A 284,914-nucleotide genomic window follows, 5' to 3' on the forward strand; every position below is an offset into this window, starting at 1 on the left:
TGGGCACACGGGCATCTGCAGGCTTCCCAGAGACAGCCTTGGCAATTCCCAGGGTTCTCTGTGGTGTGTCAGACCCACAGGAGGTTAAGGAGGCTCGAGAGGACCTCGTCTTGTCCGCTGGGAATGCTTCAGCCCTGTTTCCCGCTGTGGCTTCCTCACACAGGGGCTGTGGGGAGAAACCGAGGCTAGGGGAAGTTTGGAGGTGAGAAAGGAAGGGATGATTTCAAGCCCGGATGAAGGTCGCGTTTCCTCTCGTCACCGTGTTTCAGGAGGCCGTCGTGGGCTGTTTCAGCTGACCAGGGCCCTCACGCTTGTCCTCCCCAGGCGAGCGGCTCACGGCTCACGGCTCACGGCTCACGGCTCACGGCTCACGGCTCACGGCTCACGGCGCCCACAGACCTTGGGGGCTTCTGCACCTTCCTCCACTGTTGCTCGTGATCCCGCATTCCAGGCCCAAATTCAAGCCCCTCCTCCCCAGGCCCCCAAACCCAGCTGTGGAGCCCCCAGCCCAGGGCTCTTTACCTTAGGCCCTATTTTCTGTTGGGCCCTGGCTGAGGGGTACAAGGCGGCGGGGAGAGAGACAGAGAAGCTTGGCCGGCTGGGGGCATCTTGGTAGGAAAATACAAATGGTCCTCATCACCTCACATCTCACAACACAGGCTCAGCCCCCATCCAGGCCCATGTCGTCGTCAACTCTCCTGCTCCCCACCCAGCTTGGGCCTGGGGGTGGCGGCCTGGGGCGGGCGGTGGGCACGGCAGCCTCCAGCTGAGCTGTGCTCTGGGTTTGCAGAGGTTGAGAGCTGTCGCTCTTTCTCTGAGGGCTCCTCCAAGGGTCCTCGGAGCCTGGCCTCATGGTCCCCCAACTAGAGTGTTTCACACGGGCCTCAGGGAACCCACAAGCCCCCAGTACCTAATGGCAGCTCTGCCTCCTCTTGGGCTGAGGTCGGTTCACTCTCTGGGCGGCCTCCTTCGACTGGACCTAGGAGACTCCATGCCGACTGTCACGGGAGGCCTGCACCTGGGCCGCCAGCCCTCTCCTTAGGTTCGCCTTCAAGGCAGCCAGCCTGACTGCCCTAGGGACTTTGCAGTGGGTGCGGCATCAGTCCAAGGGATTTCTCAGACTTCAGGGGACACCGTGAAGCTCTCTGGCGGCTTTCTTTAAAGCCCCTTTCCTTGCAGCTTGAAGTGAAGAAAGGGCGGCTGACCACACGCCTCGGACTCAGCTCACCTCCCTGAAACCTCCCTCCTCTAACCTCAGTGCCTGACTCCTTGGCTCCCACTCCAGCCCTCAGTGTGCGTAGGGGCTCAGCCACCTCTTCCCTAAATTCTGCTTCACTCATGGGCAGAAGTCAAGGGCTCAGATGGGGCCCCATCGTCTACTCACCCCCTCCCTCCCTCCTCACCCAAGCTGCAGTTCTCGGTCAGCATTTGTAAGACGGATGAGTGCGGACCACCCAAGGACGGGCACACCCAGCATGTGCTAGGAAGGGCTGGGGCCACGGAGAAGAAACTTTATTCTGGCAGGTGCTGTGTGCACCAGGTTGGCCACCAGCCTCCTGGTTCAGTTCCTGGCACTCAGGCTAGAAGCGATGGACGGCTCTGGCTCGGGGAAGAGTAGGGAAGGGGGACGCTGTCCACATTCGCCCAGAGCGGGGCCTCGGGCTGATTCCAGAAGACTCAGATGTGGCCTGAGTGGCACTGTTCTCCGCTGATTCATTGGGAGGAGTGCTGCTCTTTCTACTCCGCCCACATCCAGTCTCTGCCTGAGCTTTCTCAACTGTCAGGCAGGTAAATAACAACACCTGCCTCCCAGTTAATTCATGGAAAGTGCTTCCTGACCTATGCTCAGAACTCAGTAAATAAATATTAACTCACAGTGTTTGTCCCTTCAGGCAGGCTCTTGCCCCGGCCACGTGGCTCTCCCTTTGTACACCTCGAGCCAGCTGGAGCCGCCCTGAGCAGCCACCTGGGACCTCAGACACCCTGACCCATCTGGCATTTCTTAGGCAGAATCTATCATGAGGCCTTCTGCTGGGGGGCCAGGTTGGAGGGTCTGGAAGAACTCCTAGCATCCCCAGTCTGTCATCCCTGCCACAGGGACAGCAAGGACACTTGGTTCAAGTCGCCTTGGAGATAGGGCCTCGCTCCTGCATGCGCACAGGGAATGGGGACTGGCACTGCCTCCAGGAAGAAACCTCCAGGGCCACCAGGACCCGGGGACCGGCTTCCAAAGCCTGGCTGGGCTTCAACTTCTGAGACCCTGAACCAGCCATGGAACTTCCTGGAGCTTCCTCTGCTCAACCAGATGAGAATTTGCTCCCTCAGAGACTGTCAAGGGACGGAAGAAATAGACTGTGACCTCAGAGGGGCTTTGTTTCGCATATAAAGTAGCACTAGCATTTCAGGATTCCAGAATTTTAAAAGCCAGAGAAATAGGTAATTTATCTTTCTCTGTGGCTATTTCTGTCTCTCTGCCAACTGCCGAGTGCCACCCCATCCCCGGGTGACCGGTATTACCGTGGCGCTCTCGAAACAAAACTCCTTTGCAAAAGACAGTGTTCCATTAGCTGGGCCCCAGTTTCTGGACACTAAATTCAAAGAGTGGCAGCCTTTTCCCAGTTTACAAGGGGAACATCAAAGTCAATTTTTTAGGACTACTTCTAATAACTGTGGGCTGCGTAATTTGGACGAAATTTCCAGTTCAGGACAACTTAAAAAGCTGCTCAAAATTTGTGTGTGTGTTGGAGGGGCGGGGGGGGGGGGGGGGCGGGCATTTTGAACAGCTTTTAAAGTTATATTTATTTATTTATTTAATAAATATATGTACATATATCTATTTAAGTCTAATTGAGAGTATTGGGAAGGAAACAAAGCAGTGAAGAATTACAAGGCCAAGATCTAGGAAAAGGAGGCAACTCAGAGACACTGCACGGCATCTGGGACTACGTTTTCTGTAGGGGGTCTGCGGATTCTAGAAGATACTGTGAAGCCCTCACAGGAAGGCTACCTGGTAAATGTCTTACGCTTCGGGTTGGAGCCCCAGCGGGCTTCACCCGATGAATACGGATGAATCAGAAGTAGACCAGCCCTTAAAGTAACTCAAATCATCTCATTCCCTACAAGTAGATGAAAGAGCTCTGGCTCACTGCATCCCCGGCCACCTGCCAGATGTAAACATAATCCTCACAGAGGAAGATAACTCTATCCCAGACCTGAAATTACTTGTACTCAATAAAAAAAATTGCCAAGTATGGGAGGAGACAGGACAAAACTAACAAAAAACAAGAGAAACAACAGGCACTAGAAACAGACTAATGGAGGCTCCATATAAGGGGCTAACTGAACTTTAAAGTAACTATGCTTAATATGTTCAAATAGATAAAAGATAAAATAGGTAATTTTGAAAGAAACCCGAAAATATTTTAAAAATGGCTTCTATTCCATCTGTAATCCCATCAATTTTATTTTTTAAATGCAAGGGTACTACTTCCCCCAGGTAGGTCAACAGATGAGAAACAAGCAAAAAAAAAAAAAAAAAAAAACCCTCTAGGAAAGGCAAAAAAGAGGCAGTCACGCTACATTCAAGGATGCTCTTCTGACAGTGATAACAATACGTTGTGTATGCACCATTCTAATTTCTAGTAGAAAACTTGTGGCTGGTTTATAAGATGCAGTTAATCATAGACACTTCCAGCCTGGGCAACATGGCAAAACCCCGTCTCTACAAAAAATACGAAAATTAGCCAGGCACAGTGGCACGCACCTGTAGTCCCAGCTATTTGGGAGGCTGAGGCATGAGAATCGCTTAAGCCCAGGAGGTGGAGGTTGCAGTGAGCCAAGATTGCACCCCTGCACTCCAGCCTGGGTGACAGAGCGAGACCCTGTCTCAAAACAAACAAACAAACAAACAAAAACAAACAACACGGACACTCCCTGAAACCCAGCCCACCACAATCTGAAAGGACTTTCTGCCTTTGAACAGAGGCCTGTCTCCCTCTTCCCTTGTACATGCCCAGACACCAGCTCTACCCCCGGCCCAGAGCAGTCATGGCAAACAACGACAATAATAACAGGCAGCTTCCTATGACCATTTGTTTTGTGCCAGGCCACTGCTAAGGGCTTTCTGTGAATGATCACATTTGATTTGCACAACTCTTTGCGGAGGCTGTCACCCTTCTCCCCATCTTATAAATGGAGAAGTTGAGCGAGCATGTATCACAGCCAGGCTGGGAGTCTAGGTCTGCCTGCTCCTGACAGCAGGCTCCCAGGCTGGGATGCACGCCCTACCTGCATATTGCTGGAATAACCCCTGGATGCCTGCAGCCAGAGGTGACCTTAGAACTCTCCTCTCCATACACACTCATTAAACACCAACTGTGTACAGGGCCCCAGCCGAGGAAACCTGGTTTTAAGGACCCAGAACCAAGTCTCAGGCAAGTGAGAACGCTTTAATGGATCTGAGGTCTGTCCATCTCTTCTCTCTCTCCTCTTCCTCACTTGTGGAACACAGCGTCCAGCACTCAGGGCTGACACAGGGATGGGCTGGGGATGACCCTCGGCCACACGTGCAGGATAGAAGGGGCAGTGCAAAACCCTGTTCTGGCCACCAGACCACTCCTAAGAAAGCTGGGTGGGGGCTGCAGAAGATGCTTCCTTCTGAAGAGATAAGGGCGAGTCCCCACTGTGGCCCAGGCCCCAGGTCCCTTCCTCGGGAGCCAGCACTCAGAGAGGAGCTAAGTGCTGGTACCCCCATTTCTAACCTGGGTGCAGGCAGGGAGGCTCGGCCTTCCGTCACCCCGCTGGGCACCAATAAATCCAGGATGAGATCTGCAGAGGGCCCAGGGCTCTGGGGCAGTGGAGGGCTCAGGGGACATGAGGCAGGGCCTGCAGCCAGCCCAGACCTAGGCCACGGTGCCCCTGCCTGATTAGTGGTGTTACCTGAGTGGTTTGGTTGGGCAGGGCAGTCCCCTGGGCCAGCAAGGTAGCAGTGGGTATATGATGACGAGGGGACAAAGGGAGGAAGCAAAGGGCCAGGAAGGGCATAAGCGGGAAGTGGGAGCCAGCGGGGAGGCCAGATGAGGATGGGGTGGGGGGCGAGGAGCTCAGAGAGGGGCAGAGGGAGGCTTGGCACAGGGAGGACACACGGGAATGGGAGTGGGGTTGGACGAGGCCTCTGTCCCACCCCAGGGTCCAGGCTCCAGCAGGTGGAGAACAGGCTCTTCCCGTGAGGTTGCCACCAGCAGGGGGGTGAGGGGTGGCACCTGGAGGGACCTGCTGGCTCTGCAGCTGCACGGAAGTCCCACGTGATTCTGACAGCGAATGATGGGGGTCGTGAGCAGAAAGAGGTGGAAAGGAGCAGGCAAGGTCGGGCCAGGTAAGCCGGAATTAGGGACAGTCCAAGCCCCGATGCCAGCCTGGGCTCTGGGGCAAGAGCTACCGAAGTCCTGTGGCCCAGGCTGAACCAAAGGGGAGGACAGGCAGCCTTGGGGTCAGCTCACCCTGTCACGGATTAAGAAGGAAACGGGTGAAGACGAGGGAGGGGAGAACAGGGCTGTCAGCCCCGCTGCTGGACGGGCCACACCCAACACCCAGACCCCACCATGTCCCCAAGCCTTCCTGCCCTCCGAGGCCCTGGAAACCCCAGGCCCCAGCCCCTCCCCACCCCACTCCCTCAATCCCTGGCAGGGAGCAATTAAGCATGCTGGGGAAAACTCACCCACAGGCCCTACAGCTTCAGGGAAGTAACCCGGGGGATGTGGAAGAGCTGAGTCTCCTCAGAGCTGGTGGAGCTGCAGCGTCGAAGACAGACAGAGCGTGGCCTCACCCCAGACCCTCAGCCCAGACACAGGGACAAACCCAGAGCCCTGAGGGTTTCTCCTCGGAAGCCCTCGGGGGGATGGGAAGGGTCCCTCGAAACTGCGCCCGAACGGATGCAGCAAGAAGGGCAAGGGACAGACATACGGGGGAACTTCCTGGCTCTCCAGGGCTCGGCCATGAGCCTCCTCTGCCTGGGAGGCCTCAGGAGGGGCTGTGACAGGGGACCTGGCCGCGGAAAGGACACCTCCCTGGCCCCTGACGCTGCCCGCAGCCCTGGCAGCCCCTCACCTGAGGCGTTTCCGGATAGGACGGAAGTATTTGGAGGTCTTGACAGCAAAGATGATGCTGGGGATCAGGAAGAAGGTACACCACGCCAGGCAGAACCAGAAGGCATTCTGCAACAGGGCTTGAGGTCGGCTCACCAACCCACGTGGTACCCAGCCCCACCCAGCTGCCTGGTCATCAGAGCCGGGGCAGGGGCCATGCCTGGCTTCACACCCTGCTCACCCGGCCCTCCCTGAGAGCAGGAAGGCTTGGGGACTTGGTGGACGAGCCCTGATGAGCTGCGGCACTCACCCAGGGGTCAGCCACCATATCACACAGGATCACACGGCTGTTGTCCAGGGCTCCGGAGAGGGGCTGGCAAGTGGCGATGCGCTGAGTCACCTGTGGTGCCAACACGAGGCAGGTGACACAGAGACAGCCGGACCCACAGGTGCACACCCACATTCAATTCAGGGAGAGTGGTTGACAGGGACGCAGATAGGTCTGGGGACACCACTGGGGCCACCGCACACTCGTACACACATGCAGAGAGGCAGGTACAGACAGATGGGGACATACCCCACAGGCTCCTCGCTGGCCCTCCCCTTTCCATCTGTTCACCAGCCTGGCCTACTACGACCCAGCACCGTGCTTCAAGCCACTCTCACTGAGGAGGCAACACGTGTGTGTGCATGCGTGCACACACACACACACAGGCACACAGACACACTCAGGGTACATCCAGACCCCTGCCACCTAGTGTGGGGTCCAGACAGCTTGCAGAGGCTGTGTTCAGCAAGGGTCTGCAGCGGGAGGTGGGCTTTGAGGATTGGCCTTGGACAAGCTGGGGAAGGGGCCGGCCCAGGGAAGAACCTGCAGGCCAGGTGTGAGGAAACATTTTGGAGAACGCCAACCCTGCTCACACTCAGCTAAGGGAAGGGCTGCAACAGAGGTGGGGTGGGCAGAGCTTGGCCAGCAAGCAGGGGTGCAGATGCCAGGTTTGGGAGTTTGGGTTTGATCCTGAAGGCCTGGGTCACCCCCAAGGGGCTCTGGGGGCGGAGGCAGGGCTGAGCAGAGGGAACTGCTGGTCTGCTGGGGCAGGGAATCGGTCATTGCTCTGAGGCCCCACTTACCTCCTCTCTTACCCAGGCCACGTATTGGGAGAAGTAGCCCATCTCCCGGGCCAGGAAACACTCGCTCACCTGCAGAAGGAGAGGAGGTCTGGGCCGCAGGGGTCCCGGAAGCCCCCCGCCCACGCCACCTCCCATGTGTGGCAACTTGAGGACGGTCCCAGCTTTCCTGGGAGCCACAGTGAGAAGCTGGGAGTGGAGAAGTCTCGGGGGAAGCCCCTTCCCCGTCCCACCCACCACTCACATTCCTCAGGATCCTGGTGGCCCAGGCAGGCAGCTCTCCTTTCAGGTAAGTGACATTGGCTAGGACATCTGAGGTCTCCAGCTGGAGGGGACGAGAGCCTCAACTCAGTGCCCCGCATTCACGCATCCATTCATTAATTCAACACACACCGAGGCACACTCAGCGGGAGAGGGTTTGGCCCCGACAGACAGGCCAAGGGTGGTGATCCCCCAGGCTCTGCCGCCACCCCCATCTTCCTCCCGACCCCACCCACAACCTGGGCAGAGCTCTGAGGTCCAGAGTGAGATGGGCTCCTACTTCCTGCCTCCCTCTGCAGCCCCCCTGCTCCACCATACGTCCCCACCACCAGCAGCCACCTGGAGATTCGGGGCAGAGGACTCCAGGGCCCTGACACTGAGGTTGAGCTTCGCCTGTGGAGAAGAGATCAGGGCTGGTTAGGGGAGGGGAAGGGAAGGGGAGGGGAGGAGAGGGGAGGAGAGAGGAGAGGAAGGGAGGGGAGGGGAGGGGAGAGGAGAGGAAGGGAGAGGAGGGGAGGGGAGAGGATAGGAAGGGAGGGGAGAGGAGGGGAGAGGAGAGGAAGGGAGGGGAGAGGAGTGGAGAGGAGGGGAAGGGAGGGGAAGGGAGGGGAAGGGAGGGGAGGGAACAGATTCTCAGAGCTTCCCTCCCCTTTCACTGTCCCCTCTCCAGCTCTCCCCTCCCCCAGGCCCCAGGCTCCCTGGGCCTGCAAACTGACCACAAGGCTCTGCTGGGGAACGACCTTCTCCTGGTGAAGGTTTCTGAGTCCGTGGGCCTCCTCCTGCAGCCGCTGCCCCAGCACAGAATTGCCCTGAAAGGATATAAAAATCAGAACGGCCCCACCCAGGACACATGTACCCCTCACCCAGGCTTTCACTCCGACATACCAAGGGGAAGTGAGAGGCAGAAAACTGAAGCCTCCATAAGCTCCAGGGCCTGATCTGGGTTTGGGGGGCCTAGATCCAAGTTCTAAGTTCACTCTAGCTTGCTGGGTGTCCCTGTCCGTCACAGAACATGCCTGAGCTGCAGGGGCACCTGCGGAAATTGAGGATGCTCCTGGCTCTGCCCACCCTGTGGGGTTGTTGCGGGGCCTATGGGATGTTTCAAAGAGAACTTTTAAACCCTAAATAGCTATAAATATAAAATGCTATTTTTCCCCTCAAGGGCAACTGCCATGACATCTCATTCATCCCAAAGTCCTCACAGCCCCTGTCCCAGCAAATCCTGCAGTGGCACACATAGAAACACCTGCCCAACTGCGTGAGGCCAGAAAGTTACTTCATCTGCTCTGAGACGGAGGACAGGCCACCCAACAGATGAAGAAGCTCCGGCTCAGAGACGCTGCATGTCTTGCCCAAGGCCACACAGCCAATGGGTGGCAGAGCTTGAGTAAGAAGTGATGCTGTAAAACCCTCCAGCCCGGCCAGGGGTCAGGAGCCTCAGGCCTCACTGGTGGTGGTCCTCAGTCCCCTGCCTTTGCCCTCACATCCTCCCACCCTCTCCTGCCTCCCAAGCCCCCCATTTCTCCTGCTGCCCAGTGGGGGCCCTGCTTCCCTCTCACTTGGGCCTGGGCCAGTCCTTCCAGCTCCTGGGCCAGCTGCTCCGTGCTAGTCTTCACCACAGGCCTCTGGATCTGCAGGTGGACAGGAGAGGCCAGGAGGGATGAACCCAGCTCCCCTGGGGCCCACAACCACCCGCTCCCAGCCTCCAAATCCCGTCTTATCAAATAGAACTGACACCAGCTAAGGGTTTTGTGACGCATGAGTCACAGTGGATTTTCCCTGAAACTGTGAAATATTTCAGACATTTTCCCAATGAGACAGAAACAACAAGAACAAATAAGGCACCTCTGGTGTAACTCAAGGAAGAGGCGACTTCCCACTGTGTCCGCCACAGCAGTGGGTTCAGAACCACGAACAGCGACACACACTGTTGGGTTAGGGGAGAGGGCGCCCATTCCCGTGTGACCTGGGTGGTGGCAGGAGGACGGGCCCAGGGACACATGATCTGGGGACACCTCCACAGGAAGAGGCCCCAGGCAATGTGGAAGAGCCCAGAGCCGGGATAAGGCGAGAGGCACACCTGGCTCCTCTGTGGGCCCCTTCGTTCCGTCACCACCTGGCCGAGGAAGCCCCACTGAGGTGCCCACCACTGACCTGAACGAGGAAGTCGGGGTAGTGGACGCGCTGGAGCCCACTGCTCTGCAGGGCCTCCAGGTCCCGGCGGGCGGCTGAGCTCAGCAGGTCCAGGCTCTGTGTGTCTACCTTCAGGCTCTGCAACTCCTGCCACAGCTTGTTGGTGTACTGGGAGGGTGGGGACAGGGTGGGGGTCATGCCCAGTTGCTGAGCTAGGACCCCAGAGATGCTCCCCTAAGCGAGGCGGTCACCAGGCGATATGGTCTGGATATTTGTCCCCTCCAAATTTCATGTTGCAATGTGACCGCCGGGTATTGGGGGTGGAGGTGGGCCTGGTGGGAGGTACTAGATCACGGGGGCGGATCCCTCACGAAGGCCTTAGTGCCGCTGCCCGGGTGATGAGTGAGATTTTGCCCAGTTAGTTCACGTGAGACCTGGTTGTTTGAAAGAGCGTGGCACCTCCGCACTGGCTCTCTCGTTCGCTCTCTCCCTGTGTGACGCGCTGGCTCTCTCGTTCCCTTTCTCGCATCTCCGCACTGGCTCTCTCGTTCCCGCTCTCCCTGTGTGATGCGCTGGCTCCCCTCGGCCTTCTGCCATGAGTGGAAGCTCCCTGAGGCCTCCCCAGAAACGAGTGCTGGTGCCACGCTTCCTGTACAGCCTGCACTGAAACCTCTTTTCTTTATAAATTATGCAGCCTCAGTGTTGCTTTTTTAAATTTTTGGTTGGGGGAGGGGACAGGGTCTTGCTCTGTTGCCCAGGCTGGAGGGTAATAGCACAAACACAGCCCACTGAAGCCTGGACCTCCTGGGTCCCAGTGATCCTCCCACCTCAGCCTCTCCAGTAGCTGGGACTACAGGTGCAAAACACCACACCTGGCTTTAAAAAAAAATTGTATAGTGGGGGTCTCCTCATGTTGCCTAGGCTGGTCTTGAACTCCTAGGCTCAAGTAATCCTTCCACCTCAGCTTCCCAAAGTCCTGGGATTACAGGCGTGAGCCACCATGTCCAGCCTCAGATATTCCGCTATAGCAACGCAAGAACAGACTCACATGGCAGGCCCTAGGGCCCCCTGCCCTGGACACCCCAAGCCCCAGACAGGCTCCCCATAGGCCCCTGTCCCAAATGCCAAGACCTGGCCTTCCTCCAGTGCCTATCTGGCTTCTGGGCCAAGACACAGACCTTCCCTGGCCACCTGAAATAAAATAGCTCTCCCATCCCCTCTTTATCCCATCAGCCGTGTCGAGGCCTTCAAAGCGCTTGTTGCTCTGAAATGATGTTACTTGTAGGTTAATTGTTCATTGCTGTCAGCTCCACGAGAGCGGGGCTTTGCCTGCCTGTTCTGCCCCCAACCCCCAGCATCTAACTCAGAGGCTCATACATGGTGGGAAGGGTACAAGTTTGTTAGTTGTGTGAATGAGTGAATGAATGAATGAACGCACGCAACTGCATTTTCAGGAAAGAGCCTCAGCATTTTCCTACTATCACTGGAAGAGATTTAGACGTCATAAAATGCAGCCCGAGTGTTTAACAGATGAGAAACTGAGGTTAGAGTGGAGCGTCCACTTGCCAAGGTTACACAGCTGGTTAGAGACTGCGGCCCAGCTTGGCTCTCCTCCCCGCATCCCTCCAGGCTGCCTTCTCCTGGAGGAGAAAAGGCCTGGCCCTCTCGCATGGGGGCCTTTGGGCCGTGTCTCAGGCATCAGTGGCAGCAGCTTCACGAGAAGTGGGGAGGTGCGTGGTGCCCTCCCCGTGCTCTGGAAAGCCCTGTGTCCTACTCATGTCTGCGTACCCATCCATATCTCCTTTGAGGACGAGGATTCTTACAACCACTTTGGGTACGTTGTCAGGTGGCCTCAACGGACTGCCCAGTGCATCCGAATCCAAAGCCCAGGACTCCTCCCATCGAGAGCCATGGCTTCCCGCCAGCAGGGGATGGGGGCTCCTCTGCCCAGGGCCCTGGTTCATCCCTCCCTCCCTGGCCAGCCTTCCTCCACAGGGCAGTGTCTCAGCCTAGCACTGAGATATCGCCTGCTCCAGCGGCCGCCTGTCTGGTTAAAGATGCGGAAGGAGGAGTGAGCTGCATGACTGTCCCAGGTTGTGTAGTTCAAGACACAGAGTTGGGACTGGGCCATGTGGCTGTGCTGTCCGTGGGCTGAGGCTGGTTGGTTGAGCCAGGGGTTGGAAAGGTTTCCCGGGACGATGCAAAATCAGGAGTTAGCATGCTCTGTGTCTGGGGAGGGAGAGGGGCACCGGGGCCGGGGATGGGCGGTTTTCCCAGCATGTGTTTAGGAGCCTGGACGTCGAGGAGGGAATGTCTTCCGGCTTCTGTGCACCATGAGGAGAACCCCGTTCTCAACGTCCATCCCTCTTGTGAAACAGCCCTTCCTTGCCTTCGTTCTAGAACAGTCTCTCGCCAGCATCGGCGAGCGTCTCCAGCTCTGCACACCAAGTCCCAGCAAAGCCCAGAGGCTCCAGGAAGAGGCTGGTTTGTCAGCCTGGGGGTGGAATCCTGCCGCCGCCACCTCCCACCTGCGTGAGCTTGGCAGGCCCTCCCCCAGCGTTAGCCAGACCCACCGCCGTCCGTGTCACTGCCACGTCCTTCCCCAGCCTCCCCCTCCCAAGTAAAGCATCCCGGCCAATGCCTGTCCTCAGTCAGGACACGTGTGCCCCCCGTCCTCCTGCTCATTGTCACCAGCTTTTCCTGCTGCCACCTTGGCTGTGCTTGGGGCTGGACATGTCTGCGCACATGGGATCCACCCACACAACTGCAACCCTTCCTGAGCTGGTGACTGGGCCTCTGCCCTCGGGCACCTTAATCGCTCACACAGACTTCTCGGGTCTCCTGGGTTCAAAGAGACGCCCAGACAAAAGACCGAGGAGGGGATGTGAGGAGGGGATGTGAGGAGGGATGAGGAGGGAATGTGAGGAGGGGATGTGAGGAGGGGATCTGAGGAGGGGATGTGAGGAGGGATGTGAGGAGAGGGATCTGAGGAGGGATGGAGGGAGGGATGAGGAGGGGATGAGGAGGGATGGTGAGGGATGTGAGGAGGGGATCTGAGGAGGGGATCTGAGGAGGGGATGTGAGGAGTGGAGGAGGGGACTGAGGAGGCTCACAGCCTGCAAACGCCACCTGCTGATATTCAGATGCTCTCAGGTCAGGGACACAGAGCTGCAGGACTGTCCAGAGCGCTGCCCCTTCCTTGCACTGCCTGAGGAGGAGTGAGGGGTGCAGACGATGAGCCTTGGGGGTGGCGGGAGGGCCGGTCCCCGGAGGGACACCGGTCTCCTTCCTTCCCCAGTCTCCAGCTCCGCCAGGCTGTCCGCTCACCGATAAGCTTTGGTGGATGCTGATGTTCTTCCTCAGGCCAAGAAGGTGCGACAGGTTCATGGACGGGGGCAGGTTCCCTGGGGTGTCTGCAAACTGGGGGTGGGGCAGTGAGAAATGGGCACAGAGCGGGGTGGGGGCAAGGCCAGCCGGGTCCCCTAGGGCCTGGCGCTGTGCTGCCGTGGCACAGCAGAGACGAGGGGCAGGAAACATCCCCTCAGCCCAGCTCACACCTGGCCTCTAACTCTGGACCCTCAATCCTTAGAGGGGCTCTTCCCACGAATCCCTAGGAGGGGAGGCCGGCCCGATCTTCTGCAGAGAACCCAGTCCAGCATTGCAGCTCACCGGGCACCAGGGCGCCGGCTCCCAGACAGTGTTAGGAGATGAGAGGGCATGGGTCAGGGTGCCATCTCTCAGGTCCCTGCCCTGGGGCCTGGGCAGCATCTCAGGGACTCTCCCTCCACCGTCCACTGGCAGATTTCTGTCTCTTCCCTTGGCCATGTCTGTCTCACTTCTCCCCTCCCTCTCTCCCTCTTACCCCCGACCACCACTTTCCCCCAACCCTCCTGTCTGCCCATACTGCCCCCCACCTCCCTCCCCAGGAGGGCCTGTGAGCAGAGACGGGCCTACCTCAAAGAGCTCACCGCTCTCCCAGCTCTGGCACACCAGCGTCTGCACGTTGCCGCCCACCAGGAAGGTGGCAAACACCAGGAGGATGAGGGGGGCAGCAAAGAGGAAGCTGAGGCCCACGCCTCTGTGGAAGGCGAGAGGCAGGACTGAGGGACAGCAGGGACTGGTCGCCCTGACCATACCCTCTGTCCCACCCGCACCCCAGGGCCAGCCTGCTCAGCCAGTTGGCCCCAGGACAGAGCCTTCAGAGGAGACGAGCTTGGAGGACTTGGCCTTCTTGGGGGGGAGGGAGAACCCAGAATTCCTGACTGTCCCGGTCTCACCTTCACCCCATCCCCACCCTGTGCCTGATGCCCGGGCTGGCCCTGGCAGCCTAGAGGAGAGAACAGCTGTTTTGTTCAGAGCCAGGACTAGCTGGGCTCACATCTATAATCCCAGCACTTTGGGAAGTTGAGGTGGGAGGATAGCTTGCGTCCAGGAGTATGAGACCAGCCTGGGCAATAGAGTGAGACTTTGTCTCTACAAAATTTTAAAAATTAGCTGGGCGTGGTGGCACACGCCTGTAGTCCCAACTACTCGGGAGGCTGAGGCATGAGAATCACTTGAGCCTGGGAGGTTGAGGCTATAGTGAGCCATGATGGTGTCACTGAACTCCATCCTGGGTGACAGAGCAAGACCCTGTCACAACAACAACAACAAACAAAACAAAACAAAACAAAACCTAAAGAGCCAAGACTGCTGACTTCTGTGCCTGGGGCCCGTAGAGGTGACCTGCTCCAGGACCCAGCACTCAAAAGGGTCACCTGGCACGGCCAGGCATGACCTGCTGACAGGGAAGAATCCCAGCAGGCCTGAGGAGTAAAGATCTTAGACCAGGAGGCTCGAAGGGCTTATGAGGTAGGCACAGCCCTACGTCAGGCTGTGAGGCTTGGAAAGTAAAATGTGGGGTGGATTTCAGCCCCCACTTACCTCTTTAGCCAGGCACTCTTGTTCAGTGAACAGCCTGTACAACTGTATGTGGCAGCCTTGGCCTTAGAGACCGTCTAGTCTGGGGCTGGCAAACAGATTCCACCTCTGGTGCTGTTGCCTATTGGTGGTGGGGGCCGCCTGGAAGCTGGGGTGAGGACTCTAGGCTGTGTCTGACTCAGGGGAAGGAGTGCCCGTTAGATGCTACGGCAGTTGCCCCTGCTGTAGGAGGCAAGAGCTCCTTGTTGGCCATTCCTGCTCTGGTTTAACCCCTTTATTCAGATGATGACACTGGCAGCCACAGGAGCTGTGCTCAGAAGCGAGAGTAATCGGCCAGCCCTGTAAGGGGGGACCCTTCCCCTCTCCCAGCCCTCTCTTACGCCATGAGGAAGTGGGCTCCAGCTTCGCCCTTGGCTTCTGGCTGGCTGGGGTCCTCCCTGGCAGATAGGCCCCAGATGCCCAGATTGAGGCCCAGCAGGTTGCAGAGTGCCACGAGCAGGACCACGGAGCACAGCACGCAGCCCACGATCCACCTGCCACAGAGAGGACACGGGTGTCACTAAGAAGGGAGGCAGCTGGCACCAAGATGGACAGGTGTGGGACCTGGTGGCTGGGTGTGGCCGCTAACCCCAAGGCCGGGGCTTCAGAAATGCAGATACAGACCCTTCCTGAGGCCCTACTGCTCTTGTGTCGTCTCCAGGCTCAGGTTCTGAGGGCACACAGCCTGGTAGGGACTTGGAAGCCTGTGGAGTCAGGGGTCTTGGCTTAAAAATATGCAGAGGCAGCCGGGCGCGGTGGCTCATGCCTGTAATCCCAGCACTTTGGGAGGCCGAGGCGGGCGGATCACAAGGTCAAGAGATAGAGACCATCCTGGCCAACATGGTGAAACCCCGTCTCTACTAAAAATGCAAACATTAGCTGGGCGTGGTGGCAGGTGCCTGTAGTGCCAGCTACTTGGGAGGCTGAGGCAGGAGAATCGCTTGAACCCGGGAGGCGGAGGTTGCAGTGAGCCGAGATTGCACCACTGCACTCCAGCCTGGTGACAGAGCGAGACTCCGTCTCAAACAAACAAACAAACAAACACAGAGGCTCAGTATAGTCAGGGGCTGATAGGGGCTGGGAATGGGGCTCAGGATGTCAGGGTGGCATAGAGGTTGGGCTGCCCACCCCACCCCACCCTGCGGGTGCCCAGCACCTGTAGGTCTCGTATCTCTGCACCTCCTGCAGGTAGGGGCGGCTGCTCTCCTCCACCTCCTGCAGCGCCTGGGCCCAGCGGGAAGCTGCCTCCGAGCCTGGGAACCCTTCAGCCAGTGTCCTCAACCCTTCCGGCTGCTGCGCCACTGCCTTCTTCAGCTCTGCCCAAAGTAGCGGGGACTTGTGGGATGCGGAGGGCACCCTGGGGCCCAGGAACAAGACAAGCGGGCAGGAAGAACATCTGGGAATCACAGAAGGAGGACAGTCCCCCGCCACCCCAGTCCTCTCTCAACAAGCCTCTCTGGTAGGGGTGGGGCGGGAAGCTGTGCCTGGCAGCTGCCTCTGACCCTTGCGGCCTAACCTTGCACCACGCTGGACATCTGCATGGCAGCCACGGTTGGAAGGGCGTTGAAGGTGCTGTTCTCCTGCAGGAACCAAGTAGGGATGGGCCTCCCCATCTCTGCCCAGTGTTCCCTCTTGGGAGACCCCAAAGTCACCAGGCCTAGAGGGAGGGCCCCCCTCAGTGCTCCCAGCTTCCCTCTTTTCTTTTGGTCACTGCCCTCCTCTCCCCTCCCTTGGCCCAGCCTGACTCAACTTCTAAAAGGTTTTTCCTCCCGGACCTCTTCTTCCTACCCCCATCCCTCTCCCACCACTGCAGTGAACTCTCAGCTGTCCTCCACACAACTGCCAGGTCTAGCTCCTGAAGATACAGCCCCAGTCCACCCTTCCAGCCTCGGCTCTGACTTCCTTCCTTCTGGAACCTTCCACTCCAGCCACCCAGCACAGCTGACTCACCATTTCCCCAGCTCCAGGTCCTGGGTCCTGGGCGCTGACTCACAACACCGAGTCCTCCCCCTTGGCCCATCTCCACCCGAGGAAGCCGCCTGCCCCCTGGGCTCAGGTTGGGCACTGCTCCCTTGCCACCCCAGACGCCTGCTGCCTTAAAGGTCCCAGCTCTCCCTTCCGAGCACAGACTGTGTGCACACCAAGGGTGGTCGTCGGGAGTCCCCTGCCCAGGGTGCTGTGTGGTGAGTGGGGCCCCAAGTCTTAGGTTCAACTGGGTTCCTGCCCAAAAGGGGGAAACGGAGGCCCTCACTTGGCAGGTGAGGGAGGAATCGGGCAGACCGGGTGGCTCTCACCTCCTGGACCATGCTAGAGAAGTTGGCCTCGGGGACTCCCTTCAGCCGGTGCAGGACATGGTCCACAGAGGGCACCTGAAACGGGGGAAGGTGGGTTATTACAAAGTTCAAGGAGAAGCCTGAAGGGGATCCCTGAGGGCGGACGCAGGGGGCAGGTGCCCCTGAACCCCAATGTCCTCAAGTGTAAAATGGGGACTGTCATGGCTCCCACTGCCCCTGGCCGCAGCCAGAACTCAAGGAGCTCACACACGTGAAGCTCACGCAGAGGGCGCAGCCCGGGGAGCACTCCACCCACAGCCAGGATGACCGGCATTAACCCCGGGTGGGTGGGGCAAGGGAGGAACATGGGGGAAGGGGACTGGGAATTTGCCGGATCCCAGGAGCGGCAGGTGGCCGGCCCTCCGTGACTTTAAGAGGACTCTGTCCTGGGTCTGCACCTGGCTGAAGTCAGCACCCAGCTCCAGGGCGCGGGCCCGGCTCAGGGCCCCTGCACAGTCTCCCTGGCACCCGGTCTCCTGCAGCAGCTGGAGGAGGCGGTCCCGTTGTTCCTGGAGGGCTGACTCCAGGTCCTGCTGCCCGGCCTGCAGCTCCACCACTGTAGTGTTCAGGGCCTGCAGGTGGTGCATGGAGACCTGCAGGGCTGAGAGACCCACACCCAGCCTGAACGGTGGCCCCCATAGGCATCCCAGAACTCCCCTCCCCCAGCCAAAGGGACCTGCAAATCATTGACCTCCTGCCTACAGTGGAAATTGCCCCTGGGTACCTCAAGCCAGGGGAGGGGGGCTGGATCCTGGGGTACAGCGATGGGGAAGTATAGGTGGGGCAGAGGCGGCTCAGGAAATCCAGGGCTGGGGGCAGGTGGGACCGTTCCCAGGAGGACACCCGCTGGGCTCCACACTATCCAGGGGCAGCTTCAGCTCACCCTGGCCTAAACTGCCCACAGCCGCCAGCAAGGGGTACACGGCGCTCCTGAGTTGGGTGTGGACCGCGGTCCCAATGCTCACACCGACACCTGCAGGGCACACGGCAGTCTGCAGGGTGAGGCCCCAAGGATGGAGGGGCCTCCCCATTCCCATCCTGCCTCCCCAGGCCCCACCGGGCTCTGCAGAAGCTGGCGGGTGGAGGGGAGTGGAGGAGGGGCAACACGGCTTCTTCCTCCAGTAGCTGAGTGGTGGCCACTCTTGCTCTCCAGCCGGCCTGATCCCCACCTCTACCAGCCTGTTCCCAGGTGGGGTCCAGAATGAGGGAGTGAGAGGCCCCCACCGAGGCACCCGAGCAGGGGCTCTGCAGCCGGCCCACCTGCCAGCCCCCGAGACCCTCACCATCCAGCTCCTCCGAGACGCGCTCCTGGGGCAGGGAGAACTGCTGTGCCACGGCCTGCAGCTCCTAGGCAAACACAAGGCCCTGAGGCTGCCCTTCCTGGTCACCCGCAGTCCTGACCCCCATCTGTCCCTGGCCCCTTCCCTGCCCCTATGGCATCTGCCCTGAGGGTGGTGGACTCGCAGGCAAGGCGGGACAGGAGGCGGCTTTCAGATGCGCTGGTGATAGGCCAGCGAGAGCCCACTCGGCTCTGTCCTGCCCGGGCCCGGTGCTCACAGGGGCACATGTGGGTGAGGGGTAACAGTGCTCACTTGGGGGACATCAGAGACCAGGCCCCGGAGGCTAAGCAGGGTCTCAGGCACGGCCTCCACGCTGGGGCCCATCTGTTCATGCGTGCGCTGGTTGGTGACTAAGGCACAGACCACACCAATCCTGTGGGAATGGAGGGAGGAGGGAGGCGCTGGCGGGGTAAGAGGGAGCCTGGGACCACAGCCCGCCCCGCCCGGGCTCTGGGCAGTGCCTTACAGCAGCAAGAGGGTGGTCAGCAGCAGGACGACCATGAGGGCCGCACACTCACAGGCCAGCGCCTTGTGCTCTGTCTTCACTCGCCCCCCGCAGCGCCGGCGGCAGCGGCAGCAGCAGAAGCAAAGCCCGGCAGTGGGCATCAGCAGCAGGTAGAGGCCCGCGACCACGGCGCACACCACGTAGCCCGCCTCGTACCGCACCACCTGGGCAGGCGGCAGGGCATGAGGGGCGACCCGACCCCCACTGCCCAGCCCTGGCTTCTGCCGGAGTCCAGAGGGAAACCAGAAGGGGCGGGAGTGCTGTCGGGGGCATGGCCTGCATCTCATGCAACGCGTCCCAGAGGCGACCGCATTCTTACTGCTCATCACCATCTTACACGGGAGGAAGCTGAAGTTCAGGAAGTTCCAGCTCCCTGCAAACCTCATTGCCAGTAAATGGCAGAGCTGCGGTTTGCATCCAGGTCTGCGGACGGCAGGGCCCACAGAGGAGGGGCGAGGATGCCCGAGCCCCCGCCTGGTGGACTGAGCGGACTGGGGGCTTTTCTGCTCCCATCCTGCTGCTCACCCCGGAACTCCCTCCCCCAGCACCTTTCCCCAGCTTGCTCACCTCATTCACCTTCACGGAGGCCAGCTCATTCAGCAGGGCCTTTACCAACTCTACCGGAAAGAGCCAAGCTGAGGATTTGGGGGCAGCCACCGCCCTGCCCCGTGTCCGTCCTCTCCCCACTGCCAGGGCAAAGTGGCTCTGAGGCAGGGCTCCTGCCACCACCATGGCACCCTCGCAGGAGGCTGCATCACCGCAGCCCTGCGCCATCCTGCCCTGACCTCAGCACTGCTACAGGAGGGTGAAGAGAGGAGAGGCTGCAGACCTCTCCTCCTGGACCCTACAGGTCAGTCCTGAGCCTGGGCAAAGGCGGAGAAGGGGCCTGGCCTGGCAGTTCTTCCCCTCAAGCAGCAAGGGACAAAACTGGGAGGGTCCTTCAGCCACTCCTGGACCACCCAACCCAAGTACCACTAGACTCAGAGGATGTCTGAGTCAGGTCTAATGTATTTCTAATGTGACCTCCTCACTTTACAGACAGAGCACCTGAGGCTCAGAGAGGAAACGAGGGCTACCCACAGTCACACAGCAGGTTCTGGAGCCCACCCCGGATCCTCCGCCTTCTACCCCAGGAAGACGGCCAGTGCCTGCTGGTAGGTTGGGCACATCTCATGGTAGAGGGGGACAGAGGAAGCCTGGCTGGGGACCCAAATGCTGAGGCCCTCGCTGGGGAGGTGCACACTCACCTGAAGGGAAAGGATTCAGCTGCACCGCGGAGAGGAAGCGGTGCACGGTGCCGTAGAGCGAGTCCAGGAGTCCTGGCGCACGAACTCGAGGGGCCAGCCACCGGGCCCTGGCCGCTGGGGTGAATGTCAGGGGCTCTGCCGGGCCAAGGGACTTGCAGTCTGTGGCCCCCGCTGCCAGCTGACTCAGGGACAGCCCCAGGCCCAGGCCCAGCAGGGGAGCCAGCAGCGCCAGTGCGTGCCTCATGGGGTCAGGAAGGTAAGGGGCTCAGGCTCAGGCTCAGGAGGGAACAGGCAAGCCCAGGGCAGGCCGTGCATCCTTCTCCAGCCTCTGTCCCTCTCTCCACAGCTCTCAAAACCTGCCCAACAGGTTTGGGTTCCTGAGCTACCTGGCCTCCCGCCTCCCTACCTGCCTTGGAGCATAGGAAGGGCAGGGGTGGAGGCACAGGGTAGGGGCAGGGCCAGGCTGGGACCGCCCTTGGTGGCCTTGGGTGGAAGCCTGGGCTCCCCACCACCCAGATCCTTGCAGGCAATGGCTGCCTCGAGCTGGGTCCAAAAGGTACCTCAGCAGCTTGGGACTGCCTAGAGTGGCCCCATTTCAAATATTCTGTTCCATGCCCAGCTCCAGCAGCCCAGTCTGGGAGCTGGGAAAACAGCTGCTTGGTGAAGCCCTGGCCAAAATGGTCATAAGACCAGGCACACAGGACCAGGACCCAGGCTTGCTCTCCCTGCTTCATCTGGAACCTGCGCTGTCCCTGCAGGTCATGCCCGGTGCCCACTGCCGGGCCGATCCGGAACACAGGCCCACCCTGACGGGCACAGGCCTTTGGGAGGGCAAATCCGAGGTGTGCCCTTTGGCCTGGCATACCTCATCCAGTCAGCAGTTGAAAGAACTGATAGGATATGACCAGAAATGTGTTGGCACAGATCTCTGTTTTGTGAACAGCTGTATGCCCAATGCCCAGAAAGTCGCCTGCAGCTGAGCAGGCCATGGGGAAAATTCACTGAAGGGCTGGAGGGAATCAGAAACAGTCCTGAAAGCCACCACTGAGGAACGGGCAAAACGAGCCTCTTATATCACACACTGGGCAGTTGCTAAGGAACATGCTGTGGAAATGTCTCTTGTGACTGAAAAATACTCACATGCACTCATAAGTGCAAATAGCAGATTACAGACCAGCACACGCAGTAAAGGTGTAAAACAGTGATCATTTCCACACATAGAAGATTACAGACCAGATGGGAGGCTGAGATGGGCAGATCACGAGGTCAGGAGATGGAGACCATCCTGACTAACACCGTGAAACCCCGTCTCTACTAAAAATACAAAAAAAAAAAAAATTAGCCGGGCGTGGTGGGGGGCGCCTGTAGTCCCAGCTACTGAGGAGGCTGAGGCAGGAGAATGGCATGAACCCAGGAGGTGGAGCTTGCAGTGAGCCAAGATTGTGCCACTGCACTCCAGCCTGGGTGACAGAGCGAGACCCAGTCTCTAAAAAAAAAAAAAAGAAGATTACAGACCAGTACACGCAGTGAAGGTGAAAAACGGCGGTCATTTTTCAGTGGGGTTGCCGGCAATTTCTCATTCTCTTTTGCTCACATGTACTTCCTCATTGCTGTGCACTAAACGTGTGTTACTTGTATTTACATAAGTAATCGAAGTTTGTGAGTTTCCATGGCAGCTCCTTGCCCCTGACTGGGAGCCTTGGAGAGAAGGGCTGGCTCCGTGGCTCCCAGGACCCCTAAGCTCAGCCCAGGGCAATAGTTCAGGATGGTCTGCAGGGTGGGTGAGTGGCTCAGGGATGTCTGGCTGTCCCTGGTAGGGTTATCAGGCAATTAGGGCCTTACCTGTGAATCAGGGCTGAGCCCGCAGGAGAGCTCTTACACCCCCCATTGCTGCCTCTGCGGCTTTCTCAGAGCCAGGGGACGAGAGAACACAGTGGTAGAAGGCATAATCCAGTTAACAGTGGGGAGACACAGGAAGTGGGGCCTCATCAAAGGGTGATTCAGAGGTGAGGATCAGGGATACAGTGAAGAATAGTCGAGGGGCGTCCTGGCATCCTAGGTCTGGTGGGACCAGGCTGTGGACCCCAGGGAGGGTCCAGGGCCAGCTCCTCCTGTGGGGCTCCGACCCCAGCATGTGCAGAGAGGCCCCTGGCCACACTGCCTATGACCGTGTTGTGAAGCTCAGTGCAGGCTGTGCCCACCTAGGCCCGCCCACAGCCCTTCCTCCCGACTCACCTGAGCCCAGTATCTATGTTGGGGGCTCCTGGTTCCCCAGAGGCTGCATTGAGGAAGGGCTGGTCTCTCCAGAGCCTCACCGCTTCTCCCTTCTCCTTCTCCCTCCAATTTAGGCTGTTAAAAAGAACGCTTTCCCCTGGGATGGTTTTCTACCCACCCCCATCAGCAGCAAGATGCACACAGCCCTCACCTGAGTACCTGCCTTTTAGGCTTTTCTGTATCTTCTGACTCCAGCGCACCAGCGGTGGGGGATTCAGGTCCCAGCTTCCCGGTTAGTGCTGAAAGCCCTCGGGGACTTGGGAAATAAGCGCTTTGGCTCCAGGTGCTCCACTCCCACCCTCTCTCTCTTCTCCATGATTGTCCTAATTAAGCCAATCATTGGCTACTGCTATTGTTTTTATTTGTGTGTATGGTAAAAACACTGTGGTTTGAAGATAAGATTTCCCCTGGGATAAACAAAAACATACCAAGCCTCTTCCTCAGCCCAGGGCCGGATGAAGATGCTGAATCTGCCTGTTGAACGCGGAGAAATAGATGCATGGAAGAAAGGACTATTCTGAGTTAGCAGCCAAGCCAGGAGCAGACACGGCAGCTCCCCTTCCCCAGCGGGATCCTGATAAACAATTTATCATCAGACCCGCCGGTCAGCCCCTGCCTCCTCCCACCCCCAGCCCTGCATGGGAGAGCAGGTGGGGTTCGGGATCCAGCCTTGGAGCTGGGCAGAAGAGGCGAGGAAGCCACTGCTCTCCCTGAATTCCCTGGAAAAGCCTAGCACGCAGGCGGGTGAGGACTGTTCACAAGCATGGGTGCCCCTGCGGCGGCCACTAAGGGCCTTGGGCGGTGGGCAGGTCACCCAGCTGGAGGGCTTCTGGAAGTGGGGACGGGAGGCCAAGGTGGTCCTGGACCCTCCTTTTCCTCCCATCTTTCTAGGTATACCTGTACTTTCTCTGCTCCTGCTGACCCCCCGCACCCTCTGACCTCCATGGGGAATTCTTTGGTTGACCAGGAGAAGCTGCTCCCGGTTGCCCTGGAAACACCTCCTGGGGCCACGTGCTCACCCTGACTCACCATCTCCAGAAGATCGATGTTCCCCAAACCCCACAGCCCCAAGGTGGGGAAGAGGTGGGCAGAGGCAGAGACCTCAGCAAGGGGAGGAACTCTGCCCTCCAGAAAGCCCCTGGGCCCCTCTGGCTGCCTCACACGGCCACGCTGGGAACAGGCCGGCAAGAAGCTCAGACACTCTCAGGGAAACCTCAGGCAAGAAGTCAGGCCCCTCTTCTTTCTTGCCTCTGCTATCCATGCCATACCCTGGGAATGAGTGTTAAACCAATTCAAGGGGACAGAGACCCACTTACCAGACCATCGGGGCTACGGCACGGCCACCGTCTTAGTCACCATTTTTGATGGCAAGAATGAAAACCCACTTAGGTCAGCGGAAGGATTTGAAACGTGAGCATTTATTATAGAGACACAAGCGCACTTTTGGAGTCCAAGGGCCCTCAGGAGGGCTCAGAGCCTGGAACGGGAAATCCATCGAGGGCCCCATGTCTGTCTCACACCCTCTCTCTGGGGCGGCGTCGGCCTCCTCTGCCGAACGGACTCTCCTCGTCCAACGTGGCAGGGAGGGCTGCCCTGCCGATCTGAGTCTGCCTGTTCTCCCAGGTGGTCTGCTATGAGTCCCGCCAGCACCACAGGCCACACTCTCCATCCTAGCGGGAGGAAACTGGTGGTCCCCACCGGAGGCGGGGTCTCCCAGTCCACCAGGGCCCTCTGGCTGTGACATCCTTACAGGGAGCAAGCGCAGCGGCTGGGCCCAAGCTTGTGGCACGTGGCGGCCCTGGGGGAACAGGCCTCTGCGATGCCTTTCTGGGAATATTTTGGAGCGTTTTGACCACCACGCTCCCAGAATGTGGGTCCCTGCCTGACTTCTCGTCCCTCGGTCCGGCATGCAGCCCACATCTAGCCTTCCAGCACCCCTCCTGAGTATTGCTTCAGAAGGGACCATCGTGAATGTACATGGACCCTGGGCTCCCCTGCTTCAAACCTCCTAACGGCTCCTACACCGGACTCCTTAATTTGTCTCCAGGGCCTCCACCATTGGAGCCCTTCTCAGTTCCCCTGGCTAGTTCCTGCCATCCTTGGCTCACCTTACCACACTCCCTCCATCCTGGCCCTGCTCACAATTCCCCTTCTTCATCCCCAGCCTCCACGTTCACCCAATTTCTGCTCATCCTTTAAGCTTTGTTCAGTGGTCACCTTCTCTAGGACCCCCAGGCTGAGTGAGGGGTCCTTTCAAGGCATCCCTTAATGTGACACCTGCCCCCATATTCCCCGTTTCCCTGTCTGTCTCCCCCACGTAGACAGGATTGAGTTTTACTCACCGTCACATCCTCTTCAGCCCTGGACACAGAACCCAGCATATTTTCCAGTCTCGAAACTTTGGAAAAGCACATCATTTGAATACATTTAAAGATAAGATTTGTTCCCCATAAGGGTCATCAAAATTAACAAACCAAAACCCCTGGCTGGACACAGTGGCTCACGCCTGTAGTCCCAGCACCTTGGGAGGCGAAGGCGGGCGGAACACTTGAGGCCAGGAGTTCCAGCCCAGCCTGGCCAACAGAGTGAAACCCCGTCTCTACTAAAAATACAAACATTAGCTGGGTTGGTGGCGGGCACCTGTAATCCCAGCACTGTGCGGGCTGGGGTGGGTGGATCGCTTGATCCCAGGAGTTCAAGACCAGCTTGGCCAACATGGTGAAACCTTGTCTCTATCAAAAATACAAAAAGCAAAAAAATTAGCCAGTCTCATACCTTGTTTATAAATAAATAAATAAACAGATGTTTTAAAAAGAAGAAGAATGAATGGGTGAGTCCCTAAACTAAAACTCTGTGCCACTGTGGTGAGTGAGCCTGGCAGGGAAGGGTGAGGTGGCTGGGGTGGGAAAGGGAGGAGACTCTTCAGTGAGCCCTGGGACCTTCTTCATGAGCCTCTCCAAGCAGTATGGACGGGAGGCAACCCAAACAGAGGCTACCCAAGTGTGGCAGTGTGTGAGGGTTTCAGCAGAGTGTCGAGAGTCCCCATGACGCTGACGGCGGACTGGTAAGGTTTCACCACGGCTACCTGGCAGGGACTAGAAGGCCACGGGACATCAGGGCCTCAGGGAGCTTTGATAGAAGTGGTCAGAGTCGGGAGGGCAGGGGCCCTGCAGGCAGGGGTGGCTGTGCTCTGGTTCCCTGTGGCAGCGTGAGCTTCTAGAAAAAGCAGGCCACAATCAAACAGATCCTCCAGAAACAGCTGCTGTAGGAAGGCTTCGGGTCCACTAAAAACTTCAGTCCTTGTAGCCCAGGCCCACGGGATAGGCTCTGCCTCCTCTCAATGGCCGGATGAGTCCCCTCGATGAGTCCCCTCTGCTCCCTCTCCATGGTCTGTGGCCAGATGAGTGCCCTTCCCCCCTCTCCATGGCCAGGTGAGTCCCCTCTGCCCCTCTCCATGGTCCGTGGCCAGGTGAGCGCTCTTCCCCTCTCTCCATGGTCGGGTGAGTCCCCTCTGCCCCCCTCCATGGCCTCTGTGTCAAATGGGAGAGCAGCATCTTCCAGCCTGACCCAGATCTCCTCAATGGCCAGAGCCTCCTTGGCTGCCCTCTCTCTCCCAGGTCAGCAGAGGGCTTGTCTCAGGGTTAGGCTCAGGCCACACCGGACACCGGCATCAGCTGCCCGTCTCCCTGGAGCCCTGGAGCCCTGACCCTGGGGAGGAGGCAGAGACAGAAGCCTAGTGTGCAGAACCTCGAGGCTGCTGAGGCCACGTGTGGTCTGGGAGCATCACGGAGCACCCCTAGAACTGGACTTAGAAAGACAGTGGACACACATTGGCTGAAAGCCGCTGGGCCTAACCTGACACCTTCTCCCCTTCAGTCTCTTCCCCCACATTCAGTGGAAGGAGAGATCACTGGTGTCCCCCCTTTGGAGGGGCCACGTGTCTGTTTCTGCCTCTTGGGGGCCTCACAGCAGCACTGTCCATCAAACTCTCCCGAGCCCTGTGTGGCCCCCGGAGTCTCCTGATGTGACCTGCTCAGATGCTCAGGAGCTCTGCACTGACACTGTAACAGACAGACTTTCTCATGCACCCTTTGTCCCCGACACAGTTCTGGGAGTCCCAGGAGGGAAGAGCAGAGGCTTGTCTTCAGTGGGGCCCAGCAGGAGGTGGGGCTAGGCCTAAAGACGAAAGACGAAAAACAGCCTGGGATGGGGGTGCCACGCTGGGGGGAAACGTGAGACCCGAAACCTGAAGGAAGGTCCTGGCGGCCCATTACCTACTCTGCTCACAGCCTGCCCTGCTCAGCACCTGGAGACCAGTCTCATCAGCAGGGCCTACTGCACAGAACCGGGAGGAGGAAAGTGTGTGGTCCCGATGGCAGGAGGGGGCCTGGAAGGGATGTGGAGAGACTGGAATGGGGCTCACACCCACTGCCCGAGAGGGAGGCAGGAGGGATGAAACGGCCAACTCAAGGATTCCCAGACTCACAACTGTTTGTGGAAACAGAAAGACGGTCAAGGATTAGCTGACCGCAAGTTATCGTGAGTTAATAGTGTGGCGAGAACCCAGGATGCCTTTGCGAGGCTAGATGGCCCTGGAGGCCAAAGGTCCGGCAGCTGGGGCCCGTGCCGTGGTCCTGCCCTGCCCCGCCCCGCCCTGCTCTGCAGCTTGGACTCCCTCGAAGGACAGTGACAGCGAGATGAGGCAGGGCCAGGAGCACCGAGCCAGGACAAGAGCCGCCCCCAAGGGTCAGGAGGGAGAATGGGAAGGCCAGGGGAAGGCGGCGTCGGCTTCCCATCTTCCACACTGAGAGGAGCCAGAGATCTGACCCTACCCTGCCTTCTCCCCCACTTTCTACCCACATTCTCTGCCTTACAGACCCGGCCACCCACGCCTGCCTCGTTCAAGGCATGGAAGGACGACGACACGCACTTTGGCGCAGCCCTCCAGGGCCCCACTCTCAGCAGCAGTTCCCTTTCCTGCACAACTGGCTCATTCTGCAGACTCTCTGCAGACCATGGGAGAGGACATAGGACACCTGACACCCAGGAGCCCAAGGCGCTCCCACACCCACTGCTCAGACTTCTCAGAAGTAGATCCACGTGGTGTCTCCCAGGAAGCAGGAAGGACCTGGACCGTTGCTTTCTGAGGCTCTTTGAAAGGAAAGGCCTTTCCTCTCTGGGTGGGCTGCAAAGGGAGCTCATCTCTCACTGCCATGTCTCCGCCTGGCTGCCCGTCAGAATCACCTGCGGATGCCTGGCTCACGTCCCAGAGCCCCCAGATTCTAATCTCCTGTAGTGGAGTTCAGTGTTTGTGAGTTTTGTGAGCTTGCCAGGAGGTTCTGGTGGGCCAGGAGGCCCAGGGCGGTGCGGGCCCCCCTCACAGGACACAGCTCTTATCCTGTAGGGCAGGGGCACCCCCACCTCATGTGTTCCTGACCTTTCTATGTGGGCTGGTGAGGGGGCGTCAGGATCCCTTCCCTGCCTGTGGCCGTCTCTCCCCCGACCTTCCACGTCCACCGCAGCCTGTACCCTGAGAATAAGGAGCCTTTGCACCAGGCCCCAGGGATGAAGACACACAGGTAAGGAACAGGCATGAGAAAGGAGGGTGGGAGACAGTGGGTGCCCCCCACGCTCTCACAGGGGGTGGGGCGGGAAGCAGCTGGGTGGCTGGGAGGAGCCTAGGCTGCAGATGGGCCTCAGAACATATCTCAGGAAGCCTTCAGCTCCTTGGGGGGCAGCTGGAATTTAGGGTGTAACACCCACTGTGGCATGTGGAGAGATGCAGACACTCCCTGCCAAGGTCTGGGCAGCCTGTGGGGTGCTCTGGGGGACCACTGGGGGCCAGCAAGTCTACATGGAGCTCTTCGGGATGGACTACCAAGCTGGCAGGGAAACAGACGAAGTCAGTGACCAAAGCAGTTCCGCTGCCGCGAACGCCCACCTCACTCCAGCTGATCGTTCCAAATGCAGAGGATAGCGGAGAAAGGACCTCAAAACCAAGATGGCAGTGGAGCAGTGGCATCCAAGTGCAGACGACAGTGAGGCAGCACCCCCCACATGCACAGGAGAGTGGATTAGCAGTGCATTAGAAGGACAGGGAGTGTTGGAGCCATTCCTTCCAGAAGCACAGGACTCACTTGGGAAGTGAAAGGATCGCTTGAGGTCAGGAGTTCGAGGTTACAGTGAGCGATGATTGAATGCACCACTGCACCGCAGCCTCAGTGACAGAGTAAGATTCTGTCTCAAAGAAATAAAGAAGCATAGGATGTGGAACAGCAGCTCCAAATGCAGACGACATTGGATCAGTGACATCCACATAAACTCAGGGGACAGGAGCTCCAGTGTCTCCAAACGCGGAGGGCTGTGGGCAGAGCCTCTGACACAGGGTATATTAGGCTGTTTTTGCGTTGCCATAAAGGCCTACCTGAGACTGGGCCATTTATAAAGAAAAGAGGCTGGGCACGGTGGCTCACGCCTGTAATCCCAGCACTTTGGGAGGACAATCACTTAAGGTCAGGAGTTCGAGACTAGCCTGGCCAACATGGTGAAACCTCGTCTCTAGTAAAAATACAAAAATTAGCCAGGCGTCGTGTTTCACGCCTGTAGTCCCAGCTACTCGGGAGGCTGAGGCAGGAGAATTACTTGAGTCCAGGAGGTTGAGGCTGCAGTGAGCCAAGATCACACCACTGCACTCCAGCCTGAGGAACAGAGCGAGACTTTGCCTCAAAAACAAAAAGAAAGAAAAGAAAAGAGATGTAGCTGGCCCTCGGTGCTGTGGGCCGTACACACAGCAGGTGCCAGTGTTTGCTCAACTTCTGGGGAGGGCCCAGAGAGCCTCCCCTCCTGGCGGAAGGTGGAGGGAAACAGGCAGATCACATGGCGAGAGCAGGAGCAGGGGAGAGAAGGGGCAGGTGCCGCACACCTTTAAACAACCAGATCTCGTGTGAACTCACAGGGAAAACTCGCTCATTACCAAGGGGACGGCGCTAAGCCATCCATGAAGGGTATGTCCCCATGATCCAGTCCTCCCACCAGGCCACACCTCCAGCATTGGGGATTACATTTCACTGTGAGATGTGGAGGGGACATAGATCCAAACCAAACCACAGGGTAAATGCAGCGGGGTCCCCAAAGGCCGAACACAGTGAAATGCCTCTGAAGGTAGAGGAGAGTGGAGCCGTGTCTTCCACATGCAGGGGTCGAGGGACCCGTGGAGATGCACAGTGGAGTGGGGCAGTTCCACCGAAGGCAGAGGACAGGGCAGCTGTGCCTTCCAAATGCACTGGGCAAGGGAGCAGTGACTCCAGATGAACGTGAGAGAGCAGCAGAGACAGCCAAGTGCAATGGGCACGGGAGCCCTGCCTCCCAATACAACAGTGTGGGTCGTGAGTGTTCCACATACAGCGCAAAGAGGGAATGCAGCCTCTTTAAATACACAGGACCGCCAAGCAGTCCCAGGTCAATGCCGACGACGGGGAGCACGGACTCCGAGGGAAGAGTAGCTGTGGAGCGGCACCTCAGCCTGCACAGGGCGGGGGGCAGCGGCTCTGCAGCAGAAGACGGGGTTTGTGCCTGCAGACGAAGATGATGGACAGCAGAGAGCGGCAGAACAGTGTCCCCCAAACACACACGCAGAGCAGTGCCTTCCACATCCACAGAAGGATGGAACAAGGGCGTCCCCCTGCAGAAAACACTGGAATGTTTCCTTCCAGATGCAGAGAACACTGGAGCTGTGCCTCCAGCTGGAGTACAGTGAGCTGTAACATCCAAGTGCTGAGAACAGCAGAGCAGTGCCCCCCGGTGCGGAGACAGCAGACCAGTGCCCCCCGGTGCGGAGACAGCAGAGCAGTGCCCCCCAGTGCAGACAGCAGAGCAGTGCCCCCCGGTGTGGAGACAGCAGAGCAGTGCCCCCCAGTGCAGACAGCAGAGCAGTGCCCCCCGGTGCAGAGACAGCAGAGCAGTGCTTCCAAATGCAGAGGCCACGTGATCTTCCCTCAGACTTTTATAACCAGCCAAATTACCATTTCAGTGGCATAAACATGTCTATATTAGACCTAAAGAACCAAAAACATTAATACATCCTGCATTATTTTTTGTAGAACTTCCTAGAGGATGTTTTCCTCAAAAATGGTGGCACAAGCCAAGAATAAGACAGATACAGGAATCAGGAAACAACGAATCGATGCCAAAAGAGAGGCAGAGACACCTCAGGATGACAACCCACTGGTTACATAACTTGGAGACCACCCAGACCAGATTCGAGTGGGAGAGGAGTGGTGTGTGTGTTGGGGGGTGGATGGGAAAGAGGGATACCTGGGGATAGGGATTCTAGAATGAAGGAAAACTCTGTAGAAGGTGCCTGAAGGAGGATTGGAAATAAAGATATGTGTCTAGTAAATTATGCAAGTTACCAAACAGGGACATTTTATAATATGGACTAAGAAAAGAGATGGGATCACAGCACACCCGCAAGCGTCAGGCCAATGCTGGAGGTGGAATTCATTCATATTACAGCAATTGTGGCCGGGCGTGGTGGCTCACACCTGTAACACACCCTAGCACTTTGGGAGGCTGAGGCGGGCAGATCACCTGAGGTCAGGTGTTCGAGACCAACCTGGCCAATGTGGGGAAATCCAGTCTCTACTAAAAATGCAAAAATTAGCTGGGCATGGTGGCAGGTGCCTGTAGTCCCAGGTACTCTGGAGGTTGAGGCACAATAATCGCTTGAACCCGGGAGACGGAGGTTGCAGTGAGTCAAGATGGCACCACTGCACTCCAGCCTGGGCGGCAGAGCGAGACTTTCTCAAAAATAACAAAAAAACAAAAACAAAAAACCCAAAGAAACAAAAAATAAAAACAAACATATTAAAGCAATTGTAGTGTGATGAAAAAGGATGAAGCAGCTACATTTGAGTGTCTCATAACAGAAAGTTAACAAGCAATGACTGTGTTCATAAATCTAGATACAGCAATATTTTTTAGAGATATGGAGGTAATATCAGAAAAAAAGAATTAAGAGAAGAAAGTGTGACTGCAGGCAGCAAGGGCAGGGCTGGGTTTTTGCTGATTTTTCAGTATAGTTCTTTTTGTACAGTTTTATTTTTTACCAAATGTGTTATTTTGCCAAAAGTTTAATATTTAATGTGAAAGTGACCAGGTTTCTGTATTCATTTTTCTATTATTTCTGAAAGAAATCTCCACAAGCTTAGTGGCTTCAAGTCATGCAAATGTAAGATCTAATTGTTCTGTAGGTAGGAAGTTGGGTAGCTCGGCTGGTTCCTCTGCTCTGAGTCTCACAAGACTAAAATCAAGGTGTGGGTTGATGGCTTGGGCTCTGATCTGGAGGCTTTGGGGTAGAATCTAGGTTGTTGGAAGTATCCAGGTCCTTGTGGCTGTAGGACTGAGGCCCCCATTTCCTTGCTGGCTGCTAGCCATGGGTGCATCCAATCCTTCTCACCTTTGAAATCTCTCTGACTCCTGAATCTGCCATATTCTCTCATCTTTTCTGCCTCATCTCTCTGACTCGTCTGCTTCCTAATCTGTATTTAATGACTCACACTGGGACCAATGACATATTTCAGGATGATCCCCTATCTTCAAGTCAGCTGGTTAGTAACCGTAATTACATCTGCAACGTCCTGTCACAGCCGTACCTTGAATGACATTTGATTGAACAGCCAAGGGACAGGAGTCCTCCAGGGACATCTTTAGAATTCTGCCTGTAATAGGTTTCTTGATTATAAAGCCCCTTATTGTCTTTAATTTGCTACTATAACTTCTGAGTCTCCCAGAAGGAGGATTTCTGTGTCAAGTATCTCTTGGATCAGGTTCAGTTGAATACGTCAGAAAACTCCAAATAAGAGTGGGGAAACCAAAACCGAAATATATTTCTTCTCACATAAAATGAGACTGGAGGTTGAAAATCTAGGGCTGTCCCGGCAGCACCATAATCGTCAACAACCCCTGCTCCTTCTCTCTTTCTACTCTATCATCCCAAGGCAGTCTCTAAACTTGTGGTTGATTCAAGGAACAAAATGGCTGCAGAAGGTCTAGTCATCACATCCACATCCCAGGCTCAGAGATGGCTGAGAGGAGCTGTAACCCTCCCAGTTGAGGCAACTTCCTTTAAACAGCCTTCCCAGAGGTCATCTCCAGACCTTGAACTCACATCTTATTAGCCAGAACTTGGTCATAAGGCCACACATAGCTACAGGTAGGGTGAGAAATATGAAGTTTCGGCCGGGCACTCAGCTGCCTGGAATAAAGCCAGAGCTCTGTGGCTCAGGGAGAAGGGAGTGTAGACACGTGTGGATTCAGCCTCCAGTGACATCCTCTGTGTCTCAAAGTTATTTGACTCTAGATGCATTTTGTTTTGAGTGTACCAGGCAAATTCTCCCTGTCAGAGCACAGGTCAGAAAGTGTGGTTGTCCTCCCTCACTTCTCCCTCACTTGCATTCTGGCTGCCCAATACATTTAAGTTTTACTCTCTTAGACCCCAGTTAGTAGAAGTATTTTAGAAGCAAGTGACATAATACTGAAGAAAATAAAAACACATATCCGTAAGTTGTGTCATATTAAAATAGGATCCTGCGCTTATCAAGTGTAAACGAAATAATTCATGTCTTCTCTTTTCCCTTTCATTCTTGTTTTACTTTGCTGGTACTTAAATATGGTAGCGCATGCACCAACTGGCACCACACCTCCACGTAGCTCTGAAGGAGAAGGGGAACACCCAGCACCTGCATGGGGGCCATTTCTACCAGCCACGGCCCTGGAACTCGATGCATGGCCAGACGCAAATGAGGAACTCCAGGGACTTCTGCCTGGAGGTCCCCAGGCCCTCTCCTTTCATATCCAACCAGATGGCTCAGCCCATCCCACAGCATCCTTCCCACCTCCTTGCAAGGCAACTTCCTCTATCGAAGACCTCAGCACAGTAGAGGATTCTCTAGTGTCCCCTTGCTCACTTTGCTGCTGGTCACAACCCGGAATCTGGGAGCCAGTCCCTGTCCTTTGTCCCTGAATCTCCACTAAAAGAATTGTGGAGGCCAGGTCTAGTGACTCACGCTTGTAATCCCAGCACTTTGGGAGGCTGAGGCCGGCAAATCACCTAAGGTCAGGAGTTCAAGGCCAACCTGGTCAACATGGTGAAACCCTGTCTCTACTAAAACTACAAAAATTAGCTGGGCGTGGTGGTGGGCACCTGTAATCCCAGCTACTAAAGAGGCTGAGGCAGGAGAATCGCTTGAACCCAGGGGGCGAAGGTTGCAGTGAGCCGAGATCACTGCATTGCACTGCAGCCTGGGCAAAAAGAGCGAAACTGTGTCTAAAAAAAAAAAAAAGAAGAATCGTGTAAGGGTCTTTGACGAAGGGTTGGGGGTAGGGAAGGTAAGTGACACAGAGGAAGGAATGTCAGTCATCACGTTCCTCCTGATGCCCTCACAGGTGTCCGCGGTGGGGAATCTCTCTGGGCGCTGCCTGCCTGCAGGGCCTCCCTCTTCTGCGTTGTCGTGAGTCTCCTCCTGTCTCAGATCCTGGCACTGAAAACCCAAACTTGTAGCCTGATGATAACGTCACATGGGGTTCTGTCTGGGGCTGGAGTGTGAGCCCTCTCCACGTACACAACTCTGCAGGCCACTGTTGCAGGGGTGCCTAGAGGACACTGCACGCTCGGAGAGAACCACCTGGGCTGCAGGCCACCCTCACCTTCTCATTTGGGATTCATGAGCCACTGAGGACCCCAGTCTTCCATGTGCCAAAGTGGTGTTTGGCCTTGCTGACCTCTGAGGTTGACCCCTGGCTTCACCAATCAGCTGCTGGTGATCCCACCTCCCGTCATGCGGGAAGCAGGTGCTCTGCCCCACTGAGCAGCATTCTTGCAGATGAGGCAGGGCCCGAGACAGCAGAGGCAGAGGCAGCAGTTTGCCTGGGCCCAGGGAGACAGAAACAGGTCCTTCACTGTTGCAGTCAGTCTTCTTGTCCCCAGAGGGAGACAGGATGAGAACCCAGGAGACTGGCTTCATTGTCAAGGTTTCCGTGGAGACTGGCAATGTCCGAGGGGGACCTGTGGTGTAAATTACAACCTGGTGAAGTAGGCTACTCTAGGATGTGCAGGAATGCACTTTGGTGAGGGAGGCAGCGCCCCCAAATGAAGATCGGGCCTTTGATAAGAAGGGGAGACAAAGTAGGAATTGTGTCAGCAGAATGGAGCACGAGAGGAAGAGCTGAGGGGACGGCTGGCGTTCAGGATCTAGGCTAGATCAGGGAGCAGGCAGGTAACATGGAGCCCAGACACGCTGTTTCAAAGTCAGTGTGAAGCGAGGAGGTGGCAAACGCAGGAAGGGACAGAAGGTCAGCATAAAAGGGTGGGTGTGTGTTTGGCGCCCAGCAGGAACGAGATGAGCCAGTGAGCACAGACGCAGAAGCGAAGGGCAGGTGAGCACACGTTGCAACAGGCAGCAGGCTGCAGGGAGAAGCACCAGAAGCTTAAAGCAGAAACTCAGACACGGGCCCTCCAGAAGAAGGAGACTGGGTTCTGTGATACGTCGGGAGCCACGCAGCAGCCGGACCTGGGTGTGAATCTTGGAGACAGAAGCTTCCCAGGGCAGCTCCAGGATCCAGGTTTCACCAAACCACAGCTCTGACAAGAAGCCCAGGGTTAAGTGCGGCTCCTCCCCGGGAGCACTCCCGTGGGAAGAACAGCCTTTACTTCAGGTGGGGAGGGGAACAGCCGGAATCCCCTCCTAGGACCCTCTCTCCAGGAAAACCACCAGGATTCAGCAGCACCTGCTCCTCTGCGGAGAAGCCCAGCACCTCTGCACTTAAAAGTCAGCCAAAGGCAGCAGACTGCCTGTCCTGAAGCCCAGGGCTCGGGTCTAGCCCATATTATCACGAAGAAGAGCTCACAAGTGAAGCCATCGGATCATCACACTTGCCTCCCACTTGGCGCCCCCACAGTCAAGTTCTGTCCCAAACGTTTGTTGGCCACCACAGCCAAGACGATGATCTATGTTCATTTTCCTCTCCCAGATGCTGGGGAAGATCGCGTATTCCAGCCTCAATTGCAGCTGGCTCGGGGCCATGTGGCTAATTCCGAGGAGCAGGCCGCACGTAAAAGTAAAGTGGGTTACCTCTTGGCTGAAGCACAGCAAAGTAGATGTGAGGTCGCCTGGTTCCTTCTTCATCGGGGAGACCCTGAAGCCACGTGCTGAGATGGTGACGTGACAAGACGGTGGGGCCTCCATCGGCCTGGATCTCTGGGTCTTGGCAGAGCCGCCAAACTCAAGCCTCCAATCCCCCCAAATACACACACACACACACACTCCAGTCCCAGTGAAAAGTGGCAGAACATTCAACCCCAAAATAGGCCACTTTGACAGAAGGATTACCTCAAGCCAAAGGCAACTTGAAAACAGCAGGTGCAGCCAGGGCACTCTGATCTTCCTTCTCTCCCAGAAAACAGGAGACAAAAACTCCCACGTGAAAGGTGCCCTCCTTTCTCCAGGAGAAAGGAACATTCTTCAATGGGGAGTTGTCGCCCAGAGAATTCCCTGCAAACAGACCTTCCTTGCACCTCACCACATAGCCAGCTATTCTCTGCAGTCGCTTCTCCTTGTCAAACCTGATACACACGCAACAGGTCTTGCCGTTTCTTTCAGCCTTTGATCCCTTATGATAATTCCCACGTTATGAAGGGTTTTCTTTACTTTTTTAGGCGTCTGCCTGGGAAACAAAAAGTCTATATCCCATCAAAATAATTTGTTGTGCTTCATGTTGTCTTTTTAAAATATGATTTCATCTGTTATTTTAGATTCAGGAGGTACATGTGCTGGTTTGTTACCTGGGTATCTTCCAGGATGCTGAGGTTCGGAGTACGATTGATCCTGTCACTGAGGTACTGAGCACACTGCCCAGTAGTTTTTCAACCCTCGCCCCTCCTTCCCCACTTACTCTTCCCTCTAGCAGTCCCCAACATCTATTGTTTTCATCTGTGTGTCCACGAGTACCCAGTGTTTAACTCCCACTTGTAAGTGAGAACATGTGGTATTTAGCTTTCTGTTCCTGTGTTAGTTTGCTTAAGGTAATGGCCTCAGCTGCATCTATGTTGCTGCAAAGGACACAATTTTATTCTTTTTTACGGCTGCATAGTATTCCATGGTATATGTTCCACATTTTCTTTATCCAGTCCACTGTTGATGGGCATCTAGTCTGATTCTGTGTCTTTGTTATTGTGAACAGTGCTGCAATGAACATATGAACAAAGACACGTGTGTCTTTTTGGTAGAATGATTAGTGTTCTTTGGATATATGCTCAGTAACGGGATTGCTGAGTTGATCAGCAGCTCTGTTTTAAGTTCTCCAAGAAATCGCCAAACTGCTTTCCACAGTGGCTGAACTAATGTACATTCCCACCAGCAGTGTATAAGCATTCTCTTTTCCACACAGCCTCCCCAGCATCTGTTATTTTTTGAGTTTTTAATAATAGCCATTCTGACTGGTGTGAGATGGTATCTCATTATAGTCTTGATTTGCATTTCCCTGACGATTACTGATGTTGGGCATTTTTTCATATGTTTGTTGGCCACTTGTATGTCTTCTTTTGAGAAGTGTCTGTTCATGTCTTTTGCCCACTTTTTAATGGGGTTATTTGTTTTTAATTATTTAAGTTCCTTATAGATTATAAATATTAGACCTTTGTTGGATGCATAGTTTGTTAATATTTTCTCCCATTCTGTTGATGGGAGAAAATCTCTGCTGATGGTCTCTTTGGCTATGCATAAGCTCTTTAGTTTAATTAGGTCCCACTTGTCAAGTTTTGTTTTTGGCACAATTGCTTTTAAGAACTTAGTCATATATTCTTTCCTGAGGCCAATGCCCAGAATGATGTTTCCTAGGTTTTCTTCTAGGATTCTTATACTTTGAGATCTTACATGTATATCTTTAATCCATCTTAAGTTAATATTTGTATATGGTGAAAGGTAGCGGTCCAGTTTCAATTTTCTGCATATGGCTTGCCAGCTATTCCAGCACTGTTTATTGAATAGGGAGTCCTTTCCCCATTGCTTATTTTGTCAACTTTGTTGAAGCTCAGATGGCTATAGGTATGCAACTTTATGTCTGGGTTTTCTATTCTGTTCCATTGGTCTATGCGTCTGTTTTTGTACCAGTATCATACTGTTTTGCTTACTGCAGCCTAGTAGTATAGTTTGAAGTTGGGTAGCATGATGCTTCCAGCTTTGTTCTTTTTGCTTAGGATTCTCTTGGCTATTTGGGCTCTGTTTTGGTTCCATATGAATTTTGAAATAGTTTTTTTCTAATTCTGTAAATAATGTCGATAGTAGTTTAATGGGAATGCCGTTGAACCTATAAGTTACTTTGGGCAATATGGCCATTTTTATGATATTGATTCTTCCTATCCCTGAGCATGGAATGTTTTTTCATTTGTCTATGTCCTCTCTGATTTCTTTGAACAGTGGTTTGTAGTTCTTGAAGAGGCCCTTCACTTCCCTTGTTAGCTGTATTCCTAGGTATTTTATTCTTTTTATAGCCATTGTGAATAGAAGTTGTTCGTGATTTGGTTCTCTGCTAGTCTGTTGTTGGTATATAGGAATGCTAGAGATATTTGCACATTGATTTTGTATTCTGAGACTTTGCTGAAGTTGCTTATCAGCTTAAGAAGCTTTTGGGCGAAGATGATGGGGTTTTCTAGATATAGGATCATGTTATCTCCAAAGACAATTTGACTTCCCCTCTTCCTATTAGAATACCCTTTATTTCTTTCTCTTGCCTGATTTCCCTGGCCAGAACTTCCAATACTATGTTGAATAGAAGTGGTGAGAGAGGGCATCCTTGTTTTGTGCTGGTTTTCAAGGTGAGTGCTTCCAGCTTTTGCCCATTCAGTATGATATGGCTGTGAGTTTGTCATATATGGCTCTTATTATTTTGAGGTATGTTCCTTCAATACCTAGTTTATTGAGAATTTTTAACATGAAGGGATGTTGAATTTTATCGAAGTCCTTTTCAGCATATTGAGATAATCACGTGGCTTTTGTCTTTGTTTTGTTTATGTGATTAATTACATTTATTGATTTGCATATGTTGAACCAACCTTGCATCCTGGAGATGAAGCCAACTTGATTGTGGTGGATAAGCTTTTTGATGTGCTGCTGGATTCAGTTTGCCAGTATTTTATTGAGGATTTTTGCATCAATGTTCATCAAGGATATTGGCCTGAAATTTTCTTTTTTTGTTGCATCTCTGCCAGGTTTTGGGATTAGGATGATGCTGTCCTCATAGAATGAGTTAGGGAGGAGTCCCCCCTTTTCAATTTTTTTGAATACTTTCAGTAGAAATAGTCCAGCTCTTCCTTGTACTTCTGGTAGAATTCAGCATGTGAATCTATCTGGTCCTGGGCTTTTTTTTCATTGGTAGGCTACTTATTACTGCCTCAATTTCAGAACTTGTTATTGGTCTATTCAGGGATTTAATTTCTTCCTGACTCAGTCTTGAGAGGGTGTATGTGTCCCGCAATTTATTCATTTCTCCTAGATTTTCTAGTTTATGTGCATAGAACTGTTTATAGTATTCTTGATAGTTGTCTGTATTTCTTTGAGGTAAGTGATGATGTATCCCCCTTATCATTTCTGATTTTGTTTATCTGATTATTCTCTCTTTTATTCTTTATAGTCTAGCTAGTAGCCTATTTTATTATTTTCTTTTTTCAAAAAAACAGCTCCAGGCTGGGCACGGTGGCTCACGCCTGTAATCCCAGCACTTTTGGAGGCCAAGATGGGTGGGTCACGAGGTCAGGAGATTGAGACCATCCTGGCTAACACAATGAAACCCCCAACCCCATCTCTACTAAAAAATAAAAAAAATTAGCTGGACATGGTGGTGGGCACTTGTAGTCCTAGCTACTTGGGAGGCTGAGGCAGGAGAATGGTGTAAACCCAGGAGGTGGAACTTGTAGTGAGCCAAGATTGTGCCACTGCACTCCAAGCTGGGCAACAGAGCAAGACTCTGTCTCAAAAAAAAAAAAAAAAAAAAAAAAAAACCAGCTCCAGGATTCATTGATTTTTTAAGGGTTTTTCATGTCTCTATCTCCTTCAGTTTCCCTCTGAGCTTTGGGGTGTGTTTGCTCTTGGTTCTCTAGTTCTTTTAGTTATGATGTTAGGATGTCAATTTCAGATCTTTCTAGCTTTTTCATGTGTGCATTTAGTGCTATAAATTTCCATCTTAACATAGCTTTAGCTGTGTCCCAGAGATTCTGGTATGTTGTCTCTTTGTTCTCATTAGTTTCAAATAACTTCTTGATTTCTGCCTTCATTTCATGATTTACCCAACAGTCATTTGGGAGCAGGTTGTTCAACTTCCATGTAGTTGTGTGGTTTTGAGTGAATTTCTTAATCTGAGTTCTAATTTGATTGTGCTGTGATCTGAGAGACTGTTATTATTTCAGTTCTTTGCATTTGCTGAGGAGTGTTTTACTTCCAAATATGTGATCAATTTTAGAGTATGTGCCATGTGGTAATGAGAAGAATGTATATTCTGTTGTTTTGGGGTGGAGAGTTCTATAGATATCTATCAGGTCTACTTGATCCAGACCTGAGTTCAGGTCCTGAGTATCTTTTCAAATTTTCTGTCTCAATGATCTGTCTAATATTGTCAGTGGGGTGTTAAAGTCTTGCATTATCATTGTGTGGGAGTCTAAGTTTCTTTGTAGGCCTCTAAGAACTTGCTTTATGAATCTGGGTGTTCCTGTATTAGGAATATATATTTATAATAGTAAGCTCTTTTTGTTTAATTGAACCCGTTACCATTATGTAATTGCCCTTCTTTGTCTTCTTTAAATCTTTGTTGGTTTAAAGTCTTTTTTGTCAGCAACTAGGATTGCAATCCCTGCTTTTTTCTGTTTTCCACAGGTTTGGTAAATTTTCTTCCATCCCTTTATTTTGAGCCCATTTGCATCTTCGCACGTGAGATGGGTCTCTTGAAGACAGCACACTGATAGGTCTTGACTCTTTATTCAGCTTGCTATTCTGTGTCTTTTAATTGGCAGCATTTAGCCCATTTACATTTAAGGTTAGTATTGTTATTTGTGACTTTAATCCTGTCATCATGATGCTAGCTGGTTATTTTGCAGACTTGTTTATGCAATTGCTTCATAGTGTCACTGGTCTGTGTACTTCAGTGTGTTTTTGTAGTGGCTGGTACGTTTTTCCTTTCTATATGTAGTGCTTCCCTCAGAAGCTCTTGCAAGGCAGGCCTGGTGGTGATGAATTCCTTCAGCATTTGCTTGTCTGAAAAGGATCTTATTTCTCCTTTGCTTATGAAGCTTAGTTTGGCTGGATATGTAATTCTGGGTTGGAAATTCTTTAAGAATGTTGAATATTGGCCCCCAATTGCTTCTGGCTAGTAAGGTTTCTGCTGAGAGGTCTGCTGTTAGTCTAACAGGCTTCCCTTTGTAAGTGACCTGGCCTTTCTCTCTGGCTGCCCTTAACATTTTTTCTTTCATTTTGACCTTGGATAATCTGATGATTACGTGTCTTAGGGTTGATTTTCTCATGGAGGATCTTACCGGGGTTCTCTGCATTTCCTGAATGTTGGCCTGTCTTGCTAGGTTGGGGAAGTTCTCTTGAGTGATATCCTGAAGTATGTTTTCCAACTTGGTTACATTCTCCCTGTCTCTTTCAGGTACCCCAGTCAGTTGTAACTTCAGTCTCTTTACATAATCTCATATTTCTCAGAGGTTTTGTTCATTCCTTGTCATTATTTTTTTCTCTATTCTTGTCTGCCTGTCTCATTTCGAAAGACAGTCTTCAGGCTCTGAGATTCTTTCCTCTGCTTGGTCTCTTCTGTTACTGATACTTGTGATTGTATTGTGAAGTCCTCATGTTGTGTTTTTGGCTCCATCAAGTCAGTTATGTTCCTCTCTAAACTGGCTATTTTGGCTGTCAGCTCCTGTATCATTTTATAATGATTCTTAGCTTCTTTGCATTGGGTTACAACATGTTCCTTTAGCTCAGCAATGTTTGTTATTATCCACTTTCTGAAGCCTACTTCTGTCACTTCAGCCATCTCAGCCTCAGCCCAGTTCTGTGCCCTTGCTGGAGAGGTGCTGTGGTCATTTGGAGGAGAAGCAGCACTCTGGCTTTTTGAGTTTTCAGCACTTTTGCATTGATTTTTTCTCATCTTTGTGGGCTTATCTACCTTTGATCTTTGAGGTTGCTGACCTTTGAATGGGAATTTTGTGGGGTCTTTTTTGTTGATGTTGTTTTGTTTTCTGTTTGTTTTTCTTTTAATAGTCAGGTCAGTATTCTGTAGGGCTGCTGCAGTTTGCTGGGGGTCCACTCCAAACCCTAGTTTTTCTTGTGCCTGGCGGTATCACCAGTGAAGACTATGAAACAGCAAAGATGGCAGTCTGCTCTTTCCTCCGGAAGCTCCATCCCAGGGGGGTACTGACCTGTTGCCAGCCCAGACATGCTTGTTGGGGGGTCTCACCCAGTCAGGAGAAATGGAATTAGGGACCCACTTAAAGAAGCAGTCTGGCTGCTTTTTGGTAGAACCAGTGTGCCGCGTTGGGGCAGTGGGGTGGGGACCCTTCCACATCTGGACAGTTTGGACTCTCCAAAGCCAGCAGACTGGAATGGCTGAGTGGAGCAAATCACAGAGATGGCAGCTGCCCCTCCCCTTGGGAGTTCCATCCCTGGGAGAGATCAGAGCTCTGTCTGTATAACCCTGACTGGAGTGGCTAAAGCCCCTGCAGGGAGGTCCCAGCCAGTGAGGAGGGATGGATCAAGGTGCTGCTTAAAACAGTCTGGCCATGATCTGGCAAAGCAGCTGCACTGCGTTGTGGGGGACACTTCCTCTTCCAGACCATTTGGACAGGCTGGAATGGCTGAGGTGACTGAACCACAGAGACGGTGGCTGCTGCCCCAGCCCTGGGAACTCTGTCCTGTCTCAGGCAGACTCCAGCCAGTTGCTGTTGGCTGGCTGGAATTCCAAACCAGTGGGTCTTATCTTAAGAGGTGCCATGGAAGTGGGGCCTGTAGGATGACACTGCTCGGCTCCCTGGATTCCGCACCCTTTCTAGGGGTCCCGCCTTGCTGGGGATCCCAGGGCTGGGGTGTGTAAAACTCCTGGGTCTCTGTGTGTGCCTGAGTTGCTGCTTTGCTGAGACTCCACACAGCTTTGTGTAAGGGACCCTAGGCCCTGGTGGCGTGGGCTCACGAGGAGATCTCCTGATCCACGAGTTGCAAAGATCCATGGGAGAAGCATGGTTTCCCTAGTGGGGCTGCAGTTACTCACCACTTCCCTTGGCTGGCGATGCGGGTTCCTTCGACTCTGTGCTGCTCCTGGGTGGGCATTACCCCACCCTGCTTTTCTTTTTTTTCTTTTTTTTTTTTTTTGAGACGGAGTCTCGCTCTGTCGCCCAGGCTGGAGTGCAGTGGCCGGATCTCAGCTCACTGCAAGCTCCGCCTCCCGGGTTCACGCCATTCTCCGGCCTCAGCCTCCCGAGTAGCTGGGACTACAGGCGCCCGCCATCTCGCCCGGCTATTTTTTTTATTTCTTAGTAGAGACGGGGTTTCACTGTGTTCGCCAGGATGGTCTCGATCTCCTGACCTCGTGATCCGCCCATCTCGGCCTCCCAAAGTGCTGGGATTACAGGCTTGAGCCACCGCGCCCGGCCCCCACCCTGCTTTTCTTCCTTCTTCATGGGTCGAGTCGTTTGCCTAGTCAGTCCCAGCGTGAGAACCTGGATATTTCAGTTGAAGGTGCTGTATTAACTTGCTCCTTTCATTTCCCTCCGTGAGTGCTGCAAACCACAGCTGCTTCTAACTGGACATCTTTGCTCCTCCCCGAAAACAAATTCTAAATAAAGTCTTTTTTTTTTTTTTTCCAAACCTTGAATTAACTTTGGAATTTCCCAGAGAACCCCTGGATGATCTTAAAGGATTTGTTTCTCATCTTATAAAAGTAGATATACTAGACTCCTTAAGCTTATTTGATATGTTAAATATTGCAATAAAGCAAGTGACACAAATTTTTTGTTTCCCACTGCATATAAAAGTAATATTTAAACTATCCTTTAGGTCAGGCACAGTGGCTCATGCCTGTAATCCCAGCACTTTGGGAGGCTGAGGTGGGCAGATCACCTGAGGTCAGGAGTTCGAGACAAGCCTGGCCAACATAGTGAAACCCCATCCTACTAAAACTACAAAAAAAGTACCGGGCGTGGTGGCAGGCACCTATAATCCCAGCTACTCAGGAGGCTGAGGCAGGAGAATTGCTTGAACCCAGGAGGCAGAGGTTGCAGTGAGTCGAGATTGTGTCACTGCACTCCAGCCTGGGTGACAGAGTGAGACTCCGTCTAAAAAAAAAAAACTATCTTTTTGCTGGTGGAGGGTCTTGCCTCGATGATGATAGCTGCTGACTAATCAGGGTGGCGGTTGCTGAAGGTTGGGGTGACTGTGACAATTTCTTAAAATAAGACAACAGTGAAGTTTGCCACATCAATTGGCTCTTTCTTTCACAAAATATCTCTGTAGCATGCTGTCTGATAGTGTTTTACTCATGGTAGAACTCCACTCAAAATTGGAGTCCCTCCTGTTAAACTCTGCTGCAGCTTTATCAACTAAGTTTATGTAACATTGCAAATCCTTTGTTGTCATTTCAACAGTTCACAGCATCTTCACCAGGAGTAGTAGATTCCATCCAAGAAACTGCTTCCTTTGCTCACTCACAAGAAGCAACTCTGTCTGTTCATGCTTTACCATGAGATTGGCAACAGTTCAGTCGCATCTTCAGGCTCCACTTCTTTTTTTCTTTTCTTTTCTTTTTTTTTGAGACGGAGTTTTGCTCTTGTCACCCAGGCTGGAGTGCAGTGGTGCAATCTCGGCTCACTGCAACCTCTACCTCCCGGAGAATCAAGCGATTCTCCTGCCTCAGCCTCCTGAGTAGCTGGGATTACAGGCACATGCCACAATGCCTGGCTAATTTTTGTATTTTTAGTAGAGACAGGGTTTCACCATGTTGGCCAGGCTGGTCTCGAACTCCTGAGTTCAGGTGATCCACCCACATCTGCCTCCCAAAGTGCTGGGATTACAGGCGTGAGCCACCGCACCCGACCCAGGCTCCACTTCTAATTCTAGTTCTCTTTCTCTCTCCGCCACATCTTCAATTACTTCCTTCACTGAAGGCTTGAACCCTGCAAAGTCATCCATGAGAGCTGAAATCAACTTCTTCCAAACTCCTAGTAATGTGGATATTTGACCTCCTCTCATGAATTACGAATGTTCTTGACGGCATCTAGCATGGCGACTCCTTCCCAGAGGTTTTCAATTTACTTTGTCCAGATCCATCAGAGGAATTACTGTGGTAGCTATAGCCTTACGAAATGTGTTTCTTAAATAATAGTAAGACTTGAAAGTTGAAATCACGCCTTGATCCATGGGCTTCAGAGTGGATGTTGTATCTGAAGGCATGAAAATATTAATCTCCTTGTGCATCAGAGCTCTGAGGTGTTTAGGTGTACCGTCAACGAGCAGTGACGTTTTGAAAGGAATCTTTTTTCTGAGCAGCAGGTCTCAGCCCTGGGCTTAAACTACTCAGTAAACCGTGCTATAAACAGATGTGCTGTCATCCAGGCTTTGTTGTTCCAGTTACAGAGCACAGGCAGGGTAATTTCATACAATGCTTAAGGGCCCCAGGATTTTCAGAACGACAAATGAGCACTGGCTTCAATTTAAAGTCACCAGCTGCATTAGCCCTAACAAGAGAGTCAGCCTGGCCTGTCAGCCCGTCCCGTCAGTCAGCCCATCCCGTCAGCCGGTCCCGTCAGTCAGCCCGTCCCATCACTCAGCCCGTCCCGTCAGCCTGTCCCATCAGCCCACCCCATCAGCCCGTCCCCTCAGTCAGCCTGTCCGGTCAGCCTGTCCCGTCAGTCAGCCTGTCCCATCAGCCTGTCCCCTCAGTCAGCCCATCCCGTCAGCCGGTCCTGTCAGTCAGCCCGTCCCGTCAGTCAGCCTGTCCCATCAGCCCATCCCATCAGCCCGTCCCATCAGCCCGTCCCGTCAGTCAGCCCGTCCCATCAGCCTGTCCCGTCAGCCCGTCCCGTCAGCCTGTCCTGTCAGTCAGCCCATCCCGTCAGCCCATCCTGTCAGCCTGTCCCGTGAAGTTTTGAAGCCACACATTGACTTTCCTCCACCTATGAAAGTCCTAGATGGCATCTTCTTCCAATAGAAAGCTGTTTTGTCTACATTGAAAATCTGTTGTTGTGTGTAGCCCTCTTCATCAGTGGTCTTAAATATCCTGGATAACTTGCTGCATTTTCTCTGTCAGCACTGGCTGCTTTCATCTTGTGCTTAATTTATGTGATGGAGATGGCTTCTTTCCTTAAACCTCAGAAACCAGCCTCTGGTAGCTTCAAACTTTTCCTCTACAGCTTCCTTACCACTCTAAGCCTTCACAGAATTGAAGGCTTGCTCTGGGTTAGGCTTTGGCTTAAGGGAATATTGTGGCTGACTTGATCTTCTATCCAGACCACGCAAAACTTCTCCACATCAGCAATAAGGCTGCGTTGCTTTGTTATCATGTATATGTTCACTAGAGTAGCATGTTCACTAGAGTAGCATGTTTGATTTTCTTCAAAAACTTTTCCTTTGCATTCACAATTTCGCTAACTGTTTGGTGCAACAGGCCTAGCTTTCAGCCTGTCTTGGCTTTGGACATGCCTTCCTCACTAAGCTTGATCATTTCTAGCTTTTGATTTAAAATGAGAAACATGTGACTCTTCCTTTTACTTGAACACTTAGAGGCCATTGTAGGGTTATTAATTGGCCTAATTTCAATATTGCTGCATCTCAGGGAAATAGGGAGGCCCTAGGAAGGTAGGGAGGGGAGCGTCTGGTCAGAGAACAGTCAGAACACACATCTATCAATTAAATTCACCATCTTAACGGCGGTTCATGGTGCTCCCAAACAGCCACAATAGTAGCATTAAAGATCACTGATCTGAGTCCAAGACCAGCCTGGCCAACATGGAGAAACTCTATCTCTACTAAAAGTACAAAAATTAGCTGGGCATGGTGGTGGGCGCCTGTAGTCCCAGCTACTCAGGAGGCTGAGGCAGGAGAATCACTTGAACCTGGGAGGCGGAGGTTGCAGTGAGCCGAGATCGTGCCACTGCACTCTAGCCTGGGCAACTGAGGGAGACTCTGTCTCAAAAAAAAAAAAAAGAAAAAAAAATCACTGATCACAGATCACCATAACAGATCCAACAATTGTGACAAAGTTTAAAATACTGTGAGAATTACCAAGATGTGACACAGAGACATGAAGTGAGTACATGCTGTTGGATAAATTGTGCCCATGCAGGGTGGCCACAGACCTTCCATTTGAAAGAAACACAGTACCTGCAAAGTGTAATAAAGAATCAAAGTGCAATAAAAATGATATACGCCTGTATGTGAAATTCCTAGAAATTTGTCAATGCCCTTAGTGTCCATATAATCAGTCATAATTCTATGTATCTTAAGGTGTTGTATTCCACAGAAATACAATTTTCTTGCCAACTCTATTATAGTAAACTCTCACCATATCCTCAATCATGACTATTTTAGAGGGTTGTTGTTTTTTGCTTGTTTGTTTTGTCTGTCACAGATGGTTGTTGTGCTCTGATGCTTTCCCGAAAGCTCTTACAACCAGCTACAGACAAAAGTGTTTCATCTTCGAAGAGATTCATGGAAAGACTCTGACAAGTACTATGCGATGATACAGGCTCCTGACAATGTTCAGATCATACCACTGAACATGGTAAGAATTTCTATAGCTCTAATGCAAGAAAAGGATGGATTCAGAAAACTGCTAATCCAAGATAGAGCAGAACAAGAATTAATTACATGGAACTAAACGCACCAAAGAAGATGATTGTAGTTTTTATAACTGTTTAAAACATTGGTGACTCTTTAACATCTTGTTTACCATATTTAAGGAAACCCTTTTCTCTTTTCTCTTAAGCTATCTATAGTTCACAGCAGTCTGGTAAATTATACCTTTGTAAATAACGTTGAGACATTTCTCCTTTTCTTCCTACCTGATTCCTCCAAAATTCTGGAAACTTTGAGTATTCTTATTTTTATGGCAATATAGTTGTTTGCATAGGTCCAACAAGAGTCTATAACAAGACACGATTTGAAAACATTAATTATATCGCCAAGGCTTTGACTGGAATGTCCTATTTTCAGATTTAAGGAAAAGATTTAAGGAACGAGAGGTGACATCGTGGAATCAGTAAAGCCCCCTGACAAAACCAGGCTGGCTCCTTGCCCACAGAGTCCCCTGCTTTCCAGGTGAATAAAGAAGGCTACTTCCCGGTGGGCCCAAGCAGTTCGGGAGATCTCTGATGAAAATGGAGGTGACTGTAGGGAGACAGTTTGTTTCAACTAAAGCTGTATCCTTTGGGGAGGCGTTGAACAGTACTGTATTCACCACCTTTGAGCTTCTTCCTCTTTTGAACTGGCTCCTGCTGTTTTATACATTTCCAATTTTTCTCCCACTCTTTCGATTTGGAATCATTAAAAAGCAAAATTTCCCTTTTCCTGAAACCCTAACAAACTAAACTTGACCACTTGATATAAACTTCAGAGAAATCGCCACGACAAATCCTGTATGGACAAACTGCATGCCTGCTGTTGTCTGAGCCACTGAGAAAGTTTACTGGGGCCAGGGGCGGTGGCTCACACCTATAATCCTGGCACTTTGGGAGGCCGAGGTGGGTGGATCACAAGGTCAGGAGATTGAGACCATCCTGGCTAACACGGTAAAACCCCGTCTCTACTGAAAATATAAAAAATTAGCCAGGCGTGGTGGCGGGCGCCTGTAGTCCCAGCTACTGAGGAGGCTGAGGCAGGAGAATGGCGTGAACCCGGGAGGCAGAGGTTGCAGTGAGCTGAGATTGCGCCACTGCACTCCAGCCTGGGCAACAGAGCTAGACTCCGACTCAAAAAAAAAAACAAAAAAAAAGTTTACTGGAACATCCAGTGCCATAACTGAAAATATTCCAGCTGCAAACCAGGAGGTGCATCAAACTACAACTGCTGTCTGCATTCCATCATCTAAGGATGCTCTGAGCCCAACTCTAGAAATCTTGACTGGATGCCGTCTGGACTCAGAGACTAGGCTCCCAATTATGAATCTTTGTGAAAGTCTAAAAAAAAAACAACACTCAGTTTGCTTTTTCCTGTTCTCTCCCTCAGCAACAATCACCACAGAAGACTTCTGTGACCAAACGTGTGGGGATTTCTCCCCACACGCCAAGCAAGCAATGAGTTGTGCAGTGGACACCAGCCGGGTGACCTCCAATTCAGTTCAGTTCTGATGCTGTCTACCCAGAGATGGCCCAAGAAACCACAGGTGAGAACTCACTCCCACAAGGCCCTCCCCTCCTTCTAACCAGCACAAGTCCAGGCCTCCGGAACTTCTGACCCACCAGATTCATGTGTTTCCCTGAGTCCTGTGAGCTGCTCCAGCAAGTTATGATCATAAAACCCAAAGCATTTTTAGAGAAAGACTTCGGTTTACCAGTTTATTACAAAGCACATTTTAAAAGGTACAAGTAAACAGCCAGATGAAGAGACATACAGGGTGAGGTCTGGAAGGGCCCGCGTGGAGTTGGAGTGCTCCACCCTCTGGGCACGGGAATGAGTTTTGTTCACCTTCCTGTGAGCCTCCATGTGCTCAGTTACCTGGAACCTCCTACCCTGTCCTCTTGGGCCTTTTATGGAACTTTCATTGGATAGGCATGGCTGAAGCCTGAACAACCATGTAGAAATGTGACTGGACAAAAAGAGCATGATCAAATGCTAACAGACTGGGTGGGAAACCCTGCAAGGCCCGTCCATCCAGATTCTCCTTGGCCTCTCTGTGCGGCACTCCTTCTTCCAGGGTGAGCGGGGCAGGACCTTCTCTGAAATGAAGGTCTTAGACCCACAATCAGATTAGAGTCCTGCCTTGGGCAGGTGAAAGAGAGGTAGGAAAATGTCAGAGAGAGAAATTCTTTTTCTGGGGCCTTCTTCTAATCCTAATAAACACTTTGTTTTTCTTTTGTTTCCAAAGAAATGCTCCTCATTGAGCGCCTGACTGCTGGTGCCATACGGAGACCTCATTTAAATGGACACCTACTCCCACTTGCACCACTGCTTCCTGGAATAAGACACACGTATTTTACAAAACTAGGAGGCTGAGGCAGGAGAATTGCTTGAGCCCGGTAGGCGGTGGTGGCAGTGAGCTGCAATCGCGCCACTGCACTCCAGCCTAGGCAATAAGAGCGGGACTCTGTCTCAAAAAAAAAAAAAAAAAAAAGAAAAAAGAAAAGACACACATATTTCACAAAACTGATCTATTCTCAAAACTAAGAAAGGTGGCTCATGCCTGTAATCCCAGCACTTTGGGAGGCCGTAGCAGGGAAATTGCTTGAGGCCAGGAATTTGAGAGCAGTTTGGGCAACATAGCGAGAAGTTTTTATTTTTTTCAAAAAATAGCCAGGTCTAGTGGCATGTAGCTATAGTCCCAGCTACCCGGGAGGCTGAGGTGGGAGGATGGCTTGAGCCCCGGAGTTCAAAGCTGCAGTGAGTTGTAATTGTGCCACTGCACTCCAGCATGGGCGACAGAGTGAGAATCTGTCTCAAAAAAAAAAAATTAAAAAAAAAAAGAAAGAAGAAAAAAAAGACAAGGAAAACATCAAATGTAAGTCTCGTGTGTATGTGTAAAACTAAAACAGAAACAAAAAATCTAATTTGGAGGCCTGAAAAGAAACTCTAGACAAAGGTGTGCTTCCAGAAAATAAAACCAGAGGCTCAGGATGTCACCTGAAGTCATCCCTCAGGAATGTGCCTTTCAAAAACAATTAGGCAGGAAACAGGACATCCCACATGATGAGGCAAACTAATTAGAGAGCTAAACGTAATTTCAGGTGCATTTTGCCAAGAATTCAACAGGCCATTCAGCTCGCAAACCTGTACTTAGTACCTATTATGTACCTATTATGTACTTAGTACCTATTACTCCACCATACTAAAGCAAGAGGGAATGGAGGAATATTTCTGCAACTCTATTCCCTTAAATACGTACATATACATACATACACACACACACACACACACACGCGCATGTATATATAGGCATATCCCTTAAATACATACATATACATACATATACACACACACACACACACGCATGTATATGTAGGCATATCCCTTAAATACATACATATACATACATATATACACACACACACACATGCATGTATATATAGGCATATCCCTTAAATATGTACATATACATACATATATATACACACACACACATATGCATGTATATATAGGCATATCCCTTAAATATGTACATATACATACATATATATACACACACACATGCATGTATATATAGGCATATCCCTTAAATACATACATATACATACATATATACACACACACATATGCATGTATATATAGGCATATCCCTTAAATACATACATATACCTACATATATACACACACACACACACATGCATGTATATATAGGCATATTTAAAGCAGTCTATATTAGCATTAAAAAGCCCAAGGTACAAAGATGTGCTAAGTACCGATGATAAAACAGAATCCTTTTCCTGTTGTTGTTGCTGCTGTCCACAGACAAAGCCTCTAAAAAGACTGACCTCCTTATAGTGTGCGTTGAAGCAGATAGGCTGTAAATGGCAGCTCCAGTGTCACCAAGTGCACAAGATGTACCAAAAGAGACAAACACTGAGCTGGGGGATCCACCCAAGATTTTAAAGACATGAAGAGCAAAATACTGTAATGGAAATGTTTGCCAAAATCTCTCTCCTATCGTCTGCTCAGCCGCTAGGCGAGGCGTGTCCCGGGCACCCTGCCTGAATCGTAGCCTGGAGTGGACTGCCTGGTCAGGCCAGCTGCCTTCTCACAAGCACTGGAATGCCCCTTGGTATCTGTTTCTTCTCCTGAAAAACTGGGATATTCATAGTCCCTACCTCCTAGACCAGAAATGATATCACGTATGTCCAGCAACTCAAACAGTGCCTGATGCATGGCAAATGCTCACTGCATGTGAATAATCATCAGTGAAGCCCGGGGGCCCCCAGTCAAATCGAAAGTCACAGAAGTACATCTCTGAGGAGGGAAATCATCTCCACGTTTTCAGACCCCCCCACAGGGAATCAGGCCACACGCACGTCTTCCGTTAGGGGGAAGCTCACATGTTGGATTTGGGAGCTCTTCCTCCACCCAGCTTTCCATGGGGCCTCGGGCACAGTCTCTTGAATACCTGCAAAGGTGGCACATTTGTGCCCTAGATATAATTTTTGGAAACAGATAAAAAATGTCCAGCTAAGCCTGGTGAATGGGTATGAGTCATAGTCTGCCCAAAGACAACTGATGATGACACAATGGCACCTGCTCTCCCGCTGCTCCAGGGTCTCCTGAGAGCTGACGGTTCTCAGGCCCCAGCTGATACGACACTGCCACCTGCTGAGGCTGAAGGGAACTACCGAAGCAAGTAAACCCCTAAAACAAGTGAAACCAGTGCTGAGCCCCTGGATGACAGCCCTGAAGCCCCGTAACAGTGCAGAGAACTCCTGTTTCCCTTTTGCCAAACCTTCCCCTGGAGTTACATTAACTTGATCTAATCAGCCAACTTTAAGCTTTGGCTAGGCAGTTAATATTTCTGTCCTTCCTTTTTGTTTTACACTTGGAGACATAATTTATACACACACTCTCACATATGTATACGCATTTTAGGAACATTTTATAGACACTGCATATGTAAATCTTAACTGTACAATTTTGACAAACAGATACACAGTCGTATGCACACCCCAGTCGCGATAAGGAGCGTCGTCGCCCTAGAAAATCTGTTCTGCCCCTTCCCAGGCAGTACCCCTCTAAGTAGCAGGGACTCTTCCACTTTCTGTCACTAGAGATGAGTGCTGACTTTTCTAGAGTTTCATATAAATGAAATAATGTAGAATGTACTGTAGTGTTCTGACTTCTTTCACACAACATGATGTTTTGAAATGAGCTCATTTGTTTTATTGTTGAGTAGTCCGTTGTGTGAATACACTGTAATTTGTTTTTCTATTATACTGCTAATGGACATTTGGGCTGTTTCCAGTTGTGAAAAGCATTACTAGGAACATGCTTGAAGAAGTCTTTTTGTGAACATATGTGCTCATTTCTCTTGGGCAAACATCCAGGAGTCAGATTGCTGGGTCAATGGGTGTCTTTATAAGAAAGTATCGAACCATTTCACTCACAGACACTATCAGGTCAGCACTGGGCGAAGCGGGCATTCTCTACAGCTCCCCACACTTCACTCACAGACACTATCAGGTCAGCACTGGGTGAAGCGGGCATTCTCTACAACTCCCCACACTTTGAAATGGAAATGCTGGATTAAAACATCATAAATCATCTCATGGAAAAATACGAGCAATCCCAAAACACATAGTCATTCCTCACTGAAAGGAACCAAGGATCCTTGGCTGATTCCAGATTTGGTGCAAGGAAAGAACAAAGTGAGCCTCAAACCTCCATCGCGTCAGAAGGAGGGAGGCGCCCAGAGGCGGTGATGGAGGAGCCAGCGTGGAGTCTGCCACTTCCCGTCCCACCATCGCTGAGTGCTGGGAGACAGTGTTCCCGACGCAGACAGCTACCAGAGGACTCGCATTAAGAATACGGATAAAGAACTTCCGCAAAGGAACTTAAAACACTGAATTTTTTTAAATGGATAAAAGACTCAGTCACTTTTAAAGAGAATATAAGCAATATCCAATAAACACTTGAAAAAGTGATCAAAATTAGTAATACTCAGAAAAATGAAAATTTATTTCATTTATTCATATTTCAAATTTTGGAGGGAACAGGTGGTGTTTGGTTACATGGATAAGTACCTTAGTGGTAATTTCTGAGGTTCTGGTGCACCCATCACAAAAGCAGTGTACACTGTACCCGATGTATAATCTTTTATCCCTCACCTCCTCACCGCCCTTTCCCCCTGAGTCCTCAAAGTCCATTATATCATTCTTATGCCTTTGTATCCTCATTGCTTAGCTCCTGCTTATCAGTGAGAACATACAATGTTTAGTTTTCCATTCCTGAGTTACTTTGCTCAGAATAATGGTCCCCAACTCCATCCAGGTTGTGGTAAATGCCATTATTTCATTCCTTTTATTCCATGGTATATATATACCACAGAAAAATGAAAATGTAAACCAGCGTAAGAGACCACTGCACATGAGCCAGATGGTTAAAATGTAACAGACGAAAAGTACAAAGTGTTGACAAACTGGAACTCATGGCTTGCTGACAGAGATGATGTAAATTGGTAAAGTCAAAACCATTTGACATTATCTTCTAAAGCTAAACATCTGTCTGCTCTATGACCCAGGAATTCTATGTACCCAAGGAAAATGCACTTATATTCATGAGAGCCCCCAGACTGGAAACAATTCAATTATCCATCAACAGTAGAATGAATTAAAAAACTGTAATATATTCCCACAGTGGAATACCACACCATCAGTGAAAAAGAACAACTGGGCCGGGCGCGGTGGCTCACGCCTGTAATCCCAGCACTTTGGGAGGCTGAGGTGGGCAGATCACGAGGTCAGGAGATCCAGACCATCCTGGCTAACACGGTGAAACCCCGTCTCTACCAAAAGTACAAAAAAAAAAACAAAACTAGCCAGGCGTGGTGGCGGGCACCTGTAGTCGCAGCTACTTGGGAGGCTGAGTCAGGAGGATGGCATGAACCCAGAAGGCGGAGCTTGCAGCAAGCGGAGAACGCACCACTGCACTCCAGCCTGGGCGAGAGAGCAAGACTCTGTCTCAAAAAAAAAAAAAAAAAAAAAAGAACAACTGATACATACAGAATGGTTGAATCATACAAAATGTGGGGTGAGGAAGCCAGATACAAAGGAGTATGTACTATAGGATCTTATTTAAATAATGTTCAAACAGATAAAACTAGTAGAGGAGGTAGAAACCAAACCCGTGATCACCCACAGGGATGGGGAGGTGCGGCATTGGGAGGATGAGGTGGGGTGGCATGGGGTGGATTAACTGGGAAGGGAAGGGCATGGAGGAGCCTTCCAGCAGAACGAAAAGGGTCTGTATCTTGACCAAGAGCTGGGTGGTTGTTACCTGGGTTTATAGACATATAAAAATTCACCAAGCATATACTGAAGATCTATACATGTTAGGAATGTTAACCCTCAATTAAAACTTTCTTTAAAAGGAATCCATGGACCCATAGTGATCCTGTGAACCCAGAAAATCTGAGACAGGTCTCAGTTAATTTAGAAAGTTTATTTTGCCCTGGTTGAGGACACGCCCATGACACAGCCTCAGGAAGTCCTGACGACATATGCACAAGGTGATCGGGGCACAGCTTGGTTTTGCACATTTTAGGAAGACATGAGGCGTCAATCAATCTATGTAAGAAGTACATTGGTCCGGTCTGGAAAGGCAGGACAACTGGAAGAAAAGGCAGGAAGACTGGAAGTGGGGAGGGAGGTTCCAGGTCACAGACAGGTGACACACAAACGGTTGCATTCTTTTGAGTTTCTGATTAGCCTTTCCAAAAGAGGCAAATCAGATATGAATCTGCCTCAGTGAGCAGCGGGGTAACTTTGAATAGAACGGGAGGCAGGTTTGCTGTAAGCAGTTTCCAGCTTGAGTTTTCCTTAATGATTTCGGGGGGGGGGGGCAAGATATTTTTCTTTCATGATTTAAAAAAAAAAAAAAAAAAAATACCAGCAGGTGGAAAGTGGAGATAGAAAGCTCTTCTTTTCATAAGAATGCCAGCACTCAATGTGGGAGGAATAACAGAATTATAAAAACACCATTTTGTAGGCGCTAATGTAATAATTGATTCAGGCAAGTATCATCCATGGAGAGCAAAAACACTGGTGAAACGTTAGGAGCCAAGATAGTCATACAAAGGGAGAAGTTATTAACTACAACTAGAGAATTTGGACAACATGTGAACAAAGTAATCAAATTTAGCGTTAGGAATAGGACAAATTGGCATCTTGAGTCTCTTGATGTGACGTAAAAAAAAAAAAATTTTTAAACAGGGTCTCACTCTGTCACCCAGGCTGCAGGGCAGTGGTGTGATCCTAGCTCACTGTAACCTGGAACTCCCAGGCTCAAGCAATCCTCTTGCCTCAGCCTCCTGAATAGCTGAAACTACAGAGGACAGTCACCAAGCCCAGCCCTCCTAATGTCATTTAATGAAAATCACACATATATGTAGATTTCTTGTCAAAAGTGCTTAATCTGGATCTAATTATGAGGAAATAGAAAATACAGATGGTATTTTCTACAAAACATTCTACAAAACAACTGGTCTGGACTTCTCAAAATATTAATGTCATGAAAGACAAAACAAGCTTGAAAGACCATTCTAGACAGAAGGATACTAAAGAGGCAGGACAAATAAATGCAGTGTGTCCCAACTGATTGGAAATTGGATAGGGAGCTGTATATGACATCTGGGGATAACTGGATAAATTTAAACTAACTGTGTGTTAGATAGAAATCTTGCACCAGAGTTAGATGGTTTGGGTTGAATAACAGCATTGCGATTATGTTGGAGAATATACTTGCTCATAGAAGACACATGCTATAATCCCAGCACTTTGGCAGGATGGCTTGAGCCCAGGAGTTTGAGACCAGCCTGGGTAACATAGCGAGACCCTATCTCTACAAAGAAAAAAAAAATTAGTTGCATGTGATGGTGTGTGCCTGTAATCCCAGATATTCGGGAAGCTGAGGCAGGAGAATTGCTTGAGCCCAGGAGGTCAAGGTTACAGTGAGCTATGATCATGCTGCCGCACTTCAGCCGGGAAACAGAGCAGAGATCCTGTCTCTAAAAATAAAATATCTGGGCACAGTGGCTCAGGCCTGTAATCCCAGCACTTTGGGAGGCTGAAGTAGGCGATCACTTGAGCCCAGAGTTTGAGACCAGCCTGGGCAACACGGCAAAACCCTGTCTCTCCAAAAAAAAAAAAAATTAGCTGGGCATGGTGGCGTGCACCTACAGTCCCAGCTACTTGGGAGGCTGAGATGGGAGAATCACCTGAGCCCAGGAGGTTGAGGCTGCAGTGAGCCATGATTTCACCACTGCACTCCAGCCTGGGAGACAGAGTGAAACTCTGTCTCAAAAAATAACTAAACTAAACTAAACTAAACTAAACTAAACTAAACTAAACTAAACTAAACTAAACTAAACTAAACTAAACAAAACAAAACAAAACAAAACAAAACAAAAAAAATAAAATAAAATAAAATAAAATAAAATAAAATAAAATAAAATAAAATAAAACACATGCTGATACATATTCTTATAAGATACAGGACATGAGTAGTAAAATGCCATGATGTCAGCAATCCTGTTACAGATAGTTCAGCAAAAGGAAAACATGCATAGACGAAGAGAAGGGAAGGGAAGGGAAAGGAAAAGAAAGAGGGTGGGAAGGAAGAAGGGTGCGAGAAAGGAAGGGAGGGAGAAAGGAAGGGAGGGAGGAGAGAGGAGCCTCAGGTCCCTTCTTTCTAGGGCCATATCAATAAATTGTGGTAGTGATTATTTCATTGTCTTGAAAAATAATTCATTTAATAAAACACTTCATTTCTAAGGACAAAAGAAACCAGAAATTTCCTGCCTTGCATGCTGCTCTTAACTCCCTGGGACTTTGGGACTCAAGAGCCACTTAAGCCAGGAGACCAGGACTTGGGCGTGAGCAGGCAGTGATTTGGATCCAGGACACCACAGTGGATTGAGACCCTTAGTGAAACAGGTGGTGGGAAATGCATCTAACCACTAAAATGGGGGTCCACAGAGACACGTGGCTCTCTAAGTACCCCACACTTGGTGATAGGAGTTGGCAATGGGGTGATCTTCCCTTAGTGAGTCAATAACCACAGACCTGTGTGAAGGAGAGTCTGGCATTTGAGGTAATGTTTCCTGGTTAGTCCAGGAGATCTCAATTCAAGAAATAAATTTATTTAATTCTTCTTCGGAGAAACACCCCACAACACAGGCCTTCCAGAATCCCTACATACTAAGGCCAGTAAAATGTAAGCTCACAATTCATGATTATAAAACCATGAGAAGCTAAGCCGGACCAAAGTACGTTTAGCTTTAAAGAGATGAGAGAAAAATAACAGCAGCCTAGAACCTCACATCCAGTGAAAATACATTTCAGGAACTGAGGCAAAAATGTCAAACGGAAACGGAAATGTCATCATTCAACAGAAACTGACAATTTATCAACTACGGATCCTCACCAGACTAACTTCAAAAAAGATGCCTTCAGAAAAAAGTTATTCCAGGAGGCCCTGTGAGCTTACATTTTACTAGCTTAATACGAAGGCCTTCTGGAATGCAAGAAGGCATAGTGATACACACATGGGCAAGTCTAAACAAATATTGATTGTATAAAACAATGACAATGTCAGTAAAATAAAACGAATACTTCAGAGGGACGGTGATTCTGCCACACTGATTGCAAAGACTGACCCAATTCTTCATCCCTGTCTGGGTCCACACTCATTGCAATGTGATCTTCTAGCCCCTTAAATCAGGAGCTGGAGTTGATTTTCTCCCCACCTAGGCTGGCTTGTAACTCTGGCTTATAGAATGTGATCAAAGTTTCAGTGTACTAGTTTGGAGTGGAAGCCTCAAAAAGGCTGGCATGCTTCTGCTCTCTTGAACTCCTGCCACCAGAAGGGCATGCCTGAGTTAGCTAGGCTGCTAGGAAAACAGAGCCAAGGCCATCACAGGGCAGCCAGCCACAGCTGATCCATCACCTTGCTGCAGACACATAACTGAGCCCAGCCTGAATGGGAGAGGGAGCACTATCAAGCTGACCATTAGATTCATGAGGAGTTATGCATGGCTATCATTTCGTACCATTACATTTTAGAATATTTGCTTGCAGCAAGAGCTAACCCATACCGAAATGACTGATGCTAAATCATTCTAAGGTCCTTTATTTCATTGTAGGAACAATAAAGAAACTGATTAACTTTAGAGTCTTAAATACGCTTTAAGCTAATTTAGCTTGCTAAAGTATAAATAATAGCTGAGGCACAAGAATTGTTTGAACCCGAGAAACGGAGGTTACAGTGAGACAAGATCGCGCCACTGCTCTCCAGCCTGGGTGACAGAGTGAGGCTCTGTCTCTGTCTGTCTGTCCGTCTGTCTGTCTCTCTCTCTCTCTCTCTCTCTATATATATATATATATAAATAGACTAGGTGTGGTGGCTCACACCTGTAATCTCAGCACTTTGGGAGGCCAAGGTGGGTGAATCACTTGAGGCCAGGAGTTCAAGACCAGCCTGGGCAACAAGGTGAGCCTCTGCCATCTCACAAAAATTTTAAAAATAGGCTGGGTATGATGGTGTGCACCTACATTTCTAGCTACTTGGGAGCCTGAGGCAGGAGAATCACTTGAGCCCAGGAGTTTGAGGCTGCAGTGAGCTATGATGGTGCCACTGTACTCCAGCCTGAGCATCAGAGCAAGACCTTGTCTCTTAAATTAAGATATTAAAAATAACCATTACAAATAATAGAAATAGAATGATACGGTTTGGATTTCTGTCCCTGCCCAAATCTCATGTCAACTGTAATCCCCAGCATTGGAGGAGGGGCCAGTGGGAGGCGATTGGATCATGGGGGTGGAATTCCCCCTGCTGTTCTCATGATAGTGAGTGAGTTCTCACAAGATCTGGTTGTTTAAAAGTGTGTAGCACCTTCCCCTTCACTCTCTTTCTCCTGCTCTGGCCATGTAACACATGCCTCCTTCCTCTTCACCTTCCACCATGACACTACAGCTCAATATCCCTGATGTATTCATTGATCAGGATTTATAGAGGAATTGATGCAAAATCCCTTTTAAGAAATACTAGCAAACTAAATTCAACAGCACAATAAAAAATTATAGTTCAACCATTGTGGAAGACAGTGTGGTGATTCCTCAAGGATCTAGAACTAGAAATACCATTTGACCCAGCCATCCCGTTACTAGGTATACACCCAAAGGATTATAAATCATGCTGCTCTAAAGACACATGCACACATATGTTTATTGTGGCACTATTCACAATAGCAAAGACTTGGAACCAACCCAAATGACCATCAGTGACAGACTGGATTAAGAAAATGTGGCACATATACACCATGGAATACTATGCAGCCATAAAAGAGGATGAGTTCATGTCCTTTGTAGGGACGTGGATGCAGCTGGAAACCATCATTCTGAGTAAACTATTGCAAGAACAGAAAACCAAACACCACATGTTCTCACTCATAGGTGGGAATTGAACAATGAGAACACTTGGACACAGGAAGGGGAACATCACACACCGGGGCCTGTCGTGGGGTGGGGAGATGGGGGAGGGTTAGCATTAGGAGATATACCATACCTAATGTAAATGATGAGTTAATGGGTGCAGCACACCAACATGGCACATGTATACATATGTAACAAACTTGCACGTTGTGCACATGTACCCTAGAACTTAAAGTATAATTTAAAAAAATGAAAGTTATATAAAAATAAATAAATAAATAAAAAATTATAGACCATGACCAAGTGGGATTTATCCATGAAATGCAAGGATGGTTTATATATGAAAATGAACCAATGCAATAAACCATATTAACAGAATGAAAAACAAAAAAACACACAATTATCTCAACTAATGCAGAAAAAGCATTTGACAATATTTAACATCCTTTCATGATTTTAAAAAACCACTCAACAAACTAAAAACAGAAGGAAATTACCTCAACATAACAAAGGCAATATATAAAAAGTCCATAGCTAATATCACGCTCAGTGGTGAGAAACTGAAAGCTTTTCCTCCAAGATAGGAACAAGCTCACTCTCACATCTTCTATTCAACATAGTACTAGAGGTCTTAGTAAGAGTAATTAAGCAATAAATTGGAAAGGAAAAAATAAAATTATGTGCAGATGACCTGCTCTTAAATGTAGCCCTAGATTTCAAAGGATGTCATGAACAGCCTGGGGCAGAGACTTGTTACAGGGGTGGAGCCACCGTAGAGACCCCACTAGGACAATGCCCAGTGGAACTGTGGGGTCAGAGCCACTGCATAGAGTCCCCCACTAGGCCTAGAGGAGCTGTGGAGGCAGGGCCATTCCCAAGACCCCAGAACTGTAGCGCTACCAGTGTGCAACACCAGTCTGGGAGAGCTGCAGGCACAAGATTTCAACCCACGAGAGCTTCTGTGTGGACTGAGCCCAGGAAAGCCACAGAGTGGACTTGCTTAGGATCTCCTCTCTTTTTCTCTGTCTCTCCTTTTTGGAATGCAAATGTCTATCCTATGACTGGCTCACCACTGTATTTCAGAAGCATATAACTTGTTTAATTTCACAGGCTCAGAGCTGGAAATTTGCCTTAGGATGAATAGTGATTTGAGTCTCACCCATATCTGATTTCAGATGAGACTCTTGGGCTTTGGAATTTGGAGTTGATTCTGAAATCAGTGAAGACTTTTGGGGATATTGGGATGGAATGAATGTATTTTGTATGTGAAAAGGACAAAAGTTTTGGGGAGCCAGGGGTGGAATTCTATGCTTTGAATGTTTATCCCCTCCAAAACTCATGTTGAAATTTAATTGCCGGTGTTAAGAGTTTAAAGAGGCAGGACCTTTTAAGAGGTGATTAAGCCATGAGGGCTTCACCCTTGTGGGTGCAATTGGTGCCATTACAAAAGCGTGAGTTCAATCTCCTCTTCCACATTCCTTCATGGGATGACGCTGCAAGGAGGGCCTCATCCGATGCTGGCCCCTTGATCTCGAGCTTCTCTGCCTCCAGAACTGTGAGGCAATAAATTTTCCACCCTTATAAATTACCATCTGTGGTATTCTGTTATGGCAGCACAAAACAAACTAAGACAATGGCTGAGAGGGTAAATTTTACGTTATGTGTTTTTTACCACAATAAAAAAGTACTATCACATTTGAGATTTTTTTTAAAAGGAAAGAATGTTTATAAAATAAATGAAGCACTAATATATTCCATAACATAAACCTTATGAAAACATTACGGTAAGTGAAAGAAGCCAATCACAAAGACCGTGTCTTAGCCCCTTTTGTGCTGCTATGACAGAATGCTCTACTGGGTAATTTATAATGAATAGAAATGTATTTCCTCACAGTTCTAGAGCTTGGGAAGTCCAAAATAAAGGAGCTGGTGTCTGTTGAGGGCCTTCTTGCTGAACCATTCCATAGCCAAAGGGCAAAGAGAGGGCAATAGAGGAGCAAGAGGGAGCCAAACTTGTTCTTTTGTAAGGAACCCACTCCTGTGACAACAGACCCACTCTCACAATAGCATTAATCCATTTGTGAGGGTGGTGCCCCCATAATCTACTGACCTCCCATTAGGCCCCATCTCCCAGAACTACCTCACTGGGGATCAAGTGGCCAACACATGAACTTTAGGGGACACATTCTGATATGGTTTGGGTCTGTGACCCTGCCCAAATCTCATGTCAAATTGTAATCCTCAATGTTGGAGGTGGGACCTGATTGGAGGTGATTAGATCATGGGGGCAGATTTCCCCCTTTGGTGCTCTTCTTGTGATGAGTTCTCATGAGATCTGGTTGTTTAAAAGTGTGTGGCACCTTCCCCCGTCTCCTGCTCTGGCCATGTAAGATGAGCCTGTTTCCCCTTTGCCTTCCACCATGATTATAAGCTTCCTAAGGCCTCTCCAGCCATGCCTCCTGTACAGCCTGTGGAACTGTGAGCCAATTAAGCCTCTTTTCCTTATAACTTAGTTTCAGGTTATTGATAGCAGTGTGAAAACAGCCTAATCCACATTCAACCACACCAGATCATATACTGTATAATGACTGTATGATTCCATTTATATGAAATGTCTAGAACAGGCGAATCTACACACATAGAAAGTGTATTCATGGTTGCCTAGTGCTGGGGAGAATAGAGGAGTTGGGAGTTATCTTAGTCTGTTCCAGCTGCCATAACAAATGTACCACACACTGAGTAGCTGATAAACAACAATAAGTGATTTCTTACAGTTCTGGAGGCTGGGAAGTCCAAGATCAAGGCACCAGCATAATGAAATTTGAGTGAGAACCCACTTTCTAGCTCAGAGATGACTGTCTTTTCATTGTGTCCTCACAAGGGAGAAGGGGTGAGTGACCTGTTTGTGGCCACTTTCATAAGAGCACTGAGCTCATTTATCAGGGCTACGCCCTCTTGACCTACTCACTTCCCAAAGGCCCCATCTCCTAATACCATCAGCTTAGGGGTTAGGATTGCAACTTACGAATTTTGAGGGTACACAAACATACAGACCATAGCAGAGGTTATAGCTAAAAGTTTTATTCTAGAGGTGATAATGTTCTAAAATTTATTGTGGTGATGGTTGTACAACTCTGTGAATACACAAACACTGAACTGTACATTTTAAATGGGTGAATTTTATGGAATGTAAATTATATCTCAATAAATCTGTGGTGGGGCAGAGTGGTTCACGCTTGTATTTCCAGCACTTTGGGAGGCCAAGGTGGGCAGATTGCTTGAACTCATGAGTTCAAGACCAGCCTGGCCAACATGGTGAAACCCCATTTCTACAAAAGATGCAAAATAATTTAGCTGGGTGTGGTGGTGCATGCCTGTAATCCAGCTACTCGAGAGGCTGAGGTGGAAGGATTGCTTGAGTCCAGGAGGTTGAGGCTGCAACGAGCCAAAATCACACCACCACTGTACTCTAGCCTGGGTGAGAGTGAGACCTTGTTTCAAACCTCTTCCCCCCCCCAAAAAAACCCCAATATTATCTGTTATAAAGTATTCTTATGTTTAAAGAAAGTTGCTACATAATGAGAAAACATTCAAATCACCACAGATTTGACAATTCTTAACTTGTATTCAGATAACCACCGAGTGTCAAAATACATAAAGTAAAACTTGACATAACATATAGACAAATATATGACAGTGGAAGCATATAAATTAGAAAAAGAATAAATTTGAAGGGCTTACATTACCTGATTTTGAGATTTACTACAAAGCTACAGTAATCAAGATAATGTGTGGTTTTGGCAAAGGGATGGACACATAGATCAATGGAATAGAATAGAAAACTGAGAAACAGAGCCACTTAAACAGGAGCAATCAATTGTTGACAAAAGGGCAAAGGCAATTCAATGGAGAAACAATGTTTTCCACAAATGATGCTGAAACAATTGGATAACCACATGTAAAAACAATGAGCCTAGGCCTTTATTTAACACATTATATAAAAATGTGAAAATTGTCACAATATGAAAAACATTACCAATAAGCTAGTAGAAGAAAAATTTCCTAAACATTAGTTCGGGATGGGTTCTTAAATATGACACCAAAGTATGGTCCATAAAAGGAAAAACTGGACTTCATTAAAATTTAAAACCTTTGCTTTATAAAAGACACTGAAATAAAAATTGAATAAAGGAGAATAAAAAGACAAGCTGCAAACTACAAAAATAAACTAGGAAAACAAACAATAGAATTCTTTTAAAATGGCAAAAGATTTGAAAACTTCATCAAAGATACACAGATGGACAAAAGCACAAGAAAAGATGCTCAACATCATTAGTCATTAAGGAAATGCAAACTGAAGCCACAATGAGATACCACTACACATCTACTAGAATGGATAAAATAAAAACAATGAGAATACCAGGTGTTGGCAAATTATGGAGCAACCACATCTTCATACATTGCTGGTGGGAAAACAAATTTAACCAATCATTCTGGGAAAGGTTGGCCCTGTGTTACAAAGGTAAATATATACTCACCATATGACCTAACCGTTTCACTCCAATATTTACCCTACAGATATGAAAATTTATGTTCATACAAAAACCTAATGTTTGTAATAGTTTTATTCATAATCACCAAAAATTATAAACAACCTAAATGTGCTTCAGTGGGTTAATGGCTAAGAATACTGTGGTACCTAACGTGGAAAACTACTCAGCAATAAAAATTAGTAAATGACACAACACTGATGAAAATCAAAGCCTTTATACTCAATGCAGGGTGGGGAGCCACTCTTAAAAAAAAGCAGCACAAGGGGAATTTGTTGGTGCAGTGGAATTGTTCTGTACCCTTTGTGGTGATGGTTACACAAGTCTACATAGGGCGTTTTAAGACAGAACTGTGGAAGGAAGAAAGGAAGAAAGGAGAAAGAAAGAGAAAGGGGTTAAAGGAGGAGGAAGATGGAGAGGAGGAGGAGAGAGGGAGGGAGAAGGAGAAGGAGGAACTATTATAACCACACACACAATTACGGTGGTAGTTACAAGGGTAGTATCTTCGTCAAACATGGCAAACACCTTTAAGTGGGTGAATTTTATTGTGTACTTTGATAAAAGTTGATTTTTGCAAAAGTTCAAAAAGTCAGTTATTTTAAAAGACTAGTAAAATTGACACATCTCTAGAAACATTACCAATAGAGGATACAAATAAGCGATATCAGGAAAGAAAAAAGGGACATAAGTTCAGATAGAACAAGCACTTGAAAATAAAACCATTTTAAACAACTCAATGACCAAAAAGGATACATTTTTAGAAAAACCTACAACTTTCTAGAAGAAATAGTAAATCTAAATAGCCCCTAAAACCAACCAAACCACACACTACAAACACAATAACCCCAGTTTAACAGATGAATGCAACTAAAATTCAAGGGACACAAACTCCCCCAGAGAGAGAGAAAAAAAATCATGAAATTGCATCCCAGGAATGTAAGGATTCTTTAACATCAGAAAATCAATGTACTTTACCACATTAATAGATGAAAAGGAACCACATGGTTATCTCAAAAGATGCATATTTTAACAGGATCCCAGAAAACTTATTTAAAAAGATAAAAAGTCTCATTCCATTATATTCACAGTTGTTTTTATTGGGCCATCACTGTGAAGCATACATGATGGATATGTCTTCTAAATGACTGTATCATTAATACCTAATAGTTACGTAGCACCTGATCGCTTATAAACCACATTTGCATCCATTTTCTACCTAATTCTAATCATTCTCAAGTAGGCATTAAATTTTAAAACATTTATCTATGAGGAGATAGATTTCAAAGGATGAAGGTGACTTGTCCCAAATCTCAGTGATTTTCATTCTTTATTTTGTTGATTCTCTATGATCTCATATGTCACATGGCAAATTAAAGTGAACAGATAGCCACATGATATACAAGAGATAGCCACATAATATACAACTGGAAAAAAATCTGAAATTCTGAGTCCAGTTCTCCAGTGCTTCTCATATGCTTTTCAAACAAAAATACAAATACAAAAAATTTAACCCTACAGTTTATATTCTTAGTCATATCTATCCTTCTCAAATTTATAACCTACAGTTAAATACTGGTGTTTCCTCAATTTATAAACTATTGTTCCTTCAAAGCTAGATGAAGCAGGTTGATAGCTTCTGCCTATCAAATTGGCAGCTTATCTTCAGGAATCCAGCGAGCATTTCTTTTAGTACCTATTCCTAACTGGTTACAAATGACCTGTATACACCACAGACCCTATATATACCACAGCTTGATGTGTGATTTCAGTGTTAAGCACAAGGATGTCACGGGAAAGGTGGAGCACTACTTTCTCCTACTGCTCTCACTAAGTACGACTAAAAATCTGGGATATTATATACAAAGCAAACATAAGAAAGTTCTAGAAGGTGGAGAGAGAATGGACTGGCTAGGGACCTCAGAACCTGAGGAAGAACACAGCAGTGACGTTCTTGGGTTTTCTCGTTGCCTCATCTATCCCAGATTGGGTTCTAGAGAAGCTGACAACCCAGAAATGCCAACAGGCACAGACAAAAAAAAAAGCCCCAAGAAAAATCTGCTTTTTCTAGCCAAAGGACTAGAAAGGCAGTAGCCTAGCAAGACAGAAAATGTTTGGAAAACCACAATCCTACTTAAAAGACCACAGAAGCAAGCTATGGTCCTATCCCCACCAACAAAGGCCTATACTTCCGCCCTCACCAGGCTGTAACAAGGCTCTCAGTCCTCCACCTTTAGCCTGGGGTGGTATCAGAGAAGACCAAGTGGGCAGATAGATTTCTAAAACCCACCCCTCCCCACACATCACCCTGGCAGTGTCCCCCCTACTCAGAGCCATCGGTGGAAGCCAAGTGGGGGGTCAAGACTTACACCAATTCCCAACAGTAATGATGTCACCCTCAACCCCACACCATGCTGTCAATCGAGGCCATGTAAATAGCAGTAACAAGGCATTCCTGATCTTCCCTGGCCAGTGTGGTGTCAGCGGAGGCCTAGTGGGGAGCTGTAAATCCCACCCTTGCCCAGCAGTAGTGAGGACCCCTGCCCAGGAGTCATTAGAGGCCAATGGTGAACCTGGACTTACAACACCAACTTAAAGTAAGGAGGCAGCACCCCCGCAACACTTTCTCCACCACAGTGGTATCTGAGGAGGCCTGTCAATACAGAAGACTTCAACAGGATACCAAGTCTCACACCAAAAGACTCCAAATGTCCAGACTTCAACTGAAAATCACTCCTCACACCAAGAACCAAGAAAATCTCAACTTAAATGAGAAGATAACTCAAAGATGTCAATAAGATGTCAAACTGAGATGACACAGATGTTAGGATAGCCTGCAAGGATTTGAGAGCAGCCATCACAAAAATGCCTCAATGAGTAATAACAAACATGCTTAATGCAAACAAAATAAGCAAAGAAAGGCTCTCAGCAAGGAAACAAAGAATCATGTGCAACTAAAAAATACAATAACTGAAATAAAATTCAAGGATGGTCTCAACAGCAGAATCAAAAGGACAGAGGGAAGATCTAGTGAACTGGAAGACAGAACAACAGAAAATACTCAATCCGAAGAGAGAAAACTGTGATGAACTATGTCCCCCCACCCCAATTCATTATGCGGACACCCTAACCCTCAATGTGACTATATTTGGAGATAGGTTCCGAGGAAGTAATTAAGGTTAAAAGAGACCTTAAAGGTGGGATCCCAATCCAACTTCTCTCCACACCTGCGCACTGAGAACAGGTCATGTGAGAACACAGTGAGAGTGCAACCATCTACAAGCCAGGAACTGAACGCGGTTGGACCCTGATTTTAGACTTACAGCCTCCAGGACTTTGAGAAATAAATTTCTGTGCTTTGAGCCACCCAGTCTATGGATGTTTGTTATGGCCGACCAAGCAGATTGAGATTCTGGTACCCAGAAGGCGGATGCTGCTGTAACATATGCCTCAAAATGTGGAGGCAGCTTTGGACAGGGTGATGGGTAGAGGCCAAGAGTTTTGAGGTACATGCTAGAGATGCGGATATTAAAGGCCACTCTGGCAAGGCCTCAGATGGCAATAAGGTACATATTATTAGAACTGGAAAAAAAAAAAGGTGGCTCTTGTTATAAAGTGGCAAAGAACTTCTCCGAACTGTTCCAGCCTTTTCTGAAAGGCAGAACTTGAGAGTGATGAAACTGTTTATTTAGCAGATTTCTAAGCAAAGTACTGAAGGTGCAGCTTGGGTCCCCTTAGTGCTTGTAGTAAAATGTGAGAGGAGATTGATTAAGTGAAGAAGGAACTGTTAAGAAACAAGGAAGCACAATTAAAGAAATGTGAAAATTCCATTCGTATCACAAAAATATGAGAAAATTTGCTATGAAGAAAACACTAAGCGTGTGGCTTAAAAACTATTTCAACCATTTGATAAATAGATCAAATGGGTTTCGCAGCCCCAGGAGAAGCCAGGAATATAAATGGGATTATAACAGCAGAAACACAGCCACCTGGCACTAAAGGGGACAGAAAAACAACAAAATAAAATGAAAGCAGGCTTTAGGACTTCTTAGATCCTACAGAACCAGAGAGCCATTTGTCTATGAGTATGTGTTATCCTTCAAGAAAAGAGAATGACCCTGAAAACAATTCAGAGACCATTGGGGATGCCTCCTGTTTCAAAGGGTGGAACCATCACCCTGGTTTCAACAGAACAGAAAGCCTCCAACTGAAGCCTTAGGGGCAGAATTGCCCTGCAGAGGCTTAGGCGAGGGGCTACCTGGCAGTACCAGAGACAGGACCTCTACCCCAGTAGGTCCGGGAGGCACTGAGCAAAAGAGGATTATTCTCACAAGATCTGACGAAACACAAGACCTAATGGAATTTGCCTTGCTAAGTTTTGGACTTGCTCAGGACACATCCCGCCTCCTACTTTCCTATTTCTCCCTCTGTGGAATGGGAATGCCTACATTATGTCCAGACCACAAATGTATTTTGGAAGCACATAACTTGTTTGGTTTCACAGGTTCACAGCTGGAGAGTCACTGTGCCTCAGGATGAATTGTACCTTGAGTCTTACCCGTATCTCATTTAGGTGATATTTACTTGAAGGTCTGGACTTTAGAGCTAATGCTAGAATGAGTTAGGGCTTTTGGGGCTGTTGGAGTGGAATAAATGTATTCTGCACACAAGGACATAAATTCGGCGAGGGGCTGGGGTGGAACGTTATGGACTAAATGTATCCCCTCTTCCCCAAAATTATGTTGAAGTGCTAATCCCCAATGTGAATTTATTTGGAGACAGCGTTTTCAGGGGAGTAATTAGGGTTAAATGAGGTAAGAAGGGCAGAGTCCTAATCTGCTAGAACTGGTAGACTGATAAGAAGAGGGAGCTATTTCTCTCTCCCTCTCCCAACTGGCCCATCTGCATGCACTACGGACATGAGAAGACACAGTGAGAAGGCAGCCATCTGTAAGCCAGGAAGAAAGTCCTCATTAGAGGCAGAGTCAGCAGGCACCTTGATCTTGGACTTCCCAGCCTTCAGCACTGTTAGAATTACGTATTTTTTTGAGTCACTCGGTCAGTCTATGCTGTCTTGTTATGGCAGATTGAGCAGATTCAGACAAAAATCGTCAAGAAAAAATGAACAGAGCCTCAGGAACTTGTGAGACGACAACCAAAGAGCTCCTATTTCTTTCATTAGAGTCCCAGGACAAAAGGAGTAGAAGGTGGGGGCTAAAATGTATTTAAAGAGATGAGGGCTGAAAATCTACCAAATTTGGCAACAGACATAAATCTACACATTGAAGAAGCTGAGCAAACCCAATAGGGTAAACTAAAAGAAATTCACACCAAGATACATCATAGTACAGCTTCCTAAAATTAAAAACTCTGCACTCAAAATAATGTGTCCAATAATCTTCAAAGTTTCAATGAAAAAAAAAATATAAAAAGACGCCACCTGCCTCTACCCAAGAGTAAAATGGTAAAAGGTATTTCAAAGTCTTTTCAAGCTTTTCATAATCTAATATGCAGTGTCAGTGCAAATCTACAACTAAACTTTACTATAAGCTATAAAAAATCTAAGGTACAAACTAGATACAACTGAGGTAAATCTTTATAAATCAGCACATTCTCAGGTAACTCAGATACCTTAAAACAGTTTGAACACATCAAAGGTCTCTTCTGTACTCAATTTTCTAAGCTGTGGCTCCTGACCCTTGGAAATTAACATGATTTAGTAGGCGATGTCTCAGTAAGCAAGGTCTGAAAGACAAAAAGTGCAGAAGCAAACACCCTGCATTACCCTGCAGCCAACAGTCCTTAGCTGCAGCCTAAAGCTACCCTCACAAAAACTTTTCAACTGGACAACTATTAAGTCTAATATTTTTCACGGTTGTGAATATTCAGTTGAGTAGTTAACATAATCAACATTTTTTGGGTTCATTCCCCGAGCTCTTTTTTTCTATCCTTTCCCTCTACTTCCTTTGGCTCTTTAAACTTAAGAATGAAGGACAACTTCCCTTCCAACACCACTCCTGACTCTGGACAAACTCATTGTGAATTCTCAATCTCTTATTTCTACCCACGCAACTTCCCTAAAAGTATAACTTATCTCTTTAAAACTTATATTCTTAGTATTATGAAAATATCTAGCACAGTCAAGATGTCCCCTTTCCACCACAGCATACCCCATTTCTCTCCCAAGGATATGGGAATTTACATACACATTAGGGTGTTACAAATAATTTCCCTCTTTCCTGAGGAAAATTCAGCGTCCTCTGCCAGAACACTTTTAAAAAGGTAAAACTATACTTTCAGTCTAATCATGCTACAACCCATATCAGCAGTGACTTCTCAATAACTTTTTTGCAACACCATCTTAAATCTCTTTGTAGACCCCCATGGCAAGCATGGTAAATGCTCAACAAGTACGCTCTGAATGTACCACATGTACATGGTCTTTATCCAGTATGAATTCTCTTGTGTTGGCCAAAGGTTAAATGCTCACTAAAAGCTTGGACATATTTCTTGGTTTTCACTCCAGCATGAGTCTTCTGATGTTGAGAGAGGGATGAGCTCTGGCTGAAGGCTTTTCCACATTCCTTACACTTGTAGGGCTTTTCTCCAGTGTGAGTTTTCTGATGCTTTGTAAGAGACGAGCTCTGGCTGAATGCTTTTCCACAATCTTTACATTTGTAAGGTTTCTCTCCAGTGTGTGTTCTCTGATGACGAATAAGGGCTGAGCGGTCACTGAAGGCTTTGGCACAATCGTTGCATTTATAGGGTTTCTCCCCAGTGTGAGTTCTCTGGTGCTGAGTCAGGGCTGAGCAGTAGCCAAAGGCTTTCCCACATTCGTTACACTCGTAAGGCCGCTCCCCAGTATGAGTCCTCTGGTGCTGAATAAGACCTGACCGATCACTAAAGGCTTTGCCACATTCATTACACTTATAGGGTTTCTCTCCAGTGTGAATGACCTGATGCTGGGTAAGGAATGTGCTTTGGCTGAAGGCCTTCCCACATTCGTTACACTCATAAGGTTTCTCTCCAGTATGAATTCGCTGATGTTGAGTGAGGTATGAACTCTGGTTAAAGGCCTTCCCGCATTCATTGCATTCGTAGGGTTTTTCTCCAGTATGAATGATGTGATGCCGAATAAGGGCTGAGCGGTGACTGAAGGCTTTCCCACACTCATGGCATTCATAGGGCTTCTCTCCAGTATGAATTCTCTGGTGCAGAGTAAGGTGTATGCTCTGGCTAAAGGCTTTCCCACACTCCTTACATTCATAGGGTTTTTCTCCGGTGTGAATTCTCTGATGTAAGACAAAAGCTGAGTAGTAACTGAAGGCTTTCTCACACTCACTGCATTTCCAAGGTTTCTTTCCTGCACAAATTCTCTCATGCCTAATTATTTCTGAATTTTGTTTTAAGTTATTTTTAAATGACTCACAATGATGTAGTCTCTCTCCCTGCTGCTGAACGAGTAAGGACCTCCGAGTGCAACTTCTTCTAAATTCATCAAATTGGTAACTTCTCTCCCTAGAAGATTTCTGAGTGACAGTGTCTTGTATTAAATGTTTCTCATGGTTTTCCTGCTGGCTCTCTATAGAATCCTCACGTTCACTAGAACCTTCCTTTGAAAATCTTACAATTAACACCCCAGGGGCCGATTCTTCTTCAGAAATACCCTTTTCTGGAGTGAGCTCCTTGCTTTCTGGTATTGTTTCCCAGTCTGAAATAAGCAAAAATACACACGTGTATCATTTCCTACCCTGGGAGAAAAATAACTGCTGGGGTAGGAAATTAATGAGACATGTTTGTTAAGAATATTTACAGGGAACACATGAACTTCAAAGCTCTCAAAAATAGTCTTGCAATCTTGGGAGAACACAAGAAAAAAAAGATGACTGGACAAAGAAGTACAGCTGCGTAAAAGGAGAGTGTGTACAGGTACTCAACGTTCCCCTATGCAGCAGGATAGGAAATAACAAAAAATAACAGAACGAGACTAACAAGAGGTGATGTGGAGAAATAGCAGATTTTTAAAAAAGGATTTAGAGGAGACAGGGCTAGGATCAGAGAAAGATGGTCTTCCAAAGACTCACTGTACCCATCTGACCAGAGCCTTATCATTTCATGCCTCAAGAATGACCATCTTTACCTAATCTCCTTGCCACCAATCCTTTCCTACTCTAATATGTCCCAACCACTGCTAAAAGACTAATTGCTGAAAACCATCTCCCTTTCACAAAAATCTGTTGCTTCTACTGTCTCAAGATGAGACACAAATTCTAGAAGCTAGCATTCAACATGGTCCAGGTCTACAAACTCAAATGAGCACAAAGCTTATTAACTGGAAAGCAATTAATCATCTCTGATTGCTTACCATCACCCTAGACCCAGCAAACTGGAAAGAGTAAAACAGAACCAAGAAGAAAGAAAAAAGAGAGAAAGGAACGAAAGAGAAAAACAGCAGTGTGTTGGGAGAGGAAGGTTGAAACTCCATGTGTTCAGATTAGTCCCCAACCTCTCAAGATACCTGCCCCAAGTTCCTGGGCTTCCTAGTAAGAATTTGAGGGGGAAAAGCTTCATTGCTAAAAATGTTTAAATCCTTGCAAGCTTAAACGATCTTTAATATCCATTCCAATCATGTCTCTACATGAAATAAATTAATGCAATACAGTGTTCTCAACTAGTATACTCAGGGAAGTGCCTGGGATTTTAAAGGACAAATAGGTAGAAGAGGTTAAAGGCAAATGGACTTCCAGCTAAGGGGAGTGTAAAAATTAAAGCCCCAAATGTTCACGAAGAACACACGGTTAGTGGAGGACACTGAGGGACTTGCCTATCTGATGTTAAGAGTTCAAGCTGGCCGGGCGCGGTGGCTCAAGCCTGTAATCCCAGCACTTTGGGAGGCCGAGGCGGGTGGATCACGAGGTCAGGAGATCGAGACTATCCTGGCTAACATGGTGAAACCCCGTCTCTACTAAAAATACAAAAAACTAGCCGGGCGTGGTGGCGGGCGCCTATAGTCTCAGCTACTTGGGAGGCTGAGGCGGGAGAATGGCGTGAACCCGGGAGGCGGAGCTTGCAGTGAGCCGAGATCACGCCACTGCACTCCAGCCTGGGAGCACAGCGAGACTCCGTCTCAAAAAAAAAAAAAAAAGAGTTCAAGCTGAAGAACAGAGAAGGCAAAAAAGTTAGGTAGGTAGACTAACAACGGCTTTGAAAGCAGGTAGAGGAATACAGAACTGGCAGAGGAAGCAACTCATTGGGGCATCTAGCAGTAGTATGCTGCCTCAATTTTACAAGGATAAGAGTTAAGAAAGTATAATTAACCAATAGTCTATTGCAGTAATCCAGTTTGACAGAAGTAACAGGGTCAAATCCATAACATCTTTCAAAAAAGTTACTAGGACTTAATAGCTATCCTTTGCTTAGCATATAGCCAGGTACTGTTTAAAACATTTCTCTTGGATTATTTCCTTTGATCGTCACCACAACAGTATAAGCTCTGTGCTGTCACTATCCCCATTTCACCACTGGGGAAATTTAAGTCACAGAACACAAGTCACCTGTTAAAGGTCACAAAGCTAATGAGTAGCTAAGATCGGGTTTAAACCAAGGGAGCTTAGTTCCAAAGTCTGCAGTCTTAACCATCATGCCATGCCGCCTCTGCTTAGACAGAGAAGGTGGCAAGGGAAAACCCAGAGATGAATTTACATTCATTGATCTGAGACTCAAAAACATGGCGTTCGGCAAAGATAAAATGACACGTGGAAAATTCTGGTTTAGAGCCTTGAACCCTAGCAAGTTATTAACAAACATTAAAATGTTGGTTTCATTGCACCTTATTTGGGAAAAAGAATTGGTTTGAAAGAGTAGAAAGTATTTACTTTCTAAAAAATCAAATTATAACTTTATAAACAGATCACCATAAACGGAGCTAGAATGTGGCACAGGGGAGAGACAGGGACTTCACCTTTTCCATGGGTCTAGCAATATCTGGACAGGCTCCTCCTCCATAAGCATTTCCATGGACAATCTGGGTTTTACTCGCACCGTTTTCAACACTCACGCACCTGGAGCGGCTGCTTTTGAAACTTCTCTCTTCAGTTCCTCCTCATGCTCCAACTGAGAGATTACATCAGGTGTGGAAATTGGAAGCCCTATTCATAGGGAAAGAAAAAGGAGTCTGGTAAAGACCTCAGTGTTCGTTCCTTGGTCTTCAGGAACATGGTAAGAGAGGGAGAGAGTGAGGTCAGTTCTCCATTTCTTCCTCGACAGTGCTCATGAGGTAGGAAGATTGATAGGGGGTTGAGTCCCTTATCAATTTTACCTCCCCCTATTTAAAGAATAAGCATCCATTCTCTTAAGAGTTGTTTTCATTAGCACTTTGTCTCCACATCCTTGGTCAAGGAGTAGAGAAGAAGGATGCTACAGGTCTATAAAATAAAGGTATAGTTTATGTCTAATTCCAGGAGTGTTAAAACTATATCCAGAAACAAAAGGCAGAAATTGCCTGTCTCAGGCCCTACTAGAATTAAGAATCATTGAATATAAGGACCCTGGAGCTCCTAGGAACTGAGGAGACCAAGGTACCACACTGGCTAAAATCACAGGCACTGGGGGAGCCATCCTTACCCAGCAAGACCAGATTCCTGGGCTTCTCAGGCACATCTCCCTGAGGAGAGTTCAGCTGCCTCCACTGGGTGAGAGCCTCGGCCATATCCCTGATCATCAGTTCCTGAAAAACCAAACAGATTGGTGCTCACCAACGAGCCTCCTTATAGAGGCCTCTGAAGAGGGCTAAAGCTGACAGCACAGGAGGAGGAAGACAGGAAGGATAAAAAGAGGACAGACAACATGGCCTCGGCCACCCTTTCCAGTACTAACATTCTCTGGTGAATTTGTAGTCCACTGACTCACTCTTTGCCTCCAGGCAACAGAAATGCATATTACCTGCAAGTAGGAAGGAAAGCACCTTCAATGTAAGACTTGAAGGTATGAACTTCTTAGTTTATTTATTAATAAATTGCAGACCTACAGAATTTGCTACTACTTATATAGGAAAAGGGGGAGAAAAATGTAATGATGAATTAAATATTTTCCTTATGGTATAGTTTTTAAAACATACGGGGTTCAAGAAATTGAAGTATTGTTTTCTCTAGTTTTCCTAAGAATGAAATCAGTTCCATACATACTAAAAATTAAGATGTTTCCTACACGTCACAGAATATAGGCTTATTTGTAAAACAGTATCTGAAGCCCAAAATATTACGAAAGTTCCCAGAGTGTTCTTGTCATTTTTCACAATGACCCTGATCAGTCTGCCCCTGCCCCCCAGCTGGTGGCGTTCTTTCATTTGCTTGAAGTGTGTGTCCTGTTCCCTTTGGCCCCTTTACACATCCTGCTTCCCATTCCTGAATATTCCGCCCCCTGCCCCATCCTTTCAGCAATGTGAATCCTTCTCTCCCTTCAGATCTCAGCTCAGGTGTTACTCAGGGGAAGCCTTCCCTGACCCTCCTGTGAGAACACATGTTCCTTCCCTTCCCTTGGGTTGTACACATAGAGGAGACCTTGTGACTAACATCAGCTCCACAGGAGCAGAGGCCAGGTCTGTTTTTGTTCACTGAAGCAGCCCTAGTACTTGGCACAGAGTAGAAACTCTGTAAATATTCATTGAATATTTGAATGAAGAAAGGAAGGAAGGAACAAGAATTAATAGAAACAAGTTTAAATGGGGTGTTCTATAAAAGCGTGCATGGGCACAGAAGTGGGGAGGAGAACAGAAGCATATTAAACATAGAAAACAGTGCAGGAGTATTTAGCCTAACCTTCTTCTAGATGACAGGCACAAAGTTTAGTTTGTTTACTAAAATATTGAAATAAGGGAGTAGAGCAGGTAACGCTCTTTTGAATCTGTTACTGCTGCTAAGATAAATGTCTAATAATTTTTCAAATTCTATTTTTTAAATTTCTGTGCAACTACAGTTTAACTTAAGAGTAAAATAAACCAGTACCTTGGGTTAGCAAATGAATCAGTTTTACAGCTCTTTAAATTACCACTTGGGCCACAGCCCCTTGAATGAATATATATATATATATATATATATATATATATATATATATGACGGTAAATTTTGTTTGTATTCAGCTTTCTAATGTATATTTCATAGTCTTTCAAAAATTATTAGTAAAACAATGCACCTAATGACATAAAGCTAAAAGAACCACCTACTCTGAAAATCCTCTGCCCAAAATACACTCTTAAACACTTTAAGTAAGAAATCCCACACATAAGGTCATACGCCTCAGGAGTAATCAGCACAAGTAATATAACGTGCACCATCTTCGTTCTGTACAAACAATGCTAACACCAACAGACTAACAGGCAGGCCCTCAGACTTCAGTTCCCTAAGAAAACCTCAGCAATCTACTCACTTCAGTGCCTGTGCCAGGGTCGGAAGGCACAGGCAGGCCAATCAGACACTGTCAGCAGGCGCTACTGACTTTCTCTCCCCTCATCTCTCTGAACGCCATTTACAAATTCACAGATCAAAATCAATACTGGCATTTTCTCCTATGGTTTTATAAGGATCATCAGTACCTGTATGCTTAGGCCTGGTGTGATGGAAACAAAGAGTCCCAGCACCTGAACCAAAGGGTCTGCCAATCTCCCACTGTCTTGGCCAGATCTTACAGAAGCATCTTTACGAATCTTCTCTCTCCAATCAGCTACGGCATGTTTTGTCCTGCTGGGCCTCTAAAAACCTTCATGGGGCCGTCATTTACCTCTGGAATAAGACTGAGTGTAGACTGTCCTGGGGTCTGGGTACAACACAGCCAAGCTTCCCTCACCACAGTCTAGGTCTCCCCACAGCGACTCACACATCCATACATCCTTGAAAGACCTCCAACTCCCTCATCATTTGAAGACTTTTTTTTTCTTTTTTTGGCCAAAGCTGTTCTCTCTTGGAATACTCCCTTATTCTACCCTCCGACTACTCAATCTCTCTTGTTTTTCAAAGTACAGTTTTTATCCTACACTTCTCCCAAACAGATGATTAAAAGAAAATCTCTTTCAGAGACTTTTATGACTTGTCTGGACCGATCATTTCTACGTTTAAAAAATATCTATTTCCTCATGTTTATTTTATCTATATATCTCTCACTGCCTTAGTAAACTCCACGACGCAGGAGCAAGTGGCTTTTACTTCTTTGCACCTCACCAAGGCCAATTACAGTACTGAGTGTGTGTGCAGCAAACATTCAGTGGGTAGGGAGAAAGCAACGCTAGGAAGAGAGTCCTGCACAACCGAAGACCACTTCCTGTGGGGTTCCTCAGTCATCAGTTTATCAGGATGAACCCAGTGGTCTAGGAATCAGGGCTGAGCAATTCCCTAACAATGGAAGGAAATATATCCTTGCTCTGAGAACAGAAGGAAAAAAAAAAAGAAGAAATCTAAACTTACTTGGGACCCAGGGGTCAGCAGCACAGCAGTCACGTCATTTTCTTTTGGGTTTCCAGCATGGAGAAGGTCTGAGTCCTCAAAAAGTGATCCTAAAAGTGGAGACAGGAGCCATGACGATTACTCTTTCCTTGCAATAAACTAGCAGGAAGTGCCACACACCAGCTAGTTGTCATCTAAGAAGAGTCAACACTGGGAACCAAAGGACAATCGCATAATATCCTTTAATCAAGACAGCCTTGACCATTGCTGCCTCAGGCTCCTCCTGTTCTCCTCTGCCCTTAAGCTCCAGTAGACTGAGCATCTAGACATATAAATTAAACATATTTTTATCTTGCATGTGCTAAGTAGTCAAAATAATACTCCAAGTCTTTGTATGTCCATGCCTCAGTGATTCACCTCTGTTGTATTTCAGGCTCCCAGGATGAACGAAGACGAGTTAAATTCTTTTTGAACATTGGCTTTTCAGATATTGATACAATACCGACTGACTCAGAAAAGCGAAGGGTCTTACGGAAGAACCACCACCACCAGCAAAAACAAACCAAGATTGTAAACAAACTCCGTGACTTCTCAAATCTCCGCCTTCCCTTCTTTCCAAAAGGGTCAGATAGTCCCTTCCTACTGCCTGATGGGGCTCCTCTAACATCGAAAGACAAGTCCTTATCAAAAGCCAAACTTCAGATGTGTTGGTATCTTCCCTTGGGCAAGGGAGGCGTCCAGCGCCTACAGACCAGGAGGGCAATGGAAGTGGCGGGCTGTCCCTCAAAACCCCACGTGAGACCGCCCAGCGGGAAGGGGCTCGTGACGCTACTCCTTCCTGAGCCTGCCCCACACTTTCTCCCTTTCTCCCTCTCCAGCGGGCACCAAGGCCGCCTCACTCCCAAATCCTCACCTCTGCCCCCAGGTTCCATGGAGACTCCTTCCTCCAGCCCGCGCTGGAGGCAACCGCCGCGGGGGAAGGGGCCGGGGGTCCGCCGCTCGCGTCCCCCAAGAGGCCCGGAACGCACGCGCTGGCGGCCCGGCGCCCCCACCCGGGGGTCCTCCCGCCACCCTCCTCCCGGGCACTCAGACTGAAAGGGGATGCGCTCAGCCCTCCTCCACCCTGGGTTCGACCTCCAGCCACACACCGGCAAGCGGAGCCCGACTACAAAGGCATCTAACCGCCGGCTGCGACGCCTAGCGCCGGCCAACTGTGAGGCCGAACTACCACTCCCAGAATCCTCCGCGGGGCGCGGCTGGCGGCCGTCACGCCCAACGCCGCTTCCCAGAGGACCCCGCGGCCGCCTGCGCCCCGGGCTGCGTTTCTTGGCGCCGCGCGCGCCTGACCGGCTTGGAGGAGCGTTCGGCAGCTGGCGAATCCCTGCCCGTGGCTGTCGAAGGGCCGCTCCTCCTTCAGTGCCGACTGTGGGCGGCGGACGCGCCAAACCCCGCCTGGCGTGGGACTTTCGCGTCCCCGCTACGGTGACGGCGGAAGGCGCGCCCCTGACCCACGTGGGATCCTTCCCGGGCTGCCGTGCTCCCTCGGAGGGGAGGCGCCCGGCGGCGTCCCTGCTGCTGCGCCTCCATGCGTTGGCCCTTCGCGGCGGGCACAGAGGGGATCTCAGTTTAAAGTAAGCAGGGATGTTTGTTCCATATTGCACCTCGGAATAAAGAAAAATGGAATTTCAATCCCGAAATCACCTCAACCCCAACAACAGCCACGTCTCCAAGAAGAACCAGTAAACTAGGGCTGCTGCCCCAAGGAGGCTGGAGCCTGGAGGTCTTGCAGACTCCCCAGGAGCTCTAGGGGTGGGCGGGTCTTCAGGCTAGGGCGTGTTTTCACTTACCTTCCCACGTTAAAGTGCGTGGAACTGTGCAGTTCCGATTCCCAAGAGAAAATCTAATTAGCGATGTCCTTGTTTGGATACAAGCCACAATGTCCAATTGACCTTTCTCCAACAGAATCTCCAATTTTTAGATAGGCTTAAGGCTTCCCAAGGCTTATCATTATTCCTGCCCTTGCCCTCCCCAGCACCCCCAGCCCCTTGCTGCCTGGAACATAGTGAATCATCATAGGCCGTGTGAACTAGTTTGCACCCTAGGGATGGTAAACCAACAAGGTAGAAGGAACGGAGCCCCGAGTAATTTGTTGGAACAGAGCTTGGGCTTTGGCATGAGAGAGATGCAGACTTCTATTTTGTATAAGCCAGTATTATTTTGGGTTTCTTCTGCAGAGATAACCACGCGTATCTCTAACTGGTCCATAGATTGGCTATATTTGGTACAGGCAGCTAGGGCTGGTGGGGATAAAGGACATGTGGTAGAGACACAGCCGTACCAGCTCAAATGGCAGCCAAAGGGAGTCTCCCCACCCTTCCCTCCGCAGGAGATATGGGATGGGCAGTTTCCTTCAGAAGATGCTTCGTATGAAAGACACCACTCGCTGATGTTGTTACAGAAACCCCAGGGATAAGGTCTAGGCCCTGCAGCTTGCTGCACAAAAAAGCCAATCACTGAGAGGAGTATTGCCAAGGAAGAAGGCTTTAGTCAGGTGCTGCAGCCAAGGAGATGGGAGACCAGCTGCAAATCCATCTCCCTGACCTACAAAAACCAGGGGTCTATATAGCAGGGAAGAAATGTGACCGTGTGGGGGGAACAGGAATGAGGGAGACATAAGGAAGCAATCATGATGATGAGGGGTCTGGTGTATCCTTGTCTGGATGCCGTCATCTGGTGTGTTTCAGTTCTTTGATACTTTTTTTTTTCATCAAATGCTCTCTCAGAATCACCTTTTGATACTTTTTTGAGAGGCCTGAGGATCTTTCCTGAGGAAGGAACTATAATAAAACAGTATAAGCTTCAAACTTTAAGACCAGAGAGTCTGCCGGGCGAGGTGGCTCATGTCTATAATCCCAGCACTTTGGGAGGCTGAGGCGGGTGGATCACTTGAGGTCAGGAATTCAAGACCAGCCTGGCCAACATGGTGAAACCCCATCTCTACTAAAAATAGAAAAATTAGCCAGGCTTGGTGGCACACGCCTGTAATCCCAGCTACTTGGGAGGCTGAGGCAGGAGAATCGCTTGAACCCAGGAGGCGGAGGTTGCAGTGAGCCAAGATCATGCCAGTGCACTCCAACCTGGGCAACTCCATTGTGAGACTCCGTCTGGGAAAAAAAAAAAAAAAAAAAAAAAATCACTTTCTATGTATATCCAAAATAAAGTCTATGGGACTACTGGGCTGGTTTCAATGTGTCAGGAGCACCCCTTTCTTTTTGTTGCTAATCATCCCCATCACAGATATCCCTTCTTTGTTACCACGTCAATTGTCAGTCCTCATCTCACTTTATTAATAGGTAATAACACTTGGCTGCTCCCTGCTCCTGGAAATACTTTCTGGTTTTCTTCGTCCTTGACTGGTCACTTTTTCTCAATCTCATTAGGTATTTCCTCTTCTCCCCACCTCTAAACCAGTGTTTTCCAAACAACAGTCATGCATCGCTTAACAACCAGGATACCCTCAGAGAAATGCATTTTTAGGTGATTTTGTTCTTGTGTGAACATCATAGAATGTATTTATGAAAACCTAGACTGTATCACCTACTGCACACCCAGGCTATATGGCATAGCCTATTGCGCCAAAGCTATAAACATGTACAGCAGGTTATGTGGTGAAGACTGTAGGTCATTGTAACACAATGGTATTTGTGTATCTAAACATAACATAGGATACAGCATATCCTGTGCACCTGTATAGGGCACTTACCATGATTGGAGCTTGCAAGACTGGAAGTTACTCTGTTACCAAAACACTGTCATCTCCTAGGATAGCAATGCCTGCTTCCAGGATAACTCCCGAAGGACCTCTCTGAGGCTGTTTTACAGTTAACTTTTTTTCTTGTAGGTCTAGGTCCTGCCACTTACAGCACAGGAAGCCAATGACTGAGACCATGATCTCACCGCACAGGAAGCCAATGACTGAGATGATTATTGGGCGATGCAGCCTGGAAGATGGGAGGTCAGTATCAAATCCATCTCCTTGACCCCCTGAAGTTAGGAGTTTATATAGCAGGGAAGAAATGTAACAATGTGTGGGAAAATAGGAACTCAGGAGAGGTAGGATGGCAATCATGATGCATGAGAGGCGTGGTGTCTCACTGTCTGAGTGTAGTGGTCTGGTGAGTTTCCCTTCTTTGATACTTTTTTTTTGAGAAGAAGTTTCTCTCTTGTTGCCCAGGCTGGAGTGCAGTGGCACGATCTTGGCTCACTGCAATCTCCGCCTCCCCAGGTTCAAGCGGTTCTCCTGCCTCAGCCTCCTGAGTAGCTGGGATAACAGGCGCCTGCCACCACACCCGGCTAATTTTTTGTATTTTTAGTAGAGATGGGGTTTCATCATGTTGACCAGGCTGGTCTCGAACTCCTGACCTCAGGTGATCCACCCATCTCGGCCTCCTAAAGTGCAGGGATTAGAGGCGTGAGCCACCGTGCCCAACCTGTTCTTTGATACTTTTGAGACGCCTGAAGTTCTTTCCTGAGGAAGGAACTCAGACAAAACAAATTTCAGTTTCAAACTTTAAGACTAGAAGGGACACATTCTATGTTTATCAAAAAAAAAAAAAAAAAAAAAAAAACCTTGTCTATGGGACTATTGGGTGGGTTTCAGCTCTGGGTGTGTCATTGAATGGTGAGTGAATGTGAAGGCCTATGACATTACTATACACTACTGTAGACTTTATAACTATTGCACACTTAGGCTACATTAAATTTATAAAAAGAATTGCCCTTCAATAAGTTACCTTTTCTGGCCAGGTGTGGTGGCGGGCAGATCACCTATCAGGAGTTCAAGTCCAGCCTGGCCAACATGGCGAAACCCCGTCTCTACTAAAAATACAAAAATTAGCCGGGCGTGGTGGCACATGCCTGTAATCCCAGTTACTTTGGAGGCTGTGAGACAGGAGAATCTCTTGAACCCAGGAGGCAAAGGTTGCAGTGAGCCGAGATCGCGCCACTGCACTCCAGCCTGGGCAACAGAGGAACACTCCATCTTAAAAAAAAAAGAAGAAGAAGAAGAAAAAGAAAAGAAAAAGCTAAGAACTAAGGCACAAACACACACATTAGCCTAGGCCTATGCAAGGTCAGGGTCTTCAATCTCACTGTCTTCCACCTTCATAGCTTGTCCCAGTGGAAGGTCTTCAAGGGCAGTAACAGGCATGGAGCTGTCATCTCCTGGGATAGCAATGCCTGCTTCTGGGATACCTCCCAAAGGACCTCTCTGAGGCTGTTTTACAGTTTTACAGTTAACTTTTTTTCTTATAAGTAGGAGTATACTGAGTATACTCTAAAATAATGATAAAAGGTATAGTATAGTAAGTACTTAAACCAGTAACATAGTCGTTTATTATCATTAGCAAGTATTATATACTGTAGATAATTGTATTGCTGTACTTTTGTACAACTGACAGTGCAGTAGGCCTGTTTACACCAGCATTGTCACAAGCACGAGTAATGTATTGTGCTAATGGCTACGTTACTAGGCAATAGGAATTTTTCAGCTTCGTTATAATTGTTTGGAACCACCATCATATATGTGGTCTGCCATTGACTGAAATGCTGTTTTGTGGCACACAATGATATGGTAATCAGAATCATCTGAAAGTCTTGTTAAAACACAGTGCTGAACTCCATCGCCATTCAGGTGGTCTGAGGTGGTTCCTGAGAATTTGTGTTTCCACCAACTTCCCAGATGATGCTGAAGCTGCTCATCTGAGAATCAACCAAATGTTGAAATGCCCCAGAGCTCAGGCCTTGGGCCTCTCTTCTGTCAACACTAGGATAGCAGTGCCTACTCTTAGATGATCTTATTCCACCCACATGCTCTAAATACCACCCAAATGTGGTCAGCTTCCAGTTTGTATCTCCAGCCTGGGCTTTTCCAAACCCTGACCTTGAGCTGTCTCCTCCACCTCTGGATTTGATGTTTCATAAACATCTTTAATGTAGCATGTTCGAAAGTGAACCTCTGCTGTTCCCCCTTCTCCACTGCCAAACCTCTTCCCCCTGCAGTTTCCCCACTTCAGTAAATGGCAGCTTGATCCTTTGGTTGCTCTATTCAGATACCTTGGAGTCACCATTTTCTTTATCTCACGCTGCACATCCAGTTCCTCAGAAAATTCTATTGGCTCTACTCTTTTTATTTTTTTGAGACAGTCTCGTTCTGTCACCCAGGCTAGAGTGCAGTGGCGCAATCTTGGCTCACTGCAACCTCTGCCTCCTGGGTTCAAGAGATTCTCCTGCCCCAGTCTCCCGAGTAGCTGGGACTACAGGCGCCGCCACCACGCCCAGCTCAGCCTGCATAATCCTTTCCCCATGTGGCCGCCAGGCTTGCTCTGTCACCAGCGCCAAGCCTCTGTTCACCATCTCTGTGAAGCCTTTTTGTCCTTCGTTACTTTATTGCTTTTCCATAGCACCTATCTCTTTCTGATATTATAATTATTAATTTTATTAGTTGAGTGTCCCCCCGTGCACATGCACCAGGGATCAGGCTCCCCAGGGAAGGAGCATCCCCAGAATATTTCCTGGTACTGACATGGTCAGTAACTGAAGGACAGTATACTCTTCTCTGTATGATGCAGAGAAGGTAAAAGTACCTGAAACTAATGTGGTTCTCATTGCTTTTCTTGGCTTTAATTTGTGCGCTTCTGGAAAATTCGAACTTTCTTCACACGTAGACACGGGCACTACTTTGGAATAATGTGGCCGTGAACAGCAGTGGCGCCGCCTCCCACTGCAGCACATAAATTGGTGTCACACAGCAGCAGGGTGGAATTGGAACACCTTGTAATAAAAACCCATGAGTCCCCATTGTCTCTTACAGGTAGATTAACCCTGAGTTTCCAAAACTTATGAGAACATCTGTTTCCTTCTAATAGGTCTGACATCCTGTCAGGAAAGCATCCTTGCCTGTCTTAAGCAGCAGTAGTGCCATAAAAGGCCATTTACTTTGATGTGAAAGCTGATGTTAAGAGAAATGAATACGGAATCTGTTCATCACCATGGAAGAGGCAAAGCCAAAAATGTGAAGGAAGGATTTGGGTGGCAAACGGGTGAAGATTTGGGGTACATGAGATTCCACATAAGAGAGAGAGAGGTGCCAAAGGCCTCAGATAGTGTGAGAGGCAGGCAGACCTGAGGCAGGAAGTCAGGCTTGGAGTGAAGCAGCAGAGGGAGTTCATCGGGCCTGTGTCTTGTGCCTCGTCACATCCCTTAGGCCTCTGCAGAGGCCCTCGGCCATTTGTTCCACTTCAGCTGCCAGGGCCTGTCAGTCCACTCAGCTCTTCCGTTTGCACCACCCGCAGCTGGACGGTTACCTGCCTGGGAGTGCCAGGCTCTCCTCCTGCCAGCCGAAGGCCAAAGAGCTGCACACTCAGGTTTCGGACCCTCACACCACTTCCGGCCTTGTTGAAGGGCCATACAGTGGGTTGTGGGGTCTGGCTTCCCTAGGAGTGGCTGGGTGATGCCACCTGAAGTGTGGGGGCGTCCAAGAGATGGAGGGAGCTGATCAGATTAATTCCTTCGGCTTCCCTGTACCCATTATTGCTCCGGGGCACGGTCGCTGCACATACGCTGGAATGTGGGGTTCTTACAGAGCCGAGTAGATGCACTTGCTGAATAATCTCTCTTTCCCAGCTGGTGAAGTAAAAGTCGACAGGCAAACATCATCTTACATTTCTTCCCATCCTTTCCTGCTTCACTCCCTTTTCCTCACTCATGTTGCCCTGGGTTTGCACCTCATAAAGCACCAGCTCTTAATCCTTGCCTCGAGCTCTATTTCCTAGGGAATTTGGGCTAAGACTAGGAGCATGACTGCCTGTGACCCCTGGTCCCTCTAATGGCAGCATTGTCGCAAGGGAGAACTGTGGGCCAGGAGCAGTGGCTCATGGTGGAGCAGGAGCAGTGGCTAGGATCAAGTGATGAACAGGAGCAGTGGCTAGGATCACGTGATGAAGGCAGAGCCACAGGCCTGGATCAAGCAAGGAGGAGCCTGGAGACAAGCCCCTGGGGAAGAATGACAGAGGGGCTCTGGTCCTAGCACCAGGAACTTCAAGGAAAGCAAATCCCTTACTCCCTTACTGTCTTAGAGTTGCTCAAGGAGCCTTAAGTGTTGTGGCCAGAGCCTTAAAGAACTCTAGTATAGCAGGAATTTACTTGTGAAATTTCTGGCCATCTCTGACTGATGAACTCACGGTGGTGGTAGAGGAGCTGTTGCAAACAGCAGTCCAGAAAAGAGCCACAGAATGAGGCCAAGACAGCTGCTGACATCACAAGCAATAACCAGATGGACTTCTGGAACCTGATAAATGCCGACCTGGCATTTTATCTGGTATTTGAAAGGAGCAACCATGAAGACTGAAGAATGCAAAGATACCTGGGACGTGGAGGTCTATATGGGCAGTTTCTGTCAAGCCAGGTGGTACAGTGGTCCACACCCACTTTGCCCAGACACAGGACATTCAGGGTTGGTTTTAGCCTGTCTTTGGTTTGCTGATATCTGCTTGGCTTGTTCCCCCACAATAGCTAAACGAGTATTATGGATTCTTTGAAGCTCATAAAGTCATAATCAATAGAGGGGGTCTTATTTCCATCCATGCTTCCATCAGATAGACTTACTGATATGGCTTTTCAAGGGAGTTATAGAAAACTCCCATTTCCTAGCAGGTAGCTGTTGGGGGTTATTAGGAAAGAAATAGCAGGAATGGGCACCCATGTTGTGAGGAAAACAAATAGACCTTTAGATGAGAAACACCTTCCACCCTATATCCTGTCATTCTCTTGCACCAAGAGGATGCTGGGGGTGTCCCTTTCACCACCTCCACACAATGGAATGAGATAAGTAGTAGACCTGGAGGGCCATCAGGCATCTCCACAGCCAGGTGTAATAATAGTCAAGAACTCCATGCTGAAGTGACTCTTGGCAACCAGTTAGCCAACTGTGAACAGTGTGGTTGTATATTTTGTTTATAATTCATTCTGCGTGTACTTTGAAAAGATAGTTTTATATGGATAAATGGATTTATTTTTAGTAAGAGTGGCAGAGAAGTTGGCCTGAAGAGAACCAGCCAAAGGATGTTTGAAAGATGCTGGGATTGAACTATCAGATACTTATGAGGGATTTGCAAAGATTGATGCTGGACTGTGGGGACAGGGAAGGTCCACACCTCCTCCGTGACTATTATTCTGCCCTTGTGAGCTACAATCCTGGAGGCGTCAGTGCTCTGGAGCTGACCATAAAGCTTCTGAGGTCAGGCCAGCCACACAGTGAAGTACTGCTCACCTCCCTTCTGGTCCCAATATGAGGATGGAAGAGTTAGCTGTTTTTCTATGGAATCTGTGTATTGTTTTGGAAAGTTTGACAGGAACTTCCTTTGGTTGTAAGTACAATGGTTAATTACATCGGGTTTTATTCTCTCACATTCAAGTCCAGAAGTAGGCAGTCCAGGGCTGAGATGAAGGCTCTGTAAGATTATTGGCGAATCAGGCATCTTCTGTTTTTCTCCTCTGCCATCCTTAAGGCATGGCTTATGTCCTCAAAGTCACAAGGTGGCTGTTGGGGTTCCAGCCATTAAATCCACATTCCAGGTAGAAAGAAGGAAAAGGCAAGACCAAAAGGGAGTTTCCTAGCTGTTACTCTTTCTTTTAAGTACCTGACCAGAAGTCCTATCCAAAAAATTTGATTTTTATCAGCATAGCATTCACCTGATATTTGATTTATCAATATTTCATTGGCCTGATTAGCTATACCTAGCTGCAAAAGAAGCCAAGAAATATAGTTGGGTGCTCTGCTGCTCAGAATAGAACCAGAGTTCCTATCATTAAGGAGGTGAAGAATGACTTCTGGCTAGACACAAACAGCTTCTGCCACAGTAAGCATTACTCAATGCTCTTTGTCAACACATTAGCTCTTGCCAGCTACTTTATCATGAGAATCTATAAGGTGGCTCGAAACCCTGAACCTCTGATCTTAGAGTAGATGGCCCTTTGCATCTTCTGCAGACTCTGCACAGGTTTTGTACACAAGTATGATGGGGAGGAATCCACATCTTTATGTGACACCTCTGGCATGTTCAACAGGCTGGGTACCACACCAGCGGCCAGATATTTGATCATCATGAGGACTGATTTTTTTGAGGCCTCTGCTACTGGGGTTCACCATCACTCCATTTGTCCTGCCTGAAGTTCCACATTCCTGCTCATTTACAAGATGAAAGCAGGGAGGGCCATGCTAATTCTCTATCCTTCATCCACAGGAGTGCCAATATGGGACAATAAATTAAAATAATTATGCTTTTTAGTGCCTGGATAGCAAGAGCCTATCCTCCTCCTCATCCTGGTGTTCACACACTCTCAGCTGCTGTCTGAAATTACTGCTTTACTCCTAAGCAGGATTTCTTAAAGCCGCAGATGGGAGGAAGCTGATCTAAGTCTCTATTGTGTAGGTGTGGACAGGACAGTCTGTGTTTTGGCTTCGTGATACTGATGTTGAGGGCAAGAAGGACACCATGTCTCATAGGCCTGGCCTTCAGTCACATCCTCATGTCTGTTGCCTTGGTACTGAGGGATGACCATTTGTGGACAAGCAGTGTCTGGAGTTAACTTTCACTTTGTGGTATCCTTTGAGATTAGACACAGCCCCATTTCCTGTAGCTGTTTTCACGGTGGCTAACCTCTTCAGCCTGGGACCCCACCCAGCTGCCACGGCTGTGCCTGGATGCTGCACAGGACTCCGAACTTTTTGGGATGAACATGTTTCCCTTCCACAGCTACAAGTGAATATATGGTGAGAAAGGGAAAGGTCTGGCACGGTGGCTCATGCCTATAATCCCAACACTTTGGGAGGCCGAGGCAGGCGGATCATGAGTTCAAGAGATTAAGACCGGCCGGGCGCGGTGGCTCAAGCCTGTAATCCCAGCACTTTGGGAGGCCGAGACGGGCGGATCACGAGGTCAGGAGATCGAGACCATCCTGACTAACACGGTGAAACCCCATCTCTACTAAAAAATACAAAAAACTAGCCGGGCGTGGTGGCGGGCGCCTGTAGTCCCAGCTACTCGGGAGGCTGAGGCAGGAGAATGGCGTGAACCCGGGAGGCGGAGCTTGCAGTGAGCTGAGATCCGGCCACTGCACTCCAGCCTGAACGGCAGAGCGAGACTCCGTCTCAAAAAAAAAAAAAAAAAAAAAGAGATCAAGACCATCCTGGCCAACATGGTGAAACCCTGCCTCTACTAAAAATACAAAAATTAGCTGGGTGTGGTGGCATGCGCCTGTAGTCCCAGCTACTCAGGAGGCTGAGGCAGGAGAATCACTTGAACCTGGGAGGTGGAGGTTGCAGTGAGCTGAGATCGCGCCATTGCACTCCATCCTGGGAGACAGAGCAAGAATCCATCTCAAGAAAAAAAAAAAAAAAAGAGAGAGAGAGAGAAAGGGAAGGGGCTATATCCAGGGTGCTGTGGAATGGCAGAGCCAGACTAAGGAAGCTTGGTTATCAATAAAATTAAACAAAGATGAAACAACCACCACCACTGTAGAAACAAGGATAGTTGGGTGATGGATTTGTCTTCCGGAACCCAGAGGTCAGGTCTGGGGCCAGAAGACCACAAGTAAAGGGAAACACAGGGTGCGGAGCCGAGTGAAGAACAGGAGCACATAACCAGAACCAGAGCTCCAGGAAGACACAAGAGGAGCCGATGAAGAGCTCACAGCCCAGCTATAGTGAAGGCACTGGCAGTCCTTAGTACAGAGAAGCTTGATGTTTCTTATGGGGTTTTTTTTTTAATTTTTTTAATTTTTTTTTTTTTGTGAGACGGAGTCTCGCTCTGTCGCCCAGGCTGGAGTGCAGTGGCCGGATGTCAGCTCACTGCAAGCTCCGCCTCCCGGGTTTACACCATTCTCCTGCCTCAGCCTCCGAGTAGCTGGGACTACAGGCGCCCACCACTGTGCCTGTAGAGACGGGGTTTCACCGTGTTAGCCAGGATAGTCTCGATCTCCTGACCTCATGATCTGCCCGCTTTGGCCTTCCAAAGTGCTAGGATTACAGGCGTGAGCCACTGTGCCCCGCCCATTCTTTCTATCTTTTTTTGTACCCATTAACCATCCCCACCTCCCTCCTACCCCCCACTACTCTTTGCAGCCTCTGGTAACCATCCTTCTACTCTCTATGTCCATAAGTTCAATTGTTTTTTAGATCCTACAAATAAGTGAGAGCAGGTGATGTTTGTCTTTCTATGCCTGACATATTTCACTTAGCATAATAACCTCCAGCTCTATCCATGTTGTTGCAAATGACAGGATCTCATTATTTTTTATGGCTGAATAGTACTCCATTGTGTATAAGCACCAAATTTTCTTTAATGTCTATTTTCTTACTAAAGTTTCTAGTTGTATAAGTGCATTTGATTTTTGGCTCAAGTACTCAGGTATTCATTCGTTTAGAGAATACATGATGAGGCCAGGCACAGTGGTTCGTGCCTATCATCCCAGCACTTTGGGAGGCTGAGCCGGGTGGATTACGAGATCAGGAGTTCGAGACCAGCCTGGCCAATATGGTGAAACCTCGTCGCTACTAAAAATACAAAAGTTAACTGGGTATGGTGGCGGGCGCCTGTAGTCCCAGCTTCTCAGGAGGCTGAGGCAGGAGAATCGCTTGAACCCGGGAGGCGGAGGTTGCAGTGAGTTGAGATTGCACCGCTGCACTCCAGCCTGGGTGAGAGAGCGAGACTCCATCTCAAAAAAAGAAAGAAAGAAAGAAAATATATGATGAGTGCCAGGCACCACACTGGGAGCACAGCAATACACAGATGTGAAAGAGCTCTTGTTCTCCTGCAGCATTCAGCCTTGCCATAAATAAATAAATAATACGTCTGTTGCCTGTCTTAGGGTCTCCTTCAAACACCTGCAAAGCATATTGATTGGAGCGCTTCTGACCAATTTGGGGATCCTCCAGGCATCCTCTCAAATTTGAGGTATCCCAATAAAGCGTATGGCATGGTTGATTGAGACTGTTTATGAAGACTGTGGTCCCAAATGGAGGTATGAGGATAAGCAGTTGATAGAAGGTGCTCAAACAGAAATCGCCATTACCTTGAACAAACACGTGCTGAGTCTCTCTGGGGACTGCTTGTCTGGCTGAAGCACCTCCACGGTACCCGGAAGCCTGATTTTCATAAGCATCACTGATGTTGGATGATAGAGGATTTGCGACTGAAAACTTTCCCACAGGTGCTGCGCTCGTGGAGCTTCTCTCCAGGGTGCACTCTCTGATGGTGAGTGAGCCACCTTTTCTGCAGGAAGGTTTTCCTACATGCAATGCACTCATGGGGCTTGTCTCCACTATGAATTTTCTGATGCTGATAATGGGATGAGCCGTCAAAGAAAACGTTCCCACAGTCATTATCTTCGGAATGCGTCTCTACAGTGTGCACTGTCCTGTGTCGAATGAGGGATGAATGGTCCAACAGAGCTCTGCCCTACCCCTGCATTCCTAGGGCCACTCTCCAGGGCGGGTTAGCTGTGGCCGGAATACCTTTCCCGCTGAAGGGTTCTCCACACGCTGTGCATTCATAAGGACTTTCTCCAGGATGAGTTCACCGATGTCCAGTAAGGGTTAATCAGTTGTAGAAAGTTTTCATTGCATTCAAAGGGGCTCTTCCCAGGGTGTGACGTCAGTTGTTTCTCTTTTCAATTTTAATTAATGTTATAGAGACAAGGTCTCACTATGTTGCTCAAGCTGGTCTCAAACTCCTAGGCACAAGTGATCCTCCCAAAGTGCTGGGATTACAGGCATGAACCACCACGCCGGCTGACATCAGGTTTTTCTTAGGGCTCCTACAGCTGAAGCCTCTTCTGCATTCTTTTTTTTTTTTTTCTTTTTTATTATACTTTAAGTTCTAGGGTACATGTGCACAAAGTGCAGGTTTGTTACATAGGTATCCATGTGCCATGTTGGTGTGCTGCACCCATTAACTCGTCATTTACATTAGGTATATCTCCTAATGCTATCCCTCCCCTCCCCCAACCCTGTGACAGGCCCTGGTGTGTGATGTTCCCCTTCCTGTGTCCAAGTGTTCTCATTGTTCAATTCCCACCTATGAGTGAGAACATGAGGTGCTTGGTTTTCTGTTCTTGTGATAGTTTGCTCAGAATGATGATTTCCAGCTGCATCCATGTCCCTACAAAGGACATGAACTCATCTTTTTTTTAATGGCTACATAGTATTCCATGGTGTATATGTGCCACATTTTCTTAATCCAGTCTGTCATTGATGGACATTTGGGTTGGTTCCAAGTCTTTGCTATTGTAAATAGTGCTGCAATAACATATGTGTACATGTGTCTTTATAGCAGCATGATTTATAATTCTTCGGGTATATACCCAGTAATGGGATGGCTGGGTCAAATGGTATTTCTAGTTCTAGATCCTTGAGGAATCGCCACACTGTCTTCCACAATGGTTGAACTAGTTTACAGTCCCACCAACAGTGTAAAAGTGTTCCTATTTCTCCACATCCTCTCCAGCACCTGTTGTTTCCTGAGTTTTTAATGATTGCCATTCTAACTGGTATGAGATGGTATCTCATTGTGGTTTTGATTTGCATTTCTCTGATGGCAAGTGATGATGAGCATTTTTTCATGTGTCTGTTGGCTGTATGAATGTCTTCTTTTGAGAAATGTCTGTTCATATGCTTTGCCCACTTTTTGAAGGGGTTGTTTGTTTTTTTCTTGTAAATTTGTTTGAGTTCTTTGTAGGTTCTGGATATTAGCCCTTTGTCAGATGAGTAGATTGCAAAAATTTTCTCCCATTCTGTAGGTTGCCTGTTCACTCTGATGGTAGTTTCTTTTGCTGTGTAGAAGCTCTTTAGTTTAATTAGATCCCATTTGTCAATTTTGGCTTTTGTTGTCATTGCTTTTGGTGTTTTAGACATGAGGTCCTTGCCCATGCCTATGTCCTGAATGGTATTACCTAGGTTTTCTTCTAGGGTTTTTATGGGGTTTTCTAAATATACAATCATGTCATCTGCAAACAGGGACAATTTGACTTCCTCTTTTCCTAATTGAATACCCTTTATTTCTTTCTCATGCCTGATTTCCGTGGCCAGAACTTCCAACACTATGTTGAATAGGAGTGGTGAGAGAGGGCATCCCTGTCTTGTGCCAGTTTTCAAGGGGAATGCTTCCAGTTTTCGCCCATTCAGTATGATATTGGCTGTCGGTTTGTCATAAATAGCTCTTGTTATTTTGAGATATGTTCCATCAATACCGAATTTATTGAGAGTTTTTAGCATGAAGGGCTGTTGAATTTTGTCAAAGGCCTTTTCTGCATCTGTTGAGATCATCATGTGGTTTTTGTCTTTGGTTCTGTTTTTATGCTGGATTACGTTTATTGATTTGCATATGTTGAACCAGCCTTACATCCCAGGGATGAAGCCCACTTGATCATGGTGGAGAAGCTTTTTGATGTGCTTCTGGATTTGGTTTGCCAGTATTTTATTGAGGATTTTTGCGTCGATGTTCATCAGGGACATTGGTCTAAAATTCTCTTTTTTTGTTGTGTCTCTGCCAGGCTTTGGTATCAGGATGATGTTGGCCTCATAAAATGAGTTAGGGTGGATTCTCTCTTTTTCTGTTGATTGGAATAATTTCAGAAAGAGTGGTACAAGCTCCTCCTTGTACCTCTGGCAGAATTCGGCTGTGAATCCATCTGGTCCTGGACTTTTTTTGGTTGGTAGGCTATTAACTATTGCCTCAATTTCAGAGACTGCTATTGGTCTATTCAGGGATTCAATTTCTTCCTGGTTTAGTCTTGTGAGAATGTACGTGTCCAGGAATTTATCCATTTCTTCTAGGTTTTCAAGTTTATTTGCATAGAGATGTTTATAGTATTCTCTGATGGTAGTTTGTATTTCTGTGGGGTCGGTGGTGATATCCCCTTTATCATTTTTTATTGTGTCTATTTGATTCTTCTCTCTTTTCTTCTTTATTAGTCTTGCTAGTGGTCTATCAGTTTTGTTGATCTTTTCAAATAACCAGCTCCAGGATTCATTGATTTTTTGAAGGGTTTTTTTGTGTCTCTATGTCCTTCAGCTCTGCTCTGATCTTAGTTATTTCTTGCCTTCTGCTAGCTTTTGAATGTGTTTGCTCTTGCTTCTCTAGTTCTTTTAATTGTGATGTTAGGGTGTCAATTTTAGATCTTTCCAGCTTTCTCTTGTGGGCATTTAGTGCTATAAATTTCCCTCTACACACTGCTTTAAATATGTCCCAGAGGCCGGGCGCGGTGGCTCAAGCCTGTAATCCCAGCACTTTGGGAGGCCGAGACGGGCGGATCACGAGGTCAGGAGATCGAGACCATCCTAGCTAACACGGTGAAACCCCGTCTCTACTAAAAAAATACAAAAAACTAGCCGGGCGAGGGGGCGCCGCCTGTGGTCCCAGCTACTCGGGAGGCTGAGGCAGGAGAATGGCGGGAACCCGGGAGGCGGAGCTTGTAGTGAGCTGAGATCCGGCCACTGCACTCCAGCCTGGGCGACAGAGCGAGACTCCGTCTCAAAAAAAAAAAAATAAATAAATAAATAAATAAATAAATATGTCCCAGAGATTCTGGTACGTTGTGTCTTTGTTCTTATTGGTTTCAAAGAACATCTTTATTTCTGCCTTCATTTCGTTATGTACCCAGTAGTCATTCAGGAACAGGTTGTTCAGTTTCCATGTAGTTGAGTGATTTTGATTGAGTTTCTTAGTCCTGAGTACTAGTTTAATTGCACTGTGGTCTGAGAGACAGTTTGTTATAATTTCTGTTCTTTTACATTTGCTGAGGAGTGCTTTACTTCCAACTATTGGTCAATTTTGGAATAAGTGCGATGTGGTGCTGAGAAGAATGTATATTCTGTTGATTTGGGGTGGAGAATTCTGTAGATGTCTATTAGGTCTGCTTGGTGCAGAGTTGAGTTCAATTCCTGGATATCCTTGTTAACTTTCTGTCTTGTCGATCTGTCTAATGTTGACAGTGGGGTGTTAAAGACTCCTATTATTATTTTGTGGGAGTTTAAGTCTCTTTGTAAGTCTCTAAGGACTTGCTTTATCAATCTAGGTGCTCTGGTATTAGGTACATATATATTTAGGATAGTTAGCTCTTCTTGTTGAATTGATCCCTTTATCATTATGTAATGGCCTTCTTTGTTGCTTTTGATCTTTGTTGGTTTAAAGTCTGTTTTATCAGAGACTAGGATTGCAACCCCTGCCTTTTTTTGTTTTCCATTTGCTTGGTAGATCTTCCTCCATCCCTTTATTTTGAGCCTATGTGTGTATCTGCATGTGAGATGGGTCACCTGAATACAGCACACTGATTGGTCTTGACTCTGTCCAGTTTGCCAGTCTGTGTCTTTTAATTGGAGTGTTTAGCCCATTTACATTTAAGCTTTTAATATTGTTACGTGTGAACTTGATCCTGTCATTGGGATGTTAGCTGGTTATTTTGCTCGTTAGTTGATGCAGTTTCTTCCTAGCATCGACATTTTGGCATGTTTTTGCAGTGGCTGGTACCGGTTGTTCCTTTCCATGTTTAGTGCTTCCTTCAGGAGCTCTTGTAGGGCAGGCCTGGTGGTGACAAAATCTCTCAGCATTTGCTTGTCTGTAAAGGATTTTATTTCTCCTTCACTTATGAAACTTAGTTTGGCTGGATATGAAATTCTGGGTTGAAAATTCTTTTCTTTAAGAATGTTGAATATTGGCCCCCACTCTCTTCTGGCTTGTAGAGTTTCTGCTGAGAGATCTGCTGTTAGTCTGATGGGCTTCCTTTGGTGGGTAATCTGACCTTTCTCTCTGGCTGCCCTTAACATTTTTTCCTTCATTTCAACTTTGGTGAATCTGACTATTATGTGTCTTGCAGTTGCTCTTCTCGAGGAGTATCTTTGTGGCATTCTCTGTATTTCCTGAATTTGAATGTTGGCCTGCCCTACTAGGTTGGGGAAGTTCTCTTGGATAATATCCTGCAGAGTGTTTTCCAACGTGGTTCCATTCTCTCTGTCACTTTCAGGTATACCAATCAGATGTAGATTTGGTCTTTTCACATAGTCCCATATTTCTTGGAGGATTTGTTAATTTCTTTTTACTCTTTTTTCTCTAAACTTCTCGCTTCATTTCATTCATTTGATCTTCAATCACTGATACCCTTTCTTCCAGTTGATTGAGTCGGTTACTGAAGCTTGTGCGTTTGTCACGTAGTTCTCATGTCGTGGTTTTCATCTCTATCAGGTTGTTTAAGGACTTCTCTGCATTGGTTATTCTAGTTAGCCATTTGTCAAATCTTTTTTCAAGTTTGTTGTTTCTTTGTACTGGGTTCATAATTCTTCCTTTAGCTCAGAGAAGTTTGATTGTCTGAAGTCTTCTTCTCTCAACTCGTCAGAGTCATTCTCCATCCAGCTTTGTTCCATTGCTGGCAAGGATCTGTGTTCCTTTGGAGAGGGAGAGCCGCTCTGTTTTTTAGAATTTCCAGCTTTTCTGTACTGCTTTTTCCCCATCTTTGTGGTTTTATCTACCTTTGGTCTTTGATGATGGTGACGTACAGATGGGGTTTTGGCGTGGATGTCCTTTCTGTTTGTTATTTTTCCTTCTAACAGTCAGGACCCTCAGCTGCAGGTCTGTTGTTTTCTGGAGGTCCACTCCAGACCCTGTTTGCCTGGGTATCAGCAGCGGAGGCTGCAGAAGAGTGAATATTGCTGAACAGCAAATGTTGCTGTCTGATTGTTCCTTGGAAGCTTCATCTCAGAGGTGTACCCGGCCATGTGAGGTGTGAGGTGTCAGTCTGCCCCTAGTGGGGGATGTCTCCCAGTTAGGCTACTTGGAGGTCAGGGACCCACTTGAGCTGACTGTCTGTCCATTCTCAGATCTCAAACTCCGTGCTGGGAAAACCACTACTCTCATCAAAGCTATCAGACAGGGACATTTACATCTGCAGAGGTTTCTGCTGCCTTTTGTTTGGCTATGCCCTGTCCCCAGATGTGGTGTCTACAGAGGCAGGCAGGCCTCCTTGAGCTGCAGTGGGCTCCACCCAGTTTGAGCTTCCTGGCCGCTTTGTTTACCTACTTAAGCCTCAGCAATGTCGGGCACCCCTCCCCCAGCCTCGCTGCCGCCTGCAGTTAGATCTCAGACTGCTGTGGTAGCAATGAGGGAGGCTCTGTGGGCATGGGACCCTCCAAGTCAAGCGTGGGATATAATCTCCTGGTGTGCCATTTGCTAAGACCCTTGGTAAAGCGCAGTATTAGGGTGGGAGTGACCCGATTTTCCAGGTGTTGTGTGTCATGGTTTCCCTTGGCTAGGAAAGGGAATTCCCTTCCCCCTTGCACTTCCCAGGTGAGGCGATACCTTGCCCTGCTTCAGCTCTCACTCAGTAGGCTGCACCCACTGTCCTGCCCCCACTGTCCGACAAGCCCCAGTGAGATGAACCCTGTACCTCAGTTGGAAATGCAGAAATCACCTGTCTTCTATGTCGCTCATGCTGGGAGCTGGAGGCTGGAGCTCTTCCTATTCACCCATCTTGGCACTGATCCTTTCTGCATTCTTGATAGTCATGGGGCTTTCCTCCACTGTGAGTCCTCTGATGATGGGTGACTAATACGTGGTTATATCAGGTTTTCCCACACACGCTGCATTCAAAGTTCCTCCCCTTACTGTTCGTTTTCTTGGCAGGAGTAGATCTTTGCCTCAGTCGTTCTCCTTGGGGGCAGATTTCTTCAACATTTCCCTGAATGGGTTTTCTTCTTTCTCCCCTCAGGCTTTTCAGGGATAAGTGCAGGACCCAGAGGACAATCTTTTCAGAGTTTTTCATTAATGTATTTAGTGATTTTACTTTTTTAGAAACATCCTGCCTTTGAGTGGAGTTCTGGCTTTTAGGTCTGGTCTTCTGGTCTAAAATAGATAGCAAGTAGAGATCACAGCTTTGAGTGCTAGTTAAGAAGAAAGTATTGTATGTGTTAAGAACAAGTACAAAATACTGGGTGATTGATTGGTAACTCCTTAAAAGAAAAACAACAGGGACAGCGTGAAAAATAGCAAAGGAAAAGAGAAATAGAGATTAGAAGTAGAAAGTGGGCATTTAGTCCACTAAACACTGTTCAGTTATTCATGCTTTAGCTATTTATCATCTAGTGTGCCTGTTAAGTGCTGGGCATGGTAAGTCACTGAAACACGAATGCCTAAGACAGTCATAGTCCCTGCCCTCGTGTTGCTTATATTCTACTACACAAATGGCAAAGAAACAAACAAAATATGACAGATGGTGATGAGTACAGTGAAGGAAATAATGAGTGGGAGTTGGAGTAGGGGCTTCAGAGAGATCCTTAAGAGTGGTCATCTAGAATTGAAGTTTGAACTAAGATCTGAAAGAAGGAAGTTAATCATGTGAACAGCCAAAAGAAGAGCATTTTGAAAAGAGGTATATGAAGAAAAATAGCAGATGTATGAAGGGGTGGCCTGCTCCTCCACACCTGTGGGTATATCTCATCAGGTGGCATGAGAGACTGAGAAAAGTAATAAGACACAGAGACAAAGTATAGAGAAACAACAGTGGGCCCAGGAGACTGGCAGTCAGCATACCAGGGACCTGCACTGGCACCGGTCTCTGAGTTCCCTCAGTTTTTATTGATTATTATTTTCGTTATCTCAGCAAGAGGAATGCAGTAGGAGAGCAGGGTGATAATAGGGAGAAGGTCAGCAAGAAAACATGTGAGCAAAAGAATCTATGTCATAATTCAATTCAAGGGGAGGTGCTATGCCTGGATGTGCACATAGGCCAGATTTATGTTTCTCTCTGCCCAAACATCTCAGTGGAGCAAGGATAACGGAGCAGCATTGCTGCCAACATGTCTCGCCTCCCGCCACAGGGCGGTTTTTCTCCTATCTCAGAATTGAACAAATGTACAATCGGGTTTTATACCGAGACATTCAGTTCCCAGGGGCAGGCAGGAGACAGTGGCCTTCCTCTATCTTAACTGCAAGAGGCTTTCCTCTTTTACTAATCCACCTCAGCACAGACCCTTTACGGGTGTCGGACTCGGGGACGGTCAGGTCTTTCTCATCCCACGAGGCCATATTTCAGACTATGACATGGGGAGAAAGCTTGGACAATACCCGGCTTTCCAAGGCAGAGCTCCCTCTGGCTTTTCGTAGTGCATTGTGCCCCTGGTTTATGGAGACTAGAGAATGGCGATGACTTTGACCAAGCATACTGCCTGTAAACATTTTGTTAACAAAGCATGTCCCGCACAGCCCTAGATCCCTTAAACCTTGATTCCATACAACACATGTTCCTGTGAGCACAAGGTTGGGGCGAAGGGGCTGGGGCAAAGTTACAGATTAACAGCATTTAAGCAAAGCAATCGTTCAGGTACAGGTCAAAATGGAATTTCTTATGTCTTCCCTTTCTACGTAGACACAGTAAAAGTCTGATCTTTTTTTCTTTTCCCTACAGATGTACATAGAGCTATAGAAGAGGGAGTGAGCAGGGCAGCTTGCTACGGGTAGAGGAGTGTAAACATCCGGGAAAAAGTAGGGAGACAGGCTAGCTCCTGGGAAAGTAGCTGCCTGTGACTACTGAGTGGATCTAACGGGAAAAGGAAGGTGGTAAAAGATAAGCAGGAGAGGCCGGGTGCGGTGGCTCACACCTGTAATCCCAGCACTTTGGGAGGCTGAGGTGGGCAGATCACCTGAGGTCAGGAGTTCAAGAGCAGCCTGGTCAACATGGTGAAACCGCATCTCTACTAAAAGTACAAAAATTAGCCAGGCATGGTGGCGGGTGCCTGTAGTCCCAGTTACTTGGGAGGCTGAGGCAGGAGAATCGCTTGAACCCAGGAGGTGGAGGTTGCAGTGAGCCGAGATTGTGTCACTGTACTCTAGCCTGGGTGACAGAGTGAGACCTCATCGCAAAAAATAATAATAATAAAATAAGCAGGAAAGATGAAAAAGTGTTATCAGAGTTGAAATAAAGGTGTGTCTCAGCCCTCTCCTCTCCCAGCCTCACCCCTCACCACTACCACCCCCAAGAAAAACAAACAGGAAGGGCCTTGCTGTGGACAGCTCCACTTTCTAACTCATTATCCGTGTGTGTGCTGTGTACCAGCTAGTGTTTTGACAGTAGGCGAGAACATAAAACATCTCTGGTGGTGTTGACATTTTAATTAGGGGTAGGTGTGTACAGACAGTAAACAAAAGTAAAAAGTAAAAATGTAAAATGTAAAAAAAGTAAAAAGTAAAAATGACAGAGCTGGGAAGACAGCTGAGAGTGCAGGGGCTGGGAAGTGTGGAAGGGATGGTGAGAGTTCTGTTTTATTTAATTTTTTAATTTTTGAGATGGAGTCTCACTTCGTTGCCCAGGCTAGAGTGCAATGGCATGATCTCAACTCCCAGCTTCAAGTGATTATCCTGCTTCAGCCTCCCAAGTAGCTGGGATTACAGGCATGAGCCACCATGCCTGGCTAATTTTGTATTTTTTTAGTAGAGACAGGGTTTCACCATGTTGGCCAGGCTGGTCTTGAACTCCTGATCTCAGGTGATCCACCTGCCTTGGCCTCCCAAAATGCTGGGATTACAGGTGTGAGCCACCGTGCCTGGCTCAGAGTTCTGTTTCTAGACAGGATGGCCAGAGAAAGCCTGGCTGAGAAGGGGGCACATCTGAGCAAAGACTTGGAAAAGGTGACAAGAAAGCCATGTGCTTATCTGGAGCACAGATTTTTGGGGCAAAGGCCCAGTGTGACCATGACCATCTCCATAGGCCTATGAGACCCCAAGGAGGGGTCTCTATGTGAACCTTCCACTAAATCCCACCTGCCCATCCACTCATGCCTACAGAAGTACTTCCTGCACCCTGTCTCACTTCACCTTCCTGAATATCAAGTTTCCATGGCTCTCCACTTCCATTCAACTGGAAAATCACATCAGGTTTAGGAAATAAAAGTCCTATTCACAAAGAACAGAATGAGAAACGGCTGTTTAGGATAGAAACCCATAGCCACCTCAGGGTTTAGTAGCAGTGCCTTACTTTCTAGGGGGGAACATAAAACTGTCCAGCAAGCATATGCTACTTCCCAGAATCACATACACAGCTCTCTGAAGGGAAGTCAGGGCGACTTTCTAGAAAATCGGAGTTAGGTCTCTTTGAAGTGGTTCATGTGTTCTTTACCTGATGAGTATCTGGGAATGTCCCCCATATGGACCTGGTGTTCTTGTGGGTTGAGGGAAAGTTCTTGGCTTAGAGCAGTGGAATATGGAGAAGGTTCCACACCTCAGGAACAACCCCATGAAGCCATTTTCTTTTATAGCTTTAAAAATAATGAATTTGTATCCCTTAATTATATATCTGTGCAATTTTGTTGAATTTGATGAAAATACAAATTCAACTGGAAGAGTTTTAGGTAATATAAAACACAACTATAAACATCAATAAACAGTTTTTTAGAAATCCTTAAAAAGATAAATTATGATGGCTTTGGTTTTTAAAAATGTAAAATAGGCTGGGCGTGGTGCCTCACACTTGTAATCCCAGCACTGAGAGGCTGAGGTGGGCGGATCACCTGAGGTCAGGAGTTCAAGACCAGCCTGGCCAACATGGTGAAACCCCGTCTCTATTAAAAATACAAAAATTAGCTGGGCGTGGTGGCGGGTGCCTGTAATCTCAGCTACCTGAGAGGCTGACAAGAGAATCACTTGAACCCGGGAGGCAGAGGTTGCAATGAGCCGAGATTGCACCACTGCACTCCAACCTAGGGAGAAGAGCGAGACTTCGTCTCAAAAAAAAAAAAAAAAAGTTAAATAGTGAAATTTAAAAGCCCTCATTTTCTGTATTTAGTTTCTAAATGCATTATGAAACGCTTAAGACATACAAGAAGCATAAAGACTAAAGCAAACACCTATGGACCCACCACCTAATTTAAGAAATAAACATGAACACTAAGGTTGAGGCCCCTCCCTCATCTCCTCTCTTCCCCTCCACGAGGTAACCATTGTACTAAATTTGGTGTTCATCACTCCACGTATTTTAAAATGTGCTTCCTCGTTTTATTTGCAGTTTTAAAAATATTTTAAAACATTCCATGTTCACTGGAGACAACTGGGAAGTATAAAAAGGAGATAGGCTGGGCACGGTGACTCACACCTGTAATCCCAGCACTTTGGGAGGCCGAGGCAGGCGGATCATGAGGTCAAAAGATCGAGACCATCCTGGCCAACATGGTGAAACTCTGTCTCTACTAAAAACACCAAAAATTAGCTGGGCGTGGTGCTGCACGCCTGTAGTCCCAGCTACTCAGGAGGCTGAGGCAGGAGATTCACTTGAACCTGGGAGACGGAGGTTGCAGTGAGCTGAGATGGCGCCACTGCCCTCAGCCTGGTGACAGAGTGCGACTACGTCTCAAAAAAAAAAAAAAAAAAAAAAGAGAGAGAGATAAAGAAAAGTGTATAAAGTGGCTGGACATGGTGCCTCACACCTACAATCCCAGCATTTTGGGAGGCCAAGGCGGGTGGATCACCTGACTTTGGGAGTTCATGACTATCCTGGTCAACATGGTGAAACCCCGTCTCTACTAAAAAAATACAAAAAATTAGCTGGGTGTAGTGGTGCATGCCTGTAATCCCAGCTACTGGGAAGGCTGAGGCAGGAGAATTGCTTGAACCCGGGTGGCAAAGGTTGCAGTGAGCCGAGATCATGCTACTGCACTCCAGCCTGGGCGACAGACCGAGACTCCGTCTCAAAACAAAAAAAAAGAAAATAGTATATAAGCCTTCTAGTCAAAGATAATTAGGGATAATATCTTGGTGTTGGTCCTTCTTTTTCTATGCATATATGTGGAAATATATTGTAAATGTATTCAAGTTCCAAACATTTTATAACCTGGGTTTATCATTTAGCAATATATCATCATCTTTCCAACTCTGTAAATATCACTGCTAAATGTCACTGATAAACTCCAGTGGAGCCTTCTCAGGCTTTGTCTTCCTTGATTACCTGGCAACATGGAGTGTTTTCATCATTCCCTCTTTCTTGAAAATCTTGTGACTTCTGTGACACTGCTGTCCCCTGGTATTTCTCTGACCTATCTCCATCTACTCATTCTCCTTTGAAGCCTCGTCCTGTCTTCACGCCCCTTAAATCTTGGTCTTCCTGCGACCCATCACATGAGATCAGATGTGGAATTTTCCACTTGTGGCTTTAGCTCAGCACTCAAAAAGCTTCACATTTTGGAGCATTTTGGATTTCAAATTATAATGGTCAATCTGTATATACATTTCCCAATCCACTCAAACCCTTGTAAAAGCATTTCAGAGAAGCCCCCTCACTAGGATCCCCATCACCCAACTCAACATGTCTACTTCAACTTGCTTTTTACCACAGGAGTCTTGCCTCAATAACATAGACCACTTAGGAACTTGATATCCATTGCAGTCAATGTCTTAGACTTCCTGAGGAATCAGTTCTAGCTGGTTATTGAAAATGAACATATTCATCTTGTCTAATGGCTGGCACCTGGTATCTTTGCTTCCATCTTCAGCTCTGTGTGATCTATTATGTCAGACTTGCAGAGGGGGTTATTCTTAGAAATGCAGGCCTGGGGAGGAGGGGGTGGGTGTGCCTGAGCCCAGAAGCTGGCCAACCCTCCCGCTGGCCGCCCTAGCATCCTGACACCCCAGATGCATTTCTGGGATTGGTGGGCCTGCCAACTGTCTGTGCCAGGTTGCGGTGCCCAGCTTTTTGCCATCTGCCATATTCTTTCCATTGCAAGGTTCTCTAGCATTGCCAACCTTTCTTTTGATTCGTGGAATGCTTCTGTGCCTTTGTGTGGCAAGCACTCAATTCTCTCTTAAAACTTAAGAGTTTGGCCAGGCGCACTGGCTCACACCTGTAACCCTAGCACTTTGGGAGGTGGTGGCGGGTGGCTCACGAGGTCAGGTGTTTGAAACCAGCCTGGCCAACATAGTGAAACCCCATCTCTACTAAAAATACAAAAAATTAGCCGGGCGTGGTGGCAGGCGCCTGTATTCCCAGCTACTTGGGAGGCTGAGGTGGAAGAATTGCTTGAACCTGGGAGGCAGAGGTTGCAGTAACCGAAACCGCGCCACTGCACTCCAGCCTGGGTGACAGAGCGAGACACTGTCTCAAAAGAAACAAACAAACAAAAAACAAAAACTTTAATTTGTCATCAGTAATATTATTTCATGTCTTTGAAACTCCTTTTAAAGCTTGACATCAGTGATATTATTTCATTTCTTTGAGGCTCAAATCCCTGCAAACACTATCCCGTCATTTTTGCTTTATACCTTAAGAATGCTGATATTCTTCCAATTTGATCAATTTCTGATTCCAAGATTTGACCCTACTAATGGCCATTAGGTGAAGCCAAAACCTCAAAATTTAAGGTCTCCACTACTACATGCCATATTGGGAGATATTAATTAAAAGATAAAATGGCCATTTCCTGTTTTTAGAAGGAAGTGGAACAGTATCCACATTGAAAAAAAAAAAAAAAAAAAAAGCTCTGATAACCAAATTTAAAAGGGGAACAAAGGGAAAACCATCAAATCCATATCTCCACTCTGTTTCCATTACTACTATGCTCAAAAGTCCATTGGTATCTTTTCCAAGGATAATAGAGTAAAAAAGATGTCCATCAAATCCTGAATTCGTTCCAGTCTCATCTTGCTGAAAATGGTAGAATGTATTAGGGAAATACCTGACCCTCAATTTACTTTTAATGAGGCAGTAAAAATTCAGAACTCCCAGACAGTCATCAGCCAAAAGTTTGTCCATAGTTTTTTTTATTTCCTACTTGACATTATTTAGCAATATCGCATATTGTCCACACCCACAGATTCTGTTACGTGTTTTTCCTCAAATTGCTTTCAAAAGTCCACAGATCAAGTCTTCCCTGCCGTTTGTCTGCTCTAGGGTGAACAGAGGAATAGGGTTGTTAGTAGGTTGAGGAGGGTCTGTTTGGTAATTCAGCTTCCCGAATCTGACTTGAACTTCCAGAGGAAATTCATCTCAATCCACAGGGAATCACGTAGGGCAGTCTAATTCCAGACAGCCTTTCAGAACCAGGTCCTTTTCTGAGCTTCACCCTAAGCGAAGAGCAAGAGAATGCAGATGCCTAGAGTCAAGGTCATCTAGTGCGTATCCTTTAGCAAAAATGAAAATATAGGACTGGGCCCAGGGAATAGAAGGGTTTTTGGAGTCAGGAGGTAAAGTTCAGCAATGGGGATCATGTTAAGGCAGATCTTAAATATTGAGATAATTTTTCACTGAATAGGGAGCTATTTTAGGTCTTGAGGAAGGCAACGGTGGGCAGGAAGGGGTCACTTGCAAAGACTGGGTTAACAGTAATATGCAAACTGTAACGGTGACAGAGGCTCTCGGTGTTAACCAGCTTTCGAGGTGCTTGTTTACTTTGTGACAGAGGCTCTCAGTGTTAACCAGCTTTCAAGGTGCTTGTTTACTTTCCTGGCCTCCAAGTGCTGGGTTCTGTCTTCTTAGATGTGGACAGAAGTGATGTAAGCCTGGGTCTAAAAAGAAATCCGACAAATTCCTCTAGCTTTCTCTTCCTCCCTTGTGGTGACTTTGGAAGCCAGATGTTCCAAATAATGAGGACAGAATAAGACAGAGTGGTTCTCGTCAGGTTTTAAGGGAGACATAGCTCTCTGTGGGCTATTACTGTACCACATCTTAGCACATCCCTCTTCAACAATCAAGTGGGAAGAATTGGAATGAGGAAGCTACTGCTGCCAGGAGTGGGAGCTGGGGATGATAAAAGTGTAGGCTGGGCTGTGAATTCAGACAAAGAATGCAAATCCAAGAGGTGTTTTGAATGGAGAGAATCTGGTAAGTAGAAAAGTCATTCATTCATATAAATATTTATTGAGCACCCATTAGCAAGGCACTGTATGAGATACAAAGACCTGTAAGTCACACCTCCAAGTGCTTACAATCTAGTTGAGAGGATAATACATATACATAAATTATAAAACAAACCGTCAAGCATAATGGTAAAGAAAATAGACTTTGAAGGTGGACCTGTCTTCAAGACCTGGCATCACCTTTTACCAGCTGGGTCACCTTGGGCAAGTGATTTAATCTCTATAAACCTCAGGGTGCTCATCTAGAGATGCAGATGGTAACAGTGCCTACTTCATAGGGTTGGCGACAGGATCAGTTAATCTACTTCCTGTAAAACCCTTAGCTGAGTCTTTACCTCATCGTAAGCGCTCAGGAAGTGCTGGCTACTAGCAGTAGAAGGAAGAGGTCTAAAAGCTGGGACACAAGAGAACAAGATTAGGGCCCCAAAAAGCTCCAAGACAGGGGGACTAAAACAGCCATCAAAACAACTGTTCTGAAAAAAAATAGTACTGCTCTGGTATCATTCTGCCTTTCCCTCCTGCTGCAGCCGCCAGTTACTTAAAGTGCAGTGATACCTGGGGCCTAGGTTCTCAGACAAGAGGTGTGTCTCCTCCTAACATCTATCCTATTGTCTGACAAACCTTGTCAAACTTTTGTATCTTTAGCGTCATCTCCGTGGCCTCCCTACAGTTCTATAACACAGCAGGAAGGGAGTCATCTCCGTGGCCTCCCTGCAGTTCTGTGATGCGGCAGGAAGGGAGTCATCTCCGTGGCCTGCCTGCGGTTCTGTGACGTGGCAGGAAGGGAGTCATCTCCATGGCCTCCCTACAGTTCTATAACACAGCAGGAAGGGAGTGCCTATTGAACACTCTGGCGCACAAGCAGGCCAGGACAGCGGTGGCCACGGTGGGTAGAATGAGCAAACGGCAGCTTTGTTTAAGATAGGGGAGACCTATCTTGAATTTGTATGGAAGTTCTTGTCCCGCCCAAGCTTTCACCCAACTCAGTCTATTCCCTGCTTGGCGTAACGCCGCTGATGCTGAATAACGGAAGATTTTGAACTGAAAACTTTCCCACACACGCTGCATTCAAAGGGCTTCTCTCCCGTGTGGACGCGCTGATGCCGCGTGAGCCGGCACCGCTGGCTGAAGGCTTTCCCGCACTCGCTGCATTCATATGGCTTGTCTCCAGTGTGGATCTTCTGATGCTGTGTAAGGGACGAGCGGTCAAAGAAAGCTTTGCCACACTCGTTACACTGATAGCGAGGGTCCCCGGCGTGAGCCTTCTGATGTCTGTTCAGTGACGAGACCCCATAGAAAGCTTTCCCGCACTCGTTACACTCGTACGGCTTCCTGCCAGTGTGGATTAGCTGGTGGCGAGTAAGAATGCTTTTCTGGCTGAAGGCTTTCCCACACTCATGACATTCATAAGGACTTTCTCCAGTGTGAATTCTCTGGTGTCGAGTAAGGGATGAACGGTCAAAAAAGGCTTTCCCACACTCGCTGCACTGAAAGGGCTTCTCTCCGGTGTGGATTCGCTGGTGGACAGTGAGGGATGAGCGGTCGAAGAAGGCTTTTGCGCACACACTGCACTCGTAGGGGCTCTCCCCGGTGTGCGACATCAGATGTCTGCTGAGGCTGCTCCTGTGGCTGAAGGCTTTCCCACACTCACGGCAGCCGTAGGGCTTCTCCCCAGTGTGAGTCCTCTGATGGCGGGTGAGGGATGAGTGGTCAAAGAAGGTCTTCCCACAGTCACTGCATTCCTGGTGTCTCTCTTTAGTGAGAACTTCCCTGGGCAGGGCTGACCCTCGCCGCACGCCTTTCTCCCGGGAGAGAGATTTCTTATGAGTCTCCCCTGAAGGGCTTTGCTTTTCTGTTCCCATCCTGCCATTGGGTGCATAAACTTCAAATTTAGGACACAGAGGACTCTGCCTTCCAAGGCATTCCCTCAATGATCCTTCTGATTTTTCGTCTGAAGCATCATGAATCTCAGGCTTAGTTTCTGGAACAAATAGAAAACAGATGCAGTTTTTTTTCCTGGACTAGAAAATATTACAGCAGAAAGAAGAGATGCTTCCATGAGTCTGAAAGTAATGTATGGTCACTGCATTGCTTGCTCCCACAAATAGTACTGCACTGCAGAGAGGGACTGAGACCTGGGAGTGAAGAAGGTGGCAGGGAACAGAACGGATGGTGGACACCTCAGAAAACAGGAGAATGTCCAGCGGGAGCATGGCCAGCACAATTACGAGAGCATCCGAATGGACCGGATGGCGCTCAATAGAAATAGCAAAGTGTGGCCGGGCGCGGTGGCTCACTCCTATAATCCCAGCACTTTGGGAGGCCAAGGTGGGTGGATCACCTGAGGTCAGGAGTTCGAGACCAGCGTGGCCATCATGGCAAAACCCCGTCTCACTAAAATACAAAAATTATCCGGGTGTGGTGGCGGGTGCCTGTAATCCCAGCTACTTGGGAGGCTGAGGCAGGAGAGTCACTTGAACCCGGGAGGCGGAGGTTACAGTGAGCCGAGACAGCCCCACTGCACTCCAGCCTGGGCAACAGAGCGAGACTCTGTCTTGGAAAAAAAAAAAGGAAAGAGCAAGGCATGAGTGTGCCGTGTGACAGATGTGAGAAAGTAACACTTGGTGAATATAGACGAATAACACATTAAGGTGTAAAGGGAAAAAATGAAAGCTAGTGGGTGACACACAATAAATAACAAGCAAAAGACTGGAATGTGAGAGAAAGGCGAGAGCTGATGTTCCCCCATCACCCAAATAACAAAATTCCATCCTGTCCTGTTCACACTCAGTTACCTAGAGAGACACTCTCTGGCCGTTCTCTCTCCTCAGACCCATGCAGATCTACTACACATGGCTTGTCCCCTCTCTTCAATTGGAAAATCACATCAGGTTGAGGAACTGGAAGGCCTGCTCAAAGAGAAAGAAACAAAGCAAGTGGCTGTGTGTGATGAAATATCACTCTCCCAAAGCTCAATCCCAGCTTCTAAGACTTTTTTGTTGCTGTTGAGACAGCGTCTCATTCTGTCGCCCTAGCTGGAGTGCAGTGGCCCGATCTCGGCTCACTGCAACCTCCACCTCCCAGGTTCAAGTGATTCTCCTGCCTCAGCCTCCCCACTAGCTGGAATTACAGGCGGGTGCCACCACACCTGGCTAATTTTTGTATTTTTAGTAGAGAAGGAGCTTTGCCATGATGGCCACACTGGTCTCGAACTCCTGACCTCAGGTGATCCACCTGCCTCGGCCTCCAAAACAGCTGGGATTACAGGCATAAGCCACTGTGCCTGGACACAGCATCTAAGTCTTTTAGAGAGAAAATGCAAAAGGCAGAATGCACAGGCCAAGAATGCAGAGTCCAAAGCAGAGGAAACTCTGGACAGAGGCCAAGACTGAGGCTATAAAAGGAGCAAGTGGCACAAGGTCAGAAGGTTGAGAGAACCCATGTGGATTCACATGTTTATTCTTCCCCGTGAAGTGAATGGGAAGTTCCCAGTGTTAGTACTGGTAGGATGAAGGCTTAGGGGAGATGAGAATGAAATTAAGTCACCTTGAATAAAAAAGTGTATCAAAACTGCCCATTTTTGTTCATTTGTTTGCCTTGAGCACTATGCTTTCATTGAAACAAATCTGTCCGGTTCATTCTAGGAAAATTAGAAGTCTATACAAGCAAAAAGAAAAAAAATCACCTTGCATACAGTGTATTTTCTTTCTTTATATTCAGATATCCAAAGATGCCTCTAGATACATTCTGTTAAAAACTGGATAATGAGGCTGGGCACAGTGGCCCCCCCCCTGTAATCCCAGCACTTTGGGAGGCCAAGACGAGTAGATCACCTGAGGTCAGGAGTTCGAGACCAGCCTGGCCAACATGGTGAAACCCCGTCTCTACTAAAAATACACAAATTAGGAGGGTATGGTAGCTTATGGCTGTAATCCCAGCTACTTGGGAGACTGAGGCACGAGAACTGCTCGAACCCTGGAGACGGAGGTTGTAGTGAGCCGAGATTGCATCACTGCACTCCAGTCTAGGCAACAGAGTGAGACTCTCTCAAATGAAAAAATAAAATTAAAAGATAAAAAACTGGATAACGAAATGATGCTGACTTGTAAACGATTTTTTTTTTTCACATAATAAATTTACAATACTATTTTATTTCAATCAGCACTGATCTACCTCACCATTGTAATAGCTACGGGATATGACATTGTATGGATAACATAATTTATTTAATGAATTCCCTTATGACAGACATTTAGATCATTTTTAATGTTTTGCTATTAACAAACAATAGTGTAATGAACATCTCCATATACCACGGATTGTTAGTCCTATTATTTCCTTAGGATAAATTCCCTGAAGCAGATCTATCCATTTTTGGTTATATTAAAAAATAGATCCTGGAAATAGGCTTGGGCTCTAAACTTCCCTTTTGTTGAGGCCCCAACTTGGGAAAGAGGCACTTTCTTATTGGGCCCAAGGACTGTCTACTGGGTTTTATGTGGATTTTCTGTTGACAAAATGGCCACACCCAGCATCTCCCTGTGGCTCTGGGTCCCTGACCTCAGGGGCTCTATTTTCCTCAACAGCCATCTGCTAACACCTGTAACAAAGGCTCCTTCCTGAATATTCCATTCTGTTTGGGAGACTACTGGCCTGATTACATTACTCTGGGGGGTGTTAGCACTTACTTTTAGACCTGCCTGGTAGGAAATCTGCACTGCGAGTCCTGTTACTGCTGCTGATTTTAAACCGGCTTCTCATTCTGGGCATTCCCTCAGCCTCTCACTCGTGAAGCCCCTGAGAGGTTCCCATAACCTCCAGGAGCCCAACTTTACTTTTCACTAATACCGGGATCAGTAGTGACTCAACTTTCTCTTTGTCACACAAGTCTCTATAATTACAAAGTGTGTTCTGTGAGCATCTAAGACTGTACCTAAGACAAACACTCAAAATCAAACATATCTCTGGTGACCTCAGAGACACAACCCTCTATTCCGACACGATGGCCCCCTGCCCCAGCGCACACTCCTCTGGGTGAGCTGAGTTACCTGACTGGCGAGTTGGGAGAATAGCTGGGCATATGGAACTCAGCGTCTTCCGCCTGTCCCTCTGGAGACCCAGCTCCCTGCCTCTAACACACATTCTGCTCGGTCCCTCAGCCCTCACTGGCCCTCCCTCCATTTTGCCAGGGCAGGCTGCTGAGCGAGAGAGCCTATGGTCGTCCAGCACCGCCCATGGCTGGGGAGGAATGTCTGCCCAATGCTGGGGTTCAGTATTGAGCCCGCCGTTGCTGTACTCTGATGCCACATCTTTCAACTCTTACCTTGTCTCTCAAGTGGCTCAGGACTCAGTGGGGAGGAGAAAGGTAATAATTCCTCAGCCCTCTCAGCCCCACATTAGCATAGGACAGACTGTACCTCTTCATGGAGGCTCCCCTTACCCAATGACACGATGCTGTTATAGTTCTCCAGCATCACCTCCTTGTAGAGGTCCCTCTGTATGGGGACCAGATGACTCCACTCTTCATCTGTGAAAACCACAGCCACGTCTTCGAATGTCACTGATTCCTGAAAATACAATCACATTCTCCTTTACTCTTAACCCTTCTCTTTATTTGGACCAGACCAAAAATGTCAAAGATGACAGCCCTGGAGGATGCATGGTGGGAGGGAAGAAAAACAATGGACTGAGTAGAACTTTAAAGCCCTTGGGAAAAGTGGCCTCATCACCCAGGACATGGAGCTCTTGGTCAGAATCTCACAGCACTACACCTGCAGCTGAGCTTCTGAGTATCAGCCTCTTTCTTCAGACCTCTCAAACCAGCACAAAAAAAGCCGTGTGTGCCTTTCACCTGGCTTCCTCAAATGGCAGCATTTTCCATGTTTGCTTTATCTTTCTGTCTCTCTCTAGATACACATTCTCCTATCTTTTTGCTAAGCCTCTTGACTAACTTGCCGACATCAGATGTCTTTAATCCTAAATATTTCAATGTGTATTTTGTAAAAACAAGGGCGTACTGTTGTTATGATCACAGTATAACTATAAAAAATGGAGAAAATAGGCTGGGCGTGGTGGCTCATGCCTGTAATCCCAGCACTTTGGGAGGCCAAGGCAGGCAGATCATGAGGACAGGAGATAGAGACCATCCTGGCTAGCATGGTGAAACCCCATCTCTACTAAAAATACAAAAAAATTAGCCAGGCGTGGTGGCGGCGCCTGTAATCCCAGCTACTCCAGAGGCTGAGGCAGGAGAATCGCTTGAACCCGGGAGGCGGAGCTTGCAGTGAGGTGAGGTCGTGCCACTGCACTCCAGCCTGAGCGACAGAGTGAGACTGTGTCTCAAAAAAAATAAAATAAAATAAAAAGGAGAAAATAGCATTGATCTTATCCTATTACCTAATCTACAATCTTACTCAGATTTCACCAATTGTCTTTGTTTTTTACAAATCCTTAGAATAATGGTGTTGATTAGATCATCTGTAGGATCCGCCTCATTTCATTCCAATGCTCTGTGATTCTGTAAGACTGCATCTCTTTACCTCCAGTTCTAAAACCTCAGATGAGTCTCCAGTGTGTCGGCAAAAGTTCTAGGCCAGGGTGCAGAATTCAAGACTCTGCCCTTGGGCAGGAATGGAGCAAGCCACATGTCTGTAGCACAGGAGACTCTTCAGGGCTCTCAGCACCTGCAGACAGGTGCTCTACAGTGTGTACCACACATCCCCGCCTAGCCCCACGCTCCCTGAACACTGGGGCCTCCTCTCAGTCCACACGTGAATGTACCAAAGGGACAGTCAGGACCAGAAGCAGCCCACTATTCCCCAAACCTTCCAGTCAGACCCTACCATTGGCTTCTAGGCACAATCACTCACAGCGAAGGCTCCAGGAGTTGTAAGTCTGGTGACGAGCTAGTGGGCACACGCTCACGGCAAGAAAAGGTCACTAAAGGACACCTCAAGTGAAATGGGAAAGAAACACTCCCTGTGGAGTCCTTCATCTGCCTGGCTGGGTCTGCTCAAAGAGGCTCCAGGATAAAGAAAAGTGGTTCTATTCTGGAGACGAATGGAGTACTTCGGAAACACAAAAGGCCACCTCACCTGGCATCTGGTGGTCGGAGACACAGCAGCCATTCTCTCCTGTGTGCTCTCCCTGTAGACAAGGGCAGAGTCCTAATGAAGCAGAAGTGTGGGGTGAGAAAGAAGGTACGAGAAAGACCAGTACCGTCGCATAGTGTTTTGACCCATGAAGCCCATACCAGGGGGATATGTCATCCTCAGTACCTTACAAAAGGGGGTCAAAGTCAAGCAAGGCCAGGAACAACCCCAGACCACCCCAGAATGAGAGCCAACAACCATGGAATTGCAAATTAGACCACAATGTGGTGGTGGTTTTACCATGATGCTAGAGGCAGAGTTCTATTCCTGAGAGTCAAGAACTGTGTAAGATTCACACAGTGCGTATACGTATAAACTCACATTCAGTATTGCCCTGAACAATTACTGGGCAAAAGCCATAAGCAATTTTGTAAATGACTACACGGACAAGACATATCAAAGACAATCCAGTCTCTTCAAAGGAAAAAGACCCCACTCGTAGCCCCTGCTAAAGGACCGTCCCTTGGGCAGGTTTTGTACCATGTGACCCTGGGTCTCATTCCCGGAGCCACACTGATTAGGCCACAGGTGGGCGATGCATAGGTGAGTAGTAGACTGAGATGTGGTCTGGCTTGAAAAGGGGTGACATCCTTCCTTGGGAATGTGAACTAAGAAATGTCAGGACAAGTAAGTGATTAGCTGAAAGGATATCATGAGGTCCCGAAGCAGCCACGAGGATCGGGGAACCAAAGTTACCAGCAGCAGAACCCGTGGGCACGTGGGAGGTACAAGGAAGAGAAAAGGTCATAATAGACCATGGGACCAGGGGCAGGCAGGGGGAGCCCAGTGCAGTCCCACCAGCGGTGGAACACTGACGCAGAGACCTAAGAATTCCTGGGGAGGCCCTCACCTCGCCTAGCACCACCCACGGGTCCAATTTCCATGCAAACCAGCCTTATTTATTCATAGATTGCCATAATACTCTAACCCTCTTGGGCTCTGTGTAAGATCTTATCACTAATTCCCTTTACTGGGATTAGCGAAGTCTCAGTTTTTCGCAATTGAGAGTCTAATTAAAACAACAGACCAGGCACAGTGGCGCACGTCTGTAATCCCAGCACTTTGGGAGGCTGAGGTAAAAGGATCACTTGAGGCCAGTTCTCGAGACCAGCCTGGGCAACATAGCAAGACCTCTGTCTCTACAAAAATAAAAAATATAAAAATAAAACAAGAGCATTAAATCCCACATTTCTGGGATTTATGGTGGCTGGGAGATGGTGTGGTCCTCGTGAGGAGGAGGAAAAGGCATATTTGTGGTGCACTGACCATTCTCCAACAGTCAAGGGGATATGGTCACTGCTGCTTGTGACTCATTCATCCTTCTATTCCACCAGCATTTATTCAGCACCAACTACTTATACCAAGCACAAAAAAACTGTCAGACGCTGCCTTTGTCCTCCAGAAGCTACAGCTTAGCACAGAGAACAAACAAGTACATGAAATACTATTTCACTTCAGGATGTGTAAGTGCAGCAAAGCGATATGCAATCCATGAGAGCGCCTCAGAGGCTCACCTAGCCCAGCAGGGAGGGGTGGAGGGAGGAGCACTGCAGCTTTCTTGACAGGAGTGGGATCTAAGCTAAGCTTTCATTTGTGGGAGGAGCCAGAACCTTCTAAATCTTGAGAAAAACACCTCAAGTTTCTCAAACAGAAGGAGGCAGGTCTTTACATGGAAAGGATTAACAACAAAAATCAGCTTAGAATGGTAGAAGTCTAGGCTGTGAGTCGTGCTGTGGGGAAGATGCAGCTAAAGAGGGAGGCAGAGGCCAGTTTCCTCAAGGAGAGTTTTGCACAGCCCTTTCTCCACAGGCATGGAGGTTACCGAAGGATTTGGGTGTGGACATGTCATCACATCTGTGCTTTAGAAAAACCACTGTGACTTACAGCAAGGGCCTTGAAACATGCTGTTTGACCCAGCAATTATCTCCTAGGAATTTATACCAAGGAAATAAGTAATAATATGTACACAGCTTTTTATGACTCATCATTAACACTAACCCTTACTGACAGCTATGTTCCAGGGCACTTCCTAAGCACTCTATATGTATTATCTCATTTAATCTTTTCAATAAGGCAGCAAAAATTTGAAATACCTTAAACATCTGGAGACTTGGTTAAGTAATTTCTGGTCCAGTCCATACATAAGTGGAACACTATTAAACATCATCTTGGCCTGGCGCATTGGCTCACGCCTGTAATCCCAGCACTTTGGGAGGCCGAGGCAGGTGGATCACGAGGTCAAGAGATGGAGACCATCCTGGTCAACATGGTGAAACCCTGTCTCTACTAAAAATACAAAAAAATTAGCTGGGCGTGGTGGCACGCGCCTGTGGTCCCAGTTACTCGGGAGGCCGAGGCGGGAGAATTGGTTGAACCCAGGAGGTGGAGGTTGCAGTGAGCCAAGATCGTGCCACTGCACTGCAGCCTGGCGACAGAGAGAGACTCCATCTCAAACAAACCAAAACAAAAAAACCCCATCATCTTAATAACAACTAGCATTATTGAGCATTTGCTATTTGCCAGGTATTGTGCTAAGTGCTTTTTATAAGGATAATTTAACTCCATCCTCATAAATCAATAAGGAAGACACTATTTTACATATTAGGAAATTAAGGCTTTGTAAGAAGCTGAGGTAGAACTTGAATCCAAGTCAGCCTGGGAGTTTTTAACTTTTATGCTATCATGATTTATTTTCATGAAAAGATAGCCACATCAATTACAGATGAATAGACTAGAACAGAAAATTCCAAAACATATCCAAGCATTAGGGAAGCCTGATGTGCGACTGAGGTGGCATTACAAGTCAGTGGGGAGAAGATCACTAGTGATAAACTGCAAACAACTTCAATGTCCATTAATCAGATAATGGATTTGTGAATATATACACATATATGAATATTATACATTATTAACAGAGATAAACTGCAAAAAACATAATTACTGGGCAAAAAATAAGTTATAGAATGACAATGACTTACTGTATAATATTTACATAAAATTTAAAAACAGGTAGATAATACCTGCAAAAATCTATTAACACATGGGACAATAAGCACCAATGTGTACATATCTGAGAAGACAGGGAAATAAGACTGGGGAGGGATAGCCAGGATACTTCAGCTTTATAATGCTTTGTTTCTTACAAAAAAAAAAAAATAAACAATTGAAAAAACTCACAAAGAATGGCCAGGCGCGGGGGCTCACACCTGTAATCCCAGCACTTTGGAAGGCCGAGGCATGCGGATCACTTGAGGTTAGGAGTTCGAGACCAGTTTGGCCAACATGGTGAAATCCCATCTGTACTAAAAATACAAAAATTAGCCAGGCATGATGGCACATGGCTGTAGTCCCAGCTACTCCGGAGGCTGAGGCAGGAGAATCGCTTGAACCTGGAAGGCAGAGGTTGCAGTGAGCTGAGATCATGCCACTGCACTCCAGCCTGGGTGAAAGAGTGAGACTCCATCTCAAAAAACAACAACAACAACAAAAAACCACTAAGAAATTCAAAAATACTACGTGAAGAATGTACACTCTTAAAATTACATACTTGTACGTGCACATTATGTATAGAAAAAGGATGAACACATATTAAAATGTAAGTGAAATTTGAGTGGTGAGTTATAAGAGATTTTTATTTTCTTACCATTCTTTATACATTTTTTTCAACAAGAGTATGTCCTTATTTTGGTGTACAGAAAAAATAACAGAAAGGAAAGAAGAGTGGTGTGCAGAAAAGTTACAGCGGACCTGAGACTGCTATTCCTAGAAAGTTCTGCTTGCATGCTGGCCCTTCGCTGGCAGCTGGAAACCTCGATTTTGAGAGGGTTCCCCAGTTCCCTAAGAGATAATGGTGGTCTACTATGCCTAAACTATTCATGCAAACAATGTGGTTTATGGTGAACATCTGCTTTCCTATTGGAGGGTCTGGAATTTTGGTATGTGTTAGACAGACGGTGCCTAGGTGACCAGCTCTCAGTAAAAACGTGGGCTGAGTCTCCAGTGAGCTGCCTTCAGCAGAGATTGTTGCTGCATTTTTGTTGCTGGGGGAAGGAGTGTGCTCCATGTGACACCCTCATGGGAGAAGGAGAATAGAAGCAAGCCTGTACGCGGATTCCTCTACCTGGCTTGTCTTTTCCCCTTATGATCTGGCTGCCTGTCCTTGCAGGGTAATCACCATACTCTTAGCCAGAAGTACAACTACGGGTCGAGTCTTGAGTCCTTCTAGTGAATCCCTGAACCTGGGGTGATCCTGGGGACCCCAACACAGGTGGCCACGCCACACTGAGCGGCTGTGGTGTGATGGGATTACAGGCAGGAAAGAATGGAGGTGAGCAGACCACTGAGGAGAGTGTTGTACTTCAATAAGAAAGATGACAGACTGAATGAAAGCTGTGGAAGCAGAAATGGAGGAAACTGCTGTCAAGCTATTAAGAAGAGCAGACAGGCCGGGCGCAGTGGCTCACACCTGTAATCTCAGCACTTTGGGAGGCCGAGGTGGGTGGACCACGAGGTCAGGAGTTTAAGACCAGCCTGGCCAAGATGGTGAAACCCCGTTTCTACTAAAAATACAAAAATGAGCCAGGCACAGTGGTGGGCACCTATAATCCCAGCTACTTGGGAGGCTGAGGCAAGAGAATCGCTTGAACCTGGGAGGCAAAGGTTGCAATGAGCCAAGATCACGCCACTGCACTCTAGCCTGGGCAACAGAGCAAGACTCCGTCTCAGGGGGAAAAAAAAAGAAGAAGAACAGACAATACACTGGCTGGAAGAAGAGGCTGAAGGTGATGAGGGCAAAAATGATGTCCAGGTTACCGTTGCAGCGTGGATAACAATGCTGTTCATGGAGATAAGCAACAGAGAAGGAGGACGGAAGAGAAAACCAATGAGTACAGTTTTGGACATTCAGAATTTGAGCTGACCCCACATCCTTGAATAAGAAAACTCAGATGACTCTGGCTCCCACTGGCCAGATAAGTAATAAAAATCATTAGTGCTAAATAAAATAATTTGAACTTTGAAGGGCTATGAGTTTCATACTCAAAATAGAAAAGTTAATATAAAGTATGCCATAAAAGTTGCAATACAAGGAAGGCAATGTTTAAAACTTTAGTTATATAAAAAGGTACTTTTTCTATTAATTGTATGACTATTCATAAAGTATAGATGTACCCTTGGGATATATACTTGTATCTATTCACATAAGTATGTAAAAAGAAATTTGGAATAGGAATAAACCAGGTAATTCCAGACACGGAACTACATACCCCAAACAGGGAGGACTAATCAGTACTGGGGCTACAGGTAACTATCAGGTAGAAAGAGAAATGGGCTCTACCAACAATGAACCTACCTCTGGTTCCAAAGAGGCATTGTAACCGCAGATTTCATCCTTTCTCCCTTAGGAGATGAGTCTTACAGCTAGACTTATGAATCAAAGACACAAATAAGGAACAACTAAGTTTTCAAAAATGTCAAAAGACCAGATCAATAGATATTTACTGGTCTGTCTGGCAGCATTTAACTCTATTCTATAATGGGGCTATCATATTCTTGGATATTTGGGGATTTTCTGTTCTAGTCTATTGGTCTGTTACCTTTGCTATCTTTTCATGAAAATAAATCATTATAGCTTAAGAGTTACAGGTTGCCAGACAGCTCAGGGTTATTTAATAATGGGTTCACACTGGCCAAGCAAACTTTTAAAGGAATATTACCTTGAGGGTGAATACCAGTTTGCAAAAACTATGTGAAAAACAAGCAAAAACTTATTGGAAAAACAAATTTAGCTAAGTATAAGCAAGAAATTTCTGCATAACTTTTGTCTTCTACCACACCAAAGAGTCCCAGGAATGAGTTTCAAGGGAAGCAGGGTTATATGGTAGAAAGCACTACACAGGCATAGAATTATTAACCATGAAGCCTTGGATGAGTTACTTAAGCCAATAGTTGTTTGCTGCCTAACTCACAGAGTAGTTACAAATGGTAAGACCATTAATATAAAGCATTTATCATCCAGTTCATTCAACAAATACAAGTTCTCTTCCTTTCTACTGCTCAGTGCAATCCATCCACTCATCGCACTATTCAACGACTATGTACCAAGTAGCCGTTAGGTGCTAGGCAGCGAGATGTGTGAGGTCAACAAGACAGAAATGTCTATCTCCAGGACTTTACCCGTGTTCTAACTCTTTTCTTTTTTTTTTTTTGGAGATGGAGTCTTGCTCTGTGGCCCAGGCTGGAGTGCAGTGGCGCGATCTCGGCTCTCTGCAAGCTCCGCCTCCTGGGTTCATGGCAGTCTCCTGCCTCAGCCTCCGGAGTAGCTGGGACTACAGGCATGCACCACCACGCCCAGCTAATTTTTGTATTTTTATTTTTTTATTTTTAATTTTTTTTTTTTGAGACGGAGTCTCGCTCTGTCGCCCAGGCTGGAGTGCACTGGCCAGATCTCAGCTCACTGCAAGCTCCGCCTCCCGGGTTCACGCCATTCTCCTGCCTCAGCCTCCCGAGTAGCTGGGACTACAGGCGCCCGCCACCTCGCTCGGCTAGTTTTTTGTATTTTTTAGTAGAGACGGGGTTTCACTGGGTTAGCCAGGATGGTCTGGATCTCCTGACCTCGTGATTCGCCCGTCTCGGCCTCCCAAAGTGCTGGGATTACAGAATTTTTGTATTTTTAGTAGTGACAGCGTTTCACCATTTTGGCCAGGATGGTTTCAATCTCTTGACCTCATGATCCACCCGCCTCAGCCTCCCAAAGTGCTGGGATTACAGACGTGAGCTGCCACACCTGGCCCCTAGTCTTCCCCGCCCCACCCCCAGCATTTTCCACCCCAGTAGTACTTTCTTTCGACATCTTCAAAGACATACAAGCCTCCTCTACCTGAAACTATTTTCACTGAATCCCATGACCTCCTTCTAGCAAAACAGTTCTCATTTAAGCTTTCCTTTCATGATCAAACTTTTTGGAGAGTAATACAAACCTACTGACTCCATACTGTCACCACTTACTCTTCTCCAGTCCCTGTTTTTCAGTTTTGCCCCTCACACACCTGAAAGGGCATGCTTGAAAGCTACCTTTTTTTATTTTGAGGCAGAGTTTCACTCTTGTCACCCAGGCTGAAGTGCAATGGCATGATCTCAGCTCACTGCAACCTCTACCTCTCAGGTTCAAGTGATTCTCCCACCAAAGCCTCCCGAGTAGCTGGGATTACAGGCACCCGCCATCATGCCCAGCTAATTTTGGTATTTTTATAGAGATGGAGTTTCACCATGTTGGCTAGGCTGGTCTTGAACTCCTGACCTCAAGTGATCTGCCCACCTCGGCTTCCCAAAGTGCTGGGATTACAGGCATGAGCCACTGTGCCCGGCCTACCAATGCACTTCTGATCTTATCTCTATTTCTCTGTAGCTTTTCACTGTTCTGACAAGCTTCTGCTTGTTCCAGTGGTTACTGTAACTGCTATGATACCGCACTAGCCTTTCTTCCAACCACTAAAATTGCTGTCTCTGTGTGACTCTTTTTCCCCACTTTTGCCCTGGAAACATGGATGCCGCTCATAGCTCAGTCTTTGTACTTTCTTCATTTTTGCCATCCCTCAGAAAGTCCATCCACACTCAGGGCTCCATTTTCCAACTCTACAGATGTCCATGTCCTGTAACTGTATTGTAATTGTACAACTGTACTGCATTCTTCCAAACTTATCCTGCATTTCCAAATGACTGCAAACCTTGAATTAGGCGTTCTGCCATCACCTCAAAACTATCTTCCTTTAGGCAATTCCCCACATCCACGCCTCTTCCTGGCTTTACATTTGTATCAGATGTTTTATTCTTCTCCCAGGTGTCCCAAACTCAAACTCTTACCTCACTGTCTTTCCTCCCAAATCTAGTCACCAGGCCCTTTTGACTCTTCTTTTGCAATGTCATCCGTATCCTTCCCTTTCACTACCACCACCTGAATTCAGGTCCACAACAGCTTACTTCAAAACTGCCATACGTCCCTAACTGGCTCTCTGCTTCTGGTCCTTTTCCCTCTCTAGTCCTGAATGTGACCTCTAGAACAACTGTCCCCAAATAGTTTGATTCGTGTCAGTCTCTGGATCACACCTATACAAGCCACCTTGCCTACTGGGTCTTGTCCTGATTCTCTCCCAGCGTACCTTTTCTTCAACCTTGTCTACCACTGTTGCTAAATTTCTGTAAAAATTCTCTCCAGCTCAAATCTGCCTAACGCTTAGCTGCTGCTTTCCTGGTTTTTTTCTTTTTTTTCACGTCAAATCCCACCTCCTTCACGAAGCCCTCCAGCACTCATGCGGAGGCCCAGGGCAGGGAGCTAAATGAGGCAATCTGAGGCGCTTGCTAGGAAAGAGGGAGCGGGCAGCACCCTAAATTTGGTGTCAATTCCACCCACGTTCATTAAGCACCCATTATGGGAAGAAGAAACGGGAGAGGCGGAGGAAGACTCCAAACCTCCAACCTGGAAGTCCGGGACCGACAGACAATGGGTGCCCAGACCCCACGGGACACACGCACACACGGGGGTGGGTGCACAACTTTCCGTCCGCACCAAGTCGTCGCGACACACGCTCTGCTGGCCTCGCCCTTGTCACCCCGTTTTGCTCCTACAGCACCTCCCCAAAGTTCTCAAGTCCCGTCTCTAAGCTACTGCTCTCAGTCCGCTCCTCGAAGACACACACCCACAACCCTCACCTCCCGCACAGAGTGCTCGGGACCCGGGAAGACGGCGCCTCTTCAGGTCGGGTAAGCAACGCGCCTGCGCAAAGGGTCCTGGCTCCCGCGCTCCCAATCAATGCGCTGCCTTCGCAAGGACTTCATCTCCCAGAAGTCTGCGCGCCCGGTGCGCCTTAATATGACGTCAGAAAATCTGTGCAAACGCCGGCTTCGCGCGGCTGAACAGGATCCAAAATGGCAGCGCTGTCGCCTTAGCTGAGAGAGCGAGCCGTTGCGGATGTTTGGGAGACTTATGGTCACCCTGAAGTACTGCCTGCGCTTGGTGTCCAGTCCCTCCAGTCATCCGATGGGAGCGCCATCCACAGGGAATGTGTCTGTCTGATCCTGGTGCCTCTGCCCAGCCGGCAGGGGAAGACCGAGACGAAATCGAGTCATCTAGCGTTGGGAAAGGGCTTATTTCCGCTTCCGTTTGTCCACTTGCAGAAATTTGATTCTGGAATTTTGGCCCGAGAGGCAGTTTGGTTGTGAGAACAGGGCTGCGGTTCCAGGCAGGGTCTATGCACATATTTGCGTTGGAAGGAGAGAAGAGCCTAGGACATATATGTATTAACTGTGCAGCTGGTCCGACTCCCGACTGCTTGAGCTCACACCAGCCGGCCTTGGAGTTGCTGGAAGGGCGCTGGCTGCAAGCTACGATCACCCGGAGAGCTTTAGACATTGATGCCTGAGGCCCAGCTGTGGAGCGAAAGTTTGCAAAGAGCTGCAGGTGACTCTAACGTGCAGCTAAAGCTAAGAACCATTGAGCTATAGCTCAGGGAAGACTGAAAATTACAAAGAATATGATAAAATCCTACTTCAGGAACAAAACTACATTTTTCCAGGTTAATACTTCATTAGTGTTTTTTTTTTTTAAGTTTTTTGGGGTACACAGTAGTTGTAAACATTTATGGGCCACCTGAGATATTTTGACACAGGCATACAATACGTAATAATCTCATCAGGATAAATGGGATGTCCATTACCTCAAGCATTTATCCTTTGTATTACAAACAATTCAGTTATATTCCTTTAATTACTTTAAAATGTTCAATATTATTGGCTGTAGTTACTCCGATGTGCTATCAAATACTAGTTATACTATTTCTTATTCTATTTTTGTACCTATTAACTAGCCCCACTTCCCCACCCCACCAACCCTTCCCAGTCTCTGTTAATCATCCTTCTACTCTGCATCTCCATAAGACTACACTTTCATTCAAAAAAATCCTAATTGCTCACCATAGGCAAGGCACGGTTGAGTAAGTTACTGACCCAAATGAACTCTTGGTCCAATGGAAAAAATCACAATAGAGGCAGTATGTTCTACAATTATGTCACCCCTCGGCATACTATGAGAGTACAATGGAGGAAGGAAGCTATTAACTATGGTCAGGAAAGGTGGGAAAGGATTCCTATAATTGGTGTACTTAAAGTAATTAAGAAAAAGAAGTGTGATCTAAACAGAGAATAGCACCTGCAAAGGCACAGTCTAGAGGATAAAAGTGAAAAGAATTTGTAGCAAAATGAATGGCTTGTGGATGAGGTTTAGGGGCCAATAACTATCTTGAGGTAAGGCCAGGTTGTGGCTGACTTTGTGTTGTACTAACGGGTTTGGACCTTCCTAGAAGATTAGAGCTTGATTAAAGTCACAACATCCACAAGAGAAATATTTTCTTTTTGTTCCATTCTGTGTGGTGGTTTTTATTATTTATTTAGCTTTTTTTTTGAGACAGAGTCTCCCTCTGTCGCCCAGGCTGAAGTGCAGTGGCCGGATCTCAGCTCACTGCAAGCTCCGCCTCTCGGGTTTACGCCATTCTCCTGCCTCAGCCTCCCGAGTAGCTGGGACTACAGGCGCCCGCCACCTCGCCCGGCTAGTTTTTTGTATTTTTTTTTAGTAGAGACGGGGTTTCACCGTGTTAGCCAGGATGGTCTTGATCTCCTGACCTTGTGATCCGCCCGTCTTGGCCTCCCAAAGTGCTGGGATTACAGGCTTGAGCCACCATGCCTGGCCTTATTTATTTAGCTTTATACTGAGGGTGGAAACTGGGGTCCTGAAAGTGTTTCTTTCTAGAATATTCTGCACCCACTGGCAGGCCTTAGGCTTTGTCTTTACTGCTTCCAGGTAGCTGCCAAAGTGGAAGTTTATAGTCTCTAGGATTTAGCGGCCTCAAAGTCAGGTTTGTTGCTCGATTCTCAGAATTCTAGCTCTCATTTTATTTATTTTTTGAGACATGCTCTGGCTCTGTCAGCCAGGCCGGAATGCAGTGGCATGCTCTCAGCTCACTGCAACCTCCAGCTCCTGGGCTCATGTAGTCCTCCCATCTCAGCCTCAAGAGTAGCTGGGACTACAGCTGTGCACCACCAGGCCGGGCTAATTTTTGTATATATATATTTTTTTAGAGACAGAGTTTTACCATGTTGCCCAGGCTGGTTTCAAACTCGGGCTCAAGCAATCCACCCTCTTCGGCCTCCCAGAGTGCTAGGATTACAGGCATGAGCCACTGCGTCTGGCCCATTTCACTTTATTTTTTTGAATGTTTACACATTCCTCACTTTCATGCCTGCTTATCAGTGTGTTTATAAAGATGTTTGTAATTTTTCAGCATTTTTAGTTTTTTTGATTAAGAGGGCTGTTTAGGCCATCTAATCTGCCATGTTACTGGGAAGATTAAGAGAATTTTAACTGATTTTCTCAAAAGAGTTAGGAGGAGCATATGGAAGCTAAGCAGCCAAGAAGTGACATACATTAATTTTTTTAGAGTAAAACAGATATCTCTTGGGCCCACAAGCTTGTAGGTTCTGCCAAATTGCAGGATGTTATGGCCATCTGATGCTGTTTAACAAACCAGTCCAAACTTAGTGACTTAAAACAACAATTTTATTAGGCCAACACATTCTGTGGGTCGGGAACTTGGATGGGCACAACAGGGATGGGCACACAAGGATATCATTTGGATATCCCCTCCAAATCTCATGTTGAGATGTAATCCCCAGTGTTGGAGATGGGGCCTGGTGGGACGTATTTGGGTGATGGGGGCAGATCCCTCATGGCTTGGTGCTGTCCTTGTAATAGTGAGTACTCCTGAGATCTGGTTTTTTACGTGTGTGGCACCTTCCTGCCCTCCCCAACTCTGTTTTGTTCCTGCTTTCACCATGCAAAGTGCAAGCTCCCACTTCACCTTCCACGGTGAGTGAAAGCTCCCTGAAGCCTCCCCAGGAGCCAAACATGCCAGTGCCATGCTTCTTGTACAGCCAGAAGAACCAAGAACCAATGAAACCTCTTTTCTTTATAAATTGCCCAGTTTCGGGTATTTATAGCAGTGCAGAATGGCCTAACACAGCTCGCTTCTGCTTCCCAATTTCTAGATCCTCAATTGGGAGGACTGTATCTGGCACCCAGATTGGCACCTGCGGCTAGGCTCAGCTGGGACTGTTAGTCCCCGCACGTAACCTCTCTTTGTGCTTGGACTTTCTCACAGCATGGTGACCTCGGGGCAGTCAGGCTTCTTGCACCTCATTTCAGGGCTCTAAGAGGGTCCCAGGGAACAAGACAGAGGCTTCATGGCTTTTTTTTTTTGAGACAGAGTGTCGCTCTTGTTGCTCAGGCTGGAGTGCAACGGCACGATCTCGGCTCACCACAATCTCCGCCTCCCGCGTTCAAGCGATTCTTCTGCCTCAGCCTCCCGAGTACCTGGGATTACAGGCATGTGCCACCACGTCCGGCTAATTTTGTATTTTTAGTAGAGATGGGTTTTCTCCATGTTGGTCAGGCTGGTCTCCAACTCCCGACCTCAGGTGATATGCCCACCTCTGCCTCCCAACGTGCTGGGATTACAGGCGTGAGCCACTGCGGCCAAGAAGTCTTTTTTTTATTTTTTATTTTTGAGACGGAGTTTTGCTCTGTCACCCAAGCTGGAGTGCAGTGGGCAACCTCGGCCCCCCAGGTTCCACTGATTCTCCTGCCTCAGCCTCCTAGGTATCTGGGATTACAGGTGCACACTACCATGCCCAGCTAATTTTTGTATTTTTTAGTAGAGACGGGGTTTTGCAGAGACAGGTGTGAGCCACTGCACCCAGCTACCAGTCTTAAAAGTTTACAAACTGTAGTCTGGGCGCGGTGGCTCATGCCTGTAATCCCAGCACTTTGGGAGGCCGAGGCAGGCGGATCACGAGGTCAGGAGATTGAGACCATCCTGGCTAACACGGTGAAACCCCGTCTCTACTAAAAATACAAAAAATTAGCCGGGCGTGGTGACAGGTACCTGTAGTCCCAGCTACTCGGGAGGCTGAGGCAAGAGAATGGCATGAACCTGGGAGGCAGAGGTTGTGATGAGCCAAGATCGTGCCACTGCCGTCCAGCCTGGGAGACAGCGAGACTCTGTCTCAAAAAAAAAAAAAAAGTTTACAAACTGTATGATTCCATTTATGTGACATTCAGGAAAAGGCAAAACTATAGGGACAGGTAACAGCAGTGGTCACGGGTTGGGTGGAAGAGGTGTTTGCAGAGCAACAGTAAAAGGAATGTTGAAGGTGGTGGAGAGTGTATAGGCTGGTGAGGACTGGAGCTCCACCAACAGTGCTTTGAGATGAAATGGTGCACTAGAGCACTGAGCAGGAGAGAGAATATGCCTGGGATAATTAACGTGCATTGTAACAAACAAGGGCCTCTGGATCAACATCTGTCCCAAAGGACACAATGTAAGATTGGGGAATTTTAGACACTGTAGCAGGCCCAGAGGATGGGCATCAGGAAAAGGCAGTGGCCCTCAAGTTCATCTGAAGTAGTTCCATCTCTAGTTTTGTTGACCCATCAATGAGATGAAAATCTTTTCTCACTTGTCCATCCCCTCACCTTTTTGGTTCAGAGCACCGAAGATGGAAAAGCTCCTATACCAGCCATGGTTCCCAGCCAATGTCCCCCTGCATGGATGAGGGCTTGCTTGCTGCGCCATCCTGGCCATCTGTGCCACTGGAAGTGCTGGCAGAAAAGTGAAACAGACTGCAAAAGCAGGAAAGGAGAATGGGCTCTTTGCCTTGATTTTGTAAGTTATTTTGTCCTGAACTCCTAAATAGAGTTGATAAACCAATCTCTCTATCCTCATGAGTGGCCCTTCTCTGGCTGAGGACTGCCTCCAGAAAACCACTGTTTTAATACTCAGACTGTGCCTTAGGCATCAGCGCTGCTCTAACAGAGTATCTTAAAGGGGGTAATTTGTAAATAATACAGATTTGTTGTTCACAGTTCTGGAGGCTGGGAAATCCAGTATCAACATGCCAGCTGATTCAGGGGCTGGTGAGGGTGCGTTTCTCACAGATGGCACCTTCTGTGTCCTCACATGGCAGAAGGAGCAAAGGGGGCTAAGGCCCGTTTTTATTTTTATTTTATTTATTTATTTATTTTTTGAGATGGAGTCTCGCTCTGTTGCCCAGGCTGGAGTGCAGTGGCATGATCTTGGCTCACTACAACATCCGCCTCCCAGGTTCAAGCAATTCTCCTGTCTCAGCCTTCTGAGTAGCTGGGATTACAGGTGTGCACCACCACGCCCAGCTAATTTTTCAAAATATATTTTTGGTAGAGACAGGGTTTCACCATGTTGGCCAGGCTGGTCTCAAACTCCTGACCTCGTGTGATCTGCCCATCTTGGCCTCCCAAAGTGCTGGGATTACAGATGTGAGCCACCACGCCCAGTCTAAGGCCTGTTTTTAAAGGGCACTAATCTCATTCATGAGGGCAGAGTCTTCCAAAGGCTCCATCTCTTAATACTGTCACCTTGGGAGTTAGGTTTCAACATATGAATTTGAGGGGGACACATACATTTAGACCATAGCAAGCCGTTTTTCCATTTCTTTTGGGTCCTAAATGATATTTGTTTCTGGAGTAGGAGGGCATCCAAAGTCCTCTTTTGTTCTCCATCACCCTTCGCTGAATTCAGGGGCACAGGGAGAAAGGCAAGAGGCACGGGGCAGCCTGTAGAAGCAGTATCTAGCACTGAGCCCCCAGTATCTCCTAGGCAGCCAGGAGAACCTCCTGGAAATCCTCACTCGGCAGATTCAGGGTAGGACTCGGCTTCTGTTGAACAGCCTTACATCGAGATATGCGGCTTGGGCGCCGTGGCTCACACCTGTAATTGCAGCACTTTGGGAAGCTGAGGTGGGAGGATCATCTGAGGTCAGCAGTTCGAGACCAGCCTGGCTAACATAGTGAAACCCGTCTCCACTAAAAATACAACAAATTAGCTGGGCGTGGTGGCGGGCACCTGTAATCCCAGCTACTACGGAGGCTGAGACAGGAGAATTGCTTGTATCCAGAAGGCAGAGGTTGCGGTGGGCCGAGAGCGCGCCACTGCACTCCAACCTGGGCGACAAAGTGAGCCTGTCTCCAAAAACAGAGAGAGAGATGACGCTCGGCTACCAAAGGCACGCGCGAGAGGGGAAACGCTTGTAGGTCCGGCCCTCCGGGGAGAGCGGGGTGAAAGCCGGCGCGCACGGCCCTTCCCAGCTGAGGTCCTCTCGGGCCTCGCCGCGCCCCCCACCCCGCCCCCAACCCCCGGCGCTCGCTCCGAAGGGCCTCGGCGGCGGCCGCGTCTGCGCAAGCTGGGGACGGCCTCGGGAGGCGGGGCTGGGCCTAGCCCTGTGCGCGTTCGGAGACTGCGGGCGCGCAGACCTGTCCTGGGCCCGCTCCCCGGCGCCTTACAGAGCTGGGCGTGTCCCTCCGAGTGCCCCCCGCTAGAGACTGTGCAGGCCGGAGCTAGGCAGGGGCAGCGGGGAAGCCGGGCTGATGGGGCCTGTGCCTGCCCCGTGAGGCTCTCACCGAATCCCTGCTGTCTCCGGGCAGCTGAAGGGCGCCGGGCCCCCGCGTCGTGGGCGTGGCTGTGGCCGTGTCTCCTGGTGGTCTGAGCCCACTGCGCGTGTGGATCCACGTGGGAGCTGGGTTCCAGAGCCTCGTCCTGAGGCGGAGCCGAGCGCGGGGAGGAGGCTGGACTTGGGGGGGGAAGAGCACGGCGCCGGGCGCACCCGTGTTTGCCGGCCCTGCCCTGGGCCCTGCAGGTCCGCTGGCCCCGCCGCGCCTACTGGGGATGCCCCGTGTGCCCCAGGCAGCCCCAGCCTGCGTCCCGCTCCCTGAACCGTCGGGAGGACCGCAGGGCTGTGGCCGAAAGACAGAGATTTGGACCTAGTGAAAGGACGTCGCTCCTTAGCCCCAGCTATGGACTCCACAGCATCAGGTTTGGCTCTGGAGCGTGCAGAGGGCCAGGAGCCCTCTTGGGGAGCTAGTACCGGGCCCGATATGAGGAGGACCCCAGGAAGAGGCCGGGGAATCGCACTGAAGGGGAAGGGGAAGGCTGTACTGCGTCTGCCTTCCCTGTGGTGACATCTAACCTTCCAGACCCAGGAGGCTGAAGCCACGGTCTGCTGGGTCTGGCAGGGGTCTCTAGATGACCGTGGCGGAGGTGGAGGGGATGGCCACGGAAAATTGTCCCAATGGCCAGAGGAGAGCGAGGAGAGCGAGGAGAGCAGAAGAGGATCTGATCTCGTCCTGCTGCTGCAGGGAGAGGACAAGCAAACCCAAGAGGGAGTGGCCCTTGGCCAGGGATCAGAGAACAATAGGGCCATTTGGAGCCTTGTCATCCACCTCCTTAATCACCTCACTAATAAGGTTCTTCCAGCCCTTCTAGCTCAGCAGTGTGTAAGGTCAGCAGTGTACATGGTTGGCACCGCCTGTGAGCCCTTCCCCCAGTAGCACTGGGGCAGGGCAATCCAGAGGACCCAGGAGATTTTAAGCCAGTCCTAAGTTTAGAACGTCCTGTCTTTCACCAGGTGGTCGTTTTAATCCGACTGTTCATCCTTCAGTGCACATGCTCAAGGACACAAAACTGGCCAGTGGAAGAACTGGGCCCAGTCCCTGGGCCTCCCAACCCTTTTTTCCTTTATACCCTTGCTAATCAGTGTGGCTCTGGCACCAGCAGAGGCACTGCCCAGAAGCTCTCTAGAATTGCAGACTCTGGGGCCCCACACATCCTCAAACAGGGTCCTAGCAAGTCTTGAACCAGAGTTTCACAAGATCCTCAGGGATCCACACACACATGAAGCTTGAGGAGTGCCGACCTGTGCTATGCTGCCTGCTTGCATCCATATTGTTAGCCTTAACTACTCTGGCATGATTTGGGCTAGTTTCTTTGTTTGTTTTAAGGCTCTACAAACAGTATGATACAAAGCTTTTTAACGAAGGAGCTCTCAAGTGTGCTGCAGAGACCTAACAGAGCTTGGGAACACCAGGAGCAGCTTCTCAGGAAGGGGTCGCCTCTGAGCTGGGTTCCCAAGGATGAGGGGAGAGGTGTAACTTCCTCCCCTTAAAGCCTCATCATCCCGCATGGCCTTGCCTTGGGTCTTGTGTAGTTGTTAACCTGTAGGCTAGATTGAAAGTTCCTTGAAGGTCTTTTCCATGTTTATATTTCCAAAAGTCCTAGGAGATGACCTGCATACCGTATGCCCTGCAAATAACTTCAGTGGTGTGGCCAGACTGGTCACGCTTCACTCACCTGTAGACTGATGTGGGCCTGTGGACAGATGGGAGCTTCATGCAGCTGTGTACAGGGGCACTTCTCTCAATGTTTGAAGGCTAGAAGCTGCCCCTCAGATCCCTTTGACCCACTGGTGTCCTCAGGACCACGGAGGTGACATTCAGAGCTGTTCTGGGTCTCAGGCTTGGGAAGTCTGAGAGCTGTGTGTGCCAGCAGGGTCAGCTTCCCTTATGTCTCCTTCTACCTTCCCAGCTTCCCCTTCTCAGAATCCTGCTCTTCCTCCAGAGAGATTCCCAGGAGCAAAGGGAACAACCAGTTCATTCCTGAAAGCTAGGCCTCAGGTGAGTTGTGTCCTCCATGTTTCCTCAAATGCCTGAACCATGGTTAGCTTTGCCTACTTTTCACCAAACAGTAGCCTCTTTATTCACTGAGGGAACTGACCCAGTGCTGTCTCTGCGGGAGGCTGAGCCCGTCCAAGTGAATGATGGCTCCCTGCCCTGCCCAGGGTGTTCTCTTCTTGCTGTGCACCTTCTCAGATCATCTGGGCTTACTCCGGCATATTTCTGGAAAGGGCACTGTGGTGACCACCAGGTAATATGACAGCCCTGGCCTTGAAAGAATGTCACAGCCACAGTGGGAGAGGACCCTGACACCCAGAACGCAGCCACCAGTAACACGATGTGAATGGTTTGATGCCAAATGGAGTGGCACACACAGGCCTTTCCATCGAGGTTCACGAAAAGGGGAATTGGCCTGTTTGGAGAGGTTGGGAAAGCTTGTGGAGAATTGGGGACAAGTGGGTTCTGAGGGTATAGACAGGTGGGCAGGCCATTTGAGGCTGGGTCCCTGTTCAGATGTTATCTCCCTGGATTAGGGAGGAGACACACTTAACTTTACTGTTGACAGGCTGTGTGGCCTTGGATGAGTCACCTAACCTCTCTATGCATTGGTTTGCCTCCTGTAACATGAAGGCTATAATGATGTTAATGATAATGACAATAATTATTATTTATGGAGAACAAAACCTGTATCAGGAACTATTCTCTACAATTTACACATACTAATTCATTTTGTCTCTAAAACGTTCCCATAAATGGTTACCATTTTGAAGAATGGTAACCAAAGTGTGGAGATGTTAACTGAAGAAATCAAGACACAGAGAGAGAAAGTAACCTGTTTGTGGTTATCCAGTTAGTGAGGAAGGGACCCCAATTTTACCTCCAGGCTGTCTAGCTCTGAGATCTTAACCAGTCAATCATAGAACCGCCTCATGTGGTTGTTAGAGTCCGCTAGCAGTTCCACTGGCAGATGGTAACTGCCTAATCCTTGTTGGCATCAGGGATCATGGTGACTGACCCTCAAGGGGGATTCAGGTTTGGCTCTCGTGAGCTGGATGTGGAGGGGTACAAATGCCAGCCTCCGGGGTTTCCCAGCATCCAGGATAGGCGTGGGATTCAGGCTTGATGATAGACACTGACATTTAACTTTCAAGCCAAAACGGGAACCCCCCAGTAAGGCATTTAATCAGTAAAGTCATAAATAGCGTTTAGATCTTTTTGGCCCTGACATACATCATTCAGAGATTTATCGAGTGCTTAGGTGGGTTCAGTGTGGTAATCATGGCCCCACATCTCAGTGGCTCGCAGTCAGAAAGAGTGTCTTCTTTCTGCTGTCTTTATCGGTCGTGGGCTAACTGTGACTCTGCTCCACACCCTCTTCTCTCTGAGTTTCAGGCTGACGGGTCAGCCCCTCTGGGATATGCTGTTCTGCTTTTTTTTTGTTTTTGTTTAGCATTATTATTATTATTTTTTATTATACTTTAAGTTCTAGGGTAGATGTGCACAAAGTACAGGTTTGTTGCATAGGTATACATGTGCCATGTTGGTGTGCTGCATCCATTAACTCATTTATATTAGGTATATCTCCTAATGCTATCCCCCCCCCCATGACAGGCCCAGTGTGTGATGTTCCCCTTCCTGTGTCCAAGTGTTCTCATTGTTCAATTACCACCTATGAGTGAGAACATGTGGTGTTTGGTTTTCTGTGCTTGCAATAGTTTGCTCAGAATGATGGTTTCCAGCTGCATCCATGTCCCTACAAAGGACATGAACTCATCCTTTTTTATGGCTGCATAGTATTCCATGGTGTATATGTGCCACATTTTCTTAATCCAGCCTATCATTGATGGGCATTTGGGTTGGTTCCAAGTCTTTGCTGTTGTGAATAGTGCTGCAATAAATCTACGTGTGCATGTGTCTTTATAGCAGCATGATTTATAATCCTTTGGGTATATACCTGGTAATGGGATGGCTGGGTCAAATGGTATTTCTAGTTCTAGATCCTTGAGGAATCGCCACACTGTCTTCCACAATGGTTGAACTAGTTTACAGTCCCACCAACAGTGTAAAAGTGTTCCTATTTCTCCACATCCTCTCCAGCACCTGTTGTTTCCTGACTTTTAATGATCGCCATTCTAACTGGTGTGAGATGGTATCTCATTGTGGTTTTGATTTGCATTTCTTTGATGGTGAGTGATGGTGAGCAGTTTTTCATGTATCTGTTGGCTGCATAAATGTCTTCTTTTGAGAAGTGTCTGTTCATATCCTTTGCCCACTTTTTGATGGAGTTGTTTGATTTTTTCTTGTAAATTTGTTTAAGTTATTTGTAGATTCTGGATATTAGCCCTTTGCCAGAGCATTTGTCAATTTTGGCTTTTGTTGCCATTGCTTTTGGTGTTTTAGACATGAAGTCCTTGCCCATGCCTATGTCCTGAATGCTATTGCCTAGGTTTTCTTCTAGGGTTTTTATGGTTTTAGGTCTAACATTTAAGTCTTTAATTCATCTTGAATTCATTTTTGTGTAAGGTGTAAGGAAGGTATCCAGTTTCAGCTTTCTACATATGGCTAGCCAGTTTTCCCAGTACCATTTATTAAATAGGGAATTTTTTCCCCATTTCTTGTTTTTGTCAGGTTTGTCAAAGATCAGATGGTTGTAGATGTGTGGCATTGTTTCTGAGGGCTCTGTTCTGTTCTATAGGTCTATATCTCTCTTTTGGTACCAGTACCATGCTGTTTTGGGTACGGTAGCCTTGTAGTATAGTTTGAAGTCAGGTAGCATGATGCCTCCAGCTTTGTTCTTTTGGCTTGGGATTGTCTTGGCAATGTGGGCTCTTTTTTGGTTCCATATAAACTTTAAAGTAGTTTTTCCAATTCTTTGAAGAAAGTCATTGGTAGCTTAATGGGGATGGCATTGAATCTATAAATTACCTAGGACAGCATGGCCATTTTCACAATATTGATTCTTCCTATCCATGAGCATGGAATGTTCTTCCATTTGTTTGTATCCTCTTTTATTTCATTGAGCAGTGGTCTGTAGTTCTCTTTGAAGAGGTCCTTCACATCCCTTGTAAGTTGGATTCCTAGGTATTTTATTCTCTTTGAAGCAATTGTGAATGGGAGTTCACTCATGATTTGGCTCTCTGTTTTGTCTGTTATTGGTGTATAGGAATGCTTGTGATTTTTGCACATTGATTTTGTATCCTGAGATTTTGCTGAAGTTACTTATCAGCTTAAGGAGATTTTGGGCTGAGGCGATGGGGTTTTCTAAATATACAACCATATCATCTGCAAACAGGGACAGTCTGACTTTCTCTTTTCCTAACTGAATACCCTTTATTTCTTTCTCCTGCCTGATTGCCCTGGCCAGAACTTCCAACACTATGTTGAATAGGAGTGGTGAGAGAGGTCATCCCTGTCTTGTGCCAGTTTTCAAAGGGAATGCTTCAAGTTTTTGCCCATTCAGTATGATACTGGCTGTGGGTTTGTCATAGTTTTTATTATTTTGAGATACGTCCCATCAATACCAAATTTATTGAGAATTTTTAGCATGAAGGGCTGTTGAATTTTGTCGAAGGCCTTTTCTGCATCTATTGAGATAATCATGTCGTTTTTGTCTTTGGTTCTGTTTATATGATGGATTACATTTATTGATTTGCATATGTTGAACCAGCCTTGCATCCCAGGGATGAAGCCCACTTGATCATGGTGGATTTTGATGTGCTTCTGGATTCGGTTTGCCAGTATTTTATTGAGGATTTTTGCATCAATGTTCATCAGGGATATTGGTCCAAAATTCTCTTTTTTTGTTGTGTCTCTGCCAAGCTTTGGTATCAGGATGATGTTGGCCTCATAAAATGAGTTAGGGAAGATTCCCTCTTTTTCTATCTATTGGAGTAGTTTCAGAAGGAATGGTACCAGTTCCTGCTTGTATGTAGAATTTGGCTGTGAATCCGTCTGGTCCCGGACTTTTTTTGGTTGGTAGGCTATTAATTATTGCCTCAATTTCAGAGCCTGTTATTGGTCTTTTCAGGAATTCAACTTCTTCCTGGTTTAGTCTTGGGAGAGTGTATGTGTCCAGGAATTTATCCATTTCTTCTAGATTTTCTAGTTTATTTGTGTAGAGGTGTTTATAGTATTCTCTGATGGTAGTTTGTGTTTCTATTGGATCGGTGGTGATAACCCCTTTATCATTTTTTATTGCGTCTATTTGATTCTTAACTCTTTTCTTCTTTATTAGTCTTGCTAGCGGTCTATCAATTTTGTTGATCTTTTCAAAAAACCAGCTCCTGGATTCATTGATTTTTTGAAGGGTTTTTTGTGTCTCTATCTCCTTCAGTTCTGCTCTGATCTTAGTTATTTCTTGCTTTCTGCTAGCTTTTGAATGTGTTTGCTCTTGCTTCTCTAGTTCTTTTAATTGTGATGTTAGGGTGTCAATTTTAGATCTTTCCTGCTTTCTCTTGTGGACATTTGGTGCTACAGATTTCCCTCTACACACTGCTTTAAATGTGTCCCAGAGATTCTGGTATGTTGTGTCTTTGTCCTCATTGGTTTCAAAGAACATCTTTATTTCTGCCTTCATTTCGTTATGTACCCAGTAGTCATTCAGGAGCAGGTTGTTCAGTTTCCATGTAGTTGAGCGGTTTTGATTGAGTTTCTTCATCCTGAGTTCTCGTTTGATTGCACTGTGGTCTGAGAGACAGTTTGTTATAATTTCTTTTCTTTTACATTTGCTGAGGAGTGCTTTACTTCCAATTATGTGGTCAATTTTGGAATAAGTGCGATGTGGTGCTGAGAAGAATGTATATTCTGTTGATTTGGGGTGGAGAGTTCTGTAACTGTCTGTTAGGTCCGCTTGGTGCAGAGTTGAGTTCAAGTCCTGAATATCCTTGTTAACTTTCTGTCTCGTGGATCTGTCTAATGTTGACAGTGGGGTGTAAAGTCTCCCATTATTATTGTGTGGGAGTCTAAGTCTCTTTGTAGGTGTCTAAAGACTTGCTTTATGAATCTGGGTGCTCCTGTATTGGGTGCCTGTATATTTAGGATAGTTAGCTCTTGTTGTCGAATTGATCCCTTTACCATTATGTAATGGCCTTCTTTGTCTCTTTTGATCTTTGATGGTTTAAAGTCTGTTTTATCAGAGACTAGGATTGCAACCCCTGCTTTTATTTGCTTTCCATTTGCTTGGCAGATCTTCCTCCATCCCTTTATTTTGAGCCTATGTGTGTCTCTGCATGTGAGATGGGTCTCCTGAATACAGCAAACTGATGAGTCTTGACTCGTGATCTAATTTGCCAGTCTGTATCTTTTAATTGGAGCATTTAGCCCATTTACATTTAAGGTTAATATTGTTATGTGTGAATTTGAGCCTGTCATTATGATGTTAGCTGGTTATTTTGCTTGTTAGTTGATGCAGTTTCTTCCTAGCATCGATGGTCTTTACATTTTGGCATGTTTTTGCAGTGGCTGGTACCGGTTGTTCCTCTCCAGGTTTAGTGCTTCCTTCAGGAGCTCTTGTAGGGCAGGCCTGGTGGTGACAAAATCTCTCAGCATTTGCTTGTCTGTAAAGGATTTTATTTTTCCTTCACTTATGAAGCTTAGTTTGGCTGGATATGAAATTCTGGGTTCAAAATTCTTTAAGAATGTTGAATATTGGCCCCCACTCTCTTCTGGCTTGTAGAGTTTCTGCTGAGAGATCTGCTGTTAGTCTGATGGGCTTCCCTTTGTGGGTAACCTGACCTTTCTCTTTGGCTGCCCTTAACATTTTTTCCTTCATTTCAACTTTGGTGAATCTGACTATTATGTGTCTTGGAGTTACTCTTCCCAAGGAGTATCATTGTGGTGTTCCCTGTATTTCCTGAATTTGGATGTTGGCCTGCCTTGCTAGGTTGGGGAAGTTCTCCTGGATAATATCCTGAAGAGTATTTTCCAACTTGGTTCCATTCTCCCCGTCACTTTCTGGTACACCAATCAGATGTAGATACGGTCTTTTCACATAGTCCCATATTTCTTGGAGAAATGTTTGTTTCTTTTTACTCTTTTTTCTCTAAACTTCTCGCTTCATTTCATTCATTTGATCTTCAATCACTGATGTCCTTTCTTCCAGTTGATTGAATCGGTTACCGAAGCTTGTGCATGCATCACGTAGTTCTCGTGCCATGGTTTTCAGCTCCATCAGGCCAGTTAAGGACTTCTCTGCACTGGTTATCCTAGTTAGCCATTTGTCTAATCTTTTTTCAAGGTTTTTAGCTTCTTTGCGATGGGTTCAAACTTCCTCCTTTAGCATGGAGAAGTTTGATCATCTGAAGCCTTCGTCTCTCAGCTTGTCAAAGTCATTCTCCATCCAGCTTTGTTCTGTTGCTGGCGAGGAGCTGCGTTCCTTTGGAGGAGAAGAGGTGCTCTGATTTTTAGAATTTTCAACTTTTCTGCTCTGGTTTCTCCCCATCTTTGTGGTTTTATCTACCTTTGGTCTTTGATGATGGTGATGGGGTTTTGGTGTGGATGTACTTTCTGTTTGTTAGTTTTCCTTCTAACAGTCAGGACCCTCAGCTGCAGGTCTGTTGGAGTTTGCTGGAGGTCCACTCCAGGCCTTGTTTGCCTGTGTATCACCAGCGGAGGCTGCAGAACAGTGAGTATTGCAGAACAGCAAATGTTGCAGCTTGATCGTTCCTCTGGAAGCTTCGTCTCAGAGGGGCAACTGGCCATGTGAAGTGTCAGTTGGCCCCTACTGGAGGTGCCTCCCAGTTAGGCTACTCGGAGGTCAGGGACCCACTTGAGGAGGCAGTCTGTCCGTTCTCAGTTCTCAAACTCCATGCTGGGAGAACCACTACTCTCTTCAAAGCTGTTCAGACAGGGACATTTAAGTGCCTCTTGTTCAGCTGTGCCCTGCCCCCAGAGGTGGAGTCTACAGAGTCAGGCAGGCCTCTTTGAGCTGCATTGGGCTCTACCCAGTTCGTGCTTCCTGGCCGCTTTCTTTACCTACTGAAGCCTCAGCAATGGCGGGCGCCCCTCCCCCAGCCTATGCTGTTCTTGTATCAGAGGGAAAGAGCAGTGTCAGAACCTGGGGATAGCTCTTTTTTTTTTTGAGACTGAGTCTGGCTCTGTCGCCCAGGCTGGAGTGCGGTGGCCGGATCTCAGCTCACTGCAAGCTCCGCTTCCCGGGTTCACGCCATTCTCCTGCCTCAGCCTCCCGAGTAGCTGGGACCACAGGCGCCCGCCGCTTCACCCGGCTAGTTTTTTGTATTTTTTAGTAGAGACGGGGTTTCACCTTGTTAGCCAGGATGGTCTCGATCTCCTGACCTCGTGATCCGCCCGTCTCGGCCTCCCAAAGTGCTGGGATTACAGGCTTGAGCCACCGCGCCCGGCCCTGGGGATAGCTCTTTGGGCTTCCAATCTGAAGTGGCCCATGTGGCTTCTGCTCATAACCAACTGGCTGTTGCAGGTCCCGTGGCCAAGCCTAATGTTAATGAAGTGGGAAGTATTAGCCTCCTAGAGTGAGGATCCCAAAGGGAAGGGCAGGGATTATATTAAGCAAATAATTCATCTATCACTGTATATTTTCTTAACCATTGATGTTCACTTCCCTCTCTCCTGCACACAAAATGCCCTCCAAGAGAATGAACCCAGGAGCCGCATCCAGTCAGAGCATCATGATCAAAGTCCTGGATGGTGCGATAGTCTGGATGGAGATCCTGTGGGTCTGGATACCTATAAACTAAAAGGACAGTTACCTGAATCCATATATCCAATATACAATATACAGTGAGCAATGGGGACAGGATGGCCTCGGTGAACATTCCTTTGCAGAAAGGGGAAGCATGGGAAGAGCCAGTCCCAGGTCCATAGCAGTGGTGAAATTCCACTGGACAGACACTGTGAGGACCCTTGGTCTTGGAGTGGGAAAGTCTGCAGGTTACTCCCTGGTTCTGCTCCCTGGGTGATGCTCCCCAGCCTAGTGTTTTCCTTGGCTGTTGGCTTTGCCCTTGGGAAGTTCCTTCCTTTTGATACCTGCTTGGTGTCATATGAAGATGACACTGGAGAATAAGCTTTCTTGGGGGCAAAGCAGCTTTTTCATCCTGCCAGAGTAGGTTGGTGGCCCAGGATTGTTTTAAGTGCAACTCTAAAAACTTCAACAGCTTTTTATGACTTTGTTTCCAGTTGGCTCCATGTGTCAGTGGTTTGACCCACAGTTCTTTTTGAAATATGCCCCCTTCGTTAGCCTTAATTGTGGAGTTTTTGGATTTCCTTTGAAAATTCATACTTTTTTTCACTCTAAACAGTTTGGTCCCACTGAAAGCCTTTACTGGGAGCCTTTTGAAATTATTGGGAGATTTACTGGGAGCCTTTTGAAATTACTCAGAGGTTTAAACCAAAGGTTTGACAACCCTATCTATGATTTGGTCCCTGATAATGGGCTGAGTTTTAATTAGTCATTGTCATGCAGAAGCTGATGTATATTGTCTTTGGCCAGTTGGAAATGAGAACTGGTTGTCTCCAACCCTGCGAGTCCTAGCATTTCTGGACGTTTCCTATTGCCTTCCATTTTTGTTTTGCAAACCACAACTCTTGAGCTCATTTTTTCTTGTAATACTTTGTCAAACTCAGCCTATAAAACCACCTCACACTACTAATGTTATGTTTCCAGTCTCTTCTTGTAACATCACAAGCTCATGCTTTCATCCTTCATCTTTCAAGTTACCGAAGGCAATCGTTTCACCAAACAGTTCACCACCAAATTACATGGGGTGCCACCTTGCCAATAAGTTTCCTCACTGCCTGGCCTAGACTCCAGTGTCATCTAGTTTTGGCTTTTCGTTATGGCAGAACTCCACTTTGAGTACCAGTTTTTTAATGGTCAGTATAGGCCAGTTATGCCGTGATAGCAACAACAAACTCTCAGAGACTTACACCATGAAGGGTTCCCTCTTGCCACGTTACGTGACAGCCGTGGCTTTGCCCACATCTTCACTCAGATCATTTGCTGTTCTCAAGGCAGACAGGAAAGGACAACTGCAGAACCCCCACTGGCTCTGAAGGCTTTTGCTCACCTGTAGCTCGTGTCTTTCACATTCAGTGTGAGAAAGCAGATGACATCGCCCCACCTGGGGCAGGGGGAGGCAGAAGCTCAATTCTTCGGGGAGGGCCAGTGGATATTTTGGACAAATAATATAACCTATCAAAAGAGGTCAGTATAGTAGTGAATTTTTCATGTTTGATTATTTTGGATGATTTTTATATTATAAAATTGTTACTTCAGCTTTTCTGTGGAATCCGTATCTAAATGGGATTTGATTTCTAAACACTTTGGGGTAAAAGTAACAGGAATTTATAGTACTTTCACCTATTCTGCTTTTTAGTGGATTGCCATACAATGTAAGCCAAATGGGAGGTGTTCTAATTACTGAGATTGAAGGTGACAGGCTAGTTCTGGCCAGGACCTGTGGAGTCGTTATACTTTACAAGGGTGACCTGGGGTCCAGGGTCTCATGCTCAGCTTTGTAAACTTAGGGACTGAATAATGATCAGGCTTTGGGGGAAAGGATCATGCTAGTCAGACTCACAAAACCTACTGTTTCATCATAAACCTACTCGATTTACTTTTGCGGAACTGTGTGCTGGCAGGCAGGTGGAGGATAAATTATCATAAGCTCCAGATTACTTGATTTGGCCTTACTGTTGTTAAAATCATAGGTCACAAGTTTCAAAAATACTTTATTAGAAAACTGTTGATCCTTGTGCATTTGAGAATGCAAAGCATATTCATCGTTACTTCTAATTGATTCCAATTAAATGTAACTAGATTGAGATAAGACCTTTTGACAAATGAGGAAATATATTACATTTACCTCTGACTAAGAAGAATGTCTCCGTAGGCCTGATTCACCTGAGACACTGGTTATATTTCCTAGCAGTTTCATGTTGATAGTGGACATTGGGTGGGACATTGGGTGGGATACCAAGTGGTAAGGATGGTACAATCCCTGGAGCAGCTTAAATATTTTTGAGATAACAAAACCCACAACTCTGTGGGCCCTGGGATAGCTGGCGAGCACTGAGAATCCCTTGTTGCATGCCCTGAGGTTCTCCGTAGATGCCTGCCCGCTCTTCTCCCCCGGGCCATGAGGGAGCTCCTCCAGGGTACAGCAGGAGTGTCTTCTGTGTTTCAGAACCTGATGACATTCGAAGATGTGGCCGTGGAATTCACCCAGGGGGAGTGGGGGCAGCTGAACCCTGCTCAGAAGGACCTCTACAGGGAGGTGATGCTGGAGAACTTCAGGAACCTGGCCTTTCTGGGTGAGCAAGGCCTCCAAAGCCCAAAGCCTGCCCACAGGACTTCTTGATGTCCTTGATGTGTAAGAGTTAGCGATGTCTGGGCCAGTTGACTGAGTCTTGCCCTGGGTTTCCTTGGGAAGTCTGGAATCAGACATTTACATTCTCTCTGGGGCCCAGTGATACGGTATTTCTGTTCCTAGTTCCAGGAAACATCCAGCTACTTACGGAGTTGAAATAGGAAGTTACCTGGTGTGTTCCTGATTTTTCACAATGCCTGTTCCCTGGAGGCTTTCCACACCTACAGTGTTTCTCCACCTTGAAGATGAAGATCCAAAGACTTGGCCACTGGCACACGCAACCAAAATCCTTTTCCTTCTCTACCGTCAGGCCTTCCAGTATCCAAACCATATGTGATCTGCCAGTTGGAGGAAGGGGGCGAGCCCTTCATCGTGGAGAGAGAAATCTCAACAGGGGCCTACTCAGGTGAGTGAGGCAGTGAGAGCATTGCATACGCTAAGGCCCAGCTGGGGTGGGAGGTAGCCCTGAGCCTTTGGTCAGGGTGCTGTCTTTTCAGAAGAGGAGCTCACTTGGCAGGAGCACTCAACTGTGGTATGTTGAAGTTTATAATTATTTCTGGTGTCAGAAGAGGAGATGTTCATTTTCTTTTCTAGGTTTTGTGCTTTGTTTGGTGCCCATCTCTGCCCATGCCTTCTGGGTTATTGGTGCCATGCAGCATCACAAGATGTCTCATAGTCGATGTTAGATGGATCAACAATCATATAGGGCCAGGCAGTCCTAGATCAGCAGAGTTAAGGGAGTTAGTGAGGGATTGGACAGAAAAGTTGAGCACCCCAGAAATGAAAGGGTTACAGGCAGTGACAGACAGGAGATGTCAGAAAGATCCAGGTGAGGACACTTCAAGCTTGATTAAGCTGAGTCTCAAAAGAAGTGGTTCCAGGAACAAAGACCACTCCCTGACAGCTGTTGACAGCATCCCTTTGAGACCTGGGATTCTTAGGTGACTGGAGAGTACCTGGTAGGCTATATGCCTTGGAGCAGAATTCTTGACTCAAAGCTTTCTGACTGCCGTGTGTGACCCAAGCACACTGGGGGCACATGACAGTCTATGCCAGTTCATTTCCATGAGCCAGAATCTTACCCGTGGCCATAGCTGAAGCTCAGGAAAGTGGTGCTAAATTCCTGAGAGGACAGGCTGGGCTTTATGAGAGGAACCTAGGTTATGGCAGAGGGGGAGGACGCTGATCCCCTCTGTACTGGTACTTACTTGATCTTTTTTCCTTCCAAAATGAGATCAAGGGTTTGACATCTGGATCTGGTCATCTGTTTATTTAACAGTGGTGTATAAGCATGGCTATGTTTCAGAACGTCCCAGGGAGCTTGTTACACATTCAGGTTCCCAGGAGCCACACAAGACGTGCTGACTCAGAAACTCTCTGACTGGCCTCTGGGACCACTGGTTAGGCATTACCAGTCATTTCCTTCTTCAGAAGTGTACCTGTTATTCTTATTATTGTATTAATTTCCCACTGTGTCTGAAACAGAGTGGCACAAACCTGGTGGCTTTAAACAACACAAACTCATGTCATAGTTCACAGGTCAGAAGTCTGGCACGTGTGTCACATGGTTCCAGCCAAGATGTCCACAGGGCTGTGTACCTTTCTGGAGTGTCTGGGCACCTTTTTCTTTTCATTTGGGTTGTTGGCAGCACCAATACCTTGCAGTTCTAAAACTGAGGTCCTTGTTCTCTTGCTGGCTGTAAACAGATGGTGTTCCCAGCTTCTAGAGACTCCAGATTACTTGGCTGAAAGTGTCCCTCCTCCATCTTCAAAGCCAGCAGCGGCTTACACACCTTTCCGCGCAGCCAGGAAATGCTCTCCGATTTTAAGCATGCGTGATTAGATCTGACCTATTTAAATAGTCCAGGAGAATCTCCCCATCTCCAGCTCTGAGCCCTTAGTCACATCTGCAGAGTCCCTCTTGTCATGTAAGGTGACCACTCACAGGTTCTTGTGCTTAGGACATGGGCATCTTTAGGGGAGAGTTTCTCTTCCTGTCGTAATTATGTAGAGTGATATGATACGTGTGATATGTATATGTGTATAATATATAATAATATAGAGTATGCACTAAGGTGTTAAAGGAATACTTCGTGGAGGACATGAGCTTGTACCTGAAAGGTACACAAAGTCTTAAAGAAAGTGGTGAGAGGGGCAGTGGATATATGGGAAACAGGAAGGCAGCCAGTTTCTGTGCTCAAGGCACTTGCTGAAAAAGAGGACAGGACCTGGTGAAGTATTATAGAGCCATAGTGAAAGATTAAGGGTTTATCCTGTAGGCACTGGAGAGCCTTTGGAAGATTAAGACTGGGAAGAAACTTAAGGAAATGGGCATTTGGAAAAGAAGAAAGTGAAGGGTTTCAGGAAACCTGGAGGTAGGAAGACTGGGTAGAACTCTGTTACAATTATGTAGGCCTGAAGAAATTGTGAGAATATAGAATCTGTACCTGGTGACTTACAATCCTATACTTGGTTTATTGATTTTTGTCCCCATCCCTTAAACTTAGTCTGTTTCCCTTGTCACCCTTCCTACCCTCCTCTCATCTTTGGTCTTTGGACTCACCTTGTGTACTGGAATCTAAACACAGATCTCTCAGATTTTCTTAATCTCCAGTCATCTGCTCATCCCTTGTTCTCGATACTCCAAAACCATTTTCAGACATAAGCCATTATTGAAAAAATCTATACATCCCTTTTAGGTATTATTTTAAAGCTTAATTATTTCACATTTATTATAGGAGCTTGCTTTTCTTGGTACATAGGACATTCTACATACTAGAATGTCTTCATTTTTTTTTAAACAGACTGGGAGAGAAGGTCTAAATCCAAGGAATCAATGCCAAGTTGGGGAATTTCCAAAGAAGAATTATTCCAGGTAGTATCAGTGGAAAAACATATTCAAGATGTGCTGCAGTTCTCAAAGTTGAAAGCAGCCTGCGGTTGCGATGGCCAGTTAGAGATGCAGCAGATGAAACAGGAGACACATCTGAAACAAATGTCAACCACTCACAAATCTGCTACCACCCTTAGCAGAGATTACGAATGGAATGGATTTGGGAGAAGCTTAGGTTTAAGATCAGTCCTTGTTAACCAACACAGTGTTCGAATGGGAGAAGGGTCTTATAAATGTGACACCGAATTCAGGCAGACTCCAGAGGGAAATAACTCTCAGAGAACCCATCCAGAGAAGAGATCTTGTAAATGCAATGAATGTGGGAAGTCCTTTCACTTCCAGTCAGAACTCCGGCGCCATCAGCGATGTCACACTGGAGAAAAGCCCTATGAATGCAGTGAGTGTAGAAGAGCCTTTGGTCATATTTCATCCCTTATTAAACATCAAAGAACTCATACTGGAGAAAAGCCCTATGAATGCAGTGAATGTGGGAGAGCCTTCAGCCAGAGCTCATCTCTTGTTCTGCACTATAGATTTCACACAGGAGAGAAACCCTACAGATGTAATGAGTGTGGACGAGCCTTTGGTCACACTTCCTCCCTTATTAAGCATCAGAGGACTCATACTGGAGAAAAGCCCTATGAATGCAGGGAATGCGGGAGAACCTTCAGCCAGAGCTCATCACTCATTGTGCATTACAGATTTCATACTGGAGAGAAACCTTACAAATGTAATAAATGTGGGAGAGCCTTCAGCCAGAGTTCATCTCTCACTCAACATTACAGATTTCACACTGGAGAGAAACCCTACAAATGTAATGAGTGTGGAAGGGCCTTTGCTCATACTGCATCGCTTATTAAACATCAGAGAAGTCATGCTGGGAAAAAACCCCTATGAATTCAGTGAATATAGAAGGGCTTTCAGCTGGAGTGCAGATATCACCAGAACTTAAAGAATTCATATCAGAGAGAGATCCTGAAGGTGTAATGTGTGTGGGAAGACCACCTCTTGTTCCACATCAGGAAATAATTACTAAAGAGAATCCCTATCAATATCAGGAGGGGGTGGGCCTCCCCTCTTTTACCAAACACAGGAGAATCCATACTAGTGAGAAACCATGTGAATGCAATGAATGTGGAAAGGCTTCGATCAGAGGATGCATATTATTCAGCATCAGACAGCCGACACTGAGGAGGGGGCTTATCAACGCAGTGAGTGTGGCAAGCCTTCAGTTACATACTGATTGTTTAAGAAAATCAGATAACTTGTACTGGAGAGAAATTCTACAAGTGTGGTAAGTATGGAAAAATCTTTAGTTGTATCTCTTCCTTTACTAGGCACCAAGAACACATACTAGAGAGAGGCCCTATGAAAGCAGGAAATAGAGGAAGGCCTTCAGTCAGAGCTCATCCCGTATTAAGCATCAGAAAATTCATACCTGAGAAAAACCTGTGAATGTGGGCATGTGGGAGCGCCTTCCGCCAAACCTCATTGCTGTATAAGCCCCTTAGAACTCTCCCTACTAGCTGGAAACTCTGGTAATGTGATGAGCGTGGGAAAGGCTTTCATGGATGTTCCACAAAAACACGTTAGAGAATTTTGTACATTAGAGAATTTGTGCCAGAGCAACTCTTCAAATTTAGTGAAACTGGGAAAACCCACTAGTACAGTTCAAACCTCAGTATTCACCTCAAAGAGAAACCTTGGGAGCATGATGAATGTGAGGAAAGTTCCTTTCCAATTTGAGATGTATAAAACTAGAGCTGAAAAGAAGCTGAGAAATGACCTTGTCTGGTGATTTTTTGCCTGGTGGGGCCATTTGTATAACCACACTTGTGCATTGCCTCCTCATGCTGTTACTGATGGGGCAGGGTGCCATGCATGGTGCAGAGGATGGAGGCTGAGAAAGGTAGACGGCTACCCATGATCTAGCCCAGTCGTTGTTTAGAGCTAATGAAACTGATGTTCAAAAAGCGACAGGCTGGGCCTCTTTCCTGTGGTTCACAGCTGTAGCATGGAGATTAGTAGACTGGATCTTTCCAGTACAACACCTCCATGCACTGCTTTCTCTGTAGCACGTGTTACCTTTCTTTGTGAGGCAATGGAGTGGTCTAGGATTGAACAAAAAGCAATTTTCATTACATCTTTATGCTAATAGATTTGGAATTTTTGAAATGAAATGAAACCTTGTTTAAATATTAACATTACTAGAATATGGGTACATTATACACAATCCAGATCTCAAAAACATGATTCTAAGTGAAAGAAGGCAGATGTCAGAGACCGCGTATTTTTCTTTTTTTTTTTTTTTTTTTTTTTTTGAGGCGAGGTCTGCGCTCATGTAGGCTGGAGTGCAGTGGCGGGACTCCAGCTCACTGCAAGCTCCATGCCTCCCGGGTTCACGCCATTCTCCTGCCTCCCAGCCACTCCAGTAGCTGGGACTACAGAGCCCGCCACCTGCAGCCGGCGGATTTTTGTATTTTTAGTGAGGCGGGGTTTCACCGTGTTAGCCAGGATAGTCTCGATCTCCTGACCTCGTGATCCGCCCGTCTCGGCCTCTAAAGATGCTGGGATTACAGGCTTGAGCCACGCGCCCGGCCTTTTTTTTTGGGAGCCGGAGTCTGGCGCTATCGCCCAGGCTGGAGTGCAGTGGCGGGATCTCAGCTCACTGCAAGCTCCGCCTCCGGTCACGCCATTCTCGGCCTCAGCCTCCCGAGTAGCTGGGACTACAGGCAGCTGCCACCTCGCCCGGCTATTTTTTTGTATTTCTTAGTAGAGGCGGGGTTTCACCGTGTTAGCAGCCAGGATGGTCTCGATCTCCTGACCTCGTGATCCGCCCATCTCGGCCTCCCAAAGTGCTGGGATTACAGGCTTGAGCCACCGCGCCCGGCCAAGACCGCGTATTTTCTAGTACCGTTTTAGGAAATGTCCAGAAATGGCAGATCTTCAGAAACAAAGTAACTGCAAATGTGACAAGGAATCTTTTAGGGGTGATGAAAATGTTCCAAAACTATATGGTGGTGATGGTTGAACAATTTGGTAACTTCACTAAAAATCATTGAATTGTTCACTTTATATGGGCAGATTTTATGGCAAATATACCTCAATAAAATCATTTTTCAAAATCAAATTTACAGATATACCAACCATTGCTAAACAAATGTTCCTGTTTTGTTTGTTACTTCAAGCCATCTGTGCATTTTTGGTGTCACTTTCTATTTTCTATAACAGTTAACCCTGCATGTACTGGGTCTCAGAACCTTGTCAGGCTCTTCTTTAGAGTCCCTACGATGTTGGCTCGGTAACCCAGGTGGGGAAGCCTAGACCAGGAGCTGGTGTAGACCGAAGGATACTTGCCTAATAGGATTAGCCTATACCGAGGGAAATCCTTCAACTATTTAAAGTCCAGATGAGGAACTTGAGCCCAGAATTCAGGGAACCAGCACAAAGCGGGCCCATGCAGACAGGCTGGGTCTAAGAGTCCACAAGGTTGGCCAGGGCAGGCAGGATGCACAGGGGGCATCTGGATCTGGAAGTACTTGGACAACTGAGGTCGAGATGCCAGTCTTGGAGCCCAAAAATCACACAGAAATTTCTTCCCAGACAGCCAAGGTTTACAGGAGCAGAAATAGCAAATATTTTCTTGCTCCATCTCTCCCTTTTTTCCCAGTGCCCTTTTCTGTACCTACCCAGATCGCTTTATACCTGGACATCTGTCACAATTTTGTAACTGGTCTTTGTCCAAAATCTGTTCTTCTCTTGTATCCTTGTCATGTTAACCATACTCACCAGTTTGAACCCAGTGTCCTGCCCTCCAAAAATGCTTTGCACTTCCTCCAAGATAAATCCTCACCCCCGTGTGTGGTATACAATGTCCTCTTTAGGCTGCCCCAACCTCCTGCTGCTCCTGACAGAAGCCTCCGTTGCACACAAACGCTCGCTTATCATCCCTCAGACAAGCCTTTCTACTTCTCAGCCTGTAAACCTTTACCTTACTGTTCCATCGGCCTGGGGCACCTTTTCTACCTACGTGAAGCCTACGTAATCAGTCAGAAACCCGTGTAACTTTCCCTTCCTCGGGGAGGTGTTCTCTTGAAAACTGATATGAAGTTGTATCTTACCATCTGTGATCATAAACATTTGTTCGCATAAGTTTTTAAAAACGGATGATATCGAGACTTGTGGTAAAGCTTATCACCGTCTTGATCTATTTAAATAATTTTTATCACTTTACCACTTTCTTATTTCCTGAACCAGCTGACAACAGAAAAAGTCAAATGGTAAAATATTTTAAGAGATTTGTTCTGAGACAAATATGACTGACCTGTAGGCATAGTTGACCAGCATTTGCCTTAAAACAGAGACCTTAAGACAAACAAAAACAGACTCTTTGTAGCAATAACAACATGACAGTAAGTCCTGAGAGAAATCAAAGTGTTTTACTCCAAAATAGATTTCTCTTAAGTCTGATAAGAAACCAGTCTGACAGAGCCCCAGGAGATCCTGAGAACATGTGCCCAAAGTGGCTCTTGTCAGGAGCAGCAGCAGGTTGGAGCAGCCTAAAGAGGACATTATATACCACACACGGGAGTGAGGATTTATCTTGCAGGAAGGGCAAAGGATTTTTGGAGGGCAGGACACTGGGTTCAAACTGGTGAGTATGGTTAACATGGCAAGGATATGTGAGAAGAAGAGACAGTTGTGCTGTCAGGCTACAGCTTGGTTTCATACATTTTTACATTTTAGGGGAATGTCAGACATCGATACATGTAAGATTTACATTGGTTCAATAGAGAAAGGCAGGACAACTTGAAGCTGGTGGGGAAGGGACAGGGACAGAGGGAGGGCCTTCCAGGTTATAGGTGGATTCAAAGATTTTCTGATTGGCAGTGGGTTTGTCCAAAGAGCTGGAATCAATAGAAGGGAATGTCTGGGTTAAGATAAGGTGTTGTGGAGACCAAGGTTCTTACTATGAGATGAAGCCAGAAGGTAGCAGGCTTCAGAGAGAGTAGATTGTAAATGCTTCTTATCAGACTTAAGAGAAATTTATTTTAGGGTAAAATACTTAGATTTCTCTCAGGGCCTGTTATCTGTCATGTTACCTTATTGTTACAAAGAGTCTGTTTTTGTCAGCCTTAAGGTCTCTGTTTTAAAGTTAATGCTGGTCCACTGTGCCTGAATGAGAGGAAGGTATAATGAGGTATGTCTGACCACCCATTCCCATCATGGCCTGAACTAGTGTTTCAGGTTTACTTTAGAATGCTCTTGGCCAAGCAGAAGGGTCCATTCAGTTGGTTGTGTGCTTAGAATTTTATTTTTGACTTACGCAGACTGTCAGCTGCTTCGTGTCACATCTCACGCTTCTCTTGTGTTGCCCAGTTTTCTCAGTGCTTCCGACTGCATGCTTTTGTACTAGATGAAAAGCCTTCTTTCTAGAAAACTACCAGTTAAATATTTCTTTAGAAAAATGTAATATTGCTTACTGTAGTTATTTTTCAAATGCAAATATAGATGAGCACTGTTCCATCTTCTAGGGATAGGTTGGGGTGTGTGTGTAGGGGGGGGGCTTACATAGAAATTCAGTGTTATTTTGTAGCAGTATGATGACTTCTGATACCAATTACCCAGAGTTAAGCCAAATTTCATGTGTTAAGGACACAGTAGCGCACAAGACTGCCCTCACTTCAGACACCAGCCACAAATCTGGGAGTTCCCAGGCTACCTTTACTTATAACCAATTGGCTACAAAGTCAGGAATTCCCCTAACCCCTGCAGGTTGATAACTTTCTAGAATGAATATCTGAACTCAGGAGAGTTCTGTATTTGTGACGACAATTATAGAAAAAGGATACGAATCGGAACCAGCCCAAGGATGAGATGCGTGGGAAGAGTATGGGAGTACCCCAAATGCAAAGCTTCTGTCTCCCCTGTTACCCCTGCTGGCACACTGATGTGTGGCAATGCACAGAGAAATGCCTACCATGGAAGCTCGCCGGAGCTGTGGTGTCCAGAGTTTTTATTGGGGTTTCATTACGTATTCATGAATGATTGAATCACTGACCTCACAGTGGAACTCAATCACCAGCTCCCCCTCCTCTCCCTAGAGGTGTGGCTGATATTACATGGCTCAAAGCCCCAACTCTAATTACATGCTTGGTATTTCTGGCATGCCCAGCAGCCATCGCAGCCATCCTGTTATCTCATTAGCATAAAGTAGAGGCCAACTGTGAGTCACCTCTTTAGCATAAACTATCAGAAAATGCGGGAGTCTGTCCTGCAGACCCTGACCCAACAATGGATGGATAAAGTACACTGACACACAGACATTCTGCTTTGCCAGTCCAGCTGAGTGTCCGGGCTGCTTATAGACTCCAAGCAGAGTGCTGTCAACAGTTGGGACAGCTGCCCTGACCAGCCAGTGAGACTTGCATTTATTCAGTAAAGATTAATTGACAGAGGCTTGAGTCAACACCACTAGATGGTAATTGACATTGTGGACTTCCCAAGTAGAAAGCAGTTAAGCACCTGCTGTACATCAAAGGTTAGTCTTAGGACCACATGAGTAAACAAACTAGTTAGGTAAACTCCCCACATTCCTTTGTTTCTACTCTAATTTATTTAAGAGGACAAGGCTGCCTTCAGCCAAGTTTATTACTTGAGCAAACCCTCCAGGCTTTCCAAGAAGGTTTGCGTCATATAATTTTCCCCACCAATCCTGACTGAACCCCCACAAGATGTGGCCCACCATGAATAGTAAAAGGTACTTCTATCCCTCAGGAAATTCCAGTGATCTAGAGGTGATTTCCCAGGAACTAGGGACAAAGTCCAGCCAAGTTCTTTATTTTTATTTTATTTTATTTTATTTTATTTTATTTTATTTTATTTTGAGACAGAGTTTCACTCTTGTTGCCCAGGCTGGAGTGCAGTGGCGCGATCTCGGCTCACTGCAACCTCCGTGTCCCCAGTTCAAGCAATTCTCCTGCCTCAGCCTTCTGAGTAGCTGGGATTACAGGCATGCGCCACCATGCCTGACTAATTTTGTGTTTTTAATAGAGACGGGTGGCTGGGCGCAGTGGCTCAATCCTGTAATCCCAGCACTTTGGGAGGCCAAGACAAGCGGATCACGAGGTCAGGAGATCGAGACCATCCTGGCTAACATGGTGAAACCCCGTCTCTACTAAAAAATACAAAAAAAAACTAGCCGAGCGAGGTGGCGGGCACCTGTAGTCCCAGCTACTCGGGAGCCTGAGGCAGGAGAATGGCATAAACCCAGGAGGTGAAGCTTGCAGTGAGCCGAGATCCGGCCACTGCACTCCAGCCTGGGTGACAGAGCAAGACTCCGTCTCAAAAAAAAAAAAAAAAATAGAGACGGGTTTCTCCATGTTGGTCAGGCTGGTCTTGAACTCCTGACCTCCAGTGATCCACCCGCCTCGGCCTCCCAAAGTGCTGGGATTACAGGTGTGAGCCACAGCGCCCAGCCCAAGTTCTTTATTACACAAGCACACAACCTCAAACAAATCAATATGAAAATGATTCAATTATTATTCAAATAAACAAGTCACAAACACTAAGACTGTCAAGGACTTCCTTTTTGATCATTCTCTTTATCGAGAAAGATTGACCGGTTCAGAGAAGGCACGACATCCAGATCTTCACCACTTGGAGATTGTTTCGTTGTCTTTGTAGTAAACTGTACCAGAATATCTTCTTGATCTTTTTCTTGTGTCATTATAGCAATCGTCTGATAAGAGAGCAGTTGTACAGAAGCACTGAGCAAAGGAAGTGCTTTCTTTAAGGTGATGTATAGCTTATTCTACCATGTCGGTGTCATTAATCCAAGTAGAGAAAGAAGTAATAGCAGTGACACAGATGCTACCTTGATTAGCCAACAGGCAATCCTAGCACTGCAATCGTCCATCACAACTTGTGCCAGTGAGTTGAGACAGATCTGTGTTCCATCTAGGGAAGAAGTGGTGTCATTCATACATTCTGCCAGAGGTAGCGATAGGTCTTTTTCAGTCTTTTTATTTCCTACCATTGGAACACTGCTCTGTTCACATAAACAGTAAGTAAGCAATTCCTCAAGTAGAGTGCCTGAATAATCACGAGGGATCTCATTTTGGAGCTCCTGCCTGAGTTGGAATTTCCAGCATTGGTGACTAGAGTTAGGATTTCAATACGCAGGCAAGTCTTGAAATACTATTCCTTAATCTGAGGAAAATAAGAATAGATGTCCTAATGGCCGGGCGCAGTGGCTCAAGCCTGTAATCCCAGCACTTTGGGAGGCCGAGACAGTCAGATCATGAGGTCAGGAGATCGAGACCATCCTGGCTAAGCCGGTGAAACCCCGTCTCTACTAAAAAATACAAAAAACTAGCCGGGCGAGGTGGCGGGCACCTGTAGTCCCAGCTACTCGGGAGGCTGAGGCAGGAGAATGGCGTGAACCCGGGAGGCGGAGCTTGCAGTGAGCTGAGATCTGGCCACTGCACTCCAGCCTGGGCGACACAGCGAGACTCTGTCTCAAAAAAATAAAAATAAAATAAAGAATAGATGTCCTGGCTAAAAATGAAGTGAACCTGGTTAGGGCACATAAAACTCCAGAAAAAAAGGGAGTTATTTCATAGCTCAAAATTGGAACAAAGGCCTTACATTAACTGTGTTACAAATTTGGATTCCTATTAATGTCTCTTCCAGGTGATAGTAACTCACTCATCACCCTATGAAGTTCATTGGGTTCAAACTTAGAATTACCTGGAGTCAGATCAACATATTATCATAATTGTTTCTTTTTCTGGGAGAGAAGGACACTGGTAAAACCACAGGTGTGTTTATTTAATGTCATTTGTTCTGTAGGTGCAAGTGAAAAAGCCATTGCCTATAATTCCCCTATGGACTCGTTTGATGAGACTAGAACTTGTCAAATGTATTGGTCATGGTGGTCTAGTGACAGATGGTGTAACCAGTGTAAGATGGAGGGCAGTGGCTACTGTTTGGGATAATGTAAGAATGGCATTAGAATGAGTGTGTTCTGACCTAACAATTATAACAAAAATGAAAGAAAAGAGACAAAGGGCCATCACGGGTAGATGACAACCAGGGATGTATAGAAAATGAAAAGAAGAATGACCACAAGCAAGCAGAGGAAAAACAAAACAGAATTTTTACAGAGGTCTTGGTCTGACATCTTGCGCAGAGGCTATCTACTATTCAGGGTAGTTTATTCTGAGGGTCTTGAATTATCTGTATAGTTCTGAAGATCAGCTATGTATAGAATGCCCTGGAGAATCCTAGTTTGTAATTTTCTATGGGAGTAGGCATCTTGTTATGTTAATTTTTTTTTTTTTTTTTTTTTGAGACGGAGTCTCGCTGTGTCGCCTGGGCTGGATGCAGTGGCCGGATCCCAGCTCACTGCAAGCTCCGCCTCCCGGGTTCACGCCATTCTCCTGCCTCAGCCTCCCGAGTAGCTGGGATTGCAGGCGTCCGCCACCTCACCCGGCTAGTTTTTTGTATTTTTTAGTAGAGATGGGGTTTCACCGTGTTAGCCAGGATGCTCTCAATCTCCTGACCTCGTAATCCACCCAAAGTGCTGGGATCTTGTTACGTTAATTCTTAATTGTTTCCTTAGTTGTGAAATGAGGACAACTTGACTCCCCAGAGTTTGATTGATTGGATCCCTGGAGTTTCACTGCTGTATTTTTTGCTAATGGTACCTGATAACATCCTTCACAATAAGGTTCAAAAGCAGTTTTTCTTGGATGACTCTTCCAGTAGACAAAATCTTATGATTTAACATTATAAAGAGGCTGTTTAGGAAAATATGGGAAGGTGGCCTCAGCCTGTTGGTGATAAGGCTGTTGGTGACAGCACTTGAGTCCTTTACCCTATTTTGCCGTGCCTGCATACAGCATGGTAGCGTATAGTACTGGAGGTAAAATCCCTAAATAAGTGGGCCTTCCAGTTACCAGTTCTTAGCGGGAGAACTGATATGTCCCCAGGGGAGTGAACCAAATGGCCATAAGGGGTTCTGGAAGTACCTTTGCCTAGAGAGCACAAGGGTTTCTGAAAATTTTGTTTATTTTAACTTAAGGATGCTATTTATTCTTCCAAGCATTCCAGAAGATTGTGGATAGTAAAGGAAGTATAATTTTTGAGTAAGGGTTAATTCCTTATGGAGTTTTGTTATAGTGGTTCCTGTGTTAGGCTGTTCTTGTATTGCTATAAAGAAATACCTGAGACTGGGTTTTTGGGGAACAGGTGGCATTTGGTTACATGAATAAGTTCTTTAGTGGTGATTTGTGAGATTTCGGTGCACCCATTACCCAAGCAGTGTACACTGTACCCAATGTATAGTCTTTTATCCCTCATCTTCCTCCCACCTTTTCCCTCCCTGAAGTCCATCCATTGTATCATTCTTTTTTTTTTTTTTTTTGAGATGAAGTCTCTGTTGCCCAAGCTGGAGTGCAGTGGCATGATCTCAGCTCACTGCCACCTCCACCTCCCAGGTTCAAGTAATTCTCCTGCCTCAGCCACCTGAGTAGTTGGGACTATAGGCATGCGACACTATGCCTGGCTAATTTTTGTATTTTTAGTAGAGACGGGGTTTCAGTATGTTGGCCAGGCTGGTCTGTAGCTCCTGACCTCATGATCCACCTGCCTGAGCTTCCCAAAGTGCTGGGATTACAGGCGTGAGCCACTGCACCCGGCTCCATTGTATCATTCTTATGCCTTTGCATCCTCATAGTTTAGCTCCCCCAACATCCCAGCATTTTTTTTTTTCAAGACGAAGTCTTGCTCTGTCACCCAGGTTGGAGTGCAGTGGTGCGATCTTGGCTCACTGCAACCTCTGCCTCCTGGGTTCAAGTGACTCTCCTGCCTCAGCCTCCCTGGGATTACAGGTGTGCGCCACCACACCTGGCTAATTTTTGTATTTTTAGTAGAGATGGGGTTTCACCATGTTGGCCAGGCTGGTCTCAAACTCCTGACCTCCAGTGATCCACCTGCCTCGGCCTCCCAAAGTGCTGGGATTACAGGGATGAGCCATTGTGCCTGGCTCCCCACCATACTTTTTTTTTTAATTTTTAAATTTTTTTTCTGGCCTTTTATTATTGTTATTATACTTTCAGTTCTAGGGTACATGTGTACAATGTGCAGGTTTGTTACATGTATATACATGTGCCATGTTGCTGTGCTGCACCCATTAACTCGTCATTTACATTAGGTATTTCTCCTAATGCTATCTCTCCCCCAGCCTGCCCCCCCTCCCTGACAGGCCCCGGTGTGTGATGTTCCCCTTCCTGTGTCCAAGTGATCTCATTGTTCGATTCCCACCTATGAGTGAGAACATGTGGTGTTTGGTTTTCTGTCCTTGTGATAGTTTGCTGAGAATGATGGTTTCCAGCTTCATCCATGTCCCTGCAAAGGACATGAACTCATCTTTTATGGTTGCCTACCAAGCATACTTTTAAATGACCAGATCTTATAAGCACTTTTTCCATTCATGAGAACTCCACCCCCATGAACCAATCACTTACCACCAGGCCCCACCCTCACCATTGGTATTACATTTCAACATGAGATTTCAGTGGGGACAAATATCTAAGCCATTTCATTCTGTCCCTGGCCCCCTCCAAATCTCATGTCCTTCTCAAATTGCAAAACACAATCATGCCTTCCCAATGGTCTTCCAAAGTCTTAACTCATTCCAGAGTTAACTCAAAGGTCTGAAGTCTCAAGTTTCATTGGAGACAAGGCAAGTGCTTTCACTTATGAGCCTAAAAAATAAAAAACCAAATTATTTGCTTTCAAGATACAAGGGGTATATAGGCATTGGGTAAACGTTCCTGTTCCAAATGGGAGAAATTGGCCAAAAGAAAGGGGCTATAGTCCCCATGCAACTCTGAAACCCAGCAGGGCAGCCATTAAATCTCAAAGCTCCAAAATAACCTCCTTTCACTCCATATCCTGCATCCAGGGCACACTGCTGCAAGGGGTGGGCTCCCAGGCCTTGGGCAGCTCCACCTCTGTGGCTTTTCCATGCTGAGATTGCAAGCTGCTGGTGGCTCTACCATTCTGAAATCTGGTGGGCAGCAGCTCCCTTCCCATAGATCCACTAGGCAGTGCCCCACTGGGGACACTGTGTAGGGGCTCCAACCCCACATTTCCCCTTGACACTGCCCTAGTTGACGTTTTCTATGAGGGCTCCACCCCTGCAGCAGGCTTCTGCCTGGACACTGAGTCTTTCTCATACAGACTCTGAAATCTAGATGGAGTCTGATAGGCATTCTTCACTCTTGCACTCTGCACACCAACAGGTTTAATACCACGTGGAAGCTACCAAAACTTACTGCTTGTGTCCTCCAAAGTGGCAGCTTCAGCTGTACCTGAGCCCTTTGAACCCCAGCTGGAACTAAAGCAGCAGATATGGGCAGCATTTTCCTGGGCTGTGCAGGGCAGTATGGCCATGGGCCTGGCCCATAAAACCATTCATTCCTCCTAGGCCTCAGGGCCTGTGATGGGAGGGGCTGCCACAATGGTCTCTGAAATGCCTTAGAGGCTTTTTTCCCATTGTCTGGGCTGTTAGCACTTGGATCCTTTTTAGTTATGCAAATATCTCTAGCAAGTAGTTGCTCCACATCTGGCTTGAATTCCTCTCCCAATAAAGCTTCTTCTTTCTCTGCCACAAGATCAGGCTGCAAATGTTCCAAACTTTTACACTCTGCTTCCCTTTGAAATATAAATTCCAACTTTAAGTCATTTCTTTGCTTCCACATCTGAGCATAGGTTATTAGAAGCAGCCAGGCCACATCTTGAATGCTTTGCTGCTTAGAAATTTCCGCTGGCAGACACCCCAAATCATCACTCTGAAATTTAAACTTCCACAGATCCCTAGGGCATGGACACAATACAGCCAAGTTTTTTGCTAAGGCATAATGGGTGACCTTTGCTTTGGTTCTCAATATGTTTCTCATTTCCATCTGAGACCTTGGCAGCCTGGACTTCATTGTCCATGTCACTATCAACATTTTGGTCACAAGCACTTTACTAGTCTTTTAAGAAGTTCCAAACTTTCCCTCATCATCTTGTCTGCTTCTGAGCCCTCCAAACTCTTCTACCCTCTGCCTGTTACCCAGTTACAAAGCTGCTTCTGCATTTTCAGTTATCTTTATAGCGATGCCCCACTGCTGGATACCAATTTTCTGTATTAGGCCATTCTTGCATTGCTATAAAGAAATACTTGAGACTGAGTAATTTATAAAGAAAAGAGGTTCAACTGGCTCATAGTTCTGCAGGCTTTACAGGAAGCATAGTGCTGACACCTGCTCAGCTTCTGGGTATGGGCTCCGGAAGCTACAATCATGGTGGAAGGTAAAGGGTGAGTGGCCACATCACATGGTGAAAACAGGAGTGAGAAAGAGTTGGCAGGGGGAGGTATCACCTAAATGACCAGATCCCATGAGAACTCACTCCACACCCATGATCCAATCACCTCCCACTAGGCCCCAACCCGAACACTGGTGATTACATTTCAACATAAGATTTGGGTGGGGACAAATATCCAAACTGTTAATTTATCAGTTCCCCTAACATGTGTGTGCCTTGATCACTTGCTATAAAAGTTTGGATGTTCCAGGTGAGAAACCTCTTAGTGGCTGTAAGGACTGCAAATTTTCAGAGAGGAAATGCTTCAACCCATTAATATAACACCTACAATACTAAAATATGCAATAACTAAAACATATTCGAATATCATTAAGGGAGGAAGCTGGATAAAATCCATCTGAAGGTTTCCAGAGGGCTCTTGAGAGTTTGGTTCCCGGCCATGTCCTACCTTTACAGTTTTTCCAGGACTATGTTGACAGATGGTGTACAGCCTAAAAATACTGTTTAAAACCTGTGCTTTAAAGTGTCTTCATCAATGTTAATTGAAGATAGTAGCTGATTCATATGTGCCATAATGGATAATATAATGGAGAAATTTAGCTGATGCCCACTTGAAAAAATCTGGCACAACCACATGGCCATTTCGGGAGCACTAGGGATTATTTGAGTGAAGGTTATAATTTTTAACACTTTTCATTTCCAGAATCAGGGCCTTAATATTGATATTTTTTAATCTCTTGGAATTCCTCCAGAGATGGATCCTTTGAGGGTTCAGTGAGGAACATGGCTTTGGGTAAGGCTGCTTCTTTGGCGTAGAAATCAGCTAGAGCATTTTCTTTCATTTCCATATTATCTTTTTCATATTATCACTTCTCATACTATCTTTTCTTGAGCCTTAGCTTTCGTAACAGCTACAATCTAAGAAGTAGGAGTGCATCTACCTAATATAAGTTCTTTAATTTGTTGTTCATTTTTGAAGAGGGTTCTATCTGAGGTTAGGAAACCCTCTTTGTTTGTAGAGTACCCTAAAGTCATATATTCCTCCCACGGATGTCTGCCATCTGTACATATGTTTACTCTCTGGTATTTGACTAGTTGATGAGCTTTATATAGTAAGTGAGATAAGTTCTGCCATCTGGGCTGACTTTACCTCAGATAGGGGACTATATTCTAAAGATAACTTAAATTAGTAATAGTTTATCCTGCTTAATAACCTCCAGTTTCAGTTTTAAGGTATCATCCATCATAAACAACAATAAAAATATTAGCCCATGGTTCTCACAGGAGTCTCTAAAGGATCTGAGTGAGCTACAGGAAGTTCCATAACTGTCTGTTAGGTAAGACAATTGTGAGGTCCCCCCCTTTTCTTAGTGTTAGGAGCAGGAGAATGGCAAGATTCAGAGTGCCGCAGTGGTGAACAGAAATGTCAGAGGGAGAGAATAATAGATACTGTAGGCCAGGCGCGGTGGCTCATGGTTGTAATACTAGCTCTTTGGGAGGCAGAGATGGGTGGATAACCTGAGGTCAGCAGTTCAAGACCAGCCTGGCCAACATGGTGAAACCCTGTCTCTACTAAAAATACAAAAATTAGCCAGGTGGGGTGGTGCATGCCTGTAATCTCAGCTACTCAGGAGGCAGAGGCAAGAGAATCACTTGAACCTGGGAGGCAGAGGTTGCAGTGAGCCAAGATCACGCCACTGCACTTTTGCCTGGGCAACAGAGTGATACTCCATCTCAAAAAAAAAAAAAAAAAGAATATTGTAAATGTTTAATTAGTTGGTTGAACATGAAAAACTCTGTTCACAAATGATATGATCTTGTGTATAGAAAATGCTAAGGAATCCATTAAAAACCTTTTAGAGTAAATGAGTTTAGCAGCATTGCTGGATACAAGATCAATATACAAAAATGAATAATATTTTATGTATGTATCTATGTATGTATTTATTTATTTATTTGAGATGGAGTCTCACTCTGTCACCAGGCTGGAGTGCAGTGACACAATCTTGGTTCACTGCAACCTCCGCCTCTGGGTTCAAATGATTGTCCTGCCTCAGCCTCCCAAGTAGCTCGGAATACAGGCCACCAGGCATAGCTAATTCTTGTATTTTTAGTAGAGAGGGCTTTCACCATGTTGGTCAGGATGGTCTCGATCTCTTGACCTTGTGATCCACCTGCCTCGGCCTCCCAAAGTGCTGGGATTACAGGCATGAGCCACTGCGCCTGGCCAAAAATGAATAATATTTCCATACATGTATGATGAACAATCCAAAAATGAAATTAAGAAAACAATTCCAGACCAGATGTGATGGATCATGCCTGCAATCCCGGCACTTTAGGGGGCCGAGGCAGGAGGATTGGTTAAGCCCAGGGGTTCGAGACCAGCCTGGGCAACATAGTGAGACCCTGTCTCTACAAAAAATACAAAAATTAGCCAGGCATAGTGGTGTGGGCCTGTAGTCCCAGCTACTTGGGAAGCTGAGGTAGGAGGACTGCTCGAGCCCAGCAGGTTGGGGCTGCAGTGAGCCATGATCATGCCACCGTACTCCAGCCTGGGCAACAGAACATGATCCTGTCTCAAAAAAAAAAAAAAAAAAAAAAAAAGAAGAAGAAGAAGAAAGGAAGAAGGAAGGAAAGAAAACAATTCCATGTATAATACAATGGCATCAAAATGTATAAAATACTTAGGAATAAATTTAACTAAAGAAATGGTGGCCGGGTGCTGTGGCTCACGCCTGTAATCCCAGCACTTTGGGAGGCTGAGGTGGGTGGATCACGAGGTCAGGAGATCGAGACCATCCTGGCTAAGATGGTGAAACCCCGTCTGTACTAAAAATATAAAAAATTAGCCGGGCGTGGTGTTGGGCGCCTGTAGTCCCAGCTACTCGGGAGGCTGAGGCAGGAGAATGGCGTGAACCCGGGAGGTGGAGCTTGCAGTGAGCCGAGATCGCGCCACTGCACTCCAGCCTGGGCGACAGAGCAAGACTCCGTCTCCAAAAAAAAAAAAGAAATGGCAAAACTTATATTCTAAAAGCTACATGACACTGTTGAAAGAAATTAAAGAAGATATAAATAAATGAAAAAGCATCTCACGTCATGGATTGGAAGACTTACTATTGTTAAGATAACAATACTCACCAAATTGATCTGCAGATTCAAGGCAATCCGTATAAGAATCCCAGCTATATTATTTGTAGAAATTGAAAAGTTGATTCTAATATTTATATGAAATTGCAGGGGATCTAGAATAGCCAAGACAATCTTGAAAAAGAATAATGAAGTGGAAGGACTCACACTTACTAATTTCAAAACTCACTATAAAGCAACAGTAGTCAAGATAATGTGGAACTGGTAAAGTATGGACATGGAGACCAACAGAACAGAATTTTGAGCTCAGAGATAAACCTATGTGTCTGTGGTCAACTAGTTTTCAACAAGACCATTCTGTGGGGAAGGAATAGTCTTTTCAGCCAATGGTGCTGGGATACCTGTACAGCCACATGCAGAAACTGGACCGTCACCTAACCCAGTGTACAAAAATAAACGCAAAATGCATCAACGCTAAAATGATAAAACTCTCAGAAGAAAACAGGGCTAAATTTCATGACCTCAGATTTGGCAGTGGGTTCTTAGTTAAGTTAGTGGTTGCTTTAAGCTAGAGTGGCAGAACGGACGGAGTTTAGGGGAGAAGCAGCTACAGGGTATGGGGTTTCTTTTCGTGTAGTAATAAATATTCTAAAACTGACTCTGATGATGAGTGCACAGCCCTGTGAATATACTAAAAACCACCAAGTTTTACAGTTTAAATGAGTGAATTGTGTAGTATGTGAAATATATCAAAATGCAGCTGTTAAAAACGGGGATGAGGTCAGCCCTAGGGAACTGGGGAACCTCAACCATGGCCTGAACTGCCTGTATCTAGTTCTCCTGAGCATCGGTAGCAAGTCCTTCCAGGGAAACACCTGGGAGGGAGGCCTGGAAAAGTGGTTTGAATAACCAGGGTGCAGAAATAGGGGTGATCCCTAAGACTGAGGCCTAATTTGCTGGCCTGGTTTGAGCAAATGAGTAAGGGTGATGAGATGTGGTTTGGACATCCAGCGACCACCAGAAAGAACCTTTGTAAAAATCACAAAGTTTATGATTTTTGAGAGGCTATCAACTCCTAATAAAAAAAAATTTGGCCAAGATTCTTGGTAGGGGAAAAGATTCCTTTAGTCCTTGGTATAAGATATCCATTCTTATGGTCAGCTGAACTTTTTTGAGTTCATATGATTGTTACATTAAAATTTTTATTTGGAAATAATTACAGATTCTCATGCAGTTGTGAGAAATAATACAGGGAAATCCCATGTACCCTTCACCTAGTTTTCTTAATAGTAACACTTTGCAAAACAGTAACAATATGACAGCCAGCATATTGACATTGATACAGTTAAGACACAGAATATAATCATTTGTCAATATCCCTGAGGGATTGCTTCCAGGACCCCTATAGATACCAAAATCTGAGACTACTCAAGTCCCTGATCCAAAATGATATTATAATATTTGCATATAACCCATGCACATCCTCCTGTATACTTTAATCTCTGGATGACTTATAACACCTGATACAATGTAAATGCTATATAAGTAGTTGTTATACTGTATTGCCTGGGAAATAATGTCAAGAAAAAAGTCTGTACATGTTTAGTACAGACACAACCATCCTTTCTTTTCTGAATATTTTTTATCTTGGTTGGTTGAATCCACAGATAAGGAACCCACGGATATGGAGGGCCAGCTGTACTTCCTTTACCACAAGGATTCAGGTTGCCCTTGTATAGCCACACCACTTCCCTCCTGCCCCCACCCCCTTCCTAACTCCTGACAACCACTCATCTGGTCTCCATTTCTATAAGTTTTTCATTTCAAGAATATTATGTAAATTCAACCATACAGTGTGTGACCTTTTGAAATTGACCTTTCCTTTTTCTTTTTCTTTTTGAGACAGGGTCTTGCTCTGTCGCCCAGGCTGGAGTGCAGTGGTCTTGTCACAAGTCACTGCAGCATCAGTCTCCTGGGCTCAAGCGATTCTCCCACCTCAGGCCCTCAGAGGGCGAGGATTGCAGGTGTGAGCCACTGTGCCCGGCCTGCATGTTTAGCTTTTTAAGAAACTGCCAAAATGTTTTCCAGAATAGCGGTACCGTTTTATATCCCCACCAGCAACGTATGAGTGATCCCGCTTCTCACATCCTCATCAGTTCATGGTGCTGGCACTACTTTTTTCTTTGACCATTTTGATAGGTGTGTAGGGATATATCACTGTGGGTTTGATTTGCATTTCCCTGATGGTTAATGTGGTGGGACATCTTTTCAGGTACCTCTTTGCCTTCTGTACGTCTTTTTTGGCGAAATGTCTTTTCCTCATTTTCTAATCAAATTGCTTGTTATTCTACTGTTGAGTTTTGAGAATTCTTCATAAATTCTAGATACTAGTGTTTTGTCAGGTATGTGGCTTGCAGATATTTTCCTCCCAGTCTGTAGCTTGTCATTTAATTCTCTCTCTCTCTCTTTTTTCTTTTTTGAGACAGAGTCTCGCTCTGTTGCCCAGGCTGGAGTGCGGTGGCACAATATCAGCTCACCGCAACTTCTGCCTCCTGGGTTCAAGTAATTCTCCTGCCTCAAACTCCTGAGTAGCTGGGATTACAGGCGCCTGACACCACACCTAGCTAATTTTTGTATTTTTAGTAGAGATGGGGTTTCACCATGTTGGCCAGGGTGGTCTCAAACTCCTGACCTCAAATGATCCGCCCTCCTCGGCCTCCCAAAGTGCTGGGATTACAGGTGTGAGCCACGGTGCCTGGCCCATTTCATTCTTTTAATGGAGTCTTTCATTGAATAAAAGTTTTTAAAATTTTTTTTGTGGAAGTCTAATTCCTAGATAAGGTAGAAGGTTCAGGTTGTGGCTTGCTTATTTATTTTGCCTGTGGTTGTCCAGTTCTTCCTGCACCATTTGTTGAAAAGGCTATCTTTTCCTTACTGAATTTCTTTGGCCTTTTAGTAAACAAATCAGCTGGGCATTGTTTTAATGCCCTCTCATGCACTCTGTTGGTGACGGGCATTGTTTTAATGCCCTCTCATGCACTCTGTTGGTGAGGGGAGATTCCAGCTCTGGGGTTTGGGGATGGCTGAACATCTGACACCCAACACTGGAAAGAAGAGCCCCATAGTGGTTTATGAGCCACATGCACTGAGAGGAGGATACCCCAGGCCCACTGGGCAACATGGGGCTGCATTTGGGAACAGAGTGAACCAGCAAGGGCTGTGGGAAATAGGCTTTGTGGTATTAAGAGGGAGAGATGACTTCGGGTTCCTGCGGGAGGATCTACTGACTTGTTTGAATAATTCTGTGAGCTGGCAGGAACTGAACTCCATTACTCTGAGGTAAGCAGGAACTGTGCCTGGTCCCTTTGATATAGAGCATTGTTTGATTCTTATCCATGAGGAAGAGTGGGGAATAGATCTTATAGTTAGGCCATTAGGAGCCCTCCTGATTCACCAGATGTCAAGGAGCAGTACATATTATTGGGCTTTAATTTTAGGCCATACACAACAGGCATATTTGTGTATTGCTGGATTTTCTAATCTGTTCTGTCAATCTGTCTCTCCTCTTCCAAAACCACATATTCTTGATTATAAATAAGTAAGAGACCCCTGGAGGCCTCTTTAGGTGTCTCTTTCTGGCTGTCCCCCTAGCTGGCTGTGCTTAATTAGGTGGTGTTACCAGACTCCTCCTACTTGCTAACAAACAAAATAACTGTTCTTAAGAGTTCTCTTAGGTTTGAACTTCCCCAAACTCTGCTTTAAATAAAGTCAGTGCCTTCAGGGGTAGCTTTGGAGCTCTCTAGTCCTGTGGACTCTCTCTCTCACTGGGAAACATCTCTGAGTCACTACTCCCAGGCAATGGGTGGGGTTGGTAGCCTCAGATCTTGGCTTGATCCTCCCGGTGTGGAATCCCTGTCCAATGAATGAACTGAGATGAGGGCAATGGGAGCCCCTATCTGCTCAGCCCAGGGGACCAGTGATCCAGGGTTATCCTGTAAGCGGGGCCAGTGTGGAGGACGGAAGTCTCTGATCTCTCAGCCGCACACAGTAGGCATTTAGCCTCTTCAGCTAGGAGTTGGAGGAGATGAGGAATCCTGTGGTCTGCCTTTCCCAGCGAGACACCACATCCCTTGACTGGGAGCTGAGGGGAGCCCTGTCTTCTTCATCACACTTGTTGAGAATGGAGCCTTCATCAAGCTGAGCTGGGAAGGAGGGTGCTGAGGGATGGAGTGGATTGTAGCTCAAGTGCCATGGACTCTTTTGTTCCTACTGAGTTTTAGTAGATCCTCCTGAATACATGTTTCTTCATTTGCTGCACGTCCTTAGGACAATTTCCAGAGATTAAAAAGCTTCTTAATAGTTTCCACCAATTATGCTTATTTCACTGGGAAGTGGGTCTGCATAGCTCCTCACTACACCACCCTGGAAGTGAAACTGCTCCCTAAGCAACACTTTCAGAGTCAGTATTTCGACTAAAGAGGCTAAAAATGTCACCAACAGTTTTCTTGGTAGACTGACAGAAGTGTAGATCCGGGGTGGCCTATACCAGAAGAAACGGAAATACCAGAATTTCCTTAGTATACTACAGAGGAAGAGATCCAAAGGCTTGGGGAGATTAGAATGATAGAGTGGATTTATCTTATGAGACCTGCTCATCCACCTTGAGTGGGTCAGAGGATCCTCCTTTCACTACAGTTGTGAGAAATAAGTTGTGAGATGAGCTTCAGCATCCTCGAAGAGCTCCGTGATGGCTTTTTCCACCTTTCCTCCTCCTCCTCCTCCTTCTTTTTCCTCCTTCTACTCCTCCTCTGCTCTCCTCCTTTCTCTTCCTTTCTCCTTCCTCCTCCTCTTCCTCTTTCCTTCTTCCTCCTCCTCCTTTTTCTTCTTCTTCTCCCTCCTCCTCCTTCTCCTCCGCTTCCTCTTCCTCCTCCTTCCTCCTTCTCCTCCTTGTCCTCCTCCTTATCCTTCTTCCTTCTCCTCCTCCCTCCTCCTCCTTTCTCCTCCCTCCTCCTCCTCTTCCTCCTTCTTCATTTTTCGTCTTCCTTCTTCCTCTTCCTTTTTCTTTTTTCTCCTTCTCCTTCCTCCTCCTCCTTCTTCTTTTCCTCCTCCTCTTCCTTCTTCATCTTCTTTCTTCTTTTTCTTGAAACAGAGTCTCACTCTGTCGCCCAGGCTGGAGTGCAGTGGCATGATCTTGGCTCACTGCAACCTCCACCTCCTGGGTTCAAGCAATTGTCCTGCCTCAGCCTCCCAAGTAGCTGGGATTACAGGCACACACCACCATACCCAGCTAATTTTTTTTTTTTTTTTTTGAGATGAAGTCTTGCTCATGTCACCCAGGCTGAGGTGCAATGGCTCAATCTTGGCTCACTGCAACCTCCACCTTCCAGGTTCAAGCGATTCTCCTGCCTCAGCCTCCTGAGTAGCTGGGATTACAGGCCCCTGCCACCATGTCTGGCTTTTTTATATTTTTAGTAGAGACGAAGTTTCACTCTGTTGGCCAGGCTGGTCTTGAACTCCTGACCTCAGACAACCCATCTACCTCAGCCTCCAAAAGTGCTGGGATTACAGGCATGAGTCATCGCACCCAGCCCTAATTTTTTATTTTAAAAACTTTTTGTAGAGGTGGCGTCTCACTGTGTTGCCCAGGGCTGGTCTTGAACCCCCAGACTCAAGTGATCCTTCCACTTCAGCTTCCCAAAGTGTTGGGATTACAGGTGTGAGCCACTGCATGTGGCCATGGCTCTTTAGGTCAAAAATATAGAGGGAACAGCTACCATCAGACTGAAACACTAGGCCGGGTGTGGTGGCTCATGCCTGTGATCCCAGCACTTTGGGAGGCTGAGGCAGGTGGATCACCTGAGTTCAGGAGTTTAAGACCAGCCTGGCCAACATGGTAAAATCCTGTCTCTACTAAAAATATAAAAATTAGCTGGGCATGGTTGCGGGCACCTGTAATCTCAGCTACTCGGGAGGCTAAGGCAGGAGAATCACTTGAACCCGGGAGGCGGAGGCTGCAGTGAGCCGAGATTGTGCCACTGCACTCCAGCCTGGGCAATAACAGCAAATCTCTGTCTCAAAAAAAAACAAAAAACCAACCCAAAAACCCCCCAAAAACACTAAACACAATGAAGATAATGAGGTGACAGGTACTGTGTGGTGGCGTTTAATCACTGAACAGAAGTTGGGTATGGTTACCATATAGACAGTAGAACAAACACAGTCATCAGAATAACCAGGCTCACCAGGACCTTTGGCGTTGCTACCTGGTGTTTCTGGAAATAAAAGAGATGGGGAACCTACTGAAATCTTACTGGATTTGTATAAGCAGAAAAGATCTAGGCCTAGTGAACAGAAGTCTGACTTGAATCACCAAAAGAGGGAGTCATGTCTCCTCCATCAATTCCCAGACTTGAGTGAGTTCACAGATGGAGAGTCCCCTGAGTGAAGGGGAGGCCAGGTCCCCCTCAGGAAAGGCACTGGTACGCTACCAAAAGTGGACGCTGTTCATCTTTCAGCCTTCCCTAAAGGTGCCTGTAGCCATTTACTAGGATGACTATGCATGAAGGACAGAGAATATCAGATGTTTTAAGGATTACTCAGCACTGGCTGAGCTGACACCAATTCCTAGAGACCCAAAATGTCACAGTGACGCGTCAGGGCAGAGGGATAAAGAGATCAGGCGACTGATGGAGGTTTAGGTCAGGTCTATCTCGCGGTGGGTGCAGTAGGTCCCAGAACCCATCCGTGATTATTCCTGTAGCTGTGGATTCCATACTTCACATAAACACACTCAGCAACTGGCAGAATCTCCTCATGGCTTCTGTGACCTTCTAACGAGAGCTATTAGGGTAGGAAGAGCCAAGAGGAGGCCTTTGAAACTGCCTCTACCCACAAAACAGAAAACCAAAAGCAGTATCATATCCCTGGAGGGATTGCAGAGATTGATGCCACCATCAAGGACTTGAAAGATGCCAGGAGGCAGTTCCTGCTACATCTGCATTAAACTTGCCCATTTCGCCTCTTCAAAAGATAGATGGCTCTTGGTGAATGACGGTGGACTATTGTAAACTTAATCAGGTGATGACTCCCCTGGCAGCTGCTGTTTCAGATGTGGTTTTACAGCTAATCAGTACATCCCCTAGCACCTTGTATGCATATTGATGTGGTCAATGGTTTTTTCCTCTAATCCTGTTCATCAAGAGTATTAGAAGTAGTTTGCTTTCAGATGGCAAAGTCAGGACTTCGCCTTTAGTGTCCCACTTCAGGCGTATATCTAACCTGTAGTCCGAAGTCATAATCTAGTTTCAAAGGACCTCGAATGCATTTCCCTTCCATAGGAGATCAGGCCGGCCTATTACACCAATCATATTATGCTGATTGGATCTGGTGAGTAGGAAGTAGTGACTAACCTAGATACATACATTGGCAATGTACTTGCATGCCAGAGAGTGGGAAATAAATCCCACAGAAATTCAGGGGCCTTCCACCTTAGTAAAATTTGTAGGAGCCTAGTGGTCTGAGGCATGTCAAGATATCTTTCCAAGGTAAAGGAAAAGTTGTTGCATTTGGCCTCTTAAGGGGGACCACTAAGAAAGAGACAGAGCCTAGCAGGCCTTTTTGGATTTTGGAAGTAACATACATCTTACTTGGGTGTGCTACTCTGACCTATTTACCGAGTAACCAGAAAAGCTGCTAGCTTTGAGTCGGGCTCAAGACAAGAGATGGCCAGAAGATCCAGACTGCTGTGTGAGCTTCTCTGCCACGCTGCCATGACCCAGCAGATATGACTGTGTTTGAAGCGTCAGTGGCAGATAGGGATGCTGTGTGGAGCCTCTGGCAGGCTGCTGTTGGTGAATCACAGTGCAGACCCTGAGGGTAGTGGAGCAAAACCATGCCATCCTCTGTGCGTAATAACTTCCCTTTTGAAAAATGCCTTGGAACAGAATAGAAAACCCATGCAAGTGTGTGCAGGTGATTTTTTTACAAAGGTGCAAAAACAATTCAATGGAAGAGCAACAGTCTTTTCAGCAAATGGTGCAGGAGTGATGCACACAGGCAACAATAAAGATAAAAGATAGACCTTGACCTAAACCGCACACATTTGTCCAAACATTCACTCAAAATGGGTCACATACTTAAATGTAAAATCGGGACAACAAAACTTTTAGAAGAAAACACAGGAGAAAGTCTTTGAGACCATGGATTAGGGAAAGAATTCTTGGACATGACACCAAAATCATGATCCATAAAACAAACAAAAAGGATAAATTGGACGTCATCAAAGTTAAAAACTTTTGCTTGGTGAAAAACCCTTCTGCAAGAATGAAAAGGCAAGCTACAGACTGGGAGGAAATACTGGCAAACAACCTATTTGAAAATGAACTTGACTGGGTGTGGCAGCTCACACCTATAATCCAGTGCTTTGGGAGGCCAAGGCAGGAGGACTGCTTGAGGCCAGGAGTGTGAGGCTGCACTGAGTTATGATGGTGCCAGCACACTCAGCCTGGGTGATACAGCAAGATCCTGTTTCCAAGAAAAACGAAAGAAAAACAAAGAAAATGGACTCACATATAGAATAGACAAAGAATTATCAAAACACAGCAGTGAGGCCGGGCGCGGTGGCTCAAGCCTGTAATCCCAGCACTTTGGGAGGCCGAGACGGGCGGATCACGAGGTCAGGAGATCGAGACCATCCTGGCTAACACAGTGAAACCCCGTCTCTACAAAAAAATACAAAAAAACTAGCCAGGCGAGGTGGCGGGCGCCTGTAGTCCCAGCTACTCGGGAGGCTGAGGCAGGAGAATGGCGTAAACCCGGGAGGCAGAGCTTGCAGTGAGCCGAGATCCGGCCACTGCACTCCAGCCCGGGCGACAGAGCCAGACTCCGTCTCAGGAAACAAACAAACAAACAAACAAACAAACAAAAACACAGCAGTGAAAGAAACCAAACAATCCAACTAGAAAATGAGCAAAAGATATGAACAGACATTTTACCCAAGAGGGTGTACAGATGGCAATTCTAGAAGCACATGAAAAGAAATTCAGCATCATTAGCTATTAGGGAAATGTAAATTAAAACCATGACGATATGTCCCCATACCTATGAGAGCATTTAAAAACAACGGGGACAACACTGAGTGTTAGTGAGGATACAGAGAAACTAGATCTTTCACACATCGCTGGCAGGAATATAAAATGGAATGGCCACTTTGGAAAGTGGTTTGGCAGTCCCTCCCTCCCTCCCTCCCTCCCTTCCTCTCCCTCCCTCCCTTCCTCCTTCCTTCCTTCCTCTTTTCTTTTTATTTCTTTTTTTTTTTTTTTGAGATGGAGTTTCACTCTTGTCACCCAGGCTGGAGTGCAATGGCTCAATCTCAGCTCACTGAAACCTCCACCTCCTGGGTTCAGGAGATTCTCCTGCCTCAGCCTCCTGAGTAGCTGGAATTACAGGTGTGCACCACTACACCTGGCTAATTTTTGTATTTTTAGTAGAGATGGGGTTTCACCATGTTAGCCAGGCTGGTTTCTAACTCCTGACCTCAGGTGATCCACCCGCCTTGGCCTCCCAAAGTGCTGGGATTACAGGCGTGAGCCACCGCGCCCAGCTGGCAGTTTCTTAGAAACTAAACATATACTTACCACACAGTCTGACAATCTCACGGCTTGACATTTATTCCCCTAGATGAAAACGTATAGCCACACAAAATCATGTACATGATGGATATATTTCAAAATAATTGAAAGCAGAGATTTGAAGAGATTATCTGTACACTCATGTTCACAGCAGCATTATTCACAATAGGCAAAAGGTGAAAGAAACCCAAGTGTCCATTGACAGATGAATGGATAAAAAAGTATGATCTATTCATACAATGGAATATTATTCGTAATAGTAAAAGTAAGGACGTTCTGTCACATGCTATACCTGGATGAACCTTGAGAACATCATGCTAAGTGAAACAAGCCAGTCACAAAAGGACAGTACTATATAACTGCACTTACATGAGGTACCTAAAGTAGTTAAACTCATCGACACAGAAGCTAGAATGTTGGTTGCCAGGGCCGGGGGAGAAGGGAATGGGGAGTTATTGTTTAATGGCTGAAGTTTCAGTTTTGAAAGATAAAAGACTTCTGTGGATAGATGGTGGTGATGGTAGCACAACAAAGTGAATGTAGTTAATGCCACTGAACTGTACACTTAAAAATGATTAAGGTGGGCCACGCACGATGGCTCACGCCTATAATCCCAGCACTTTGGGAGCCGGAGGTGGACGGATCACGAGGTCAGGAGATCAAGACTATCCTGGCTAACACGGTGAAACCCCATCTCTACTAAAAATACAAAAATTAGCTGGGCATGAGGGCAGGCACCTATAGTCCCAGCTACTCAGGAGGCTGAGGCAGGAGAATCGCTTGAGCCCAGGAGGCAGAGGTTGCAGTGAGCTGAGATCATGCCACTACACTCCAGCCTGGGCAACAGCTTAAAAAATTAAGATGGCTTTTTTTTTTTTTTTTTTTTGAGAGGGAATCTTGCTCTGTTGCCTGGGCTGGAGTGCAGTGGTGCAATATTGGCTCACTGCAAGCTCTACCTCCTGGGTTCCCGCCATTCTCCTGCCTCAGCCTCCCGAGTAGCTGGGACTACAGGCGCCCACCACCCCACCCAGCTAATTTTTTGTATTTTTTTTAGTAGAGACGGGGTTTCACCATGTTAGCCAGGATGGTCACGATCTCCTGACCTCGTGATCCACCCGCCTCGGCCTCCCAAAGTACTGGGATTACAGGCGTGAGCCACCGTGCCCGGCCGGCAATTTTTATGTTATGTGTATTTTACCACAATTTTAAAATTTCTGGCTGGGCACAGTGGCTCATGCCTACAATCGCAGCACTTTGGGAGGCTGAGGTGGGTGTATTGCTTGAGGCAGGCGGATCGCTTGAGGTCAGGGGTTTGAGACCAGCCTGGCCAACATGGTGAAATGCTGTCTCTACAAAAATACAAAAATTAGCTGGGCATGGTGGAACAGGCCTGTAATCCCAGCTACTCAGGAGGCTGAGGCAGGAGAATCGCTTGAACTTGGGAGGGGGAGTTTGCAGTGAGCCAAGATCATGCTACTACACTCCAGCCTGGGTGACAGAGTGAGACTCTGTCTCAAAGAAATAAAAATAAAATAAAATTTCTAAATATCAAAAAATCACATACATGAATGTTCATGGCAGCTTTGTTTGAAATAGTTAATAACTGGAGACAGGCTGGGCGCAGTGGCTCATGCCTATAATCCCAGCATTTTGGGAGGCCGAGGTGGGTGGATCACTTAAGGCCAGGAGTTCGAGACCAGCCTGGCCAACATGGTGAAACCCTGTCTCTACTAAAAATACAAAAAATTAGCTGAGTGTAATGGGACACACCTGTAATCCCAGCTACTCGGGAGGCTGAGGCACGAGAATCACCTGAACCCAGGAGATAGAGGTTGCAGTGAGCTGAGACTGTGCCACTGCACTCCAACCTGGACAACAGAGCGAGACTCTGTCTTAAGGAAAAAAAAAAGAAAAGGAAAAGAAAAAGAAAAATAATAATTTGAGACAAACTAAATGTCCTACAACGGGTGAATGGTTAAACAAATGGTAGTGCCATGGAATACTACTCAGCAATGTAAAGGAAGAAACTATTGGTACATGGAACAACTTGGATAGACATCAAGGGTATTATGCTGACTGAAAAAAAGCTAGGCATGGTGGCACAGGCCTGTAATCCCAGCTACTCAGGAGGCTGAGGCAGGAGAATTGCTTGAACTTGGGAGGGGGAGTTTGCAGTGAGCTGAGATCATGTATTATATGTATTATATGATTCCATTTATATAATGTTCTCAAATGATAAAATTATAGAGATGAGAAACAGATTAGTGGTTGCCAAGGGTTAGAGATGGTGGAGGAGAGGATAGAAGAGGGGGTGGGTTTGACTCGAAGGGAGAAGCACAAGTGGTCTTGGAGATAGAAACAGTTCTGTATCTCTATTGTGGTGCTGGTTACAGAAATCTACATGTGACATAATTGCATAGAACTACACACACACACACAAATGAGTGCATGTAAAACTCATAAAATCTAAATAAATTCTATGGATTGTACCGATGTCAGCTTCCTGGTTTTGATGTTGTACTATAGTTACGTAAGTTGTACCATTTGGGGAAACTGAGTTAAGGATACATGGGACTTCTCCGTACTATTTTTGCAACTTCCTATCTGTATCTTTGAATCTGTAATTATTTCAAATTTAAAAGTTAGAAACAAATGACTAAGTGATCAAAGCCAAACTGGTTTTGGGCCTTAACAGAGTCTGAAGGCGTGACCATCGACCAGCAACTTACCACGCAGTTTAAGCTGCTCATCATGAACTGGCTGTTGTATGATCACCAAGCCATAAAGTTGTGCGTGCACAGCAACACTCCATCGTCGAATGGAAATGGTACATATGAAACTGAACTGGAGTAGGACCTGAACATGCAAGCTACATGATCTTCTCTCTCTCAACCCCTACCCACAGCTCCATGAGGAATTACCTATGACCAGTTGCCTGAAGAAGAAAACTCTTGGGCTTGGTTTACTCATGGTTCTGCATGATCTGCTGGTATCACCTGCAAGTGGACAGGTGATACCTGCCCACTCTGGGATGCTTCTGAAGGATGGCGGTGAAGGGAGATGCTCCCAGTGGGAAGAAGGTAAGAGTAGTGAACCTGGTTGTTCATTTTGCCTGGTTGGAAGTATGGATCTATACTTTTTCATGAGCAGTGGCTAATGGCTTGGCTGGATGGTCAGTACTTGAGAGGAACATAATTAGGAAGTTGGTGATAAGGAGGTCTAGGGAACAGGTATGTGGATGGACTTCGGCCCAGAATGTGAAGATAATTATTTCCCACATGAGTGCTTATCAAAGGGCGACCTCCACAGAGGATTTGAATGAGGTGGATAGATTAACCCATTTTGTGGATGTCAGTCAGCCTCTTTACCTAGCCAAACGGACTCAAGAATAAAGGGCTAGGGATGGAGGTTACACATGGGGTCAACGTGGACTTTCACTCACCAGGGTCAATCTGGCTATAGCTCCTGATACAGCAGCACTTCTGGGGGCTCAGCCAGCCCTCTGGCTGTAGGTTGATTACATTGGACGGTGGAAGGGGCAGCACTTGTTCTGACTGGAATAGACACTCTGGATATGGATTTGCTATTCCTGCCCAAAGTGCGTCTGCCAAAACAACTGTCCTTGGACTTAATACTTAATTGTTTCACACACTGTTGCCTCTGACCTAGGAACTCACTCCACAGCAAATGAAGTGTGGCAGTAGGTCCTTGCTCGTGGAATTAGCTGGTCTTACCATGTTCCCAAATATGCTGAAGCAGTTGGCTTTACACATAGGTGTAATCAATCTCTTTTCTCTTAATTTCGCCAACTCAAGATGTAAAAGGTCTGTTGAAAATGGTGTGCATCAAAATAAGCTGGAGTGAAATAAGTTGTCTATTTCAGCAAAGAAAATGGGAAAATAGTAGATGAAACAACTGTGTTCCTCTTGATAATCTTTTTTTTTTTTTTTTGAGACGGAGTCTCGCTCTGTCACCCAGGCTGGAGTGCAGTGGCCGGATCTCAGCTCACTGCAAGCTCCGCCTCCCGGGTTCCCGCCATTCTCTGGCCTCAGCCTCCCGAGTAGCTGGGACTACAGGCGCTGCCACCTCGCCCGGCTATTTTTTGTATTTCTTAGTAGAGACGGGGTTTCACCGTGTTAGCCAGGATGGTCCCGATCTCCTGACATCGTGATCCGCCCGTCTCGGCCTCCCAAAGTGCTGGGATTACAGGCTTGAGCCACCGCGCCCGGCCCTCTTGATAATCTTTAACTCTAGTTTGTCAGTAATTTTACTCTTCGGTATGTTTGAAAAATTTTATGCTAGACTTGAAAACCAGACGTTTATCTGAGCAGGCTACCCTCTTACAAGACATTGTGCCCTGCTGTGTTGCAGGTGTGTGGGTCACTTGAGTAGACGTAGATGGTATGGAGGCAATAAAAAACCATGACCCAGGGCTGAGATATACATGTGTGACCAAACGTTAAAATCAGTATGAATCCACAAGTGTGTGTGAAATGCAGGTCATTTAAGTGCTTAATCTAATGAAACTCAGAGCTTTCCTGGAGTTGGGGATGAACACCTCTACGTTCCTCGTCTTATTCATCCCTTGGATCCTCATTGCACTTGGACCCCTTCGGTGCTTCTGTGAACCTCGCAGGGGTCCGCAGTGCCAGCTCTGGTAAGCCCGAGGGTCCCCAGCCAGCGGACCCCTCCAGAGCGCCCTTGCACGAGCAGCCACATTCACCCGGCCGTGCGCGCCCTCTCCCCGGCGCTGCAGGCGCGAGCTAGCCCCGCCCCCGCCCGGCCGCCCGTCCCAGCCCCGCCCGGCCGCCCGTCCAAGCCCCGCCCCCGCCCGGCCGCCCGCCCAAGCCCCGCCCTCGGGTCCTAACACGAGGCTCCCGCGGGGCTGTCCGCGGCCGCGCCGGGCTCCGCCTGCCGTGTGGCCCGTCCGGACAGTGCCTCACCCCGGCCTGCGCTGCTGCGTGGACTCGGGCCTCAGGAATTCCGCTGCGGCCCAAGGCTCGCCGTTTGACGAGGAGCAGTCGCGGCAGGCGGTGGGCGAGGCTGCTCTGGGCGGGGGCCGAGGCGAGGCTCGGGCTCCAGCATGGCGACCGCGGCGCGTGTTGTGGGGCGGCTGCCCGCGCTGTGTAGCCGGACGGCAGGTGAGAGCTGGGACGCTGGGAGCTGGGCTCGCCTGGGGCCTGCAGAAGCCCGGGCGGAGGGAAGCGGGAAGCCGCGGCCGCCGGCTCCGCACTCCGTGCTTCCACCTCCCCCGGAGCCGCTGTGTGACCTTGCGCGCGTCCCCTCCGTCTCTGGGTCGCGGAGCTCCTGTCTGTCAAATGAGGGGGAACTGGACGTCGTTCTCCAAGGTTCTTCCCAGTTCCCAAAACCCATTGAGCGTGCTTGGCGAAGAGGAGCGGGAACTGGCACGCATGGCCTTTGGGGCGCGTGCGACCCCCGGGGTCGTTAGATGTCGGCGTGGGTTTGTCCTCCGGCGTAACGTTTATCTCTAGGAAGCGCTCCGTGGTTGACTTTGCATTTTCTGTTTGCTCAGTTTTACTGGAAGTCCACAATCTAGCGTTTGTAGTTTCGAAATCCGAAGACCCTTAAAGCCCGAATATGTGTATTTTAAAACTCATTTAGCGGCAGTCTGTAACCTGAAGTCATTTGGAAGAAAATCTGACTTGAACATTCTTTTGTCCATGTTGTCGCCGTCTTCTCCTTTGTTTTGTTTGTTTGTTTGTTTTTGTTTTTGTTTTTTTGAGACAGCCTTACTCTGTCGCCCCAGCTGGAGTGCAATGGCGCGATCTCCGCCCACTGCAACCTCCATCTCCCGGGTTCAAGCGATTCTCCTCCCTCAGCCTCTTGAGTAGCTGGGACTACAGGGGCCCGCCACCACGCCTGGCTAATTTCTGTATTTTTAGTAGAGACGGGGTTTCACCATGTTCGTCATGCTGACCTCGAACTCCTGACCTCATGATCCACCCGCCTCGGCCTCCCAAAGTGCTGGGATTACAGGTGTGAGCCACCGCGCCCGGCCGTCTCCTCCTTTTTCAAGGCCCTGTTCAAATAGCTCCTAGCTGTTGTAGCTTTCCTTCATTTTCCTCACCTTATCTTCGCAGTGTCTTCATGAGATAGGTACTGCTATTCCCATTTTACAGATGAGGGAGTTAAGGCACATAGATTCAGAAACTTGCTTAAGGTTAGGCTAGGTGGACATCAGGTTTTTGCATCCATATCACCTGGCTCCAAAGCCTGTTTTTTGTTTTTGGTAACAGCTTCCTTGTTGAGACATTATTCACAGACCCTACAATGAATCCATTTAAGGTGTACATTTCAGTGGTTTTTAGTATATCACCAGAGCAATGCAGCCATTATAACCACTACAAAAAGAAAACCTGTGCCTTTTAGCTGTCACTTCGCAGCTTCCCGTTGGCCTCCAGCACAACCACTGATGTGTTTTCCCTCTCTCTGTAGCAAGACTTTATTGTATGAATACCACATTTTGTTTATCTGCTCATCAGTCGAACATTTGAGTTGTTTCCACCTTTTGGCTCTTAGGCCTATTTTGCTAGAAACATTTGTATGCAATGTTTTTGCAAGTATATTTTTATTTCTGTTGGGTATATACGTAGATTGTAATTGCTAGGTCATATGGAAACGATGTTTAATGTTTCTTTAACTCCCTTCTGTCGCCCTGGCTGGAGTGCAGTGGCACGATCTTGGCTCACTGCCGCCTCCATCTCCTGGGCTTAATCCATCCTCCCACCTCTGCCTGCCGAGTAGTTGGGACTACAGGTGCATGCCACCATGCCCGGCTAGTTTTTCTTTATTTTTTGTAGAGTGGGTCTCATTATGTTGCCGAGGCTGGTCTCTAACTCATGTGCACAGGCAATCTTCCCGCCTCAGCCTCCCAAAGTGCTGGGATTATAGGTGTGAGCCACCATGCTGAAACATAGGTTTAGGTGTCAAGGAACTGCCAAACTTTTCCAAAGCTGCACCATTTTACATTCCCACTAGCAGTATATGAGGCTTCCAATTTCTCTACTTCCTTGCCAGCACTTAATGTCTGTCTTTTTGACTATAACCATCTTAGTGGATGTGGGTTTTTTTTTTTATTTTTTATTTTTGTTTTTTCGTTTTTTTTTTTTTTTTTTTTTTTTTTGAGACAGGTTCTTGCCCCATTACCCAGGTAGAAGTGCAGTGGCACAGTTGCAGCTCACTGCAGCCTCAACCTTCTGGGCTCAGGTGACCGTCCCACTTCAGCCTCCTGAGTAGTTGGAACTACAGGTGTGTGCCATTATGCCTAGCTAATTTAAAAAAAAAAAAAAAATTGTAGAAACAGGGTCTCACCATGTTGACCAGGCTGGTTTTGAACTCCTGGGCTCAAGCAGTCCTCCTGCCTCAGTCTCCCAAAGTGCTGAGATTACAGGCATGAACCTCCATACCTGGCCAGCCCAGTGGATGTGAAGTGGTATCAGTTTGTGGTTTTGATTTACATTTCCCTTATGAATAAGAAGCATATTATCATGTGCTAATGGCCATTTATATATATATATATATATATATTTTTTTTTTTTTTTGAGAAATAGCTATTCAAATATTTTGCCCACTTTTATATTGGGTTGTCTTTTTATTGTTGAATTGTAGGTATTTATGTTTTCTAGGTGCAAGACCCTTATATCAGATATATGATTTGCAAAATTTTTGTCCCATTCTGTGTGTTGTCTTTTCACTTTCTTGACAGTATTTTTGAAGCCACAAGTTTTAAATTTTGATGAAGTCTCATTTATCTATTTTTTTTTCTTTTTGTTGCTGTGCTTTTAGTGTCTCATGTAAGAAGCCATTGCAGAATCCAAGGTCATGGTGATTTACCTCTATGTTTTCTTCTAAGTTTCATCATTTTAGCTTTACCTGTAAGTCTTTGGTCCATTATGAATTTGTTTTTATATATGGTGTGAGGTAGGGTGCCAACTTCATTCTTTTACATGTTGATATCCAGTTGTCCCAGCACCACTTGTTGAAAACATGATTCTGTCTTCGTTGAGTGATCTTGACACACTTGTCAAAAATCACTTGCCCATAAATGCTGTGTCAGATCCTGTTCTGGAGTACCACACTGTGTGAGGGGGTACACAGTACAGTAAGCCTGGTGCTGCAGGGGTTCCAGAGGGAAGGGGGAACATTGTAGGATCGGGGAGGCTTCACTAAGAAGTGATGTTTCGGGCAAACAGAGAACCTTGCAGAGACAAAGAAGTATGCGAGAGCACAGTAGGTTCAAGACTGAGTACAAGCCTGGCATGGCCAGAGGGAAGGTGGAGGAGAGAAAGGTGAGGCAGCAGGCTGGTGTGGAAGCTTGGGGCCGTGTGGCAGGCCTGTAGGCCATGCTGAGGAGTTTTGACTTTGTTCTGAAGGTAGTAGGGAGCCAGAGAATAATCTGTCAGAGCTGTGAAGTGACCAGACCTTTTATTTTAGAAAAGCCGTGAAGCAGAGGGGGAGAGATTGAAAGTAGGAAACCTGCTAGGAAACTTGTTACTCTGTGGCTGAGTGGTGATGAGGCTTGAGCAAAGAAGGGGCTTTGAGGCCACAGGAAAAGGTACAGCTGGCAGGTGGATTGATTTTTGAGGAGACTGAAGGGCTTGGTAACTGGCTGGATGTGAGGGTGAAGGGAGAAGATGAGGTATGATGTCAGCTACTTGACAAGTTGCCCTGGAGCACAGAAATTACTTATTCCCTTGTCTTGGTTCTTTATTCTATGGATATATTTTGTGGGTGTTACTGTTTAAAATGTTGCTTTTCATGTAGAAATGTATCTTAATTTTTTTTTTTTTTTTCCCAATTTGCAGGTCATTTATTGGGGAGGCAGCGTTCCTTAAGCACCTTACCAGCAGCTTCCGTTTTGGCGTGGAAGAGTGCTCTGAGCAATGGTAAGATTCATTAATGCTACCACCTTTTCTCATAAGATGTAATGTCGGAGTAGTTTCTATAGTTTTTAAAAATATAAGTAATCACCTGCTTTTCTCTTTTCTCTCTTTTTCATTTTTTAGCCTGGTTAGTCTTACTTCAATAATCGCATTCTTTATGATACAAATACATAGGCTCTGAAGAGTATTTTCAGATTTCTTATGATTGCAATTGTTATAGTTCAAGGCTTTACAAAATAGTAACTAAACGATTACGGGATAGTTTCTGTGTATTAGGCTTAGAGCAGGGACAATGAAGGGTTGAATTTTCAATTTACCAATGGTTATGTTAATTGAAAATTGAACCCTTCATTGTCCCTGCCTTCTCCAACATAGTTTAAGCACAATTTTGATTGAATCTCTGGTCAGTGTTTTTATTATTAAGTTTGTGTATGTATTTATAGCTAAGTTAGGTAGAATTCTATCATTACATTTTTTTTCTTTTTCCTACAACAATTTCCTTAGTATCTATTACAGTATTTTTCTAAATGCTACAATAGATTGGTCAGACAAATGGCAATAGTTTTCTAAAATCTCTCAAACACATCGCTGATCAGCTGGTTTGATTAAATAGATGAGATTTCAATTAGGAGGAAGAAGTTCATCGTAGTGAAAACTGTAAATAGTGAAAACTGTAAATGCTGAAACGGAATCCTCCTTGGGGTCAGACTATGTGTCTGTTTTTTTTTCTTTTTGAGATGGAGTCTTGCTCTGTTGCCCAGGCTGGAGTGCAATAGCTTGATCTTGGCTCACTGCAACCTCTGCCTCCTGGGTTCAGGTGATTCTCCTGCCTCAGCCACTCGAGTGACTGGGACTACAGGCATGTGCCACCACACCCAGCTAATTTTTGTATTTTTACATAACCCACAGGAGGGTGCTTTTTGGGCTCAGCCCATTTTGGATTCTAGGGCAATTGTTTCCTAAGATGGGGACTTCATAGTCTGAAATTAATAATTCAGAGAATAAGAACAAAACCCAAACTGATAATTGATCATTGATGGATAATCTATAACTGAGTAATTTAGCATAAGCTGATGCCACCTCGTGTTTTAAAAATTATAACACATTTTAAACAAAGTCAGTTGTAGTAACAGTGTATTTTAAGTGACTGTTTCTCAATTCTAAAGTCAATTTCTTTCTGCTTTTGACAGTTGGACCTTTTAAGGTACATTATTAGCTGGGGAAGTATTTCAGGCTTTCAAAAAAAGTTAAAGAATTCTACATTTGTTAGTAATGATTTTACACTTTTTGAAGTATGTCAGAGATTGCAGTACTAAACAGTACAAGATTAAATATCTTGTTTAATATTAATATAAATAACAATATTAAGTAAGATATTTTGTTGAAAATTAAAGAGCTGGCCAGGAGCGATGGCTCACAGTTGTAATCCCAGCACTTTGGGAGGCTGAGACAGGTGGATCGTGAGGTCAAGAGTTCAAGACCAGACTGGCCAACATGGTGAAACCCCATCTCCTACTAAAAATACAAAAATTAGCCGGGTATGGTGGCGGGCACCTGTAATCCCAGCTACTCGGGAGGCGGAGGCAGGAGAATCGCTTGAACCTGGGAGGCAGAGGTTGCAGTGAGCTGACACTGTGCCATTGCACTGCAGCCTGGGTGACAAGAGCAGAACTCCGTCTCAAAAAAAAAAAAAAAAAAAAGAAAGAAAATTAAGGAGCATACAAGAAAAGCTAAAGCTAAAGTGTGTGCTGCATGACGGAATTTAGAATGATGAAGTCCTGAGTTTAAAAATGAAACGCCAGTATGTCCTGTCTACTTTTTATTGACTAGTTCATTAAGTGCGCTGAGAGGGAACTCAGTGTGTCATCTCCCTGCCTCTGTGCAGTTGAGTAACTCATCTGGAATCTAGAACTAGTGCTTAAATCCCAGCTACTAACTAGTCTTGTGACTTTTGGCAAGTCCCTAACCTCATAGGCCTAAGTTTATTTTGTAAAATGAAAAGATTGGATGAAATAATCTAATTTAATTAGATCATTTAAATTAATTAAAAGAGGAATAACCTCCTTTTAATTAGATATTTAAATGATTTTAAAGATCATCTAATTTAATTAAAAGGAGATTATTCCTTTATTTCCTAGTGTGTCTATGCAATGGAGATATTTTGATAGCCTACTGTAACCATTTAATACTACTTGTTATTGCCACGTAAGATCATTGCTGGTGTATGGCCCTCTGTGGCCATAAAGCAGCTGTTAACCGTCTTCTTCATAACTTCACATAGACTTGAAAATAGCTGTTGTTGTCACTGTTTGGTTTTCTTTTTTTAAGCCAAGTATTCTTAAATAACTTTTTTTTTTTTTTTCCTCAAGGGTTGTTTTAATTCCCTTCACTTCTCTTGGAGTCACTAGTTTCTCTATTGAAACGCAAAACTTAAGGGTGTGTGCACTGTTTTTGTTAGCAATGTTCCCATTTCTTCACATGCACTAATTCTCAGCTCCCCCCTTCCTCACAGGACTTTACCCTCCATGAATTGATTAGCTGCTGCCTCTAAGACATGGATGTTTAAAAACTTTTTAAGTAATATATACGCTGGATGATAACAATTCCAAAAAATAACAAAAAAAGCAAGTCCCTCATACCCAGTTTTAAATGTATCAGATTTCTTCCCCAGAGGCAACCGTTGTTTCCAGGTTTTCTTACATACTTCTGGGTTAGTCTGTGAAATGCATTCACACCCGCTCCTTGTGTTTTAACAGGAAGAGTAGGATGGTGGACATGCTCTCTGTACCTTGCTGTTCTGACCTGGCCAGTTGCAGGTCTTTCCAAAGAGTGTGTTGCTGGCTGCATACAGCAGAGGGCGCCGTTTGCCCAGTGTAGACTGCTCACCTAGGCTAGCCAGTGCAGTGCTGAAACTCCGCGATGGACAAATCTACTTCTTTCTTTACCCAGCTGCACCCATTGTGCAGATGAACTATAACTTTCCCAGCTAGGCTGGGTATTTAGGTTGTTGTTGGTCAAGAGTTTTGTTTTATTTTTAAAAGAAAGACTGCCCTAAAAATCTGGTTCTTAAAAGTTCAGGATTTTAGTGACTTATTTTTATTAGTAATGATTGTTTGATGCTACCAGTGTTTTTCCACAGCCACGAAACATCTAACTCAAAGTTTAACCCCTCTGCCTACAGGCTCTTTGTCATCACTGGGAACCAGAGACACCCATCCCTACGCCAGCCTGAGCCACGCACTGCAGACACAATGCTGTGTTTCTTCTCCTAGTCACCTGATGGGCCAGCAGTATAGACCATATAGTTTCTTCACTAAATGTATGTAGAATGGCCACAAACTTCCTGTTTCTTGAAACAGGAAAAGAATTTCTTATATCTGAATTTTTCTTCTTTTTTACATGAATTAAGATTTTAGTGATTAGTTTACAATGTACTGTCAGAATGAAAATGTTCCTTGATGTACGTCCTAGAATTATCTCAAATGCTACCAGTTGTATTTTGGGGAGTACTAGTTTGCTTAGGCCCCTTGTTTGGGGCACCTGAGGCCTGAAGGATATTGAATCATGGCCCATATCTCTTGCTGACTTAGATTCACACCAAGAATATACTCATGTTTTCATTTGTGCCTTAGTTGAGGAGACAGGACATCTAATTGGAAAAAGTTAATTTTAAGGAGATATACTGTTCACTAACGCTACTCTTATTTGTGATAGCATTTAAAAGAGTCTAATCTGAACTGAGACTGGCTTCTCAGGGAATAAATGGAGATTGAATTTAAACTCCGCATTAGCAGATTAAAATAAATTAGGATTGGCCGGGCGCGGTGGCTCACACCTGTAATCCCAGCACTTTGTGAGGCCGAGGCGGGTGGATCCCTAGGTCAGGAGATCGAGACCATCCTGGCTAACACAGTGAAACCTCGTCCCTACTAAAAAAACAAAAACAAAATTAGCTGGGCGTGGTGGCAGGCACCTGTAGTCCCAGGGAGTCCCCGCTACTCGGGAGGCTGAGGCAGGAGAATGGCGTGAACCCAGGAGGCGGAGTTTGCAGTGAGCCGAGATTGTGCCACTGCACTCACTCCAATCTGGGCGACTGAGCGAGAGTCCGTCTCCAAAAAAAAGAAAGAAATTAGGATTATAAAGGCAATTCATGATTAGTTTAGAATATTTGGTAAATACAGAAAAAAAAAAAAAGATAATCACCTGTATTCCTACTATGAAATACTGAGTTTGTTGGGGTTTTTTTCTTTTTGGAGACGGAGTCTTGCTCTGTCACCAGGTCAGAGTACAGTGGTGCAATCTCGGCTCACCGCAACCTCTGCCTCCCAGGCTCGAGCGATTCTCCTGCCTCAGTCTCCCAAGTAGCTGGGACTACAGGCGCGTGCCAACATGCCCAGCTAATAATTGTATTTTTAGTAGAGATAGGGTTTCACCATGTTGGCCAGGATGGTCTCTATCTCTTGACCTCGTGATCCGCCTGCCTCAGCCTCCCAAAGTGCTGGGATTACAGGTGTGAGCCACTGCGCCTGGCCTGCTGCTTTTTTCAATGTAGTAATACATTGCATTTTTCCACGGACTTCTGCAGTGCAACAATATGACCATAGAGTATTTCATTGTATGGATACAGCTCACTTTAATTTGGAAGTCTCCTGGTAACGAGGTCATTTGTGTAGCGACAACACAGAAAAGACTTGGTGGAGGATTAAGCAACGTAGGCTTAGTTGAACCTGCAGATTCCAGTACAGAGAAAAGAGAGATGGACAGAGTTGGGGCCTTTAGTCTCTCCACTTGGTATGCATAGCCCCAGTTTTTTCTAAGAGATGACTTTGTACTTTAGTGGGTATATCAGATTTACAAGCCTTGGGAATTTTTATTTATTTATTTATTTTTATTTTTATTTACTTATTTTTTTTGAGACGGAGTCTTGCTTCTGTCGCCCAGGCTGGAATGCAGTGGTGTGATCTTGGCTCACTGCAACCTCCGCCTCCTGGGTTCAAGCAATTCTCCTGCCTCAGCCTCCTGAGTCGCTGGGACTATAGGCACCCGCCACCACGCCCAGCTAATTTTTTGTATTTTTAGTAGAGACAGGGTTTCACCGAGTTAGCCAGGATGGTCTCGTTCTTCTGACCTTGTGATCCACCCGCATCGGCCTCCCAAAATGCTGGAATTACAGGTGCGAGCCACCGTGCCCAGCCGGGAATTTTTATTTTTTAATAGCCTTTTCCCTGTTCTAAAAAGCCTTGTTCTAGAGGTGGCCTTACCCTCCGAGACCTCATCCTTCACAGTTGTCCCACCCCTGCCTCGGACTCTCTTCATCCACGGTGTTCTTCCTCAGTGACATGACTTGGTACTTTTTTTGTTTTTTTTTTCTTTGAGACAGAGTCTTGCTCTGTCACCCAGGCTGGAGTGCAGTGGCACGATCTCGGCTCACTGCAAACTCTGCCTCCCAGGTTCACGCCATTCTCCCGCCTCAGCCTCCCGAGGAGCTGGGACTACAGGCGCCCACCACCACGCCCAGCTAATTTTTTGTATTTTCGGTAGAGACGGGGTTTCACCGTGTTAGCCAGGATGGTCTCGATCTCCTGACCTCGTGATCCGCCCGTCTGGGCCTCCCAAAGTGCTGGGATTACAGGCGTGAGCCACCGCACCCGGCCCGACTCAGTACTTTTGTGGGTTTATGGCTCCAAGTCGTAGTAAGATTTGCTTCACCGGGGCCAGCTCAGTTGAAACTAGCATGGGGCTAGTTTTCACTGTTTCAGTAGGAAATAGTCTGATTTCTGAATCTCCAAGAAATAGAAGGACACACTTTTTCAAAAATGATTTCCTATGAGTATTGAATCTTGTTCTTGTAAACCTATCTCTTTTCTATAGAGGATCCACTGTTTAAATCCTTTTGATTCAGATTGGCAATCTGTGTTACTTAGCATGATTAAGAGGGAAATAACTCAGTGTGTAAGATTAGACACTACAGTGGATTTATGTATATGTGTATATATATAAAAAACATGAGGCCGGGTGCAGTAACTCACACCTGTAATCCCAGCACTTTGGGAGGCTGAGGTGGACGGGTCTCCCGGGGTCAGGAGCTCGAGAGCAGTCTGATCAACAGGGTGAAACCCCGTCTCTACTAAAAATATAAAAATTAGCTGGGCGTGGTGGCGGGCACCTGTAATCCCAGCTACTTGGGAGGCTGAGGCAGGAGAATCTCTTGAACCCGGGAGGCGTAAGTTGCAGTGAGCCGAGATCGTGCCACTGCACTCCAGCCTGGGTGACAAGAGTGATACTCCGTTTCAAAAAAAAAAACATGAACTTAATCTTTTATAACTATAATAGTAATAGGTGTATGTATTAACCTAACTGCACCCTTATGGAAAAATGACAGAAAGAATTGAAATAATAGTAGATGTATTCTAACTAGCCTTTTAGGTTATTTAGAATCTTAGACCTGATGTAAAATAGTAAAATTTCTATTAAAAGAACTTAATTCACCTTGGAGCCATTACAAAATTGTGTTGATGAATAATATTTAAGAATATGGGAAAAGACTCATAATGTAATGTTAAATAAAGAAACAGGATACAAATGTGCATGTAGTATAATTTTGCTTAAATATATATTATGTATGCATGTGTAAAGAAAAAGGCAGAATACACATTCTTATCTAACAGTGGTAATGGGATTATGATTATTTTTGCATTCTGTATTTTCCAGATTTTAAAAAATAACTATTTTATAATTTGAAAAAGGATTAAAACATTTTTAATAGCATAGTGGCATTCAAAGATTGACTAATGACTGCTGTCTTTTTCAAATGCAGTTAAATATTTTATTTTTCTCTTACTATATATATGAAAGAGCTTACATTTTTGTCTCAATGTCAAGTTCTTTTTAAAATTGAGTCTCTTTTAATCGTAATGAGTGATTTATGAGTTCTGATTCTAAGTGAAAGAAAACTCTGTGATTGATTGGTTTCTTAGTATGCCTCCATTACAAGTGAACTTTCAAGTTTTCCATGGCATTTATAGGTACCACCATTTTTTAGCACTTAATGGAGAAAAATCAAATCGTTAGTGAGAGTTTGGTTGGAGGTTGGTACTTTTATTTTGAGCCTGTGGTCTTTTAAAGTGAATTCGAGTCAGCTTAAAGATGAGCTGAATCCTTTGTTCTGATCAGGGATGTCCAAAGCAACATGCGACGTGGAATCGCACTTCCCTGAGCCTCGCTCACGAAGACCAGTTGTGATACGTGTGTGTGTTTTTGAAAAATTGGATGCTGTACAGATATAGAGCATTTAAAAGTATTATAAACCTAAAACATTTTTCTCTTTTCGTGTTATCTACCTAGAGGATCAACGTAAGACCTTGCAGGAAGCAAGTAGGTAGACGTTTTAAACTCTGAGCATTCATAAGAGAATGAAGGTACTCGTTTGTCTTCTAGAATTTGTTTAGTATTTCAGGTATATAGATATAAATGTGACTTAGATTTTTTACTATTACAACATTTTGTGGTTCTGATTCTTTATTAAAGAAATTGGTAATGGAACAATTCTTTTTTTGAAGGCAGGGTCTCACTCTGTCCCCAAGGCTGGAGTACAGTGGCATGATTATAGTAATCTCAAACTCCTGGGGTCAAGTGACCCTCCCACCTCAGCCTCCCTAGTAGCTGGGACCACGGGCACATGCCACCACACCTGGCTAATATTTGAAGTTTTAGTAGAAATGGGGTCTCACTATGTTGTCCAGTCTGGTCTCAAACTCTGGGCTCAAGTGATCCCCCTTGCGTTGGTCTCCCACAGTTTTGGGATTACAGGAATGAGCCACTGTACTTGGCCAACAGTTGATTTTATAACCATAGATTTTGTTCCAGATTTATGGGTTCAGATTGAAATGCTGATTCTTGTTTGGACTAGAAAACTTATACTTAGGAAGGATAGTTATTAGTTCTGTTAGTGGTTATAGCGGAGGCAAGAGGACAGGAAGACGCCTGTATCCTGGCTGGTAAAATGTCAGGGAAACGAACCTGTTGGTAAGCAACTGAGATTCGGACGCTGGCTTTTATTTTTTTATTTTTTTATTTTTTTTTGAGAGGGAGTCTCGCTCTGTCGCCCAGGCTGGAGTGCAGTGGCCGGATCTCAGCTCACTGCAAGCTCCGCCTCCCGGGTTCACGCCATTCTCCCGCCTCAGCCTCCCGAGTAGCTGGGACCACAGGCGCCCGCCACCTCGCCCAGCTAATTTTTTGTATTTTTTTTAGTAGAGACGGGGTTTCACCATGTTAGCCAGGATGGTCTCGATCTCCTGACCTCGTGATCCGCCCATCTCGGCCTCCCAAAGTGCTGGGATTACAGGCAGGCCACGCCCGGCCGGACTGGCTTTTAAACCGTTAGAGGGAAAAAGCAGAAAATATTTAGTGAGGAGTTTTGTGGAGAACTGAGATGCGGGCAGCTGGCTTTAAACGTTAGGGAAAAACAAAATATTTAGTGAGTTTTGTGGAGACACTGAGATCGAATGCTGGCTTTTAAGCCATTAGAGGAAAAACAAAATATTTAGAGTTTTGTGGAGAAATGAGATTAGGGCCAGCTGGCTTTTAAGCCGTTAGAGGAAAAACAAAATATTTAGTGAGAGTTTTGTGGAGAACTGAGATTGGACTGGCTTTTAAGCAGTTAAGAGGAAAAACAAAACATTTGGTAGAGAGTTTTGTGGAGAATTGAGATTGACAGCTGTACTAAGCCATTAGGAAAAACAAAATATTTAGAGTTTTGTGGAGGAACTGAGATTGGAATGCTGGCTTTTAAGCGTTAGAAAGAAACAAAATATTTAGTAGAGTTTTTGGAGGAAAGTGATAGAATTGTCTTTCTTGGGCTTTCCAAATGTAACCCGTCTTGATGTGTGCAAAGAATGATTTAATTTTGCTTTTCATCACTTCAGTGATAAGTGGGTAAAACTGTAGCAAGACCTCACTTCTCTTATGAATTCAATAGAGCATAGACATTGCTTGAAAACTACAGAATTGTAAAAACCCTGTTTAGTTACAGTGACTTCACAGATGAGCTGTGGAAAGGCGCTTTAGCCCGGTGGTGCTGGATCAAGAAAAGGAAGAGCCAAAAGAACTAAAAGAGGAAAAGAAAAGGATCTGAACAGGGGGTCAGATCATTGGTGAAAATAAACTTGTTTATAAAATGGCTGAAGTGCTTTTTAAGTTTCTTTTAGATTTATAGATATTTACAAACTAGAAATCAAAACATTTCTCATGAGGGCACTAAGATCTTTGGACTTTAGAACCAACCCGTTGACTTACTCATTGCCCAAGTTCTGGGAGAGGAAAATCCCATAGAAATGGATTTATTCATTCAGCAAGCATTCAATGTCCCTATGTGTGCTCCTGTAGCAGTGCCTGCCCTCAAGGAGGTTGTAATCAGTGTTAAAACAGAGACTAAATGGAGTTGGCGAATATTCCACCGAGGAAGACGAGTGAATGTCTTTGGCTAATGAGTTACATAGTCTGTTTTGCAGCGCTCAGCTCTGCTGTTGTAGCACAGAAACAGCCACAGACAACACACAGTCGAATAGGTATCGCTATGTTCCAGTATATAGCGTCATGTACAAAACAAGCCACGAACAGAAGAGGTGGCCTGTGGGCCTGGGTTGTTGACACCTAGAACACATAATTGTTTTACACTTATGCTTTGGAAGAGTAAAAATGAGTGTGAGTGTACTTCCAGTCCAACCCATCTGGTACTGTGCTTGCTGCCAAACCATCTTTGATAGTAGCGGCCTTCAGGGATGAGAACACACCTGGGCGGGCGCGGTGGCTCAAGCCTGTAATCCCAACACTTTGAGGGAGGCCAGAGGCCAGATTGGATCATGAGGTCAGGAAGTCAGAGACCATCCTAGAACCACGGTGAAACCCCGTCTCTACTAAAAAATACAAAAACTAGCAGGCCGAGGTGGCCACCTTAGTCCAGCCACTGGGGAGGCTGAGGCAGGGAAAGAATGGCGTGAACCCAGGAGGCAGACTTGCAGTGAGCTGAGATCCGGCCACTGCACTCCAGCCTGAAGTGACAGGCGAGACTCGTCTCAAAAAAAAAAAGAGACACCTGGCACCACACTGCCAGCATCGCATGTCTACTTGGATGTCTACTTGGATGTTTGTGTGTTAAATTTTTATTAATTTTTACGTAAATACCTAAAAATAAATAGGTGTCTTCTTTTTTAAAAAAAAATGTAGATTATATCACATGATACCTGCTTACAGTTTACTTTTTTCACTCAATTATAGGTCTTGGAAATCATTCCACATCAGAACCTAGAGCGATACCTTGTTCTTTTGATTTAGTGCAGGGTGTTTCCTCTGCTGGAGACGCTGTGGTTCATTTAACCAGTCCATAATTGCTGGACATTTAGATAACTTGCATTTCTTCTCTTTGCGAATAATGTTTCAGTGGACGTCCTTGTCCAAGCATCCATATGTCTTGTACCTATATGTGAGTGTTTCTCCAGGTAATACCATGAAGTTTATTTAAAATTGTGATTGTGCCAAGTGGCCTACCAAGTTAATAATGTTAGCTGAAGCTCCAGTGAACAGTGTGTCATCATTATCTGTACATGCATTGCCTGGCATTTTAACACTTGAAAAATGAGTACTTTAAAAAAATTGTTATTTATATCTTTAAACCTTCAGGGCGTTACGGTTTTCTGTGGCCTGGTCTGAATGTCCCTCTTGTGAAAAGTGGAGCAGTGCAGACCATCGCCCAAAGAAGCAAGGAAGAGCAGAAGAAGGTGGAGGCCGACATGATCCAGCAGAGAGAAGAGTGGGACCGAAAGAAGAAGATAAAGGTTAAACGCGAGCGAGGATGGAGTGGAAGCTCCTGGGGAGGCGTCAGTCTTGGCCCCCCTGACCCTGGCCCCAATGGAGGTAGCAGACTCCTGGTTTTGTTTGCCTTTGTGACAGAGAGTACTTGTAGTTTAGAATTTCCTTGAAGTGGTGTTATTATTTGTCTGTTCGTACTACCTTTTTCCAAAAAGATTTGAACGTCTTTGAAATAACATATTACATTAATATCCCAACTGTATTTTGTGGAGTGCAGAAGTATTCCACTAACAGGATAGAAAGCACTGGGTTCCTGGTGTTTATTATGTACCTTCTCAGATCCTTAAATGTGGGGATGTGCCCTGTGGACCTACAGGAGCTGCCTGTAGGATACACTGTTTCCAAAACACAGGTGGCCACAGGGGCGCCAGTGGAGCAGCGTGGCTTGGGAATGCTGTTTCTGTCTAGAAATCAGGAAAGCAGATAGTTGTCATGTTAACCCTGGAAAAGCACACATGAAGCAAAAATTGAAAATGCTTAGGCCAAATTTGAAAACAAAGTTTCTCTCCGTCCTTCGTGAGTATGTAAAGCAGTAAAAATCATCCAAGAGACGTGTTCTTGTCAATGAGTGGAGGAAGAAGAAATAGGTAAGAGTTCGCTGCTTTCTTAAGAAGTTTGGCTTAAAGAGGAGGGGAGAGATTGAGAGATTCCAAGGACCATGCTTAGAACTGATCAAAATGCTTCAGTCAGGAGGATGAAGGTATGGTGGGGAGAGAACAAAATCCGTGAACCAAGTCCCTAACGACGGCCCAGATTCGGAGTCTGGAGAAATGGCTTCACTTGTTCACAGAAGGAAGGGCAGGGTGCAGGATCAGGTGAGCCTGTGGGGTTGTAGTGGAAAGGTAGGTGGGGGTGTTGCGTGATGTGGCCGCAGTTGGTCTGTGAGGAAGAGGTGGAATCATCTGCGGAGAGTGAGGTGGGGGCATTGATGATTTTGGCCTCCAGATTGTTTCTTTATGAAAAGGTAGAATATCTGAAACTGGCTTCAAAATTATCCAGTGGAGTGAGAGTTGAGCAGAGTTTAGAGGAAAGAAGATTGGCTGTGAGTTGATGCGTGTTGAAGCTGACTAATGTATACGTAAAGCTTTCTGCTGTTCTATTTTTGTTTGATTGAAATTGTCTGTGATAAAAATATTTAAAAAATAAAAGAATGTAGAGAGTCTCTGAAATGGCTGCAGTGGTGAACGGAGAGAGACCGAAAGTACCTAAAGGCCAGCTGGCAGCAGGGAGGACTTGATGGAACTGGAGCCCATGGATTTTAGTGGGCCCTGTGTATGCATACTTTGACTTCTTTCCAGCAGCACCTAGCAGGTCAGGAGTGGCCAGAGAGCTGCATGGATTCAGGCCTGGCTAGTGTGGTGGAGAGAGCAAAGGGTGAAGGGGTTGAGGGCATCACAAGGTCTGGTGGAAATGATGGACTGTGGTGTCTTGGTCGAGGGGGAGAGGCCGCAAAGATGGAGGAAAGCAGGAGGGAGAGCAGGGATCCAGGTCTGGAGGGGCCAGGAACTGATGAGAGGCAGTTGGACGGGGAGGAAGATGCAGGTGGGGAGATCAGTGACTGAGTTATGAACTTACTGGTGGAGTGGTCTGTAGTGATGAGGGGCGACTGGGGTGTGGCCTTGAGAGTGGGACCAAAAGATCTGAGATTCTTTCTCCCTGAAACGTCTGTGATGGTGCCTGTGTTAAAAATGCGTTCCTGTTAGTTGTGTACACACATTTCATCTGTATCCCTGTTTCTTTTCTCTCTACAGAAACATATGAGGATTTTGATACCAGGGTACTTGAGGTAGGCATGCAGAATTAAATACCTGGTTAAGTCTTTGGAGAGGTTGGGGTGGCTGGGGCAGGGACAGGGCAAGAGGAATTGTAAGGGATGGCCTTGGATGCGTGACTATTTCTGACACACAGCTGATCTGGGGAAGGAAATTATGCAACTTTAATTTCAGTTACTTGACACTGGCTCTTCTGACTACTACCCTCTTTTTTCTAGGGGGCTACCATTGAGGTCTCATGATAAGGTGGTATTGTTAACTACAGGATTTGGAGATGAGGTTTAAATTTTCTCCTTCCTAAGGCTAAAGTAGCTTTGGGAGTCTATGTTTGAATATAAACCAGCTGTATCTAGCACTCTGTGTGGGAAGCTGGGATTGCGGGGAGCCCTGGGCAGGGTGGAAAGCCTAGAGTTGTGGTGCGTGTCTGGTTCTTGATGGGGAAATGGTCTCTGGGTTGCTCACGGGCCCTTGAAACTGAAGCCTGTGTCAGGTAAGCTGTTGTCACTCTCCGGAGCAGTCTCTAAAATAGTCAGCTTCCCTTTGAGCTGGCACTGAACGCTCAATGTTAAATACTATGTGGAATAGTCATTTATGGAGTGTGTGATTGAGCCTCTGATTATCTGTATTGTTTCCTCAATATCAATTGCATTGTAGGATTTAAAATGTTAACACATATTATGTCTTTGGTATTCCCACTTACAGCTTTTGGAAGTTAATCTCTTTGAAGAATTCGTATATATGTGGGTGATTTTCTATAAGATCCATGGAGGTGGATTCAAGCTCCCTTTTCTTTTAACCCCGTTTTATGGGATAAGAGACAGCTATGCACCAGGGAGCCAGCTGCCACGTAAGCAGTTTAGTTAACGTTAAGTTCAGTAGTTCCTGGCCTTTTTTGGGGTTTTTTTTTGGGGGGGGGATGGAGTCTGGTTCTTGTCACCCAGGCTGCAGTGCAGTGGCGCTCACTGCAAGCTCCACCTCCCGGGTTCACACCATTCTCCTGCCTCAGCCTCCCAAGCATCTGGGACTACAGGCTCCCGCCACCACACCTGGCTAATTTTTTGTATTTTTAGTAGAGACGGGGTTCCACCGTGTTAACCAGGATGGTTTCGATCTCCTGACCTCGTGATCCACCCGCCTCGGCCTCCCAAAGTGCTGGGATTACAGGTGTGAGCCACCGCGCCTAGCTGTTCCTGGCCTTTTAAATACATGAGAAAAAAATACATGGAGTAAGCCGGTATTTCCAAATATGCTAATCGTTAGCATAGACGCCAGTCCTGTGCTGATTATGTCTATACACTGCACGTCATAATTTCTAAGGTATATATTTTCCTCACATTTTATCATCTCTGACATTGGAATGCATCTTATAATCAGTGATAAATTACATCAAAGTTTGACAGCAACTTTTTTCTTTCTTGTGATACATTCATTGAGATAGGGTATATCGAGATGTATAATGTCAAATACCTTTAAAGGTTTTCTCAGTTGAAGCTTCTCACAAGCCTGTGAAATGAAGAGAAAGTCTCGTTTCTGTTTTCTTCCTGTAACAGTCCAGGAGGAGGTTCCATCTAGAGAAAGGCTGCTGTGCTCAGGAGCTGGAGGATGGTGCGCCTGTGTCTGTGTGCGCCTGTTCACCGTGTATGCCTGCAAGGAAGGCGGCTTCCTCCCTTTCCCTCCTTCAGATTTTCTTAATGTGCAATATTTATGAGACATTTTGCCTTTTAGGTAAGAAATGTTTTCAATATGACAGCGAGAGAGGGAAGAAAGAAATCGGTCCGTGTCCTGGTGGCTGTGGGGAACGGAAAAGGAGCTGCAGGTGAATGGGGAGTGGTGGCTGCACAGTGGCAGTGGTGTGCAGGGACAGGCGTGACACGCAGGGACAGGCATGGCACAGAGCCGTGCTGTGGAGCCCGTGGGCTCATGCTGCTGGCCAGACTTTTTCTGCTGATTAAACCTTTTAGTGGTTTGAGTTCACAAAGCTTGTGGTAAGCCCATGACTTCCCCTAGAAAAGAGAGAATAGACTCTACTATACTTGCCTTTTCCTCTGAGGAAAAGGAATATTATAAAAGGCTGAAGACATTATTTTATTATGTGTAATAGTGGAAAATTAGGGAGAAAAACACTAAATGTTTGATAGGGTCAGGGTTATAAAAACAGTGTAGCCATACAGTGTAATATTCTGTATCCATTAAAGAATTATGGGAAATTACTTATAATGCTAAGTTAAAAAAACACAAAAGCTTTATATAAGACCATATCAAATCCTAGTTTTGTTTTTTTTTAAGTATATTTGTATGCCAAGAAAAGACTGGAAAACTATCCACTGTCAAGGTTAATAGTGTGTACTCCAATTAGTAGGTTTGCTGATGATTTAAATTTTCTCCTATGTATAGTTACCGTAGTGGACACTTGTTTTTGAAATGTATTCATGTCTTTTGAAGGAAAGGAACACAGGAAGATGGCCTAGTTAGCCCATACTGACATTTTCAAAACAAAAGTAATACATGTATATAGTATGTGGCCAAAGGAAACCAGGCCTTACAGCTACTTTTGTAATTTTCCTAAATTTTATGTTCATATTATTATCACATATCTTTAAAAAAATTTACACAAAGGAATCACATTATAGCCATAATTTTGCACCTTGATTTTCTTACATAGTATCATATTCAGAGATATTAATACTCAGATTAACATAAACATTCTCCTTGATTCTCTGTACTGTTTGCAAAGTGTTCCATTGTCCATGAATAATTTTTGTAACCTTTTCCCTGTTGCTGAATATTTATGTTGTTTCCAAATTTTTACTAATTATAAAAAACAGTATGGTTCATGTATATGTAATTTGTTTTACTGCTGCAAGTGTATCAATAGGGGAAACTTCTTGCAGTGAAATTGCTGCCCCAAGGTTATACATATTTTAAGTGTTGATAAATATTGCTAGATTGCCTCCCCACAAAAGGTTACATCAATGTCTGTGTTCCTCTACACCATCTCACCCTTGCCAGCTTCGGGTATCATCAAACCTTACTGATGGTCAGTATGATCTGTGAAACAAATCTCTCAGTTTTGACTTTTATTTTATTTTATTTTTTTGAGACGGAGTCTCGCTCTGTCGCCTAGGCTGGAGTGCAGTGGCGCAATCTCTGCTCACTGTAAGCTCCGCCTCCCGGGTTCCCGCCATTCTCCCGCCTCAGCCTCCCGAGTAGCTGGGACTACAGGCGCCCGCCACCACGCCCGGCTAATTTTTTGTATTTTTAGTAGAGACGGGGTTTCACCGTGTTAGCCAGGATGGTCTCGATCTCCTGACCTCATGATCCGCCCGTCTCAGCCTCCCAAAGTGCTGGGATTACAGGCTTGAGCCACCGTGCCCGGCTGACTTTTATTTTTTAAAGTGAGAGCTTGAACACCCTTTTACATGTTTATTGGCTGTTGTTATTTCCTTTTTGAGATCTGTTCATTTATGTGCTTTGCTCATTTTTCTATTGGGTGGTTATTATTTTCCTTATTGAATGGTATAAGCTCTTCGTAAGTTAAGGACATTAGCTCTTTGTTAGTCAAATATTTTGACTTAGGTTTTAATTTTTTTCCACACAGAAGTTTTAAGCTCTGTGGCAAATTTATCAGTCTTGTATCACTACTGGGTTATAAATATTAGTTACCACTTTGGGTTTGTGTCTTGCTTAGAAAGCCTCATTTGAAGATTATAAATGTCAGTAAGTTTCCCCGTATTTTCCTCTAGGATTCCGTGGTTTAGTTTGTTTTGTTTAAACCAGGAACTGGCATTCGCAGCCTCTTTTGTCCCAGGGCTCAGAGGTCCCATGTGTCTTATGGAGCAGTGTTGTTTTATGTTATTTTCCCATGTATGATTTAAAAACAAAACACGTTGTTCAAAACAAAATACAGTGGCAGCAAATAATGGCAGTGTCTCTGTAATGGCTGGTAAATTGTATTTCCTAGTGAAGTGTTCAGAAACTAAAGTCATTAATTTGGTTTCCTGGTTAATTAAAATCTGGATTCCATTTGGAGTTCCATTGAAATCATGGTTTTACTCTCTAGCAGTGGATGTTTTTTCCCACCCTTTCTGATATTTTTTCCTTCCTGAGACAGGGTCTTGCTGTGTCACCCAGCATGGAGTGCAGTCGCACCATCACGGCTCACTGCAGTCTCAACCTTCTGAGCTCAAGTGATCCCGCGACCTCAGCCTCTTGAGTAGCAAGGATTCCAGGCACCTACCACTATGCCTGGCTATTTTTGTATTTTTGGTAGAGACGGGGTCTCACTATGTTGCCCAGGCTCATTGTGAACTCCTGAGCTCCAGCAATCTGTCCATCTTGGCCTCCCAAAGTGCTGGGGTTATAGGCGTGAACCACCGCACCTGGCCCCTTTCTGATTATTGTAATCTATCTTTAAATGTCCAAAGTGATTTGCCTAATTAATTTAGAATATATTTAATTTTTTAAAAATTGAGTGTATTTTATCTGTCTATTTTTAAAAGGTGGCGTCTAACCTTGGATTTTATAAATACATCTAAGTTTGTTATTTCCAGGATGCTTCAGAACAGATCTCTGTAACCTCATGCTTTGTTATTGTTAGCTTTTTTGTTCTGGTTTTGTTTTGAGACAGGGTATTGCTCTATCTGGAGTGCAGTGGCGCAGTCATAGCTCACTGTACCCTCAAACTCCTAAACTAAAGTAATCCTCCCACCTCATCCTCCTGAGTATTTGGGACCACAGTCACGCACCAACATGCCTGGCAAATTTTTTAAATTTTGTTTTTAATAGAGACAAAGCCTTGCTGTGTTGCTCAGGCTGGTCTCAAACTCCTGGGCTCAAGTGATCGTCCCACCTCAGGCTCCTAAACTGCTGAGATTACAGATGTGAGTCATCACACCAGCCTGTTACTGGTTTATATTATATAGCAAGTCTTTTGTGGGTGGTAGAAAGATGAAGTGCTATGAAATATTGTAGGAGCAGAAACTTGAAATGTGGCAAAAACCACGTGGGCCAAATTTCTGTCTCTTTTCTTATTTTTGCTTTTTTGTTTAAAGGTTTTGCTATTGGGAAAGCCACTGATCGGATGGACGCTTTCAGGAAAGTATGTGCGTTTTTTTCCTTTGTCGACACTTAGTAAAAGATTAGTAAGTTATATGCTGGACACGGTGGGAACCACAAAGCAATAATAATTTGTCCCAAAACCTTCCCATGAGGCTTGCTGTCAAGGGTTAATTAGCTCGTAAAAATCAGTTTCAGAAGTACTTATATTCCTTTGCACCATTTTTTTAAATCAGATTTTTAATTGCCTAGCCAAGTTATGAGACAACTGTGAAAGTTTGAACACTGACAGAATGTTTGAAGATACTAAGGAATTGTTAATTTTTTTTTTTTTTTTTTTTTTTTTTTGAGATGTTGCCTCACTCTTGTCCAGGCTGGGGTGCAATGATGTGATCTCGGCTCACTGCAACTTCCGCCTCCTGAGTTCAAGCGATTCTCCTGCCTCAACCTCCCAAGTAGCTGGGATTATAGGTGCCCACCACCAGGCCCGGCTAATTTTTGTATTTTTGGTAGAGATGGGGTTTCTCCGTGTTGGTCAGACTGGTCTCGAATTCCTGACCTCGAGTGATTGGCCTGCCTCGGCCTCCCAAAGTGCTGGGATTATAGATGTAAGCCACCGTGCCTAGCCAGGACTTATTGTTAATTTTTTTAGGGGTGATACCGATATTGTGGTTAAGAGTTTTAAAAAATAAGTCGTTATATTTTAGAAGTATATACTAACCTTTTTGCATAAGTGAATTTTTAGTAATGAAACATTTTTAAAGGTATTTTTGGAATCCTTGAAAAGATGTGAATTTCAACAATAGATTTAAGAAAAACATTTTCCTTCTTTCAGGCAAAGAACAGAGCAGTTCACCGTTTGCATTATATAGAACGATATGAAGACCATACAAGTGAGTGTTAATCTATTTTTTTTTTTAATTTGCAGGATTACATTTGTTAAAGTATGTGTGGTAATATATCTCTATAAGTATCTTTGTGTTTCTCTCTTACTGCACTCTTACAAATATATGAAGTGTGAAAACAAATCTAAGAAGGTTACTAAAGTGAATGAAATCAGAGCTTACCATTTATCTTCGGTCAGTATGTGCTGGCTGTTGAGGCTAGTATAAATTGCTTTGTGATATTTGCAAAGGCTTATTAAAGCCACACACTTAATCCTTCTGTGTTTATGTTTTTACCCTCCAGTATTCCATGATATTTCATTAAGATTTAAAAGGACGCGTATCAGGATGAAGAAACAACCCAAAGGTGACTTTAAAACTCTTCCCATTTGTCGATGATAAAGCAGAGAAATTATAACAGGTCTATCCTCTCCTCTATTTTTGTTCATCTTTAGTTGAACTCATCTTGAAAACACCAAAATGTAAAGGCTTATGTTAGGTTTAAGAACGATGAGGCTTTTGGAGAAATAAGAATAGTCAAGGCACACAGGCTCCTGTGAGCACAGGCCTGTTCCAGAAAAAATTTACGTGGGGAGAGCACATTGGAAACAGGAAATAGCACCTGAGCGAGTGGTAGGGTTTGGAGGAGTGGGAACATGAGTTCCTCACAGGGAATTCATTGATGCATTTAGGTGTTTCTGTTCTGACTTACTCAGGTCCAGGTGTTTACTGCTCATCACATTCTGATTGGATGCCTTCTGTGAGCTGGGTGCTATGCTGGGCACTAGGGATGCTGCAGAGATGGCCTTTCCTGTTTTGTGGACAAGCAGGCAGGCAGACAGAGTTCAGGGTCATGGGCTAGGGCAGTCATGCCTAGTGGTCTCTGAGTGTAGGATTCTTGAACCTTCTGATTTGCATTTTACTGATTATATAAAATCAGTAAAAAATAATTTTATATAACTTTTGGTATTTAAATCTCAAAAAGTTTGAGTCAGAAGAGATAAAACGTTAAATTTTCATATCGAAGCTTCCAATACAACTTTGCTAGAGCCATGGCTTGGAAATAAATCAGGGGAAAAAACCCTCAAATACAGAATCAGTTGTGTTAATGCATCAGAACTTGCCTTCTGCTTTAAAGCCATAATTAATGATTTAGGTGCTGGATAAAAACCACGTATTTTGTCTTTAGAAAAGGTGTTAAGTGGACTTCAAGGTTTAGATCTGTGCTGTCCCATACAGCAGCAACTAGTCACTAGCCGGCCTGGCTATTGAGCACTTAACATGTGGCTATTGAGATGTGCTCTAATTGTCAAATACACACTAGAATTCAAAGACCTAGTACAAAACAAGAATATAAAATCTCAAAAATATTATTGCATTGATTACATTTTAAATGATAATGTTTAGACATGTTGGGTTAATAAAACACATCACTAAATAAACTTTTTAAAAAAAAACTTGAAAAAATGTATCTATGAGAACATTTAAAATTACGTATGTGGCTTCTGCTTATGGCTTGGATCATACTTATGTTGGGCAGCATGGTTTAGACATTTACATCTGAATGATTTTTAAATGACTGCTACAATTTTTATTTTAAAAATAATTTCTCTGGCAAGGTCCCCATATGTTTATGTATTATATTCATGTTTTCTTTTCTTTTTTTTTTTTTTAATACTTTAAGTTCTAGGGTACATGTACACAATGTGCAGGTTTGTTACATGTGTATCCATGTGCCGTGTTGGTTTGCTGCACCCATTAACTCATCATTTACATTAGGTATATCTCCTAATGCTGTCCCTCCCCCTCCCCCCACCCCACAACAGGCCCCAGTGTGAGATGTTCTCCACCCTGTGTCCAAGTGATCTCATTGTTCAATTCCCACCTATGAGTGAGAACATGTGGTGTTTGGTTTTCTGTCCTTGCAACAGTTTGCTCAGAATGATGGTTTCCAGCTGCATCCATGTCCCTACAAAGGACATGAACTTATCCATTTTTATGGCTGCATAGTATTCCATGGTGTATATGTGCCATGGTTTCTGAATCCAGTCTGTCATTGATGGACATTTGGGTTGGTTCCAAGTCTTTGCTATTGTGAATAGTGCCGCAATAAACATACGTGTGCATGTTTAGAGTAGCATGATTTATAATCCTTTGGGTATATACTCTGTAATGGGATGGCTGGGTCAAATGGTATTTCTAGTTCTAGATCCTTGAGGAATCGCCACACTGTCTTCCACAATGGTTGAACTCTCTTTTTTTGTTGTGTCTCTGCCAGGCTTTGGTATCAGGATGATGCTGGCCTCATAAAATTTGTTAGGGAGGATTCTGTCTTTTTCTATTGATTGGAATAGTTTCAGAAGGAATGGTACCAGCTCCTCTTTGTACCTCTGGTAAAATTCGGCTATGAATGTGTCTGGTCCTGGACTTTTTTTGGTTGTTAGACTATTAATTATTACCTCAGTTTCAGAGCCTGTTATTGGTCTATTCAGCAATTCAGCTTCTTCCTGATTTAGTCTTGGGAGGGTGTGTGTGTCCACGAATTTATCCATTTCTTCTTGATTTTCTAGTTTATTTGTGTAGAGGTGTTTATAGTATTCTCTGATGGTAGTTTGTATTTCTGTGGGATCGGTGGTGATTTTTAAATTGTGTCTATTTGATTCTTCTCTCTTCTTTATTAGTCTTGCTAGTGGTCTATCAATTTTGTTGATCTTTTCAAAAAACTAGCTCCTGGATTCATTGATTTTTTTGAAGGGTTTTTTGTGTCTCTATCTCCTTCATTTCTGCTCTGATCTTAGTTATTTCTTGCCTTCTGCTAGCTTTTGAATGTGTTTGCTCTTGCTTCTCTAGTTCTTTTAATTATGATGTTAGGGTGTTGATTTTAGATCTTTCCTGCTTTCTCTTGTGGGCATTTAATGCTATAAATTTCCCTCTACACACTGCTTTAAATGTGTGCCAGAGATTCTGGTACGTTGTATCTTTGTTCTTATTGGTTTCAAAGAACATCTTTATTTCTGCCTTCATTTCGTTATGTACCCAGTAGTCATTCAGGAGCAGGTTGTTCAGTTTCCATGTGGTTGTGTGGTTTTGAGTGAGTTTCTTAATCCTGAGTTCTAGTTTGATTGCACTGTGGTCTGAGAGACAGTTTGTTATAATTTCTGTTCTTGTACATTTGCTGAGGAGTGCTTTACTTCCAACTATGTGGTCAGTTTTGGAGTAAGTGTGATGTGGTGCTGAGAAGAATGTATATTCTGTTGATTTGGGGTGGAGAATTCTGTAGATGTCTATTAGGTCTGCTTCCTGGATATCTTTGTTAACCTTCTGTCTCATTGATCTGTCTAATATTGACAGTGGGGTGTTAAAGTCTCCCATTATTATTGTGTGGGAGTCTGAGTCTCTTTGTAGGTCTCTAAGGGCTTGCTTTATGAATCCGGGTGCTCCTGTATTGGGTGCATATATATTTAGGATAGTTAGCTCTTGTTGTCGAATTGATCCCTTTACCATTATGTAATGGCCTTCTTTGTCTCTTTTGATCTTTGATGGTTTAAAGTCTGTTTTATCAGAGACTAGGATTGTAACCCCTGCTTTTTTTTTTTTTTTTTTTTTGCTTTCCATTTGCTTGGTAGATCTTCCTCCATCCCTTTATTTTGAACCTATGTGTGTCTCTGCATGTGAGATAGGTCTCCTGGATACAGCAAACTGATGGGTCTTGTCTCTTTATCCAGTTTGCCAGTCTGTGTCTTTTAATTGGGGCATTTAGCCCATTTACATTTAAGGTTAATATTGTTATGTGTGAATTTGATCCTGTCATTATGATGTTAACTGGTTATTTTGCCCGTTAGTTGACGCAGTTTCTTCCTAGCATTGATGATCTTTTTTTTTTTTTTTTTTTTTTTTTTTTTTTGAGACGGAGTCTCGCTGTGTCGCCCAGGCTGGAGTGCAGTGGCGCGATCTCGGCTCACTGCAAGCTCCGCCTCCCGGGTTCACGCCATTCTCCCGCCTCAGCCTCCGAGTAGCTGGGACTACAGGCGCCCGCCACCACGCCCGGCTAGTTTTTTGTATTTTTAGTAGAGACGGGGTTTCACCATGTTAGCCAGGATGGTCTCGATCTCCTGACCTCGTGATCCACCCGCCTCGGCCTCCCAAAGTGCTGGGATTACAGGCTTGAGCCACCGCGCCCGGCCCCTAGCATTGATGATCTTTACAATTTGGCATGTTTTTGCAGTGGCTGGTACCAGCTGTTCCTTTCCAGGTTTAGTGCTTCCTTCAGGAGCTTTTGTAAGGCAGTCCTGGTGGTGACAAAATCTCTGAGAGATTTGCTTGTGTGTAAAGGATTTTATTTTTCCTTCACTTACGAAGCTTAGTTTGGCTGGATATGAAATTCTGGGTTGAGAAATTCTTTTAAGAATGTTGAATATTGGCCCCCACTCTCTTCTGGCTTGTAGAGTTTCTGCTGAGAGATCTGCTGTTAATCTGATGGGCTTCCCTTTGTGGGTAACCTGACCTTTCTCTCTGGCTGCCCTTAATATTTTTTCCTTCATTTCCACCTTGGTGAATCTGACAGTTATGTCTTGGGGTTGCTCTTCTCGAGGAGTATCTTTGTGGTGGTCTGTGTATTTCCTGAATTTGGATGTTGGCCTGCCTTGCTAGGTTGGGGATAATATCCTGAAGAGTGTTTCCCAGCTTGGTTCCATTCTCCCTGTCACTTTCAGGTACACCATTCAAATGTAGATTTGGTCTTTTTACGTAGTCCCATATTTCTTGGAGGCTTGTTTGTTTCTTTTTACTCTTTTTTCTCTAAACTTCTCTTCTCGCTTCATTTCATTCATTTGATCTTTAATCACTGATACCCTTTCTTCCACTTGATCGAATCAGCTGCTGAAGCTTGTGGATTTGTCATGTAGTTCTCGTGCCATGGTTTTCAGCTCCATCATGTCATTTAAAGTCTTCTCTACACTATTTATTCTAGTTAGCCATTCGTCTAATCTTTTTTCAAGGTTTTTAGCTTCCTTGTGATGGAGTTCGAACATCCTCCTTTAGCTCGGAGAAGTTTGTTATTACCGACTTTCTGAAGTCTACTTCTGCCAGCTTGTCAAAGTCGTTGTCCGTCCAGGTTTGTTCTGTTGCTGGTGAGGAGCTGGGATCCTTTGGAGGAGAAGAGGCGCTCTGGTTTTTAGAATTTTCAGCTTTTCTGCTCAATTTCTCCCCGTCTTTGTGGTTTTATCTACCTTTGGTCTTTGATGGTGGTGATGGGATTTTGGTGTGGATGTCCTTTCTGTTTGTTAGTTTTCCTTCTAACAGTCAGGGCCCTCAGCTGCAGGTCTGTTGGAGTTTGCTGGAGGTCCACTTCAGACCCTGTTTGCCTGGGTATCACCAGTGGAGGCTGCAGAGCTGCAAATATTGCAGAACAGGAAATATTGCTGCCTGATCCTTCCTCTTGAAACTTCGTCTCAGAGGGGCACCCAGCTGTATGAGGTGTCAGTCGGCCCCGTACTGGGAGGTGTCTCTCAGGCTACACAGGGGTCAGGGACCCACTTGAGGAGGCAGTCTGTCCATTCTCAGAGCTCAAACACCATGCTGGGAGAACCACTGCTCTCTTCAGAGCTGTCAGACAGGGACGTTTAAGTCTGCAGAAGTTTCTGCTGCCTTTTGTTCAGCTATGCCCTGCCCCCAGAGGTGGGGTCCACAGAGGCAGCTGGGGCTTGTTGAGCTGTAGTGGCCTCCACCCAGTTCGAGCTTCCTGGCCACTTTGTTTACCTGCTCAAGCCTCAGCAATGGCGGACGCCCCTCCCCCAGCCAGGGCTGCCTCATAGCTGGATCTCAGACTGCTGCACTAGCAGTGAGCAAGGCTCCGTGGGCGTGGGACCTGCTGAGCCAGGCACGGGGTGTAATCTCCGGGTGTGCCGTCTGCTACGACTGTTGGAAAAGCGCAGTATGTAGGGGGCAGTGTCCCGATTTTCCTGGTACAGTCTGTCACAGCTTTCCTTGGCTAGGAAAGGGAAATCCCCTGACCCCTTACGCTTCCCAGGTGAGGCAGTACCTCGCCCTGCTTTATGGGCTGCACCCACCGTCCAACCAGTCCCAGTGAGATGAACCAGGTACCTCAGTTGAAAATGCAGAAATCAGCCGTCTTCTGCGTCGATCACGCTGGGAGCGGCAGACCGGAGCTGTTCCTATTCGGCCATCTGGGAATGGAATCCTATTGAAATGACTGCTGTAATTTTAATTTAATTGAAGAAGCTACCTTTTAAAATCTTTCCTGTCTTCTAATCAAAGCTGTGTTTTTCAGGTTTTTGTATTATCTAGACCATTACACGTTTCCTAAATACATACACGTTTATAGACATTTTGTACATACATGTTCAAATAGGCATTTCCTAAACAACGTCGCCTATGTGTTACTAGTTCTGTAGGAGATAGAAAAGGTGCTACTCCAAAAAGGATGCCAAATGGCAGAACTGGATTAAGGAAAGGCACCAAAAGTGTTTGTGCATCTTTGTGAATGTTGCAGTCATTAATGCTCTGCCGTGTAATATGAATCTCCCAAGAGAAATGGAGGGTGTGGTGTTCCCAAATTTATTTCACCATGGAACACTTCTGCCTCGGCTATAGAACAGTATTCAGTTCCACACACAGCACTGCAAAACTTGGCCATATTTATTCAGTGTTTTTTGACACAGTCTCTGCCTGGAAGGTAGTGAAATCATGACCATCGGACTGACGACGACCACGACCACGTGGGTGTTGGTGTGTGTGTCACGCAGTGGCAGTGTTCATTGCAGTGTCTGTGCTGGTCCAGGTGCTGTGTATCACACACCTTCGCGGCACTCACCAGCAGCCCTGCCAAGTAGGTATTTTAAGGGGGGCCTTCTTGTCATGGTTATCCAGTGAGCAGTGGCAGGGTAGAGCTGAGATTCCTTCCAGAATCTGCACAATGCCCTTTCCACATGTACCTCTCTCTGGCTGTGTGTGCACCCGTGCTCATCCAGACATGAATGGCACCTGTTCTGTGTGTGAATAACTCCATCTGGAAGAACAGAGGACCCCATTGTGACCGGTCTTTAGCTCTCCTCTTAAGGTCTTGCACACTGTGGCGTAATGATGGAGCCCACAGTTCATTGGCCCTTTCAAGTAGAAGGAATAGTTCTTGCCCATAAAAAGTCAAACTAGAAAGCCAGTAATGTCCAACTTCCAGAGGAGATTTTCGGCCTTGGAGCATAAGAGGTGTGTGCTGAGTTGTATGTCTGGCAAATAAGAATGTTGGAGGCCATACTTGGGCCCTGCAGCTCCCTCACTCCACCTGCACTTGCCAGATGCTGCTGTAGGCTCTGGGGACACCGCGGTGAGCAAACAATATCCTAGCCCTATGAGGGCCATCTTCCATTCAGGGGAAACATTGGATAAACAGGTTTTGTTGAATGCCCTAATCAGGGTACTGTGTTAGAGTACAAGGGAGGAAGGCAGAAGGAAGGATGCCACCTTGAATAGCATGGTCACAGAAGGCCTGTCTGAGGAGGAGCAATTTGAATGGGACCTTGAAGAAGACAAGGAGCCAAGGGGGCAGAGCTGGGAGGACATTCCAGGCAGAGGGAATCCCAAGTGCAGTCCTTAAGGTGAGGAAGCCAGCAGGAGGTGTCACGTCTCTAGATGAGGTCAGGGAGGTGGGCAGGACTCTCAGGCACAGAAGGCTCTGAATAGGCCATGGCATTCTTTATTTTAATCTTGAGAACAGTGGGAAGGAGGGATCTTTAAATGGGGAACAACGTGTTTGGTTTGTGTTTTTAAAGCTCTCTGGAGAAGGGATTACAGGCAGAAAAGGGTAGGGCAAGTGGCTGGAGGGGAGACCCCCCCCAAGATTGAGAGGCCAGCAAGGAGGGGAGGACAGGCCAATAGCTGGGAGGTAAGCAGGAGAGGATGTGTTACCAACACAAAAAGAAGAGCTTCTCCAGGAGGAGGAAGTGGACCAGTCTGCTCAGGGTAACGTAACTATCAAGGAGGGTGAGAAGAGGTGTGCCCCTCCATCCTTAGTTAACATGAGTCTGGAGTGTCAGGAGTCTTCATGCATGTTTGTTAATCTCAATAACAATCCTGTTTCTTTGCCCTGGATACGTGTTCAAGATATTTGTAGGTGTCATCTTTTTAATCCTTTTAGTATCCTGTTGAAGTGTCATCTTGGAAGTTAAGTAAGTTGTCACGGGTCAGCTCACTAGGAAGTGGTGATACCAGAATGTGAACCAGTTTCCCGAAGCCCAGAGTGAAGCCACGCGAAAGTCAGCAGGGCGACTCCTCCCGCTGCAGGCGAGTGGGCTGTGTTTCACCCAGTTCTCCTTTTCTAGGTTACGGCCTCCGCTGCCACAGAGCCATCATCACCATCTGCCGGCTCATTGGCATCAAAGACATGTACGCCAAGGTCTCTGGGTCTGTTAATATGCTCAACCTCACCCATGGCCTGTTCCATGGGCTCTCCAGACAGGTAACCCTTCCCCGGGGTCTGAAACAGAAGTTCTAGTTTGTATTTCAGTTGTGTGTGTTGGGGCTGCGATGCCCTGGGGCCTCCTGGCGATGCTTTCCTGAGGCCACCTGAGGAGTTGGGCATTCTTTGCTGTCTGTGACTACATCAGTTTAGTTAAATCCACTGACGAGTTCGTGAAAATTACCTTATAAAAAGTATTTCATGGGTTTTTCTAAGTAGCATTTTTTAAAGCCAATAATTACAGTCTACATGTTATTAGGAAAATAACCCATGCTTGTTCTAAAGCTCCAACAGTATGGAAAAGTAAAATCAAAAGAGAAAGTCTATTTCCTAATTTAGTCCTTTCAGTTGGGGCTGGGGTGAAGCACTCGGGGCAGGCACAGTCCGTTCCCTGTTACCTGTGTAGGTGGTTCGGACTGATGCCTGGGTTGGTAGGGAACTCTGAACGTTAACATGCCAGGTTACCTGTGTAGGGGTTCGGACTGAGGGTTCGGACTGACGCCTGGGTTGGTGGAACTCTGAACATTAACATGCCAGGTTACTTTTCCTCATCAGTGGGAGCCCTAGGCCCGGCTCCCAGTCACCCACCATGGAGGGCAGGGCTGTGGCTGCACCGGCTCCCCGTTCTTGGGCAGCCGCCCTCCCTGCCCGGCAGGGCTGGCCTGTCTCTTGAAAGGATGGGTAGACCTCAGCATGGGTGGATGAGCAGAAAAGACAACCAGGTTCAGTAGGCTCCATTTGCTGACCCTGTTTAGCTGAGGACTCTGGCAGACTTCCTGACACTTCAGGAGTACAGTAGTGGGTTTTAGTTAGAGTGATCCATGGAGAAATTTTACATGTCTCTGTTTCAAGTAGGAAAATTAAAAGAAAAGGAAGGCTTTGGGTAAAAGCCTTCTGTTTTCTGAACAGCTTTTGTGTGTGGGTACTGTCTAAACACCCTTCAGAGCACTTCCAAACGGAAACATTAGAGGTTTAATTAAGGTGTTGGTTTTAGATAGATGTTATTTATGATCCAGTAGACTTGTTCTGTTTTTGTTTTTGTTTGTTTGTTTGCTTTTGTTTTTTGAGACGGAGTCTCACTCTGTCACCAAGGTTTGGAGTGCAGTGGCTCCATCTCAGCTCACTGCAATGTCCGCCTCCTGGGTTCAGGCAATTCTCCTGCCTCAGCCTCCTGAGTAGCTGGGACTACAGGCACGTGCCACCATGCCCGGCTAATTTTTATATTTTTAATAGAGACGGGGTTTCACCATGTTGGTCAGGCTGGTCTTGAACTCCTGACCTCATGATCCACCTGCCTTGGCCTCCCAAAGTGCTGGGGTTACAGGCATGAGCCACCGTGCCTGGCCTAAGCTTGTTCTTTTATGTGATATTTTTGTTTTCTGTTAGTCTTTTAAACCTTCTGATGTAGTTACCATATATCATCTCTCCTAAAATGCCATCAGTTATAAAAGGTTGCATTATTTAATATGTCACTCAAAAAGGAAAAGATGCCACCAATTTAGCTGATGTGCTTTGATTGAAAGATACACCAATATAAGTTATTTTATTTTGTTTGTGGAATGGCTCATCTCTTTTCTAATTTCAAACATACATAGAATAGTGCAAGGCAGCCATAAGGCCCGGGATCACGGGATTGACGTAGCAGGTATGTCACTGTACCATGAGTAACGTCTGCTGAACTGATCTGCCGGCTTCCAGATCTCTGTGTCTGCCCTTTGCAGTGAATCTCCATGGCCGTCACCCAGCTCGTGACCAGTCTTGCTTCTTAGTACCACCCCCCGTTATTCTGAAGCAAATCTCAGACATTTTATTTCACCCCTGAATATTTTAGTATGTATCTTCGAAAAGATAAGAATTTTAAAAATCCTGTAATACTATTTCCATACCTAAAAAATTAACAGTAACTTGTATCATCAAACATCCAATCAGTGTTCATACAAACGAACAAATTCCATTTGTTAGATGAAAAAAAAAATTTTTTTACACAATATGTTTGAATCAGCTTGCAGAACAGGTTAATGTATGTTTTTGCTATGCCTTTTAAATAGGTTCCCCTCATCTCCCGCCCCCCTGCCCTGCCCCCTTAGGATTTTTTGTTGAGGAAACCAGGTTGTTTGTTTTGTGGTGCTTCCTGGCCTGTTGCTGACTAAAATACCTGTAGGGTCCTTCATGTCTTATCTCCCCTATGTTTACTGTAAATTGGTAGTTAGATCTAGGGGGTTGGTGAGATTCAAGTGCAGTGTTTGGCACAGCATGGTGCATAATCAGGAGGGTTTAGAAGGCAAGAGACCAGAGGCCAAGGCCCTTCCTCTGTCCCAGTTTGGGGTGGGCTGATGCGGCAGGTGAGGCTGAAATGGCTCCACCCATGACAGGTTATTAGAGTTTAGCCACAAAACACATTAACCCAAATCCACCGACATGGCCTTTGAATTCCCCCAGGCTGCACTCTTCTGGCCTGTGGAAGTTCCCGCTCTTTATGTTGCAAATGTACTTCAGACCTAATCTGTTGTGAATCTGGTCTTGCCTAGGAAACCCATCAGCAGCTGGCTGATAAGAAGGGTCTCCATGTTGTGGAAATGCGGGAGGAGTGTGGCCCTCTGCCCATTGTGGTGGCCTCCCCCCGGGGGGCCCTGAGGAAGGATCCGGAGCCAGAAGAGGATGTTCCAGACATCAAACTGGACTGGCAAGACGTGAAGGCCGCGCAGGGGATGAAGCGCTCTGTGTGGGCTAATTTGAAGAGAGCCGCCACGTAAGCTCTCTGGCCTTGTGCAGCCAGTTCCCATACCTCGGAGAGACCAGGAGAGACTCAGCCCCTCACAGCTTGGGGCGTGGCCTTGGTTTTTGTTTGTTTTAAGGAAAGTTTAATCTGTAAACTCTTCAGAAATAAATAATCACAGCGTTCACTTATTGAGCACATGTTATATGCCAATGTGATAGAATCTTTACATACATATCTCAGTTCAAGACTACTTTAAATATTCTTCCAAAGTAACAAAAGTAAATGAATTGGGGAGACGGGGCTACTAATTTGACCCGATCGGTAATAACGTACACAGTGGTAATCGCTATAGCAGTTACAGCTGATATATATGAACTCATTCATCCAAAGTGAACGTGATTAACTTCATTTGACAGAGCAGTTAAGTAACTTGACTACCTTGAGGAACTGCCAAACTTTTCCACGGTGGAAATGGAAATTGTTGGCTACATTGGGAATGTTAAGTGGCGATTAATTGTACACCGTTGTATTTCCCTGAGGGCTGATGATGTTGAGCGTCTTTTCATGTGCTGATTGGCCATTTGTATATGTTTTTTGGAGAAATGTCTATTCAGGGCCTTCGCCCATTTAAAAAGTTATTTTTTATTATTATTGAGTTCCTTATAGTTTCTAGATATAAGCCCCTGTCAGATGCATGCTTTACAAAAGTTTTTACCCATTCTGTGGAACGTTTTATTTTTATTTCTTTGCATACTCTTTCTGCCCCACCCACGTCCTCTTTCTGGGACACTGATGACACAAATGTTCAATCTTTTATTATCGTCCGTGAGTCCCTGAGGCTCTGTTTATTTTTTTCTAGTCTGTTTTCTCTCTGTTGCTCAGTTTAGATAATTTCTGTTGTTTTATCTTCAGAATAACTGGTTCTTTTCTCTTTCCTTTCCATTCTGCTCTTGAACCATCCATGCAGTACTTTAACTTTGGCTATCATTGTATATTTCAGTTAAAATTTCCATTTGATTTCTTTTTTATATCTACTGTTTCTTTGCTGAGACTTTCTATTTGCTGAGACTTTTTTTTTTAAATGGCTTCAAGAGTGGTTATAATTGCTCACTGAAGCATTTTTATGGTGGCTGCTTTAAAATCCTTGTCATCAGGTGGGTGTGGTGTCTCACGCCTGTAACCCCAGCACTTTGTGAGGCTGAGGCAGGAGAATTGCTTCAGCCCAGGAGTTTGAGATCAGCCTGGGCCACAAAGTGAGACCTCATCTCTACAAAAAATAAAAGTAAATGTGAAAGTTAGACACACATGGTGGTGTGCGCCTGTAGTCCCAGCTCCATAGGAGGCTGAAGTGGGAGGATCGTTTGATCGCAGGAGGTTGAGGCTACAGTAAGCCTTGTTCATGCCACTCCAGCCTGGGCAGCAGAGCGAGACCTTGTCTCCAAAAAAAAAAAAAAAAATTCTTGTCATAAAGTTTCAACATCTGTGTCATCTTAGTGTTGACATCCCTTGAGGTTTTTTCTCATTCAAGTTTACAATGTCCTGGTTCTTGTTATGATGAGTGACTTTGGCTGTATCCTGGACATCCTCACTGTTATGTTATGAAGCTCTGGCACTTATTTAAATCTGTCAGCATGCTTCCTCTGACGGTGCTGTTGTGGGATGGGGCCCTGGCTCCTTACTGCCTGGTGAGGATGGAGATCCAGGTTTCCTACTGCCGCTGTCCTCGGGACCTCTGCTGATGCCTTTCTGCTGGAAGTAGGAGGAGCACCCTGATGACATGGGATAGGGAGAAGTCCATGTTAGGCTGGATGGTGAAAGTTTTCAGCCTGTGACATTATCTGGTGAGGGTGAGGTCCCTTTTTTTTCCTGTGGTATTTTGCTAGAGTAAGGTAGTTATTTCCTGAAAGTTACCTGTCTTGTTAGTTTACCTTCTTTCCTTAAATACCTAACAAATACCAAGACAATGAACTTTAAGCAATAAAGGACAATGATCCTTTGGAGAGGGGAAACAAAATTATTCGTCCTTACTATCTGCAGAAAGTCTGTGGCTCTAGGAAGCGTTACCCCATCAGGACCTGGCGGTCTCCTGGAGTTGAGGTGCAGTTGGGCAGCCGAAATGGCTAGAGTTCACGGGGAGAATGCCTTGGAGGAGAGAGTTGCACAGCAGAACTAAGATCTGCAGAGTTTCCATTAAATATTTAGTTACACACTAACAGTGCATGCCTGTGAGGAAACTCATCCAAAAGAATTAGAAGGAACAGTGTTTGGAGCAGAAAATAGTGTCAGCAGCCACGGTGGAAAACCTTGTAATGTAGGTGGCATTGGAAGAGAACTAAGATGCCCTACGAGTAGAAAAATTAATTATATATAAAAACTACCCCTGGTCCCAACTCAGAAAGCTTAAAAACAAGACCAAACTGGAACACAGCTGTTTCCAAGTAACTTCATTGTGTTCCAGAACAAAGCTGAAGAATACAGGAATACCAAAAATATACCCAATAAAGTAAAATATACAATACTCGGCATCGAATAAATCACTAGGCAGCCAGGCGTGGTGGCTCACGCCTGTAATCCCAGCACTTGGGAGGCTGAGGCAGGCGGACCACCTGAGGTCGGGAGTTTGAGACCAGCCTGACCCACATGGAGAAACCCTGTCTCCACTAGAAATACAAAATAATTAGCCAGGTGTGGTAGCACATGCCTGTAATTCCAGCTACTTGGGAGGCTGAAGGCGGGAGAATCGCTTGAATCAGGGAGGTGGAGGTTGTGGTGAGCCAAGATCATGCCATTGCACTCCAGCCTGGGCAACAACAGTGAAACTCTGTTTAAAAAAAAAAAAATCACTAGGTATGCAAAGAAACGAGAACATAAGCTCATAATGAAGGGAAAAATCAGTCCATCAAAACTCACCCAGGAATGGCACAATCAGTAGACAAGGACATTAAAGCAGGTATTATGACTGTGTTCCATATGTTCAAAAAGCTAGAGAGAGAAACATACTAAGTAGAGGCGTGGAAGATACAAAACACCAAGTTGAACCTCTAGAGATGAAAACTGCAATATCTGATGAAAAACACTGAATGGGGCTGACAGCAGATTGGACATCTTAGAAAAAGATATGAAAGAATTTGAAGACAGCAACTTAAACAGGAAAACGACTGAAGAAGAGTTGGTAGGAGAAATTGGGCATTAGAGAACTATGGGACAACTTTGGGAGACAAATGTGTGTGTAATTGGAGTCCCTGGAGAAGGGAGGTATAAAAAATTTTTTGAAGAACTATGTCTGGGCACAGTGGCTCACGCCTGTAATCCCAGCACTTTGGGAGGCCGAGGCGGCTGAATCACGAGGTCATATGTTCGTGACCAGCCTGGCCAACATGGTGAAACTGCATCTCTACTAAAGATACAAAAATTAGCCAGCCATGGTGGCAGGCACCTGTAACCCCAGCTACTGCGGAGGCTGAGGCAGGAGAATCACTTGAACCCGGGAGACGGAGGTTGTAGTGAGCCGAGACCACACCACTGCACTCCAGCCTGGGCAACAGAGCGAGACTCCGTCTCAAAAAAAATTTTTTTTTCCGAAGAAATAATAGCTGAGTTGATGGCAACTACTGAGACCCAATGAATACAATAACTGTATCAATCAAATTTCAACTAGCAGTAAGGAGGAAATTTTAGAAGTGAGGAAGGGAGAGAAGATTAGGTACAGAGGAACAAAGGTAAAGATGACAGCAGCTTGCTTGTAGGAAACAGTGAAAGGTATGAGACAGGGAAACACAGCTTTAAAGTATGGAAAGAGACATTACCAACCTGGAATTCTTTACCTAATGAAAATTTCTTTCAAAAATGAAGGCCAAATGGAGGGTGTTCCAGACATAAAATCTGAAAGAATCAGCAGCCCTGCGTTACAAGAGTTGTTAAAGGAAGAAAGTAACATCCCTTCTGTGCAGATAGATGGACACTAGAAATGATGACTAGGTTATTATATGCATAAAAAGTTTCATATATCCTTTTATTTAGGTATCTTTAACACCTAATTGACCACTTAAAGCAAAAATAATCATGTATTGTGGTTTCCAACGTGCAGAGGTAAAATCTATGATAATACCCCAAAGGCAGAGGGGAGAAAGGGAAATACGTAGTCATGCGGTTCTTACATATTGGAAGTCGTGTAGTATCATAGGAAGGTGGATTGGTTTAAGTTAAAGATGTGCACTAAAACTTCGCCCTAAAGGAATCACTGAAGTAACACAGTTACAGCTATTAAGCCAACAAAGAGGATACAAAAGCAATCTTAAAACTTTTTTATGAAGAAGTTTTAAGATTGTATTCTAAAAGAAAGCAAGAAAAGAGGAACAAGGAACTGGTGAAATAAATAGAAAAGACGCAAGATAGTAGATTTAAACCCAGCCATGTCATCATCACCTAAAGTGTAGATGGTCTAAATGTGTCCATTGTAACCAGTCGGTTGATGGTGGTATTGCTTTCACCTGTGTCCTTACTGATGTTCCTCCTGCTAGATCTGTCTGTCTCTGAGAGGGGGTGTTGATGTCTCTAACCTGTAATGCTGGATCCCTCTATTTCTCCTTGCAGTTCTATCAGTTTTTGCCTCATGTATTTTTTGATGCTCTGTTGTTCATTAAAGATTGTAATCCAACCTAGGCAAATGGTGAGACCTCATCTCTACAAAAAAATTACAAAATTAGCCAGGCCTGGTGGTGCATGCTTGTAGTCTCAGCTACAGGGAAGCTTAGGCAGGAGGACTGTTTGAGCCTGGGAAGTTGAGGCTGTAATGAGCCATGTTTGTACCCCCAAAAACAAGGATATGTCTTCTAGGAAAATCGACCCCTTATCATCATGTCATCTTCCTATATGCTTGCTAATTTTCCTTGCTCTGAAGTCAACTCTGTCTGAAATTAATATAGCTGCTCCCACTTTCTTTTGATTCGTGTTAGCATGATATGTCTTTCTCCATTCCTTTACTTTTAATCTACATGCATTTTTATATTTAAAGTGGGTTTATTGTAGACAGTATATACTTGATTCTTGATTTTTGATCAAGAATCAAAATCTCCCTTCTGACAATCTGTCTTTCCATCTGTGTATTTAGAACTTTGACATTTACAGTAATTCTTGATAGAATTGAATTACTGTCTGCCATAACATTACTGTTATTTGCTGCCCTCGCTCTTTGTTCCTATTTTTGTTTTCCACTTTTCCTGCCTTTTGATTCCATATTCTCTCCTTTCTTGGCATATACTCTTCTTTTTTTTTTTTTTTTTAAACTTTCCTTAGTGTTTACCCTAGATCTTGCAGTACACATTTGCAACTAATCCAAGGCCAATTTCAAATAACAGTATATTGCTTCTTGGGTAGTGCGAGTACCTTGCATTAATAAAGTATTCCTAATTCCTCCCTCTTGTCCCTTGCTGTCATTCATTTTACTTATATAAACTATACTCATCAAGTACGTTGTTGCTATTACTATTTTGAACAAACTGTTATCTGTTAGATCAATCAAGAAAAGTTTTTATTTTCCTTTCACCTGTTCCTCCTTTGATGCTTTTCCTTTGTGTAGAACCAGTTTCTGACTTAGGTCATTTTCTTCTCTCTAAAGAACTGTTAACATTTCTCACAAGGCATCAAATTCCGTGTTGTCTGAAAAAATCTTTATTCTCCTGTGCTTTTGAAGGATAATTTCACAGGATACAGAATTGTAGGTAGCGGGGTGATTTTTTCTCTCTCACCACTTTAAATATTTCACTCCACTCTTGCTTGCGTGGTTCTGGGGAGAAGTTGGATGTAATTCTATTTTTACTCTCTGTAGGTAGGATGTTTTTTCCTCTAGTTTTCAATATTTTTAAAAAACTATTTCTTTATGTGAAATATTGCACATTCATGATACTCTCTAGTCAGAAGTTCTTTGAAACGATGCTGTCGCCTTGGCCATTCAAAGAATGGAGTCATCTGACTCATGCGTTGTGCAAATGGCCTTGCAGATAGCATAGGTTTTGCTTTTGTTTTTGTGTTTTTGAGATGGAGTCTTGCTCTGTTGCCGAGGCTGGAGTGGAGTGCAGTGGCGCGATCTTGGCTCACTGCAACCTCCACCTCCTTGGGTTCTCGTGCCTCAGCCTCCCCAGTAGCTAGGATTACAGGCGTGCACCACCATGCCTGGCTAATTTTTGTATTTTTAGTACAGACGGGGTTTCACCATGTTGGCCAGGCTGGTCTTGAACTCCTGACAAGTGATCTGCCCACCTTGGTCTCCCAAAGTGCTGGGAGTACAGGTGTGAGCCACCACACCTGGCCAATAAAAAAAGGACTATCGATACGCAATACAGATGGATCTCAAAATGCATTGAGTGTAAGAAGTAAGACCAAAAAGTGAGCACATGCTGTATGATTTCATTTCTATACAATTCTAGGAAGTGCAAACTAGTCTACAATAACAGAAAGTGGATCAGCAGTTGCCTGGGGCTGGGCGGGGGTAAGATGGGTGTGAGGGAGGGATTACAAAGGGGCATGAAGCAACTTTTACAGGTGACAGATATGTTCAACAAATTGGTTGTGGTGATGGTTTCACAGTGTATGTGTATATCAAAACTTACCCAAGAGTACACTTTTTTTTTTTTTTTTTTGAGACAGAGTCTTGCTCTGTCACCCAGGCTGGAGCACAGTGGCACGATCTTGGCTCACTGCAAGCTCCGCCTCCCGGGTTCCCGCCATTCTCCTGCCTCAGTCTCTCGAGTAGCTGGGACTACAGGTGCCGCCACCACGCCTGCCTAATTTTTTGTATTTTTAGTAGAGACGGGGTTTCACTGTGTCCGCCAGGATGGTCTCGATCTCCTGACCTCCTGATCCTCCTGCTTTAGCCTCCCAAAGTGCTGGGATTACAGGCTGAGCCTCCGTGCCCGGTCAGGAGTACACTCTTTAGTGTGCAGTTTATGCTAAACATCTTTACAACCACCAGGGGGCAGGAAGAGCTTCCCAAATATATTAGTCCCTGTTTACTGAATGCGCAATGTAGACACTGATGATTCTAGTAGAAACCTCTCTCTCCTTTCAGTGAAATAGTTTGCAGTTAGACATGCTTGTGTCCGGGCCAGGCGCGGTGGCTCACACCTGTAATCCCAGCACTTTGGGAGGCTGAGGCAGGCAGATCACGAGGTCAGGAGATCCAGACCATCCTGGCCAACGTGATGAAACCCCGTCTCTACCAAAAATACAAAAATTAGCTAGGCATGGTGGCACATGCCTGTAATCCCAGCTACTCGGGAGACTGAGGCAGGAGAATCGCTTGAACCAGGGAGTCGGAGGTTGCGGTGAGCCAAGATTGCGCCACTGCACTCCAGCCTGGGCGACAGAGCAAGACTACATCTCAAAAAAAAAAAAAAAAAAAAAAAGCAAAAGAAAGAAAAGAAAAGAAATGCTTGTGTCCTACAGAGATAATCACTTCTGTTTGAAATGCTAGATGTGGGATCTTCAAGGGGTGTAAGTACCCGCTAGCAACATGATTAAAGTTAAGCTTCCAGATTTGCATGACAAAGACTACCTTGAAAGAATCGCATTTGCTTCTCTTCCTCTCCTGAGCAGTTTCAAACACCTTTCAGTTGCAGATCATGCATTCACACTGCAATTTATCACTAGCCTAAAGTGTAAGTCAGGGTCAGGGTTGTGGGGCAAAGGCAGGGCGCACACGGGATCTGGGGACTGCAGCTTGAAAATTCATCAACTTGCTGTGTGACGTCAGTCGTGTTGCTTAACTCTTCTGTCCGCCCCCGGCACCCTCCACCACCATCTTAGCTTTCTGAAAGTAATGAGCTCTCCACCGCGTGAGCGTTACGTAAGATCCACACCGTCAGCCAGCGTAGCATGGGTGGAGAGGAAAGCATCTTGCTGGGTGTCATCGGTGGCTGATGGGCTGCAGGGGACAAACAGCAGCTTAGGGAGTGGAGCCTTCTGAGCTCCTCCTAGACCTGAGGCGTGTGAGTTGGAGCCATCCTCTCAACAGCCCAGTGCTGCTACTTCTAAAAGGCTCTTTTTTTGTTTTTGTTTTTTAATTTTTAGTTTTTTTAGGGACAGAGTCTCGCTCTGTTGCCCAGGCTGGAGTGTAGTGGTGTGAACAGCTCACTGCAGCCTCAACTTCCTGGGATAAAGTGATCCTGTACTTCAGCCTCCCAGGTAACTGGCCACAGGCACATGCCACCACACCCAGTAATTTTTTTTTCTTTTTGTAGAGACAGCATCTCGCTTTCTTGCCTAGGCTGGTCTTGAACTCCTGTGCTGAAGCAATCCTCCCGCCTCAGCCTCCCGAACTGCTGGGATTACAGGCGTGAGTGACTGTGCCTAGCCAGAGGCTCATTTATTTTTAGAATGAGGCCAGCAAATGAGAACCGAGCCGTAGGTGCAGGCAGAAGCAATGAGTGTCTACGCTGCACAGCACTGTCACTGGCTGCCACAGCTCTACAGCCTGCGACAGGCAGAAGCACCTCAGCCTTTTTCTTAGCACTCAAATCAGTGATTCTGGACCCTCAGAGATTTGCTCATTACTTTGATGTTGGTTGAGCTCCTCATGCTTACCTAGAATATTGTTTGGTGAGTATTAGTGTCCTGTGACTTTAAGGTGTTTTTTTTTTCAATGTGCTGACATTTATTTATTGAACACTTGACCTGTGCTTGACAGTGTTGTAATCCACTTACATATTTAAATTAATAACCTTGAGCACTTAGATCCCCAAATTAAAAAACTTGCTCAACACATAGCTGGTAAAAGGTGAGGCCAGGGTTGACACCCAGGCAGGCAGGCCCAGTGCCCAGCTCCTAAGACCAGGCTGCCCCAGTGAGGCTGGACAAGTTCCCTTACCTGGGAATAGCTCAGAGAGTGGAGGAGAAGCAAGGGTTTCAAAGGCCTTTGAAGGAAAGCTCAAGGAGCACTGAGGAGTGAAAGGATTTTCGCGTAGGGTCATGAGGGACAGTAGGAGGTGTGTGTGTGCGTGTGCGTGCACACACTGGGTAGAGGGCGAAGGGACTGTCGCGTGGGGGAGCTTGGCTAGTTCAGAGCTGAAGCTGGATTGTGTGTGGGAGCCACGTGAGTCCCGAGCCCTCTGTCCTGAGCGGTGCACACAATTCAGCGATAACCAGGTCCGCGCGTGTTTTGTTTTCCACAGTGTCTGACTCTGATTGATGTTATTTCAATCACAGGGGCCATGAGTGCCATGGAGTTCCTCAGGGGGCAGTTCTCCTTAGTACTTCCTGTTCACTTCCCCAGTCAGAGCACACATGCTCCAGCCACTCCACCAGCCAGTCAGCATTACAAGCCATGCAGAGTCATATACTTAATCAATATATAGATGTTATAGATTAAACATTCCACAACACACAGTAACATTTAACATGAAGAGAAGGGCGGTAGGAAAAAGGTTAACAAACCAGTCCAAGGAGAGTAACAGAGAAAAATAAATCTCTGGGTGTGGGCTGGTGCAACCTTCAGTGCTTGTAGGAAGCGTCTTTGATGTGGGCAGATGTCAGGTGCTGATCACCAGTGGCTGTAAGACTGGGTCTGTTCAGACGGCCATTTGCGGCTGCTGAAGTCCTGCTCTTATGGCCACGGTGCCCTCTAATGAGGACTGAGTGGAGGAGCGTGCTTGGTTATGCCCTTGTCTGGCTGGATGCAGTCTTTATTGACCAGGCAAATATCTGGTCCCTGTTAGCACAGTGTCCTACGGTGTGTAAGATGCAGGCTTTTTCTAAGGCGGAGTTGGTTATGTCAAGGGTGCTGTATACACCGGGACGCACAGTGGTTGCGGAGGTTCGTGGGGAGGGGGAAGGGAGAGGACCCCGGCAGCTGCACAGGCCAAGTAGGGTGTGTGGGACGCCCCGCCGTAGTCCTGGGGCTCTGCGATCCCCCCAGCTCTGCCCAGCGGGCTGCTGAACCCTGGTGGGGTCCCTGCAGGTGGGGGGCGCCCCGCCAGGGTAGCGGCCGGAGAACCCCTCCGTTCCGCCAGGCGCTCCGGGAGGAGCGGGCGGGGTGCGCCGGCGTTTGGGACGCTGGTGGCGCCTGCTGGGACCTGGGAGCGTCCCCTGACCCCCCCCCCTCGGGCTGCGGCGCGCTCGGCCGCCGGAGGGAGCCTTCGTTCCCGGTCCCCGGCGGTCCCACCTCTTAGCTGCTGCTGGTTCGAGGAGGGGTCTGCGCGGGTCCAGACGCCCCCGCCTGAACAAGGCGCCTTCTGGAGGACGAGCCCCGCTCGGTGTTTGCTCCGCGAACGCCCCTTGCTGGCCCGAACTGGGTTGGGCGCTGGCGTTTCCCGAGAGGGCCGGGGCGCCAGTCCCGCCAGTGGAGCTGCACCCGGGGAGCTGCACCCGGAGGCGCCCCCCTGCCAGGAGTGACCTCGTGGGCGGGGCCGGCCTGAGGGTGGCCGGGGAGGGAGGGCGGTGCTGCTGGCCGGGGGGACTCAGCACTCTGCACTGATTGTGGGTTTTTTTGTTATTGTTTTTGATTTTTGAGGCGGTTTTTCGCTCTTCACCCCCAGGCTGGAGTGCAAGGGCGCAATCTCGGCTCACCGCAACCTCCACCTCCCGGGTTCAAGCGATTCTCCTGCCTCAGCCTCCCGGGTAGCTGGGATTACAGGCACCCGCCACCACGCCCGGCCCATTTTTGTATTTTTAGTAGAGACGGGGTTTCACCATGTTGGCCAGGCTAGTCTCGAACTCCTGACCTCAGGTGATCCACCGGCCTCGGGCTCCCACCAAAGTGCTGGGATTACAGGAGTGAGCCACCGCTCCCGGCCGATTGTGGTTTTTAAAACAACCTGAAGTGGAAAAAAACCCACGAGCTTCACTTTCAAGCATAAAGTAGGATGCAGGGATTGGGTGGCATTGGAAAGCTTCAGAAAGTTCCTTCTTGGATGCATGGTGCAATGAGACCCCGCACAGACTAAGGGTCAGGAAGAGAAAACAATTTACTATTCAGATGATGAGATAGGGGTCCAGCCTCTGCAGTGTAGTCAGTGAATTAATAATAAAAAGGGGGTTGTGTGGCCTGGGGCTGCTCTTGCTTCCTCTGGGTCCTCAGTTTCCCCATCTGTAAAACTAAGGGACAGACCAGACTGCATGATCCTTAACTGGGGCTGAGGCTACAGCCTTAGGCTTCCCGGGTGCGGATCTTCATATTCCCTGGGCACAGCGCCTGAGCACAGATTCCTTTGTGGGGAGATGGACTCACCTCCCTGGGAACCATGCTGCCATGCCGTAAGTATCTGCCCAAGCAAGCAGCTCTGAGCCCTCACCTGAAGGTTCATCTTTGGCAATGGGATTCCTTGGAAAGAAAGCTGCCCCTTAACCCCGGGGGCTGCCATGGGGTGCCCACATAGCAGGGCTGCTATATTTTTTTCTTATCCCTGGAGAGCAGCTCAATTCATGTCCAGTAAACACAAACCCAGAGGCCCTTTCTTGATAAACGCTGCAGATACAACTGAAAAACTGGCTCAGATCTTCACCTTACAAATGCAGCTGCTGCTTCAGACATGGTGCTGCCCCCAGGCCTATGGGGATTCAACTCATAGACTCATGTGAGCACACATGTAACCCATGGTACCCTCAAGGTCTGGGACAGCAGGCCAGAGTGGCTCTCTCTGCCTCCTAAGGCTGGCCCTGGAGAAGTCGCTTGGGGCACATGTGGGGGGGGGGGGGAAGGTCACCAAAGGGACGGGAAATCACCACCAGCATGACCGAGATCATTCCTAGAAGGCAAGCAGCAACCTACCTGCGAGGCTTTCTGTGGCTTTCAGGAAGCCCTTGGATGCCTGTCCGTTAAAAGAGGAGTCATTCAAGTCCTTCACGAATGCGGGTGCCACAGTGGCCTTCAGAGGAGGGCTCACGGCCCTTCCTGACATCCCCTTGGTGCTTGGCTCCCCTGCCCTCTGCAGTCTCGTCCGGAACTCTGACTGCTGTCCTGCTCCTTTCAGCGGTTCTGTGGCATTGCCCTTCTCAGTCCGGCCTGAGCTCCTAGGCAGCAAGGCTTCCCCTCCGACCCCCAGCAGCCTTCACCCGCCGGCCCTGGGGGCTTTGCTCCTGCCTCTGGGACCCCGGGCTATAACCCTGCCTCCAGGAGCCTTCGTCACCTGCCCCCAGGGTTGGGCAGGGTCTCCCTCCCAGCAGAGCCATCCTGGCTGCCCTCAGGCTGTGGCTCCCACCAGAGGCTGACAGACTCCAGCAGAGCCAGAAATGGCCCCCTTGGCAGTTCCACCTGGCCCTCTCTTCCGTTAACAAGAACGCAGCCCGAGTTGTTGCTCGTTGTTACCGCTGTGCAGCAGTTTCCAAAGAAACTGCTTCAAAGCACGGGGCAGGGAGGGCTCCACAGGGTTTGGAGGCGGAGGCAGCCTGGAAACAGCTGTCAAAGCTCTGAGGGAAGGTGCAGGAGCAGAGCTGGGTGCGCTCTGCCTGGTGAGTTCCAACAAAATAGGATGTCGGTTGGTGGAGAAGAAGCAAAAGTGCCTCTGAAGTGTTCTTGAGAAGGTCGTGGTTGCTTCTCAGAAAGGGCATTTACCATGGACCACGCAGAATTTCCCAGCTGGGCGCCTGGGGCGTGGGGAACGTGCTGTTGAGCACAGGGGCATCTGAGAGCATTTGGAGACTGCTGGCCTTCACCTCACACAGCCTCAGGTGCCTGGTGTGCTCTCCTCTCCAGATGGCCGTATGGCCAGGGCTTCTTGTGCCCTTGGGCTGTGCAGGAGTAAAATCCCCTTTCCTCCCCACAGGAAGCCATGTGGGCTTCAGCGGCCGTTTTGATTTGAGCCTATGAATCAGACGCTGGCCAGCTGACCCTCCATAGCCCCTGCCTACGCCTAGGGAAGGACCGTGGGGTCAGCCATGCTGCTGGTCAGGTACTGTGGGCTTGTTCATGGTGTCTTTGTGGGCCTGACAGGTGCCTTTGAGGCCATCAATACCCAGACCCTTCCACTCAATGTTGGGCAGGCTGAGAACTCTTCTAAGAATCTTAAGAGTCAGCCTGAAGTGTGGGGTGGGGTGGGGCTTCACTAGGATGGCAGCCACGGTGCTCTCACCCTCACCCCAGGCAGTTCCATGGTCAAAAGGCTCACTCTGTCCCAGGCCCTCCTCTCTAACGTTGCCCTCCCTGTCACAGACTGGGATGACTCAAGTCCTGGACCGCACCCGGGCCAGCTGTCACCCGAGTGGGGTGGGAGTGGGGTGACTGCCTGCCCAGCGGTCAGGGCAGCAGCTACCCAGCTGCTCATTAACTCAGAGGCGGCCACTGGCTCCAGGGAGGCCCTCTCCCCAGGACTTCCCAGCCTGTCCATGCTCAAAGATCTCTGTTTAATATATATATTTTTTAAATTCGCACATTGGTCCTCTATCCAAGACACATGTTAATAGTAGGTACACCTCTAGTAGCCGTTGATGGAGATAGAGGTTTGTAAAACGCTGCTCTGAGGTCAGCGGTGTTTTCAGTGCAGGCACCATGAGCACAGGTATACTTTTGAAAAACAACACTGGAGGGTATAAGGGGCTTGGACTGCAGATGAATGTGCAGAGGTAGTTCCCAGGGCCCTCAGGATGGAAGCCACAGGTTTAGAGTCCCCTTGAGTCCCCAGTGAGAGCTGGACTCAGCAGCGTGCACCCACACACACATTCCTGCTTCACGTGGGCTAGAATTAGCATGGTGACCATGCCATCTCTGAGACCTTCCAGGAGCCCCTTGATCTCATTGATGATGAGGCTGAGGCCAGGACCTTCCAGTACCTTCTCAGTCAGTGGTTTTCAAACCTGGCTGACCATAAATGAACCTTCTGAAAAAGCTCTTTAAAAATGCAGATTTCTGGCCAGGTGCAGTGGCTTACCCCTGGAATCCCAGCGTTTTCAGAGGCCGAGGCAGGGAGACTGCTTAAAGCCAGGAGTTTGTGACCAGCCTGGGCAACATCGTGAGACTGTGTCTCTACAAAAAATAAAAATTAACTGGGCGTGGTGGCATGCACCTGTAGTCCCAGCTACTTAGGAGGCTGAGGCGGGAGGATGCTTGAGCCCAAGAGTTCAAGGCTGCAGTCATCTGTGATTGCACCACTGCACTCCAGCCTCAGCAATAGAGAGAGACCCTGTCTCAAAAAAAAAAAAAAAGGCAGATTTCAGCGTCCCTTACCTGTTACCTGGCAACTGAATCCGAATTTCCAAGGCTTGGGTCCTGGGCTGTATTTTTTAAAGCTCCCAAGTCCAGGCAACACACAAAACAAAATGGCATGTCAATTCCATGGATGCATCCAAAGGTGAAAATCCCAAAAAAATCATGGCACATCTATAGAACATTACAGTAGTCCTGTGGTGGAACCTTCTGAAATAAGAATTATTCCCTTTTCTGGGTGAAGCTTTTCTTTGATTCCTTTGGTATCTGACAGATGAAGTTTTGAGACACCAACAGATGGAGGCCAGTTAAAAGGCTGCTCATCTCTGGTCATCTCTCTTTCAAGGTGCAGTTTCTCCTGAGCCTAAATGTCCTGGACTCCAGAACTGGCGGCTCATGTGGCCCCGCAGGTGGACACAGAAGGGTTTGGCTGCAATCCACAGGCGGGCTCTGAGAGTGCGACTTGGCCTCCCGAAGTGCTGGGATTACAGGTGTGAGCCACCGCGTCCAGCCAGGTTCATTCTTTTCATGTTGCTGAGTTTCAGGAGTTCTCTATATATTCTGTATATTAATCTCTTATCAGATGCATGATTTGCAAATCTGTTCTCCCATTCTGCTGGTTGTGTTTTGCTCTGTTGATGTTGCCTTTTGGTGCACAAAACTTTTAAATATTTATGAAGTCCAATTTGCCTACTTTTTCTTTTGTTGCCTGTGCTTTTGGTATCATATCCAAGCAGCCGTGGTCAAACCCAACCGTGTGAACTCACACTGTCAGCAAGTCTTTTTGTTGCCCACTTAGTGCCCCTTTGTTCGCATTTGGTGCTTTGTGTCCAGTGACCCTCAAGCACAGTGCTGAAGTGCTGTCGGATGCTCGAGAGTGCTTCCATGTGCCTTGTGGAGAAAATACACGTGTTCGACCAGCTTTGTTCAGGCGTGAGTTACAGTGCTGTTGGCTGTTATTTCGGCGTTAATGAATCAATGACATACGTTAAATAAGGGTGTCTCTAAACAGAAATTCACATAAAACAAGATTACGTATTTCTCAGCTGACAAAAATATTGTGGCCATAGGCTCATAAGAACCTCATCCTCTATTTATCCTGCGAGCAGCAGTTCAGTATTCCCTAATTCAGTGTTTGTGGTGAGTTTATAGAACGTAACTCCTGTGATTAACAAGAATTGAGTCTATCTATCTATCATCATCTAATAGAAAATATGAAAAATTATTTGAATCCACACTTCACAAAAGAAGCTGTACAAATAGCCAATAATGACACAAAAAATTGTCCAACATCATTAATTGTTGGGGAAATGCGTATTAAAACCTCAAAGGGCTACCACTACGTACCCATAAGAATGGCTAAAATCTTAAAAGATTGATAATAGAAGATGTGGAGAAACTGGAACTCTCATACTTTTTGGTGGGAATGGAAAACGGTACGACCATTTCGGAAACCATTTTGATGGTTTCCTATAAACCTAAGATTCACTGACAATTTGACTTGGCCACTCTACAACTAGATATGCCCACACAGAGACTTTTACGTGAATATTCCTAGCAGCTTTAGTCATAATAACTAAAACTGAACCAAGCCAAATGTCCATTGGCAGATGGATGAATAAATAAAGACATATTCATGCAATGGGTTACTGGGGGAAAACAGCAATAAGAAGAAATGAACTCTGAAGTGCTCAAAACATGAATGAATTTCATGCACATCATGCTGGACAAAAGAATGCGGGCACCATGTACACCGTGGATGAACATACCGTGTAAGATTTTATTTATATAAAATGCTAGAAATGACAAATCTACTCCATAGTAAAGAAAGTAGATTAGTGGTTGCCTGGGACTGAGGGGTGAGGATGGTGGGGATTGACTGGGAAAGGCACGGGAACTATCTTACGTGATGGAAATGTTCTTTCTTTTGATTCTCATGGTTGTCACATGCATGCATGTATGTGCCAAACTTATCAAAATGTATGTGGAAAACAGTTGTCTTTTATTAAATGCAAATTGTGCCTCAGTAAAGTTGTTTTAATTAATTATTATTTTTGAGACAGAGTCTCGCTCTGTCGCCCAGGCTGGAGTGCAGTGACATGATCTTGGCTCACTGTAACCTCCTGGGCTCAAGCGATTCTCCTGCCTCAGTCTCCCGAGTAGCTGGGACTACAGACGTGTGCAGCACCATGCCAGGCAAAGTTTTGTATTTTTAGTAGAGATGAGGTTTTACCATGTTGACCAGGCTGGTCTCAAACTCCTGGCCTCAGGTGACCCACCCGCCTTGGCCTCCCACAGTGCTGGGATTATAGGCGTGAGCCACTGCGCCAAGCCCCAATAAGGTTGTTTTTTAAAATATAAACTATTAAAACAAAGATTACCAGAAATCCCAGGAATGCCTTTAATATAAAACAGGGAAATCAAAACAAACAAAAAGTGAGTATAAGGGAGAATAAAACAGCCATACGATTACTAATATCCTAGGAGGGGAAAAAAGAAAATATAACAGATCTGTGAAGCAAAGGATGACTTTGAAAAGGAAAATCAGAGCACAGAAGAAATCTCTTAGAAATACGTTTTTAAGGCCGGGCGCGGTGGCTCAAGCCTGTAATCCTAGCACTTTGGGAGGCCGAGACGGGCGGATCACGAGGTCAGGAGATCGAGACCATCCTGGCTAACACGGTGAAACCCCGTCTCTATTAAGAAATACAAAAAACTAGCCGGGCGAGGTGGCAGGCGCCTGTAGTCCCAGCTACTCGGGAGGCTGAGGCAGGGGAATGGCATGAACCTGGGAGGCGGAGCTTGCAGTGAACTGAGATCCGGCCACTGCACTCCAGCCTGGGCGACAGAGCGAGACTCCGTCTCAAAAAAAAAAAAAAAGAAATACGTTTTTAAAAATTAACAATAAAAATTAAAAACTCAGTAGAAGGATAGGAAGACAAATTTGAGGAACTTCCCAGAAAGTAGAGGAAAATGACAAAGAGATAGAAGACAGTAAAGTAGCCGGGCGCGGGGGCTCACGCCTGTAATCCCAGCACTTCGGGAGACCGAGGCGGGTGGATCATGAGGTCAGGAGTTCGAGACCAGCCTGACCAACATGATGAAACCCCGTCTCTACTAAAAATACAAAAATTAGCCGGGCGTGGTGACACGCACCTGTAATCCCAGCTACTCAGGAGGCTGAGGCAGGAGAATCACTTGAATCAGGGAGGCGGAGGTTGCAGCGAACCGAGATCGCGCTATTGCACTCCAGCCTGGGCAACAGAGTGAGACTCTGTCTCGAAAAAAAAAAAAAAAGACAGTAAAATAAAGAAACTTAGAGAGCCAGTTCAGAAAACTGGATACACAAATAACAGAAAGTCCTAAACAGGACAGAAAAATAGCGCAGGAAATCATGGAAGAAATAGTAACTCTGGAAGCTTGAATACAACAGAACTATGCCTCCCACATTTTGAAAGAAAATTACTTTTAACCCCAATTTTATTCTCAGCTTAACTATTAATCAAGGGTGGAGGCAGAATAAAATGTTGTCCAACAGTAACAGTCTAAAACCCAGCCATACCAACTCCTATTAGTTAGTTTCGTAGGCGGTCACTGGAGAACGTGTCCCCGCATGAACGAACCTGACAGGAGCGAGAGCTGCGCACACAGCAGGAAAGGGGAGAGGGGCACAGGGGCGAGGAGGGGCACCCAGGAAGACGAGGCAGGGACCGTGGGCCCCAGGCCTTGAGGGCACCCCGTGCAGGTGGGAAGGCTCTGGGAGAGACCCCCCAGGAGGAGGAAGCTGATGGAATACCTGATGTGTCTGATGATCTTGAGGGAGACTCAAAAAATTGTCACAGCCCAGGAGTTTGGACCAGCCTGTGTAACACAGCGAGACCTCGTCTCTACGAAGAAAATATCAGCCAAGCCTGTGGGTGCACATCTATAGTCCTAGCTACTCAGGAGACTAAGAGGGGAGGACGGCTTGAGCCTGGGAGATGGAGGTTGCAGTGAGCTGTGATTCTGCCACCACACTCCAGCTTGGACAACAGAGCGAGACTCTGTCTCAAAAAAAAAAAAAAAAAAATTGTCACCAGATTTGAGTTGAATTAATGACAAGTAAATAGAAGAAGAAAAGCTCCTTCTCTTGAAAAACAGAAACAAAAAAACAAAGCAAACACAAAAAACTCCACAAAACCCCAAACTGCAGGCAATGACTAGCTTCATGGGAAACAAAAGAAAGGAGAAGTGGTTCTGGTGCCCTGAATGGCTTGTCTCTGAAGAGCATGACATACGGCGCTACGAAGGATGAATTCTGACCTGCACAAGATTCCCACGCAGCCAGCCGCACAGGAGGGTGGAGGGAGGGGAACTGAATGCGGGAGGTGGGGGACGGAGAAGGACAAGAGCTCAATTCTCATCATCCAAAGTGAGGAATCTGTAAATCTACTTGTTGTTTTTTTTTTTTTTCCTTTTTGTGGAGAATGGGGCCTGGCTATGTTGCCCAGGCAGGTCCGTGCTCAAACAGTTCTCCTATCTCTGCCTCCCTAAGCGCTGGGATTACAGGTGTGAACCACCACGCCCAGCAAGAAAACCTCACTCTTATTTACGCACAGAGCAAACAAATGCCAACACGATTAGAGTAAGAGGTGGAAGCGGCTGCCTCTGCCTCTGGGGGAAGAGGAGGGTGCAGGAGGGCAGGAGTGCAGGGCGGTATCGGGAGTTTTTGTGAAACCATTTGAGCCTTCAAACCATGTTCACATCTATGCTTGGTAGAAATACAAATGTCAGGATTACTAACACAAACAAAGAGAGCACACTGGAGGCGGAGAAACGGGCAGAGCTGCAGGCTGACTTTCAAGGAGTCGGGCTGGGCAGGGGAGAAGAGGAGCGGGATTGGCGGTTTTCTGGGGTCTGGTGTGATTTGGGTGTTCTGAGTTTTTGCCTTTTCATTTTTGCTTATGTATTCATCTGGTTTTGGTTGTGTTGGTGGTGCTGTTGCCTTGAAGGACGCAGCGATTGGACTGGATGCTGTGTGGGCGACCCCGCAGGGAGCAGAACGGCCACTGAAGACGGGGGAGACAGTGGTGTTGGAAGGAGGCCCGAGGTCTGGCAGTCGGGGGTGGATGTGACCGGGAGGATGGAGGTGGATTTGTAGAGGGGGAGGGATGAGTAGGAAGAAGGGGTCCAGGAAGGGTCCCTTCCTCTAATAGGGAAGCTGCTTCTTTTTTTTTTTTTTAATTAAAAAATTTCTATTTTTAGAAGTAGGAGGTGAAGTTACTCCCTGTGCCAAAGGGAGTGACCACTAGGGGCTTGAGGGGTGAGTGAGTTCCACAGGGCGCTCCAGTGGCTGGCTGAGGCCCTGCTTGGGTAGGAGGCAAGGGTGCATCGATTCTGTGAAGCCACAGACCGTTCTCAGCACCCTGGGCGGGAGGGCAGGAGGGCAGGAAGGGAGAGGGCTGTGTCTCTGTGGCTGGGGAGGAAGGAAGGCTCCCTGGTGCCCACCATCCGGGCAGGTGGCCGGAGCGCGACTTTGCACCTCACACGGGTCTGCGTGTGGATGTGGAGACCCTGCGGAGCCAAAGCCAGACCCTCGGCTGTCAGTGTGCGGGTGCCCAAGGAAGGGGCGCTTTCATCCATGCCTGTCCCTTGAAGCTCTCTCCGTCCCCAGCCGCTTGCTGCAGACCTCAGGTGGCTTCTGCAGCCTGTTCTCTCTCACAGCTGTCTGGGAAGTAACTCGATCGGAGCTTGCTTGAGTCTGCTGGGGCTTGCTTACAGCACCTCAAAAGCTGGGTGGAGGGGATGCTCCTGTGGGTTTGTCCTCTTGCCCCTGCGGAAGCACATGCTCAGCAAGACAAAGGACTCAGACGTGGAAGGAGTGAGTGGACCTGAACAGCCAGCCTCTTCACAAACCTGGACCCTGTGTCGGGACCAGGCCACAGCGGGGGCCAGGGGACCTGCCTGTCTGGAGTGGGAAATGCTTGCATTCTATTCCCCTGAAACAAAACAGGACCAGGCGACCGTCTTCTTTACAAAAGTCTCATCCGAGTCCTGTTAGGTCAAACGATTAGCACCATCCCTGTTTGGGGTGTATAATAAACACCTTTTTCTTTTTTTTGGAGACAGGATCTTGCTCTGTCACCCAGGCTGGAGTGCAGTGGCCCAATCACAGCTCCCTACAGTCTCAGCCTCCTGGGTTCAGGTGATCCTCCCACCTCAGCCTCCTGAATAGCTGGAACCACAGGTGCACACCACCATGCTCAGATAATTAATTTTTTTTTTGTAGAAGCCGGGTCTCCCTGGGTTGCCCAGGCTGGTCTGAAACTCCTGACCTGAAGCAAACCTCCCACCAAAGTACTGGGATTACAGGCATGAGCCACTGCACCCCACCAGTAAGTTTTACTGTAAAACGTTGGTTTTTTGCTTTCCAAATCCCCAAATAGTCCCCATTCTGGTGCCCCGTGCACCACCAGGAGCACCTTCTTTGTGGATTTTCAAGGGTCCCGGGCCAAAGTGCAGGCGTCTTTGGGAACAGTAGCCCTTTTAAGCCCCAGAGGGAAGCCGGGACAGCAGAGAGCGTGCATCCAGCGCAGACTGCGTATGGGGCTACGGTGGGAAGAGTGCTCAAGGGAAGGCAGACTCAGAGGGAGGCAGGGAACATTGAGGATGCAGAAGTCCAAGTGATGCCTCTGCCTGGCTTTATCTGTGTGTGGCGTTAGCCAGGCACGAGTCAGCCTCGGAGAACCCACTTCCTCATCTGCACAGTGGAAATGATCGTAGCGTCTCTGTAGGAGGACTGTCTCGAGGTGATGGTGGAGAATGCGTGTGGAGCTCTTAGTTCCAGTCACATGGAGAATGCACACCAGCCACTGCGGGGCCTCGTGTTTCATACAAGAGGTGACGACATTCGGCAGATGGAGCAGGTGGGATAGGGCGCAAGACTGACCACGTGGCCAGCTTTCTCTGTCCCTCCATAACCTCTTTCTACCCACGTTCCCGCCAAGTGAGTCCACACACCCTGCCCCTTCCGTTCCAGCAGGGACAGTGCCAGTGTCCGAGGGCACACTCTGTGGGGGCAGCCACTGCAGCAGGGACAGTGCCAGTGTCCGAGGGCACACTCTGTGGGGGCAGCCACCAGAGGACTGGGCGTCTTTCCCCTTTGCCTGTCAGCACCGGAGCCAGAAAACTGCCCACCTCAGAAAGTGGGGTGAAGGGCAGGGCAGGCCCTATCCCAGCATCTGGCCGCCCAGACTGGCTTGGCTGGGCACGCCATCTCGGTCACATTCCTGTGACTGTTTGTCCGAGGTGGGGCACAGGCCTAGATTGGAGGCCGCAACCCCGATTGTAGAAGTGAGTAGTCCATGAGAATATGCTGTCCGTCCACCTGCACTTCCCCTGCAGGCCACCGTCTCCTGGCTCGGTGGCAGGGATGAACCACGGGTGGGGCCCTCAGGGTCAATTCTTTTCCTCTTCCCTCGGTCACCACCTGTCCTGGGGGGCTGTGTGGGGCCCCTCAGTCCTGCTAGCCTGTTGAGGGAGGCTATGGGGGAGCATCAGCAGAGACCCAGCCGTGGTGTCTGGGAGGCAGTGGAGTCCTGGAGTGGGGTCTGGAGGGTGGGGCCCTGTAGGCTTAAGGACAGTGGGTGGGGTGTGGGGAGCCTGGGTGCCCAGGAGCAGGAGTGGGACAGGTGTAGCGCCCTGGAGGAGGGGGTGTGTGAACTGGGCAGGGTTTAAGCCAGTGGATTACATCCTCATCACCACCATCATGCCACCTAACACCCGTGGTACAACCCACCTGGACTGTGCTGGGGGATTGTGTACGTGACGCGAGGGGCAGCCGTGCCCCTCCTTCCAGCCACCAGTGGAGGCATGTCCTGGATGACCCACAGGTGTCACCAGCTCTTACCCTAGAAGGTGGAGGCCGCGGGGCCAGACTCCCAGTGGGCAACAGACCTGGAAGTTGCCTTCAGCGAGCCTCCCCGGGCCCTTTTCACCCCCTTGCCCTGTCTTTATCGTGGGTTACTCCCTGTTCTCACCAGCCCCCGTCTCTCCCTCTGCCTCAGTGCGGGAAGCAATGAGGTACCATAGGAGAGGCGGGCAGCAGGGGCTCACAGGGGAGGCAGCCTGGGAGGCGGGGCCGAGGCCACCGTGGCGCTGACTTGTCTGGTGCCCTGGCCAGACTCCCACCCTCCTGGGGCCTGGGCTCTTCCCAGTGCCGCTGCACCTGCCTGTGGCTGAGGCTTCTCTGGCTTGGCTGCTCCTGCCCGAGGGAGGGAGTGGAGAGGCCCGCCCGGTGACTGTGACCCTCTCAGGCCCTCTAGGAGTCCCTCCCTCACTGTCAGGGGCTGTGGTAGGAACGGCCTCTCCCCGAAGCACTGGAGCTTGTTTTCCTAAGTGGGACTATTTTAAACTCTGTCATGGCTGATTAAACGTTCAGTCCTATGGGAAAAAGCAAAAGTACCAGCCCAAGTTCATGACCGAGTGCCAACAACGTGGTTAATGAATAAGCATAATGTGAATAGCCATCGTCTGCCCAGGCTGGAAACTTCAGGATCATTCTAGACCTTCTTTTTCTTCATTCCCACAATGATAACAGCGGCCAGTACTTCCCGAGATGTCCTTGGTCCCAGGGACTCATCTGCACCGAGTCCTCAAATCCTCCCAGCTGCCTATGAGGTGGAAATAATATTCCCATTCTGCAGACAGGAAACTGAGGCTGAGGGGGCCACACACTTGGGCTGGCTCAGGGTTCCATGCCCTCGGCCACTCCCTTTGGCTGCTCTCAGTTCACCAAAATCTGGCCAAGCCTCTCCCATCTCCCTGGTCCAGCCTGCCCGCCCACACCCACAGCGTCTCTCGGCTGGACGGCTGCCACTGCCCAACAGATACCCCCACTGGGCTTGCCCCCTGGGTGAAAGCCAAGCTCGGCTCTGCCTCCAGGACCAGCCTGGGCCCTCGCAACCTCCTAAGGCACCCCTCGCCCCCCCAACCTTTGACACACACCTGGTCCAGATCACCCTTATTCTACCCCGGGAAGCCCTTTCTGCCTTCTTTGTACAGCAAAGTCTCCCTCATCTCAGACACCCCTCCCTGGCAGGTTGGGCTCCTGGCTGGGTTTTCCTGACACACCTCAAGTGCCGTTTGGAGTTTTCAGTATTGGTAAAGTCAGCAGTATGGGTGTGAAGGACTTCTTAGCATGTGCCCCCTGCTCCCAGAGGGACAAGGACCCTGTCACAGTGAGACATGAAGCATGATGCTTAGCCTCAGGGGCCCAGGAGCCACTCTGCTGGAACCAGGATCCACGCCTACTTGCTGTGTGACCTTGGGCAAGTCACTTAACCTCTCTGTGCCTCAGAGTCCTCATCTAAATTGTATCTACCACATAAGGCTGTCACAGGATTACGTGAAGAAGTAAAGCACTTCAAGCAGCACCTGGCACCCAGCGGCGCTGGGAAGTCATCTCACGCTGTATGTCCTGGGTGCCTGCCTCTGGCTGAAGGAAGTCCTGGCGGCCGAACACTCTGTGTGGATCCAGCCTCTCTGGGTACCCTCTAGAGAGCCTGGCAGTGTGATGATCTCGTTACCTGGGAAGGCAGAGAGCAGCCGCAGCTGGGAACCCCGTGTCTGCTCCAGCGCCCAGCTCTTAGAAGCTGCCGTCGCCGTCGCCGGGTGTGATGCAGACAGAACAAAGGCCGCTGAACAGCGCGGAGTGGGAAACATCACTTCAAATCTGTTTTTTCAAATCGCGTTATTTTAAATGCCCTGGGCGGATGCCCACGTGTGCAGGGACACTCAGCCTGTCCAGAGGCGCTTTGTCTCTTTGAAAGGCCTCATTGTAACCCCACACCGGCCCCAATTGATACCCAGAACAACAGGCCCTTGTGTGGGCGCTGAAGGCAGGCTCGCTCCAGCCCACGGCTGGCAGTGCAAACCCTTTGCTGCCTCTTTAAGGTCAGCGTGAAGCAGCCGTCAATCTTCCATTCGGGCTGCTTTGCAAAAATAGTCCTACAACCTTCGGGGGTGGGGGTACGAGACGCTTTTTAGAATTCGGCTCTTGAACGTTGAAGAGGCCCGGCTGCCATGAGCTGTGTCTTCTCCAGAAGGGAAGATCGATGGGGCTCTGTCCTGTGCAGAATCGGGGGCAGGAGCTTTGCTTCCTGGGACACCTCCCAGGCCACCCTGCCCTGCACGGGGAAGGCCACCAGGAGGATACCTCCAGGATCACCCCCTGAAGCAAGGGAGCCACAGCCTGGGAAGTCACAGGCCATAGCCTCCAAAATGTCCTGGTTGGATTCGGCTGGTAGCTACCGTTTGCTGATTGCCCTCTGGTGATGTACCCCTCCCCACACACGTGTCCATAATGAATCACAAGCCCCTTGGAGCTGCTCGAGGGCCATGGAAGGCAGGAGGGAATGCACTGATCAGATCACTGTCCAGTCAAAGCTACGCCAGAGTGCTCCCAGCCACTGTCCCAAACCCTCGCCGCACCCCCATCAGAAACACCCTTTCACCTGGCATCTCACCACTCTCTGTCATTTCCTGAGAGGCCAGAGGACAGACATGCCTGAGCACAGGTCAGCTGGAGCTGCCCTGGGGCGCTGGGCCTGCTCACTCATGCGGTCGTGTTTACTGAGCACTGGCCCTGTGTCCCTCCTGGCGCCTGGCCGGGCGCTGCATGTTCCTGGGTCCGTGGACAGCACATGAGCCACAGGGACAGTCAGGGGAGGGGGAAAGCCCTTAGCAGTGACCCACGAGGCCCAGTTAGTCCAAAGCCCCCAGTCCTCTTTTCTGCTGGGCCCATGACTTGGTGGGGACGACAGTGGGGTGACTGACTATGGTCCCGCCTATTCTGCAAGCTTTGGTTCTGAGTCACAGCATACACATTGGCCTCTTCCTAATCCTTTCTCAGGCTTGTGGATAGATTTTTCTCTTTATTCTGTGAGCTTAAAAATACCCAGTTCCTCACCTTTGCAAAGTTATCAGCCGGACTGTTGCCTTTGGCTCTGTGGGGGCTGCAAAGTGGACCCAGCAGCTACATGAGCTGGCGTGGCCGTGGCTGCAGCTCTGAGCAGACAGCTCCTCTCCAGCAGATGCTGAGTCCAGGGCCTGGCTGTGGCCGTGGCCTGCTATAGACCCTGCTGGCGATCTGGGCTGGTGGTCTTGGGGGTGGTCCTGGGGGATTGTTAGGGGTAGTCGGGGAGTGAGAGTGGTCTGGGGGGTGGTCTGAGGTGGTCTGGGAGGGCGGTCTGGGGAGTGATGGGGGGTGGAGTGGAGTCTGGGGCCCGTGGTCTGGGGGTTGCTGGGGGTAGAGCCTGGGGGGTTGGTCAGGAGGCGGTGGTGAGGGGCAGTGGTCTAGAGGTGAGTGAGTCTGGAGTAGTGTGAGTGGAGGCGGTGAGTCTGGGGGTGGTCTAGAGGTGGTCAGAAGCCAGTGGTCCTAAAGCTGATGAGTGAGTGAGTCTAGAGAGGTGGTCTGGTGATGAGTCTAGAGGCTGGTGGTCTAGAGGCCCGGTGGTGGGGCGGTGATGGTGATGGTCTAGAGGCGTGTGGGGGCTGGTGAGGTCTGGGGAGTAGTCTGGGAGCAGTGGTCACAGGGGGTTGGTCTAGAGGCCCGGTGAGTGGGAGGTGGCCCGGTCACAGGGCAGTGGTCTGGGGAGGTTATCGTTCAGTTCCTGAAGCTTCATGCTCTGTAAGAAGGCCTGCTAACATCATGCTCCAGCCACTGGTCCTGGGAGATGGGAGGACAGCCTGCAACGAGGACAGGTCTGGGTGCCTTGAGGTCATATCAAGCCCAGGGTTCCAGGGCCAGAGGGAGGCAGCCCTCAGTCCAGCTGCACTTCTCACTACCTGTACCAGCCTCAGTTTCCCTGCCTGTAGGATGACGTGGCCACTGGGAGAGTAACGGAAAGCTTTATATGGAAAGTGCTTACACAGTGCCTGGCACAAGGCAGGAGCCCCCAGAATGGCAGGAAGATAGTAACATAGGAATGAATTTGGATCTTCTTGGAAGTTGCATTTGATCCAAGTGAGGGCCACCAAGCAGGCAGTCTCTGAGTGTCTTGGGTGGCACCAGGCTCTGCCCTAAAGGAGGTCTCCTCCTATGTAACACCCAGAGGCCGAGAGGTGAGGCGTGCCAGCAAGAAGCAGCTTTGGGGGCTAGACACCATCCCCCCAGTGGTCCCAGCACACGGAAGGTGCTCAGTCGGTGCCCCTGCTCTGCAGCTCGCCTCACCCAGCAGGCTTCTCTAATGTCCCCGTTCCCAACCCTTCCTACCCAGGCATCGTGGGCTCCCAGGGGAGCAGCACCCATGGCTGGCAGGGCTGCCGCCAGCACGCATGTGTACCTGCAAGCACAAAACAGCCGGACAGGGACAGAGTTGGGAACAGAGATGTGGGAGCAAAGAAACCCGACAGGGGATGGGGGGTGAGAGTGGGGGGTGAGGAGGAAGAGCAGGACCGGGAGGGGGCATTTTTGAGGCTGGAAATGAAACCTTGCCCATCCAATTTACATCCAATGTGAATAGGATGCAAGTCAAATGTGAAATGAAACTGCAGATTTAAAATATGCCCAGGGCTAGAAGGAATCAGAAAGTGGTGCCAGAGAACCATCGGCAAAGCCTTTGGCTGAAGAAAAAATAGAGAAAGACTATATGAAAGGTTTTTAAAAAAGAGAATGATTAAAATGTCAAAACATTGAGAAGCCCTTGGGAAACTAAGCCTTCCATTTCTCCTTCTCCTTCTCCTTCTCCTTCTTCCTCTCCTCCTCCTTCTTTATTGTTCTTTTTCTTTTTGATGAGGGTAAAAAGTGAGCTTCATTAACATGTTGCTGGCTTCCTGTGGACGGTTTTGCTGAAAAATGGGACTTCCCTCAATCAACACTTGCTGGAAATTTTGTTAAACACGTAACAAACTTCCGATTACTTCTCATTTGTAGTTTAATTTTTTCAGGGTAAAGCCCCAGTCAAACCTTTTGCTCATGATGTACTATGAAACGTTGGCTGTTTGAAGTGTACTTACTAAGAGTGGCCGGTTTCTGGTACCAGTTATCCTGGGTTAACAAAGGACCTCCTGAATAGACCAATTTAGTTGTAGAATCTCCAAGTTGAAGAGGAGTAAAATGTCAACTGAACTCACCACTTGAGGCTTGAATTTTATTTATTTTATTGTATTTTATTTTAGAGACAGGGTCTTGCTCTGCTGCCCAGGCTGGAGTGCAGTGACACCATCACAGCTCACTGCAACCTCGAACTCCTGCACTCAAGTGATGCTCCCGCCTCCGCCTCCTGAGTACCTGGGACCACAGGTATGTGACACTGTTCCCGGCCTGAAGCTTGAATTTTTGCCTCCATGGCTGCCAGCAAGAGGTTGCAGATGCTCTGCCACACGCCTCCACAGCAGGAAGCTCATGGGTCTTCGAGCACCTGTTCCAACATCCCATCTCTGGAATGGCACTAACTGCTCGGAGCCAAGGGATAAAGGAGCGTTTCATAACAGAGCTGGGCCTTCCAGATCCCTAACACAGTGCCTGCTTCCTAACCATCCCATCTCCTTTCAACCCAGACATCTCAGACCCAAAATGTGGCATTCACCCCTTGTCACTGTACTTCCTTTCACTCTGTAATCTCCTCTCCTTTCTGTCCTATGGAGTGGCCCGAGGAAATTCTAAAATAATGTATTATCCACATAATGGGAACAGAGCAGACTGCCCAGGAACATGCTGATGAGCGTCACAATGGAAGGAGGTTCTAGCGGGGCACAGACTGTTGCGTCTTGTAGGAAGGAGAAGCTGCCCCCGGCTGGCACTTGGCCTGTTTCCAGAGAGAGGGGAAAGCCATCTGGGCAGGTGGCTGGGAGGGTGGGCTCCCCAGCACCGAGCTGTGAGGGTGCAGTGGCCGAGGGCTCCCCAGCACCGAGCTGTGAGAGTGCAGTGGCCGAGCACACACAGTGTCTGTCATCTCAACTGCCACCTGATGCTGTCTCTTGAGATTCGGGTTAAAGTCAGAGGATTCCTCAGAAAGAAAGCTGAAACGATGGCATTCCTGATGCTGAGGAATTTAACCCAAGCCCCAAAAACCACCCAACAAATGTATTGAACATAAAGACACTTTATAAAGTATTTCACAGGGTTACCATCTTCCACCTTGGACCTCTGGAAAGATCTGTGGGGTGAGTTTTAGTCCCCATGACACACAGAACGTCCGTGAAGACTTAAAACATGCCACAGGAGGGGACGCTCAGGAGAGCCTGTGGAAAATTCCAGCAGGTAGTTCTCGAGAGCTGGTCCAGGGGTCAGCAGGGGATCTGTGTTTCCTTCTCAGGTCAGGTCCCCACCTCCCACCCCCAAACAAGAAGTTCCCCTTTCACAAACAGGAGGTGACCCTAGCAGACAGCGCAGCAGTCGGAGGTTAGACGCAGCGAGCTCCCGCCCCGGACGCGAAGGCACACGGGAGAGTAAACGCAGCACCCACAAGCAATAGGGCAGGGCTTTTTGTTGTTGTTGTTGGGGGCGGGGGTGAGGGGTTGTTTTCTTTTTTCCACCATCCGGGGCGTTTCTGTTTTCTAAAAAGTTATGCCGGAAGGTGGAGCGGCCAGTTAACACCATCTGGGTTTTCAGCTCAAGTTCTGTGCGGCTTTACGAAGACTTCCATCTGATTAGAGAGAACACCGCGTGGACCACGTAGAGCAGAGTGGCTACGTAGGAGAACACCTGGAACCAAGAGAAATGGCCGTTAATGGGTTTGCGCAGGAGGGCGCGGCACAGCGTCTGCACTGCATCCAGCCTCACACGGCGCAGGGGCGCCAGACCCAGAGAGCTTGGGCTGCCACTGCTTCTCACCCCTCACGTGGACGCCCTCCCTGCTGTGCAGAGCTCCGTGTGACCTAACAACATCCTCTCAGTACAGAGCTCCGTGTGACCTAACAACCGCCTGGACCTGGTGTGCAAGGTCAGACTCTCCACTATCGCCCAGCATCACGCTGGTCTCAGCCTGAGGTCTCGGCTGACCTGAGATGGAGTCCTCAAAGGCCCCTCCGATGAAAGCATCTCGGGCAGGTAACTTTCGAGGGACAACGTCCTCCCCCAGCAGTGAGACCAGCACCCTCCAGCTGTGGTCCTGGTGGCTTGGTTGAGAGATTGTAAATACCTGGGTTTGCTGGCCCTGGTGAAAGTCTCCGTGCCGCCTGGACATCCTCGCCCGATCATTATTTTGTTTTGGGTTCTTAATGTCACAGGTGTGGCTGAGGGAGCCAGACTTCACAGGGAGTGAGGGACAGCGAAGGGGAGGAGGGAGTTTGGGCTTTTGTCGAAAGGAGGGGCCTTGCTGTTGGGACCATCCAGTCAGCCACTGTGGCCCCGGGAGCGATGGCCCTGCTCGCTGGGGACTTGCTGTGTCCTCCTGAGCACTGTCTGCTCCCATCGCCTCACTCCCTGAGGCCTGCCTGCTGCCAAGCCCAGTCTCTGCACCTGGTTTTGTGACCTTGGGTGGAGGTCAAGAGTTTCCAGCTCGGGCATAACATCCATTGAGGGCGGCTACGCCTCTGTGACTCCTGAAAATGCCCATCCACCCCAGCCCTCAGGGCGCCTGCTCTCCTGCCTCTACACCCGGGCAAGCCCTTTCCCTCATTGCCCGCAGGCGGCGAGGAAGCCGAATGATTGAATAACACATTTAAGAGAGCGTATCTGGGGCAGGCAGTCAGACCCCAGTGGGCAGCCCTCCGTAGACAGTGGGCGTTCCAGACCAACGAGGGCCTTTGGCAGAAGCACCTTGGAAGTCCCCAGCAGGAAGAGCGGTGGAGACTCATTTTCCAAGTGGGGTCAAGAAATGGCCCACTGGGAACACGCAGAGATGGGCACGAATGGGCAAATTTTGGCTTCAGAAAACTCTCTCCCTAAACTGCAGCCATCGCCGCCCACCATTGTATAATCTAGAAACCTCCAGATTTCTCCAGAAATTTCCATCTCGTCCCAGTCAACTTCCACCAATCCCCGGGGTCCCTTTGGCAAAGCAGCTCTGCCACCCACAAAGGAGAGAGGGAGGAGCTCAGCTTGGAACAGGCCCTGATTAGTAGCCACAGAGTGGAGGTGAGGCAGGCCGGCTGCTTCCAAAACCAGGCTGTGTGAGAGAGGGTGTGAGGTGCCTCCTTGCACCCCAGTATCCCCTGGACTGGACATGCTGCGGTTGGGCGGGTCTGGGATTGAATCCTGAGTAACGAACTTCTTTCTCTCTCACAGTCAGATGCAGTTGATACTGTGAGTTGAAAGGCGTGACTTTACATCGAACACCGTGCAGATTTCCCCTTGGTGGTTTTATTTGGGTGCATCTGCCAGCTGAGAACACTCGGTTCTCAATTGTAACCCTCCTGTCTATGAGCATATTCGTGTCTATCCATCTCAACTAAAAAAATGGGAACATGGTCAATCATGGGATGGATAAGTAGCTGTTGGTCTATTCCTACAAGGGAATACTACACAGTAATGAGAACAAACAACCCACATCTACACACTTGTCGCTTGAGTGAATCTCACAAACATAAGGGTGAGAGAAAGAAGCCACATGAGTCCCCACTGTATAATTCCACTTATATGAAGTTCAAAGGCAGGCGAGACTGAACAGGTGCCAGAAATCAGAATTGGGTGGTGGTGGGGCACAGTGATGGGGACAGGACTTGAGGGGATTTCTGGGAGTGGTTTATCAGGCCCTAATTCTTAGTCCAGATGCCAGCTACACAGGGGAGTTCGCCTTAGGAAAATTCATCAGGCTGTGTGCTGGTAACTGGCCCTAATTCTTAGTCCAGACCCCAGCTACACAGGGAGTTCGCTGTATGAAATCTGTTGAGCTGTGGACTTGTAACTGCACGCCTCTCTGGCTGTGTGCTGCCTTTGATAAAAGGTAAAAGAGAAAAGTCGGAAGGCAGTAGAGCCTAGTGGTTCCCAACCAGAGACCCGCGCAGCAGGAAGGGGCGTTTGTTCCCCTAGCTGGGTTTTTCCATCCAGTGCTGACCCACTGACCACATCCCATCTGCATTTCGCAACCCTTGCCCACCACAGTTTTATGGAAATTATTATCAGACACTTCGCTGATGTTTGTTAAAAGAGAAGGCTTGGTTGGGATGGGGGAGGTATGAAGCGGCCTTGGGAGAGGGAGATGAGAGGGAATTGCGTGAAGAAGATGGAGGGTGGGTCACCAGCCTCCCCAGGAAGGAAGATCAGTCAGGAGCCACCTGGCTGTGCTGCTGCTTGGAAACCAGCCGTGCTGGGAGATGGGCCAACGCGGGACATCACCACATTCTACCTTGGGGTTTGCATAATTCATAGGTCAAGTTCTAGATATCTGAAGAGTGCTCTTTCTGAAACTTCTTACTTTTTAACAATACCCACAGTCAGAAGCGTGTTTTATATCGTAGACTGGTGCAAGGGCACACATGCTTAGCTCTGAAAACCACGTGATGAAACAGTATATTCTGTTACCCTGTCATTCTGATCCAGTCCATTAAGACGACAATCCACCTGGCTGCAGTGTCCCCACCCCTGGCTGAATGCTTCAATGGACGGCCACGTGGGGAGCGTCAGGAGACCCACGTGGCCAGACTCACGGCCCCAAACCGGTGCTGAGGGTGTGGGGACTGGGCCCCCAGCCTTGATGCTGGGCCCTACGATGCCTGGTGATCTTGGGCCCGTCACCCACACTCTCTGGCCCACTTCACCTGTGAGATGGGTGTCATAATCCTGGGCTGTAGGGTTGCCGTGGATGTTGAATAAGATTGTTCACAGAGCACCTGGGTAAGGCGTTGGGCAGCTGCATCCCCTCACACATCTGCCCTCTGCAAAGCCCACCCAGGCCTAGGGCATGCAGCCCTGGCCGGATGACTAAGCAGAGCCTTGGGCACGACACGACACCCCCTTTCTCTGGGGCTTTCCTGCTCCAGAGATGAAGGCAAGGTTTGACCTCACTCCAAAGTTAGTGAGCTGAAAACAGAGGGCCTGGGCAGCCTCCACACACACCCTGCCAGCCGCGGAGCCGCCCGCTGTGGACACAGCCCCGGGTGCCCAGACTCACCACGGCAGCAATGTTTTCGTGATAGTGCCTGTAGGTGAAGCCGTCTTGCATCGTGATGGTGGCCAGGGCCTCCAGGACCGAGGCGCTGAGGTAAAAGAGGGCAGCGGTACAGTGGTAGGCTGCGTCCTGTGGGGCAGACGGAGCATCAGAGGGATGGGGAGAGAGAGACGGGGCCCGGATGCAGAGCTGAGGTCCCCTCCACCCTGTCCCTTGCCTCTCCCCCTACTTCCTTTGAATCCCACCCCTCCCAACCTTGTCACGGAGGTCCCATGCCTGCCCTGCTGCACTGAGTCTCGCTTCACTGCCGTGGGGCCAGAGCAAGCACTTCGGATGGGACATGGGTCTCCCCTGAGGAAGGGTCAAGGGAGAGGTGGAGGAGGGGCCAGCAGCTTGGAGTGTCCCAGGGAAAAGCTCCTCCTGGATCCGAGAAGTGTTGTGCATGGCCACAGTCCAGCGTGGGTGTGGCCTCACTGACCAGTGCACGATGAGGCAGGACCATGCTGTTGCTATTGTTTTGTTTTGTTTCATTGCTTATTTTTGGCTCCTGGTATATTTAAAAGCAAAAAAGGGCTCGGCGTGGTGGCTCACGACTGTAATCCTAGAGCTTTGGGAGGTTGGTGCAGGAGGATCTCTTGAGGCCAGGACTTGAGACCAGCCTGGGAAACATAGTTAGATCCCCATTTCTACACAAAACAAGAAATCTCAGCTGGGTGTGGTGGCACATGCCTGTAGTCCCAGCTACTCAGGAGGCTGTGGCAGGACCATCACTTGAGCCTGGGAGGTTGAGGCTGCAGTGAGACGAGATTGTGCCACTGCACTCCAGCCTGGGTGACAGAATGAGACCCCCAACTCAAAATAAAGAAATAAATGAAAGCAAAAAGGTAGTAAAACAGGGTTTTATGTAGTTGTGATTTGGAAGTGATTTCGAAAGTCTAAGTAGCAGAGCTTTTGAGACTGACAGGCTTGGCCAAACGGCCCCACCACCCCTACAGCAGGTAACGGGTAAGTGTCCTACATGTAAAAGTTACCTTTTCATGCCCCTCAAAGCATAATTTATACAGAATAATGACCAAAGGCCACTTCTGTTTCCCTGTGCTCTGTGGCAGCCCTGCTTGGAGCTGGACAGTAACCATGGCTTGACCCTCAGAGCCAGTTTCCAGAGCCCAACACCTCGATCAGCCTCCAGGGCCCTGCTCCCCTGAGATGAAAACCGCCCTCGCGGGTGATGGGAGGGGCAGGCAGGCACCTGGTGGGTACAGGTGGTGTGGGGGCTGGGCAGCTGGTTATCCATGGAAAGGCAGTCATGCGGGAGAACAGAACAGGTCCAATGAGGGTTGGCAGTGGAGACCTTGCCTCTGCCCCTGCCTCTCTTGATTCCGCTGCCAGGAGCCCTGGGCAGGCTCAGCCTTGGAACATGGTGGGGTGACGTCTATGGAGAAGTCTCACCTGGCACTGGGAAAGCCCACCCTACCGGGCCAGGGGCCAGTACTACTGCCGCCCCGCCCCCCACTACAGCCAGCAGTCGCCCTGGGCTGCACTCACCAAGGTGACCCAGGAAGTCTCTCCACCGTGGGCTCCAATTAGGTACAGGATGATCAGGGTGGTGGTGGCCACGAAGCAGAACACAGATACGAACATCACCCAGCCCTGGACCAGGGGCCAGGGCACCAGGGAGGAGGCCACCAGGATCCACACCAGGCCCCCGAAGATCTGCGGGGGAGGAGGAGGGGTGAGTTTCAGCCCAGAGGAGAGCCCCAGCCCAGGAAGGGCCCCCGACCAGCGGTCACATGGGGTGACTGGGCTGCAAAAAACACAGGAAGCAGGCAAAGAGGACAGGGCAGGCATTTTCCTGTCCAAAAATGTGTCTGTCGTCCCCGCAAGGCCCTGTGCTGGATCTCAATCCCAATCCCCAGCATGCCTGCTCTGAGTAACTTTTGAAAAATTTTTTTCTTGAGACAGAGTCTTGCTCTGTCACCCAGGCATGAGTACAGGGGCGTGATCTCGGCTCACTGCAACCTCTGCCTCCTGGGTTCAAGCGATTCTCATGCCTCAGCTTCCTGAGTAGCTGGGATTAACAGGTGTGCGCCACCACGCCCGGCTAATTTTTCTGTTTTTAGTAGAGACGGGGTTTCGCCATGTTGGCCAGGCTGGTCTGGAACTTCTGACCTCAGGTGATCCGCCCTCCTCGGCCTCCCAAAGTGCTGGGATTACAGGCGTGAGCCATCGCGCCCAGCCTAATTAACTTTTTAAATATGGATTTAATTTTTTACTGAACAAACATATCAGACCTGCATTCCAGGCACTATCCTACGCACTTTACAAATAATAACTCAGTGATACTCACAGCAACCCTATGAGTAATGCCGACCCGTTTGCCAGATGAGGAAACTGAGGCAGGTGGAAGTTAAGTAACTCATCATTCTAAGAAAGTACTTGTGCCATTTGGTATTGTCATGAGAAGGGCTGCTATTCCTTCTGATATTCTAGCCTTCCTACTTGCTTTGATATTAAAATGTCCTTCTTTTTTTTTATGCAATGGTAGTGACCAGCAGATCTTTTTGGTCTTTATTTGGCAAAACAAATTAGCCGCACTGTCAGTAGCCCTCTGGCCTCCCCTCCTTTGTTTCTCTCTCTCTCTCTTTCCTTCCTTTCTTCTTCCCCCTCCCCTCCCCTCCCTCCCTTCTCTCTCTCTCTCTGTCTCTCTTTCTCCCCCCCTCTCTCTCTTTCTCTTGCTCATTGATTGTTTTTCTGGATTCAACCCCTTATATTCCCAAGTCCAGAAAGTGTTCTGACGACCAGATTTGGAGTTGGAATGGAGTAACCCAGGCCAGCCTTGTCTCCTTGGATGGCTGAGGTTGGGCGCACAGTGAGGGAAGTACAGTCCTGTGGTTATCCAGAATACACCCCAGCTGAGGTCGCCAGGGTCAGTGAGCTCCATACAGTCAAAGAGGAGCAGACACGGGGGCCAGCAGCGCCCCTCAGTAGCCCAGCCCCGCTCCTCGCTGTGGCTGGACACGTACAAAGCCGCTCCCCACCGCGGATGGGTACGTACAAACCCTGCTCCTCACTGTGGACAGGCGCGTACAAACCCCCGCGGAGACTTTCTGCACTTCTCTTTCCCTTCTCCTCATCTCCTCCTGCGCCGCCCCTGCCCCCCCGCTTCCGCCCCCAGAAAGAATCAGCTCAGCCTCGTCCACATGTTCTGCACTTGGATGAGGACGGGGCTCGGAGCACTCTAGGCCTATGTGGAGATTCCTTTGCAGCCAAAAGCCTCCAAGGTACTACAGATGCATCTGGGGGGCTGAGGATGGGGCTGCCCTCCCAGGTCTGTGTCCCCTGTGGTTTGAATTCACATAGCCCCTTGACCCCCCCACCTCCCTGAACTCGCTGACCACCTGCTGGGTTAGAGCTACCACTGTCTTCACAGGTGTTCTCTGAGGTGCTTGGCTGAGAAGCAATCAGGAGAGAATTGCATTTAGGTAGAAAAATCAGTGCAATGAAGACTTTGGATTTATTAAAACCAAGTTGTCCCTAAGGAATCAGATGTGGGCATCTCTGACCAGAAAGCGTCCTCTGCTGATGGATGTTAGGCCGCCTGAAGGCACGTGGCAGGGCCGGTGGGATGCACTGGGAGCAAAATCAATTAAATAAAAATGCCCAGACCGCCATGGGATAAGATGTGTGTGTGTAGATTTCATCCACAGTTGAGTTTCAGATCCAACAGATTATGCGGCCTTTTCCATAATGGGCACTGATGGAGGGACAGGAGCACACCGGTGTAGGTAGGGCTTGGATTCAGGAGGCATGTGAGGGTGGCGTGGAGAAATGGGAAGATCCAGCGGGCACATCCAGTGGGCAGAGGGAGGCCCCGGCCTGGGAACCCCTCTCCTAAGCGCCCTTTGCCTGGCGGCTACGTGACCCTCCCAGGAGGATCAATTTAAGTTGCTTCCTTGTTCACACAGTCTTGCGGAGTCCTGCACGCCTTCTCTGTAGCGCTTGGCACAAACACAGGTGTGTTGGGTTAGGGATAACTTGGGGCTTTCCCTGACCAGGTGATGGTGGGCTTGAGGTCTGCCTTGCTCACAGCTGCCTCCCTGGTGGGGACCCGGAGAAGACCCATCCAGCCATGCGTCCGTGTCCAAGTCAGCTAGCGGGACTTTGGTCTCCTGGTACCCGGGTGTGGCTAAACTGGAGCCACTTACGAACCAAATCCCAAAGGAGCAGCTTGGGTTGCACATGGTGGGGAAGAGACTCCGTTGCGGAATCCCAGTGGGACCCCGTGGGCCAGAGGCGCTTATGGGTGACCAATACGCATGCTATCGAAGAACACTGAATTTCACAGTGAGGAAACGATTTCCCCCTCCTTTACTCTCTCTGGTTTTTCTGATGAAGGCAGGAAGGGCTCAGGGCGGAGCCAGGTGTCTGGAGTTCTCTAATAGCGCGGATAGGCCACGGTAAACTGGATAGTGACGTTGTTTCTATGCTTATGGTCGCAATGTCATTATTTTGGGAAAATTAACTGTAAAATACATACGAAGTGAATTAATGCACAGGTGGCACCTGGAAATGGCAAATCTGAGAAGGTGGCCCTCAGTTCCTGTCTGCAGAGTCATCTTCACTCCATTCTTCCCGTGTGGCTTGAGACGTGACTGATAGGAGGAATCAAGGGCAGGAAAAGTGAGGGGAAGTCAGTACGTGGAGGGCTGGCCACAGCCTCCTGTGTGCATCTTGCTGGGCACAGCCACAGCCTGGGCTCTGAGCTTCCAGCACCTGCACAGAGGGCCCCGAGCTCAGGCCAGACCTCTGCCCTGTTCCGGTGTGTGCTTTGACCAACCTGATGAAGACCATTTCCCAGCTCCCTGGGAAAGTCCATGCTGCCCACACTGGCACGCAGATTCCTGCTGTCTGTAGTGGGAACCCTGTCCACAGTTGTCCATAGAACAAAGTCTACTGTGGGTTTAATCCCAGCCCCTGTCCCCTGACACATCTCAGGACCCCACCCAGCCTCTGAGGGCATCACCTTGCAAGGGTGTCCTTCAAAAAATGAGGCCGACTTTTTTCCTTTGCGTGGTATATGTAGAGCGGTCTGTTTCAGAGTGAGATGGTGGGGAGAGATTATCTTTTTCTTTCCTTAAACAGCTTTATGAGCTATAATTCACAGCCCATACAATTCCCCCATTGAAATGGTATGATTCCCTGGTTTTCAGAATATTCACAGATATGCTCGTCCATCACCACAGTCAATCTTGAAACATTGTCATCACCTTGGAAAGAAATCCCATGAGCTGTGGCTTCCCTGCCCCCATTCCAAGCAACCACGAATCTACTTTCTATCTCTATAAATTTCCATATTTGGAACTTTCATATGAATGGAATCATTCAGTATATGGACTTTTGTGACTCACTTCTTTCATTTAGTACAATTCTCTCTCAAGGGGATGGATACAGAATATCTCCGCCGTCGAAGCCGCACAGTGGCCCGTTTGGACCCCACCATTCAGGGGTCCTGGGTGAGTGTGTCTCATCTCTCTGGAGCCTCCAACACAGGAGCATCTGAGGAACGGCGTTCCTAGGGACGCTCTTACACCAGCCCTTGCCTGTCCCAGAAGCATGTGAAGGTGCAGCTAGTAACAGATGTCTCAGCACAGATGACATCACAACAGCCGGTGGTTTGCTCCCAGGAGATGGGCAGTGGGGCGGTGGGCCTTCCCCTCAGCACTGCCCAGGAGGTGCCCAGGGAGGACTGCAGAGCCCGGGGTCACAGGGGCTATCTGGGGGGCGCAGGGCGGAGGAGGGTGCAGAGCAACCCTGAGAAGAAGAGGAGGAGACGGGAAAGGGGCAGCCGAGCCGGGAGAGATTTCATTCCCGGCCAGGTGTCTGTGGAACAGAAACGGCTGCTGCCTCAGCTGAGTCATGGCCCCTTCCCTTCAGAGCACAGACCTTTGCTGCGGTCTCCTCTGGGAGAATTCTAATGCAGAGGTGCCCTGCTGGCTCCCTCCCCGTGGCAGGGGACTCCCGTTCTCAGAGGAGCTGTCCTCTGAAGTCTGCAGGAGGCTGCAGCAAGTGATTCTGCCTCTTGGCCTCGGTTTCCTCTCTGCAAATGGCAACTCGCAGCCGTCTCCCCACACTGTGGGCTGGTGTGAACTGGCTGAAACAATGGATGTGAGTGTGAAGCACTGAGCCCAGCACTACCAATACCTGGGAATAAGACGTCGTTCATGCAGGAGACTGACGGCTCCGTGGAAACAGACACATAAGCAGCCACTTAAGATGCAGGTGGACAATCAGCCCTGAGTGGGCAGAGCAGCCTGGACGGGTGCATAGGGTCAGTCAAGCCTTGGAGAGAGAGGTGGACTTAACTGGTTAACCAGGCCAGAGAACTGGGAGAGTTCTTCTCAGCACTGCCCAGGAGGTGCCCAGGGAGGACTGCAGAGCCCGGGGTCACAGGGGCTATCTGGGGGCGGGGCGGAGGAGGGTGCGGAGCAACCCTGAGAAGAAGAGTAGGAGACGGGAAAGGTGCAGCCGAGCCAGGAGATTGCCAGGGGGTGGAAGGGGCACATGCCAAGGTCAGAGGATGCTGAAGCATCTGTGAGGGCTTCGGAGGCTGAAGGCTGGGCAGCTGGGCATGGGTCAAGGAGTAGCAGAAGGTGGGGCTGGAGCAGGGTGAGCCTCCAGCCCCGCTGTGTGCAAAGCTGAGATTTGGTGTAAACCATGAGTCAAAGCTGGTTCCTGCCCTGCTCCACCTACTAAATGTACAGAGAGCAAGCAGGGCAGGAAAGGCACCCACACCAGGGAGATAAGGCACTCCTGGGCATGGCGCACTCTGTTCCAGTCTGGCCTCAGGACCCCACTGGCCAAATATTTGTCCGGAGCGAGGGAGTAGGTGAGGGTTCAAGGATTTCCTTTCATCAAGGAAACTCCAGGTGGTTCCCAGTCTCCAGGCGGCAATGCACAGAGGCAATTATTTTGAAAACATTATTGGCACCCCGGAGGCACGGTCTGTGTCCCCTTTGTTTCTGCCAACAGGCCAGACTTCCCCCAGCCCCGCAGCTGCACCCTGTCACTGTCCATCAAAATAGAGATGGTACAGCTAGCTGGGTGATCTCAGACAAAGGTCTCCAGTTGGGTGGCTGCAGAGGGACAAGGGTTGAGTGCTCTGAGTCCCAGGGCCTTGAGTTAGAAGATGGGGGTGGGGCCTCGGCAAACACTATCGTCCTCAGCCCTGACTATACGTTAAGTCACCTGGGCTGCCTTTAGAAAAAAACACCAAAGCCCAGGACTCATACCCAGTGTCTGATTCCCAGGAAAGAAGCAGAGTGATGGGACAGACGCCCCGCACTCTTGGCCAACACCTCATATTGTGTTGCCGTAACATACGGCCATGGGCGATGCTCTGTAACTCCTGTAAGACAGAAGAGGAAATGGCTCCTGTCTCAGGGCCCTGCCTGCCTTCCAGCGATGCCAGTCGACTGCCCCCGTCCAGGTCCTGCCCCACCTCTCAGTGCAAAATGTCACCATAGCGTTTCCTCTCCTCTCCCCTCCTGTCCTCTCCTCGAGCTTGGGTCCCTGTCTTGCCTGGAACATGAGACTAGCTCGTCCTTGGGTGTCCTCTGAACTCTGAGATGCAGCCTCACTGTCTGAGGATGGGGACCAAGGGGGTGCATGCACGTTTGGAGGCCCCTCCCAACGCTGGTATGACAGAGCTGGAAACCACCCACCTTTAATTCAGGCCAGTTGGGGGTGCTGAGCAGAGTTGAACTTCTCTAAGAACATGGGATAAAGTACAAAACGGGACAAAAAAGTTTCCAAAGAGTTCACATCCACGGTCTACCCAACGAAATGATGTTTGTGAAAAAAAATTCTGTCAGGAATTGTCTTCCTGGGAGCTCTCGTGTGAAATCGGAGAAGCTTCTCATGTTTTCTTTCCAAATTAATCCACAGGAAGCAGCCAGGGTGCTGAAGGGGTGGTTAAGGGTATGCACTTTGGAGCCAGGGTTGATGAGTTTGAAGTGAGCTCTGTTGGTAGCTGGGTGACCTGCTGTCCCTGGGCAAGTTATTGAATCTCTCTGTCCCTCATCTGAAAAGTAGTGATAACCGTTGTTGTGACTCAGGTTATATCTGCAGGGGGCTGGCACCTGGCTGCCACTAAGCTCTTGCTGTCACGACGGTCTTTAGATGAAGCAGCCTCTTCTGTAACTATGTGAAAAATCCAAAATCCCAGCAGTCTGAATATGATCTCAATACGCACAACCATCTACTCCAAAACTTGTCCAAAGAGAGCCAGAATATTTAAATAACCTCAAGAGAATCAAAAAGGGAAAACCTACGGTCTCCAGAAACCCAAAGTTGAGAAAAATGTGCCTGCCCCGCACAAGGAAGCACAAAGGACACTAAGATATGAGCCAGCCTTGCCTCCAACAACGGGCCTGGTCATGGAGGACGGGAAGACGCATTCTCTGGCACATTCTTGAGATTCGTCTGGAGTTTCCATTCCCTGGGGCTGAAAGAACTCTTCATCCACAGTCCCCAGTGTTTCTGCTGCAGGGCTGGGTAACCGAGGCAGTGCAGAGGGCTTGCTCAAATTCTCTGGATATTTTTCTGGGGCTCCATTTCACCCTGTTAGGGCCTCCACAAGCGGAAATTTTTCCAAGGACACATGAAGACATGAACCAAAGAGGTCTTCCTAGGCAAGGCTTTCCATCTGCACACCTGGGGGTGTGGTCCCCAGAGCCCAACAGCACGGAACACGTGGTGTGTGCCTTTAAAGGCACATGTGAACAACAGTTTGTGCCTCGAATTCCTGAGAAGTAAAGGAAACCGGCCACAGAAGAGAGGCTGAGCACCACTGCTGAGCTCCCCTGCCACTTAGGTCATCTCCCCAGGAAGGAAAAGGAGATGTCCTCGCCGGACGAGGGAGGTATGCGGATTCATCCCCGTGTGCTGGGAGGACTACAGGAAGCTCCCAGCCCTTCTGTGTCCTCCCAAGGCCACCACAAGGAGCACCCCGACTCGTGTTGCTGGCAGTCTACTCACTCACTGAATCGTTTTAGCAGCCAAGGCTGATTTCAATGCCAGGAGGACATTTTGCGCAGGTGATCTGACCAGAAAAGCACCTGTGAGGTTCAGGAGAGGCTCAGCAGTCCTTGCCCAGCTCTATGGGATGATTGGTTTAAAGCTAATCATTCCAGGAGTGAGACAGAGGGTAGGAAGCATTTTTCTGTGCACATGTATGTGTGTATGTGTGTGTACATGTATGCTTGTGTATAGGTGCATGTATGTGCCTACATGTATGTGTATGTATGCACGCACGTGTACTTCTCTGTATGTATGTATATGTGTTTGTGTGCAGGTGTGTATGCGTGTATGTCTGTGCACATGTATGTATGTGTATGGTGCCGCATATGCATGTGTATTTGTATGTGTGCATGTGCCTGTGTATGCTTGTGTATATGTGTGTGCACATGCAGGCATATGAGTGCATGTGACTGCACGTGTGTGCACGTGTGTGTGTGTGTGTGTGTGTGTGTGTGTAGGTAGAGCCGGGTTAAGGATGAGCTACTGTAGAGCAGGTAAATGGCACAACAGGCTTTGATGCCAGGATGAAGTGAAGAGGGCCCCGTGCACCAGGTGGTGGGAGAATGAATATGCACAGAGCAGGAGCTCAGGGGAAGACCCAAGACCCCTAATGCTGAAGGCTTCCCCAGAGTCCCGCAGCTCTTCCCCTAAGAAGACGCATCTGAGAGGGAGGGCAGGGGACTCTGCTCCAGTTCCGAGAAGCAACGAGCAAACACAGCTTGGCTTCCTTACTTTTGTCAGCCTACCTACCTCCCGGTACGAAGGAACTCAGTCCCAGCAAGCCAGAGAAGTTTCCCTCACTCGCTCAGTCACTCATTCAGCCACTCACCCACTCATTTGCTCACTCACTCACTCACCCACTCACTCACTCACTCACTCATCCACTTAGTCACTCACTCACTCACCCACTCACTCACTCACTCACTCACTCACTCACTCACCCACTCACTCACTCACCCACTCACTCACTCACCCACTCATTCACTCACTCACTCACTCACCCACTCACTCACTCACCCACTCACTCACTCACTCACTCACTCACTCACTCAGTCACTCATCCACTCAGTCACTCACTCACTCTGTCAGTTACTCACTCAGTCAGTCACTCAGTTACCACTCACTCAGTCAGTCAGTCAGTCAGTCAGTCAGTCACTCAGTCACTCACTCACTCAGTCAGTCACTCAGTCACTCAGTCAGTCAGTCAGTCACTCAGTCACTCAGTCACTCACTCAGTCACTCAGTCACTCACTCTCTTACTCGCTGACTCACTCACTTGGTCATTCATTCACTCACGCATTTAACAGATGCTGGGAGTGGCATGGTCAGCACTGAGGCAGGCTCACCCAGTGAAATGGATCTCATTCGAAGACACACTTTAATGAACGGAGCGCACCTCTCCCTTTCTCTCCTCTCTCATGCAGTCTTGCGACAGTCCCCATTGGAGCAGCTCTGGGTCCACCAAGGGTGGATTCAGGCCCTGGTGAAAGTGTCAGTGTCTGAGCAACGGTGACCAGATACGAACGCCACACGGGACAGGGACAGAGCCCGGTAGTTGGCACAAGATGCCCATCTGAGCCCATGGGGAGAGATCGGGGGAGAGGTCTGAGATTCTCTGGGTGGTGACCCTCTCCCTGCATCAACTGAAAAGGCAGAGAATTGGGAGTCTGACCCCTGGGGCTGCTACGAAAGAGAACCCTGGGAGCGCGGCTGGGACCTGACTTGGTTTACCTACAGCAGTCACTCTCCCCTCCTGGCTTCTTCCTCCCAGAGGGACCCCTCATGCCATCCTCACCCCCAGCTGGCCTTAGACCGTGCTCCTTATCTAATCTCAAGGCAAGAGCACGACTCAGGGGGTTTGGATCAGTTTGTGAAGAAGAGGATAGAGATTTGGGATTAAAAGCTCTAAGAGCTGTTGCCAGGCGCGGTGGCTCATGCCTGTAATCCCAGCACTTTGGGAGGCCGAGGTGGGCAGATCACGAGGTCAGGAGATCGAGACCATCCTGGCTAACACGGTGAAACCCCGTCTCTACTAAAGAATACAAAAAATTAGCCAGGCTTGGTGGCGGGCGCCTGTAGTCCCAGCTACTCGGGTGGCTGAGGTAGGAGAATGAAGTGAGCCCAGGAGGCGGAGCTTGCAGTGAGCTGAGATCGCACCACTGCACTCCAGCCTGGGCGACACAGGGAGACTCCGTCTCAAAAAAAAAAAAAAAAAAAAAAAAAAGTCTAAGAGCTGAGTTCAGGGCCATAGTTTATATTAACAAGGCAAGTTGGACTGGGAAGAGCCCCCTGTTCAGGCTTGCAATCTCACCCACCTTCAGCCCCAGGGAAGCCTTCTCTCCCATAGCACACACAGCCAGCGGGACCAAGTGACTGCTGACTTCATACCCGCCTCCCTCACGAGCTAGAGGACGGTCGGTCACTAGTTCCTGAATGAATGAAAACTCCACTCAGATCCACAAATCTAGGGGTTTTCTGATAGGCATGTCTTCATTTGAATGGAAAATTCTGCCTACCACGTCCACACCGGTGGCCTTACCCAGCAGGATAAACAGAAACCGAGAGGTTCCATGAAAATACAGGGTAAGCCACCTGGAAAAGGCAAAATCCGTGGAAATGCTAGACCAGACAGAAGTGGCTTAAATGCAAGAAAAACAAAAGGGATTTATGGGAGTCACCAGGTAGGTTAGTAATGTGAACAAACCCACAAAACAGGTGTACAACTGCAAGAGAGAGGCGAGAGGAGGCAGCCTGCCCCGGGTCTGGGAGGGTCCAAGGGAACTGGAACTCCCAGAGTCTCTTGGGGACTGGCGGCCTTTGTCAGTTTCACCCTCTGTCCGCCTTTGAGGTCAAGGACTCATCTTATGATTCATCAATGTTGGGTAGGTGGAGTGGAGACCTGAGCCCTTTCCCTACCGATGCTTGCTGAGAACAAATGTCTCCGAGTTCTTGATCTGGGCCAGGGATGTGGGCAGACTCGGGGTGTATGCACGAGACAGACAAAAAACAAAGGTCTGCAGGATGTGCTCTGAGTGCCAGAAAAGGGTGCTAGGAGGGTGGGCTTCCCGGTGGAGGTGACGGGTTAGCTCGGGCCTGAAGGGCCACCTCCAACAAAGAAGCATTCCCACTGCCGCCCCCACCCCGATCACACGTGGAGATGAAGGAGGTCTGTGGCTGGTTTTAGAAAGAGTCCGGGGCCCCCAAGCTGGGTGGTTCCTTTCCTGCCAGGCCCCTCAATCCAACTCTGCCCACCTGCCAAGCAGCTGGGGGCCAGGATGGAGGTTGGGGGAGGTGAGGGCACAGGTTTTTGCCAGAGGCTGCCCCCTCTCTGAACCGATGCCCTTGCATACAGCCAACACACTGACACTGATGACAAATCGCCTTTGAAAGCTTTAATCTGAACCCACTGGTAACTCGTTCCTATGCCTGCGGGCAGATGTAGCTATGCGTCACTCAGAACCCAAAAAGCTCTCCCTGCCCATCCTGGCACCCGGCTGGCAGGTGATGCAGAGAGGCTTAGAAAGCAGCCTGCTCCCTGGGCAGAAGGCAGGCTGGGGCTGCCACCCTGTCCTCCACCTCCTGGCTGTCCCCATCAAGGTCCCAGCTGAGGACACACTGACCTCTGACTTCAGTTGTTCCTTCCTGGTGAGAGGAGAGCCACTGGGAAGGCCCCAGGAAGGTGGTGTCTGTGCAGGACTTGGTGACCCCAGGGAAAAGTCAAGTGTGCCCTCCACAGCCTGGCCCAATCCCAATCCTCCTGCAGCACCTGCCTGAGAATGGAACAGAAGGCACCTACGGCAAAGGTGATGGGGGCGGCCCTTGTGGACCCCGCGGTGGGTACGGGTCGTCCAGTTGGTTTCAGAGCAGATGTTTAAATTATTAGTCAACTAGTAATAACAGCACTTGATAGCTGTGGGCAGTAGCTACGTGAGGCAGGTGCTGCTGTGTCCCCATTTTACTGATGCAGAAAGAGAGGCACAGTTACCTACCCACGTTCCCACAGCTGCCGGGTGCTGCTCTGACGACCTGGCTGAGGCCCAGATGCAGGACCCCATGGGTGTGACAGTTACCTCCTGTGTCTAGGGTCAGCTTTGGAAATGGCCATGGATTTTTGTTTTGGTGACAGTTTCTCACTCTGTCACCCACACCAGAGGGCAGAGATGCAATCACAGCTCACTACAGCTTTGACCTCCAGGCTTAAGTGATCCTCCCACCCCAGCCTCCTGAGTAGCTGGGACTATGGGTGCAAGCCACCATGGTTGGCTAATTTTTTATAGTTTTTGTAGAAATGGGGTCTTTCCATGTTGCCCAGGCTGATCTCAAACTCCTGACCTCAAGTGACCCTCTCACCTTGACCTCCCAGAGTGCCGGGATTACAGACGTGTTAACATGGAGGAGGGAGAGTAACCAATTAGTCGTCAGGCCACTCCCAGCCGGCTTTTCCCTCCCCAGCCCGCCACTGAAACAATGAGTCTCAATAGCCTCTGTTCCTTCAGAGGAAAACAACAGCAAGGTTTGTGTTGAAGATGCATACAGCACAAGATGAAACGCCAAAGGATCCCGCTCCCTCTTGGGCAGATGCGGGCCTGCAGTTCAGTCTGAAGAAGAGGGAGGGGCCGCCATGCAGACCCCACCCCTCCCCACTCCCCTCGTAGGTCAGGGGACCTATGACCTATGTTCTTCCCCATGGCCTTATTCCTGGAGTGCCCACCTCCTGGGCCCCCTTCCACCAAGTTGGTTCTGGGACTTTCACTTTCTGCCTCCTCCCCCTGCCCTTCCAGCCCCTCCCCTCCCAGCCCACTGCATTCTCACAGGGACTGGAGGCTCTGGCCAGGACCTGCGGGTCAGTGAGACTGGCTGTGGCTGGTGACAGGCTTTCCTTCGATTTCCTACATATGTTTTTCAGGACCCAGGGCTTGGGTACATTGAAATGATTCGCCCAATACTAGGGTAGAACACTAGCTATGAATGTGGTAGGAGTGGCAGAGAGCCTGGGGAGACGTGCTGCAGACAATCAGAGTGTGGCACATTCATGACTCCAAGAAGGGAAATGACTGTGCTGCTTGTGCCCAGCCAGGAGCTCACTGGGAACCAAGCCTTTCACCAGGGGGTCAAAGGCAATCTGGAGCCTTCCAAATCGATGAGAGACCACGAGGGACCTGTGCCATGCTCCACACCCTTGGGAACAATCTGAAAGCTGTGAGAAGGAGCTGGCCACACACCCCAGAACTTTCCTCCTTCAAGGACAAGGAGCACTATCCCCCACTGTCCTCACACCCGTCAGCACCAGGAGGGAACACCTGCTGGGGTATCCTATCAGCACCTGCCCCTGAGGCCTGCTGCTCCAAGTCACCGTGTCCAGGGACTGAGACTAGAGGGGCCAGGAGGAAGTCCCAGAGTGGCTTAAGTCAGCCCCCAGCCCCTTCTAGTTCAAGTCTGGCTGGCTCTGTCCTGTGTCAAGGCAGGTCCCAGGTGGTCCAGTCCCTACTCCCAGCCCGTTCTCTGGAGAATGTGTCTGGGCTCAGGGCAAAGCCAAGCCACTACTGAGTCTGTGCAGAGTGAGTCTGCACTGGTGGCACAATGTGCTCTGCCCCTCGCCTGCCAGTGTGGCGAGTACAGGTACAAAATTCAGCCCTTGTCCCTGGCCGACCTGAGGGTGAGCTGGCAGCAGCATCTTGGGGCTTCCTGCTCACTTCTGAAAGCACTGGGACAGAACGGGTGCCTTCGCACCAGTCCTGGCATTGCCCCATCCCCGTGAGGTGGGGGAGTGACTTATGAAAAGCTAACAGCTAATCTTTTAAAATGTAGCTCAGGTGTGATGACACGTCCGACAGTCCTGTGGATCTGAGCCCCGTCATCGCTCAGCAGTTTCCAGGGAGCAGCTCAGAGTCACTGAGTCCTCACCAAAGCTGGCCTCTGGTCCTGAAAAACTGGAAAAGTCACTTCTCCACCAAACCCCTGTGGAACCTCTGTCTGGAACACTTCTCCTCCCTTTAGAGAGGAAGAGAGGAGAAAACAGGGCAGATCAGGCAGTAGCCCTCCCTAAATAGCTACAGAGAGGGGACAGAGCCGGAAGCCAGTGAACACAGTCAGGGAAGGCCAGCTTAGACACCATCCTGTGCTGGCCAAGCAGGGCCCGCTCCACTCCCTGGTGCCTGTAGGAGACGTTCCTAGCTAGAGCAGCAGGGAACTTGCTCCAGGAAGAGAGGAGGTCCCTGGACTGACTTGCGAGAACCTCAGAGCACCTGACTGCTTGCCCCAGCCTCTCCCTGAGAACTGTTCCCACTATTCTGTTCCCCTTAAAAATATCAAGAGGGGGCCGGGCGCGGTGGCTCAAGCCTGTAATCCCAGCACTTTGGGAGGCCGAGACGGGCGGATCACGAGGTCAGGAGATCGAGACTATCCTGGCTAACACAGTGAAACCCCGTCTCTACTAAGAAATACAAAAAATAGCCGGGCGAGGTGGCAGGCGCCTGTAGTCCCAGCTACTCGGGAGGCTGAGGCCGGAGAATGGCGTGAACCCGGGAGGCGGAGCTTGCAGTGAGCTGAGATCCGGCCACTGCACTCCAGCCTGGGCTACAGAGCGAGACTCCGTCTCAAAAAAAAAAAAAAAAAAAAAATATCAAGAGGGTGGCCTGGCCTCCAGACGCCCGCGCCAAGTCTCAGAGAGTCAGTGGAGGGTGTGCAGTGCAATGCGTGTTCTTCAACCTGCCTTGGACCTCGTGACTCAGAATCTGCAGGGTGTGTTTTTGACAAGGAGACCCAGAGGAGGTGAGAGCGTCCCAGTGGTCCTGAGCTGTCCCTTCATTCTGTAGGCGGGGGAGAGAAGGGACCCCAGCCTTGCCCAGGGCTGCCAGGTGGGCAGGGCTGCCGACTCAGGATCCCAGGGTGCCTTCTAGCTCAAGCAAAATCTCGCGTGGCTGTTTAGGTGAATGGAGAAGGCTGGGCATGACCTGCTCACTGCTAGAAGTGCTCGCTGGACCCTGGAGACCCCGTGACCCAGGCAAGCTGCTCCCTGTCTGAAAGTGAGGTTTCTGTGATTCTACATCTCTGGTCTCCTAGGAGTTCCCACGCCACCTTCTCAATGCAGCCACAGCTTGGATCACCGGCCCGTGGCCCAGTCCCGGCTCTGTCAGGCTGGCTCTTCCCCAGCCAGGTAGAAATCTAGCGTAGGTCCCTAGACTTCTCTGGTCACTCTTAATGAAAGTCCGGTCGCTTTGGGTCACAGAAAAGGTGTCATTTTAGTCATAACTCTGTCCAGTTCACTGAAACTGTCAAAACTGCAAACTGATTTCAGGTGTCTCCCCACCCCAACCCCAACCCCAACCCGTGATGTGACCGCACTTCTCTTGGTGCTTCTGAGGCCAGAGGAGGAGGGCGTGCCCCTGGAGGGCTGGTGGCATTCCTCAGGCTCTCACTCGCAACCCTGCCTCCTTTGTGGCCTGGGGAGGAGAGGCTGAGTAGATGATCTCACAGCCCTCCTCAGCCACTTCCTTCACAAGTCCTGAAAGGGTAGGGGTCTCTCCTGGCACAGGGGTCTCTCTGTGGGAGACCCTGCGTCTGGGGGCCATAGCTGAGACAGAAAGCCTTCCCTGCACATCTTCTGTTTCCTGAATGGTGGCTCAGTGTCACGAAGCTCCTGGCTTAGAATGGAGAAGGAGGAGACAGAGAGTGGCTCCAAAAGGAAAAGTTCCTCACTGGGTGGGACTTTTGCAGGGGAGCAGACCAGAGGCAAAGCCCTGGGTTTTGTTGGAGGAGGAGAGAACACTGGCCATTTCACCCGTGACCTATACGGGGCTGCGCTGATGACCCCACCACCTGCAAAAGGGGCACAGCCTCTGTGACTTTGGAGGTATTTGGAAAGGCAGTCTCACTTCCTAGTTGGGCCTGCCTTCCTCTTCCTGTGAGGACTCTGCAGATTTTAGAGGTCTGGGATAGGGCTGCAGGGCCAAGGAGAGATGGTGATGCCCCACCCTGAGCTGCCACCCTCACTTGCTCCAGTGGGCAGTCCCCTCACCATGGAAGTGGTGCTCCACCCTGATCGCCTTGGACATCTGCGCCTCCCAGGCTGTTGGGAGGTCAGGCATGGGAATCTGAACTATGAGTCATCAACAACTCAGTGGACTACAGATTTAAAAAATAATCAAGCATTTCACACCCATCGGATTAGCAGAAAATTATAAAGTCTGACGCTACCAAGTGATGAGGAACAATGGCGACTTTCATGTGCTGCTGGTGGGGGCCGGGGAAGGTCCAGGTTTAGCCTGAAGCTTAAACAATTGGAGGGACCATCTTTATAAAAGAATACAAAATTAGGCAGAGTCTTGGAAAGGGCTTGAGTAAGGAGGGGTCTTGAACTTAATTAAACATCATCGGCTTCCCAGTAAATCTGCTCCTGGGGTGTGTAAATTGGAATTACTCTTTTGGGCGGCAATGTGGTAACATCTGGGAAAATGACAATGTGCACATCCCCTGTGACCCAAAAAGTCACATCCTCCACGTGTTTATGGGAGAAATTTCCAACAGGTAACTACAGAGGCAAATATAAGAATGTTCTTGGCAATGCTGTCTGCAGTAGCTAAAGGCAGCAAATTGGAACTATCCCAAGTGTCTATTAACAGAAGACTGGATAAACAAAGTCAACATGTATAAATCTCAGAACATAATGTTGCCTGGAAAGCATGTTGCAGAAGGATATGTACGGTACGCTGGCATTTTCATAAAGTGTGAAAACGTAAAACAATGCCATGTGTAGGTCATATGTGTGCAGTGAAAGTCTAGACTGTGCTTGGAAGTGAACACCACATTCAGCCTACAGGTGGCCCTGAGGATGGAGGGAGAGAGAGGATAAGATAACAGAAGAATGTCTAGGGGGCTTAGATGCCATCTGAAAGCTTCATTTCCTTAATACATAAAAGCAAACAGGGCAAAATATTAAGATTTGACAAAGTTGGGCAATAATTATGTAGGTGTCTGTTAAAGTATTATATATATTCTTCTGTGGCATTTGAAATATTTCTATTTTTGTTTTTTAAACTTGAGCGAAATTCACATATCATCAAACCAATCATTTTAAGTTGACAGTTCAGTGGCATTTAGTGCATTCATGGTATTGTGCACCCACCAACTCAATCTAATTCCAAAGCATTTGCATTACCCCCCAAAAGGAAACCCCATAGCCATTAAACAATTGCTCCCCTCGGTGCCTGGTTAACCACCAGGGTTTGTGTTCTGTCTCTACAGATTTATCTATTCCAGATATTTTATATAAACGGAATCATACACTATATGACATTTTGTGCCTGGTATCTTTCGCTTAGCATAGAGTTTTCAAGGTTTATCAACTTTGTAGCACGTATCAGTACTTCGTTCCTTGCTATGGCCAGGTCGTATCCATCGTTTGGGTGTGTCACACTTTGTTATTTAGTTCATTACTGATGGCCACTGGGCTGTGTGTTATTGTGAAGAGAGCTGCTATGAACATGCATGTGCCAATACTAAAGTCTCTGCTTTGAATCCTTTGGTTATATACCCAGAAGTGGAATTGCTGGGTCAGAGGGTCATTTTTTGAGGGAACACCAAACTGTTTTCCACAGTGACTGAACCATTCACATTCCCACCAGCGACATACAAGGGTTCCAATTTCTCCACACCCAATACTTGACGTTTTCCATTTTTTGGATGCTAGCCAGCCTAATGGGTGTGAAGTGGTATCTCATTGTGATTTCTTTCTTTCTATTTATTTATTTAATTTATTTACTTATTTATGTATTTTTTTGAGACCAAGTCTCACTCTGTTGTCCAGGCTGGAGTGCAGCAGCGTGATCTTATTGCAACCTCTGCCTCCCAGGTTCAAGCGATGCTCATGCCTCAGCCTGCTGAGTAGCTGAGACTACAGGCATGAGCCACCACGCCTGGCTAAGTTTTTAAAAAAAATTTTTTTATTTTTAGTAGAGACGTCGGTCAGTCTGGTCTCGAACTCCTGACCTCAGACGATCCACCCACCTCAGCCTCCCAAAGTGCTGGGATTACAGGCGTGAGCCACCGCACCTGGCCTCATTGTGGTTTCAATTTTGTTTTCCTAAGGCCTCATGATGTTAAGCATCTTTTTATGTCCGTATTGGCCATTTGTATATCTTCTTTGTAGAAACCTCTGTTCAAGTCCATTGCTCATTTTCTAATTGGGTTGTCTTTTTGTTGAGTTGTAATATTCCATAATTTAAAAAAATACCTCCCCCGGGGTGGCCAGCGCCTTCTCAGGCCCTTTAATTCCGCATTCCTTCCACACATCAAATATATACAGCTTCATATTTACAGTCCACACAGAGGAGAACTGAGCGGCTTGGGGCCAGCTTTCTCCTCTTCTCTCCCAGGCACCTGCTAGCCCACCCCTAATCTAGAGCATGAGGAAGACGCCTGGAGGTGACTGTGCGTTGCGGGTCTCCTGGGAAGTGAGGAAGGGAGGTGGGGAACAGGGGTGAGGTGGAGAAGTGACTTTCTAAGTCAGCTGAGAGAAGCGTTCTGGGCGAGGGGGAGTTGTTTGTTCTGGAAGCCCCCTATGGGCAGGCCACAGAGCCACGCTGGCGCTGGCGGAGCAAGCTGCCAGTAGTAGACGGTTCCAAGGTTTCCCACACCCCTGTAGTCTCTGCAGCATCGGTGGGTTGGGCGGGAGCCTCCGGTCACCTTTCCCGCAGATGAGATCGCCCCGTCTCACTGGACTGTTCCTACTCTCAGGGGCACTCCCTCTTGTATGTTGAAGGCCAGCGCGGGGCTGGCTCTCTGTGAATGGTGGGGCTGCGTTCATTGGCGCCCCTGGTTTCCTCTAAATATAACTGCTTTGATTCCGCCTATCCCTAGGATTTAAAGTCACCGGTTCCACCCAGGTTTGGGTTCGACTCGACTTTCACCCCAAGTTCAATGATAGTCCTGCTCCCAGGCCGCCGCAGCGGCCCCTGCCTAGCCCCTGCCCCCAAGCCCTCCTTGGACGAACTGACCCTCCCCCTCCAATCAGGCAATAACAACCTGGGGTCCAATTTCTAAACAGCCAGGCTCCGACATTTTCTTTCCCCTCCAACTCTCCACGCCTGTGCTTCTGAGGGTGGGGTGCCGGAAAAGGTGTCCCCGAGGCGGCGACGGACCGCACCCACAGAATATACAGGGCACACCCCTCCCAGGTGAGGGCCAGCGGGCCCCGGGGAGTTGAGGCTGAGGGAGGTCACTTCGGCTTCGCGACGCCGTGAGCGCTTATCAGGAGTTCTCAGTAGGAAGCGCTTTCCCGCAGCCTCAGGCAGAGACCGTGCGCGCAAGGCGGGACCGACCGCAGGTGCAGAGGCCCCGGGGCTGCCCAAGGTCAGCCAGGGCACGCGGATGGCTCTCGCCGCACCCCCAACCCCCGTCTCCTCCACTCCCACCCCACACACGGGGCAGAAGGACTGCGGCCGCGCAAACTAGGGCCTCATTTCCAGATCGAATTGGTCGCAAATACGTCCCCTGGCCAGAAACTGTAAAAGGCCAGAAGAAAATAAACCGGATTCAACTCCCTCTCATCTCCAGATCTCGGTTGGTAACACTAACGTTTCTTTTGCTGATTTTTTTTTTTTTCCCGACACTATCTACCTTCAAAAAGCTGCGCACTTCTACCCAACCTCGCAAAGCGCGGCGTGAGCTTCGGCGGCGCCGGGCGCGTCTGGAGGGCCCGGCGCGCAGCTCTGGGACCAGCGCACCAAGAGCCATCCCCACCTGACCCGCTGCCAACATCCGACCCCGGTTGGGAACCCGGTTTTTCCTCCATAGTCCTGTAGACTGTTTCCCTCATTCCGTTGGTCTAGAAGGGGACAAACGACCGGAGGTGGGAGGGGGCTTCCCTGGCTTAGTCCCCGCCCTGTCCCTGCTGCCCCGATGCTCCCGGGACCTGCGCAGCTAGCGGATCCAGTCCGAGAGCTGTGCTGGGCGCCCGAGAGAGCGCACGGCTCAGCACCCCCGCGTCCCTTCCCTGGCCAGGAGTCACTCACAAACTCAAAGATGAAGAGCAAGTCGGGGAAGGTGGTGAAGACCGAGAAGCCACTGGGCAGGGTGCTGCCCCCCGACGCCGCTGCGGGGGCCATGAGGGCGTGCTGGCGTGGGCCTCGGGACTGGACGCGCGCCGCTCAGACTGCGCGCAGACCTCTCGCTTGCTCCGCGGAGCCCAGTGGCCTGGGCGCCCCCGCGCGCGGGTTAAGAGCAGGGGAGCCCGAGCAGAGGAGGGAGGAGCCCCGGCCGCCGCCCAGCTCCGCCCCCAGCCCCACGCCCCGGGAGACCCGGCCCGAGCGCCGCGGGCACCGCCCTGAACCTCCTCGAGGGCCCGCTGCGGGCGTGCAGAGCTGGGGACGGTGGACCTGACTCCTGCGTTCCAGCCGTGGGTGGCACCTGTTGTGGGAAGCAGGGCAAAACCACTTTGGTCAGGCGCTCCTCATGCCTTTCTCGCTTCGTAGGTGACCAGTATCTCCTAAGAATGTTAACCATCAGTAACCGGACCCCAAACCTCACCAAGGCACCCCTCGGGTCACCATTGCTCTAACTTTGAATTTGGGTCTCCTTCATTTTGCCGCTGGATGCGTTAATGTGCGCGACCCACAGCTCCAGGCGGCGGTTTCCTGGCGGAACGGGACCGCCGCCACAGCCTGGGGGTCTGCAGTGGGGGCTGGGACTAGCCTCTGCCGCCGGCCCGTTCCGCGTCCCCCGAGCCGGCGCTGGTTCGGCGCTGGGAACGTGCACCGGGGCCTCTGTACTTGGCGCTGCGCTCCTGCCTGGGGATAGGAGGTTGCTCCCAGCCGCGCCGGCCCCAGCAGAAGGCTGCTGGTGGTGGTGCTGGGGCAGGTCTGCCTTGGTTCCATGGGACAGGAAGGGACGTTACCAGAAGAGATTCATCTCTTTCTCTTGGTCTGGGCAGCCCGGGCCTTTTGAGGGTGGGACCGCTACTACCTCCACCTGCACGTTCTTTGCTGCCTGTTGACTGCCAGTGTTTCCTGTTTTGTTTCTCTGTTTCACTATCTATTATTTTTTGCCTTAAAAAAAAAAAACAAAACAAGTATTACTATACAGCAGTTGCCTATTTATTTTAATTTACTATTAATAGTGGATTGCTGTGTTTCCTCCTACAAACACTGAAGCCTGAAATCCGACCCCGTCCGGATTCTCTCCTGCCAAGAGGGAATTGTCCCCGCAGCCTCCAGCTCAGACTCCCAACCCTTCTTTCTTTTCACTGGCAGCTGTTGCAGGCAGGACAAGGGGCTCCCCTCTCTCCAGTGGGGCCCTCATCTCTCCCTGCTGCACAATTCTTCCTCCTTCCCAGTCCCTAGGGAGAGAAGTACATTCGTGGACGCATTTTCCAAAGAAAAGTAGCGCTCCCATCAGCTGGCCATTCTAAGCGCCTCTGGAAACCGGCCAGGCATTTGAAATGAGAAAACCCCGCTGTGCCTCTGAGAGCTGCTAGCTCGGATGGTTGCAACCAAGTTGCCACTGTGTCGGGTCCCCAGGGCAGCATCTCTCTGGGCACAATGGGCTGTGGGACTTCAGAAGCCCAGGTCCTCACCCACCGTGGGCATCTCATAGCTCGCTAGTTGGACCCGCTGGCCTCTGAGAGGACATCTTCTTCCTCCCTAGGAGACCGTCCTGGGAACAAGCCTTAAAGCAAGGTGGCCACAGGAAACCGCAGCCTGCAGCGGGGGTGAGGTGACCCTCGGGCAGTCCAGCGAAAGCAGCTTGGAGATTTCCCATCAGCACACACTAATTAAAAACAAGAAGATCCTATCAACTCCTAATAATGTCCTTGCCTGGTCTGGAGGGGTTTTGTTTGTGGTTTGATTTGGTATTTTGCTACTTCTTTCAAGCCTCTGTTGCTAACTCTTTCCTACTTGGGCCTGAGCCTTTGGGGAAAGCTCACTCCCGGGGCAGCTCAGTGGAGCTCAGCAGTCCCAGCCCTCCTTTGATAAGGCAGAGGGGCGGCAATCTCTGAAAGAGGCTTCAGAGGATGAGGAGGGCAGCCCGGCCAGGGTCAAGCGAGTTTGTCTCTATCTCTGTGACCCCTTCCTTCCACCTGGAGTTCTCCGCTTGATATTCATCTTCATGACTAGACTCTACCCTCAGCAGGGCGTCCTCCAACCACCCCCATCTGCCTCTCTCCTTCCCCACCCTAGCATATCCTCAGCCCCAAGCCGAACCCAACCTCTGGTGAGTGCTCATTAAACCTTAGCCAATGCTGGATGGCTCCAGCCTTGTCTGTGCTTGACCACCAGAGGAGGACATGTAAGTGCCCTGTTTGGATGTAAGAAGCACTGGTAAGGAGTGAGGCACTGGTAATAGAGAGGCACTGGTAATAGAGAGGCATTGGTAAGAGAGAGGCATTGGTGAGAGAGAGGCATTGGTAGGCTTCCCCAGGTGCTCTAGGCCACCTGCTGATGAACGAAAGGCATTGGTGAGAGAGAGAGAGAGAGAGAGAGAGAGAGAGAGAGAGACAGACATCGGTAAGAGAGAGGCATTGGTGAGTAAAGATGGGCCTGTCTTCATTTCCCAGCACAGCTTCCCCAAGTGCTCTGGGCCACCTGCTGATCAATGAGGTGGTTGATACTTATCAGAAGCCCAGGACCATATTTTGGTTTCCAGCAGGATATGAAAAAATAACTTCAGCCAGTAGTAACTCAGTGAGTGTCCTCAGTCTTCCCAGTGGGTGTGAATAAGAGGGTGGATCTGGGGCTTCTGTCAAATATTAACTTGGCCTTGGGCGGGTTTCCACAAAGTAGGAATTGGAAAGTTGCCATTGCAGAGCCAGCCTGGGGAAGGAAGAGGTTACCTCCAGCTTGTGTGTGTTCAGGGGGAGGGAGGAGATTGTGGGGAGAGGGATGTGTTTAGGGAAAGATTAATGGGGCAGGAGTTGCCCATCCATAATAGCAGGTGCATTGGTTTTTGAGGTAGGTAAGATGACTCCCATTTTACTGATGAGGTAACAGAGGCTCAGAAGTGTTAAGTAGCTGCCCAAGGACACAGAACTGCTGAGCACCTTGAACCTGAGTGACACTGCACCTCTAAAGCTTCGAGCCCTCGATGAAAACCCTGCTCAAGATTAGCAATTGCCAGTCAAATGCCAGCTCCATGCAGACATCGGCACCTCCCAAATCCAGTCTTCATGGTCATCTCAGGCGTGGCCTTGAGCACCTGCCCTGGTGGATAGGGCTTGGGACCTTCACCTCTGGGAACAGAAGGTAGTGGGGGTCGTCATCCCCATTTATGGATGCCGAGGCTGGGTGCAGACATGAGTTCAGAGAGCTACCCTGAACCCACACTTACCCCTAGGGATTTTATTTGTCTCACAGACACAGTCACCCACAGCCCTGGGTTCCATCGAAGGCGTGAAGCAGTGAGGGCACCTGCTGGTGGATGGGGGAATGGCAGCCGCAGCTGCCTCGGCCTCAGAGCAGGAGGAGAATCTGTTACTAAGGGCCTGCTAAGTCCCAGCACTGCCACAGGCACTTTGCCTGCATGGCCTCATTTAATCCCACAGAGCCTTGCTGGCAGGTGTCACCCACCATACAGGCTAGCAATGGGAGTTAATGTGCCCAGACCCCATGGCTGGTGACCAGGCCTCTTGATTCCAGCAGGCAGGCTCTGTGTCTACTGCACAAATCCACAAACTGGAAAATCAGAAGTGGTGGCTGCTCACCAGGGCACTGTCCTCTGACGGGCCACGGGCTCCGTGTGCCCACTGCCTCCAGGGACAATGATCTGCATGAGCTCTTTTCCCCACCCTCTTGTAGGATCATGTTTTCTAGAACCAGGGAGATGCGGCACAACAGGCTGGCATTGTCTGGGTGTCTCGTGGATGGGGATGGAGGGTAGAGGGTATGTGAGTAGGAAAGACAGAGTCCCTGCTCCCTAGGAGAGCTCTTTTCAAGAGGGACAGCAAGTGAGGCTGAGAGGCACCTGGCCAGGGCTTATGCACCCTTTGCCTGTGACTGCAGGCAAAGTGCTCAGAGACCGTGTCTCGGTCTGTTCGGGCTGCTGTAATGAACTACGGTAGACCAGGAGGCTTGTCAACAGCAGGAGCCCGTTTCTCACTGTTCTGGAGGTTGGAAGTCCTAGATCAAGGGGTTGCAGACTCCGCGTGTGGTGAGGGTCCGCTTGCTGGCTCACAGACGGCACCTTCTTGTGGTGTCCTCACACGTTGGAGGAGGTGAAGGGTCTCTCCGGGGCCTCTTTTCTAAGGACACTGATACATTCGTGAGGGCTCCATCTTTCTGACCTGATCACCTCCCGAAGGTCTCAGCCCTCACACCATCATCTTGGGGGGTTAGGATTTCAACATAGGAATTTGGGGAGGGGACACAGACATTCAGATCATAGCAGGGAGCACATGGACCAAGCATTCTAGAACAAAGTTGGGGTGGGGGCAGGCTGCACAGTGGGGTCCTGTTTCTGAATACCTTTTGGGTAGTACCCCTGTGCCCACCCTGTGGATGTAACAGTGAGCTCAGTAGAGCCTCCTGCCTCCAGCCCACATTCAGTAAGCGCTGGGCAATGGGGACGCCATGGAGGAGGGGCCCCTGCCTCTTTGAAGCTTATCATGAGGCTCAGGGAGCCCAGGTACACCACCGGCCCAGCCTGGTCTGTAGGGAAGCTTGTGGGAGGAAGTGCCCTTTGGACTGGTGGGCAGTGGTTACCAGGTGAAGGGAGAGAGCCTTCCCGACACAGGAACAGCACACACCAGGCCTCATGCCATCTCCTGGAGGAGGGTCTGGCACTGCACCACACATTGCAGGCTTCAAGCGCACATACAGAGATCAACAGTGAGAGCCTGAGGAAAGCGATGGAGCAGGGAGGAGGCAGAATATAAACAGCCACAGGAGTCCAGGGCAGAAGGAACAGGCACTGGGGGCAAGTTCTGGAAGGGGAGGAGAACAGAACTGGTGCTGCAGTGGAGCTTGAGGAAGGCCTGTGAGGCTGCATGGAATGTGGATGTGCAGGAAGAGGGAGGGAGGGTGCCAGGCCAAGGGGACAGGGCAGGTGAGTCCTGGGGCTGGGGAGGCTCCCGGTCAGACCCAGAAAGGCCAAGGGCAGCCTGGGCTCAGGCAAAATGTAAAGGGCATGCCGCATACCTTGAACTTAGTCCATTCCCTCTGTTCAACTCCAGGAGTAAGATCCCTCTTCTTCCCTGTCTGGAGCCCGCCTTCTCTGACCCAGAGAGGGACCGGACCCTGCACCTCCCCACGAGAGCTCACAACCTGCCCAGCAAGCTGCACCAGGAATTTGGCCCAACTTGCCCGAAACATCAGAGCCACAGGGCTGGGCCAGTGGGTCTCTGGAATGCAGTCTCAGCGTGTTTGGGGCTAGGTTGGTTTGCTCCAGTGCAACGCATCGTCCTTCAGGTTTCACTCACAGCACCCCTCAGATAGCCGCCGCCTGCCTTCTTAGACTCTGGAGTGGTTGTTAAGTAAATAACAGAATTTAGCAGATGCATCCTGCAAGGACCCTGGCCCCAGGCCTTTCTGCTCAAACTTATACTTCCACCTGGGGCTTCCTCCAAAGGCACCCCACCCGCCTTTGTCACTCCCTTGTGGATGACCAGGAATCCACCTTCTAGAGAAGCTGCCTGGCCCTACAGTCAAGGAGAGAGACTGTGGCAGTGGGGGCTCAAGTGCTAGATACCCTTCTTCTTAGCATTCCTATTTTCTGTTGGAAAAAATACACCCTTACTTAGAAAACAGAGGAAAACAGCGTTGTCCTAATGCCCCCGATTCTTCCAAATCAAGGCAACTATTTTCATCTGTGCACATGATCTTTTAGAACTCATGGAGAGGTGAACTCATTCCCTCTCTGAACTTCTCTTTCCAGCTGGTGACTTGTCCACTCATTCAGCCTCAAACACACTCCCCTAGTGTCACACCCAGGCTGTGTGAGCACAGGGAGCCAGGCTGGACAGGGAGGTGCATGTGGGAGCCTGTGAGGTGCAGGCACTCCAGGGTGGGGCCATCAAGACCTTTCACAAGGCCAGTGTGGGTTCTCCTCTAGGGGAAGAAAGCAGGGTCCAGTGAGGGTTACTATTTCTTCTGTCCCTGGAATTCTTGGCCAGGGCCAAGCACTTGGAGCACAGCCAGAAGAAACAGGGCACAGGGACCAGCCCAGTTGTCTCTGAGTTGGCCCAGGGGACTTGGAGATCAGGGACAGCGTGAGATCAAGAAACACATCAAAACCATATAACCTCAACAAAGAAGAATGCAAAAACCTGCTGCAAAAGAAGAATGGAACGTTTGCATGGAGGGTAGTAAGAAATTGTTACTTCACGTCTCAGTGCCCAGTGCTTAGTGCAGTGCCTGGCCCATGGGCAGGGCCATGAGTGCTTATTGAAGGACAGGGAGAAAGGGCGGGAAAAACGAGCTCACAGGCAGGCATCTCGAAAGCCAAAGAACCCTCAGACTCCACAGGGTCTGTCCTGTTGGTTTCCTAAACTTGCAGCCCATGACACAAAGTGTGTCCTTTGGGTGTATTGGTTCCTGTTGTGGCAACAGACCTGTTTTTCAAGCAGTAGGGCCTAAAGGAAGAGGAAGGAAAAGCTCTTGGCTGCCCCAGGTCTTGGTCTATGATTCAGAGCTGCTAAGCCTTGGAAAGAAGGGAGGGGACTCGCCACCGTCCCACCTGGATGAGAGATGAGGAGGCGCCCAGAGAAGTGCACCTCAGAGGTGTGTAGGAAACCAGAGGCTGAGGAGCAGAGGGCAACCACAGCTGTGGAGGGGAGGGCTGCCTGCATCTGACCGGCCCGGCTTGTTTGGGAGCCACCCTGACCGTGCAGGACTAGGCATTGCATCCCGAGGGGTATTCAGACCCATCCCCTCTGCCTCACCTCCCAGACCCCAACCCCCAGGCCCATCTCTTTCCAGACCCCACCATCTTTCCAAACTATCACTTGCCAGACCCCATCACCTCTCAGATCCATCGCCTCCCCCAAACCCCTTAAAAAATCAGAGAGGTCAGAATCTTGGCGCTACCCAGTCCTCTGAGACATGACAGTCTCTCCCCACCAGCTCCAGGCCCGATCACTTGCTCTTTATGTGGGAAAGTACAGTCCCTTCTCACGAAGTGTTTAATCCGCTTGGCGTAGGAGGCCTCTGTCCAGGCTGTGGGATGACACCCTGCTGTGGGTGGAAAAGGGACAGTAGGGGTCCATGTACTGACACTGGAGGACACCGGGACAGCGCTCTTTCGAAGTAAAAGAAGTGGCAGAGCCGTCGTTAAAGCGTAATCCATTGTTTGCTTCTAATAGAATGTGTCTGCAGACACAGAGGTAAATGTACACCTGGATGGACAGAAACTGGGCTCCTCACAACAGCTCCCTTTGAGGATGGTAGGATGGTATTGGGGGTGAGAAAGCGCTGGACTGAGGGCAAGAGATGTCACATTTTCATTAAACAGTGGACAAAGGGTGTAGAATTTGCAGCTGAAACCCCACTCAAGGAATGCACGCCTTGGCTCCAGCCTGCTGATCTGTGGAGGTCGCTTCACAGGCAGGGCTGGGCAGAGATGGCTGCGTGTTTGCTATCCCTGGAGGCCCGGGGCTGGTGAGCGGCCCCTCCGTGCTGGCCTCACTGCCCTGTGCCTTAGCCTTCCTTCCCAAGAAAGGGTTGCCTGTTTCTGTGCCTGACACTTCTGACCTGGGGCCTCTGGCTTTCTCTTCTGCATACTGCCTTCCCCAGAGACGGCTGCACGCAGGGTCAGTGTGGTACCTCTGTCTTCTTCATAGGCACCATCCTCTCTCTGGTCACATCATGAATGTACCACAGAATTCCTCCCTTCTGGGAGACCTCAGAGAGTACTCAGATTAGAGTGACCTCAGGTCCTGGATTAAAAATCTCCCTTCTAGGGTGACTTGAGCCTGGGAGGCGGAGGCTGTAGTGAGCCAAGATCGTGCCACTGCACTCTAGCCTGGGCTACAGAGTGACTCTGTCTCAAAAACAAACAAACAAACCAACCAAACAAACAAAGTCTCCCTTCTGCTATTTCCTTGCTGTGCAACTGTAGACAAATTACTTGACTTCTCGGTGCCTCGGTTTCCTTGTCCACACAATAGTGATGCTAATCTCTCTCCCAGGGCTATCTGTGGATTAAACGAGATAATGTGTGTGAGCACCCTTGGCAGTACCTGGCATGAGGTAGCGCCCAGGACATGACAGCCGGTGATGACATAAATGGAGGCTACCTGGGCTTCCCCAGGATTCTTCGCCGTCCTGTACGTGCCATGCCCTGTTTCATAGCTTCACTCTCAGGAGAAAATTTTTCTCCCCTATTTGAGTGCAGCTTCTATTAGGGAACATTCTGGTTCTCACACACACACCCAGATCCCCACCTCATCTCCAGGCTGTCACCTCCCAGGCCTAAGGCTATTTCTGTACCTACCCTTCTAGCAAGTGGCAGTTCTTGTTCTGGTCACCGCAGGAGCCACCGCACTGTGAATTCCTATGCAGCAGAAGATGGGATGGCTACGTGAGCCAACCCCACAGCTGACAGCTGAGCCTCCAGCGAAACCCAAGGCTGACACAATGTGAGTGCCTCACTGTGAGCTCTTACAAGGGGCCGCTGTGGCCTTGCAACGCTAGGGAAAGAAAGCAAATTCAAAAAGCTCCCGGAGCTGTCATCAGCAAATAAAGTCTCTCAGTCCCAGTGGAAGCCCAGCCTTCGTGGGAACCCAGCTCTCATGGGCTCACTCCCTCCACGGCTCACTGGACCACCTGGTGCACTGATGGGGCCTCGTTAGCCCTTAGTCACCTGCTGAGTTGGCTCTGAAGGTTCTATCTCCGGTGGCCTCTCGGGCCTGTGAGGGAGGGCTGGAGCCCGCTCAGCTCAGAAGTATGACAGGACAGGTTTACCACTGGCAGGTTCTGCTTGGGGTCGGGCCTGGTTCAAGGGTCCTGAGGGATGGCTTAAAGCTCAGAGGCTCCGTTTCACAGCTAGAAAGCGAATGTAGTTCACAGAAGTCCCACCCATGCATCTGGACCCGCTGCACTAATTTGGGGACTTGGTTCTTTCTGCTTTTTCTGTGTTGGGGAGGAAGGGGTGAGGAGTACAGGTGTACACCACTACACCTGTCTAATTTTTGTATTTTTTTCTGTAGAGACAGTGTTTTACCATGTTGCCCAGGCTGGTCTCAAACTCCTAGGCTTTTTCTTTTTTTTGGGACAGAGTCTTTCTCTGTTGCCTAGGCTGGAGTCCAGTGACGTGATCTCTGCTTACTGTAACCTCTACCTCCCGGGTTCAAGCGATTCTCCTGCCTCAGTCTCAGTAGCTGGGATTACAGGCACGCACCACCACGCCCTTCTAATGTTTGTATTTTTGATAGAGACAGGGTTTCACAGTTGGCCAGGCTGGTCTTGAACTCCTTACTTCAAGCGATCCACCCACCTTGGCGTCCCAAAGTGCTGGGATTACAGGCATGAGCCACCGCAGCTGCCCTGGCGGTGGTTCTTGACAAAGGTCAGTGGCTTCCTGGACTTTCTGAATAACTTGTGGACAAATGAAGAGAGTCCTCAGGGACTTTCTGAGCCTGGCTAAGTTTGATATTCATAAATGAGAAGTTTGGTACCAGAGTTTTCTAAGGCCCCAGTTCAGTATTTCCCTAAGAAATCTGTCTGGCAAGCTGCATCTAGCTTCTGAGCCTGCACACATGCACATACGCGAGTGTGTGCACACACACAGTTACCACTTCTGCAATTTTGAGAAAGGCCTCGATATCACAAGCATTGTTACCATGAGTTTCTCATGGTTTCCAGCTGCTCCTGCACTCGTATTGACGAATACAGCCTTAGAGAGATTTACTGCTTTCTTTTGTGGATGGCTTTCTTCCTGTGTTGATGAATCACTTCCATTTCACCGTGGTCTGCGTGGTCATCACGTTCTTCCTGCATGGGAAACTAGAAGCAAGTCTGGTGAGCAGTCACCGAAAATCTTGCAAGCCCTGGCCCAAGAGCTCGTGTCTAGAGATGGCCTCACTCAGTTAATCCAAGAGGCTTCCAGATAGCCAAGGGGTCTGGGGAGGGTGACCTCACAAGGGACTGAGGACATGGGAGACCACCCTTCACGCTGGTGAAATGGACCAGTGGCTGCAGGCTTGGCTCCATCTAACATCAGGGAGGCCTTGGTAGTTGTGCCAAGCTGTGGGGGGCTGTTGTCATGATCCAAAGAATAATGGGCAACTGTAGGGAGGCCCACGGGCTCAGGGGCTCAGAAAGCCTTTATTTTCAGGAGAGCCCAGTACGTGGCCAGCAATGTTTTCTCTAAGGTGTACAGCGTGGAGCCAAGGAGGGCAGTTTTTTCTCAACAGAAGCCCACAGGGCAACTCATGGCTGCATTGGCGGTCCGGAGACTCTGGGAGGCTGGAGGAGGCTGCCAAAGAATCTGCAGGGGAGGAGTCTCCTAGTGCACCAATGGGAGTAGTGGCGGGGGGAGGAGTCTCCGAGAGCACCAGTGGGAGTGGTGGCGGGGTCGGGAGAGTGTGAAGTTTGCTGCTGACGGCAGCAAGGTGTGTAGCACGAAGGAGACACGTAGGCTGCAGCCCCCACCTGAGCAGCGTCAGCACTGAGGCCAGGGTTCCACTTCTGTGCCGGGGGGAGTCCGGCAACACCTTCCTTCACAGGAGTTGCTTGAAAGACACAGACAAGCCAGGATTCTGCCCCAAATAAGAGTAAACACTGATGCTGTAGAGCTAATGAGCCCTAGGACAGGCCTCCACCACACACACAGGAACGCCTCCCCCAGGAAGAGAAGAGCGGCTGTGGTTCTCATCACTCCCCTCGCCCTAACGTGAGCCTCCTGGGCTGGTGTCCAGTCCTGGAGTTTAGTCAGTCAGCTCTGTCCACTTTGAATAGTCCCACACTGAGGACATTTGGGTGGGGAGAGACTCGGCAATCCCTGGCAGACGCAGCAGCAGGCAACTGGGCTGAAGTGCAGGCTCGAGTTCTGCCCCAAGCCCTCTCGAAGTGGCCTGGGAGAAAACGACAAGCCAAGGGCAGTCCCTGACGAAGCTGTCCAAGCGCCAGCGTCACGGCCACTCCATCCTGCTGACAATGCCGATTGTTTTGTAAGATTTCAATGTTCTTTTGACGGTGGACACAGCACAAACAGTCTGGAAGAGATGAAAGGCGGAGCTTTTGATTACTTACAGCTCCAAAGGAGAGCTGGCTGCCAGGCAGGGCCACTCAGGGGGCTCACCCGGGACGACGGGCCAGCACGCCGGGGCTATCTGAGCAGCTCATACGTGGCAAGTGGGGTGGGCTTAGGTGGGCTTCATGGGCTCCCTGGGAATTGATTCATTGACACAATTTTGCAGGCTCAGGAGGCTGGGAGCCATCCCGGGTTGTCTGGAACTTTACACCAGGCAGCTAGGGCAGGGGCATGGCGGTCTGGAGAGATGGTCATAGTGGTAGCCCCCTAAGGGAAGTGGTTAGAATGTAGACTTAACTGCTCAGGAAAGTAAACTAAGTGGCATCTAACCAGGGCCTCAAAACTGGATCAAGACAGTATATACATATAATTTTATTACAACTGGCTCAGGTGGCAGAGGCCTCTTCCAGGCCCGAGAAAGCAGCACCTCAGCACCCTGGACCTGCCCACCCCTGCACACAGGAGAAGGAGCCCAGGTCGAGGCCAGTCCTGGTGATGCCAGTCTCCCTGCCATTGTTGGCTCAGGTGTGGGCATGCTCCACAGCCCCTGCCAATGACAGAGCTGAACTGTTCGGTTTCCGCTCTCACATTTACTCTACTGGCATCAAGCACCTGCACTTTTCTAGGCACTACTGTGCGAACAGGGAATTCACACGGGATAGAACAACGTCCCTTCCTTGGGGAGCTTCTGCCCTAGGGAGAGAGCTCTGCTGTGGGTCAGGGTGTTCTCATCGCCTCCCACTCACCCTGCTGTTGAGGGAGGGATTCTCATTCCAGGGTTATGGGGATGGCCCAACACACAATGTTGACACACTGGACAGATGGCACGGACAAAAGTTTATGAGGCTCGTATGCCCACAGGCTGGGAGAGGAGGACACAGGGCCCATGGGAGCTGTGGTGGAAGCAGAGGGACCTGGCAGGGGCTGAGGGAGGCAGACTTCGCAGTATTAAGAGAATGGGGTGACCCTAGTTTCTCTCTGGTGATGTGATTGGCTTGTTTGAATAATTCTGTGGGCCGATAGGGAATGGAAATGCAGGGACAAGCAGGAACTGTGACTGGCCCCCTTGAGAAGGAGGGTAGAGGCGTGCAGAGGGGAACTTGTGGTTAGGCCATTCGAAGCCCTCCCGGTTTCACCAGATGTCAAGGCAGTGCATAATTTCATTAATAATATTAGTTTTAGACCTTACACAAGAGAAGGCTGCTTCTGGGATGTGGCTTTTCTATGTCCTTGGGCCTTGTTGTGTAAATATATGATGCTTGGAGCTGCCACAGCCTCTGAGGGAAGATGAGTGAAAAGCCATAGAAATAACAGAGAGGCCGACTCGGGCCCTGACTGAGGTGGAGCTGCTGAATTACTCAGTCTGGGGGTGCTGTGCCTGCAGCCTTTCCATTATGTGGGATGTGACACCCAGTTCCTCATTGTTTAGGCCTCTCTGGGTTGGGATTCTGTTCCTGCCACTCAGAAGTAGCCTGGTCCTGTGCTCATACTGCGTGATCCTGCATGTATTAGTGGCCCTAGCTCTACGGCACTGAGCAGCACAGAGCAGATGAGGGCTTCTTCTGCGTCTGTGCATTTCTCTGTGCTGGTCTGATGAAGTCTGGTGTGCATTCTTCTCTTTTCTTTTCTTTTCTTTTCTTTTCTTTTTTTTTCTAAGAGACAGGGTCTTGCTCTGTTGCCCAGGCTGGAGTGCAGTGGCACAATCATGGCTCACTGCAATCTCGACCTCCTGGGTCCAAGTGATTTTTCCTTCTCAGCCTCCTAAATAGCTAAAACTACAGGTGCATGCCACCACGGCTGGATAATTTTATTTTTATATTTTTGAAGAGACAGGGTCTCATTATGTTGCCCAAGCTGGTCTTGAACTCCTGGCCTCAAGCAATCCTTTCACCTCCGCCTCCCAAAGTGTTGCAATTACAGGCATGAGCCACTGTGCCTGGCCTGATGTGCATTCTATAAAAAAAAAAAAAATATATATATATATATATATATAAAAAACAAGCCTCAATGTCTCATTGGAGGGTAACAGGAGGAGGAGTCCATGGAGGGGCTGGCCAGTCCTGGAGCCAGAGTGTGGGCCTTTCAGGAGGGATATCCCACCTGGTCTGCAGGACTGGAGACCAGCAGGGCTGAGGTGAGTCCTGGGCCACTCTGGCAGCAGAGGAGGTCAGAGCCAGTGACCCACACTGGGGAGCCAAATACGAGGAAGCTTTAGAAGAGGGGAGTGTCCCCTCTGCTGTTGGCACTGACGACCTGAAGACCCATCTAAGTGCTCACTGATGACCAAGAGGACAAGGTGTTGATGCCCATGACCTGGGCCGCCATGAGCCACTGCCCCTGGAGGTAGGGGGCCCCTCTAGAGGATGGCAGCCTATCTCATGGCCAACGATAACTTACCTGTGAGCTTGTTGGGGCTTGGGGGCTCTTCCTTGCACCCAATGACTTACACGCAAGGTTGCTGGTACCAGGAATTCTTTGCCAGGTTTCTGATTGGTGGCTGGAGTCATCTGATGGCCACTTCTGTCCTCTAAGCCCCACCTGCCCTTCTGAGGATGAGAGGATGGGCGTGGCCACTTATTGAACATATATTAAGTGCCAAAGGCTTTTTACTCATGATCTCTAAGCCTTACAACCTTCCTTATAAACAAAGGAAATGATGTTCAGAGAGGCTGAGTGACTTTCCTAGGCCCACACAGCAAAGAAATGGTGAAGCCTGATTTGAACCCAGGTTCCTTCTTCAATGCAGAGCCTGCTCTTCCCTCTGGCTACCATCCTGTGTATTCAATGCTTTGAGCAGTTGCCTCAGTGGCAGGCTGGGCTGTGACATCTTCCCTGAGCCGCAGTCCCCCTCATCTGTAAATTGGGATCACAAGAGTTGAGAAGGAGGTGCCTGGTGCCTGGCACAAAGCAGCGCTTGACTACCCATGCCAGACCCTCTGCATGACCTGCCTCTGGGTCAGACTTTGACCCTCTTTAAAAATCTTGGCGGTGGCTCACACCTGTAATCCCAGCACTTTGGGAGGCTGAGGCGGGCAGATCATGAGGTCAGGAGATCGAGACCATCCTAGCTAACACGACAAAACCACATCTCTATTAAAAATACAAAAAATTAGCCAGGCGTGGTGGCAGATGCCTGTAGCCCCAGCTGCTTGGGAGGCTGAGGCAGGAGAATGGCGTGAACCTGGGAGGCGGAGCTTGCAGTGAGCCGAGATCATGCCACTACACTCCAGCCTGGGGAACAGAGCAAGACTCCATCTCAAAAAAAAAAAAAGGGGATGGGGGCAGTTCCAAGATGGCTGAATAAGAACAGCTCCAGGCTACAGCTCCCAGCATAACAGACAGAGAAGACGGGTGAATTCTGCATTTCCACCTGAGGTACCGAGTTCATCTCACTGGGGCGTGTCAGACAGTGGGTGCAGCCTATCAAGTGAGAGCTGAAGCAGGGTGAGGCATCACCTCACCCAGGAAGTGCAAGGGGTGAGGGAATTCCCTTTCCTAGCCAAGGGAAACTGTGACACACAGCACCTGGAAAATCGGGTGACTCCCGCCCTAATACTGTGCTTTTCCAAGGGTCTTAGCAAACAGCACACCAGGAGATTACATTCCACGCCTGATTTGGAAGGTCCCACACCCATGGGACCTCCCTCATTGCTAGCACAACAGTCTGAGATCTAAGTGCAAGGCAGAAGCGAGGCTAGGGGAGGGGCGCCCACCATTGCTGAGGCTTGAGTAGGTAAAACAAAGCAGCCAGGAAGCTCGAACTGGGTGGAGCCTACTGCAACTCAAGGAGGCCTGCCTGCCTCTATAGACTCTACCTCTGGGGACAGGGCATAGCCAAATAAAAGGCAGCAGAAACCTCTGCAGATGTAAATGTCCCTGTCTGACAGCTTTGAAGAGAGGAGTGGTTCTCCCAGCACAAAGTTTGAGATCTGAGAAAGGACAGACTGCCTCCTCAAGTGGGTCCCTGACCCCTCAGCAGCCTAACCGGGAGGCACCCCCCAGTATGGGGTGACTGACACTTCACATGGTCGGGTACCCCTCTGAGACGAAGCTTCCAGAGGAATGATCAGGCAGCAACATTTGCTGTTCAGCCATATTCATTCTTCTACAGCCTCCACTCCTGATACCCAGGCAAACAGGGTCTGGAGTGGACCTCAAGCAAACTCCAACAGACCTGCAGCTAAGGGTCCTGACTGTTAGAAGGAAAAATAACAAACAGAAAGGAATCCACACTAAAACCCTATCTATACGTCACCATCATCAAAGACCAAAGGTAGATAAAACCACAAAGATGCAGAAAAAACACAGCAGAAAAACTGAAAATTCTAAAAACCAGAGTGCCTCCTCTCCCTCTCCAAAGAAACGCAGCTCCTTGCCAGCAACGGAACAAAGCTGGGTGGAGAATGACTTTGATGAGTTGAGAGAATAAGGCTTCAGATGATCAAACTTCTCCGAGCTAAAGGAGGAAGTTTGAACCCATCACAAAGAAACTAAAAGCCTTGAAAAAAGATTAGACAAATGGCTAACTAGAATAACCAGTGTAGAGATGTCCTTAAATGACCTGATAGAGCTAAAAACCATGGCATGAGAACTACGTGACAAATGCACAAGCTTCAGTAACTGATTTGATCAACTGGAAGAAAGCATATCAGTGATTAAAGATCAAATGAATGAAATGAAGTGAGAAGAGAAGTTCAGAGAAAAAAGAGTAAAAAGAAATGAACAAAGCCTCTAAGAAATATGGGACTACATGAGAAGACCAAATCTACATCTGATTGGTATACCTGAAAGTGATGGGGAGAATGGAACCAAGTTGGAAAACACTCTTCAGGATATTATCCAGGAGAACTTCCCCAACCTAGCAAGGCACAACAACATTCAAATTCAGGAAATACAGAGAACGCCACAAAGATATTCCTCAAGAAGAGCAACTCCAAGACACATAATTGTCAGATTCATCAAAGTTGAAATGAAGGAAAAAATGTTAAGGGCAGCCAGAGAAAGGTCGAGTTACCCACCAAGGGAAGCACATCACACTAACAGTAGATCTCTTGGCAGAAACACTACAAGCCAGAAGAGAGTGGGGGCCAATATTCAACATTCTTAAAGAAAAGAATTTTCAACCCAGAATTTCATATCCAGCCAAACTAAGCATCATAAGTGACGGAGAAATAAAATCCTTTACAGACAAGCAAATGCTGAGAGATTTTGTCACCACCAGGCCTGCCCTACAAGAGCTCCTGAAGGAAGTACTAAACATGGCAAGGAACAACTGGTACCAGCCACTGCAAAAACATGCCAAATTGTCGATGCTAGGAAGAAACCGCATCAACTAATGAGCAAAATAACCAGCTAACATCATAATGACAGGATCAAATTCACATATAACAATATCAACCTTAAATGTAAATGGGCTAAATGCTCCAATTAAAAGACACAGACTGGCAAATTGGATAAAGAGTCAAGACTCATCAGTGTGTTGTATTCAGGAGTCCCATCTCACGTGCAGAGACACACATAGGTTCAAAATAAAGGGATGAAGGAAGATCTACCAAGCTAATGGAAAACAAAAAAAGGCAGAGTTTGCAATCCTAGTCTCTGACAAAACAGACTTTAAACCAAGAAAGATCAAAAGAGACAAAGAAGGCCATTACATAATGGTAAAGGGATCAATTCAACAAGAAGAGCTAACTATCCTAAATATATATGCACCCAATACAGGAGCACCCAGATTCATAATTCCTAAACAGTATAATTGTGAATTAGCGATGAGCATATTTTTGAAAGTTCTTTAAGAGATTCAAGCAAGCACCCAGGTTTGAGAGCCATTGACACCAGGCAATCCTGTCACTCACAGATGAAGCCGTTAAGACATCCAGATCAGTCAGAGCTGATAGTCACTGCACACTGGTGGATGTGCCATGGGCACTGCTGGTTGTTATGACCACCATCTTTTCTCATTGGTCAATAGCCATCCTGTGTCCATAATGATGGTTGGTGTCCATGATGAAAATTTCAAATACAATTATATTTTGCAGCTAATGAGTAGTAACATTGAATTAGCACTCAGAATCTTCCTGCCATGAAGTCAGTTGTGTGTTCTCTGCATTCCTTGACCCTCACTTTTTGTGTAAAGTTTTGTGTATTACCTGATGAATAGAACAAAACTTGTTTGTGCCCATTAAACAGGCAATTCATGTTTTTGAAAGATAAGCATTATCTTTCCTTTATCACTTCTAATAATTCAACTCTGTAGTCCTGATAAGTGTGGCTTACAAACTGGAAGACAAAAGACATTTTAAAAAACCTAATAGCTAAGTTAGTTTTTGAAGCTATTAATATTGCTAAAATTATTGCTATAGAAAAGAGAAAAAAGCATGCTGAATAGAACTCTGTTCTTAGAGATTTCTCCTGAAAAAGTCACATGTTATTTCTTCTCACCTCCATTGGCAAAAAAAAAAAAAAAAAAAAAAAAAAGCTATGTTGTCATGCAAAAATTTAAGTAGGTAGGTTGGAATAGTCAGAATGCATTCATAAAAACTGAACTGAAAATATTTGGAGAACAGCACCAATGACTATCATGAATGCCAACATGCATCCCTGACAAACCCATGCTGTTACTCTCCAAGCTTTTTGTCTTGCAAAGTATTAGAACTTCCTATCTGAAGCCATACCACTCAGAGGGACTGCAAAATACGTAATGACATCTCCTTTAGGATGTCCTCAGATAATTCAAGGAAAAGAAGTTAAATAATTTAAAAAGTGCTTTTGGGTACAGCTATTTAGCAGTAGGGGATAAGATTAGAGGTAGATTGTAAAGATAATAGTAGGGTTAGGGTTAGGATTAGGGTCTGGGTCAGAGTCAGGGCCGAAAGTATGGTTAGAGGTGGGGTCATGGTCAGGGTCAAGATCAGAGTCAGGGTCAAAGTCAGGGTCAGAATTAGGGACCAGGGTAGGGATCAGGGTTTAGGGTCAGGGTTAAAGTCTAGAGACAGGATTGGGGTTAGGATTAGAACCAGAGATTTGTTCTCCTCAGGACCCACCAGAGAAGAGGCCATGGCTTTGGAGCACCTGGTAGTGTGTCCACAGTGAAGACTAGAGTTTCATTGTCCTCAAGACTGACCTGGGGAGACGTGGCTGCGGGCCAGTGAGGAAGGTGAGGCAAAAGCTTCCTGTCTGCTCCCTGGGTGCTAAAGGGAGCTCTGCCATGGGCTTTACTTCACACGTTATATCCTGCAAGTCTTGTTTTACAAAAGCATCCCTTCCTCGACGCTTTGGTTGCTCATCATCACAGCGTGTCATAACATATGGTAAGATTTGAGTTTGCTTCAGCGGGGATATCTTGGTACAGAGAAAGGAGCAATGCTTAGAGCCACTATCAGGACAGTTGGGATGAAAGCTGGGGATGGGCAGAGGCTGGAGGAAACATGTGCACCCCCTGTAAACACTTTTATTCACGTTTTCATTACTCATTTTTCTTACAGTGTTAAAGTAGTAAAAATGGTATTGAAAAATTGGAAAGTAGGCATATTAAAACTTGCAACATTATTTAAGTTTAAATATATTATTTGTACCTCATCAACATTTTTTATTTGGTTGAGAAAGTCTAAGGTTAACTGGCAGCATATTTTAATTGTAGATAGAATAATGTCTGTTTTATAAACATTGACATCCTACATTACATGTGTGAACCCTGAAAATCTGAGACAGGTCTCAGATTTTTTAGAAAGTTTATTTTGCCAAGTTTGAGGATGCGCCCCTGATGCCTCTGCAGGAGGTCCCGACAACACGGGCCCAAGGTGGTCAGGGCCCAGCTTGGTTTTACACACTTTAGGGAGACGTGAGACATCAATCCGTATGTGAAAGATGTACCTTGGTTCAGTCCAGAAAGGTGAGACAACTTGAAGAGAAGGCCAGACAGGGAGCTTCCAGGTCATAGGTAGGTAAGACACAAATGGTTTCATTCTTTTGAGTTGCCGGTTACCCTCTCCTGATGAGGCACTCAGATACACATTTCTCTCGGTGAGCAGAAGGGTGACTTTGGACAGAATGGGAGGCGGGTTTGCCCTCAGCAGCCCCAGCTTGACTTTTCCCTTTAGCTTAGTGATTTTGGGTCTCCAAGGTTGATTTTCCTTTCACAAGGTCTACTATGTTTTCCTATGAGTACTAAGTATTCATTGGGTATTTTATTACACAAGGCACGGATTTAAAAAAAATCATCAACTTCATGACTAGCTCTATAGACATAACAACATAGAGGTTCAACTAAATTTGGAAACATTCCAGAGTTTTGGTTTCTAATACTTCTTTGTGATTCTTTAAAAGGTAAAGTATTTTTTTTCTGTAAAGCATAGGAACATCTAAAATCACCCGTAGAATTTCTTGCCATTTTTTTCTCTAGTTTTCCCATTTTCTGCAAAGTCTCATTGAGGAAATTGACTTTTAATATCCTTTTACATGCTTTTGTTTTAGAAAGCTTTGTGGTAAAACATTGAATCTTCATGGTCACAAGTTCTGTTCACATTCTTTCTTTCTTTGAATATTTTTTTCCCAGTGGCCAATATTTGATTCTGTTGTATTACAGCTAAAAGGTAGGCATGGAACAAAATAAAGACAAGAAGTCTTTGGAAGAAGTGATCCAGTTACAACGAATAAATTTGCCATTGGAACATATTTTTACAAAGTCACTCTTTTGAAAATATTTAGTCATGAATTGAAACAGAGTCTGGTAGGTTATTTTTTTTCCTGGTCTAAGGTGAACAGCATTTTAGAGAATGAACCCAGGACACAACCACAGCACAAGAAAAAAATATGATAAATAAGTTTACACATATGTGTTACCACTGTAACAGAAAACATGTAAAGAACATTTATTTTGATTTATATATCAGTCTGCATTGTTTAATTTTTTTGTGTCATAAATGCTCTTATTTAAAAAACAGGACTAGTTAACAGTGTCAATTACTAGCAATTCATGGTATAAATAATTAAACAAGGAAGTGTTCGAAAAATATAACAATGTTTCAAATACAGTTATATTTTATAGCAGTTTTTGACTTACACAGAAATTGCAAAAAAGAAAAGTTGCAGAGATTTCCCTTGTAGCTTCAACCTACTTTCCTCTCTTATTAACATCTTCTGTCAGTGTGTCTCACATGGTTTATTAATATCTTACATAATGTGTCACAGTTAATGAACAAATACTGATAGATTATTATTAACTAAAATTCATATTTCATTTGGATTCTCTTAGTTCCATCTTACCCTGACCCATCCAGGATCCCGCATGACATGTAGTTATCACATAGTCGGCTCCTGGATGTGACAGCGTGTCCGGCTTTCCATCTCATGATGACCTTGACAGTATTGAGGAGGATTGGTCAGGAATTTTGTAGAAAGTCCCCCATTGTGATTAAACATGGAATTTTTCTTATAATTAGACTGGGGTTATGGATCTGGAAGAAGTAGATCACAGAGGTGAAGTGCTACTCTTCTCACTTCATTTTCTCAAGGTGAACTGTCGCCTTTGATGTTCACTTGGATTGTTCGGCGGAGCTAGCTTGTCAGGTTTCTCCACTGTGACGTTATTTTTCCTCCTTGTCCATACTGCACGTGTTCTTTCAGAGCAAGTCACTATGCGGAGCCCACACTTACAGAGTGAGGAGCTCCACCTTCTTGATGGCTGACTGTCTACCTCAATTATTTGGAATTCTTTTGCAAAGGAGATTTCTATTCAACTCCATTTGCTTATTCACCTATGTATACAAACACAGACACCTAGATAATTACTTAAAGCTTTAGTTACTATTCAGCACTACAGCATTATGTTGCACAATTCATTCCTGTGTTGGTCATGGGTAGCTCTTTTTATTGGCTCCTATTTTTCTTTCAATAAAATAATTAATTTTATTTATTTTTATTACATATTAATTTTTTTTGTACATACTTACTTTCTGATACTTCAAGATTATCCTGGCTCATATATTTACTGTCCCAGTTCTAGTACCAGACATTTCTTCAAAGAGCCTGATTCCTTTGAGAATGGTAGGAAAACTTACATCTGACTGCTGAATGAGCACATTATATCTTGTCTGTCCTTAGCAATGCTAGGAAGTATATGTGTGCATCTAACAGACCCATACACCCCTAATTATAAAGGTTTCTATGTGGAACTGTTTGTATCTACACTAAACCAAATGTAAGTTTATGTTGATGTCTCCACCTCTGATCTACTATCACATGAATCATTCTAGCCTTCTACCCTTGCTAATTTGTAACCTCCCACTTCAACAGTGAGAGACCTGGTTCCTACCATCTGCAAATTATGTAAGTCATTGTTTTATTCCAGATACAGATACTGTGGTTTTACAATTGTTCACAATTACTCCTGTTGGAAAGAACTTTATAAAATGGAATCCAGTGATGAAGTGTAGTTCATTTGCCTTCAGCCTACAGAATCGATTCATTTTTGAAGTGACTTAGGTCAACACCATTTTCCCTACACCTTCATTGAGTTTTTTCCTACATTTGTGTCTTAGTCCACTTTGTGCTTCTATAACAGAATACCTGAGGCTGGGTAATTTATAAGTAAAAAAGGTCCATTTGGCTCACAATACTGGTGGCTGAAATGTCTGAGATTAGGCAGCTGCATCTGGTGGGGCCTCAGTCTTTTTCACTTCATGGTGGAAAGTGGAAGGGGAGCAAGGGGTGCACCAGAGATCATATAGCAAGAGCGACAGCAGGAGGGAAGCCAAGGAACCCAGACTCTTGTTAACTCCTACTCCTGCAGGAATAATCCATTCCTGTGAGAGCAGAACTCACTCATCCCCATGGAGGACATTAACCTATTCATGAGGGATCCGTCCTCAAGACCCAAACACCTTCCACTGGGCTCCACCACCCCACACTGCCACACTGGGGGTCAAATTTCAACACGAGTTTTTGCAGGGACAAACCACATCCAAACCATAGTAATTTGTAGCATAGTTAATTTCTTTTTCACATGATGTATTCTGTGTTGGGATACTCCATATCCTGAATAATTTTATTTAATTTGAATAGAGTTTGGCTTACCCATTTGGCTGTAAAATTCTGTGTGTTTTGACAAATGCGTAGTGGCAGGTATCCACTATTAAAGTATCATATGGAATGTATCAAACCCCCACCCCATTGAGCCAATGGCTTCCCATCTGTGTAGTTTGCCTTCTCAAGAATCTCATTAAATGAAGTCACACTGTGTATATTCTCCTCAGACTGTCTTCTTCCACTTAGCAATGTGCATGCAAGATTCACTAATGTCTTTGTGTGAGTTGGTAGCTTGTTCCTTTCTACAGCTAAATAGTATTCCATTGCATGAATGTACCACAATTTGGTTATGCATTTGGGGAGAAAAATCTTCCTCTTCTAACTTTGTTCCAGGGTTGGAGACCTTCAAGTTAACTGACAATAGATACATTAATAGGAGAGAAAATATTTGGCTTCTTATTCCCCAAGTATCATTGTAGGACAAAATTCATCAGATGACAGGATCCAGTTTACAAACAGGTAAAAATAGCCCAAAGACAAGAAACTAGACTAGAATCTGATAACCCACAAAGTCTATAGATTTCCTTTTATTTATTTAAATTTTCTATTATACTTTAAGTTCTAGGATACATGTGCACAACGTGCAGGTTTGTTATGTAGGTATACATGTGCCATGTTGGTTTGCTGCACCCATCTACTCATCATTTACGTTACGTATAGTTTTCCTCAAAAAACATTTTTTTGAGACAGGGTCTGGCTCTGTCTCCCAGGCTGGAGTGCAAAGGTGCAATCTCAGCTCACTGCAACCTCTACCTCCTGGGTGCAAGTTATCCTCCCTCCTCAACCTCCTGATTAGCTGGGACTACAGGCACATGCCATCATGCCCATCTAATTTTTCCATTTTTAGTAGACACGAGGTTTCACCATGTTGCCCAGGCTGGTCTTGAACTCCTGGCCTCCCAAAGTGCTGGAATTATAGGCATGTGCTCCCACACCCATCCGACTTATAGTTTTCCATTGAAACATAAAATTTATCTCCATAGTAACCATCATTTTTGATCATAGATAATCAAAGTAAGATTATTCTTGTTTCAAAAATAAGTCTAGCCTTGTTAGATTTTGCCTGATCATTTATGTTAGTGCAGCAAGAACAAGAGTTGACCACATAGGTGCTT

At 47.8% G+C, this 284,914-nt stretch overlaps 6 protein-coding genes and 3 long non-coding RNA genes across 13 annotated transcripts in view; 5 read left to right on the forward strand and 4 right to left on the reverse strand.

The window, feature by feature from the left end:
- Window positions 1–2,792: 2,792 nt before the first annotated feature.
- On the reverse strand, window positions 2,793–21,301 carry PROM2 (prominin 2). Its single transcript, XM_031655491.1, has 24 exons — window positions 19,990–21,301; window positions 19,310–19,359; window positions 18,704–18,906; window positions 18,490–18,610; window positions 18,181–18,244; window positions 17,781–17,870; window positions 17,296–17,498; window positions 16,859–16,933; window positions 16,081–16,144; window positions 15,721–15,880; window positions 14,906–15,058; window positions 13,560–13,683; window positions 12,922–13,025; window positions 12,770–12,813; window positions 9,627–9,817; window positions 9,032–9,103; window positions 8,189–8,281; window positions 7,812–7,865; window positions 7,456–7,536; window positions 7,215–7,283; window positions 6,394–6,483; window positions 6,106–6,212; window positions 5,717–5,789; window positions 2,793–5,499 (listed from the first exon to the last, which is right to left on the reverse strand). Exons 1-23 carry the CDS (start codon window positions 20,231–20,233, stop codon window positions 5,726–5,728), a joined length of 2,520 nt encoding a protein of 839 aa, XP_031511351.1. The 5' UTR covers window positions 20,234–21,301; the 3' UTR covers window positions 2,793–5,499; window positions 5,717–5,725.
- Window positions 21,302–69,757: 48,456 nt separating this feature from the next.
- LOC101022738 (zinc finger protein 79-like) lies at window positions 69,758–79,877 on the reverse strand. Its single transcript, XM_009184636.4, has 6 exons — window positions 79,870–79,877; window positions 78,526–79,208; window positions 77,634–77,722; window positions 74,803–74,905; window positions 74,241–74,327; window positions 69,758–71,890 (listed from the first exon to the last, which is right to left on the reverse strand). Exons 1-6 carry the CDS (start codon window positions 79,875–79,877, stop codon window positions 70,623–70,625), a joined length of 2,238 nt encoding a protein of 745 aa, XP_009182900.2. The 3' UTR covers window positions 69,758–70,622.
- Window positions 79,878–80,820: 943 nt separating this feature from the next.
- On the forward strand, window positions 80,821–86,647 carry LOC108581803. The gene is made up of 2 exons (XR_004178375.1): window positions 80,821–81,627; window positions 84,539–86,647. It is a non-coding gene; the product is annotated as an uncharacterized LOC108581803 (long non-coding RNA).
- Window positions 86,648–104,441: 17,794 nt separating this feature from the next.
- Window positions 104,442–121,613, reverse strand: ZNF2 (zinc finger protein 2). Of its 3 annotated transcripts, none has more exons than XM_003908960.4 (5): window positions 121,411–121,613; window positions 112,648–112,719; window positions 110,994–111,120; window positions 108,349–108,462; window positions 104,442–107,534 (listed from the first exon to the last, which is right to left on the reverse strand). In XM_003908960.4, exons 2-5 carry the CDS (start codon window positions 112,678–112,680, stop codon window positions 106,537–106,539), a joined length of 1,272 nt encoding a protein of 423 aa, XP_003909009.1. In that variant the 5' UTR covers window positions 112,681–112,719; window positions 121,411–121,613; the 3' UTR covers window positions 104,442–106,536. The 3 variants fall into 3 exon arrangements, with proteins under 3 accessions (XP_003909009.1, XP_009182891.1, XP_009182892.1); XM_009184627.4 differs by lacking the exon at window positions 121,411–121,613 and adding an exon at window positions 114,798–114,965; XM_009184628.4 differs by lacking the exon at window positions 112,648–112,719.
- Window positions 121,614–122,159: 546 nt separating this feature from the next.
- On the forward strand, window positions 122,160–174,414 carry ZNF514 (zinc finger protein 514). 2 transcript variants are annotated; one of them, XM_031655492.1, is made up of 7 exons: window positions 122,160–122,273; window positions 126,297–126,473; window positions 140,452–140,578; window positions 140,945–141,040; window positions 143,439–144,821; window positions 172,529–172,703; window positions 174,155–174,414. In XM_031655492.1, exons 1-5 carry the CDS (start codon window positions 122,232–122,234, stop codon window positions 144,422–144,424), a joined length of 1,428 nt encoding a protein of 475 aa, XP_031511352.1. In that variant the 5' UTR covers window positions 122,160–122,231; the 3' UTR covers window positions 144,425–144,821; window positions 172,529–172,703; window positions 174,155–174,414. The 2 variants fall into 2 exon arrangements, with proteins under 2 accessions (XP_031511352.1, XP_031511353.1); XM_031655493.1 differs by lacking the exons at window positions 122,160–122,273; window positions 126,297–126,473 and adding exons at window positions 128,030–128,654; window positions 130,203–130,291.
- Window positions 174,415–174,471: 57 nt separating this feature from the next.
- On the forward strand, window positions 174,472–208,487 carry MRPS5 (mitochondrial ribosomal protein S5). Its single transcript, XM_031655510.1, is given in 14 exon segments — window positions 174,472–174,764; window positions 178,449–178,529; window positions 181,708–181,847; window positions 187,562–187,596; window positions 187,598–187,666; window positions 188,182–188,257; window positions 189,164–189,437; window positions 191,144–191,178; window positions 192,890–192,980; window positions 196,216–196,262; window positions 197,055–197,112; window positions 197,408–197,470; window positions 205,440–205,576; window positions 208,105–208,487. Coding segments are annotated over 14 exon segments (1,389 nt in total). The 5' UTR covers window positions 174,472–174,706; the 3' UTR covers window positions 208,330–208,487.
- A 28,005-nt stretch (window positions 208,488–236,492) lies between these two features.
- On the reverse strand, window positions 236,493–263,188 carry MAL (mal, T cell differentiation protein). 2 transcript variants are annotated; one of them, XM_003908956.4, is made up of 4 exons: window positions 261,548–263,188; window positions 242,004–242,171; window positions 240,462–240,587; window positions 236,493–237,112 (listed from the first exon to the last, which is right to left on the reverse strand). In XM_003908956.4, the coding sequence occupies exons 1-4, from the start codon at window positions 261,638–261,640 to the stop codon at window positions 237,038–237,040; spliced, it is 462 nt and encodes a 153-aa protein (XP_003909005.1). In that variant the 5' UTR covers window positions 261,641–263,188; the 3' UTR covers window positions 236,493–237,037. The 2 variants fall into 2 exon arrangements, with proteins under 2 accessions (XP_003909005.1, XP_009182889.1); XM_009184625.3 differs by lacking the exons at window positions 240,462–240,587; window positions 242,004–242,171.
- On the forward strand, window positions 237,152–238,823 carry LOC108581698. The gene is made up of 2 exons (XR_001894332.2): window positions 237,152–237,457; window positions 238,637–238,823. It is a non-coding gene; the product is annotated as an uncharacterized LOC108581698 (long non-coding RNA).
- Window positions 263,189–278,360: 15,172 nt separating the features above from the next.
- LOC116270332 overlaps window positions 278,361–284,914 on the forward strand; it is an 8,258-nt gene continuing 1,704 nt past the window's right edge. Inside the window, exon 1 of the long non-coding RNA XR_004178376.1 lies at window positions 278,361–279,870. This is a non-coding gene — a long non-coding RNA (uncharacterized LOC116270332). The remainder of the gene's footprint in view (window positions 279,871–284,914) is intronic.

The sequence above is a fragment of the Papio anubis genome, chromosome 14 (genome assembly GCF_008728515.1).
Source record: "Papio anubis isolate 15944 chromosome 14, Panubis1.0, whole genome shotgun sequence".
NCBI lineage: Eukaryota > Metazoa > Chordata > Mammalia > Primates > Cercopithecidae > Papio > Papio anubis.

Excerpts from the sequence above, each read along its gene's own strand:
- ZNF2 (XM_009184627.4), bottom strand. Across the intron at positions 108,463-110,993 it reads TAACAGCATCGTGTCATTGG|GCCTTCCAGTTCCTCAACCT; the intron begins GTAAGGGGAGCC and ends CTCTTTGAGCAG. Across the intron at positions 107,535-108,348 it reads GCCAGAGAGTGTCTCTCTAG|AAACTAAGCCTGAGATTCAT; the intron begins GTAACTGAGTGT and ends TATTTGTTCCAG.
- PROM2 (XM_031655491.1), bottom strand. The coding sequence starts at position 20,233 with ATGAGGCACGCACTGGCGCTGCTGGCTCCCCTGCTGGGCCTGGGCCTG. Across the intron at positions 18,611-18,703 it reads CTGACCACCCTCTTGCTGCT|GATTGGTGTGGTCTGTGCCT; the intron begins GTAAGGCACTGC and ends CCATTCCCACAG. Across the intron at positions 6,484-7,214 it reads TGGCCTGGGTAAGAGAGGAG|GTGACTCAGCGCATCGCCAC; the intron begins GTAAGTGGGGCC and ends TTGGCACCACAG.
- MAL (XM_003908956.4), bottom strand. The coding sequence starts at position 261,640 with ATGGCCCCCGCAGCGGCGTCGGGGGGCAGCACCCTGCCCAGTGGCTTC. Across the intron at positions 242,172-261,547 it reads TGCTCTTCATCTTTGAGTTT|ATCTTCGGGGGCCTGGTGTG; the intron begins GTGAGTGACTCC and ends CCTCCCCCGCAG. Across the intron at positions 237,113-240,461 it reads ACGAAAACATTGCTGCCGTG|GTGTTCTCCTACGTAGCCAC; the intron begins GTGAGTCTGGGC and ends TCTTGGTTCCAG.
- LOC101022738 (XM_009184636.4), bottom strand. Across the intron at positions 77,723-78,525 it reads CATGGAACCTGGGGGCAGAG|GATCACTTTTTGAGGACTCA; the intron begins GTGAGGATTTGG and ends CTCCACTTTTAG. Across the intron at positions 74,906-77,633 it reads TGCTGACCCCTGGGTCCCAA|GAACTGATGATCAGGGATAT; the intron begins GTAAGTTTAGAT and ends TTGGTTTTTCAG.
- ZNF514 (XM_031655492.1), top strand. The coding sequence starts at position 122,232 with ATGATAAAATCCTACTTCAGGAACAAAACTACATTTTTCCAG. Across the intron at positions 122,274-126,296 it reads ACAAAACTACATTTTTCCAG|AGCACCGAAGATGGAAAAGC; the intron begins GTTAATACTTCA and ends TTTTTGGTTCAG. Across the intron at positions 140,579-140,944 it reads CAGGAACCTGGCCTTTCTGG|GCCTTCCAGTATCCAAACCA; the intron begins GTGAGCAAGGCC and ends CTCTACCGTCAG.